Here is a 243,102-nt window from a genome sequence, read left to right as displayed (position 1 = left end):
AACACCATCTTTCTACATTATCTAGCTTGTAATAAATTCTTAGATTCTCCGTTGATGAATCTAAAAATTATTCGAAAACTTAAGTTCAAACTCCCTAAGGCAAAGTTGACCTGATATAAATTTGTCTATAATTCTTCTTACGTCCCTGTTTATCATAGGTCTTTACGTGTTATGTACTGGTATATCACTGCTTTTAAACTATTGGTTTTGTTCGTTCCTGACGGAGATGAATCCAGAAAAACGGTTTGGACGAAACAAATTTATTCAGAAGTGTAATATTATCTAGCACTGGGTCATTACCACAGCTGGTGACCTGTTATTCACCAAGGGTATGGTCAGTTCAGTAATTAATAAGTTCTTGGTACAAATATGATATATAACATACCTTTCTCAAATTCGCCTTAATTTTAAAAATTATTGAGAGACTTACGCTTCAACTCCCTCAGGCAAAGTTGAGTTATGTGGATTTTTCTTTTCTTTTCATGTACCTTTTGTTCATATAGCTGTTAACGTGATCAAAAAGTAAAATCACAAAAATACTGAACTCCGAGGAAAATTCAAAAAGGAAAGTCCCCAATCAAATGGCAAAATCAAAAAAACACTTACTTTTACGTCCTTGCTTTTAATGTTTGGGGTTTTTACGGTTCCTAATGAAGGTAATAAAGAAAAGCGATTCAATTGCAACACATTTATAAAGTGCTATTTTCATTGACACTATAATCATACTGTTGCTGACTATTCATTGTGTCTAGTATATTTGGTGAATTTATATTAGTTTTCAGTGTACCTATTTATTATTTTAAAGAAGACTAGGCCGCTTTGTTCTTATTCTTTCTTCCGGTCCTTTTTTATGAAATTTGTTTCCACCTGCATTGCTGATGCCGGTTCTGGGTGTAATCTTTTTTGGAGAAAACACTATGGTATGGTGATTCATTGCATATAAATTTCTTTAAGAATTCTTACAGTAACACTGTACATTCTTTAAAAAGATATTATTTCGAATTGCATTACTTATATCTGTACGTGGTTGTGTCTCGGTTGTGTTGTCTATGATACGGACAACTTAGATTTCACTGATTTTCTTAACAGATTTTTAGTATACTTATATGTAACATTTTTTATTCTATTGGCCAGGACTAAAAAAAGTGAGATTTGAGTGTTCAATGATACTTATTCAAAACGGTTCGTTTGCCTGTCCAAAGTCAGGAACCTTGTCCGTGGTTGTTAAATAGAAAAAAATAAGATGTGGTATAATTGCCAATGAGACAACTCTCCACAAGAGACCAAATCACACAGAAATTAACAACTATAGGTCACCGTACGTAGTATATTTTAATATTCTGCCCTTAAAATGTGTAAATGGAAGTCTTTCGGAGTTTCACTCTTTTAAATTTATTTTAAATTTTTTTGATTTTTTTTTAGAGCTTTTTCTTGATATAGACATATTTGCATCGTTAGAGACAATATGTTGACCTTTAGATATCTTTTCACCATGAAATGTGTCATTTCTGTTATTTCTATATATTTTTTCATGAATCTACATTGTTGGAAACGTTTCTATATGAAATGTTTAAAAGGGTGTGATTTCATTGTCATCGGCTCAGTCCTAAAAGGATTCTTTAATTATATAGGATTGTTTTGTTCATATGTGTATTGCTCTTCCATACTTTCTTTATATAGGCAGATTGAAGCAAATAAATGTTACATGAATATGCAAACCTCCATGCATGGGAGATTGACCACTTGAGACATGTTATTATACCAAAACATGCGTATTGATAGTATCAAATACCGAGCTGTAGTTCAAACTGTGAAAAAGTACTAGCGAGAAAATATATTTATCTTAAAATATTTTCTGACATAATTTTAAAGTGCTGTTGACACATTTTGGAAAAAAATACAATATGCCATACTCTAAAATCGTCTACTCAACTTAAAAGATAGCCTTTTTAAAATGTTGACCATAAATTTCTAGCAGCTCGATCAACGCAGTGAGTGACCAAAACATTGAAATATCAAGCAATTTTGCGTTTCCTTCAATTTCCACAACAACAAAAAACCATTGGTGGCCTTCGGCTGTTGTCTGCTCTATGGTCGGGTTGTTGTCTCTTTGACACATTCCCCATTTCCATTCTCAATTTTATGAATGCAGTTAAAGATACAAATTAAGTTAAAAATTCGTTAGACAGCAAACAAAATTGATTTGGTTTTCTACTCATCAACCATAACAAATACAAAAACATAGCATATTTCCATAGTACGCGCCGCATTTCAATAGTTCAGCGCTATAAGCACACAACAAAGGTTTGCGTAAATAAACTCTTCATAGATACCAGGATTGAAATTTTGTATTTGCGCCAGACGCGCGTTTCGTCTACAAAAGACTCATCAGTGACGCTAGAATCAACAAAAGTAAAAAAAACTAAATAAAGTACGAAGTTGAAGAGCATTGAGGACTAAAACTTCCTAAAAGTTTTGCCAAATAGAGCTAAGGTAATCTATTCCTGAGGTAGAAAAGCCTTAGTACTTCAAAAATGTAAAGTTTTGTAAACAGTTAATTTATAATTATGACCATATCAATGATAATTCATGTCAAAATAAATAAATTGGTTTGCGGCTGATTAACTGTTTCTTTTTGATGCATCGAACTATCATAATCTGGTAACCAAATGGGATTGCAAAATGAATTTCGTTTTGGTGAATCGATGTTTATTTTAGTTTAATTCGGTAGTACGGGTGTCCCTCGATCACGACATTTTTGTACAAAATAATTACAAAAATAGACGGAATGGATTAAGTCGAAAGTTGTCTATACAGTATAGAAATTTTATTAAGCTTTTATTATTTTTCATTGGTATGATAGGCGTAGTTTTTGTAAAGTCTGGATTGGAATCTCATCAGTCACAGCCGCATGCTTTTTCTACATTGAATTTGGTATTGATTGATATGATGTAAGTAAGATCTTTGCTTTTATGTAATGAATTCAATCGCAATCTGTAAGGATATGGCGTTTTAGATCTTAGGTCACACTCTAAAGCCGCCCCAATATTATGACAATAATATATGTTGTTAGACTAAATTTTAACAGACTGTCGGAATTCCAATGGGAACCAATTGTGCCCCTCTTCTTGCCGACTTGTTTCTTTATTATTATGAGGCTGACTTCATACAGGAACTTCTTAGGAAGAAAGATAAGAAGTTAGCAATATCCTTTAACTTTACGTTCCGCTACATAGATGATGTTCTCTCACTAAATAATACAAAATTTGGTGACTATGTTGAACGTATCTATCCCATCGAACTAGAGATAAAGGATACTACAGATACAGTTAAGTCTGCCTCATATCTTGACTTACATCTAGAAATTGACAATGAGGGTCGGTTGAAAACAAAACTTTACGACACAAGAGATGATTTCAGCTTCCCAATTGTGAACTTTCCATTTCTATGTAGCAAAATTCCAGCAGCGCCTGCATACGGAGTATATATCTCCCAATTGATACGATATCCCCGGGCTTGTATTTCTTATTATGATTTCCTTGATAGAGGATTGCTGCTCACAAGGAAGCTATTAAACCAAGAGTTCCAAATGGTGAAGTTGAAATCATCCCTTCGTAAATTTTACGGACGCCATCACGAGTTGGTTGACCGTTACGGAATAACAGTTTAACAGATGATATCGGATATGTTCCTTATGTCGTAACAACAATACCCTTCCCTTTTCACGAATGTGACCTACCGAATTACACTATTTACCGGATTTGTAATAACATAAGCAACACGACGGGTGCCACATGTGGAGCAGGATCTGCTTACCCTTCCGGGGCACCTGAGATCACCCCCAGTTTTTGGTGGGGTTTGTGTTGCTTAGTCTTTAGTTTTCTATGTTGTGTCATCTGTACTATTATTTGTCTGTTTGTCTTTTTATTTTTGACCATGGCGTTGTCAGTTTGTTTTCGATCTATGAGTTTGACTGTCCCTCTGGTATCTTTCGTCCCTCTTTTATTGTCATTGTGTGCTGCTTTCTTTAATTTAGAAATTTATCCTATTATAAAATCGGTTTTAATTTTTTTCTAAATAACTTTTTATGACAAAAATTGTATTGTGTAATCAAGGAACTATGATTATTGATGAAGTTCAAACATGCGTTCTACATTTTATACATATTAACACGCCAGATATTTGTATGAGTGTTATCAGTTATTTAAATGATAGGAACAAGGTTAAATTTTAGATCGTTCTATATATAAATACGGTATAAGTGTATAAACAAACGACGTTCCACATATTATCCACCATAACAGTACATGATTTGTACAACTCAATCACAAACAAAAGAGACAACAGACAAAAGTAGACAAACAACCATAGATTTGAATTAAGTGAATATTATTTCAGGTAAGAAGTTATTAGTTTTTTAATATATTGTTATGAAACACAGACATACACTAAAGAACACATAAAAAGTTGAAACAAAACAAGAGGACAGAAGATATTAGGGACAATCGTTAATCGTAAGTCCAATAAAAAAACACTCTCTGACCAGAAGTAAACACAACTAAAAGACGAACAAAAATAACAAAACATTACGTGGTAAACTAAAACGAGCAATTCAAATCATACCTAAATCCGGGTTTTGATGCTGTGGATCTGGAAGGATAAGCAGTTTCTGCTCTACATGTTGTACCCGTCGTGTTGCTCATGAAAGTAAAAATCCGGCGAGTCCCATTTGTTAATTTCACATTCCAGGAAAAGAGAACAGGATTTCAGTGACGACAAGGGAACTATCCGCGGTTATCTTTCATAGCTGTTAACCAAATCATTATATCGTCCCTAAATCTATAGAAGGAATAACATCAACTTGACCACTAGAAAACCTTGATGCAATAGTTTTCTTGTAAGCAGTAACCATCTATCAAGGAAACATGCAGGATAAAAAAAAAACCTGAGCAAGTTTGTTGAATTACGCCTACCTGCAATTTCAAGCATCATTTTATTATTCGTGGCGACACATACTGTACATCGCTGTTTTCACATAGAAAGTTAATATTGTAGCTCTATTGAGATGATTTAATAGAACTATCAGTAATAGTTTATGATTTGCATTGGGTATAATAACTTTCAACAGACTTTAAAAGCTAACAATTGTTTCGTCTCATTGTCTTATTTTGTTTTATAATCGATAGAATAAAAAAGATGTTCATATATTTATTAATAAAAGTTAACGAAAAATGGACAACTAATACCTAGGTATGGAATATAACTCGTGTCCCTTCAGTCAATCCAGCTAAAATTCCTAAATGATCTTCGAATTTAACTTATCTCTTAATTCCAAACGGATTACAAAATTTTTCCAGGAGAAAATTATTTCAATTAAGCTTGAATTTGTCTTTTTTAAAATCTAAAACCATATAATATACTACATGTGTAGTAAAAGAGAGGCAAAAGATACCAAAAGGACATTCAAACTCATAAGTCGAAAATAAGTAACATGTATAATAAATATTCCAATAAATTGCATAAAAATGTATTACTTTTTTCAGAATGACAAATCGTTTGAAGCTTTATTGTGCCTGGTTTTGTCCCTTTGCCCAGCGGGCTTGGATTGCTTTGCTGGAAAAGGGTATCGATTTTGAATATATTGAATACAACCCTTACAAAGAAAAAACAAAGGAGTTCCTTCAACTTAATCCGAGAGGGCTTGTACCTGTGATAGAAGCCAATGGTAAATCTGTATACGAGTCTGATGTATGCATAGAATTTGTAGATGAATATGGAGGAAATCAAAATAGACTTCTACCAACGGATATACTTGATAGGGCAAAGATGAGAATTGTAAGTGGTTATATATCTCGCGAGATTACGCCTCTCTATTACAGAATGCTGCTAAAACAAGATAAAAACATTCAAGAGAGTGTCAAATCAGAATTGCTAAGTAACCTTAAAACTTTAATGGAATTTAAATCAGATTCATATCCTTTTTTCGGTGGCGATAAATTGGCAATGCCAGATATAATGCTAGCACCTTTCGCTATGCGATTTCCCGTACTTCAACATCATCGAGGTTTCCAAATTCCTGATACTAAAGAATATAAAGCCGTTCACAAATGGATAAACGCTTGCCAGAATCAACCATCGGTAATGCAATCAACATGTGATACCGACAAATCTATTATGATATATGCATCCTATGCTGATGGAACGGCAGCTGTTAGGAGTAAACTTTGAAATAGTTAAAGCTTGATATATAATGGAAACGTGTTTAATATTGAAATGATTGCTACTGACTTTAAAGTGACAGATCAAGAAGCTTAACGCGTTAAAATACTTTCTTTCCACATTATATCGAAATGTTGTTCTATCTAAAACATATGCTGCAGTTTCATCTTGTACGCATTAACAATATAGTGTTCTTCTTCTGTTTATACTACACCGTTAACACACCGTTAATATATTATTACTATACCATAGATACATGACATCTCTTAAATCAAATACACATATTATGAAATTATTGATTTTTTTTTTACAAAAGTAAACATATTTAAAATTATTGAAATTTTTACAAAACAAGTTGTTTTGAAAGAGATGTAATCATTAGTATACATCAATGATGAGCATCACAACAATACAATGAAACCAGTTATCCACTGTTTGACCATTTACATCGATATCAACAGTTTGAGATCTCCTTGCAGATTGTTGCTCATCAAACTATTAACAGTTCCTGCTCAACCGGTAGCACCGGGCAACAGGAACTGCTTACACTTCCGGAGCACATGAGTGCACCCCGTTAAGGTGGGGTTTGTGTTGCTCAATCTTTAGTTTTCTATGCAGTGTTTTGTGGACTCTGTCATGTTCGTCTTTTCGTCATATTTCGTTTTTTGCTATGGCGTTGACATTTTCTTCGACTAATGAGTTTTGAATACCCGCTTCTTATCTTCCATCTTTTTTTTTATAGTGAATTTTGAATAAAAAGGTGCTTTGATACGTAATGGCTATCTTTGTGCGTTAAATAATGAAAAATGTTGTGCGCATGTTACATATTCGGTTTAAATCTCGAAATAAAAGTTTTAAAAACCAAATACAAACTATATTTATAATACATGTAATCCAAAAGGGCGCATTATGTTAAGACATTAATTAGTCAGTTTAGATACCAATTTATTGTTAAAGTCGTTTTCGTCCTGAACATGCATGAGATATTTCCACTGTAAAGTTACAAAACAAAAAGCAATATATCAGATATCGGTATGTTATTTTTCCATTTATCTTAAATTATGAATCCAAGGAGATTTGGTAGATTGATAACAAGACAACTATCCACCTGAGACCAAAGGACGAAGATGCAAGCAAGTACAGGGCATGCGCATTGCACGATCTTCAACACGGAACAAGACTCATACCGTTTAGTAAGCTAAAAAAAAAACGCCCCAGCATGACAAATGTGAAACAAATTAAAAGCAAAAGCCAATTACAACTAACAAATAACCCATTTTTTTCCCAGACTAAAATTTAAATCAGTACACATCCAACGGATTAAGTGTTTAGACGTCATAAACAATCTGCCCACACATAAGTCTCTTTCTCACCTACAACAGTATTTACGTTTATAGAATAGGTATAGCATTTGTTCAACTGACAATGATTCATAAGTGGACGTTTGAAAACAGAAGCATTTAAGAAATTGTTATTGATATCACACTATATCATAACCAAATTATAATGTTCCTTCGTCTGATCTGAAGCAAATTTGGTATTATCCTTCAATTTTTCTTTTTGTCTCTTCTTTGTCTTTTTTTTGTTCATTCTGTCTTTTGTTACGTCATCATACTCTTGTTCATCAAACCATTTGATATTTTCCTGTAATTTTGTTTTCTTCTTTTTCTTTCTCTTTTTTTTAGAGCTGTCATATTCTTCATCGTTGATGGTTTCAAATGTTGCATTAGCCACTGGTTTTTCATCTGATTTGATCGTTGTTGTCGATTTTTCTGTTTTGATTGTTGTCAGTTGATTTATTATCTTCGTTGTTGGTTGTGTTGCTGTTAGTTCAATTGGTGTGATTGTTGTTGTTGGTTCATTTGTAGTTGTCGGGTCATCAAACCCCTTATTATTTTCCTGTAATTTTGACTTTTTCCTTTTCTTTTTCTTTTTTTTAGAGCTGTGATTTTGTAGTACGTTGCCATTTTCAAATGTTTCATTAGCCTCTGAATTCAAAACTGTATTTCCTTTCCATTCATCATTAGATGCATGTACTTGGTTATCTTTAAGAAATCTCTTTCGCTTTTTCTTTTTGTGTTTTATAGCCTCCTCCTCGTCTTTGTCTTCATGTTTTTTCGATTGTTCAGTGAAACGGTCACTGATATGTGGTAATGAAGCGAGTGACCTTATTTGAAATAAAGGTTCAGCATTATTACGGGATATGTTCTTAAAGTCATCTTGTATCGACAAATTACCATCCGCTTCCTGGTTTATGGGTCCTTGTCGTTTATCAAAAGGTTCCTTTTCTGATTTTGTTGGAACTTTTTTCAACTAAAACGATAACAATTCGAATCAATAATTTACTTTAACTGTGGTAATAGTAATTGTACAATTAAAAGTTAGGCTAATCAACCTAGTATCAACATGTTTTATGTCATCTTAAAAGTTAAGCTAAACTTATGTCATCTTAAAAGTTAAGCTAAACAACCTAGTATCAACAAGTTTTATGTCATCTTAAAAGTTAAGGTAAACAACCTAGAATCAACAAGTTTTATGTCATCTTAAAAGTTAAATTTAACAACCTAGTATCAATAAGTTTAGTGTCATCTTACAAGTTAAGCTAAACAATCTAGTATCAACAAGTTTTATGTCATCTTAAAAGTTAGGCTCAACAACCTAGTATCAACAAGTTTGATGTCATCTTAAAAGTTAAGCTTTACAACCTAGTATCAACAAGTTTTATGTCATCTTAAACGTTAAGCTAAACAATCTAGTATCAACAAGTTTTATGTCATCTTAAAAGTAAGGCTGAACAACCTAGTATCAGCAAATTCTATGTCATCTTAAAAGTTAGGCTAAACAAACTAGTATCAAAAAGTTTTATGTCAACTTAAAAGTTAAACTAAACAACCTAGTATCAACAAGTTTTATGTGATCTTCAAAGTTAGGCTGTACCCACCTAGTATCAACAAGTTTTATGTCATCTTAAAGGTTAAGCTAAACTTATGTCATATTAAAAGTTAAGCTAAACAACCTAGTATCAACAAGTTTTATGTCATCTTAAAAGTTAAGCTAAACAACCTAGAATCAACAAGTTTTATGTCATCTTAAAAGTTAAGCTTAACAACCTAGTATCAACAAGTTTTATGTCATCTTAAAAGTTAAGCTTAACAATCTAGTATCAACAAGTTTTATGTCATCGTAAAAGTTAGACTGAACAACCTAGTATCAACACATTTTATGTCATCTTAAAAGTTAGGCTGAACAACCTAGTATCAACAAGATTTATGTCATCTTAAAGGTTAAACTAAACAACCTAGTATCAACAAGTTTTATGTCATCTTAAAGGTTAAACTAAACAACCTAGTATCAACAAGTTTTATGTCATCTTAAAGGTTAAGCTAAACTTATGTCATATTAAAAGTTAGGCTAAACATCCTAGTATCAAAGAGTTTTATGTCATCTTAAAAGTTAAGCTAAACAACCTAGAATCAACAAGTTTTATGTCATCTTAAAAGTTAAGCTTAACAACTTAGTATCAACAAGTTTTATGTCATCTTAAAAGTTAAGCTTAACAATAAAGGTTAAGCTAAACTTATGTCATCTTAAAAGTTAAGCTAAACAATCTAGTATCAACAAGTTTTATGTCATCTTAAAAGTTAAGCTAAACAACCTAGAATCAACCAGTTTTATGTCATCTTAAAAGTTCAGCTTAACAACCTAGTATCAACAAGTTTTATGTCATCTTAAAGGTTAAGCTAAACTTATGTCATCTTAAAAGTTAAGCTTAACTTATGTCATCTTAAAAGTTAAGCTTAACTTATGTCATCTTAAAAGTTAAGCTTAACTTATGTCATCTTAAAAGTTAAGCTAAACAACCAAGTATCAACAAGTTTTATGTCATCTTAAAAGTTAAGGTAAACAACCTAGAATCAACAAGTTTTATGTCATCTTAAAAGTTAGGCTCAACAACCTAGTATCAACAAGTTTGATGTCATCTTAAAAGTTAAGCTAAACAACCTAGTATCAACAAGTTTTATGTCATCTTAAAAGTTAAGGTAAACAACCTAGAATCAACAAGTTTTATGTCATCTTAAAAGTTAGGCTCAACAACCTAGTATCAACAAGTTTGATGTCATCTTAAAAGTTAAGCTTTACAACCTAGTATCAACAAGTTTTATGTCATCTTAAACGTTAAGCTAAACAATCTAGTATCAACAAGTTTTATGTCATCTTAAAAGTAAGGCTGAACAACCTAGTATCAGCAAATTCTATGTCATCTTAAAAGTTAGGCTAAACAAACTAGTATCAAAGAGTTTTATGTCATCTTAAAAGTTAAACTAAACAACCTAGTATCAACAAGTTTTATGTGATCTTCAAAGTTAGACTGTACCCACCTAGTATCAACAAGTTTTATGTCATTTTAAAGGTTAAGCTAAACTTATGTCATATTAAAAGTTAAGCTAAACAACCTAGTATCAACAAGTTTTATGTCATCTTAAAAGTTAAGCTTAACAACCTAGTATCAACAAGTTTTATGTCATCTTAAAGGTTAAGCTAAACTTATGTCATCTTAAAAGTTAAGCTAAACAATCTAGTATCAACAAGTTTTATGTCATCTTAAAAGTTAAGCTAAACAACCTAGAATCAATGAGTTTTATGTCATCTTAAAAGTTAAGCTTAACAACCTAGTAGTAACAAGTTTTATGTCATCTTAAAGGTTAAGCTAAACTTATTTCATCTTAAAAGTTAAGCTTAACTTATTTCATCTTAAAAGTTAAGCTTAACAACCTAGTATCAACAAGTTTTATGTCATCTTAAAAGTTAAGCTAAACAACCTAGAATCAACGAGTTTCATGTCATCTTAAAAGTTAAGCTTAACAACCTAGTATCAACAAGTTTTATGTCATTTTAAAAGTTAAGCTAAACAATCTAGTATCAACAAGTTTTATGTCATCTTAAAAGTTAGGCTGAACTACCTAGTATCAACAAGTTTTATGTCATCTTAAAAGTTAAGGTAAACAACCTAGTATCAACAAGTTTTATGTGATCTTCAAAGTTAGGCTGAACAACCTAGTATCAACAAGTTTTATGTAGTCTTAAATGTTAAAATTAACAACCTAGTATCAACAAGTTTTATGTCGTCTTGAAAGATTCCGTAACCAGGTTATTGACTTACAAACTCTCAAGTGACAACAGATCATAAACTTAATTGCTATAATTCAACAAGTCACATTTACACACACATATTTTCGGTACATTTTATTTGCACTCTAAAAAAATTGCAAAGTAATACACTTATTGACCAGTGTTGTTTTCAAGTCTTCCCCATCAAACATTTGCCTCTGTCCAGCAACTTTTCATACAACTGGATGTTTTTGCGTCGTTGTTATGAATAAAAAGGGGTGTGAGGAATACGCCAATAAGACAGCAACAAACTATATAATAAAACTAACATAGGGTCGTCAACAATAAAAAGGCGCATATATCATATGTCAAACACTTAATTTTCCCATGCTTAAAAGATTGTGACAAGATAAATTAAACAGAATTTTTTAAAGATCTGCCGTCAACACCAAATTTGCAGTTAGAAAATAATTAACCAAATTACTGTCTAGAGACAGCCGCATGAACATGGAAATTAGTTTCTCGATACCAAAACCCTTTCCAGTTTAATCTTGAGCATTGGAATCAAAACGTTATATAAAAAACACACAAAACAACAATGATAAGTCAGCATGAGATTGCTAACAGTAGGTACAAACATATTAGCTATGGTATTTAGAACATAATGCCTCAATGATAGAAATAGACTTGGAAATATAAAAGTTTATAAGTTGTTATATGAAAGTGTGACAAATATATTATAAAAATGGCAAATAAAGTATATATATATACCATAAGGAAATGTGGTATAGTTGACAACAAACACCAACGTACGGTCTTCCTTAATAAAAGGCCCAAAACATGACAAAATGTGAAACAAGTCAAACGAAAACACAATTAACAAAATCACACATAACAGACATAAATGACACCAACCAACGACAACCACTGAATTTAAGGCTCCTGACTTGGGACAGACTCATACATAATGGGGCAGGATTTAACATGTTTCCATCTGATGAGTTGAGCCTTTTCCAACTGATTTTTATAGTTTGTTCTTATGTTGTACTGTTACACCACTGTCCCAGGTTAGCGGGAGGTTTGAGCGCTCACAAACATGTTTAACCCCGCCATATTCTTCATGTGCCTGTCCCAAGTCAGGAGCCTGTAGTTCAGTGATTATCGTTGGTTCATGTCTGTCATAAAATTGAGAATGGAAATGTGGAATGTGTCAAAGAGACAACAACCCGACCACAGAACAGACAACAGCAGAAGGCCACCAACAGGTCTTCAATGCAGCGAGAAATTCCCGCACCCGGAGGCGTCCTTCAGCTGGCCCCTAAACAAATATATATACTAGTTCAGTGATAATGAACGCCATACTAAACTCCAAATTGTACACAAGAAACTAAAATTAAAAATAATACAAGACTAACAAAGGCTAGAGGCTCCTGACTTGGGACAGGCGCAAAAATGCGGCGGGGTTAAACATGTTTATGAGATCTCAACCCTCCCCCTATACCTCTAGCCAATGTAGAAAAGTAAACGCATAACAATACGCACATTAAAATTCAGTTCAAGAGAAGTCCGAGTCTGATGTCAGAAGATGTAACCAAAGAAAATAAACAAAATGACAATAATACATAAATAACAACAGACTACTAGCAGTTAACTGACATGCCAGCTCCAGACTTCAATTAAACTGATTGAAAGATTATGTCTTCATCATATGAATATCAGGCACAATCCTTCCCGTTAGGGGTTTAGTATCATACCATCATAACATATATGAGAAGAACATAACCCGTGTCATGCCAACAACTGGTTTTTAAATAAATGTGTTTAGTGCAGATGCAAAGACCCTATAAGTGAATCAATATCAACGCCAAAATATGCTTATATTTGTTTTTTCGTAAGTTGTTTTGTTATAAATTAGGCCGTTAGTTTTCTCAATTGAATTGTTTCATATTTTTTGGGGGCCTTTTATAGCCGACCATACGGTATGGGTTTTTCTCATTGTTGAAGGCCGTAGGGTTGCCTATAATTGCTTACATCCACTTCATTTGAACTTTTGTGGATAGTTGTCTCATTGGCAATCATACCACATCTCCTTATTGTTCTATTGTGAGCGTTCAACCCTTTCCTAACCTTGGACAAAGGTGTAAAAGCAAACCATAAGAACAAATTGTAAAAATCAGTTGTAAATGGCTTGACTCATTAGATCGACACGAAGCACCAAAAAAAAAAAAAAAAAGACACAAAGTACTGATCTAAGAGTCCTCGCAGTTACCGAAAGCTAGTTTAAAGCCAATGACAACTGACCGACTAAAGTATCAATCAACACATACACCGGATGTTCTCCCCGACTTAAGTATCAATCAGCACATACACCGGATATTCTCCCCGACTAAAGTATCAATCAGCACATACACCGGATTAAGTGTAGAGATATCATAAACAGTCTGAGAAAAGCATGACCTTGTGCAATGCACAAAATATAAGTATATAATATCGACAGTATCAATCAGCACATACACCGGATTAAGTGTAGCGATATTATAAACAGTGTGAGAAAATCATGGCCTTGTACAATGCACAAAATATAAGTATATAACATCGACAGGATGTACGACCATAAGTTTTTTATAAATGTTTAGTGATACATATTTGTCTTAATTTATCCAAAACAAAATCAATTTTAGTACCGATAAAAACCATATTCAAAGATCTTGTTACGGTGTTAAATTAATTCCATTTAAACATAATTTTAATCAAATCATCATTAAGTTTACATATAGCGCATTTAAATTGATAAACAACACTACCGTTAAAATTAGGAGGTGTTATCCCGTTTTGTAATACAAATTCAGCATAACTGTTTTCCTTAGAATTATAATTTGGTAGACTAACCTGCTTCGCTTTTCCTCTTTGCCAAATGTATTTGCAGCATACGAAAGTTAGTATGGCAGCAATGATAATAACTGTGACCACTAATATAACTACAATCACTATCAAAACTGAAAAAAAATAATCATTCTGTGGATTAGAATTTAATGTAAATAAAAATATAAATAGTCAATGTCTGTCACTGAACCTAACATCTGTATAAATTGAATTATTGTTCCCGGGATTTTTAAACCCAGATTACTTAATCCGAACACAACCTTTAGTCCCCAATGTCTCCGTTTAAATATGTTTACGATGCAAATATGTGAAACATTAAGATTTAAGGTGTTTTATCTATTTCGAATTTAAAATCGTAAAACTTAACAAACGTAATTCTTTCAAGAAAATACATACGAGTAGTTGCGTCTAGAGAAGATTTTTTATTATCATTTGTGATCTTTGTTGTCATTTCAACTGTTGTGATCGTTGTTGTCGGTTCAACTGTTGTGATCTTTGTTGTCGGCTCAACTGTTGTGATCGTTGTTGTTGGTTCAACTGTTGTGATCTTTGTTGTCGGCTCAACTGTTGTGATCGTTGATGTCGGTTTATCTGTTGTGATCGTTGTTGTTGTTTCAACTGTTGTGATCTTTGTTGTCGGTTCAACTGTTGTGATCTTTGTTGTCGGTTCAATTGTTGTGATCGTTGTTGTGGGTTCAACTGTTGTTATCTCTGTTGTCGGTTCAACTGTTGTGATCATTGTTGTCGGTTCAACTGTTGTGATCGTTGATGTGGATTCAATTGTTGTGATCGTTGTTGTGGGTTCAACTGTTGTTATCTCTGTTGTCGGTTCAACTGTTGTTGTCGTGGTTGATGGTTCAACTGTTGTGATCTTTGTTGTCGGTTCAACTGTTAAGATCTTTGTTGTCGGTTCAACTGTTGTGATCGTTGTTGTGGGTTCAACTGTTGTTATCTCTGTTGTCGGTTCCACTGTTGTGGTCGTGGTTGATGGTTCAACTGTTGTGATCTTTGTTGTCGGTTCAACTGTTGTGATTATTGATGTGGGTTCGACTGTTGTTTTCTCTGTTGTCGGTTCAACTGTTGTTATCTCTGTTGTGGGTTCAACTGTTATGATCTTTGTTTTTGGTTCAACTGTTGTGATCTTTGTTTTTGGTTCAACTGTTGTGATCTTTGTTGTCGGTTCAACTGTTGTGATCATTGTTGTGGGTTCAACTGTTGTTATCTCTGTTGTCGGTTCAACTGTTGTGGTCGTGGTTGATGGTTCAACTATTGTGATCTTTTTTGTCGGTTCAACTGTTGTGATCTTTGTTGTCGGTTCAACTGTTGTGATCGTTGTTGTGGGTTCAACTGTTGTTATCTCTGTTGTGGGTTCAACTGTTGTTATCTCTGTTGTGGGTTCAACTGTTGTTATCTCTGTTGTCGGTTCAACTGTTGTTATCTTTGTTGTCGGTTCAACTGTTGTGATCATTGATGTGGATTCAACTGTTGTGATCGTTGTTGTGGGTTCAACTGTTGTTATCTCTGTTGTCGGTTCAACTGTTGTGGTCGTGGTTGATGGTTCAACTGTTGTGATCTTTGTTGTCGGTACAACTGTTGTGATCTTTGTTGTCGGTTCAACTATTGTGATCTTTGTTGTCGGTTCAACTGTTGTGATCGTTGTTGTGGGTTCAACTGTTGTTATCTCTGTTGTCGATTCAACTGTTGTGGTCGTGGTTGATGGTTCAACTATTGTGATTTTTGTTGTCGGTTCAACTGTTGTGATCTTTGTTGTCGGTTCAACTGTTGTGATCGTTGTTGTGGGTTCAACTTTTGTTATCTCTGTTGTGGGTTCAACTGTTGTTAAATCTGTTGTAGGTTCAAGTTTTGTGGTCTTTGTTGTCGGTTCAACTGTTGTGATCTTTGTTGTCGGCTCAACTGTTGTGATCGTTGTTATTGGTTCAACTGTTGTGATCTTTGTTGTCGGCTCAACTGTTGTGATCGTTGATGTCGGTTTATCTGTTGTGATCGTTGTTGTTGTTTCAACTGTTGTGATCGTTGTTGTGGGTTCAACTGTTGTTATCTCTGTTGTCGGTTCAACTGTTGTGGTCGTGGTTGATGGTTCAACTATTGTGATTTTTGTTGTCGGTTCAACTGTTGTGATCTTTGTTGTCGGTTCAACTGTTGTGATCGTTGTTGTGGGTTCAACTTTTGTTATCTCTGTTGTGGGTTCAACTGTTGTTATATCTGTTGTGGGTTCAAGTTTTGTGGTCTTTGTTGTCGGTTCAACTGTTGTGATCTTTGTTGTCGGTTCAACTGTTGTGATCGTTGTTTTTGGTTCAACTGTTGTTATCTCTGTTGTCGGTTCAACTGTTGTTATCTCTGTTGTGGGTTCAACTGTTGTGATCTTTGTTGTCGGTTCAACTGTTGTGATCATTGATGTGGATTCAACTGTTGTGATCATTGTTGTGGGTTCAACTGTTGTTATCTCTGTTGTCGGTTCAACTGTTGTGGTCGTGGTTGATGGTTCAACTGTTGTGATCTTTTTTGTCGGTTCAACTGTTGTGATCTTTGTTGTCGGTTCAACTGTCAAGATCGTTGTTGATGGTTCAACTGTTGTTATCTCTGTTGTCGGTTCAACTCTTGTGGTCGTGGTTGATGGTTCAACTATTGTGATCTCTGTTGTGGGTTCAACTGTTGTGATATTTGTTGTGGGTTCAACTGTTGTGATCTTTGTTGTCGATTCAACTGTTGTGATCGTTGTTGTGGGTTCAACTGTTGTTATCTCTGTTGTGGATTCAACTGTTGTGATCATTGATGTGGATTCAACTGTTGTGATCGTTGTTGTGGGTTCAACTGTTGTTATCTCTGTTGTCGGTTCAACTGTTGTGGTCGTGGTTGATGGTTCAACTGTTGTAATCTCTGTTGTCGGTTCAACTGTTGTTATCTCTGTTGTGGGTTCAACTGTTGTGATCTTTGTTGTCGGTTCAACTGTTGTGATTATTGATGTGGGTTCAACTGTTGTTTTCTCTTTTGTCGGTTCAACTGTTGTTATCTCTGTTGTGGCTTCAAATGTTGTGATCTTTGTTTTTGGTTCAACTGTTGTGATCTTTGTTGTCGGTTCAATTGTTGTGATCGTTTTTGTGGGTTCAACTGTTGTTATCTCTGTTGTCGGTTCAACTGTTGTGGTCTTGGTTGATGGTTCAACTATTGTGATCTTTGTTGTCGGTTTAACTGTTGTGATCTTTGTTGTCGGTTCAACTGTTGTGATTTTTGTTGTCGGTTCAACTGTTGTTATCGTTATTGTCGGTTCAACTTTTGTGATTGTTGTTGTGGGTTCAACTGTTGTTATCGTTGTCGGTTTATCTGTTGTAGTCGTTGTCGTCGGTTCATATGTTGTGGTTGTTGTCGTCGGTTCATATGTTGTGGTCGTTGTTGTCGTTTCAGCTGTAGTGATCGTTGTTGTCGGTTCAGCTGCAGTGATCGTTGTTGTCGGTTCAACTGTTGTGATCGTTGTTGTCGGTTCAACTGTTGTGATCTTTGTTGTCTGTTCATCTTTTTTTATCGTTGTTGCCAGTTCAGCTGCAGTGATCGTTGTTGTGGGTTCAACTGTTGTGATCTTTGTTGTCGGTTCAACTGTTGTGATCTTTGTTGTCGGTTCAACTGTTGTGATCGTTGTTGTCGGTTCAACTGTTGTGATCTTTGTTGTCGCTTCAACTGTGGTGATCGTTGTTGTCGGTTTATCTAAAGTAATCGTTGTCGGCTCAACTGTTTTGATAGTTGTTGTCGGTTCATCTGTTGTGATCGTTGTTGGTTTATCTGTTGTGATCGTTGACGTCGGTTTATATGCTGTTGTCGTTGTTGTCGTTACAGTTGTAGTGATCGTTGTTGTCGGTTTATCTGTAGTAATCGTTGTCGGTTCAACTGTTTTGATTGTTGTTGTCGGTTCATCTGTTGTAATCGTTGTTGGTTTATCTGTTGTGATCGTTGACGTCGGTTCATATGCTGTGGTCGTTGTTGATGTTTCAGCTGTAGTGATCGTTGTTGTCGGTTCATTTGAAGTAACCGTTGTCGGTTCATTTGAAGTAATCGCTGTAGATTCATTTGAAGTTATCGTTGTTGTCTGTTCAACTGTTGTCGTTGTATCTGTTGTGTGTGTTGTGGTCGGTGTATCTGTTGTGTATGTTATTGTCGGGTTATCTGTTGTGAACGTTGTTGTTTGTGTATATGTTGTCGCTACAAAATGAATCAATAATATAAATATTATTTTGAAGTCTTATACATGTAAGAGATTTGAAAGTTTAGTCAAAAGTTTCAGTACTTTTAAACAATATGTTCATATTATATATTTTGGTTGTAAATAAAAGGATATAAAGATATCCGTATAAAGACTCCTTTGTATCTCATGCTCGTTATACCGGGCGTTATCTATTCATTTAAGCTATAGGTCAAGCAATGTTCTTATTTGCTTTGATATGAGTATATATCCTTATGTCGCTTCTAGATTATATAGAAAAGCACTTCGGACGCATGAAATTAATAACGTGTTGTTTTCATTTTTAACAGCACTTGGTCGATACCGCTGCTGGTGGAATATCAGTCCCCGAGGGTATCATCAGCTCAGTAGTTAGTACTTCGGTCCTGACATGATTTATAACAAACCTTATTAAAATTGTCCGTTTATGAATTTTAAAATTATAAAGAAACTAAGGTTTCAACTCCCTCGGACAAAGTTGACCTTAGATGAATTTGGCTATTTTTTTTAGGTCCTTTTTTATTATACGTACAGCTCTTTAACTGTTTCGGTTTTTATACATCCTTGGCTTTCAAATATTCGTCTGTGAGCGTTCCTGATGCAGGTAAATCTAGAAAAGCGCTTCGGAAACAGGAAAATTTGAAACGTGTTGTTTTCATTTTTTTATAATGTATGTTCTTATGTCGTTTTTACCGTACGGTCTTTATTGTAATGTCGTTTGTGTTTTTTTCTTAATTTAAGAGTAATTGACATTGTTCTTTTGTATTTTTATTATACATTTTCGAAAGTGTACTCGGACACTTATACCGACACCGATACCTACACTGACTAAATAATAAAGGGACTGTATCAAAATGACGAAATCTATTAAATGAATTAATCACCTCGTAAAACTTGATTGCAGGTAAAAAAATATAAATTCTGCATTGATGTTATAATTGTTTTTATTTGGAATCTGAGCTTGAAACACCGAGTGCTCAAATTAGTTTTGGGATTTTTCGCGCTACAAAAAGGCTTTACACGTTCTTGTTTCTGTGTAAAATTGTACAAATTTAAACAAAGCCCCCCTTTTTTTATTTTTAACAAAGTTCAATATGAAAATCGGTCAATTCGCAGCTACTAAACAGAGCCAATAAAAAACCCAAAAAAAATTGAATATAAATGTTACATGCAGTGTTTAAAATGTAAATTAAGAAAATATATATGATTTAAATGCATGTGGTCGACAGTGTACACCTGGAGATGACCCTTCTCAAAAATGTTACCTGTCGTCCTAGGCATAGGTGTAAGTGTCAGTTCCGATAAGTTTTCGAAAACGTCTATAATTCATCTAAAATATTGGTCATCATTAGCTTTCTATGTTATCAGAATAAAACTATGGAAAGCCACAGTGAACCCCCCAATCATTATTATTTTTCCCTTAGAAATACATGGATTTAAATAAATCTTCGGCTTTTAGAATCCCGCCGATTATTATCAATTCTAAAATCTTCGGCTTTTAAAAATAAAGACCCGCCGATTATTTTCAATGTCAAAATCTTCGGCTTTCAAAAATTTATCGCCGATTATTTTCAATGTCGAAATCTTCGGCTTTTAAAAATTCACCGCCGATTATTAAATTATAAAATCTTCGGCTTTTAATCAAATGGCCGCCGATTATTTTCAATTATAAAATCTTCGGCTTTTAAAAGTCTGACTCCCGCCGATTATTATCAATTGTAAAATCTTCGGCTTTTAATCAAGAGCCCGCAGATTATTTTCAATAATAAAATCTTCGGCTTTTAATCAAGAGCCCACCGATTATTATCAATAATAAAATCTTCGGCTTTTATAAACCAAACCAAAAACGGGCGTATAAAAAAATAAAGAAAAGAACAATGAAATGGAGAATATAGAATAATGGAGTGTTGTATTGAGTGATTGAAAAATAATGGGGAAAAATATGAAGAATACAGAAAAAATGACCTAAAATTTTGAACAATACAGAAATGACATTGAATGAAAGACCCCAAAACCCTATCCAGACTTTTGTATAAAATAAGGAGATGTGGTATGATTGCCAATAGAAACAACTACCAGTAGCTGACAGAATCCAAATGACTAGGGGTGTAAGCAACTATAGGTCACCATACAACCTTCAAAAATGAGCAAAACCCATACTGTAGTCAGTTATAATTGGCTAAAAAGATGACCAAATGTGTGTCCATGCAAACAAAAAACAGAAATGCCCTAATTAAAGACAAAACAATAAATGAAAATCAAATATTGCAGACAGCAATGAATTATAGGCTCCTGACTTAGAGTAGGCATTTATAGAATATGGTGGGATTAGTGAATTTACACATGATTGTTATTGTGCATGTTCAAATGAATTTACCTTAATTGATATTTTGTTACCTTCAGCTGTATATTACAAATGTATTATACCATTTAACATCAAAGTCAAGGACCATATAAACTATGCCACAAAATCATTAGACCAGACCAAAATTCTAATTATAACTTGATCTGTAACTTGTCATGATATAACTACATACCAATCAAAGGGGCCCCCTTTAAGTGATACTTGTAAAAACTCTGCCTTTATCATAAAAGCTCCTTAAAAAGGGCCAAAAAAAACTTGAAATTGTTATGCTGTCTATAAGACACAAACGATACCCCCGCATGACCATAGGAAATTATAAATTTTACAATATATATGATGATTTAACTGTAGGAGGAGATAGCTGGACAAAACCACAGTGGCGGATCCAGAAATTTTCATACGGGTGGGGAGGGAGGGGGGCACTGACTGCCTAAAAGGGGTCCCGTTTCAGTCATGCTTCAGTGATTCCCTATATAATCAACCAAATTTTTCCTACAAAAGGGGGGGGGGGTCCGGGCCCCCTGAAAAAACCTCTAAATCCGCCTCTGAACCAAGATCTCTATTTGCAGCTGCAGTACCAAGAAAATGACCAAGTCCCACTGAGGCAACTACAGCTGTGATCAGCTATAATTGTCACAATATTTGGAAGAAATCAAAATCTTGTGCCATGCACACCTTTATTATGTGTATGAACATCCTACAAAATATTAAAGTTCCTCCAAAACTGTAGGAGATAGCCGGACAAACAATGCATCTTACGGACGAACAGACGGACGGACAGGGGTAAATTTACATCCCCCCTATTTTGTCAAGGGGGGCTTAAAAATTATACAGACGCTTACGCACACACTTAAATATATACATACATACATACATACATACATAGGTTTGAACGTTGTTTTCAATTTAGACTTGTTTATATTTTTTCGTTTGGGCTTGTATTATATGCCTTCGGGTTTATATGATCCGTTCATCCTTTTCATACATACATACATACATACTATATAGTCTGCATGTGCTTGCGTGTTTAAGGTTTTCAGTTGTCTTTTCAACAATAACACCTATCTATCTCAACCTTTCTTGGTGTAATGAACCAGAATATGCAAATCTAGAGAGTTTTGAATGTATTTCTCTGTTCCGCGTCTGCATTTGATGTAAGTCTTTGCATTTTTATATTTCCCCGCAGATTATAACAATCATAATATTCGGGTCCCGGAGATTATTTTTGGTTTGGTTTATAATAGCCGAAGATTTTATTATTGATAATAATCGGTGGGCTCTTGATTAAAAGCCGAAGATTTTATTATTGAAAATAATCTGCGGGCTCTTGATTAAAAGCCGAAGATTTTATATTTGATAATAATCGGCGGGGGTCAGACTTTTAAAAGCCGAAGATTTTATAATTGAAAATAATCGGCGGCCATTTGATTAAAAGCCGAAGATTTTATAATATAATAATCGGCGGTGAATTTTTAAAAGCCGAAGATTTCGACATTGAAAATAATCGGCGGTGAATTTTTAAAAGCCGAAGATTTTGACATTGAAAATAATCGCACCCGCTCTCGCCAATTGATAATTGTTTACTCTAAAATTAGCGTATGATAATTATAGATAAAAGGGTGTGAAAAAATTAATGGCCTATTTTATCCACAGATAGCAACGAAATGTTTAAAAATATTATGAAAAAATAGCATGTGCAAGCTGTTAAAATTTGTGTAAGTCATTTGAAAATGATACATGAAAAAAAAAATATTTCAACAAGGTTAACATATATACATATATGTGTATAAATTGATATACCTTCAATGAAGCAAATGCTGGAAATAACAGAATAAACAACACAATATAAAATATCCATTAATTCTTAGCTGATTAATATGTATCTGGTGTGTACTTACTAACTACGTTGTTAAAATTGTTTAACTAAAACAAAATATTATATAACAAAGCATATTCAGTTCCAGTGACCATTCCCCTTTGAAAGTATATCTAATTATTTCATACAGATTTAATTACAGAATTAAACATTCCAGTTTTTGTTTTAGCCGACACGGTATACATTTGTTAAATTTTTAATGTCAACTAAAGAATGGTTTACTGGAAACAAATGTTAATTATCTCATTAGATTTATTGATTGAATACCGTTTTTTTCGATCAACACGTTGATTGATTCGACTGTAGATCAAGGTTGCGGTCAGTGATAGAGTTAATTATTAGTTAGACCGTGATAAAACCGGTGCATTGAATTTGCGCGCAAAAATCATTACGTTTGCGCGCAGCTTTTGATTACATTTGCGCGCATTCATGTTACAGGTAAACTCGGGTAAATAAAGGTAGATTATATTTATTTATCTAACTATTATGCATTTATTTAACTATTTACAAGTACACCTCCCGTTAGTCTTAGTCCATTGTTAACCAACGAGGAGAAGGAAGAGGGTTTCGAGCAGGATACGTTCGTTTTATTATGCACAAGCACCAATTCCTGGAAATATTTACAGATCACAGTAAGATTGTAAAACCTATAGCAAATCCGAAAAGTAGTAGTACAGATTATACCTGTAGGTACGTGCTGTATATTTGAAGTCAACTGCTGTAAGAACATAAATTCATTCAAGTACTCTAAGTCTATTCTGGTATTATCGGAATTGCTCCATCAGATACTCAGTTTTTTCTTTCTCATTTCTAAGTACAACTGCTGATGTTTCAAGCCCTCTTAGTTTGATATATGTGGTGGTTTTGAAATTTTAAAATAATGTCAAGAAACACAAAATACATGGATAATCACTTAATATATTTCTTTAAGAATTAATATGAAAAATATATAATTTTGAATTATAAATATGTTCAAAATTAATAACAATCGACATACTTATTATAAATTATCTTTATATCTACCTGTGTTACCTGCAAAATGAATGTGCGCAAATGTAAATAAAACCTGCGCGCAAACGAACAAAAAAATAATCCCCAAATGCGCGGAAATGTAATGCTATAAAACATTATTACAGTAACACTTACCAACGAAGATACCGTAATTAATCTTTTATTATTGTCACCGGATATATGTACTTATTATATTTTGCTTCATTTTTCAACATTTTATAATATTTTTGCTTTAGTGTTATATGTTTCAAATTCATATCATTTTCATATTTCATATCCATAATCATTTCACTTGACCATCGACGGCAAATAGTAAATGCTCTGCGAAACAGACTATAGCTTTCACGCTATGTTTGGCTACAAGTACTGAATATTTCAATTGCGACTTGAGTATTTCAATACTATAGAAAGTGAATGCGCTACTATATTGATATTTAAACGGTATATATTAATATTTAAATGGTATATATTAATATTACTCAAAAAGAGGTTAAATACTAACCATACATAATTTTTTGAAGTTAGTCACGAGTCAACATATATATATATCAGGAAGGGAGGATGATGAGTGTCGCTGCCACGCTATAAAAAATAATTTGTTTGGACGACTCATTTCAATGCAGAAAATGGCCTATTATTTTATCCCACTACAATAACGATTTAGTCTTGGTGGTTTTATGACTTTATACTTCACCCAGTTTGGCGTTAAGATTTGGTGTCCTATTTTACCTGCGATATTAATTTTATCATTTTTCTAAACAACCTAAAGTAATGAATTTGCGACAGGTCTTTAGTATCGGAACGACAAAAACTTTTCAGAATCAATCGTAGCATACTGAATTTGTCTTTTCTTGCGGGGATAAAGGTTTTTAACCTTTGTTATGGGTTACATGTTGAAAATGCAACAGGTCGAGAAAAAACGAAAGGTTGGATTTGTTCTTTGCTCATGGCGGTACTTCATTACTTTTAACCGAAACAATTCGACAGTCCTTATTAATTCTGTGCGAAATCGTATCTGATTCCACCAAAACGAAAACAAATTTAGTCGTAGAGATCGACCCAATTATTTTCATCGTTGGTCTTCTTGATACAAGACTTTCAAAAGTCAAGGGCCAAGTACATCGTGATATTTCTACCTTTGCCCTTGTTATGGAATGAGCTCTGAAGTCATAACAGTTAGAGACAATAAATGGTGGAAAAAGTCGGGAACATCAGGCAACAACTTCGATATGTTTATGTTATGACCAAAAAGCTCAAACCTTCGTAAGGGAAATACAGGTCAAAGGTTTGATATTTCCTGACGAGGTAAACTCAGAAAAGCGCGTCGGGCGCACCAAATTGATAAAGTGTTATTTTCTTTTTCCAGACATTTGTACGTGGCCATAACGAGGACACTGTAGAACTGAAACCAGACTGAGTTCTCCAGACGCGCGTTCCGTCTACATACGGTTATTCAGTGTCTCGATTAAAACGAGTAGGAAATCTAAATTAATAAGGAGGTAAACGAGCATTGAAAACCCAAATTTTAAGTCGAAGGGAACTAAAGCCTTCATTTTCTGATTTCTTTAATATAGTAATAGTTAGGGGATAATATAATTGAAGGAAATTGCTACAGATATCAAGCCTAAACTTTGGTATAACTTGATTGAAATGATACGAACTCCTAAATATTGTATATGCCATTTAATTATTATAGTGACACAGTATATATCCCAACTACACAAACTTTTCGGTTATTAATGCTCTTCAGCTTTGTATTTGATTTGGCTTTCAAACTGTTTTGATTCAGGCGTCACTGATGTTTATGTAGACGAAACGCGCATCTAGCGACCAAAATTATAAGCCTGGTATTTTTATGAGTTTTTAAAACCACTAGGTTGATGCCACTTGTGGTGGACGTTTCATCCCCATGAGTAACACCAACTCAGTAGTCGGCACTTAATTGCTGACATGAATTATCATTGATATGTTCATTTTCTATAAATTTACTGTTTGTAAAATGTTCAAATGTTTAAAACAATGTTTTTTTTTTTACCCCGAAGTAAATATGACCTTAGCCGTATTTAGCTCAACTTTTCTGAATTTGTGAATATTAATGTTCTTCAACTTTATATCTGATTTGGCTTTCAAACTGTTTTGATTCGAGCACCACTAATGAGTATTGTGTAGACGAATGCACGTCTGGCGTACTTAATTATCAGCCAGGTATATTTTTTACAACCACTGTGTTAATGCCACTTGTGGTGGACGTTTTATACCAGACGGTAACGCCAGTCATGTAGGAAGCTGACATAAACTATCATTGGGATGTTCATTTTCTATAAATTTGCTGTTTGCAAATTGTATTATATTCAATTTAATAAGGTTTTTCTATCCAACTTTTCTATCCAACGGTAAAGATTGCCTCAGCTGTATTTTGCTCAACTGTAAGAAATTACTGTTATTAATGCCCTTCAACCTTTTGTTCAGTTCAGCTTCCAAACTGTTTTCATTCGAGCGCAATCGATGAGTAAAAGTAGACGAAACGCACGTCTGAAGTAACAAATTATAAGTCTGGTATCCTTGATGATACAACTTCAAGGTTGAAACGACTACTGGTCATCCACGACAGTTATACCAGTAGCCTGCTTTTTTGTGCTTTTTTGCTGACATGAAATTTCTTTCAAATGTTCATTTTCTGTAAATTTACTGTCAGTAAAAATGTGGTATATTGAAAACAATAATATTTTCTACACCCAGGTAAAGATTGCCTTTGTAGTTTTAATACAACTTCTCAGAATTTTCTGTTATTAATGCTCTTCAACTTTGTATTTGATTTGGCTTTCAAACTGTTCTTATTAGAGTGCTACAGGTGAGTCTTATTTAAACGAACCGAGTATCCGGCGTAAAAGAGAGGCGAAATATACCAAAGGATATTCAAACTCATAAATCGAATCGAAAACAAACTGACAATACCATGGCAAAAACCGAAAAACGACGAAAAGACAAACTAAAAACAACGTAACAAATTATGTCTGGTAACAAAAAAGCCTGGTATCTTTGATGAGTTTTCACAACCACTGGATTGATGCAACAGGTGGTGGACGTGTCTTCCCCGAAGGTAACACCAGCCAAGTAGTATGCACTTTTGTGCTTACAAGAAATATCATTGATATGTTCATTTCCTGTAAATTTATTGTTTGTAAATTGTTGTAATATTCAAAACAATAAGGGTTTTCTACCTCAAGTAAAAAAAGCCTTAGCCGTACTATTTGGCTTAACTTTTCGGAATTTTTGGTTTTTAGTGCATTTCAATTATCTATTTGATTTGGCTTTGCAACTGATTTTATTCGAACGTCACTGATGACTCTTACGTAAAATGTTGTAATATTCAAACCAATAAGGTTTTCTACCCCAGGTAAAGATTGCCTAAGCCGTAATATACTCAACGTTTCGGAATGTTTGGTTATTAATGCTTTTCAACTTTGTATTTGATTTTGCTTTAGAAATGTTTTGATTCGAGCGTTACTGATGAGTCTTATGTAGACCAAACGCTTGTCTGGAGTAACAAATTATAAACCTGGTGTCTTTGATAAGTTTTTATAAAATATCGAAACCGGGCTTCAGAGTTGCTAGAAAGTAGGTAGCGACGGTGAAAATAAAATTTGGATTCTTCTAAAGTTCTGTTACGGTACATGCTTTCAACATCCCTCTACTCGTGCAAAAGAATATTCAACCATTGCACAAGCATTCTTTGTTTTAAATTAAAGGACATAACAAAATCAGCTCTTAAGAATGACCAACGTAGATACAAATACCTTGTTTGAGAAAGGAAACACTGATACTTAATAAGAAGAGATTCTAATTCAAACACTAAGTCCTCGTCCCAAAACAAACACTACTAACATTCAAGGTTTTTATTACCTTTATCTTGACCTTCATCTAAAAATTACCAATGAATAACGGTTGGTATCTACATTAAACTAACAAAAGACATAACATTTTCCTTTCTTATGACGCAAAATTCAAACAGTGTCTGCATATACATCACCCAGCTGATACAATGCTTAGGAGCTTGCGTCTCCTCTCCGGATTTATTTATTTGGCGGGTGCTGCTTATCAGGAAGCCATTAAAATACGGGTTCTAATGGAAACGTTTCATCCATCTCTTCGACGCTTTTACGGAAGTCATCATGATTTGGTGTGACAGTTGTGTAAACTGTGTATCATATGACCACAAATATATTCCATTTGTCGAAGCAACAGTCCCATTTATGACATCACTGATTGCAACTAGAGACCGAATATTTTACTTGTCATGAGCAAGACGACTGGTGTTACTAGTCAAACAAGATTGTCCACCCTTTCGGAGTATCTAGGCTTATCATCGTTATATGGTTGGAGATGTATTGTCCAATCTTTTGTTTTGTGGTCTTCTGTTTGTCTTTTTCGTTGGTCATGGTGGTGTCTGCCTTTCGTCAACCTATAGGTTTTGATTGATCCCTTGTTACATTCTCGCGTATTTCTTAATACTGAGAAAAAAACACATCTCTCAATTCTTTCTCGGTATAGTATATTGGTACCAATCTATTGTAGCGACCATATTTTGACCTTCTATTCGGTCGTCCAAAGAAGTAATTAACTTCATTGAGACATCTGAATTATCTGACTGCATTTACTGTGATGCGATAAAAAACCTATTTGGATAACATTTATTTATTTCAACAACATTAATGACAACTTGTATAAATAAAAGGGAATAGCTGACTACCCATTTTTCTTGGTAAAAAATAAATTTAAAGTGCACAGTAATAAATTTGTGGTTATGAAATAATAAGTACATAAAATTAGATGACAAAAACGTACAAACTATAATCAAATATAAGGCTTCGAAGATTCTCAAAATAGTAACTTTTAATCAAGTTATAAAAGAAATTGAATCCATTACATACATTTGTTTAAAGTGCTGTATTGTAAATGACATAATACTCTGTTCAGAATATCTTCGTTCGTATAAGACATTATATATATACTAGGGAAGTCTTACTATCGGTCGAGATTCAAGTACAATTTAAAATTATCTATAGTGTCTGCAATATACTTTAACAAACATGAAAACGCATTGGCTGATAAAAAGAATGCACACAGTACACAAAACACACAGATAAAACTCCTTCTATTTGAAAATACATAAATTTTCATCTCTTGTTTTGTTTTCTAGAATATATTATACTGTGCATGAATACATTAATCATAATATTCACGTGAATAAACTATTAAATAAAAATTCACACAATTATACACACACACTAATATACAAACTAACGCGTATATTAAATCATTTGCACCATATTTTATCAATAAGATGAGGTAATTCGAGATGAGCAGTACAAACTACACATGTTGGGTGAACAAAATTAGACACATGATTTTTTATTAGTTTTTATTGGCTTTGAACTAGCTTTAAATACTGCAAGTACTCTCAAATTTCTACTTTGTGTCTTTTGTGTTTTTGTTCGTTGTTTTTGCGCTTTGTTTCGATCTGATGAGTTGAGCCCTTTTCAACTGATTTTTATAGTTTTTTCTTATGTTATGTTGTTACACCACTGTCCCAGGTTAGGGGAGGGTTGGCCTCGCAAACATTTTAACCCCACTACATTCTGTATGTGCCTGTCCCACGTCTGGAGCCTGTAATTCAGTGTTTGTTGTTTGTTGCTGTTTATCATATTTGTTTTTCGTTTACTGTTTTTTTTTTACATAAATTAGGCCGTTAGTTAACTCGATTGAATTGTTTACATTTGTCATATATGGGCCTTTTATAGCTTAATGTGCGGTATGGGTTTTGCTCATTGTTGAAGGCCTTACGGTGACCTATAGTTGTTAACTTCTAAGTCATTTGGTTTCTGGTGGAGAGTTGTCTCATCGGCAATCATACCACATCTTCTTATTTTTATAAATACCTGTAGGATGTATGTAAGTACACGTCCACAACTAATTGCAGACATTGGTCCGAAGATTCTTAATAATCCGAAAGAAAAGAACTATCATGCAAGGGGTAACTTTTGTTTGTTAATGTTCCTAGACAGCCAAGCTCCTATTGTTTGTCACATGCATCAGGACTTTTTCCGTATAAAGTAAACGCGTGACAGATAAAAAAAAATACTCGTGAATAGAGCAAAAATGTGACTACTATGACATAGAAACTCATCAGAGTTAAACAAAAATAAAAGCAAAACACAGTGGGCTTTTTTTTTTGTCTTGTTTTTTTTTTTCTAAAATAGGCATCTAAATTTTTCACACCTAGTTTCATTATATTAACCAAACATCGGTAAACTGCTTTATATTAAAGAGTTTTTAAAGATTTCTGAGATCACAAACTTTCAAAGAGATTGTAAAAAAAATGTTGATGAAAGTGGCAATATTTACAAATTATTTGCTTCATAGATATTTATCTCACATTTTAGAATAAGTATTCAACTCATCAGTATGTAATGGAAAGTAAATATTGAGAAAAAAATGTAAAAGGAAATAATTTGTTTCTAATTTAATTGCATATTTCGGTGCTTTGAATTGTATTGATGCTACCGAAAACAAAATATAAAATAGTCCACAGGTATATTAACCGGCTTATTACACTGACAAATGAACATTTTTTTTGTATTATCGTTATGCTGATACATTGATCATTTTTTCTGTCAGAAAAGAAGTAAATTCGCAAAGATAAGTTATCTTATAAAAAAAAACACATTTACTCTGGGTCATTTTCTTTCTCTATTGTTAGTGTTGTTATTGCATTCTCTTCTTCCTGATTAGAATCTTCTCTTTGTTTTTTCTTTCTTTTTTTCTTCTTTTTCTTCTTTTCTTTAAGCTCGGGAGTCTCTTCAAAATATTCCTGTTCATTTAATTCAGCTGAATTTTCCTGCCGTTTTGTCTTCTTCTTTTTCTTTTTACGTTTCCGAGAATGTTCCCCATTTTCGTCAATATTTTTGATATCTGCTCCACTGCCTTGTAAAACGCCATTACCCTGTATCTCACTACCATTATCGTCAACCTTATTGCGTTTCTTCTTTTTCTTCTTTTTCTTTATTTTTTCATTATATTCAGATTGGTCCTGTATTAATTTAGCTGTTATTGGGGGTAGGGGTATCTGTGTTAGACTGGTGCCAGGACCAGTTAGCTCGATTGGTAAATGCTCATTATTTACCATATTGTTTTCTCTATTGACTTCGTTTTCATTAGAGAGAACCGTTGAACTTCCTCCTTGTGTTTCCTCCGATACTATAACGTTTTCCCCATTTGACTTTTTGACAGAATTTTCGGAAGCATGAGGCTGTTTCTCCGGATTTTTTCCTGTCAAAGCCTTTGGAAAAAAGACGATGAGGGATAAATACATACATTACATTATGCTAAAATTTTTCAAATGAATCTTTTTATCTCGGAAAGTTGGGATCATATATTCACCTTAAAGAAGGCACTTATTTGTTAATATACAAGAAGGGATGTTGAATTTCAATAAAAAAAAGTGTAGGAATTTAGGAATGTAACATGACATAGATGAATATATGATAATTTAATACCAGACTCAAGCTGGCAGCCATTTTTAGCAGCCAATCAAGATAGCAGCCACTTTTTCCCAGCAGCCAATTTTAATGATATGTATTAAAACCAAAAAACTGTAAAAGACTCAAACGTTCCAAAAATCTCAAAATCTTACTTAGATATAATAGCACCTCCTTTGAGAGCGGAATTCGACATTTTCACGTCTTGTCGTGATTCTCATAGTTATATGTCAATTATTCGTACTGGCACATTTGACAAGGAAAATTTCAGTTTTAGATTAATAAATTGGTAATGTCGCATGCCGTACAAAATAGTCCACGTAGGATTTTTATAGAATACTTGTTCACATTAAAAAAAAAGATTAACATTACATATATATCGAAATGTTTTCATTTCATATATACAGAAATAGATATTGAAAATGGTTTCAACTGAAATACTGGATATTTGAGGATGCCGAGTGTATGAAAATAAAATTGAGAATGGAAATGGGGAATGTGTCAAAGAGACAACAACCCGACCATAGAGCAGACAACAGCCGAAGGCCACCAATGGGTCTTCAATGCAGCGAGAAACTCCCTCACCCGGAGGCGTCCTTCAGCTGGCCCCTAAACATATATGTATACTAGTTCAATAATAATGGACGTCATACTAACTCCAAATTATACACAAGAAACTAAAATTAAAAATGATACAAGACTAGGCCAGAGGCTCCTGACTTGGGACAGGCGCAAAAATGCGGCGGGGTTAAACATGTTTTTTGAGATCTCAACCCTCCCCCTATACCTCTAGCCAATGTAGAAAATACAAACGCACAACAGTACGCACAGTAAAACTCAGTTTAAGAGAAGTCCGAGTCCGATGTCAGAATAGGAAACAAAAGAAAATAAACAAAATGACAATAATACATAAATAACAACAGACTACTAGCAGTTACTGACATGCCAGCTCCAGACCTCAGTTAAACTGATTGAAAGATTATGTCTTCATCATATGAATATCAGGCACAATCCCTCCTGTTAGGGGTTTAGTATTATACCATCATAAAATATATGAGAAGAACATAACCCGTGTCATGCCAACAACTGGTTTTAGAATAAATATGTTTAATTCCGATGCAAAGACCCTATAAGTGAATCAATATTAAAGCCAAAATATGCAATCTTTAATGACCTGACAACAGTATCGTAACTATATCCCTTCTTAATAAGTCTGTTTAAAGGTTTTGTTAGCATTTGAGGTGAAAACTGACATTTTTGTGCTTTGTAAAGAATATTACCATAAAAGATTGGATGTGAAACACCCGAACGGAGATGTCTGCATGTTGAGTTATATTTACGAATGATGTCCTTATACCGATGATAAAATTTAGTAAATGTTTTGACTAGTTTATGATATCGAAAACCTTGGTGTAATAACTTTTCAGTAATACATAAATTTCTCTCGCTAAAATCTAATACGTTGTTACATACACGAGCGAATCGTACAAGTTGAGATATATAAACACCATAAGATGGTGACAAGGGAACGTCACCATCTAAAAATGGATAATTAACAATAGGAAATGAAAAATCATCTCTTTTATCATAATTTTTTGTATTAAGCTTCCCGTTAATGATATAGATATCAAGATCGAGGAAAGGACAGTGGTCATTGTTAGTATTAGCTTTATTTAAAGTAAGTTCAACAGCATAAATTTCTTTAGTATACATACTGAAGTCGTCATTATTGAGAGCCAATATATCATCCAAATATCTAAAAGTATTGTTACATTTTTGTATCAGATGTTGTTTCGATGGGTCTTTGCTGATTTTAGTCATAAATTGTAACTCATAACAATACAAAAACAGGTCCGCAATAAGTGGAAAGCCTGTATGTAGTTTTTCTGTAGTACATTGCATCTTTTTATTCAGTTCAATGGAAATATATATATAACCCGATTCCTCACAACTTACTTAAATCCATTATTAAAAATGGTAGTTGTACTTTGATTTTTTTTTTTCAATTTCTATTCCTACATTGTTTCTGTACCTCCTAATCATTAGGAATCAAACTAGAGGCTCTAAAGAGCCTGTGTCGCTCACCTTGGTCTATGTGCATATCAAACAAAGGACACAGATGGATTCATGACAAAATTGTGTTTCGGTGATGGTGATGTGTTTGTAGATCTTACTTTACTGAACATTCTTGCTCCTTACTATTATCTCTATCTATAATGAACTTGGCCCAGTAGTTACAGTGGAAAATATTATGTAAAAATTTACAAAAATTTACAAAATTTATGAAAATTGTAAAAAATTGACTATAAAGGGCAATAACTCCTTAAGGGGACAATTGACAATTTTGATCATGTTGACTTATTTGTAGATCTTACTTTGCTGTACATTATTGCCGTTTACAGTTTATCTCTATCTATAATAATATTCAAGATAATAACCAAAAGCTGCAAAATTTTCTTAAAATGACAAATTAAGGGGCAGCAACCCAACAACGGGTTGTCCGATTCATCTGAATATTTCAGGGCAGATAGATCTTGACCTGATAAACAATTTTACCCCATGTCAGATTTGCTCTAAATGCTTTGGTTTTAGAGATATAAGCCAAAATCTACATTTTACCCCTATGTTCTATTTTTAGCCATGGCGGCCATCTTGGTTGGTTGGCCGGGTCACTGGACACATTTTTTAAACTAGATCCCCTAATGATGATTGTGGCCAAGTTTGGTGAAATTTGGCCAAGTAGTTTCAGAGGAGAAGATTTTTGTAAAAGATTACAAAAATTTACGAAAAATGGTTAAAAATTGACTATAAAGGGCAATAACTCCTTAAGGGGTCAACTGACCATTTTGGTCATGCTGACTTATTTGTAGATCTTACTTTGCTGAACATTATTGCTGTTTACAGTTTATCTCTGTCTATAATATTATTCAAGATAATAACCAAAAACGGCAAAATTTCCTTAAAATTACCAATTCAGGGGCAGCAACCCAACAACGGGTTGCACACATGTCCGATTCATCTGAAAATTTCAGGGCAGATAGATCTTGACCTGATAAACAATTTTACCCCTGTCAGATTTGCTCTAAATGCTTTGGTTTTAGAGATATAAGCCAAAATCTACATTGTATCCCTATGTTCTATTTTTAGCCATGGCGGCCATCTTGGTTGGTTGGCCGGGTCACTGGACACTTTTTTTAAACTAGATTCCCTAATGATGATTGTGGCCAAGTTTGGTTAAATTTGGCCAAGTAGTTTCAGAGGAGAAGATTTTTGTAAAAGTTAACAGACGACGCCGGACGACGACGACGACGACGACGACGGACGACGGACGCAAAGTGATGAGAAAAGCTCACTTGGCCCTTCGGGCCAGGTGAGCTAAAAACGAGAAAAAGTACGGAAAAACGATTTTAAATTGAACATTTTTTTATTAAACAGTGTCCTCCGAAAAAAGTGGCTGCTATCATCATTAGTATATAAAACGGATTGTCATCTTTTGAGAATCACGACAAGCCGAGAAAATTCTGCTGTCAAAGGAGGTGCTATCATATTTAAGTAAGATTTTAAGATTTTTGGATAGTCTGAGTCTTATACATTTTTTTTGCTTTTAGACATATCATTAAAATTGGCTGCTGGAAAAAAGTGGCTGCTATCTTGATTGGCTGCTAAAAGTGGCTGCCAGCTTGAGTCTGGTTTATTTTATCGGAGTTATACCATAACAAGAAATATAACCTTACCCTGACCCTAATAAAATAGCACATAATGGATAACACCGGTTCAATTACATTCCTAAACTAAAAGTGAATTAAAAAATTTCCTCGTCCCTATAAAGCACGTTGCATGCTCGTGAGTAATAGCGAAAACTTGCTGGTTTAGAGTCATAATAATGTCTGCAATTGGGTCTTTCTTCTGTGCTTGCATTCTTCTGTGCTTGCATGTTTATAATCAAATTAATCGGGTTCATCTTGTACACAGCAGGATATCTTCGTACCTCACTAGCATGTTCTAGTTATGAACATGCATGTAATGTTTGTCGCTTGACGTTAAGCAGCCATTTTTTCAGTGGTTACCTTTTTATCGGATTTTTTTTTTCCTTTAAGAAAAAAAGTTTTATGAATTGTTTGATAGTCTCTGTGGAGTTTTTCTTAACTGACGTAGATTCTGGACGATTTAGAGCTAGAAACATTATATAGACCGTGAGTGGATGTCATTTGGTTGCTGTCTTATTGATATAAATCATTAAATTGAATATTTTACTTTATCGGACGTCCTGCTGTCTGTATCATTCTGCTCAACTCTTAATGAAATTGCATATCACGGCTTTGTGACGTCAAATACGTTGATTAATAACTTTAACCCGTACATATCATAGACGTCAGAAAGAATGAACCGACGATGATAAGTAACTCAAAAGATCAGTATGAGGCAAAAAATAACAACTAACATAAAAACAAGACACAAAGCACCGAAATTAGAGTACTCGCAGTCTTTAAAAGCTAGTTCAAAGCCAATTACAACTAGTAAATAAATCATGTTTTCCCAGACTAAAGTATCAATCCAGCGGTTGTGCAGTGCCAAATTATAAGTAAACAGTATCGACAGGATGTAGGAAAAAAGCGATGTATCATAATTTACTGTATTTAGCTATGTTTTGATTTTTCAAAAAGAAAGTCAATATTAATACCAATAAAAACAAAATTCGAAGATTTCACTATTGTGTTAAATTGATAACCTTTAAGAATGAGTTTATACAAAGGATCAATTAGTTTTCATGAAAGTTAAGTTTACGGGCTTTATAAACAACATAAAAACGTAATAATTAGGATGTGATATCCCGATTTTAATAAGAACTCTACAGGTACAGCCAAACTTTCTATCCAAATCTTTGTATTCGTAAGAGAATTTGGTAAAGGTTTTAATTAATTTGTGATAACGAAATATCTGACTTAATTAATAATTTATCAATTATACATAAAGTACGTTTATTGAAATCTAAAACGCGACTACAGACACGGGCATAGCGATCAAGTTGTGAAAAATACAAACCGTAAAAAGTGGCCAAAGGAACATCACCGTTCAAAAAGGGAAATTTAACAATCAGGAACGATTTTCTATTTTGTCGTAATTTTTTTATAGAGTTTCCCGTGTGCAACTGAAATATCAAAATCTAGAAAAGGACAAGTATTGCTATCTGTATTAGATTTATTTAATGTAAGTTCCTTTGGGTATATTGCAGAAGTTAAATTAGAAAATTCTTGATTATTTAAAGCAAACATATAATCAAGGTAACGGTAAATGTTTTTAAATTTATCAATTAAATGTAATTTAGACGGATCTTTACTAGGTTTGCCATAAACTGTGATTCATAAAAATACAAGAACAAGTCTGTTATTAAAGGGGCGCAATTGGTGCCCGTAGGATTGCCTACAATCTGTCGCTTAACTGTATTATCGAAACGTACATAGATGTTGTCAAGAAGAAAATTTAAAGCTTTAGTCATCTCATCACGGTTCCAGTAAGTATATCTAGCATATTTCCCCGTTTTCATTACAGAAGCATTAAGCCTTTTTCTTGTGTCATTGAAATGCTTGAGGTAAACTCCAGCGTCAAGTTAAATACGGATAAAAGTCAAGACCAATTCAAGATGGAAACTTACATGAGCTTTTTAATAGCCATTTTCAAAATACATTTTTCAATTGACATAAGTCGATCGAACAGTATTCAGATGTAGCGTTTTGGCTTTCCTTAAAAAAAACTGTCGCCATTTTATTATATGCTAATGTTAAGGTAAAACTGAAAGACATGTTGACATAAATATTTGATACCTGTATGTTCTACATGCAACCTCCTTATACATATCTTCTTAAAAAAGTCTATGCTTTATAGTAAGCATCTATAACTTTATGAAACTAATTTAGCTGAAATAACTTAATATTAATCGTGAATTTTATTTATGTTATATTTAACATCGAGAATCAGGGGTTGTGCTGGTTAACGAGTATGATTGGAAGTCAAACGCCCGTACACTAATACACTCATTAACAACAAGTAAGAAAATAAAGAAATGATTATATTGTTACAATATCGTTGCTCTTTCATTGATTTTTAATTTTTTTTTAACTTTTACATGAGGGAAAAGAATGGACGTGATTTATCTATTCCAGACACAAAATCACCACATGCAGATGAAAAAAGGAACGTGACTTGTAATTGCGATTCTTCATCTCAAAATTACAATTAGGCCTTCAAATCGAGAAAATATCCACCTCACCTGCAAGTTCAAGATGGCTCCTAACACTGGTTTATGAATGGGGCAAATAACTCGGGTGCACTGCTTAGCAATTACAATATACAAAATGGCCAAGTCGAGAAAATGAAACAGCTCGTGTAAGAGAATTTATCACAAGAATAGATATGTCATAACAGCAAACAATAAGACCATATACGCCTCTGCACGGGTACATATTTGCAGCCTCCATACAGCACTAGAAAAAAATCATATAAGTGAAAAAAATGAACATATTGTATTAATATAAGACTCAACATCACTACGCGCACTTAAATAAACTTACAGGGTGTTCTGAATAATGCAATCAAATATTACCTGTTTTTTTCGATGTCTTAAGTATACACCAATAACTATCGCTATAATTATAAGTATAATTATTGCCACCACAATACCAGCAATCACTGCAATGAAAATTGTTATAAATGCACACAGTGCTATATGATTACTTTTCATTAACCGGCAATATCTTTTATATATGAAAAAAAATGTATCAGTTGAATGTCCTAGAGGGAACTTGTGCTAAACATATTCGAGTTATTGCAAAAATTTAGTTGCAGTCAAAATTATGGTTGAACACTGACTTATATGGCTTTCCTTTCAGGTCCTTTTACTAAATTGAGACCATATATGAAATAATCAACATATCTGCACGACGAGCTTATAAAGTGTTGCTAGTAAGTTCCGTAACAACCAACGAGTTTTTAATCGATTAGTTACTTAAAATGTTGATAGATCTGAATATCTTACAAGTGCATGATGCCACTGGTCTGCTAAACTTACCAACACTAATGTAATATCAGTTTAGGTTTACATTCATTTTTATTTTTGGTTGAATGTAACTGTTAAAGATCAAATCAACTAGCTAATGTGTGTGACTGAAATTTTGTGACAGAAATGTTGCTTCACTGATGTATACAGTCCATAAAAAAGATAAAGCACAGAAGGAAATATTACAAAATATAAACCAGATAAACAGATGGTGACTGTAGTATATCACAGAGCCTGGGAAGAGTCACTTAAAAAAATAACGTTCGTTTGTCGTACATTGGTGTTACCCTACTTATTTAATACGCATGTACAATGTATGTCTTGTTGAGAAAAAAAAATGCGCAAAATCAAATTAAATACATACTCCCAGTGTTATTTCCTGATGATGGTGATTCTGACTTTCCATTTGTAACTTTGTCTGTTGTAGTTGATGAATTGTCCGTGGTAAACGTTTGATCTGCGGTTGATGTCAAACTTCCCGTTGTTGTTTCATCTGTTGTGCTCTGTAAAGAAGTTGTTGTGATTTCATCTGTTGTGGTTTGTTGTTCTGTGGTTGTTGGTTCCTCGGTTGTAGAGGTTTCACAGGTATGTATTTGGCCTGGACTTTGACAGTTTATTGTCAGATTACCGTTTGTTGATGCTGATATAATATTTATTTGAAAAATATATAATTAGGAATAAATCTATTCTAAGAATTTTACTTTGAGTACCTATAGGTCATCTCTATAAAATTTATTCATACATTAACAAAACCTTTAAACAGACTTATTAAGAAGGGATATAGTTACGATACTGTTGGCAGGTCATTAAAAGTTGCATATTTTGGCTTTAATATTGATTCACTTGTAGGGTCTTTGCATCGGAATTAAACATATTTATTCTAAAACCAGTTGTTGGCATGACACGGGTTAAGTTCTTCTCATATATTTTATGATGGTATAATACTAAACCCCTAACAGGAGGGATTGTGCCTGATATTCATATGATGAAGACATAATCTGTCAACAGTTTAATTGAGGTCTGGAGCTGGCATGTCAGTAACTGCTAGTAGTCTGTTGTTATTTATGTATTATTGTCATTTTGTTTATTTTCTTTTGTTTCCTATTCTGACATCGGACTCGGACTTCTCTTAAACTGAGTTTTACTGTGCGTACTGTTGTGCGTTTGTTTTTTCTACATTGGCTAGAGGTATAGGGGGAGGGTTGAGATCTCAAAAAACATGTTTATCCCCGCCGCACTTTTGCCCCTGTCCCAAGTCAGGAGCCTCTGGCCTTTGTTAGTCTTGTATCATTTTTAATTTTAGTTTCTTCTGTATAATTTGGAGTTTAGTATGACGTCCATTATCACTTAAATAGTATACATATTTGTTTAGGGGCCAGCTGAAGGACGCCTCCGGGTGCGGGAGTTTCTCGCTGCATTGCAGACCCATTGGTGGCCTTCGGCTGTTGTCTGCTCTATGGTCGGGTTGTTGTCTCTTTGACACATTCCCCATTTCCATTCTCAATTTTATTTACTTACTATAATGAGTACGCATACCTCAATTCGTCAATAGAAGCCAATTAACCATAGAAACACAGTTTAATGTATTTTTTTTTAAATGGGGTTGGTGAAGGACAAAAGACGGGTATAATTAGATGCTTCAGCCCTAACAACAACAAAAACAAAGAGTATATGAAGTTTTCTGATATTTGTTTTTGCGTCTGTCCCAATCAGGAACCTCTAGCCTTTGTTAGTCTTGTGTGTTTTTTTAATTTGTCAGTTTCGGAATTTAGTGTGGCGTCCGTTCCGCTGAATTATTATACATTCTTGTTTAGGGGCCAGCTGAAGCCCGACTCCGGGTGCGGGATTTTTCGCTGCGTTGAAGACCCATTAGTGGCTTATGGCTGTTTTCTACTCGTTGGTAGGGTTGTTGTCTCTTTAACACATTCTCCGTTTCAATTCTCTATTCTATAAGATATAAATGACATTGAAAACATTAATCGAACACACCTTCACTTTAAAACTTGCTTATTTTGTAACAGAGATTAACTTGTTTCAATGAGACATTATTCATGCCATTTACACATGAGTTACACACGTAAATATAAGGACTTACTTTGAAACCCTAGCCATAGATAGCCTCCAGCGGTTGTCCCTGTATATTGTACAGTAATATAGTTACTGGAGCTTGTATACAATGTGGTGATCTCAAAGTTGTTGTTTGAGGAACAATTGAAATAATTGGTATTCGATCCATCTGTTATAGACAACATGTTGTCTTCAATACAAGTTATATTCACGTTGTCAGGAGCAAATCTAAAATCCATGCTTAATACAGAGATTTCACCATCACAGTCCGTCTCAACTGAACATGTACGAGTTGCTACTGTCAGTTCTGAGTAAGTGCTGGAGTCGCCACTCCATAAGTATAATGTAGACCCTTGTCCATCGTTCTGTTTGTTTCCATTGTTTAAGGGAGTTATAGTATCAACTAAAATGTAAAATATACATAGATATCGTTCATCAGACACAAACAATCCACCATTTAAGCTAACGTGTGTTTCTTCTTCTTCGTTAATTTTGCTTTAAATTGTGCCAAAAAACTTATTCAGATATTTTTTATCCGTACTCATAATGTATATACCCACAGGTTGAGTAATTTCAGTTTGTTTTCTTTCTACATTTTTTTTTCAATTCAAAATGTTCTTTTTTCATTATTTCACAGGTCAAGATTAAAAAGACAGGGTTAAGTGCTGTATAGCTATAGTTTAGTGTCTGCCCTAAGTTAGTGAATCCCGTCAGGGATAATCTTAAGTGTTCTATCAGTGCTTTTTCTTCTTGTATTATCAGTATTATTATTTCTTTCTTTCTTTTTGTATCCTAAAGAGAATTTGATGTGCATGAATATGTTGATAGATATTGTTTTATTACAATAGAGTCGGGCGATTGAAAAGAGGTTTAATAATGAAAATTATAGTGATGAAAGTATGTTGTCTATGAAACTGTCTTAGATTTTTTTTTTTTTTTTTTTTTTTTTTGAGTCACTGGGTAGTTGTATTATTGACGCACATGTCTGTCCATTCATATTTATGTTAACGCCCGTTTTCCTCATGTAACTGCATAATAACAAATAGCCGTATTTCTAACCACATTTGCTTAGTTGGTGCCATTACAGTTGACAAAATCTAAAGTGTAATATATGAAAACAAGTTATTATAAGATATTAATAATTGTATGTATAATTCTTTTTTTCGTGTGAGTTCCAAAGAAATATTATTTCATTCAACCAATTGATGCTTATTGTCTTTATACATAATTAATTAAAAAATAATGTTCAATTATTGCAGCAAGAATACCACTATCATTTACCATCAATGCAATAAAATTCTACATCCATATATGTAGTTTGGAGCGGATAAAGACTTTGGTTACAGCTGGTCAGATACAGTGTGTCCATACGAGTAGCTTGTCTTGCTGAACATTTATTCTTTCCAATACAGTCTTTATGGTAACTGTAGGGATCAGTAGTAACAGCGATGTATTCACCGTGACAGTCGTCTGGTTCCTGGACGCAGCATTCTCGTGGGGCAGAGAAAGATGGAGTACATGAATCATTACCGGTATATCGATCATGATACTTGACGCCAGCATTAACCTGTTTGACAAAAGCCCTGGTGTTGGTTTCTGAACAATTTCCTTTAAGAATTTCGCCGAAGCAATCACTTTCTTTGGCTGTTGGTTCCGTAATATGTTGAGCAAAACCTATTCAAAAATAATAAAAGAATAAAGCAGCAGAATGATAAACAGGTTGTAAAAGGAGCAACCCATTCACAGGACCTACGCATTTCACCGAACTTGTAGGAGCACCCCATTCACAGGACCTACGCATTTCACCGAACTTGTAGGAGCACCCCCACAGGACCTACGCATTTCACCGAACTTATAATATTGTATTATTTCGCCATAGGATCTAATGTAGAGTGTTTTCACAATAGTGTTTTCACAATAGTGTCCAAACCCCTTCAAATCTATGAAAACTACAGGCATGATATGATTTTCAAGATAAAACAAATGTTAACACTTTGTTTATTTGCATATTTTCTAGCTACAGGTGAAACTGTTCTTTTCAATAAGTATCTGTTATGAAATCCATGTTCTGAATAAGCTTTGAGGAGTAATTGGTGCATTAATCTGTTGTTAATGGCAGATGGCGTTATTATCGTTATACTACACTTTTGCCGTGTATGCTATACATTTTCTTAAATTCATAAACTATAGGCCATTTGTTTACCAAACAACAATCAACAACAAAAAAATATATCTTCTTAAAATTGAAAAATTTGGCTTTGATATAGATGACTTTTCATTGAAATCAAAACCATCAGACTTCGGTAGGAAAGCGTTACATAGGAATACTAACCCGTAGGCTGCTTGAACTATTTGTATACAGAGGATCATATTTTTACACACAATTGGGGTTAATTTTATCTGTACAATTTTTATGGTTTTATGGGGCGCTCGCCGGGTTCGTCCCCGTCTGAATCCGCGCCTGCATATATAATACTATGTTTCTGTCAAGAACTATAAGCAGTTGGTCAACTTTCTTTATTGTATAAATCATTGTATGGCCATTGTATATAGAAGAGCAACAATAATAGCGCTGTTCCTTTTGATTTTGGGTGTTTCAAGTATGTTTAGTGATTGTGTGTAATGGATTAAGACGCCAAATACTTCCTTTTCAATTATTCCAGCTTTCCCTTGACCTCATTTAAATCAACGTTTGATTTCCATGATTAGGCTATTTTATCAAAGTGCCTAAAGTAAAGAATAATTATTGTTGGTCTATAAAATCATTGTTGGATATAAATTTCGGTCTGACAGGGGATACACGACCGTTGACCTCATCTGTATGGTTCATACGGCAAAGGACATTTTAGTGCATATTGATAGGACAGTTTAGCGAAAAAAAATCGGACGTTTTAACGCCAAAGTATAACCTATTTTAGCCCAAGACTTTTTAACCATTTTAACGAAAAGTAAAAATATCAATGCCAATTTTAGCGACAGAAATCATAAATATTGAATAATAAATTTTCATAGAATCAAGACGGCAAAATATAAAAAAATATCATGTTCGTTAAAATACAGCACTAAAAGTCTTAAAAATTAATTCAAATGTTTTTTATTGTAAATTTATGTACCAATCAAAACGTTCGTGACGGGCCCTTGATATACCCCTTGTACCAGGTTGTTCATGAAATTACGATATGAACTGTTCCTTCTCTTCACTTCATCTTGAATAGACTGAAGAGCAGATTCGTCGATTCTTCTTAATATATTTTTTTATTTGTAATTTGATAGTTTCCAGAAAACGAAAATGGCGGGTGGCGTTAGCCCTCATATGTCGCACTTTTTTTCCTCTGTTTGTTTCAACAATATTTATTTCCAAAACTAATCAAAATCGTAAAGGCAAACAACTCAAACATTAACCCTGCATAAATCACTGTTCACGGTTTTAGTATGGTAATCAGAATTTCATTCAACCAGGTCAGTTTTCGCTATATTGGGCTATCTAATATACAGTTGAACTGATAACTCCTGCGCTAAAATGGGCTATATATATAATGTCTGCGCTAAAATGTCATGTAGTAGTAAAAAAAATTTCGCCAAAATTTTATGCGCCCGGTGACCTCATTTAAATCAACGTTTGATTTCCATGATTAGGCTATTTTATCAAAGTGCCTAAAGTAAAGAATAATTATTGTTGGTCTATAAAATCATTGTTGGATATAAATTTCGGTCTGACAGGGGATACACGACCGTTGACCTCATCTGTATGGTTCATACGGCAAAGGACATTTTAGTGCATATTGATAGGACAGTTTAGCGAAAAAAAATCGGACGTTTTAACGCCAAAGTATAACCTATTTTAGCCCAAGACTTTTTAACCATTTTAACGAAAAGTAAAAATATCAATGCCAATTTTAGCGACAGAAATCATAAATATTGAATGATAAATTTTCATAGAATCAAGACGGCAAAATATAAAAAAATATCATGTTCGTTAAAATACAGCACTAAAAGTCTTAAAAATTAATTCAAATGTTTTTTATTGTAAATTTATGTACCAATCAAAACGTTCGTGACGGGCCCTTGATATACCCCTTGTACCAGGTTGTTCATGAAATTACGATATGAACTGTTCCTTCTCTTCACTTCATCTTGAATAGACTGAAGAGCAGATTCGTCGATTCTTTTTAATATATTTTTTTATTTGTAATTTGATAGTTTCCAGAAAACGAAAATGGCGGGTGGCGTTAGCCCTCATATGTCGCACTTTTTTCCCTCTGTTTGTTTCAACAATATTTATTTCCAAAACTAATCAAAATCGTAAAGGCAAACAACTCAAACATTAACCCTGCATAAATCACTGTTCACGGTTTTAGTATATATGGTAATCAGAATTTCATTCAACCAGGTCAGTTTTCGCTATATTGGGCTATCTAATATACAGTTGAACTGATAACTCCTGCGCTAAAATGGGCTATATATATAATGTCTGCGCTAAAATGTCATGTAGTAGTAAAAAAAATTTCGCCAAAATTTTATGCGCCCGGTTCATTCAAGTTATTGTGATTATTTTATTTCATAAGCTATTAAGGCCATTATGTTTAATAAATTCTTCTTCTGAATTGTTGTCAACTATACATGTCTGTCTGACAGGGTTCATCTAGGCTTTATCTGATTTTCATTTGTTCATTGTTCAATGTCAAGTTATCGTGACTAGGTCAGCTTTTATGTTAAGGTCAACTATCTTTTATCTGTTCATTTGGCCTGGGTCTTATTTTCATGATTCGGTTTGTCCTTCGTCCTATACTTTCAATCTGTTACTGTAAATTCAGAAATTATTGCGAGCTTTTATTTATGCGAATAATGCGAGAATCGCAATAAGAAGAACTCGCATTCAAATATGTGTACACAGCTTTCCCTGAAATTGCAACAGTTTGTCTCGAATTTTGGTTGTTCATTTCAAATTTTCGATGATAAATGCTCGCAATAGTTTCTGAATTTACAGTATTCGATCATAATCAGGTAAACAGGTGAGACACTATAGCGTGTCCACTTTTGTTTACTGTTAATTTGTTTAAAAGTTTTTTTTCTATTTTTAAAAACGTTATACGGTTATCGAATAAAACAACAAACAAAGAAGTTTATAATAAGACAAAACAAATTTGTTTGCGTGTAATTCCGCTATTTATGACATTTGAATGCACTAATACATACAAGCCGTGAACAATACTTTTAAAAAATGAAGTCAATAAACTAATTTCATTTTGAAGAAACTCATAAAAGAACAATTCAATTACAGATATTTGAAATAAGAATTGTCAGAATCTGAATCTGCATGGTTTTTTTCCCCAACCTGATATTTTCTGGTATATTTACAGAGATTTTGAATGACCTATTCTTTTTCAAACTATATAGTAGAAATAACTCCGTTTTATTACTTATTTTTTTGGGGAAAGAAAAACACAAGTTTTAGACTTTTTTCGTTCAAGAAATATTGGTCCAGGAATGTAAGACAAAATGCATTTGCACTATACAGTTAATCACAATGCTTATTCTATTATTGTGATTTCACAATAATTTGAATGAGTATATATCGGCTTTCTTGTTCCTTAAGTGTAAGAAAATATTATTCCTAGTTTATGCTGATATGTAGTAACTTGTCTTTATGCACGTTACGTTCTAGGTGTATACTCTTAAAAATCCATTAAACTTATCAAAAGAAAAGAAAACTAATCCATATACATATAAAAATAAGGATATGTGGTATGTTAAATGGAGACAACACTCCGCCAAAGTCCAAATGACGTGGATGTTAGCAACTATGGGTCACCGTCCGGCCTTCGTCAATGAGCAAAACCTAAAAGCCCCGAAATCACAAAATGTGAAAATTTTCAAACAAGAAAAAACAACGGCCTCGTTATGACAAAACAACAAAGGAAAGAAAAAAAATTGATAGACGAAAACCACTGAAATACAACCTCCTGACTTGATACAGGCAAATAAAGAATGTGGCGGGTAAAAACATGTTTGGATAGAGTAGTTATGCATAACTTTATACCCTACATGTAAAGCAAATAACTATCAATGCACCATAAATTAAGACCCAACATTTTAAGAAAACAACTATCAATGCACCATAAATTTATAGTCTTCTTTTCCTTTGATATACTTCCTTCTTCATCTATAATAAAAGACGAACAATGGCTCGAACTACTCAGCTGTTGATAAGGAACTTGTAAAATTTGGAGGTAGACTTGAATCCAATAAATGCACTTTTGTTTACTTTCACATATCTATTTATCAAGGAAAACACGGTGATAGCAAAAATGATTTACAAATAAAAGAAATAACTTGTACAAAGATTTCTAAGCACTAGAATAAGTTCAGTGTATATGCTCAATATTGAAAAATATAAAATAAGACATAAAAGGTTAGCCTCAGCTATATATTGTCTTAAAGATGTACTTTATTACCCATGTTTCAAGTACAAACGAGTTTTTTTCGCGCCATTAAGTCTTAAATTTCTTATGTATAATTTATAAAACAGTTATTTCATATGATGAAAAATGTATCTGTGATCTTCCAAAAATCAATTGCAGTAGACCGTTGATATGGCTATAAAGGATTAAATAGCGTTTATTCTAAATGTTTTCTTTATAAACTAACACCGAGACATCTTTTATATATAATACATGGGTGTGAGTTATATATATAGTACGTGAAAAGGAAAATTTTGCAATTACTTGCTGCTTATTTCCTCGGTAATAAAAAAAAAGAGGATGCATAGTGATTCCGACAATTGGAACATAACCGTTGTAATCATTTCATAGATTTGGTTTGAAAATTTGGGTTGTACCTATAGAATTAAATTATTACAAACGGTATATCACACTCTAATTTTTACGGTGATGTTTTTTATAAAGCCCGTAAATTCCGATACGATTCAATAAACTGGCTAATCCTTTGAATAAATTCATTCTTAAAGGCACTGTTATAAGATCTCTGAATATTGTTTTTATCGGTACAGTTTATAATAAATAAATTAAAACATAACTAAATAGAAACTTCGAGTACTCTTAGAACGATACTGTGTGTGTTAATTCTTTTTGTTGGCTGTTTTTTTTTTTGAGGGGGTAACTTATTTTCACAAATTGTTCTAATGATGTGCTGTGATACTACTGTCCCAGTTGAGCACTTGCAAACATGTTTAACCCCGCCACCTTTTGTATGTGCCTATCCCAAGACAGGGGACTGTAATTTAGTGGTTGTAGGTAATATTTGCTTTTCATTAATTGTTTTATCATAAATCAGGCCTTTGTTTCTTGTTTTAATTTTAAGATTTTGTCATGTCGGTGCCTTTTTTCGTTAACTACACGGTATGGGTTTTGCGCATTGTTGAAGGCCGTACGGTGACCTATAGTTTCTTACATCTAAGTAATTTTGTCTCTGGTGAATAGTTGTCTACTTTGCAATCATACCACATCTTCCAAATCTATATTGATACAAACTTATATTTGGTATAAAAATTAAATTCGGATCGCTTCTTGGTTGAACTTAGCTGTGGTTAAAATTGCTTTCGATTTTACTGATTATATTATTTTGTTTCTCTGAATGCGTAATTTTTCCAAAAGTTTTATTTATTCTTATAATTTTTACACTGCATGTCGGTTGACAAAATTCATTGTTCATCCTGTTTGCTAACAAAAAATCATATTATACAATAATCAAATAAATCAATAAACAATTATAGGTTTTTGAAAAAAAGAAGAAAAAGTGTTCTTTAAAAACCACCACTGTACACTAAAATGAATTACCTTTTAAATAATTCAGAATATAAAAAAATCTACTTACAAATTTTGACAGTCAATAATGTAAAAATCTGAACCTGCATTTTTGATTATTACCCAGTATTTCTTGTCTTTGTCCGCGAAGTTTTAAATTTCAAATCTATTCAAATTCAATAAACTTAAATCATTCATTGGTTCTGTTTCATATCAACATATATAGATCTATTTATAGAGACAAACGTTTCGAAGTTTTTTTTTATATTTAAAGATCATTGAAGGGTTCTTTTTAGTTATTTCTATAGAGTTTATTGCTTCACTCGTATAAAAAAATAAAATACTGTAACCATATACAATTATGACCGATGCAAATCTTACAACTAGACGTCCGTATCATTAGAGGGATTCCATTAAAATCAGGCAAAGGTAGAAATAGCACTATGATATAAAAGTAACCAATAGCACAAGTCTAATAAATAACTGTACATGAAATAGTGATGAAAAGATTAATCGATTGTTGATAATTAAATGTCCATTGGCTAATATTTCATGAGTATTTAAGATGACAACAAACCAACAATAGGTGTAAATTTGGTCGACCGGGATGAAGGTTTGGAAAGGACAGCCAATGGTTGACAAAAAAAGTCATTTAATAATAAATATGTAAAGCAAGGAATTTCTGGTTGTATCTTGTATTTGCATGTTGTTTATGTCGAAATACGTTAAATGCCGGTTAAGAAACATTGATATCAAATAACTTATTTCACCCTTATTCTACTTATAAATGTAAAAAAAGATATCTTGTTTTTGAAGTATCCCTATACCCTTTACCCGATATGCCAATATCATCAAATGTTCAAAATAAACCGCATCATATCCTTTAAGACAACTATTTCACAACACACTGTATTAACATAACTATGCTGAGATCTGCCACTTAACAGCACACGATTGTTGTTTTAGTAGAGAAATGTGGACGAGGATGTTAGAATTAAGTGCTGGCCCCCAATTTTTTTATCATGTACACATGAGACTGGGATTTTATGTGAGTACATAGTTTCACGTTAGTGCAAAAAAATATCCAACATCTTTTTTTACGTGTATTAAAACAATAATCAAATAGAATAATATGAACGCTTGAAAAACTCGACCATAAACGAAACAATCCCCCGATAATTCCAATCAGATTTTTTCCAAACATTACAGCCCCTCTCCGATATACTTTTCTTGTGCGTAACTTTCAATTAATAGATGGAGTTACGCGCGAGATTTTTTTTTTACAAAATAATAGATAAAAACGAAAACCATAAATTGTTCTTTTAAAACAACAATTGTATGCTACTATAATTATCTAATACGCATAGCTAAATACCTGCTTTAAAGATCGTGAAGAAACAGATAGCAAACACGAGTCTGCATAGTATTTCCATTTTCGTTAGAGTAACTAGGAAGTCCACGATTCGAACCAATATGTACTGGAATATCAAGTCATCCAGAAAACAACAATAAACAATGCATGTCGAACTTAAAGAATTTAAATAACCTACACTGAAATGTATACCCATTATGTGTATATTAATATATTTTAAATTTAAGGAGGTATTGATTCTCTGTAGTGTGAATCGAATTCTTTGTCAAGATACGCAGCTCCTGATAGCATTTAAAACATCAATTTAAATATGAAGGACATTCATATAACTCAAGTTATATAACAAATACACAAAGTAATACTTGTATAAGTAATTAAAACATTTCCTTGTAGATTTAACGGTAAATGTGAACCTTTTGGAGAACTCGTGATTAAAGTAAAAGTTAAGTAAACGGCCGATCACTTCAGGAAATTATGAAAATAAGCATGTAATTGGAACAGGTAGAACTACAGTTGAATACAGAAAAAAGGATAAAATATGGCACCATATATAGTTGTCACTTTGCTTACAGTATCCAAGAAACAGGTGTATCCACACAAAATCTTTATGTTGAGCAATGAACCATACAACTGAGGTCAAGGTCAGATGAACCCTATCAGACAGACATAAGCACCTTACAATCATTCCATACACCAAAGATTGTTGGCATACTGCTTAGCATAGATATAATGACCATAGATATGGCTATTATATCTATGTGCTTAGTATCTGAGAAACGGACCTTATTACGAAAAAATATCATTGAACAATGAACCATAAAAATGAGGTTGCGGTCAGATGAACCATGGCCGATGATTATGTACACCTTACAATCATTCTATACACAGCATATGAGAAAAGGATCTGAATGCGAAACTTAATATTGACTAATTAAACATGCAAACGAGGTCAAGGTCAGATAAACCCTGCCAGATCGATGGACATTCACACCTTACAATCATTCAATACAGCAAAGACCTTATGCTTATGGTATTTGAGATAAGGACCTTATAACGAAAACTTATTAGAGAAACATGAAAATAAGGTAAAAGTCAAACAAACTCAGCCAGATTGACTTGTACGCTTGACAATTATTCCATACACCACATATAGTTTACCTACTGCTTATAGTATTTGAGAAAACGATCTAATATGGCGCGGAATCAGGGTCAAAAATACTTATTCAGGTATATACATAATTATTTCTGTATTTCTGTTATTCGATTTACGTATATATACGTAAATCGAATTACGTATATACAGAAATAATTATGAACAAGTCTAAATTGAAAACAACGTTCAAACCTATGATTGCCGGGGCGTTGGATAAAAACCGCAATTTTTATACGTGTGCATGCAAAACAAATTGCTTGGAATAGGGGTCTAAATACAGCACAAACAACATTTTCCAAAAGACCAAAAAAGTGAAAGAGTATATTTTAACAAAACGCATTTGACTTACAGGTCGAACAACGGATGTTCTTAAACCCTACTGACTGCCATGGCGATTGCCAAATAAACGGATCACCAGATGTAACAAAATGGATCTTAATTATAAATTTAATACCAAACAGAAAACAATAAACTTGCGGAAAAGATGGTATACCGCAAACATGAGGTGCAAAAATTTGTTCACCATATCCGGATTTCGACAATTAATTTCTCTTCAGTGATGTTAGGAATCGAAACGGTATTTGGGAGGCCATATAATTTACCTCAATTATGTATATACGGAATTCGATTTACGTATATACGCCACTGAAAGCTGAATTTTTAGTTCAGTCTAGGTGGCCGAGTGGTCTAGAGCACTGGACCAACAGTGCAGGCGGTGTTGTCTCGATATCTCAATAGCATGAGTTCGAATCCTGGCGAGGGAAGAACAAAAATTTGATTCCGCAAATTTGCAGATTTAACATTGTTGTGCTGATATTTAGAGTAATTATTAATATAATATGTGTTTTCAGCCATGTATCACCTTCACTGGTGATCCAATAGATGGATCTGTCGTAGAGTTGTCACTTGTTTAGACGTACTTACGGAATTATTTTTGTATATACGTAAATCGAATTATGTATATAGTACGTAAATAAGTACTAGTATTTTTGACCTTTGACGCTGAAATGTCTCGCCTGTTTTACTCATGATTGAATTTATGTTGAAATTCTGTAATTATGAAGGTTTTACTGCAAGTTTCATGAATGATCCATGAATAATGAAGTCGCGGTCAGATAAATAATGCCAGACAAACATGTACACCTTACAAGCATTCCAACACCAAACATAATGTCATATTGCTTATAGTACATGAGAAACAAATCAAACCCAAAATTATAACATTGATTGATTGATTGATTGGTGTTTAACGCCACTTTCATCACTATTGTGCTATTTTATGGCGGTCAGTTTTTATTGGTGGAGGAAGCCGGAGTGCCCGGAGAGAACCACCGACCTTCGGTAGGAAAACTGACAATCCTAGTCAGTTAAGATTGGAGTCGAGTGCACCTGCCCCGTGCGGGATTCAAACTCACAACCTCAGTGTTGACTGGCTAATGATACAGTAGTTGGACTACCTAGATCCCCTCTTAACATTGACAAATGAACCATGAAAATGAGGTCAAGGTGATATGAACCCTGCCAGATAGACATGTGCACCTTACAATCATTCCAAACATAAAATATAGTTGACCAATTGCATATAGCATCTGATAAACTGATAAAACCACGAAAACTTATCATTGAGCAATGAACCATGAAAATTGGGTCAAGGTGATATGAACCCTGCCAGATAGACATGTGCACCTTACAATCATTCCAAACATCAAATATACTTGACCTATTGCATATAGCATCTGATAAACTGATAAAACTACGAAAACTTATCACTGAGCAATGAACCATGAAAATTGGGTCAACGTCATATGAAACCTGCCAAACAAACATATTTACCTTACAATCATTTAGAGAAATAGACCTAACCACAAAAACTAAACATGTTTGTCTAATAAACCATGAAAATGATTTCCATGTCAGTTGAAACCTACCAGTTGCTTAGAGAAATAGACCTAACCACAAAAACTAAACATGTTTGTCTAATAAACCATGAAAATGATTTCCATGTCAGTTGAAACCTACCAGTTGGACATGTACAGCTTACAATCATTCCATACACCAATATTATTATAGTTGACCTATTGCTTATACATGTAATATCCGACATAAGGACTTGACCATGAAAACTTAACCTTGATCACTGATCTGTAAAATGAGGTTGAGGTCAGGTTTACCCTATCTGACAGACATGTAAACCTTACAGGGAACCAATTTAACAAATATAGTTATCATAGTGAGTATTTCACATGACGGAAAAAACATTTTTTTCTCAAGCAGTTACTGAACCATGAAAGGGAGGTCAAGTACAATGGACATATTACAGACGGAAACTTTGTAATATAAGGTATCTGTATACAAGGTATGAAAAATCCAGGTCTGTGACCTTCTGAAAGATAAAGCTTTAAACAAATAGTTTACACCATTGCCGCCAACGTCTGATTGTAATCCCTATGTCTGTCACATTCTGTGAATTTCATCTCAGGCAAGACAAACAAACTGAACATCACGACATTGCATGTCTATCATCTGACTTATTTTTCACGTGCTCCATGATTTTGTGTTGATTGTTTATTGTTTATAGAGGTAAACTTCAGCAATAAAACACGTAAGTTAATTAGAAGGCAAAGTTTTCACTGAATAAAATATTTTGCATCTATTATATGATATGGATTCATAATAAACGCCATTTAAGGGCAATATCTCTAATAAAGTTGCCCTACTTTTTCGAACATATTCACTGATTTGTAGATCTTGTTTTGCTGATATTTTTTTGATTTTTAAAGTTTCTATCCATCTATTATTGAATTATTGACATTCAAGATACAGGTAATAGGCAAAAAAAAATGCAAAAATTGGTCATTTAAGGGCAATTACTCATATAAGGAGTTGACTGGAAAAAATTCTGACATGTTGACTTACTAGTAGATCTTGTCTTGCCAATTATTTATGCTATTCGAAGTTTCTATATATTGTAGTTTTCAAGATCATAGGCAAATTGGGAAAATAATTAAGAATAAATGTGGATAGTGTCCACATGTGGACACAGATGATGCCCCCGCTTGCATATCATATAGTTATAAAGGGACATAACTGAAGAACGGTAAAAGTGACGCTACCCAAATTTGAACTTGATCTGAGTTTTGTGGTAATAAGCATTGTGTGTAAGTCTCATAACATTTGGTTGAGGCTAACTAAAGTAGAGAACAGAAACTAAAAATTCAGCAATTTTTCTATTTGTAAAGAGATATAAGAAGATAAACACGCATAACTCTAGAACAGTTGTGTATAAGTTTTATAACATTTGGTTGAGACAAACTAAAGTTAGAGAATGGAACATAAAATTCAGCAATTTTTATGTTTATAAAGGGACATAACTCAAGAATGGTAAAAGTGTTGCCATCAAATTTCGTACTTAATCTGTATTATGTAGTAATAAGCATTGTGTATAAGTTTCACAACATTTGGTTGAGGCAAACTAAAGTTAGAAAACGGAAACAAAAAATTTGTACTTGATCTTAGTTTTTTGGTAATGAATATTGTGTATAGGTTTCATAATGTTTGGTTGGGGCAAACTTAAGTTACAGAATGGAAACTAAAAATTTTGCAATCTTTCGATTTATAAAGGGGCATCACTCAATAATGATTGAAGTGACACTACCCAAATTCAACTTGATCTGTGTTTTATCAGTGGAAGTCAAAATTAAACATTGCATTGTATAAAGCATAGATTGTAGTTGATTCAACTATAATCATGGACAAAGGAAGATAACTCCAATTTTAATAAAATTACTTGATATTTAGAAGAAATTAAAATTTTGCAATTTTTCCATTTGTAAAGGGGCATAACTCTAGAACGGTAAAAGTGACGCCACCAAAATTCAAACTTGATCTGCGTTTTGTGGTAATAAGCATTGTGTATAAGTTTCATAACATTTGGTTGAGGCAAACTAAAGTTAGAGAATGGAAACGATAAATTCAGCAATTTTCCATTTGTAAAGGGGCATACATTGTAACTCTAGAACAGTAAAAGTGACGCCACCAAAATTCAAACTTGATCTGTGTTTTGTGGTAATAAGCATTGTGTATAAGTTTCATAACATTTGGTTGAGGCAAACTAAAGTTAGAGAACGGAAACCAATTTTGGGACGTACGTACGTACAGACGGACAAGGGTAAAACTTAATGCTCCCTCCGTTACGGCGGGGGCATAAAAATCGCGATTAAAGGGCATTATCTCCTTTAAGAAATCTACTGATTGTTTTGACCTTCAATGACAGTTGGTAGATCTCAACATTCTGAACAATCAAATTTTCAACATAATGCACAAAACTAGCATTTTACCCCTATGTTTTACTTTTAGCCATGTCGGCCATGTTAGTTGGCAGGTGGGATCATCTGACATAATTTTTAAACCAGATAACTCAAAAATGATTGTTGCAAAGTTTGGTTAAATTTGGCCCAGTAATTTCAGAGGAGAAGATTTTTGTAAAAGTTAATGGAAGCTGGACTCCTTATGATGAAAATAAAGCAGAGCTAAAAAGCCTTATTCAACCATATGCAGAAATAGTAAAGCCAAATTTTGATTTGAGAAATTTTGATCTAGTTCTAAATAAAATTCTGGAAAATGAAGTATACAAATGTATTAACAGAGCAGCAAAAAATAACTTAGTAGTAATCAGTAGGCAATTTAGTATTAATTGTTAGAGTGGTGGAATATTTTTATTTCAACATTTTGGAATTATCTACTCAAATTTTTATGTGTTTACAAAAGTCTTCTCTTTTCTTCTGAAATAATTCAAAATAATAAAAATAGTGAGGAAATACTTTGGAAGTTACATTGAAATTGACTCTATTAATATTCATTGTTTTAAATATGAGTTACTGAATGCTGGCATAAGTAGTACCAACTATCCTTTTGTTCGACACTACATTCTTTACTCAGTCATAATATCTTTTGTCTTTATACCTGTAACTTTTCCTTCTGCAACTTTGTTGTGAGTGGATAAAAGAAAACATACCAATATAGGATCAAAATTTAGTCCTACAAATATTTTTTTTCAGAAAATCCTTCCAATATGTAAAGAATTAACAAGTAGGATTTGCAAAATTTTATTTGTAATGTTACTAAGTAACAAAGAGCACTAGGAAAAAGCCTAATGGCTAGTTCTTCAGTCTGTGTTTTAAGGCATAACAACATGTCGCCTGGGCATAACAAATGTCGCCCCACAGAACTGGTTCTTAATATAACTCTCCAAATATACATCATGATCTACTTACAATGTTTCTATCTATGAGAAACAAAAACATGCAAAACAATTATGGCATCTGTATAAGAAAAAATACGTTTTGAAATGATTTTTTATAAAAAAAAGAAATTACAAAAAGTTTAGGTTTGTCATTAACAATTTTTGAAAAGGAGTTTTTAATATACAATAAAAGTCTGTTATTTATTATATTTTTTCATAATTTTCAAGAAAATGTGCTTTGTTTTCAAACCAAAGAAATTTCTTTGGCGAATTATATTATGCTAGCTCCTGCTAAATGTACTGATGTAAAAATTTCAAAAACAGCTTACAATTAATTTTCTTGGTTAAGAGCAACTTAAAAAAAGATATTATTGATCACTCTAACATAACTTATATTTCAAATGGTATCAAAATACAAAAGAGTTATTAAATATTCATTATCCTTAATTGTGAAAATCAATTTCATCTTTAAATTCGCAAATACAACATCTACTATTTCAACCAGAAGCAAATAAAATGTTCATTGTAATCTAATAAAATATTGTTTTAGTAAATATAATACATGTTAATATTTATCATTCCCCATTTTTAATCTAAAATATATGATGGCACTAACAGTATTATGAAAATTAATCTCAGAAAACTACTTGATATTATAAACAAAACAGAAAATTCTGTAATTGAGGACAATGTCAGAACCAATCAACAGTGGATAACAATGAAACTTCTGTAATTTAGGACACTGTATTACAATGTCAGAACCAATCAACAGTGGATAACAATGAAACTTCTGTAATTTAGGACACTGTATTACAATGTCAGAACCAATCAGAGTGGATAACAATGAAACTTCTGTAATTTAGGACACTGTATTACAATGTCAGAACCAATCAGAGTGGATAACAATGAAACTTCTGTAATTTAGGACACTGTATTACAATGTCAGAACCAATCAGAGTGGATAACAATGAAACTTCTGTAATTTAGGACACTGTATTACAATGTCAGAACCAATCAGAGTGGATAACAATGAAACTTCTGTAATTTAGGACACTGTATTACAATGTCAGAACCAATCAGAGTGGATAACAATGAAACTTCTGTAATTTAGGACACTGTATTACAATGTCAGAACCAATCAGAGTGGATAACAATGAAACTTCTGTAATTTAGGACACTGTATTACAATGTCAGAACCAATCCAAGTGGATAACAATGAAACTTCTGTAATTTAGGACACTGTGTTACAATGTCAAAACCAATCAGAGTGGATAATAATGTAACCTCTGTATACTTGATCCTTTGAAGTATTGTGACAAAATGTAACAGTTCATGACATTGTTTTTATTTTTATGACTTGAGTAAATTCAGCCATGTCACTTAACCTGATGTGTCCAACAATTATATACAGTAGCATGTATTTCTGATTTGTCTGTAGTATGAATCCAGCAGTATATGATTGCTGGTATGAAAACCTACATATAATATTTATTTTTGATTGATTGACTATTGTTTACTTATGATCCATTTATATGTTTTTGAACAAGATGTTTGAATTTCTGTCAATTTTAAACCAAACTCATATCCAAGTGTTTATAGGAAGGAGAATCTATGAATTATGCAGAGAAAAAACATGAGAAATTGCTCATTACTTGCACCTCCCCTCCCCCAAAAAAGTTATATGTTAAATCAAATCTTTATTTACTTCATTCAAAAGAAGTATAGTACAGTCTACTACATTTTATAAGTTATTATAGGTACTAAAATATTGGTCGAATTTTTGAATGGCAAATGTTAGTTTTTGAACTGTTTGATCCTTATATCGAAAATACAAATGTATTACATAAACTAAACTATGAAAAACTTTTGTTTTACTAACACTTGTAGTCAGTGAATTTGTAACAAACTTGTAATGTACATGTAAAGTTTGTTAGTGCCATATATATTTCCTTGATACTAAAATTAATCATACATTGTGTAAATTGAGTTAATACATCAAACTTATGTCCAGGAAGTTTATAAACCATTTGTTTATTTACAAATACTTGATAAGTTTTACAAGAATTTGTTTAGCAGACCTCTACAACATTATGTTTTCAACACTATAGTTAGCATTACCTTGCAATGAGGAACACCTATTTTAGATTGTTGTGTATGGATCTTTTTTTCTAAGGGACACTTGTTAAAAAGTATAAAGTTGTAGGCAGACACGTTTTATTCTTAAAATCCACCTACAATGCAAGTTTAACAAGAAGATTTTAATTGCCAAATATTCACCAGAATACTCATTGACCAAGCATTGTTTATCTTGAGTTCCTTCAAATTCTAAAATAACTTTTTGATATAGTCAAAGGCAAAAAAATGGGTTTATAGCATTGGAATGAAAATGATTAGTGTCCTTTAAATTCTGGGCTCTCTTAGTAAAATTTATAAAGCAATTCTGGACATTGTATGACAATTCATAAACAATGACCATATTTTATGTTATAAATGATGAAAATGTCAGATAAACAAGAATGTAAGCATTGTCTTGCTAAGCATACTTCATTATACAATTCCTGACTGACAAGCTGCTAACCAAATATGAAGTCAATATTTTCATTGATACTTGAGAAAATATAATGGAAATATTTGATGGACGGACAAATGGTCCAATGGACAGACATACAGACAAGGTGAATGCAAAATATCTATTACAGAGCCCTGCTAATCTACTAATCTATGTTTCTTAATACATTGTGATTAATTACAACCTATGATTCTAGCAAAACAATATCTGTGAAAAAATGTACTGCAAAATATGGGTGCATGTGAAATGTTGTGGTAAAAATTTAGAGAGAAAATTCTAAATTTCAAATATGATTTTTTTCTGTTTATTTTTCTCCTATGTTGATATGATACAAATCACCGGAAATCTTTAAAAAAAATGAATTAAACGGTTATATATTTTCTTTCCATCAAAACAGACTTTGTGACAACATTTCACTTACTTCAATTGTGAATAAAAATGTTATACATCTGAAAATTAAATAAGTTTATACTGAAATACAACACTTAATTCCTGCTGAATTTTCTAAACAATAATTGAATACACATGTTACAGGAAAACTAACATCCTATCATAGAAACCAATATAGTCTACATCACATACACAGAAAATGCATTCATCACTATCACCTGACCTCATTCTGACATCACAGAATTCTTTAAGTACAAGGTCAAAGGTCAAGAAACAGTCTGAGGTTCTGCTATCACTTTCAATTTATCTTCAAGAGAGGCAATCTGCTTTTTGTTGAGCAGACGGTCAAAATGTCCTGATATTGTTGTCTGTGGAAGTTTTGGCTTCACCAGAGATTCTAATGGCACTGTAGCAAGGACACTGGCCAAATCATGCACAAACTGACACCTGAAAGAGGAAAACTATACTTCGTTACCACAGATAATAAATAAAGCTATAACTAGTATACATATAGTAACCACATTTTTCATTATTTATTTTGTTCAAATTGTATTCAACTTGCCACAATTCTCAAAATAAATAAAGTCTTTACAATAAGCCTTGAAATTCTCTAAAGTTTCCTTTCTGAACTTTTTGCACCTATATCAATCACCTGTTGCCTATATATGTTATGTTAAATTATGTTATAATTCAATTAACAGAGACAATTACACAATAGATTTTCAAGAGGTAATTTTTAATTCAGAAGGTAACAACCTCAGAAATATTTCTGCCAAAATGGTTTTAACTATTTGATAGGAATTAAAAAATATTATTATTTTTGTTTTTAAGCTGAGGGTTTTTATATGTATTTTTCAATTTAGTCCTTCATCAATGTTATGTAATGGCTGTCATCTTGAATTTGGAAAGGACAAACAAATTTGAATTGATTTATTGTTGGTTGTTCAATGTCTTGTTGCAAACAGTGTAAATATAAAGAATATACTGCATTTTTGATCGCATAAATCATTTTTAAGAAAGACATCTTGGTTGTCCAGAAGAGATAAACTAACCCCACACTTAAAACAGAATGATTAATATCTGGTCCAAAAAAAATCAGCCATTTACATGGTGGACATATTAAATACATTTTACTCCTTTTATCTAGTATTAATAATAAATACAGCCACAATGACTGTTCGTCAGTATTAATGGATATAAATTTTGAAAATATGATTTTAATTGGCTACCTTTTCAAGGAAGTTTATTCAGTTATCAGATGGAAAAAACATCAAGATGTCATCAAACAAGCAATAGCAATACCACACACACACAATATCTTCAGACCAGGTAAGCTAACATTGGAGTATTCTTGATGACATTTTGTCCTAATATTGTTAAAGGTCAGATCTGATTGTACAGCACTTATTCAAAGTGACTTTCATAAAATAGACCTGTCAAACTTACCACTCAGTCTGTAGCTGATTATCAAAATCTAACGGTGATGTATCTTTTCAAAAATGGACAAAAATGCGAGATTAATTATTGCGATATCATGAAAATCTGCATACAGATATATGTAACAGACATCAGAATGCGAGTTCTTATTATTGCGATAGTCACCCAGTCGCATTATTCGCATTAATAAAAACCTCGCAATAATTTCTGAATTTACAGTATATCTAATGGCGATGTATCTTTGTACAGCACCTCACCATGTTGAATTTATGTGACTTATATATACATGTTATAGACCTGTCAAACTTACCACTCGGTCTGTAGCTGATTATCTATGTCTAATGGCGATGTATCTTTGTACAGCACTTCACCATGGTGAATTTATGTGACTTATATACATGTTACAGACCTGTAAAACTTACCACTCTGTCTGTAGCTGATTATCTATATCTAATGGTGATGTGTCTTTGTACAGCACTTCACTATGGTGAATTAATGTGACTTATATTCATGTGATAGACCTGTTAAACTTACCACTCTGTCTGTAGCTGATTATCTATGTCTAATGGCGATGTATCTTTGTACAGCACTTCACCACGATGAATTAATGTACAAACAACAGAACTTCCAAACTAGAAAAAAGAAAACAAATAATTAACTCATGAGAAAAATAAGAACCTATATAGAAATGATCTGCACCATAAAATGCAACAAATTCATATAGAAATTTATTGTAATGTAAGGTAAGGTGTTGCATATACAGACCGCATTAGACAGCTGACCGCCGATTTGAGTTAAATTATATAGGGAAACGTTTGAGAGGGTCTGAAAGTGGCCGTTAGAGACAGGTGATTGCTGAAATGAAGTGAATTTATGGCAGGTTTGACTGCATATTAGTACATGTCTTTCTCCTGAAATGCTCTTCATGAAGAAAAATAACTACTGACAATTATCATGTTTGGTTGTACTCTTGTTTATTGAAATGAAAAGTGCCACAAAAGGAAGATCCCGGATGACATTATCATAGAAAATTATGTTTCATCAATTGCAGCTTTTTTCAGTTTTGTTGACACCTATTGCTACTCATAAAAAGCAAAATATGCAAAATTTCACACTTGGATACATGCTTTTTTTCTTAAGTTATTACTGGCTTTCAGTAACTGTGAGTAATCTCTAATTGGTACTTTATGTCTTAAGTCTTTTTATTATTTTTTTTGTGTGCTTTGTGTTGATCTGATGAGCCAAGTCTTTTGTTTTTTATAGGGGGAGGGTTGAGATCTCACAAAACATGTTTAACCCCGCCACATTTTTGCGCCTGTCCCAAGTCAGGAGCCTCTGGCCTTTGTTAGTCTTGTATGTTTTTTAATTTGAGTTCATTTATATGTTTTGGAGTTTAGTGTGACGTCCATTTTCACTGAACTAGTACACAATTTTATTTAGGGGCCAGCTGAGGGATTTTCTTGCTGCATTGAAGACCCGTTGGTGGCCTTCAGCTGTTGTCTGCTCTTTGGTCGGGTTGTTGTCTCTTTGACATATTCCCCATTTCCATTCTCAATTTTATTTTACAACTGATTTGTATAGTTTGTGCTTATGTTGTGCTGTTACACCACTGTCCCAGGTCCACAAGTCAGGAGCCTGTAAATCAGTAGTTGTTGTTTGTTGTTGTATATCATATTTGTTTTTTACATAAATCAGGCCTTTAGTTTTTTTATTTGAATTGTTCTTCATTTGTCATGCTGAGCCTTTTATAGCTTGCCATGTGGTATGGGATTTGCTCATTTTTGAAGGCTGAAATCATTGACTTTTCCACGTCAATTGGAGTCCGATGGAAAGTTCTCATTCATTGGAAATCACACTTTGTTGAACATGAGTATTTGTGATTAACATATACCCATGAAATTCATGAATCAAAGCACTGTAAGCGCTGTAGGCAGTTAACCAAAAACCAAGGCAAACGTAATTATGAAAACTGTGGCAATGTTGCTTCAATTTTTTTTTAAGATTTGAAAGAACAAACATTAAACATTCATATATTGTACATTTATGTTCAATAAATGAATTGATTATTAAGGCAAATTAATTAATATTTCATCAAGGTTTTCAAAAGCAACTCATATATCAATGTAAATGACCCCCATCTTCATCCCCAAGTGCATGATGTGACTCCATACCTATTTTGGAATAAAATGACAGGTGATTATAAAACAGTTGGTCAAACATTCTTGGGCTTTACACTGCTTGAAAGATTTAAATGTTTTCTTTAAAATGAGCCATAAATGAAAATTATGATAGGCCTAGAAATAATTTAATAAACAATTAAAGTAAATTCAATAATCTAGACTCATTTTTTGCATCAAATTTTTTTTATAACAAACAAGAAATAATTGTAACAGGATGCCGTTACGAAGTCTCCCAAACAAAGCCCCCATAATTCGTCATTCCCATGGTCTCCTGACATTGGGCAAAGTCCAGTTCATATTGGTTTGGTCTAGTAAAGTGATATGCATATGTGACACCAAGGAGATTGACCCTGTATGTCATTCAAATCTTTTTGAATTGATGAACAGGAATAAATATGGTTTAGGTGTGGGTATCTCGACCGTTTACAAGTTCTCAAACAGGAGGGGGTGGGGTGACCCCAGGGACTCCCCCTATATTTCATTTGATTTGTTATATTGTCCCATACATGAATACATATGGTTTAGGGGTGGGGATCTCGACCATTTCCAAGTTCTCAAACAGGAGGGGATGGGGTGACCCCAGGGACTCCCCCTATATTTCATTTGATTTGTTATATTGTCCCATACATGAATACATATGGTTTAAGGGTGGGGATCTCGACCATTTCCAAGATCTCAAACAGGAGGCGGTGGGGTGACCCCAGGGACTCCCCAAATATTTCATTTGATTTGTTATATTGTCCCATACATGAATATATATGGTTTAGGGTGGGGATCTTGACTGTTTACAAGTTCTCAAACAAGAGGGGGTGGGGTGTCCCCATGGACTCTCCCTATATTTCATTTGATTTGTTTTATTGTCCCATACATTAATATATATGGTTTAGGGGTGGGGATCTCGACCATTTCCAAGTTATCAAACAGGAGGGGGTGGGGTGACCCGAGGAACTCCCCATATATTTCATTTGATTTGTTATATTGTCCCATACATGAATATATATGGTTTAGGGTTGGGGATCTTGACTGTTTACAAGTTCTCAAGCAGGAGGGGCGGGGGTGTCCCCAGGGACTCCCCCTATATTTCATTTGATTTGTTTTATTGTCCCATACATGAATGTATATGGTTTAGGGGTGGGGATCTCAACCATTTCCAAGTTCTCAAACAGGAGGGGTTGGGGTGACCCCAGGGACTCCCAATATATTTCATTTGTTTTGTTATATTGTCCCATACATGAATATATATGGTTTAGGGGTGGGGATCTCGACCGTTTACAAGTTCTCAAACAGGAGGGGTTGGGGTGACCCCAGGGACTCCCCATATATTTCATTTGATTTGTTTTATTGTCCCATACATGAATATATATGGTTAAGGTGTGGGTATCTTGACCATTTCCAAGTTATCAAACAGGAGGGGGTTGGGTGACCCGAGGAACTCCCCATATATTTCATTTGATTTGTTATATTGTCCCATACATGAATATATATGGTTTAGGGGTGGGGATCTTGACTGTTTACAAGTTCTCAAACAGGAGGGGCGGGGGTGTCCCCAGGGACTCCCCCTATATTTCATTTGATTTGTTTTATTGTCCCATACATGAATGTATATGGTTTAGGGGTGGGGATCTCAACCATTTCCAAGTTCTCAAACAGGAGGGCTTTGGGTGACCCCAGGGACTCCCCCTATATTTCATTTGATTTGTTATATTGTCCCATACATGAATATATATGGTTTAGGGGTGGGGATCTCGACCGTTTACAAGTTCTCAAACAGAAGGGGGTGGGGTGACCCCAGGGACTCACTCTATATTTCATTTTTGATTTGTTTTATTGTCCCATACATGAATATATATGGTTTAGGGGTGGGGATCTTGACCATTTCCAAGTTCTCAAACAGGAGGGGATGGGGTGACCCCAGGGACTCCCCCTATATTTCATTTGATTTGTTATATTGTCCCATACAAGAATACATATGGTTTAAGGGTGGGGATCTCGACCATTTCCAAGATCTCAAACAGGAGGCGGTGGGGTGACCCCAGGGACTCCCCTATATTTCATTTGATTTGTTATATTGTCCCATACATGAATACATATGGTTTAGGGGTGGGGATCTCAACTGTTTACAAGTTCTCAAACAGAAGGGGGTGGGGTGACCCCATTGACTCCCCCTATATTTCATTTGATTTGTTTTATTGTCCCATACATGAATGTATATGGTTTAGGGGTGGGGATCTCAACCATTTCCAAGTTCTCAAACAGGAGGGGTTGGGGTGACCCCAGGGACTCCCCTATATATTTCATTTGATTTGTTATATTGTCCCATACATGAATATAAATGGTTTAGGGGTGGGGATCTCGACCGTTTACAAGTTCTCAAACAGGAGGGGGTGGGGTGACCCTAGGGACTCACTCTATATTTCATTTTTGATTTGTTTTATTGTCCCATACATGAATATATATGGTTTAGGGGTGGGGATCTTGACTATTTCCAAGTTCTCAAACAGGAGGGGGTGGGACGGTACTGGGGACTCCCCCAAATTATTTTCATTTGATTTCTTTTATTGTCCCATTCAAGTATATATATTGTTTAGGGGTGGGGAACGGGATGGTTTACAAGATAAAAGTACATCTTCAAATTGAAGGGGGTTGGGATGACCCCCAGGGACTCACCCTATATTTTGGTTGATTTTTTGTATTGTCCTGTTCTCATTACTGAAGACTGCATGTGTCTATCACCTACTGAGTCATTTGAAAATTTAAAAATATAAAAATCCCATAGGGTTCTATAGTAAACCCCTCCCTTCTTGAGGCCCCTCCAAATACCCCTAAATAGACCCCTATGCACAAACAAAAGATTAATGGCTCCGCTAGACATGTTAGTCTCATATTTTTATGAAACCCTAAGTAAATCTGACAAACGGTCAAAGTTGTCTTCTTAGACGGTTTGATTGGATTCGGTCCGACTTGTCTCGGGGACGAGTTGTCCACATTACTTAAAACATCCCATCAACGTCGATTTCCGCATCTGTTTTCATGACCTCGTTTCATTCATAAAATAACAACAACCTTATTTGGCAAGATAAGTTAGAAATTACCACCCACTTATATAACTTTATTTCCTCTATCATAGAGATTTGTTGTACATGAACAATATTCCTGCGCTTTTTGCCATTTGGGAAATATAAACGACTTGTAATTACCTATTTTCGGCGATGAAATATTTCATACAATTGTTCTTTGACATCGTAGCCAAAAGCACAGGGGATAATAAACTACGTACGGATTTCTATTGAGCACTACTTCCTATGTGCAACTTCAAAAGTTCTGGGTAGTTCGACGATCATTTAAGGTTTTTCTGGTCATATTTTTTGTATTCTAGAAATAAAAGTATTAAAAAAATGTCCAGTTAGTTATAAATAACATAATAGCCAGCTAGATAATAACAATGGCACGTATTTCAGCATTTATTGGGTAGAACACAAATCTAGGGTGCTCGCATAAGGCAGCTTAACTGCCTAAAAATGGTATTCCATAAATAATGAAAAATTGATAGTAAGCTCTCTCTGGTTCAAAGAGGGTAGGAATTGAAACAAACCTGATTTTGCAAAGCTTGGGAAGCTGTATCTGATTCTGACAGTAAAGTTGATAAGAACTGGACTAAACTTTTTAAATCACAGCTTTGAATTGTTCTGACCACAGGATCGTGTAAAACCATTAATCCCTGCAAATATATAATAATATAATGTACTGTGTGCATGTATTTTGAATCAGAATGTCACGATTTTAAAATACTGTAAATTATGAAATTATAATTGTGATTGTTAAACAATGGACAAAATGTGAGATTGATTTTTATGATTCTAGGAAATGGTGCAAACATAATGCTATCAAAATTTTAAATGAAACTTTTTACTTTAGCTAAACCTATCCCGTTGAAATTTCTGAATTTACAGTAATCAACAAAGCATTAAACATGAGATCTTATCCATATGATGAGTTAAGCCATTTTCAACTGAATTTTATAGTTTGTTCTTATGTTGTGCTGTAACACCACTGTCCCTGGTTAGGCGGAGGGTTGAGCGCTCACAATCATGTTTAACCCTGCCACATTCTTTATGTGCCTGTCCCAAGTCAGGAGCCTGTAGTTCAGTGGTTGTTGTTGGTTTATGTCTGTCATATTTGTTTTTCGTAAATTGTTTTGTTATAAATTAGGCCGTTAGTTTTCTCAATTGAATCATTTCATATTTTTCATGTCGGGGCCTTTTACAGCCGACCATATGGTATGGGTTTTTCTCATTGTTGAAGGCCGTACCATTGCCTATAATTGCTTACATCCACTTCATTTGAACTGCTGGATAGTTGTCTCATTGGCAATCATACCACATCTCCTTATTTTATATTATACAGTTGCAGGCAATGACAAACATAAAGGGTACTACAGAAAACTAAATATCAGAAAGTTACAAAAAAATCTAAAAATTTTAGTATTCCTTTATACAAATATGCATTTTAGAATATAATTTATAGGTCTTTCAAAAATCCTTTAACAACAGGAATATCTCAAGTCTTTGAACAAATGAATTTTATTTGATTTATTTATAGACTAGCAATTTTTAACATCACATTTATTATCCTAAATAACCATTAGTTTTTTTTTTACACTTAAATCTATGAAGAAAAAACTGTTATATAAAAAAAACCATTGTGGAGTTGTCTCCTTCTGATATCGTAGTATGGAATTATCTGGTAGTTCTTATCTTTCAAATGCAAAAATACATGATTTATCATTCAACTTTGCAAGCTACAATAGGAACAAATCATATATACAATGAATAATGACTTTTGACGTAAAGAATTATGGGTACTTCTTACCTCATCTAGATGGTCTTTCTTCAGCAGCACTTGTAATCTTTTTAATATTAACATAACTACATCCTCTCCATTTTTCTGAAACAGAAGCTAAGTATAAACAAATTTCACTGTTTATTGTTTCTTTGACCTGCTTCTATATTTTCACTTATTCTTTTTAATCTAATCTAAAAATATTATGATATAAAATTAGTATCATTATCCGGTCTTTATCTGGTATTGACATAAAATTCAGTATCATTATCCGTTCTTTATCTGGTACTGATATAAAAAAAAGAAATAATTTTCTTTCGAAAATACTACAGTCCGCCATGCATGGCCTCATATACTTCAATAGTTTTCAGACTAGATCGGCCTCAATAATTTTTTTCCATATACTGTAGTTTTCAGATGAAGTAAATAAAAGATTTATGGTAATTAAACAGACATATATTTAATATCAACTAAATTTTAAGTTACTTTAGTGCTATTATAGAAATCCATGTTGACCAAAAGTTATTAGTGGACTTACTTTCAAACTTTGTTAGAATGTTTGCTCAAGCATTGTAATTTAGATTGACATCTGATCATTGCACAATTAGAAGCCTATCTATTGTTTTTAAATTTCAATCTATATTAAAATTGTTGAGCAAAACTCGTAACAAAGTTTGCAAACAAGTCAACCAAAGTTTTGCTCATCATGGATGATCCTATCTATTAAACTTACCTTTTCAAGGTTAGGTATACATCTAGCTACCAGTTTCCTGCCTTTTCTGACCATCATAAGATGTAGGAAGTCATCACTAATCACATATTTATACAGCGAGAAAAGCATGTCATGTCTTTGTTCAAATAAGGGAGTTCTTTATAAAAAGAAAAAAAAAGTTGATAGCAATAAACTCTCTCTGCTATGTAAATTTGATCCATTCAGATACAGATTTACTTAATTACATGTTATTCATCAGTTATGGCATATTAAAGACCTACTTGTTTTACCAATGAACAGACTGATTCAAACTTTTGTCAAATATGTTGAAAACAAAAGTTTAAATTAGCCATCAAGAATGACTAATAAATATACATTTTTGCTAGATCTATCTTCTTCCATTATCATTTATCTGTGATGATTCTGCTCATTGAAATGGCTGTACTGGGAGCAATTTACTATGATTAATAAAGATAAAATAATGGACAAATCCAGATTAAAAGCAGCAGATATCTGCTGAAGAAGAAAAATAATAATATTAATACCAGTAACTGGTTTACATAATTATGAAAACTTGCTCCAAAACTTTATCATTTATTTATCTAATATTTAACAAGAGTGCAAACGCTGAAATGTCCCGCCTGCTTTACTGAACATTGATTTTAGGTTGCTAGTCCTAAATATAAAGTTTTACTACAAGTATCACATAAACTTAACATGATCAAAGAAAATGAGGTCAAGGTCAGATAAACCAAGCAAAAAATACATGTACACCTTAAAATCATTCCATACACCAAATATAGTTGACCTATTGCTCATAGTTTAAGAAAAACAGACCAAAACACAACAAGAGTGCACACGCTGAAATGTCTCGCCTTCTTTACTAATCATTGATATTATGTTGATAGTCCTAAATATAAAGCTTTATTACAACTGTCACATAAACTTAACATTAACCAAGTAAACTAAACATTGACCAATGAACCATGAAAATGAGGTCAAGGTCAGATGAACCATGCTAGGCAAGCAAGTACAGCTAACAATTCTTCCATACAACAAATATAGTTGACCTATTGCTTATAGTTTAAGAAAAACAGACCAAAACACAAAGACTTAACACTGAGCAATGGACCTTCAAAATGAGGTCAAGGTAAAAAAAAACCTGCGTGACTGACAAATATATCATAAAATATTTCCATACACCAAATATAGTTGAACTATTGCATATAGTATTAGAAAAAAAGACCAAAACTCAAAAACTTAACTTTGACCACTGAACCATGAAAATGAGGTCAAGGTCAGATGACACCTGCCAGCTAGACATGTACACCTTACAATCATTCCATACACCAAATATAGTAGACCTATTGCATACAGTCTAAGAAAAACAGACCAAAACACAAAAACTTAACTTTAACCACTGAACCATGAAAATGAGGTCAAGGTCAGATGACACCTGCCAGTTGGACATGTACACCTTACAGTCCTTCCATACACCGAATATACTGGACCTATTGCTTATAGTATCCGAGATATGGACTTGACCACCAAAACTTAACCTTGTTCACTGATCCATGAAATGAGGTCGAGGTCAAGTGAAAACTGTCTGACCGGCATGAGGACCTTGCAAGGTACGCACATACCAAATATAGTTATCCTATTACTTATAATAAGAGAGAATTTAACATTACAAAAAATGTTAACTTTTTTTTCAAGTAGTCACTGAACCATGAAAATGAGGTCAAGGACATTGGACATGTGACTGAGGGAAACTTCGTAACATGAGGCATCCATATACAAAGTATGAAGCATCCAGACCTTCCACCTTCTAAAATATAAAGCTTTTAAGAAGTTAGCTAACGCTGCCGCTGCTGGATCACTATCCCTATGTCGAGCTTTCTGCGACAAAAGTCGCAGGCTCAACAAAAACTTAACATTGAGCAATGAACTGTAAAAATGAGGTCAAGGTCATATAAATCCTGCCAGACTGACATGTACATCGTAAAATATTTCCATACACCAAATATTCTTGATCTACTGCATACAGTATTAGAAAAACAGACCAAAACATAAAAACTTAACTTTAACCACTGAACCATGAAAATGAGGTCAAGGTCAGATAACACCTGCCAGTTGGACATTTAACCTTACAATCATTCCATACACCAAATATAGTAGACCTATGGCTTATAGTATCTGAGATATAAACTTGACCACGAAAACTTAACCTTGTTCACTGATCCATGAAATGAGGTCGAGGTCAAGTGATAAATGTCTGACAGGCATGAGGACCTTGCAAGGTAAGCACATACCAAATATAGTTATCCTTTTATTCATAATAAGAGAGAAATTAAGAATACTAAAAATCTGAACTTTTTTTTTCAAGTAGTCACTGAACCATGAAAATGAGGTCAAGGACAATGGACATATGACAGATGGAAACTTCATAACATAAGGCATCTATTTACAAAGTATGAAGGATCCAGGTCTTCTACCTTCTGAAATATTAAGCTTTTAAGACCCCCTTTCCATATTAGCTATATATGGCAACAACTTGTAAGGCATAAAATAAACAAATAAGGAACGATTCGACAACGCAACACACCATCTCTGATTGATGAAATTTCTCCCCCACCCTTGGTATTTATTCTGTGGTGAACCCTGGTTCATATTCACCATATTGCTAAGCATCTATACCATAGTTGCCAACTCACATGATATTCGCGTGTAATACACGCTTTTTCAACGGTTTACATGCGAAGATTTTATCACATGGCGTGTACACGCTTTTTACCACTTTACACGCCATTGCACACTTTTTGGTTGTTTTGATTTTTTGGTCGTTAGTGATATCACGATTCTCGTTTTTTTTCATATTAGACGATAAATACTGAAAATTTCGAATTATTTGATATTGACGAACAACAAAACCCCTTCAGGTTAGTTTGTGAGTAGTTTTTAAGGTTTTGTGACTTTCTTTCTTTTAAATTCACTTTGAGGAAATGTTCAGCAGAAAGAGGTCGCTTTCTGGACCTGTACCGTTGTCTATAGAGACCAGTGCTGAGCGAAAACTATACGTGTGTACATACCAAAAAAGTTGGGAGTCAGAGTTTAAATGGATCAAAGAAAGTGATCAAATAAAATATGTTTATTTTCCTAATCAAAGGGCCATTAAGGGCATATTAATTACAAAGTATTATGCATCTTAAACATAATCAATCATTTGCAATCATAACAACATGTGTGAGAGGATAACTAGCTATTTGATAAGGCATTCAATGGTATTCAAATTAAATTGGTTTTTTATTCAGTTTGAAATATAGCCAACAGATTTCCACAGGCTATATGGGATGGGAATATCACAGAACTGTTGGATCAGTTCTCAGAATACCAGCTGTCTTCTCCTGATGAACTATCCAGCTTTGACCAGGAAATAGCAACATTCTGGGAGCAATAGCAGACATAGATGACATTTTTAATGACAAATAAACGTTTAGGGCAATTACCCCAAACTCAAACCCAGCTTTCCCTTTGTGATATGGAACCTTGTAGTACAATTTCAGAAAGATCCATACACTTACACACAAGTTATTGTCATGAAACTAGAAAAATGCTTGTTTTTTGCCCCCTTATTCCTAAAATTTTGAGGCAATTCCCCCAAAATCAATCCCAGCATTCCCTTTGTGATATGGAACCTTGTGGTACAATGTCAGAGAGATCCATACACTAACACACAAGTTATGTCTGGAAGTTACAAAAATGCTTATTTTTGGCCCCTTATTCCTTAACTGTTGGTACCATAACCCCCAAAATCAATCCCAACCTTCCTTTTGTGGTATTGAACCTTATGGTAAAATTTCATAGAGATCCATTCACTTAAACTAAAGTTAGAGTGCGAAAACCAATGTGTCTTCGGATGACGACAACGCCAACGTCATACCAATATACGACCACAAAATTTTTTTGCGGTCATATAAAAACTGCAAAATTTTGTTACAACTACCAATTTGGTGGCAGAAACCCAACAATGGGTTGTTCGATTCATCTGATAATTTCAGGGCCGATAGATCTTGACCAATTGAACAATTTTCCCCTTCGTCAGATTTGCTCTAAAAGCTTTAGTTTTTAAGATATAAGCTAATAAAATGCTCCGCAGGGCGCAGCTTGATACGACCGCAGAGGTCGAACCCTGAACAGGTGGGGCAAGTATGGACACAACATTCAAGCTTGATACAGCTCTGAATTTGGATTGTGATTAAATATTTGACACAGCATAGGTTTCTGACACAGAATGAATGTGGTCTAAGAACTTGAAAATTTTAAATTGGACATTCACCTATTATGGTCCAATATCCAAAATCTAAATACATGGTTAGATTCATCATATCAAAGAACCCCAAGAATTAAATTTTTGATGAAATCAAACAAAGTTTAATTTTGGACCCTTTTGATCTCAATGTGGACAAAGTTGATAACGGGGCCCAAAAATCAAAAATCTAAATACATGGTTAGATTCAGCATATCAAAGAACCCCATATATTCAATTTTTGTTGAAATCAAACAAAGTTTAATTTTGGACCCCGATTTGGACCAACTTGAAAACTGGGCCCATAATCAAAAATCTAAATACATGTTTAGATTCAGCATATCAAAGAACCCTAAAAATTCAATTTTTGTTAAAATCAAACTAAGTTTAATTTTGGACCCTTTGGACCTTAATGTAGACCAATTTGAAAACGGAACCAAAAATTAAGAATCTAAATACACGGTTAGATTCGGCATATCAAAGAACCCCAATAATTCAATTTTTGATGAAATCAAACAAAGTTAAATTTTGGACCCTTTGGACCTCAATGTGGACCAATTTAAAAACGGGGCCCAAAATCCAAAAACTTAATACACGGTTAGATTCAGCATATTAAAGAACCCCAAGAATTCAAGAATAAAACCCCATTGAAATTGATCAAGAAATAAGCAATTTATACGAAGTATCTTCTTTTGCACAATACTGTGCAATTGAATATTTCTTGCTATTGCGCAATACTGTACAATTGACAATTTCTTGCTATTGCTCAATATTGTGCTATTGGATATTTCTTGCTATTGCGCAATACTGTGCAATTGAAGATTTCTTGCTATTGCGCAATACTGTGCAATTGAAGATTTCTTGCTTTTGTGCAATACTGTGCAATTGAAAATTTCTTGCTATTGCACAATACTTATTATATAATAATTTACACATCCTGTTTGGTGTGTATCTCCTACCATATCATTATTATTTGCTTTTAAATATAAATCAGAAATAACCAACTTAAAATGGAAAATTTTAAAAGAAAAAAAAAAAAGCAAAAAAAGAAAAAAAAAGAAAAAAAAAGAAAAAAAAAAATCCCCCCCCCCAAAAAATTTTTTGAACCCCATTATGATTCATCACCCCCAAACTCAATCCCAGCCTTCCCTTTGTGGTATGGTACCTTGCAGTACAATTTCAGAGAGATCCATACACTTGAACACAAGTTATTGTCTGGAAACTAGAAAAATGCTTATTTTTGGCCCCTTTTTGGCCCCCAATTCCTAAACGTTTCGAGCAATTACCCCCAAACTCAATTCCAGCTTTCCCTTTGTGATATGGAACCTTGTAGTACAATTTCAGAAATATCCAAACACTTACACACAAGTTATTGTCATGAAACTAGAAAAATGCTTGTTTTTTGCCCCTTTTTTGGCCCCTAATTCCTAAAATTTTGAGGCAATTACCCCCAAAATCAATTACAGCCTTCCCTTTGTGATATGGAACCTTGTGGTACAATGTCAGAGAGATCCATACACTTACACACAAGTTATTGTCTGGAAGTTACAAAAATGCTTATTTTTGGCCCCTAATTCCTTAACTGTTGGTACCATAACCCCCAAAATCAATCCCAACCTTCCTTTCGTGGTATTGAACCTTGTGGTAAAATTTCATGGAGATCCATTCACTTAAACTAAAGTTAGAGTGCGAAAACCAATGTGTCTTCGGACGACGCCGGACGACGCCAGACGACGACGACGACGCCAACGTCATACCAATATACGACCAAAAAATTTTTAATTTTTGCGGTCGTATAAAAACGTTATGACATTCTTTCAAAGCTTGATAAAGCTATTTCAGTTCTGCCAAATAGCAATTCTGACTGTGAGAGAGCATTTTCAATTATAAAGAAGATTTACATTAAATTCACATCAGAAACTCAACAATGATCTATACATGCAATAAACAATTAGTCCACACCTTGCTTTAATACATGTAGAAACTCATGAATTGAATCGCATAATAAAACCTTCTAAAGTCTTTGTTTGATGTGAATATAAACAAGCATTGTGAGAGTATTGCATGGCAATACATAGTTCCCGTTAAAAATTCATTGTCCTGAAACAAAATGCTAACTTGATCAATAACTTGTCATGGTGTAAACTATATAACAAATATCAAGTCAATATCTTCAAGCATGACAAAAACAAGTGTGGAAAATTGATTATTTAAGTGAATTTACTAAGTCCAAGGACCATAACTGCACAAAATCATCAGACCAGAACAAAATTCGAACTTGATCTGTAACTTGTCATGATAAAACTATATACCAATTATCAAATCAATATCTTCAAGCATGACGAAAAAAAGTGTGGAAAACTGATTATTTTAGTGAATTATCTAAGTCCAAGGACCATAACTCTGCACAAAATCATCAGACCGGAACAAAATTCGAACTTGGTCCATAACTAGTCATGATAATACAATACACCAAATATCAAATCAATATCTTCAAGCTTGAATAAAAAGTGTGGAAAATTGATTTGCCGGACAGAAGGATGGACGAGACAGACAGACAGACAGACAGGCGGAGTGCAAACCTGAAGTCCCCTTCGACTTCGTCGGTTGGGGACTAATAAATATATTTCTCAGTTGTGTATAAATCTGATATGTTACCTAGCTTCTTCTGGTAAGGCCAATATTTTCTTCTCTATATCATCAACCTCCAGCAATAAGTTATACCCCTACAAAGAGATAATTAGAGGTTATAATGCAATAAATAGACAAGGTTAGAGATTACATCCTTAGTAACTGATGACTGGAACAAGATAAATATCTAAATAATCAGACGTGTCAATCATATAAACATTAGAAGAAACAGATGTCCCAGGTTATATAGCTAGAAACAATTAAATATTAACTGGTTTACATATCTCTAAAAACCAACAACAGTAGAAAGTTATAATTTTAAGATGCAAATCTCAGATTATGAAAATAGGGGGCCCACCAATACGCAAACATTAGGAGTGGGACTTGTAAAAAGTCTATGCATTAACCATAAATGTAGCTCCGTGTGGGAGATCTGGGCAACCTGCCACCCCATATCATTGGATGTTGCAAAGCTAATTTTCAACCCTTATTTCACATAACCTCCTTTTCTGGCGACGCAATGCCGACCATTAGCTATTAGAAGGTGGTCCATATCTGAGAGTGGTTTTACTAAGTGGTCAATATACATATGACAAAAATATACTAATGATAATGTAACAGTATACCAAATATCATATACTATTCCTACTAGCTTAAAGGGAAAATTCGCGATTTTTTACTTATCAGCTTATTATGTTCATAATACCATAAAAAACATATTCACCAAGTTTTATCTGGATATGAACACTAATAAAGAAGAAAATTGGGAATTATTAATTTTATTTATTCGAACTTCCTGACTTCTGTGACGTAGTTTAAGTCTTTTTGCATGCCGGGAGTGGATTAATCTCATTTTAAGTCTTGTTCATTAATCATCTTATAACGCGATTTAAAGCGCATCGAAGACTTTTGGCGTAGCTATTAACCAACTAATAATTCAGAAAGAAAAGTGATCAGCCGTGCAACTTTTAAAATTAAAAATCAACTTTTATATTTTAAGGATTTCTGATATGATTATAGTAATAAAAGTAAATCATACAATAGAATGTTTTTATGATTTTTTTTCCGACGGATATGTTGAACAAACATATATAACTGATAGTGTAATAAAAATGCATGTTTGTATTCTCACCTTTTACTTCAGTCGAGGATTTGTCTTACTATACAAATCCTTGCTTCAGTCTAGTACTGTGTAAATACAATGCATGTGTATTATACTGACACCACCTGGTAAAGGCGTGGTTAAATTCACGGTTATTATAAGATTAGCATTATGTAATTTTAATCTTTTGATCTTCACAAGAGTTTTGTTTGGCCTCAAGGGTTCACCGTTGTATGAAAAACATGGGGAAAAAAAGGATAAAACAGAAGTGCGGGTTTGAGACAGGATATTTTTTTTTTATTATTTGGGGAGGAATATGGTGGCAAAATAACTGAATCGCCGTTTTATATTTTTTAATATTTTGCGTTAGCTCAATTTTTTAATAAATAAGTGATCATAATTGTGTTGTAACATCGAAATTCTGAATTACTTTCAATTAAATAATTTCATAGATAATAAAATGCTCCGCAGGGCGCAGCTTGATACGACCGCAGAGGTCGAACCCTGAACAGTTGGGGCAAGTATGGACACAACATTCAAGCTTGATACAGCTCTGAATTTGGATTGTGATTAAATATTTGACACAGCATAGGTTTCTGACACAGAATGAATGTGGTCTAAGAACTTAAAAATTTTAAATTGGACATTCACCTATTATGGTCCAATATCTAAAATCTAAATACATGGTTAGATTCAGCATATCAAAGAACCCCAAGAATTCAATTTTTGATGAAATCAAACAAAGTTTAATTTTGGACCCTTTTGACCTCAATGTGGACAAAGTTGATAAAGGGGCCCAAAAATCAAAAATCTAAATACATGGTTAGATTCAGCATATCAAAGAACCCCATATATTCAATTTTTGTTGAAATCAAACAAAGTTTAATTTTGGACCCCGATTTGGACCAACTTGAAAACTGGGCCCATAATCAAAAATCTAAATACATGTTTAGATTCAGCATATCAAAGAACCCTAAAAATTCAATTTTTGTTAAAATCAAACTAAGTTAAATTTTGGACCCTTTGGACCTTTAATGTAGACCAATTTGAAAACGGAACCAAAAATTAAGAATCTAAATACACGGTTAGATTCGGCATATCAAAGAACCCTAAAAATTCAATTTTTGTTAAAATCAAACTAAGTTAAATTTTGGACCCTTTGGACCTTTAATGTAGACCAATTTGAAAACTGAACCAAAAATTAAGAATCTAAATACACGGTTAGATTCGGCATATCAAAGAACCCCAATAATTCAATTTTTGATGAAATCAAACAAAGTTAAATTTTGGACCCTTTGGACCTCAATGTGGACCAATTTAAAAACAAGGCCCAAAATCCAAAAACTTAATACACTGTTAGATTCAGCATATTAAAGAACCCCAAGAATTCAAGAATAAAACCCCATTGAAATTGATCAAGAAATAAGCAATTTATACAAAGTATCTTCTTTTGCACAATACTGTGCAATTGAATATTTCTTGCTATTGCGCAATACTGTACAATTGACAATTTCTTGCTATTGCGCAATATTGTGCTATTGGATATTTCTTGCTATTGCGCAATACTGTGCAATTGAAGATTTCTTGCTATTGCGCAATACTGTGTAATTGAAGATTTCTTGCTATTGTGCAATACTGTGCAATTGAAAATTTCTTGCTATTGCACAATACTTATTATATAATAATTTACACATCCTGTTTGGTGTGTATCTCCTACCTTATCATTATTATTTGCTTTTAAATATAAATCAGAAATAACCAACTTAACATGGAAAATTTTAAAAGAAAAAAAAAAGGAAAAAAAGAAAAAAAAAAATCCCCCCCCCAAATTTTTTGAACCCCCTTATGATTCATCACCCCCAATCTCAATCCCAGCCTTCCCTTAGTGGTATGGTACCTTGCAGTACAATTTCAGAGAGATCCATACACTTGAACACAAGTTATTGTCTGGAAAACTAGAAAAATGCTTATTTTTGGCCCCTTTTTGGCCCCCAATTCCTAAACTTTTCGGGCAATTACCCCAAAACTCAATTCCAGCTTTCCCTTTGTGATATGGAACCTTGTAGTACAATTTCAGTAATATCCAAACACTTACACACAAGTTATTGTCATGAAACTAGAAAAATGCTTGTTTTTGGCCCCTTTTTGGCCCCTAATTCCTTAACTGTTGGTACCATAACCCCCAAAATCAATCCCAACCTTCCTTTCGTGGTATTGAACCTTATGGTAAAATTTCATAGAGATCTATTAACTTAAACTAAAGTTAGAGTGCGAAAACCAATGTGTCTTCGGACGACGCGGGACGACGACGACGACGACGCCAACGTCATACCAATATACGACCAAAAAATTTTTAATTTTTGCGGTCGTATAAAAATGGCTCACGAAAACGAGCGTATAAATCAAAACTGTACTATTTCAAATTATCATCGGCAACCTTGAATATTTATTTAAATGTGCAGAGAAAATTATCAGTTACATTAATATAGTTTGGTCCGTCCAAAGCGATCTACATTTACATAATCGGGAATGCCCTGATTAAAATATTCTAAATCTCACAACGTATAAATTCTTTAGCTATTTGACCAACGATGTTTTAAAAAATTAACAGAATCAATCTAACGTCAACTTTCCTTTTTTGAATGGAGAAAGACCGGCGGAATCAATTTTCAATGTGCTTTATATCTTGTACCTTTGCAAGACTTATCATTCATTCATAACCCCACTCTTAACCAGAGACATATATACGTCTGTTTAAACTGACAAGAAAACTTCTAAAACGGACAAGCAGTATATTCTTTAAATTTCTGTGATTTAATACCAAGAAAGAAAAAAATCCCGAAATTAATTTGATACTCAATATTTTTCCCGGAAAATATTCACATCCTCATTCGGTCTGAAAAAAGGATAAGAATTTGGTATACAGAACATGCAGAAGTGTGAATGTCATAAAACCTAATTGTTATATCAGAAACCATTATAAATGTGAACCTGTATACGTAAGACCTCATGGGACGTCACCTAAGATCACCTAACCACATACAGGTAATATACAAGTAGCTCTGTTATACCCGGAAATGTCAAGGTTAATCACTACTGATACAGAATATACCAATGCAACGAAAATTCTGATGATTGTGAAGCATGACCATTCATTATTTTAGAGGCGTCTTAGGTGGGGGATTGCCGGAACAATTAAATTTAAATTCTGACTAGATTTTTTTTTCTCAATTTAAGTCACTGAACTAAAAAAAAAGAAGAAAACTACGCCCAAGAACAGAATTCTTCTTGTAAATTCATAAATACACCGTTCTTATTTTGTAACTTTCGATAGACATGAACTCCAACCCCCCCTCCCCAAACCTGGGAACAGTATATCTTACAATGTATATATTCCTGCCAAAATAACAAATAAAATGCTTCGCTGGGCGCAGCTTGATACGACCGCAGAGGTCGAACCCTGAACAGTTGGGGCAAGTATGGACACAACATTCAAGCTTGATACAGCTCTGAATTTGGATTGTGATTAAATATTTGACACAGCATAGGTTTCTGACACAGAAAGAATGTGGTCTAAGAACTTGAATTTTTTTAATTTACCTATTATGGTCCAATGTCCAAAATCAAAATACATGGTTAGAATCAGCATATCAAAGAACCCCATACATTCAATTTTTGTTGAAATCAAACAAAGTTTAATTTTGGACCCCAACTTGGACCAACTTGAAAACTGGTCCCATAATCAAAAATCTAAACACATGTTTAGATTCAGCATATCAAAGTACCCGAAGAATTCAATTTTTGTTAAAATCAAACTAAGTTTAATTTTGGACCCTTTGGACCTTAATGTAGACCAATTTAAAAAACAGGACCCAAAATTAAAAATCTAAATACACGGTTAGATTTGGCATATCAAAGAACCCCAATAATTCAATTTTTGATGAAATCAAACAAAGTTTAATTTTGGACCCTTTTGACCTCAATATGAACCAATTTGATAGCGGGCCCACAAATAAAAAATCTAAATACATGGTAAGATTCAGCATATCAAAGAACCCCATATATTCAATTTTTGTTGAAATCAAACAAAGTTTAATTTTGGACCCCAATTTGGACCAACTTGAAAACTGGGCCAAAAATCTAAAATCTAAATACATGTTTAGATTCAGCATATCAAAGAACCCCATATATTCAATTTTTGTTGAAATCAAACAAAGTTTAATTTTGGACCCCAACTTGGACCAACTTGAAAACTGGGCCCATAATCAAAAATCTAAACACATGTTTAGATTCAGCATATCAAAGAACCCTAAGAATTCAATTTTTGTTAAAATCAAACTAAGTTTAATTTTGGACCCTTTGGACCTTAATGTAGACAAATTTAAAAAAGGGACCCAAAATTAAAAATCTAAATACACGGTTAGATTCGGCATATCAAAGAACCCCAATAATTCCATTTTTGATGAAATCAAACAAAGTTTAATTTTGGACCCTTTGGACCTCAATGTGGACCAATTTAAAAACGGGGCCCAAAATCTAAAAAATTAATACACGGTTAGATTCAGCATATTAAAGAACCCCAAGAATTCAAGAATAAAACCCCATTGAAATTGATCAAGAAATAAGCAATTTATACGAAGTATCTTCTTTTGCACAATACTGTGCAATTGAATATTTCTTGCTATTGCGCAATACTGTACAATTGACAATTTCTTGCTATTGCGCAATATTGTGCTATTGGATATTTCTTGCTATTGCGCAATACTGTTAAATTGAAGATTTCTTGCTATTGCGCAATACTGTGCAATTGAAGATTTCTTGCTATTGTGCAATACTGTGCAATTGAAAATTTCTTGCTATTGCACAATACTTATTATATAATAATTTACACATCCTGTTTGGTGTGTATCTCCTACCATATCATTATTATTTGCTTTTAAATATAAATCAGAAATAACCAACTTAAAATGGAAAATTTTAAAAGAAAAAAAAAAGGAAAAAAAGAAAAAAAAAAAAAAAAAAATCCCCCCCCCCCCCAAATTTTTTGAACCCCCTTATGATTCATCACCCCCAAACTCAATCCCAGCCTTCCCTTTGTGGTATGGTACCTTGCAGTACAATTTCAGAGAGATCCATACACTTGAACACAAGTTATTGTCTGAAAACTAGAAAAATGCTTATTTTTGGCCCCTTTTTGGCCCCCAATTCCTAAACGTTTCGAGCAATTACCCCCAAACTCAATTCCAGCTTTCCCTTTGTGATATGTAACCTTGTAGTACAATTTCAGAAATATCCAAACACTTACACACAAGTTATTGTCATGAAACTAGAAAAATGCTTGTTTTTTGCCCCTTTTTTGGCCCCTAATTCCTAAAATTTTGAGGCAATTACCCCCAAAATCAATTACAGCCTTCCCTTTGTGATATGGAACCTTGTGGTACAATGTCAGAGAGATCCATACACTTACACACAAGTTATTGTCTGAAAGTTACAAAAATGCTTATTTTTGGCCCCTTTTTGGCCCCTAATTCCTTAACTGTTGGTACCATAACCCCCAAAATCAATCCCAACCTTCCTTTTGTGGTATTGAACCTTATGGTGAAATTTCATGGAGATCCATTCACTTAAACTAAAGTTAGAGTGCGAAAACCAATGTGTCTTCGGACGACGCCGGACGACGACGACGACGACGACGACGACGACAACGACGACGACGACGACGACGACGACGCCAACGTCATACCAATATACGACCAAAAAATTTTTAATTTTTGCGGTCGTATAAAAAGGAGAAAAAGAAAGACATGAACGGTAAATCACATCAGATTCAGATATTTATATAGTTGATTGTCGTTAGCTAAAGATGTAAATACATGTCTGAACTTATAAAAATAACAGGAAAGTATAAACTTGAAATAGATTTATGATGAATACTTTGCAACTGCGACACCCCTTTTTATCACAGCATACATGCATGTATTTAAATGACTGTCCGTTATTTCGATTAAGAATGACAATCGTACGTAAAATCCTATAGTTCATGGTGAGACTTTTTGTACCAGATATGCGACTTTTCGTATTTATATTTTCTCTTATATTACTCTCATTTGATATTTTATGCATAAGTGCAATATTGGGAATGGTTTATTACCACCACAAGCTAACTAAATAAATTAATCAATCCTCTAGCTGACCAGACGTTAATACAACTACTATCAGTCTATCCGCAGTGAAGTTTCTTTATTTCTTCAAATAGGCTTTTTGGGGATCATTAGTGTACGTCCAGTGGCATACATATTACATGCATGTTGGAACAGGAAAATTGACATCAGGTACTTTTAGAACCATGTTCACATTTTTATACATTATACCCAAAAATTGTGATGATGACTAATTTCTTAAACTGTTCAAAATAATCTTATTGAAAAATAAATCTGTGATTTTACTATGTCCATAACTTCGATGAACCAAAGCAAGTAATATATCGAACTGTATTTAAATCAGATTGGTTCTGGATGTTTATCTCGTATATTCAATTTACATGTATATATTCTAAATTGCGACTATCTATAGTTCCGTAACCTTCTATCTAGGCGTATAAACCAATGATCGACAAGTGCGAACATTTTGTTAAATCAATATTTGTATGTTTCAAGATGTCCATACTTATTGACAACGAGTATATACTTACATTTTCCCCAATTTACCCTTGGAAAATATGTAAATAGATTTTTTATTTTATCAAATCTTTTTTTGGGGAATTATTTAGATTTTCATAAATATCATTCTTTACACCAGAAAGGTTATTTATAAACAAGCGTATGAGTTTAGTAATGACTAGTATATCACTATCGGACACGCAAGACAAAGATGTATATTACACCTGATAGTTTCAAAATGGAAAGTTACAAGTTATCGGCCGTGTACACTGATCAATACCCTCAGAAGTGAAGTGATGCATGAACTTGCTTTACGTAATTGTGTAATAAGAGTTTTAAAGCCCGACAGGAAATCGCTTGAATACCTGGACGTGTCACCTCACAATACCTCTGGGATTTCTTAAGCCATGCTAGTGATCAGATAAGGGAAGGTCCGAATTTATTTAAATAAGTTTATTACATAAAAGAATTATGAACAAACTAGATTTTCGAAAACAATTTTACACGGAACACTTATTTATGACTTTGAACTTTGACTATAAACTAATTTCCATTAAAATTTCTTGTTTCAAAAACTTAGTTAAAAAAAAAAACAGTTTTAAAACGACAGACCATAGTACTAGTTATTTAAAAAAAAATATATATAATTACATTTTCCGTATCAAGTTAGTTAGGAAAGGTTGCACAACCATGTCTATTATAATCTTTTTTGTGACCCGGGAAACTGTTTATGCTTTCCTTGTCGGATAAAACAACCGTACGCTGGACAAGATATCGACACTCAATTACGGCTACGTTAGGTTACTGCTTGTTTTGGTACTTTGTGGTTTATAGATATATCGTGGTTTCTATTCAGGGAGGATGCCAAATGGCCGCATGCGGAGAATTGATACTCTAAATTTAAAATCGATGGTGATCTCTTATCTAGCAGAATAAAACTTTAATATTTATGAATTTGTGCTTTTTGTCGAGCCTTCGACTTTAGTCGAAAAAGCGAGACATAGCGATCCTACATTCCGTCGGCGTCGTCGTCGTCGTCGTCGTTGTCGTCGGCGGCGTCCACAAATATTCACTCTGTGGTTAAAGTTTTTGAAATTTTAATAACTTTCTTAAACTATCCTGGATTTCTACCAAACTTGGACAGAAGCTTGTTTATGATCATAAGATAGTATCCAGAAGTAAATTTTGTAAAAATAAAATTCCATTTTTTCCGTATTTTACTTATAAATGGACTTAGTTTTTCTGCCGGGAAATATTACATTCACTCTGTGGTTAAAGTTTTTAAAATTTTAATAACTTTCTTAAACTATCCTGGGTTTCTACCAAACTTGGACAGAAGCTTGTTTATGATCATAAGATAGTATCCAGAAGTAAATTTTGTAAAAAAAAAATTCCGTTTTTTTCCTTATTTTACTTTTAAATGGACTTAGATTTTCTGCCAGGAAACAACACATTCACTCTGTGGTTAAAGTTTTTAAAATTTTAATAACTTTCTTATACTATTTTGGATTTGTACCAAACTTGGACAGAAGCTTGTTTATGATCAAAAGCTAGTATCTAGAAGGAAATTTTGTAAAAAAATAAATCCATTTTTTCAGTATTTTACTTTTAAATGGACTTAGATTTTCTGCCAGGAAACAACACATTCACTCTGTGGTTAAAGTTTTTAAAATTTTAATAACTTTCTTATACTATTTTGGATTTGTACCAAACTTGGACAGAAGCTTGTTTATGGTCAAATGCTAGTATCTAGAAGGAAATTTTTTTTTTCTTCCAGTTAACATTACATTCAGTCTGCAGTTAAAGTTTTTAAACATTTATTAGATTCATAAACTATCCTGGATTTTTACCAAACTTGGACAGAAGCTTCTTACAATCAAAAGATAGTATCAAGAGGAATATTTTTATTGATTTACTTCCTCATTTTTGTTGAGCCTGCGATTAACAGAAAAAGTAGGCGAGACACTGGGTTCCGCGGAACCCTTACGAATTTTTTATACATAACGAACATAATATCAATTTTTCATTTTTTTGCGAAGTTTCCCTTTAATCTAAAACAAATAGCTGACAACACTTCAGGACTTTTGACAGATGAAAATCAACAAATAACACAAAAAAAATATCAAAAATAAAATAAAAATTGTATAAACTAGTGATTCTCCAGTTATATAATGATTTTATTTTTTCATCATGGTTTAATATATCATAAACAGCAGACTGTTTTCTAATATTCAGTTTTTTGGATTGGAAACAAAGGCATATAAAACATTACCTTTTCTATTTCCATCAGTAACTGTCTGGCCTTTCTTAAATCCTTATTTGCACTCTGACCTTGACCCTCATCATGGATATCATGTGACTGCAAATCAATAATTTGTCGAGGATTGTGAACACTTGATGTGGTCAACCTACCTAGTGACCCTTCAAACTGAGCTAAAAAATACAATATTGTATTATAAATTTCATAATCATCAGTAATTGAACAACAAGAATTTAAGTGAAAATGTGCAAGAAGTTATGTGAAAATGAGCAATAGGTTATGTGAAAATGTTCAATAGGTTATGTGAAAATGTTCAATAGGTTATGTGAAAATGTTCAAGAAATAGATAAACATAAGGTATGCATAATTTTAATCAATTAAACACTTTTATATATAAGAAAAAAAATATTCAAATGCAATAATTTTTGTAATTCTACTTGTTCTTTTTCCCCCCTTTTCTTGGAATGTGAATGAATCTAAATTTCAAAACTTATATCAAGAAATGGATCACATAATACTTGAATTACACAAATTACACAAAATAAGTTCTGTCCTCTGTGAAATGAGTTTTTAAGGCCACATTTCACAGAGCAATATGTTAAAAAAAAAATAGTTTAACAGAGATTAATCCTTTAGAATGATCTGTATTTACCAGGTTTATAGGCCCTTGTCTCTAGCTTAGCCATGGCTGGTATTACTAGTTCTGGTTGATTTTTACCATCCAGTTCCCCATTCTCTATCTGTTTCTGTCTTTCTAATGCCTTCTTCTTTATAGCAAATGTCTAAAATCAAGACAGTTTTGAATTTCAATTTTGGTCCTTAAATAACAATATTCTTAAACATAATTTTTGGCTTTCTTTTTCAGCTTGAGAAATAAATTGAACCTTAAAAATGACCACCCTTACACCTGCATAACATATAAATACATTAAATGAATGAAAGACACTGTATTATTACTACGTATTCAGATACATTTATATTTTCTATTCCAAAACAAATACGGCATAAAGACGACTTTTGAATTTTTAATTCAGTTATATAGTATATAAAATAAACCATGAGGAGAAAATCATGACACTGCCCGTAATTAAAAACATGTTAACTATCATGTTAACTGAGGCACTAAATTCATGCATAAATCTCCCGTAACATGTGACCTGTGCTATGGACAAAGATATTGAACAAAGGCTCTGCATTCAACTTGAAACTAAAGTTTACACAAGGAACAATTACTTTTCTGCTTGTACTTAGTTTGGCTAATGCTAGCCCTCAAAGGCTTAATTTCAAATTGATTGAACAATTGACTTCTTAATTCTCAAGTAAGTTAATGTATGTTACTAACAGTGTAATAATAATCATCTATATAAGGATTATCTGTCTGTAACTGTAACAACTGTATCTTAATAATCCAGTCTTTTTCTTTCTGTGTCATCAAGCCAGCATAATCGTCCATCCTACGATGTTCATTGTCTGCATCATACTGGTAGTAACGTCTGTTGTTAAATGATCTGTTTTCTCTATAATCTCTGTCTCTGTAATTCTCTCTGTGTTCTCGCTCTCTGTAATTTCTGGACAGATAAGTAAAATAGTTGTAAGTTTTTTCCCCATGGTTAGTTCTACAATATTTTCAATATGATTTTAGGCCTTCCAAAAATAAAATTTAAGACCATTTATGTAAAATCAATTCCTGTCACTTCAATAAATTTTGTAGCATGTACCAATCATTGCTTCTATCTGATTGACAAAATTTTGTGTTTCTTGAGAATTAACGTATGAAATTCAGCATTTTTTATACTTATGCTTCTACAAAAAGAATGCAATAAATCTCCAAGGCTAAGCACATACTCAATAAGGAAAATGACAAAGTCCATTTGTGAATATTATAAAAACCATGGATTCTTCAAACCTGACAAAAAAATGAATCAATTTCAATATCTGTAAATGATTATATGCAAGTTTGTCAGTTTTGTTCACAAGTGTAGAAATAGTTACTTAGATAATAAATGATCGGCACTGATTTTCGAACTCCTCCAAGTCATCGCTGATATAAACCTACAATATAAATTTCATAAAATACTGGCAAGAATTGTACACATGAGAGCGCTTTGTACACATGAGAGCGCTAACGATGCAATTTTCCATATAATTAATGTTTCCAAGGGGCATAACTCTTTAAAAAATAATTGATCGGCACTGATTTTCAAACTCGTCTGATACATTGCTGATATAAACCTATGATATAAGTTTCATAAAAATCTGGCAAGAATTGTACTAATGAGAGCCCTAACGATGCAATTTTCCATATAATTAATGTTTCCAAGGGCATAACTCCTTTAAAGATAATTGATCGGCACTGATTTTTGAACTCGTCCCAGACATTGCCGATATAAACCTATGATACAAGTTTCATAAAAATCTGGGAAGAATTGTACACATGAGTGAGCTAACGATGCAATTTTCCATATAATTAATGTTTCCAAGGGGCATAACTCTTTTAAAAATAATTGTTTGGCACTGATTTTCGAACTCGTCCAAGACATTGCTGATATAAACCTACAATATAAGTTTTATAAAAGTCTGCAAAGAATTGTACATGTGAGACCGTTAACAAGACCGGTCGGACACCCAGTATTTCTATGTTCCCCCGCAGCGTGTTGCGCGGGGGACAAAAATAGAATAATAAGGATTAAAGGATGTGAACCATGTCTGAACTACCTATACACAAGAAATCAAATTTATTAGAAAAATTAGATAAATAATTCAGTTTTACTTCCTTTGATGACATACAAGTTTTGTTCCTTTCTGTTTAGTGGTACACTAGTTGTAAATACACAATTATGACGACGGTGATGTAGATGAAAAAGAGGAACAATAACAATGGAAAGTGATCCCTACTTATTCACTCTGCTTCTAAGACAACACAATTAAACTGTACAAACACTATTTTCCAAGTTGAGTCAATTTTTACCGAATTCTGCAAATTATTTCCAACAGTCTTCTTTTTGCCATTAATTTCATGAAGAACTGAATTCTACAAAACATGGGATAAGAACAAATGTTACCTTTTGTACAAAAATATTGATAATAGACAGGTAAATACCAGTACTTACGGATGATTTTGCTTGTCTCCCCAGTTTTGATATGTCCCTCTTCCTCTTCCTCGAGTATGTCGTGGGTCTGTGTTTCCATTATGATGATGAGGTATCCTAGGTGCAATAAAGTCAAACAATGTCACAGGTTTCACCATTGAACTAAATTGGCAAAATTAAAAGCAAAATTGAAAGTTGAATAAATTTAGTCAAATCCTTACAACACCTTCACCTTTGACCCATCCAGCCAAAACATGCAAGCAGCCTAAAAAGTTGTTCTGCTGATTACATGTCTACATCCAAATTTGTGTTAGAATCATTGCACTTTTTTCCCTTCAATCTTCATATTATGAGTAGTAATGTGTAATTTCTTTTTAAGGCTCAAAAATCCTATTACACAAATGTACATCACAGTACTGTCAAATCAAATAACTTTGTGTTCCAAGATAATCTTTTTAAAAAGAATGTGAATGTTCCTAATGTAATGAAGTCCTTGTTTGGAAACATGACATGTTGTGCCTGAGGCAAACTACACCTGAATACACAACAATCATAATATATATGATGAATATGCATGTTCTTATGTAATTAAATGATGTTTTCAGTTAATGTGAGAAAGAAAACAACTTCAAAGAATTCACAGAAAACTTGATTGATGTAAAAATAAATCAGTGCACAAAGGTCAGATTCTCAATTAAACTAGTTGCAAGACAGCTTAGAACTACTCAGTGTTATTGAAATGTAAATGTCTCTAAATGAGAGATGACTGTTACTTATTAGTTAAGCTAGGAACTGTGTATATTTCATCACTTTCACACTACCAACCATCACCATAGCGCAAAAAAAAGTATGTCTTATTTTTCCAATTTGTTTATCATATTAACCCAAAAAAATCATCCTTTCAACACAAGTTACTTCCACCTATAACTGTTGCCAAGAAAACATTCCACAATTTTACTTTTTTACTTTCCCAAATTACCTGTTTGGTTGTGGAGTACTAAAGCCTGCAGGACTGTGTCCTTGACCCGGGTGAATAGGAAATCTAGCTGTTGGACTTGGGTGGTGATTAGCAGGACTATTATATGAATTTCTGTTGTTGTATGGGCTCTGCTGGTGTGGGGCTGGACTATTATAAGGACTATGATTTGGTGGTATTGATCCTCTTCCCATCTGCCTTGGAATGCCAATGGGTGCAGTTGGTGCTCTATTAGCTATTTATAAAAAGAACAGAATTCTTTCAGATAAATACAATACATATTTTCTCTCTGATTCTATAAGCACTAAAAAGTAGTATTCATTCTTAATAAACATAATAAATAAATGTGCACTACACAAAAATAATGAATAAACTTTAGGAAATGTAATTTGTGTTTTTTTAGTACTCTGTATTATGAGAAATAAATGTGATTGTATATTTAACTGTAGGCTCTTTAAGAGATCTACAAGAGTCAAGCTGTTTTAAATTTATCAATGGATACTACACTAGATGTGACGGTATGACATGAATGCCAACGCCTGCAGCCTTATTGTGAAAAAAGTTGGGTCGTCAATCAGTATGAAATGCAAACTTTATCTTTAAGTCTACATTATACACTAATGCACCAAAAAATCAGATTCAATTCTGCAGGTATTCATATTGCCAAAAAATGCTGGACAAGTACCACTTTTTTTCAATTTCTAAGTCAAAGGGCTGTAATTCTGTGAAAAGTTGGTCAACCTTAACAAAACACAAACTCTATCTGTATGTCTACATGATACACTAATGCACTAAAAAACAGATCCAAATTTGCAGGTATTCATAATGACAAAAAGTCTGGACAAGTACAATTTCCATGAACTTTTTAACTCCAAGGGCTGTAATTCTGTTATAAGTCAGAAGAACTGTACCAAACACAACCTTGATCTATAAGTAATTTTTATACACTTATATACCACAAAATCAGATAAATACTATAAAAGTGCAGACAAATGTTTTATTTCAGGATGACTAACTGACTGACATGGGGAACTCTATATGCCCTTGCCACTTAGTTCCAGGGGCATTAAAAATAAATGTGGATAGTGTCCACATGTGGACACAGTTGATGCCCCAGCTTGCATATCATATAGTTATAAAGGGACATAACTGAAGAACGGTAAAAGTGATGATACCCAAATTTGAACTTGATCTGAGTTTTGTGGTAATAAGCATTGTGTGTAAGTCTCATAACATTTCGATAAAGGGGCATAACTCAATAATGGTTAAAGTGACACTACCCAAATTCAGCTTGATCTGTGTTTTATCAGTGGAAGTCAAAATTAAACATTGCATTGTATAAAGCATTGATTGTAGTTGATTCAACTATTAATCATGGACAAAGGACAATTTTAAAAATTACTTGATATTTAGAAGAAAATAAAAATTTTGCAATTTTTCCATTTACAAAGGGGCATAACTCTAGAACAGTTAAAGTGACGCCACCAAAATTCAACCTTAATAAGCATTGCTTATAAGTTTCATAACATTTGGTTGAGGCAAACTAAAGTTAGAGAACGGAAACGATAAATTCAGCAATTTTTCCATTTGTAAAGGGGCATAACTCTAGAATGGTAAAAGTGACGCCACCAAAATTCAAGTTTGATCTGTGTTTTGTGTTTATTAGCATTGTGTATAAGTTTCATAACATTTGGTTGAGGCAAACTAAAGTTAGAGAACGGAAACGATAAATTCAGCAATTTTTCCATTTGTAAAGGAGCATAACTCTAGAACGGTAAAAGTGGCGCTACCCAAATTTGGTCTTGATCTGAGTTTTGAGGTAATAAGTATTGTGTATAAGTTTCATAACATTTGGTTGAGGCAAACTTAAGTTAGAGAATGGAAACGGAAAATTCAGCAATTTTTCCATTTGTAAAGGGGCATAACTCTAGAACAGTTAAAGTGATGCCACCCAAATTCGAACTTGATCTGTGATTTGTGGTAATAAGCATTGTGTATAAGTTTCATAACATTTGGTTGAGGCAAACTAAAGTTAGAGAACGGAAACCAATTTTGGGACGTACGTACAGACAGACAAGGGTAAAACTTAATGCCCCCTCCGCTACGGCGGGGGCATAAAAACTTACAATCATAGTAAATTTCCTTATTCTTATTAACCTAAACAAGATGATACAATAAGGTAACCCTGCATCCACTAGTCTCTCTCAAGTCAGGGCAAGGTTTCAGTCCCATTACCAACAATATTGCAAAGTCTCTCAAGTCAGGGTAAGGTTTCAGTCCTATTACCCATAATGTAGCAAAGTCTCTTAAGTCAGGGTAAGGTTTCAGTCCCATTAACTACCATGTAGCAAAGTCTCCCAAGTCATGCAAGTCAGGGTAAGGTTTCAGTCCCATTACGGCGGTACTCACAATGTAGCAAAGTCTCTCAAGTCATGCAAGTCAGGGTAAGGTTTCAGTCCCATTACTCACAATGTAGCAAAGTCTCTCAAGTCATGCAAGTCAGGGTAAGATTTCAGTTACATTAACCACAATGTAGCAAGGTCTCCCAAGTCATGCAAGACAGGGTAAGGTTCAGTCCCATTACTCACAATGTAGCAAAGTCTCTCAAGTCATGCAAGTCAGGGTAAGGTTTCAGTCCCATTAACCACAATGTAGCAAAGTCTCTCAAGTCATGCAAGTCAGGGTAAGGTTTCAGTCCCATTACTCACAATGTAGTAGTCTCTCAAGTCAGGGTAAGGTTTCAGTCACATTACCCACCATATAGCAAATAAAATTGAGAATGGAAATGGGGAATGTGTCAAAGAGACAACAACCCGACCATAGAGCAGACAACAACTGAAGGCCACCAATGGGTCTTAAGTCTCTCAAGTGAGGGTAAGGTTTCAGTCCCATTAACCACAATGTAGCAAAGTCTCTCAAGTCAGGGTAAGGTTTCAGTCCCATTACCAACAATGTAGCAAAGTGTCTCAAGTCATGCAAGTCAGGGTAAGGTTCAGTCCCATTACTCACAATGTAGCAAGGTCTCTCAAGTCATGCAAGTCAGGGTAAGGTTTCAGTCCCATTAACCACAATGTAGCAAAGTCTCTCAAGTCAGGGTAAGGTTTCAGTCCCATTACTCACAATGTAACAAAGTCTCTCAAGTCATGCAAGTCAGGGTAAGGTTTCAGTCCCATTACCAACAATGTAACAAAGTCTCTCAAGTCATGCAAGTCAGGGTAAGGTTTCAGTCCCATTACCAACAATGTAACAAAGTCTCTCAAGTCAGGGTAAGGTTCAGTCCCATTACCCACAATGTAGCAAAACTAAATTAAATTTTTTTAAATAGAATAATGTCCGTTCCTACCATTCAATTTGTATCAAATAATGAATATTTTGCATATTAAAAAATAGAAAAATCTATTTGATACTAAAAATTCAACTTCAACAATTAATCTTCAAATGACAATCCTATGAATTTCAATGAAAAATTTGTTGAATTTACACTAAAAACTTAAGTTTCCTGGAAAGTTCCAACATCAATGGATGAAAATAATTAATTATCTTATTGTAAAAATTTAAACATGTGCATTCCACAAATCAAATTCATTAAATATGCTAAAGGGAATCACTCCTGGGCTGCTCCATTGTTAATGCTTGGACGGAATTGTAACCCTGATGGGAGAGTAAGACATCTAGATTCTACCACACTCAAGATAGTTAAACTTTCAAACTTTAAAATTTGAGGTTAACTGAACATTTCATCTTTTGAAAATTTAACTATTGAAATATATGATAATATAACCAATTGAAAATATGTGTAACTCATGCACAAACCAATAAAACCTATATATATGGTAAATTCAAAACTTGCAATAAGTGCCAGATTAGATGCTTTCTTGCACTGTTAACAAACCCATATGTTACAATGATCTCCAAGTTTTGTTTAGAGTACCAAATGGGGTGACAGTTAGTTATAATGACATATCCAGGGATATCTGACAGTCACTTCTATTTTTCCATGGTCATGTATCAATTAGAAGAAATTTAACAGTAAAATGTTTTTGAAAAGTAACTTGCCATTGTGAGCATTAAATGTTCAATTATTTATGATGGGGTAGGGATACATATTCAATATTTTCTGTCAGAATATAGCATAATTAATTCTCATTGAATTCTGTAAAAATCCTTAGTGAATAATCACATTCTATTTACATATATAGCTGCCCCCTCAAAAACTTGATAACAAGGAGCCTTCCAAAATAAATAATGATTCAAAAGATGATTTTAATATTACAATTTCAGATTCTACATATTGGTGCATTTTTTGTGTGATTTGATATCAACTACTTGTGGATAGTTGTCTCATTAGCAATCATACCACATCTCCTTATTTTTATATTGACCTACCCAACATTTCCAACAACTGACCCCTGGCATAGGGTGAGATCAATCGTGCCTGAGACAAAGGTGATTGCATGAAGAGAGGGGACACTGAATAAGTGGGAGGTGAAGGCGTGGTTCTACGCCCTGGTGTTAAACCCATCATTCCTGTTAGAAAGTAGAATACACACATTGACAGATTACATAAGTTATGACAGTGGACTACTGGATCTTACTTTCACATCAATTTACTGCCTTTTGCTTGAAATTCTAGTGCCAAAAAACATATTAAGAAAATTTTCAAAGATCCTTCGACTTTCTTAACTAAACACAATGAAACAACCTAAACTTCATTCATTTGAAAAAAATTGTCTTCATTTGAAAAGTTTTTTATTTCAACTATACTTATTCTAAGATTTAATTTTTAAACACACTGCTTGGACACTGAACAGTGAATCATTAATACATGATTTAAATAAGTTACACTTAAAGATGATGAAATGAAGAGGCAACATCGCATAACACAATGTTATTGTTTCATTCCTTTTGTCTAATTAGAAAAATAAGGACCTTTTTTTCTTAATGAATAACTTTTCAGTACATTTTGTATTCAAATTTTACACAAATGAAATGTAAATAGTATTAAAATAAATGTTTTGTTTTGAGCAGTTAAAATCTGCAAACTGAAAGCAAGATCCAATATACATATATACAAGAGTTCTGAATATTAATATTCTAGCTAACATAAAGAAAATACAAACAAAACCATTTGTCTAGCTATTCATATGTACATGTATTCAGTTATCTCTCCATTTGATTTTCAGGAAGAAATAATTGATCAGTTTAGAACAATTAAATGGACATAAATTACACTGTAAACATGAAATATTTTAGTATTTTACTGAAAAAAATATATAGCTTAATGTCTGTTCAAGATATACAAGTAGATGGTATTTTGGAAGCATTCTTTTACCAAATCATTAATCTTATCTTTGAATCTTCAGTGTTTCAATTTGAAAAATTTGAGAAAAAACTGAAATACTCTTTCATTCAGCTATAATTTACATTTTTCAGTTCCTATTCTTCTTACCAAACAAACATAGATACAAGTGTTTAACTCTTTTTCTTGTAACTTGTCAGTTCAATTTGATTTTGAATTAGTCATTGTCCATGTAACAAAAATATGCTTTAAATGACTTAATCTTAGACTTTATGAGGGTTTGGTTATGGTGTTTACAAAGTAGAGAAAAATGGGAAAATAAAAGAAGAAAAAATTGGGCCAACAATATAACGAATTGAGAATAATGGAGTGCTTAAATATAAAGAATAATGAGCTGAAATGAGTAAAAAATTCTAATAAATATAGATTCTACCACTGCATCAAGTGTGATATAATATTTATCCACTCGAGACAGTTAAATCTTCAAATTTAAAACTCAAGGCTCGCAGAGCAATTTGATTATTTCAAATTTAACTGTTGAGATTGGATAAATATCCTATTGCATGAGATTTGGTGGTGGAATCTGTTTCTCAATGATTTTTAGACAATATATCGACTATCCCAATCCTTCTTTTCGAGTGATCTGCAAAAAAGATGTGTTCTTTCTATGTGACATCATCAGGCAAGGTCACCTTTTTTCGTGATATCACAATAGGAAATTCAGAGGAAAGCAAAAAAGTTTGAAGTCATAATCAATTTTGACCAATGAAGAACTGAGATCAAACAAACTTCACGTTGAATAAATAAAAATAATTAACAGGTCAGGAAAAGGCTAAATTGAATAAGAATTAGAAAAAATGTTATATCAACCGGGTGTATTAGATTAGTGAATAATTCATTACAGTGCTTGGCACACAAGAACACATCAAGATTAAAGCTTATTTCAAGTTCTATAATAAAACAGGGCAAATATGTCATATAAAAACAGATATTGGTTCATTATTTGGCAATTACAAAGTTTAATAACAAAAAAGTTACAAAATAAAAAATTGTATAAACCTTGGTCCTGGCCTGGGGCAATTTAAAAATTTTTTGCATTAAAAAGTATAGACTTCTGCAAATTCAAAATTTATTACAATGTTTTTTTTAAATCATTGTTATTGATCATGAAATGTTCTTCAGATTTTTCACACAAATCATTTAAAGATTTATATGAAATCAAGAGATTGCTAAAAATATCTATATTGAAACTGCGTTCAATTTGATATTTGGTCATCCTAAAAGCCAGAAAAGTAATACTAATATTGATAGATAATCATGGTTCTTCAAAAGATAGGCTTTTTTCACGACTCAATCTGATGAGATTTAGCCGAGGTACATCCTCAAGTTTAAAAGACCATTGATTATCTGTTTATTTGCATTTTCTATGACGTAGGTTTATTACGTCATTCTGTCACGACTTGACTGAGAAAAACACTTATCACTTGAATAGCGCTAGATGTAAAATCATCATACAGAAAGATCAAAGGAAAATTTGACAAAATAGTGATATGAATAATATTTGAATTATCAGGCTCCTTATAAAACTGAATATACATGTACATGTAGTGGGTGAGTATATATGGGATATTTATATATATATCTTAATATGCATGCATCATTTGGAAGTAATAATTCTCTAGGAATACATTTTTTATGTTATTATTTCTTAAAATGACAGGTATTTTTCTACACATATGCTTTCATATATTCTAAAAATTTCATGGAAAAATGTATCCAAAGAAATAAATTATCCCACAGTATCAAATTAAACCCAATTATAACCAAGATGCTAGTGCAATGATAAAAACCTAGTGGAGACTGTCGGCTATTTCCCATCATCACAGGTGACATGTTGTTCTGACGAGGTGGAGTAATACCCATCACATCGGCTAGGGGCGAGTTACGTCCCTCCATCATTCTAGGATGGATCATCGCACCCCGTCCAGGGGGTGTCATCCCCATCATGTCTGTTATCGGTGAATAATGTCCTTCTGTCATCCTCTGAGGGATCATAGTTGGAGGTGTTGATATAGAAATACCAGATAATGGAGATTTACGACCATTCATCACGTTCATTGGAGATGGTGGATACTGGTTGTATACTTGTGGTGGTCTCTGTAGATTAAAATAATATATTCAAAAGATACACCAGAACTATATCAACACAATTCTAAATGTGTATCTTTGGCTACCAATACAGGCAATAAACAGAAAACTTAAAGTTTCAAGATTCCTTTAGGTATAAGTTTCTTCAAAACATGAACCAAAGAAAAGTTATTTTGACGGACGCAATCACTGAAAGAGATTTCTAGATTTAGACAGGTTTATAAACATGTTGAATTAAAAATTAAATAACTAAATAATCTTATTTCAAGGGATTAAGTTTATGAGTACTGAACTAACCTCCCATTTCTTAAACTAAAAGAAAGAATGAAGCAAGTAATAAATTTAAAACATAAAATATTATTAAGTTTAATTCAGAAAATGACCTTAAGTACTTTTCTTAGCTTCAGAAGATATTAATTTAAGGTCAAGACTAGAATGACAGGTAAGGGTAACATGCTAGACATAACAATGATAACAACTTAACAAACGTATATAACTTTTGATCTTGACACATGTTACACACTTATACATACATGAGAATTTCAAAGGTTAATAAGAACAATTTGCACAAGTTTGTACATAACTTTGTATTCAAATATACAATGTATCAATGACCTGTTTTGCATCAGGATGATTGATAAAAAGAATGAAATAAGGGTGCACTCTCTGAATTTTCACACTTGCATAATTGATTTTAACTGAATACCAGTAATATATCAACAACTCTTTGAGTAAAACTTTTTACTACATGTATGAAATAAAATGCTTTGCTGAGCGCAGCCTGATACGACCGCAGAGGTCGAACCCTGAACAGTTGGGGCAAGTTTGGACACAATATTCAAGCTTGATACTGTCTGATTTTGGATTGTGATCAAATTTTGACATAATATAGGTTTCTGACACAAAATAAATGTGATCAAAGATCTTAAAAATTTGAAATGGGACATTTAATTTACCTAGAATGGGCTGATATCCAAAATCTAACAACATGGTTAGATTCAGCATATAAAAAAACACAAAACTTAATTTTAGTTGAAATCAAACTAATTTAATTTTGGACCCTTCAAACCTTAATATGGACTAATTTGAAAACAGGGCCCAAAATAAATAAACTGTTTCGCCGAGCGCAGCTGGATACGACAGCAGAGGTCCAATCCTGAACAGTTGGGGCAAAAATGGACACAATATTCAAGCTTGATACAGGTATGAATTTGGATTGTAATTAAATATTTCACACATTATAGGTTTCTGAAACAGAATAAATGTGTCAAAGAACTTGACATTGGTTGTATGATTTGAATTTATATTCAATTTAAGATTTCTTGCTGTTGTGCAATACACTGTGTGCAATACACTGTGCTGTTGCGCAATACTTAGTAAATCTGTTTTCAGACTATATACAAAGAATTAGCAAAATAAATTGTGACCCCAAATTTTTTTCTTTGGAAAATTGACAATTTCTTAAATCTTGAGGGGGAAAAAAATTGACCCTCCCCCCCTCCAAAAAAAATAATATTTGAAGAGAATTTTCTTTTTAATTTCTGAAATCTTAAATCAGAAAATATTGCCTCCCGTCAATTTCTTTTTTACCCCCCCCCCCCCCCTACCCCATTTTTCCAACAAAAAAAAAAATTTCCCTCAAGATATGGTCATAATCTCAATTCAAATTTCCAATGGAGTTTGCAACCATAATTACCAATTTAAATACATCATAAAAGTCTTAAAATAGAAAATGACATGCATAATCATGGCTAAAATTAATATTCCTTTAATAGTAACTTCTAAAAATAAATTGACAGCTAATCACCTCAAGACAATACAACATTTCTTTATACATAATTTAAAAGAAGTGTAAGGGAGGTAAATACACTGCTTTTAAATTGTCCATTAACTAAGAAACCCTTGTTTTTCCCCCTATTTGCCCCCAATTCCTAAACGGTATGAGCCATAACCCCCCAAAGCAAATCCTAACTATCCCTTTGTGGTATGGAAACTTGTGGTATAATTTCAGAGAGATCCATACACCGTTCCACAAGTTATTGTCTGGAAACTAGAAAAAAATGCTTATTTGGGCCCCTTTTTGGCCCCTTATTCTTAAATTGTTAGGACTATAACCCCCAAAATCAATCCCAACCTTCCTTTTGTGGTTATAAACCTTGTGTTTAAATTTCATAGATTTCTATTTACATTTACTAAAGTTATTGTCCGGAAACCAAATGTCTTCGGACGACGACAACGACAATGTGATACCAATAGACAACCGCAAAATTTTTTGCGGTCGTATAAAAATGCTTGTTTAAGACCCTTTTTGGCGCCTAATTCTTGAACGGTTTGGCCAATTACCCCCAAAATGAATCCCAACCTTCTCATTGTGGTATTGAACCTTTTGTTTAATTTCATAGAGATCCGTACACTTAAACTAAAGTTATTGTCCGGAATCCAAATGTATGATTTGAATCTATATTCAATTGAAGATTTCTTGCTGTTGTGCAATACTTAGTAAATCTGTTTTCAGACTATATACAAAGAATTAGCAAAATAAATTGTGACCCCCAATTTTTTTCTTTGGAAAATTGACAATTTCTTAAATCTTGAGGAAATAAAATTGCCCACCCCCCAAAAAAAATTTTCTTTTTACCCCCCAAAATTATTTTTTTGACCCCCTCCAAAAAAATAACATTTGAAGAGAATTTTCAATTTTCTTTTGAGGAAAAATTGCCCCTCCCCCCCAAACCCCCTTCCAAAAAAAATAATTTTGAAGAAATTTTCTTTTTGTAAAATGTGGTACAAATTAAGAGACATCCATACACTTAAACAAGTTATTGTCTGAAAACTAGAAAAATGCTTGTTTTAGACTCTTTTTGGCCCCTAATTCCTGAACGATTTGGGCAATTACCCCCAAAATGAATCCCAACCTTCTATTTGTGGTATTGAACCTTGTGGTACAATTTCAAAGCAATCAAAATACTTATACACAAGTTATTGTCCTGAAACTAGACAAATGCTTGTTTTGGCCCCTAATTCCTAAACGGTTGGGACCATCACCCCCAAAAACAATCCCAACCTTCCTTTAAATTTTGTGGTATTGAACCTCTTGGTTAAATTTCATAGCGATCCATACACTTAAACTAAAGTTATTGTCCGGAAACCAAATGTCTTCGGACGACGCTGATGCCGTGATACCAATATACGACCGTAAATATTTTTTGCTGTCGTATAAAAATCTATATGCACAATAAGATTCAGCATATCATACAGCCGCAATAATTCAGTTTTTGATGAAATCAAACAAATTTTAATTTTGGACCCTTTTGACCTCAATGTAGACCTCAAAAAATATCCAAAATAGTAATACAAGGTTAGAACCCCCAAAAATTAAAGACTTTAAATTAATCCCATTGAAATTGGTTAAAAAATTTGTATTTATTTTCAATTGAAGATTTCTTGCCATTGCGCAATACTGTGCTGTTGTGCAATACTGTGCTATTGGGCAATATTGTGCAATTGAAGATTTCTTGCTATTGTGCAATATCACAGCGCAATACTATGCTATTGTGCAATACTGTGCTATTGCGCAATACTGTGCTATTGCCCAATACTGTGCTATTGCACAATACTGTGCAATTGAAGATTTCTTGCTAATGCGCAATTCTGTGCTATTGAAGATTTGATATTGCACAATACTGTGCTATTGCGCAATACTGTGCTATTGCGCAATACTGTGCATTTGAAGATTTTCACTATTGCGCAATACTGGTCTATTGTGCAATACTGTGCTGTTGCGCAATACTGTGCTGTTGCACAATACTGTGCAATTGAAGATTTCTTCTTGAAGCTTTTCAAAAAATTTGAAATTTCAAAAATTTAAGAAAAATAAATGGGAAATGTGTCCATGGGACACAGATGATGCCCCCATGCTTGCATATAACATTATAAATGGACATAACTCAATAACTGTAAAAGTGATGCTACCCAAATGTGTACTTGATCTGAGTTTTGTGGTAATAAGCATTGTTTATAAGTTTCATAACATTTAGTAGGGGCAAACTTAAGTTAGAGAACAGAAACGAAAAATTCAGCAATTTTTCCATTTGTCATGGGGCATAACTCTAGAACTGTAAAACTGATGCTACTAAGATTCAAACTTATCTGTGTTTTGTGGTAATAAGCATTGTGTTTAAGTTTCATAACATTTGACTGAGGCAAACTAAAGTTAGAGAACGGAGACGAAAAGTTAGCAATTTTGCCATTTGTAAAGGAGCATAACTCTAGAACGGTAAAAGTGACACCACCAAAATTCAAACTTGATCTGTGTTTTGCGGTAATTAGCATTGTGTATAAGTTTCATAACATTTGGTTGAGGCAAACTGAAGTTAGAGAACGGAGACGAAAAATTAGCAATTTTTCCATTTGTAAAGGGGCATAACTCTAGAACGGTAAAAGTGACACCACCAAAATTCAAACTTGATCTGTGTTTTGTGGTAATAAGCATTGTGTATAAGTTTCATAAAATTTGGTTGAGGCAAACTAAAGTTAAAGAATGGAAACCAACTTTGGGACGTACGTACGGACGGACAAGGGTAAAACTTAATGCCCCCTCTGCTACAGAGGGGGCATAAAAAAGGTCAAGGAAAAATGACCCTATCAGACAGAAATGTATAACTTACAATGATTTGATAGACCAAATATACTTCACCTACGATTAAGGTGGCTGGGGTGTCTTCCTCCATCTTGGAATTTGAAATAGCAGATAACAATCGGTCTAGATCTTTATTGGAATGTGCAAATTTGGAGAGCAGTACGTATAACACCATTAAAAACTGAATTATTGCGGCTCTATGATATGCTGAATCTTATTGTGCATTTACCATAACCCCCAAAATCAATCCCAACCTTCCTTTCGTGTGTATTGAACCGTCTGGTAAGATTTCATAAAGATCCATTCACTTCAACTAAAGTTATTGTCCGGAAACCAAATGTGTCTTCGGATGGTGCCGACGACGACACCGACATGACAGCATTTTATGCGGTCGTATAAAAATTACACATCATATTGTAACTTGAATATCTAACTATAACATATCATCAATAAATTGCATGACATTGACTGGATAGGATCCATAGAATGCAGGGTTCTCACTAGGAATTTTTCATGGTGGAGTCCTGGGACTCATCATTTTTAGAAATGGTGAGTCCCAATAGATTTTGATGAGTCCAGGATGCATGTAATTTTTTGTGTCTTATAATATGATGAAATAAAACTAAAACGATGCATGTTTGATCGGTAGTTTTTATTATATCACCAACATGTGATCACGAAATAGCACAACAGTACTGAAAGTGGTGTTAAACACCAGTCAATCAATCCATCAATCCAACTTTGGACACCAGAATAACAACTGAAAAATTAAATAACCCTATGGCATCCTACAACCATTCCTCTTCAAGTCATAATTTTGATCAATATCAAAAGGCAAACCTATAAGGAGGTAGAAAGACAGTAGACCAATGTTTGAAAAATTGCCCCCAAAAACAGCCATTACAGGTTAAATATATAATACAGGCAAAAATATTCTTATTACAAATTGCTTGATACATTGGTATAATTTTTTTACACAATAAAAAGATATACATGCATTTCATGTATATAATAAAATGCTCCGCTGGGCGCAGCTTGATACGACCGCAGAGGTCGAACCCTGAACAGTTGGGGCAAGTATGGACACAACATTCAAGCTTGATACAGCACTGAATTTGGATTGTGATTAAATATTTGACACAGCTAAGGTTTCTGACACAGAATGAATGTGCTCTAAGAACTTAAAAAATTTTAATTTACCTATTCAAACCATATCATTATTATTTGCCTTTATATATAACATTTTTTGTATTTCATATTTTAAAGGCATGTTTTTTGTCGACTTCGATAAGAGAATTGATTTTTATCATTGGATTATATATAAATCAGAAAAAAACAATTTAAAATGGAAAATTTTAAAGAAAAAAATGAAAAAAAAAATCCCCCCCCCCCAAATTTTTTGAACCCCCTTATGATTCATCACCCTCAAACTCAATCCATGCCTTCCCTTTGTGGTATGGTACCTTGCAGTACAATTTCAGAGAGATCCATACACTTGAACACAAGTTATTGTCTGGAAACTAGAAAAAAGCATGTTTTTTGGCCCCTTTTTGACCCCAAATTCCTAAACATTTAGGGCAATTACCCCCAAACTCAAACCAAGCTTTCCCTTTGTGATATGGAACCTTGTAGTACAATTTCATAAAGATCCATACACTTATATACAAGTTATTGGCCTGAAACTAGAAAAATGCTTGTTTTTTGCCCCTTTTTTGCCCCCTAATTCCTAAAATTTTGAGGCAATTACCCCCAAAATTAATCCCAGCCTTCCCTTTGTGGTATGGTACCTTGCAGTACAATTTCAGAGAGATCCATACACTTGAACACAAGTTATTGTCTGGAAACTAGAATAATGCTTATTTTTGGCCCCTTTTTGGCCCCTTATTCCTAACGTTTTGGGCAATTACCCCAAAACTCAATTCCAGCTTTCCCTTTGTGATATGGAACCTTGTAGTACAATTTCATAAAGATCCATACACTTACACACAAGTAATTGTCATGAAACTAGAAAAATGCTTGTTTTTGCCCCTTTTTTGACCACTCATTCCTAAAATTTTGAGGAAATTACCCCCAAAATCAATCCCAGCATTCCCTTTGTGATATGGAACCTTGTGGTACAATGTCAGAGAGATCCAAACACTAACACACAAGTTATGTCTGGAAGTTACAAAAATGCTTATTTTTGGCGCCTAATTCCTTAACTGTTGGTACCAAAATTTGCGGTCTTATAAAAATAAGCAAATCTAAAGTGAACGCTGTTCAAAATATTGAGCTTGGCTTAATAGTAATTATTCTTTAATCATTTTTTAATCGTCATTCAAAACATTTTTCACCTTGTTTACGATCACGATGTTCAACATGCACAATACGAGAAAAATGTTAAATCATTCGAAGACCAGTAGAATTATTCTTATCCGTAAAATTTCAAATCAACTTTGTTCTATGATCTATTTTATGCATAGTAGCAACAGTTATGAAATATTATATCATTTCATTTCAAATTCTCAAAATTTTTTACTTTCTTTGGTTCAATTGATAAATATGTGATGTTCAACACGTGGAAATATTAAATCTTTTCAAATACTCCTAAATTTTTAAAAAAATCGGTAACTATTACATATTTATTAATCAGTTTGAACAGAATTATATATTTTAGGATGAAAGACGTTTAATTTTAAAAAATAGTTATCAGTCAACAAAAATATTCATCTACGCATTACATAAATTTTTCAACATCGACTTCCAGTTTAGTTTCCTGTTAAAACAATGCGACCATCATGAATCTTCTTGGCAAAACGATGTGTTTGGGACTCGGGGGGGATATAACGAGGACGCGTCTTGGGGACTCACAGGTTTCAAAAATGACGCGTCCAGCTTGATTTTCATGCGTCCAGGACGCGTATACGCGTCTTAACAAGAACCCTGGAATGATCACCTCATTGTACTATTTTGTTTGAACTGCAATGTATCAAAGGCAGTGATAAACCTTGGAAGATATACAGTACAAAAAGGTTTTGATTGCATTTTATACAATCTTAATGCCAAAACATGCTATAAAATGATACATTTATCACCACTACCTTTATTGAACAGGCCACTGCTTATCTAATACCAACTAATTTTATAAAGAAGTTTTCTTTTTACTACCAAAAACTAATGCATAGAAAGGAATTCATTATTTTTTGTCAGTTTACTTAAAGACTGCAAAGGGCTAAAAAAAAACTTGTATACAAGTTCATCCAAAAATAAAATCAAATTTCAAAGATTTTTATATTACGAAATATAAAATCAGCCTCAAAAACCTACTTTTTCGTGATTAAAAAATTATTTTACATCATACAAAAGTTACATGTGGTAATTGAGAGTTCAGCTGTCATCTTGGCCTCCATCTTAAACTTATCTAACGGTAACAGCATGGATATCATATATTTTCTGAATTATTTTATTTTATCATGTTTATGTACCAGCAACAACCAGAGAATACTTTTGAATGCATGGTATTTGACCCAATTTGACTTACACCTCAGTAATTATTTCTTTTAAATAAGTCTGGTTCTTCACCAAGACATATATTTTCTAAATATAATAATAAAAGCGCTATTCCTTTGCTAAATCTATTTAAGTAAAACAAAATAATTTATCCAAATGCACATTACAGACTTTAATTGGTACAAATTTTAAGAAAAATTTACAATCTTATATCTTTCATTGGTTGCAAAATGTGTCTTTGGTATTAGTTGTTATATGATAATCTTTAGATTAATTTTGCTCAATACTTCTGTAAATATAATTAGGCTTCTTTAAGATTTGATAATATCTGCTATATCACTAAATCAGGGGAGATAAATTTTCAATCTCCTTGGTGAGCCTCTTCAATCAATTATTGGCTTTATTTCCGTTAACAGTAAGTGTTTTGCTTCTTTCTTTTTTTTTGAAAATATATAAAAGAACAACCCTTAAAAACATGAAAAACAAATTTATTTTCTTGCTTGTTTCAATTAATTTATATTTTCATCCTAGCCTCTTAACATTGACAAAAATACAATAACTCGAAAACAAAAAGAGGCTGCATTTTCACCAAATATATGAACTTTCATAAAAGATTATCAGTTTTTTGGCTTTTTAATATATTTGATTATTTTAGCTATTAGAAAAGTCCCACTTTATTACATTTTTGTGTACTTAATGTTACTAAATAATAAATGCCATATAAAGGATTTTCAGATTTGTATGATTATCAAACTTTTGCAAGGTTTTTTGAAGAGGATAAACCATCCAAACTTTGATAAGGATCCAACTAAAAATGAAGGTGCTATCCTCACGACTAAAAAAGGTAATGAGGGGCTGATGGGCAGATTGAAAGGACAGGTTAAAAACATAATATCCTCAGAAACTAAGTTGCAAACTGTAGTATCTTTGTCTATGGTAAAATTTTCTTTTGATCCCAAAATAAATCCCTTTTTATCTGAAAACCAACATATAGATTTACGTGCATGGAACTTTTCAATAATTGTTGTTTGTCATATCTTTATGTTTTCTTCATCTTAATGCTTTAAATTTAAATGGCAGATCTTTGATTATGTCTGTTAAAGAAAAAGATATGATAAAGGCACTTCTTTGGTCCCCTGAATTCAATAATCAAAATATATTATACATCTGCCAAACAACATTCTCCAGATGTTCATACAATGTTAGACTGTCAGATATCAGTATTTATATCTTTGAATTATGTCTTAAATATTTCCATTTGGGCTCAAAACTTCTTGCATTTAGTGCAAAACTGTATTAACTGCCAACATAGCTTTTACTTTGGGATCTTGTCATTAATATCTAGATGTGATTGGAGGCTATAACAAAAAAGATATTTTACTGTAAGGTGTACTTTATAAAGATGTTAATTGGTGTAAAATATCTTTTTGGGTAAGGCCTTGGCTCATATCTGTTTTGACCAAAAATTATGTGCAAAATGGCCATCTTAGGTCCAATATGTGATTTTCAAATGTTTACGACATCCTAGTGACATAACAAATGACCTTTCGGCAATAAAGTGTCCTGATTATATCAAACTTTCATTTATCAATTAAAATTAACATTATTTTGAAAGGCTTGAACAATTTTAGCAATTCCAGGTGCCAAATAATGGCTCTTATCATATCTACTCCTTTATTCACAACTTTTATAGACTGGATGATTTAGATCTTGACATATTGTATAGACACCTGAAATTATTGTTGGGTTGATGTCCCATTGTCATATACTCTTCTTGTCCTTATTATTTCTATTTATTGTGAGTACATAATGAAGAAGTGCTATAAGCTACGGACAAATACATTCTGTAGTTTCAAAGTAAAATAATTGGATCGTAGATATTTCACAAGACTGAGAAATCCCTCAATATGAACTCATTTTTTAATCTTACTCAAAGGAGCCCTAAATACAGATATCTGACAACAAATTGCAAAATAATTAACATGCTGTTATTTTAAAATTTAAATGTATGTATCTAATACTAAAAAAATTCAACAACCTAAAATAATTTGATTCCTGTACATATAAAAGATTGATTGATTGATTGACTGATTGATTGATTGTTGCTTGGTTAATGTCCAGTGTCATCATGTAGTAGAAAATTACCAAGAAAAGTAAACTGTTAGTTTTTATTATTGTGATTTTTTCATCAAGTGACAATTTCACATGATTAAAACATTAAAACTACTTTTTATTTTACAGTTAACAGTTGAAATTTAGTTCGGAAATTGTGAGAAAAGATAATAAAATGTGAAGCTTTCTACTGAACAATGCATTATTTTTATAAACTTCCATACAAATGGGATCAATGTGTGTAACAAATGAGTTTACCTGCATAGGCATTTGTGGTACACCCCTATACTGAGGAGGTACATTAGGTCTTGGAGCCTGATGCATTGGCGGAGGTGGTACCTCACCCCTCATGGCCCTCTCCAGTTCCTCTGCCGTCACAGGACGAGTTATCGTAGGAGGTCGCTGTAACATCTGGTTCTCTAATTCCTCGAGGGTATGTCCCTTCTGGATCATCTGTGGAGACCTCCTCTGCTGGTCTGGTGTTGACATAGATGGATGCTGTAGGTAAATTATAATAGTGACATTTCTAAAGTTTATCAAATCTTGACCAAAGAATAGAAGAGACTTAATGTGAATTAGAAATTGCTACAAAGCTGAGTATAATCTTAAATTCTAAAACAAAATGTCTTTAAATGAATGAAATGCAGTTGAATGCAAAATTCTTTGTCTTAAAAATCAATGATTATACATGTTATTAAGTATATATATCTTTTCTTTTATAAAATTATTTGTAGGACATACAGGACCAGTAAAACTAAAGAAATTAAAGACAAGCATAAAACTATTCACAACTACTTAGACTTTAGCTTCCCTTTGTTTTGTAACAACATGATGAATATAATTATTCTTCATAATTGACAGATATTCCTTTTACCTGTCTGTGAACAGTTGCCGATGAAGCTTTGGCAAAATCAAACAGACTTTGGAGATTGTTGACTGGTTTCTGCATGTGTGATTCTTTTGTTGGTGATCCCCAGATGTTCCTACTCGAAGGTGAAACCTAAAAGTATATTTACAAATCTTGTTATTTTCATATATAGGTGTTTATAAACATGATAAACATAGTTCACTAATAAAAATATCAGCAAATTTTTGTTGACAATAAAGCTGTGATAGGTCTGAAATTTATTTAAAATGAATTTGTTTCACATAAAATGTACTCTTTATTAACATATCATCATTAAAACAAAATGGGTATCTATACAACTTCTATCATAACTCTATAAAATATATCCTTCACAAATTACAAGAAAATGGACTACAATGTTCAACACATATAAATTAAGAAGCTTTAATACATTGTATTTTCAAAGTATTTCTATTCATAAAAAGGATGTCTGTTTTATTCAGCCTAAAAATAAACTTTAACTAAATAATGCATGTTTTGCAATAAAAATATATATCAGCTAACTAAGTCATAACTAAAATGTCCTTCACACATAATGATTATTCACCCAAGATTTAAAAGTCCAAAATGACATAAAGAGGAAATTCTTTTTTGTCTGTTAGAAATGTATTAATACAAATCCATGACTGGTAGGAATGGGGATGTTAAATATGATGCCTTTTGTAGGGTGAGGACCATGCTTTCAACCCATTCAAGGATCCTAGCAACAACCTTTGAGAGGTGGCAAGGCAAAATTTCAACTCTTATCCAACATACCCTCATTCATAGTGGCAACTGAAATTCCCACCCTTCAAAACAGTAAAAGAAATGATAATTGTTGTCCTGATTATGCATGAAATATTTGCCACTAGGTGTTAAGCTAACAACAATCAATAAATAAATACGTGAACCTTGGCAAGAAGAAATATTTCTTGGACCAAAGTACAACATTCCTTTTTCTGATATGTATGGAGACAAACATACAAATGGCTTCTGACTTTGACTTAGTAAACCTTACCAGATGTTCAGCATCCAGAAAAGCAGGAGGAGATTCTGGTCCAAACAACTCCTCAAGATTCGTCTCTCTCTGAAAATAAGAATGTTTCAAATATGGTCCAAGGACACAGTTATCGTCCTTTGGTTTTCGTTGTCTACGAATATAGTCCCTAGTGTGAACAGTGTATAACTTGCATTTTTTTTTGATACACTTTCCCAATTTATTTCTTGATATTTTATGCATGAAATATTAAGTAAGGGGATGAAATTACATGTTAAAAAAATTTGGGTGCTGAATCTTTATGTTAAGTAGTGATTTGGTCCAGTTAAAAAAGGTCAAAAATTAGAATGTCGGAAGCTGTCAAACTGAATTTTAGCCCCCCTTAACACAGAATTGTCAATATTTTGAGTTAGAGCTGGTAGAAGTTTCTATAATTTTGATATTATTTGTATCAATAGTAGTACACTACACTGTAAAAATCTTTTTGAGATAGAGCAGGTGCGATTTTTTTAATTTGAATTTATTGTCTAAAAGAAATGCACTACAAAATAACTGTGTTCTCGGGCCATATCTTGTAAATTTAAGCAAAACAATTTATAAATGAACATGATGAAAGTAATCCTCATCTTCAAAATATTAAGTTATGTCAATGCTTTCCACAAATTACAAATCATCATATTAAAAGCAGGGGCAATAAGGCCCATATTTGGCCCAATATATAGAGCAAATTAAAAATTATTATCATAATTTTAAATAAACTTTTAGCAACATCACACTTATGAGACTGACATTTAATATTTGTTTTAAAATATATACTACATTATATTCATTTCAATTGTAGTAAAAACATTTTACCTTTGGAATCCTGTAGCTTTTGCTGACATTGAGTATTGCTGGATCTTCTATATCTTCTTCATCGTCAACAACCAGCTGACTGATACTCTGTTCCATGTACTCCTACAATGCAACAATAAATGATTATCATCATCAACAACCAAAGGATATAGCACTCTATTTCACTTACTTCTACAACAAATAGCTAGAAGGACCATCTATTTTATATTAAAATATAAACAATTATTTTGATTACCAAAAATTTACAAAATTGTAAATTTTCAAGGAGTTATATCAGGTTGAGGCTCCAAGGAGCCTGAATCCCTCACTTGGATTATTTTGGTTGAAAAGAAATATAATACAAGTGACAAGTTGCTTATATTTTAAATGAGATCTTATAAGTAGGCATAATTGGAGCATTAAATGATTCTCGTCACAAATGGAACAAATATCTGCAATTTTTCACAATTCCAAGGGCCATTAATCTGGAAAAAAAAAGTTTAGAGGTGTATGGTTAACAATCTTTCTACAAAGTGGTTAAGAAATGTTGTTTTGTCTTTTACCAGAAAACAGAAAACACACAATTATATACTTTTATAAGGGTTTCAATTAGAACTATGTGCCATCAATGCCACCATGCTTGCCATATGATCTATTTTAAATGCGGATGGTTTGTATAATTTCTCCCAATCATCAACCCTGTATAGTTTCAAAACATTTCTCAGAGAAGATTTAAACTAGAGGCTCTCAAGAGCCTGTGTTGCTTACCTGATTCTACTTTGGTTTTAAAAATCATGTAAAAATAGATCAAAATCATAACAGATACCCTAATAATGATTGAGGCCAAATTTGATTAAATATTGGCCCCGTAATTTAATCAAAAGCAGAAGACTTTTGTAAAGTTTACAGACATTACCAATAAATTCATTGAAATTGTAGAAGATGACTTTATAAGGACAATAACTCCAACAAGATGTCAATTGACAATTTTGCTCATGTTGACTTATGTGTAGATCTTCTTTTCTTGATATTTTTGCAGTTTACTGTAGATCTCAATCTATAAAGATACATGTATTAATGTCTTCATCAGCACCTCATAAGGAACATCCATGCCATGTTTTATTTCATTCCATTTAGTGGTTCTCTAAAAGAAGACATTTGTATGTATTTCCCATAGGGTCTTATGTTCAACTAAGTCCCTCTCTGGCGGCCATCTTGGATGATGGATTTGCTACAAAGTAACAACACTTGGTCAGCACCTCATAAGAAACATTCATGCCATGTTTGGTTTCATTCCATTCAGTGGTTCTCTAAAAGAAGACATTTGTATGTATTGTCCATAGGGTCCTATGTTAAACGAAGTCCCCTTGCTGGCGGCCAACTTGGATGATGGAACGCAGGGTTTGACATTCACTAAATGTATGTACTAGCCAGCAGGGTTAGTGAAATTATTATTCTACTAGTCCTCTTGGCAATTCACTAGCCCTCCAAGTGCCGAAGGCACTTGGACGGTCGTGCCACCGGCACAACCCTATCTAGGAGGGCCTGGGGGCATGCCCCCCCAGAAAATTTTGATACAAATGAAGCTAAATCCTGTGTTCTGGAGCATTTCCAGAGGGTTTTGAACATGTTTTGTTTCATGAAATTTCACTGGTTTGCTTATAAAAAATACCAAAAAAAAAAAAAAAAAAATCATATTTTAATCATCTATATTGAGAATGTGTTAGACTTATTTTGAAGACCCCTTTAGATCATTACTTCATCATTATCCTCATTTTACTTATCATTATTACTAGTGTCTTTAATGAAGATGGATAAGTTAGGGATTTAAAAATACACCCACAAAAGAGGAAAGCTTTGCCCTTGCTATTTTTTGTCATAATTCTTCATGGACTCCTTCTTTTCCCTTGTTGTTTCAGTTTATTTTTTTTTTTGCAGGACAAGATTTTATTCCTAAAAATCTGTATATTTTTACCAGAGACCAAGGAATTGTATAGTATACAAATCCTTGCAGAGACCTATAATTTTGTTTTTATGACAATAATTCAGTGATATTGTTTGCCTCAAATTACATTTGAAATACAGCTTTTTCCCCTAGAGAAAATTCCCAATTACTAAAAAACTGGCTTAAAATTCCTCCCAATAAGTTGTACATTTTTCCCAAACAGTGATGGTATCGGTAGTAATGTATGTAAATTTCGTATTCATGTTATTATTTTGATATTATGAAAGCACTTTTGAGATTGAGGTTTTCAGTTTAGAATCATCACGGCGTTTGTAACCCACTTGGTTAATTCAATGTATTAAGTACCATCATTGTTTCCGTTTCTTTCCCCTCCCCAAAAAGTACCTTTCATGTTAAAAATGTCTGACAATCAAAATATACGTGAATAAACTGTACAATAAAGACAGCAAAGGTCAGCAAAAAATCTGGGATTTGTTGACAATTAAAATTTTGTGAAATTTCTAGTTTAAAACAAAATTTTGACTAGCCCGTCGGACTACTGTGATGAAAACTTTACTAGCCCTCCCTACTTTTTACTAGCCTCGGGCTAGCGGACTACCATAAGTGTCAAACCCTGGATCGGCTACAAAGTTACAACACTTAGTCAGCACCTCATAAGGAAAATTCATGCCATGTTTTATTTCATTCCTTTCAGTGGTTCTCTAAAAGAAGACATTTGTATTTATTTCCCATTGGGTCCTATGTTAAACTAAGTCCCTCTCTGGTGGCCATCTTGGAAGATGGATCAGCTTCAAAGTAACCACACTTGGTAGGCACCTCATAAGGAACATTCATGCCATGTTTGGTTTCATTCCATTTAGTGGTTCTCTAAAAGAAGACATTTGTATGTATTGTCCATAGGGTCCTATGTTAAACAAAGTCCCCCACTGGCGGCCATCTTGGATGATGGATCGGCTTCAAAGTAACAACACTTGGTCAGCACCTAATAAGGAACATTCATGCCATGTTTGGTTTCATTCCATTCCGTGGTTCCCTTAAAGAAGACATTTGTATGTATTGTCCATAGGGTCTTATGTTAAATGAAGTCCCCCGCTGGCGGCCATCTTGGATGATGGATCAGCTTCAAACAATCTGATTGAATTTATTGGCTAGAAAATACATAGTGCCATGCATCACCTTGAAGCAATATAAATAACTTAATCTTCATTTAAAATAAATTGGAAGGAAAGAAATGGCTAGGGAAGATGCATGGTCTGCAACCGGAGGCAACAGGGGTTCACATTTACTTTAGGCAATGGAAGGTCCAGGACCTTTGACTCAAAATACTAAAAGGTCTTCCTTTATTCTTTGAAGGTCCAATTTTTATTGAAAATTCAATTTATTAAAAATCGAAAATGCTTACCATTCCGAAGCACTCTTACTACATTAACTTAATTTTTTTCTGAATTTCTTTAATAAATTCAGTCAGAAAAAGGCTGCCCCTTTTTAAAACACTATACCCTGTGTTAAATAACACTTTGTACCTTTTGAAATTGTTTTGGTTTCAATTGCTGCTTTGGAAACACACTTGCCTAACTTTGTGTCAGATAACAGTTTCGTTTTCAAACTTGGGGTCAGTTTCTTTTAACCACATATTTTGGCAAGATATAATAGATGCTGGGAGGAAATTTTTCATCATGATTTTTTATGGGGTAAAGTTTTAAATTTTTGTCCAATGAACCAAGGCACTTTCCCGTTCACTGTGTGTGAGAAAAATCTACGTTCTCGTTTTTCCCTGTCGTATATTTGGTCTTTAGTTAGATCATGTCTTTGGGCTGTGTTAAGCCGTTTCATTAATCACACCTGCCAGGGGCGCATCCAGCCATTTTTAAAAGGGGGTTCCAACCCAGTAGAAAGGGGGGTTCCAAATATGTCCCCATTCAAATGCATTGATCATAAAAAAAAGGGGGGGGGGGGGGGGTTTCCAAGGATTCTTTTGGAAGAGGTCACTCCAAAACCAAACAGACTCATACCGTTTACTAATTATGTTCTTATATCATATTCTCCAGTTTACCAGTATCTTGTACGAGGACCGGTCACGTGACTACACATCAAATATAAAAGTCCGTCGGGTGTTTCTAACTACCGGTGGGAAGGTCCGAACCCTTAAATGGAAGGTCACGGACCTTGAAACTACCGCTAATTTGAACCCCTGGGCACTATTAATTTTTTTCAGATTCTGAAGACTTACCTCCTGAGATCTATAGCTTTTGTCTGTTGTACCATATCCAGAATCTCGCATCCCTTGTCCATGTTTGGTATGGTCATGTTCCAACACTTCAGCATATTTCTCATGTTCTTCCTCCCAATCAAATTCACCCGCTGCAATAATCAATTAATCACTTCTATCAACATCGTAAGTTACATGTTATATTTAGGAAATTTTAGTACTTTTGTTAGAATTGCAAATATATTTCTTTTTAAGCTTTTTGCAATTTCCTTCAATTTTTAATACATTTCAGACTGGAATCAAATTGTGCATTAATCAATTGATGCTTCTTACGGTTACATCAATCAGATTCAATCCCACTTCATTACACTTGACCACATGCTCATATCAATCAAATTGTGTTTTAAACATTATTTTCTACACAAAATTTACCATCACTTCTTCTTGTTACATTAAAATTATTATTGCTCCCCAGTTATTAATAACAACTGATATTTTGGGCTTTTGCATCCCTGCCCATACAAAATCCATTTACAACTGTTTTATGATACATTTTAGGACTAAATGATTTGTTGCTACCCGAAATTTTTAAAATGTCCAATAATGCATGTCCATACACAGATTTTTGTTGACCCTGTACCTTCAATTTCCCCACCAAATGTTTCATCATTTAGGAAATCAATATCATCATCATTTTCTTCACAATCATCATACTCTGGTGGATTTGCCCCAACGGCCTAAAAAAAAAAGGAAAGATATAAAAATAAGGAGATCTGGTATGATTGTCAATGAGACAACTTTCCACTGAAGTTCAAATGAACATGATGAAGTGGATGAACATATTGCAAAGAATAAAACTGAAAAAAGTGCTGACTTTGGACTGATTTATTATTCTGTCTCATTCAATCACCTATCAGACTCACACTACTTCAAAAGTTACTTTTTTTATGATTCTAAATCAGAAATGGTGAGACTTAAGTGCTTGTTCCCTTTATTTTTTGGCATTGTATATTGCCTTCAGGCATCTATGAAATTATTAGATTTATTACAAGCATAAATAAAAGTGAAAGTTGGCTGCAAAATTAAAAGTGAAAGTAGTCTACAAAATACATGTAGCACTATAATCAAGTATTTAATGTATGGATGGACAAGAGAAAATGTTCAATTGTCAACATGCTGTTATGCATACAAAATTTATAGGAATTACAATATTTAATTCTATCTCAACTTAAGTCTTTAGTTATGGATTTGTAGTTGATGCAGTCTGTTGTAATGAAATTATATAAACTGGGCAAAATAAATATTGCTTTGACCTAAAACACAAGCATGAAAACCCAAAAGAATTTGATGGGTTATTTCGCAGGAAGTAGAAGCGTATTCTGTAAAAATATTGTGATGTTTATGGAGGAAGGGAAGTGTCTATTGAACAGAGTACACATACAGAAACACCAGATTTTAACTTAGAAAACGTGTCTTCCATTTCTCAAGCCATTTTTGCTTCATTTCCAAATAATCTCTATCATTCGAATTATTCTTTTTTTACAACCGCTAATTGCTGGATTAAAGAATTTCATAATTAAATTTGATAACATTTTTTATGTGTAAAAGAATATTATATATTCAATTTATTTCATTATAATATATTGCGCAGAATTTAGAGACTACTATCCCCTCAGACCATTTCCGCCATGACTCGTTAATCAACGGAAAATTCCGACATTTGTTGATAAACAAGGGAATGTGACGTTAATTTTGGTGTGCAATGTATACATTTTAATGAATATTGTTTAATGAACATCCTCGATGATGTAAATTCACGTTCAAATGGTATGATTGCCAAATAAGGCGCCCATGGCTTTCCGATATGTCTGAGGTCGACATCACCGAGGAACTGCCGAACGGTGACGATTCCGCATTCACGGAAGAACAACAACACGACGAAGACGGGACACGAGACCACGCGGATGACAACTCAATCTCAGCAGAACATGTATATGTAGCCACATCTCAAGGCATTCTGTCAGCTGAACAATTTGCAGAAAATGTGAATGCACAAAATCAGTTTAAAACAACACACATTGTGATTCATGATCAAACACTAACTGTTGATTCTGGACTGAAAACACCTTCAACTCCACTCCCCCCTCCAACACCTGCAACACCCCTTAGTAGAGAAAAAGGTTTACGGTACCAATGGGATGATTCAGTTCATGATCCAGTTTTACCAGTTCGGTGCAAAAATACAAACGGAGAATTGCACAAAGCAAAATTTGGTTCAGGTATACACCAATTTTGAGCTATTGTTTATGAATGAGTTTCGCCATTTGACGGGACTGGAAGTTTATCCGGTTAAATGACTTTATTGAACAATCGACTTTAACTGTGACATCTTAATGTCTAAAACATTGTGACATCAGAAATGTACGGGGAAATGCATGAATTTTAAAGTCATCTATATTTATATATAATTGAAAAACTATATTAGCAGTATGTGCCAACCATTCTCTTTTCAACACATTCTGTCTTCTAATATTCCAGGGGATGTGGGGTTTTTGAAATCTGAAACATAATACCAGATATAGGCAACTCCATTTAATGTTAAGGGCATATGATACAGTAGCAAGGGCAGATAATTGACTGCTTTCAAAATTTAATGCATTTTCTCTTTGCAATGTTGCTAATAATAAGCCAGACTGCCTTCATAAATAAAACGAAAGGATCACCAACATCATCAAATCGGTAACTTGAATTTAAATTAAGACAAAGTAACATAATATTTAAGCACATGAAATCTGATTTGAACCAAATTGAGACTGTTCACTCTTTTATCACCATTATCACACATTCTTTATATACATGTACATTTGTAACAGTAATTCCTATAGCCTTTTGATATACAGCCTTAACATAATGTAGCTGCACAACGGTATTCTATAAAGAAGAAACTGTGAAATAATTTTAGTGTCGAACACTGAAACAGGGAAATGGGATCTTCAGCAAAGTCCTCGAAATCTTTTCTCTGGTGGTCCTTGAAGAAAATCTGCTTGTCCTCACTATTATTTCTATTCAAAATACCAAAATTGTGTCGGTTCTTTGCAATTTTTGTTGTTCAAAACCTTTCGGACCACCACTTTTCAAGATCTCTGCCTTCAGCATTTAAAAATTTAAGTTTTTAGCTCCGAAATGAGCACATGGACCACTATTTCTCTGGCACTTAATAGTGTACTGCTTCAAAAATGTTACATTGAAATTGCAGGAAAAAATCAGATACATTCTTTTCTGTATACATTTGAAGTAGCAAGAAAATTGTTAACGGCTGTCTATCACCAATAATTGTATGATTTTCAAAAGTTTTATTGAATACTGTACAGTACATGTACATGTTCAAATGTATATACATTGTAACTTATTCAAAAGTCTATTAGATATTTAATACATGTAGGGAACACTTTTGTTTTTTTGTTATTTATAGTACAAATATGATGCAGTAATACACGAAAATTTAATTGATCTCTTGGTATTATATTGAACATGTTCATGCAAGGCTTCCAAAACGGTCATATATGCCGGACATTTGTATAATGTCCGGTAAAAGTCCGGCTGGGCAAAGCATGAAACGGTCATCTACTTTTTAGTTTTCAAGGCTTTAAAAGACGGTCATTTTAACAGAATTCGCGATCTTTTTGACCCAACATTTTGCCTTTAACAGCCACACATTTCCGGTCATAAAAGTGATATGATCATTAAGTACTATCAAAACAACCCCTACTTTAATACCTTTTCATTTTAATCAAGGCTAATTAGTTGTCGAACAGCTGAAATTTACCTGTTCAGGTGACAGGTAAACTATTTTGAAACGGACATTGATCGGTCTATTCAAAGTTATTTTCTTACATTTCAGCGGTTTGCATCTAATTAATTAAGTCAAAAAGATTTAAATTATGCATGTGCGCAGGTGTGAAATTTAATTATGCATCCTAATTTCTTCAAAAAATGCTTAAATTGTCATTGATACCTTTATCTCATGTTTATTTCGAATATTTTCTTGAAGAAATAAAGTAGAAGGAGCTACTTCCACTCATTCATGCTTTGCAAATGTACACGGAATTTACGTATCCGTCTCTGGTCCATGTTTTACCATTGTCAAGATAACATCCGGTAGATTAAAAACAAAGTTTTTATACGACCGCAAAAATTAAAAAAATTTTGGTCGTATATTGGTATGACGTTGGCGTCGTCGTCTGGCGTCGTCCGGCGTCGTCCGAAGACACATTGGTTTTCGCACTCTAACTTTAGTTTAAGTGAATGGATCTGCATGAAATTTTACCATAAGGTTCAATACCACGAAATGAAGGCTGGGATTGATTTTGGGGGTTATGGTACCAACAGTTAAGGAATTAGGGGCCAAAAAGGGGCCAAAAATAAGCATTTTTGTAACTTCCAGACAATAACTTGTGTGTAAGTGTATGGATCTCTCTGACATTGTACCAAAAGGTTCCATATCACAAAGGGAAGGCTGTAATTGATTTTGGGGGTAATTGCCTCAAAATTTTAGGAATAAGGGGCCAAAAAAGGGGCAAAAAACAAGCATTTTTCTAGTTTCCAGACAATAACTTGTGTTCAAGTGTATGGATCTCTCTGAAATTGTACTGCAAGGTACCATACCACAAAGGGAAGGCTGGGATTGAGTTTGGGGGTGATGAATCATAAGGGGGTTCAAAAAATTTTTGGGGGGGGGGGGGGGATTTTTTTTTCTTTTCTTTTTTTCCTTTTTTTTTTCTTTTAAAATTTTCCATTTTAAGTTGGTTATTTCTGATTTATATTTAAAAGCAAATAATAATGATATGGTAGGAGATACACACCAAACAGGATGTGAAAATTATTATATAATAAGTATTGTGCAATAGCAAGAAATTTTCAATAGCACAGTATTGCACAATAGCAAGAAATCTTCAATTGCACAGTATTTCGCAATAGCAAGAAATCTTCAATTGCACAGTATTGCACAAAAGCAAGAAATATCCAATAGCACAATATTGCGCAATAGCAAGAAATTGTCAATTGTACAGTATTGCGCAATAGCAAGAAATATTCAATTGCACAGTATTGTGCAAAAGAAGATACTTCGTATAAATTGCTTATTTCTTGATCAATTTCAATGGGGTTTTATTCTTGAATTCTTGGGGTTCTTTAATATGCTGAATCTAACTGTGTATTAAGTTTTTGGATTTTGGGACCCGTTTTTTAATTGGTCCACATTGAGGTCCAAAGGGTCCAAAATTTAACTTTGTTTGATTTCATCAAAAATTGAATTATTGGGGTTGTTTGATATGCCGAATCTAACCGTGTATTTAGATTCTTAATTTTTGGTTCCGTTTTCAAATTGGTCTACATTAAGGTCCAAAGGGTCCAAAATTAAACTTAGTTTGATTTTAACAAAAATTGAATTTTTAGGGTTCTTTGATATGCTGAATCTAAACATGTATTTAGATTTTTGATTATGGTCCAAATCGGGGTCCAAAATTAAACTTTGTTTGATTTCAACAAAAATTGAATATATGGGGTTCTTTGATATGCTGAATCTAACCATGTATTTAGATTTTTGATTTTTGGGCCCCGTTATCAACTTTGTCCACATTGAGGTCAAAAGGGTCCAAAATTAAACTTTGTTTGATTTCATCAAAAATTGAATTCTTGGGGTTCTTTGATATGCTGAATCTAACCATGTATTTAGATTTTGGATATTGGACCATAATAGGTGAATGTCCAATTTAAAATTTTTAAGTTCTTAGACCACATTCATTCTGTGTCAGAAACCTATGCTGTGTCAAATATTTAATCACAATCCAAATTCAGAGCTGTATCAAGCTTGAATGTTGTGTCCATACTTGCCCCAACTGTTCAGGGTTCGACCTCTGCGGTCGTATCAAGCTGCGCCCTGCGGAGCATTTTATTGACAACGTTATTTTGCACAAATAAAGAGTCTAAGGCAAATATAAGTACGCTAATGTAATTTATTGTTGCACACTTCGAATGATGCACTGCCAATTTAACAGTTTACGTCAGAACTTCGAATTTGAATCAAAGAAAGTTAAATATCGTTTTTTTTTCATGTCAATCATTGGGATGGCCAACTCGGCAACTGATTACCATAATTGCCCTTTGTTTATTTACTCTTAAGGGATTAAAATCGGGATAATATATAAAATGTCCGGCTGGCTAAAAATAATTTTGAAAGCCCTGTGTACATGTAGGTATTATTTAAATATTTTTGGGATGTTAAGATTTTGATGGGAAGAATGAATTATGGTACATGTAATTAGATCCCATTGTCATTGATATAAGTCTATTGGTTTATTAACACATTGCCTCTTGAAACTGTTTCTTTAAGTGGAAAATGCATATGAAGAGTTATGTATTGCATGTTAATTGATTATTGGGACGTCTTGTATGCAGCTAGTCTGCATAATTGCAAATTTATGCTGTACCTAATCAATCTGTGATACTGTTACATTAACGTTGTTTGCAGCGCTCTTGTGTATAGTTCCACACTATCTGTATACCATTAAATGGTTAATTATACATTCTTTTTTTAGGTGGTAGGGGTCGGTGTATAAAGAGTCTAGAGGATTGGTTTACCCCAAACGAGTTTGAGGCACACAGTGGAAGAGCCAGTAGTAAAGATTGGAAGAGAAGTATAAGATATGGTGGTCGGACATTGCAGTGTCTGATAGATGATAATATTTTACAGCCGCATGCTACTTCCTGTACATGTGCAGCATGCTGTGATGACGATGCTGTAGTAAGTACTTTATAAATACACATTCATAGCTCTTTGGAAAAAAATTTCTCCAGGTATTCATAGCAGGTTCCCAGATAGAAAATATTTGACTTATAATCCCATCATAAACAACACATGTTTGAGAATTTTAAAATTTCAACTAGACCATTTTGTGTTATTGAGAATTGGAAAAAAATTACACATAAAAATACTGTTCGGGGGTTTGTGTATAATCATGATAAAAGCAGCTTTTGAAATAAAGATTAAACAAATAATAAAAAATTTATGGAGATTGATTGATTGTTGATGCTTTATGCGGCATCAGCACAAAAAGGCTATATCACGGCGAAATTTAAGGAGATGTGGCCATGGTATGAATGACAATGAAACAAATAATATATATTTATACAAAAAAACTATGAGTTGTTCTGACTAATAAGATTAAGATTCCTTTTTTTTTAATATATTAAGTATGTGATTATTATTAATTGAAACGTAAACAGTTTCTGAATTATTTGAGAACAAAGTATTGTACTTTCACCCTATTGATCATGAGATGTCCATTTTTAAAATTTGGCTTTTTTATGTAATAAAGTAAGAGATTATACCCATCAAACAAACATTTTTATTTCTTTGCATTTCAGACAGGGCCTGTTCGATTATTTGTGCCTTATAAACGACGAAAGAAAGACAGCGAAAGTGGACCAGGTCCATTGTCTCCAGCCCCAACTACTTCACCACAATTTGTAGCAAAGAAACAACGTCTAAATTCTACAAAAACACCAACATCATCATCAATGATTCCAGCAACACTTACACCAGTCTCCATTGGGAAAGACCATGGTAAATTATAACACTTAAAGAGCTGAAAATTTTACAATAGTAAATATTTATATTAAGTTGCAAGTGAGAATTGACTTTACTATTTGTTTTATATCCATAGCTACTATTGAAATTACACAACTGAATCTTGTGGACTATAATCTCAATTTTATTACAACAGAAAATTAAAGATTTTTATAATGTAATTTTCAACATTTAACAATTTACTATACAACAATGTTCTTCTATTTAATAATGTCAAAATTTCATGAATGAGCTAATTGTAAATATTTGTATATAGGTATGATGCTTTCTCTTGCTACATCACAACCACAGCAACATGCCCATCCAATAAAAGTGACCAATACAGAGGGAGAAACTGTCCAGATATTGACCACTGATGGACATGGAAATCTTATTTCAGGAGGTAATGTCTTACTTCTAAGATCAGACAATTGTTATTGTTGACATTTGATTCCTTTTACAGGAATATTGCTACAGCATTTCACAGACAATCTTGAATATGTTGAAGGCACAAACATTATTTACGAAACTTTTTATACTTGTTACAAGTATTTTATTTTTAAAAGCATTTGCTTTTATGGTTATCGTGTAAATGCCATTTTGTTTACTTGAAATAGAGTGCACACATTTTCATTCTACAGTTCTTTCAAAATTGTGTAAAAGTATGTGTTTGCTTGACTTTTGTATTGGGAATTAAGTTCATTTGATTAAGCATTCCTCAAACGCAATATTTGAATGGAAGTTTAATAGTTAACCCTTTTACTTAGAAATTTTGATCCACTATAGGTTACGTAACAGACTTCATTTTCGAACGCAGTGATACAAGAAATTCAGCGCCCTCTTTCGGCTAATCTCGATCATTCTTATTACCAAATAATTATTAATTTTATTTTTTACGAATTAAATTTTGCTGTTATAAAAGAATACATAGGGGCTCTCTTGCTTGTTTAAATATCAAAATACTTTTGTTAATTTAACCGAAGTATTGTATTGGTAAACCTTACTGTGTTTGCGGATCTGCAACAAGTCGTGTTTATTTCCTGTGGTAATTTGTGGTATTAAGATATAGCATTACTGAACTGGTTTACCATGCCTGGTATTTCGTACGAAAGCATTTGAAAAGAAATGATCTACTGTAGAATATAACATTTTCTGTAAAATATACGGCAAATGCTTTTTCCAGCGCATTCACGCTTTGATTACTCTTATTGTGATCTGAAGAAACTATGGTACCATCTTTTGTATGTAATATACAAAATATTGTACCATATTTGCCATATCTGTCAGGACATAATCTTGCTGCCAAAAGTCGCCAAAAAAAATTTGAAAATAGCTAAAACTCACTGACTGGCTGACTTCATAGAGAAGTAATGTTGCCAAAAAAAAAATAGTAGAAATCAACAATTTTGTGATTTACAAGTAGCACAGGTAAACAGCAAGTGATCATCAGCTTGATTTGTTTTCATGACCAATTTTTTCTAATGGTAAGAGAGAAATCTTTTATAAAAACAAAAAAATCAGCTCTCTATTGGATAATTAATGTGCCATTAACAGATATCTTCATTTCTTGGTATACAATCATTCATGAAGGATTTATAACCATTTTATCATAAGGTATCATTGAGGAATTGCTCAAATATTCCCAAATACATGAAAATATTAAATCAATTCTGCTTCAAAAAATATATTCAAGACGAAGTTATCATAAAAAATACAACAAACTGGTAATCACTGTGCCTATATTGTTTATCGAAAATGGTGTTAATGATAATTATGTAAACCTGTTGAAATCAAACGAGATCTTAACAACAAAACAAACAGCGGTAGATTTAAAAGTATCTTACCCGATTTGGGTTTCACGTGACAAAGATATCTGTGATAAATGAAAGGCATTATTACAGATATTGTTTCTTTGTACAAAAACAGACGTGTTATTTCAACACAATTCATGACAGGAGGAGACAACTCTGTCAGAATTCCCAGGATAACAGTATACCTGTTATTTTTTGTAATAACTTGTTTAAGTTATAGCCTTGGTAAAGTTGTGAACCAATATAGATTTGATTGGTATACAGAAAATCTTAGGCATTGTTTTTGTTATTATAAAACACCCATGCAACCACGCATCCCATATTGCATGATAGGACCCGACACTATTTTAGTGTTTAGGCATTTAAAGCTTGGGATGGTCATTGTAAGATGCATTACTTTAATATAATCAAATATGAAAATTATTCATGTATATATTGATATATTTATATTTTGATTCTTCATCAATAGATCTAGATAGTATGACAGATTTGCCATCATCAGTGGTCCAACTGTCAATTTTATGTTGAAGTCTTTAACTTTCATCTAGTAAGCATGTCTCCCATACTTTTATGTCTGCTATATGCAACTATTGGTGCAACATTGAATACTTGTACACATTCTTCGGCAAACTGCAATAAATACCAGTGTTTCATGATACGTTTTTTTTGTTATGCCCCTGCCATAGCGGTGGGGGCATTAAGTTTTACCCTTGTCCGTCTGTACGTAATTGGTTTCCGTTCTCTAACTTGAGTTTGCCTCAACCAAATGTTATGAAACTTATACACAATGCTTATTACTACAAAACACAGATCGAGTTTGAATTTTGGTGGCGTCACTTTAACCGTTCTAGAGTTATGCCCCTTTATAAATGGAAAAATTGCTAAATTTTTAGTTTCCATTCTCTAACTTCAGTTTGCCTCAACCAAATGTTATGAAACTTATACACAATGCTTATTACCACAAAACACAGATCAAGTTTGAATTTTGGTGGCGTCACTTTTACTGTTCTAGAGTTATGCCCCTTTATAAATGGAAAAATTGCAAAATTTTTATTTTCTTCTAAATATCAAGTAATTTTTAAAGGCAGTGCTTTAATGCCTTTCTAGTTGCCGGGTTAATCCTTCCTTCCGCGATATCCAACTTATCTACGTGGGGGGTCTTTAGACTCCAAGTAGATCCGGAAATGTTGAATTCTCTCCTCTTCTTATTGCGATATAAAATGTTTTTTGTTTCATTTCATTTACATTGGGAAATAGAGAAACGATCATTGTGTTTTCTTAGTTTTAAAAACTTTTGATATATTAGTATTTTGCATTATAAGCAGTCAACCGATTGACAAACTAGAATTATTTGAATTCCGTGTGGAAAGAGCTCGGGTTAATTTCGAGTGTTATCTGCAATCTAGATGTTTATAAATCATTTCAGTCGTTGATATAATAATCAAAGGTCGACTGAACATGAATTATATTATACAATTTAAAGCGCATTTCTGTTTATGCACGTGAACCCGTCTAACTTTATTTTCGCAGTTAAATTAATTAAAGTAGCAAATTATCGTTCCTGGATAGGTGGCGCCGTGGTAGCGGATCCTGTTCCTCTACTTCCGGTTTCTACACTGTGCAACTATTTCAGTTATATTTTTAATTAACGATGCCAAGTACTTGTTGTTGTGTACCTGGATGTCATTTAAGAGGAGGACATGCATTTCCAAATGACTTAAAAAGAAGGAAAAGTTGGATCAACGCCATGGCCCATACGCAGATTGGACGAGAACACGATGATATCGTGGAGTCCATCTCAATCAGCTGTTGTTTGCAAGGCACGTTTTACTGAAAAAGACTACGTGCAGGAAACTATTCATGGTAAAACTCTATTTTCTTTGTGAAATATATAGTTATATATGTAATCGCCATGCGAATAAACCAAAGTCTGTTTACAACCGCAATTATCGTTTTAGAATAAAAGGGGGTGGGTAATTCAAGACGTCATAATTTTTTGGATTACGATTCAATGTGATCTGTTTGAGATTTTTTGGTGATTGCTACAATTATAATGATTTCTTACAAGAGGTATATCATACTGAGAATTATTTTAGCAGTAATTATGCTAATGTAGTAATGACAGGAATGCATAAGCTATGCCTCATAGACTTTCTTGAAAAATATCAATGACAATGTTAACAGGAACAAAACAATGACATGCTCTCATCTATATTATAGTTATTTAGGTACAAACAATGTGCGTTTGTTGCATAAGTCTCTCATTGTTTGTCCTTTGGATTTACATAACATACATTGAATCAGGCAAACATAGTTTTATCCAGATTGTAATGAATAAATCTAGTTAATATTTCGCCAGGTAGTACAAAGTATACATTGCTAATGGAAGTTCATTTAATTTATAAAAAAACTAATGTTTTATAACCTTTTTCAGGGCGCAAACCCACCATACAGAGACTTAAGTCTACTGCAATTCCCAGCCTATTTTCCTGGACCAAGCAAGAGACTGAATCGTCTGCAAAAAGAAAAATCAGGGCAGTTTCCTGTGAAAACAAAAGAACTAAACTTGATGAATATTGTAGTAGAAATCTAGAGGAAAGTTTTGATTGTAAAGTTGGTTTTCCTGAAGAAGTCATTCATACTGCAGAAAGGATTTATGACTGTCCACCACCAACTGCCGAGCTAATGTTGAGCTTCACAGATGGAATTACGCAAACACCATCAATGCCTATGTTTTCAGCAGAGAATTTTGAAATGAAGACACGTGACACAGCCATGCATTTTTATACCGGTTTAGAGTTGTATACTAAATTTTTATTTGTTTTGACCACACTTGGTCCAGCAGCACATTGTTTGAGATACATATATTTTCAAATTGATAGGGTGTCAGTTGAAAATCAGTTTTTTTATGACTTTGATGAAATTGAGGCATCATACAACCAACTTTGAACTGTCTAGATTCTAGATTGAATCTAGTGTTAAGAATATTGTGTATACATGGATTGTTTTTATGTCTAAACAGTGGTGTGAGGCTAACACTTGGCCATCTAGTGGTTTAGTCAGGTATTTTTCACCATCCAACTTCAAATTAAAGTTTCCTACGACTTGGATTATTATTGACAGCACAGAATATCCCGTGATAAAACCTAAAGCTCCTAGAGCTCAGGCAACCTTTTCATCAAATAAAAACAGAAACACTGCCTTTTCATCAAATAAAAACAGAAACACTGAAAATTCTTGAATGTTCGACACCTGGTGGTTTAGTCAACTATGTCTCTATGTCACATAGAGCGAATTATTGGACTTGGCAAAACATACAAAATTCTAATAAATCCTATGAATGGAACTGAAACAAAACTTTCATCTGAAATAACATTTAGTTGTTTTATGTTGTGTAATTTTAGAACTTGTATTGTGCCAAAGGATGCATAAATAAAAGTGACACAATGAATTTTGTTCTGATATATATATATTTACAATTACATGCACATGTAAATTGTAATGCATATAAAAATAAGGAGATGTGGTATGATATTCAGTGAGTTTATCAAACTAAAGTGCATAAGAAATGGGTTTAAGCAGTTACAGGTGTTACTGTCACCGTACAATCTCCAACAATGAGAAAAACTCGTACCCTGTAAAAAATTTCAGAGATCTAATAACTAAGTTTTGTTGTCTCACCTTGACTTTGGTGAATTTTTTATATCTGTTGATGTAAATATAAAAAAGAAGATGTGGTATGATTGCCAATGAGACAACTCTCCACACATGCACAAGAGACCAAATGACACAGAAATTAACAGCTATAGGTCACAGTACGGCCTTCAACAATGAGCAAAGCCCATACCGCACAGTCAGCTATAAAAGGCCCAGAAATTACAATGTAAAACAATTCAAACAAGAAAACTAACGGCCTATTTTATGTAAAAAAATGAACAAATATAACAAATATGCAACACATAAACAAACGACAACCACTGAATTACACTTTTATAGGCTCCTGACTTGGGACAGGCACATACATGTACATACAGAATGTGGCGGGCTTAAACATGTTAGCGGGATCCCAACCCTCCCCCTAACCTGGGACAGTGGTGTAACAGTACAATATAAGAAAGAACTATAAAAATCAGTTGAAAGAGGCTAAACTCATCAGATGGATAAATACAAATACAAGTGGACGTGGTAGGGTAGTTGTACATCCAAACAACAAAAAGACACTTAGTACAAATCTGAGAGTACTCGCAGTTACTGACAGCTAGTTCAAAGCCACTAACAACTGATAAAAAAATCTTGCATCTAAGACTAAATTATCAATCCGTAAGCTCCCTTTAGAATTTTATAAATTTTAGATTTTACATTTCTGAGTTATGGGGTTTTATTCATTAAAAAAGGGGGGATTTTCCAGTTTTTAGACAACAACTCAAAAATGCTTTAAGCAGTTCACATGAAACTTTGGTGAATTATTTATAGCTATTGATGTAATCTCCCTATTGATTTTCATAAATTTCAAATATGACATTGAGAAGAAATTGAACTTTATTTGTTTATAGTCTGGCAAAGATTTATTAAGTATTGCACAACAGCACAGTGTATTGCACAACAGCAAGAAATCTTTAATTGAATATAAATTCAATTCATATAACCGATTTCAAGTTCATTGACTACATTTATTCAGAAACTATAATATGTCAAATATTTAATTACAATCCAAATTCAGACCTGTATCAAGCTTGAATATTGTGTCCATTTTTGCCCCAGCTGTTCAGGGTAGTACCTCTGCGGGTGTATCCAGCTGCGCTCAGTGTATCAGTTTATTTCTTAATTAAGAACTCCTTTTTATACGACCGCAAAATAATTTTTGTGGTCGTATATTGGTATGACGTTGTCGTCGTCAGTGTCATTGTCCGAAGACACATTAGTTTTCGCACTCTAACTTTAGTTTAAGTGAATGGATCTCAATGAAATTTTAAAATAAAGTTCAATACCACAAAAGGAAAGTGGGGATTGATTTTGGGGGTTATGGTACCAACAGTTAAGGAATTAGGGGCCAAAAAGGGGCCAAAGATAAGCATTTTTGTAACTTCCAGACATAACTTGTGTGTAAGTGTATGGATCTCTCTGACATTGTACCACAAGGTTCCATATCACAAAGGGAATGCTGGGATTGATTTTTGGGGGTAATTGCCTCCAAATTTTAGGAATTAGGGGCCAAAAAGGGGCAAAAAACAAGCATTTTTCTAGTTTCATGACAATAACTTGTGTGCAAGTCTATGGATCTCTCTGACATTGTATCACAAGGTTCCATATCCAAAGGGAATGCTGGGATTGAATTTGGGGGTAATTGCTTCCAAATTTTAGGAATTAGGGGCAAAAAAGGGGAAAAAACAAGCATGTTTCTAGTTTCATGGCAATAACTTGTGTGTAAGTGTATGGATCTTTATGAAATTGTACTACAAGGTTCCATATCACAAAGGGAAAGCTGGAATTGAGTTTGGGGGTAATTGCCCAAAAAGTTTAGGAATAAGGGGTCAAAAATAAGCATTTTTCTAGTTTCCAGACAATAACTTGTGTTCAAGTGTATGGATCTCTCTGAAATTGTACTGCAAGGTACCATACCACAAAGGGAATGCTGGGATTGATTTTGGGGGTAATTGCCTCCAAATTTTAGGAATTAGGGGCCAAAAAGGGGCAAAAAACAAGCATTTTTCTAGTTTCATGACAATAACTTGTGTGTAAGTCTATGGATCTCTCTGACATTGTATCACATGGTTCCATATCACAAAGGGAATGCTTGGATTGATTTTGGGGGTAATTGCCTCCAAATTTTAGGAATAAGGGGCCAAAAAGGGGCAAAAAACAAGCATTTTTCTAGTTTCATGGCAATAACTTGTGTGTAAGTGTATGGATCTTTATGAAATTGTACTACAAGGTTCCATATCACAAAGGGAAAGCTGGGTTTGAGTTTGGGGGTAATTGCCCTAAACGTTTAGGAATTTGGGACCAAAAAGGGGCCAAAAAACAAGCATTTTTCTAGTTTCCAGACAATAACATGTGTTCAAGTGTATGGATCTCTCTGAAATTGTACTGCAAGGTACCATACCACAAAGGGAAGGCTGGGATTGAGTTTTGGGGTGATGAATCATAAGGGGGTTCAAAAAGTTTGGGGGGGGATTCTTTTTCCTTTTTTTTCTTTAAAATTTTCCATTTTAAATTGGTTATTTCTGATGTATATATAAAAGCAAATAATAATGATATGGTTTGAATAGGTAAATTAAATTTTTTTAAGTATCTTAGACCACTTTCATTCTGTGTCAGAAACCTATGCTGTGTCAAATATTTAATTACAATCCAAATTCAGTGCTGAATCAAGCTTGAATGTTGTGTTCATACTTGCCCCAACTGTTCAAGGTTCGACCTCTGCGGTCGTATCAAGCTGTGCCCCAGCGGAGCATTTTATTTCATTAATAAATTACTTTATGCTTGGAAATATAATTTTGCTTGGAGTTGAAAGAGTTGACATGTTGCAATGTACATTTACTCTACATAGTTCTATGGTACCAAATCAAAAGTTTATATAAAGAAAGAAGTCAAAGGTTTCCCATCATAGTTTAGTTACATACATTTTTTTTTGTACCTGAGGTCGTTGAATATAGATCATTATATAAATAAGGAGATGTGTTATGATTGCCAATGAAAAAACTAAGGATTTTCTTATCCAAGGAATAGATTACCTTAGCCGTATTTGGCACAACTTTTTGGAATTTTGGGTCCTCAATGCTCTTCAACTTTGTACTTGTTTGGCTTTGTTACTATTTTGATCTGAACGTCACTGATGAGTCTTATGTAGACGAAACACACGTCTGGCGTATTAAATTATAATCCTGGTACATTTGATAACTAATTTGACTATAAACATAGATAAAAAAGGTACAAACTGGACATAATGCACTAGTTCATAAACAAGTGAGAACAATCGCTTTCATATAGTGCTCAGAATATGACATTCATAAAACTTATTCAATATCATTAGAGAACTCTAAATCTTAAATACTGAAAGCCACCTCTGATAAGTACACTGTACTATGCAAGATAATGATATAACTGGACTTAAAATACACACAACCTGTAATTAACTGCCTTTACAGCGCTTTCGTGCTTTGATTAAAATTGGAGTTATCTTCCTTTGTCCATGATTATAGTTGAATCAACTACAATCAATGCTTTATACAATGCAATGTTTAATTTTGACTTCCACTGTTAAAACACAGATCAAGTTGAATTTGGGTAGTGTCTCTTTAACCATTATTGAGTTATGCCCCTTTATAAATCAAAAGATTGCAAAATTTTTAGTTTCCATTCTGTAACTTTAGTTTGCCCCAACCAAACATGATGAAACCTATAGATACACAATATTCATTACCACAAAACTAAGATCAAGTACAAATTTTTTGTTTCTGTTTTCTAACTTTAGTTTGCCTCAACCAAATGTTATGAAACTTATACACAATGCTTATTACTACATAATACTGATTAAGTACGAAATTTGGAGAGAACACTTTTACCATTCTTGAGTTATGTCCCTTTATAAACATAAAAATTGTTGAAAATTTCCTTTCTGTTCTCTAACTTTAGTTTGTCTCAACCAAATATGTAATAAAACTTATACACAACCGTTCTAGAGTTATGCGTGTTTACAAATAGAAAAATTGCTGAATTTTTAGTTTCTGTTCTCTACTTAAGTTAGCCTCAACCAAATGTTATGAGACTTACACACAATGCTTATTACCACAAAACTCAGATCAAGTTCAAATTTGGGTAGCGTCACTTTTACCGTTCTTCAGTTATGTCCCTTTATAACTATATGCTATGCAAGCGGGGGCATCATCTTTGTCCACATGTGGACACTATCAACATTTATTTTACATATATATGGGTTATATTTAGTTACTAAAACTAACAGAATATTTTCTTTTTTCTTCGATTTGTTTTGTTGTAATAATTCAATACGGTCAATTGATAAAGTATCAGTAATATTATCATCTATTTTGACGTTATCATAACCCCTATCTAATAATTTCACTTTAAAATTAGTTCGTTTGTTTATTTATTTGTTGTGGTCACTTGTGTTTCTTATCTGCCGTATTGCCTCACTTTTAATAAATCCTCGGAATACATGCTGTGAGTGACAGCTATTTCTGTGCAGATAGAAATAAGAATTTGTTTCTTTAAAATGTATTTCAAGGTCAAGAATGCCATGTGTTGTAAATCTTTGACCTTTACCGTAATTACAAGAACATCTTAGAACGATATTTTGTTGTTTGAGATTTCATAGGTGAACTTCAATAAGGGGTTATAATTATTTGCTAGACGAAAAAAATCAAGAATTTCATCTGATGTTCCATCATATATTATGAATCTATTGTCCCTATATCTGCCATGATAGAATATTTTGTCTTTATGTTGAAATGCAGAAGTTATTTGATTCATTATTTCAAATAAATAAATTTATTATTAATTGGCCAGACTGTTCTTATCATCAGATATATACTGGGAATAAGTTTTTCTTGACCTTTCATTAATAAATGGAGGTAGATGCACAAGAGACTAATGCATGAAATCATTGTTAGCAATTGCTGTACAGATTGCCGATAATAGGACATGCTCATACTATAGCATTTAGATGCTGTAATGATGGTTCCCTTACCAGAATGATACATGTAGTACAAAAAAGCTGAAAGAAAAGAGATGTGGGGCCAGGGGTTTAAGTCAATGATACAACAACCCAAGGGCACAAAAAATGGAAAGACTTTTAAAGGTCAAATTATGGTCTTCAATGATAGACTGGAATCTATACAAAATGTCAAAGTTCAAATTGCTCCAAATCTAGAAAATTTGTGCATGAATTTAATAGAACCAGCAAAGATTTGCCATCAACATCAAAGTCTCAAAATGACAAAAAAAATTAAAAATAACTAAAGACGAGCACTGATGAGGTTCCTGACTTTGAACAAGCACATGTGGCAGAACTAAATTATTTTTTTTTATTTTGGCCATTACCCTTTTAATCTTGGTCAGTGGAATAACAAAAGGTTGAACACTACTTAAATGACAGATGTACTACTTGTCACATTTTGTTTCAGATGCTGTAATGATGACGTCCATACCAATGACACCTAAGACACCTCACGGATCTGCAATATCTTTACCTGATGTTAATGAACAACGTCAGTGGTGGCAGCTAGAAGAGGTAAATTATTATTTTGTGCCATATAAATATATAATATAATCTGAATTATTGCATAGTTTTGTTTCACTTAAATGTAGCTACTGAGGGAATGCTGGGGTTAAACCTTGGACTGTATCTCAGTTTCTTACATCATTATTGATTTAAACTATCTTAGATTTTGCAGGTTTTTTAAATTGTTGAAAAGCCATATCTGTATAAACAACTTCTGTAATGTGTTAATGAAAAAGGACAACATTCAGCATACAAATGGAATGAAACGAAATATGCTGTATGATTTGATTTATTAATTTTTCTGACTGTTACTTCAACGCAGGATACTTCTTTTAAACAATCACAGACAATCATATCTTCTTTTAGATGGCTAATAATCTTCTTACTCAAGCTCAGCAACTGAAGGCCATGGTAGAACAAGCCAAGCAGCAGAGTCAGTTAAGCAGAGAAGCTGCCATACAGCAAGTCAAAATGCAGTGTGAAAAAGAAAAACAAGAAGTAGGTTTTGATCTTTCTACAGAAAGGTTTTGTCTGATGACATATATTCTAAATACAAATCCTTGCAATAATTATTTTTGAAAGGTTACTGTGATTAATATATATTCATGGGAACCAATTTGTGTGGATTTAGAAAAAAAATGTATTTACTTGGATATTTTATGTCGTGGGTTTTACATATTCTGCATACAAATCAATATGAAATTTTTCCTTTATTGAACACTTAAATTCCTGGTTTCCTTATACCCTCAAAATCCATGAAAAATAATGAACCCACAGTATCACAAGTTGTGTAACAATGAGAGAATAGTTAAATAGGGGGAAATTGTAAACCAGGGGAATTAATGTGTGCATAGATCATGGATCTTAGAAACATGCATTATTTTAACAGGGTTGGCAAAGTATTACCCGGGCGGGAAAACCTGGGTTTTTCCCGGGCTTTGCAATACTCATAGAAATGGGTAATACTGGGCAATACTGGGTAATATGATTTTTCAAGCTTATTTTTACACAAAATAGTAAAGACTTGTTGTAGTTTAATAGTATCATAGCTAAATAAATACATATTATACAGATAACCATTGAGGGTCAGTCCTGAAGATTGAAAATTCAATTTCTTCCTTTTATCCACTAATTCTATGTAGGCAGAATACAAGTTTTGGACATTTCAGGATACCTTGTTAATTTCCAAGCTTTGTTTCAATATTAAATCCAAGTTGAAAAAAAGCATTTTATTGCAGTGTTTAAGTAAATTGTAAATTTTAATGTTATACAATCATATTTCTAAATAAACACCCAAAGGGGAAAGGCCATGAACACTTAAAGAAATCAAAAGGCTGATTATTGCTATATTATCAAATCTGTATTATAATCTGAATAATTACATATTAATTGGTGATGTACATAAACATATGCATGCTAAAACTTAGTAAACATTTTTAGTTATGAACAAAAAATGATTAAAAGTAATTTTCCTTACATAGAATTGTTAATTCTTAATATTAGTTCTATTTATTAAAAAAACAAATTGAAGTGTATGACTTTAATGTATTGCATTTGTGATTAATCACTGAATCCTCTTTAAAATTCAGGGCAATATTTCATATTACCCAGTATTGCCCAGTATTACCCGGTAAAACCCGGGTTTTCCCAGTATTTCCCACTGGGCTGGGCAATACTCATAAAACCCGGGTTTTTGCCAACCCTGATTATTAAGTCTCCCAAACGAAGTTTGGGAAGACTTATTGTTTTTGCTCAGTTCTTATTATTATTATTATTCTTCTTCTTCTTCTTCTTCTTCTTCTTCTTCTTCTTCTTCTTCTTCCGCCGCTTTTAAATTTGAACTTGTCCGCACCCGTTCTCCAAAACCGCTTGTCAGATTAACTTAGGGTTTCACAATATGTTAGACTAACATGTCTAGTGGTGCAATCAGGGTTTCGTTTGTGCAATGGGGTTTATAAAGGGGTACTTTGAGGGGCAAAAAGAGTAGAGGGTTTTACTATAGAACCCTATGGGATTTTATTTTTTAAAATTTTCAAATGATTATAAATTGAAAACCTTTTGTGATAGACACAATCTTTTTAATTGAAAATGTTCTAAATGATAAAGCCCATTAAATGAAATACAGGGTTAGTCCCCAGGGGTCACCCTCACCCCCTGCCATTTAAGAAAGTTCTAATACCTTGTAAGTGGTCAAGATCCCCACCCCTAAACCATATATATTTTGGTTTGTTATGCTAAGATGGTTTAAATGATATACAGGGTTAGTCCCTAGGGGTCATCCCGACCCCCTGCCATTTGAGAAAGTTCTAATATCTTGTAAATGGTCGAGATCCCCACCCCTAAACCATATATATTCTGGTTTGTCATGATAAAGCACATCAAATGAAATACAGGGTTAGTCCCCAGGGGTCACCCCCACCCCCTGCCATTTAAGAAAGTTCTAATATTTTGTAAGTGGTCAAGATCCCCACCCCTAAACCATATATATTCTGGTTTGTCATGATAAAGCACATCAAATGTAATACAGGGTTAGTCCCCAGGGGTCACCCCCACCCCCTGCCATTTAAGAAAGTTCTAATATCTTGTAAGTGGTCAAGATCCCCACCCCTAAACCATATATATTCTGGTTTGTCATGCTAAGATGGTTTGAATGATATACAGGGTTAGTTCCCAGGGGTCACCCCGACCCCCTACCATTTGAGAAAGTTCTAATATCTTGTAAATGGTTGAGATCCCCACCCCTAAACCATATATATTCTGGTTTGTCATGATAAAGTACATCAAATGAAATAAAGGGTTAGTCCCCAGGGGTCACCCCCACCCCCTGCCATTTAAGAAAGTTCAAATATCTTGTCAGTGGTCAAGATCCCCACCCCTAAACCATATATATTCTGGTTTGTCATGCTAAGATGGTTTGAATGATATACAGGGTTAGTCCCTAGGGGTCATCCCGACCCCCTGCCATTTGAGAAAGTTCTAATATCTTGTAAATGGTCGAGATCCCTACCCCTAAACCATATATATTCTGGTTTGTCATGATAAAGCACATCAAATGAAATACAGGGTTAGTCCCCAGGGGTCACCCCCACCCCCTGCCATTTAAGAAAGTTCTAATATTTTGTAAGTGGTCAAGATCCCCACCCCTAAACCATATATATTCTGGTTTGTCATGATAAAGCACATCAAATGTAATACAGGGTTAGTCCCCAGGGGTCACCCCCACCCCCTGCCATTTAAGAAAGTTCTAATATCTTGTAAGTGGTCAAGATCCCCACCCCTAAACCATATATATTCTGGTTTGTCATGATAAAGCACATCAAATGAAATACAGGGTTAGTCCCCAGGGGTCACCCCAACCCCCTGCCATTTAAGAAAGTTCTAATATCTTCTAAGTGGTCAAGATCCCCACCCCTAAACCATATATATTCTGGTTTGTCATGGGAAGATGGTTTGAATGATATACAGGGTTAGTTCCCAGGGGTCATCCCGACCCCCTGCCTTTTGAGAAAGTTCTAATATCTTGTAAATGGTTGAGATCCCCACCCCTAAACCATATATATTCCTATTTGTCATGTCTCGAACATTTGAATGACATATACGGTCAGTCCCCAGGGGTTCCCCCCACCCCCAATGTTCTAATATCTTGTAAATGGTTGAGATCCCCACCCCTAAACCATATATATTCCTGTTCGTCATGTAATGAACATTTGAATGACGTATAGGGCCAGTCCCCAGGGGTTACTCCCCACCCCCAATGTTCTAGTATCTTGTAAATGGTCGAGATCCCCACCCCTAAACCATATATATTCTGGTTTGTCATGCCAAGATGATTTGAATGATATACAAGGTTAGTCCCCAGGCATCACTAATGCATATAACTTTACTGGACCAAACCAATTTTCACTGGACGTTGCCCAATGTCAGGCGACCCTGGGAATTACGAATTATGGGAGCTTCGTTTGGGAGACTTCGTAACAGCATCCTGTTACAATCATTTCTTGTTTATATTAGCTTTAGCTGACATTCCTTCATTTTTACCACAGTTAATGGTTAGCATGCTCCTTTTAAATGTCACTAATGATGGTTTGACCAGAAATTCTTTAATTTGTTCTATGCAATATTTGCTTGGTTTAATTTTTCTTCATATATGTAAGATTATATTGTCTGGCTCAGTTGTCTCAGACAGGCCATAATCTTGCCGGCGAAATGACGATTTAAGTCGCCAAAGAATTTTTAAAATCGCTAAATCTCGCCGGCCGACTGACTTCATAGCGAAGTCAAATCGCTATCAAAATCGGTAAAAGGGAGACAACTTGTGATTGACAAGTCTCACAGGTAAAAAAAATGGCGGCTGACAAGGAAAATCGAGATTTTCGAAACGACCAAGGACTAATACTGTCAACGATCAAATTAGATAAATACAACGGCGACTTTGAACATCCTCGGATATAACTTTCAAAACTGTTCAAACGGAAAACTGACCGTCTGTTTAAGTTATCATTTTACGATAATTTTCATCTGAGGATGTTGCGTAATCACTCAGCTGATTTGTTTTATTTTTACAACTTACACGAGTCGATCAATTTTACTATTCGGTAGGTAAAAGGTTGGAATTAACGGTAGATTTATTATATTGATTGAATAGAAATTGAAATATAAAAGATAGAAAGACTGCTGATGGATAATGTGATGGCAAACGTACGACACTCGACCAGGTTGTGATCAGCAGTGGATTGTTTCTCACGACCATTTCGTTGATATGGATGATATTTTTAAAAAAATAATAGAAATTAGCTCTTTGTCGGATAATTAATATGCGATTGAAAAATATTTTCATTTATAGACTTACAATCTTTAACGATAATCTCAATTTACAACTAACCTATAAAATCACGGTCCTGGACATTCAATAATGTTTTACAAAATAATGACAAGTGGTGATATAAATTAAATTCCCAGTCATGTGAAATTCAACAGGAAAACTGGGAGTTATATTTTTTCTGGACTTAAATAAATTGAGGCAGTTGCACATGAATTTAATGCATCATAATCATGATAATATTACTAGGCTACTCCCTCCTGTCCCAATCAACAAATTTTATTTAGAACACAATGGTATCAATAAATAAATAACAACTATATATTGTCTAAACCTTTTTATTAAGAACTTTCTATATATACATTGTGTACAATAACATATGAAAAAACTGCAAGTATATCTTTTATTGAATATAAAACAATTTCCTTAGTGATAAGCATGAAAACACGATGCAACCGAAACGGTAATGGAATCTCACTTCTCCAAGAAATTGACCACTTCTCCCTTCTCTCTCTTGGAAGGAGAAGTCACTTCTCCCTCTTCAAAATCCTAGATTAGGCCCTGGTCTCAGACATGGGGAAATTTTTCTTCAACAGAATGCAAACTTTTATGGTACACCTACACTCAAAAAGTACAGTTCAATTTATGTCACGCAAAAAAACAAATCTTCCTTTTTTTACATTTGTACATGTTTCCATCCTGTAAAAGGTTGAATCATTCATATTAATGAACTAAATATTCCCCAGATTATCTTTACTAACAATGATTTATTATGTATGTGAGGCATACATAAGAACTGTTTTTAGATACTTATTATATATAGAAAATTTGAAATAAAATTATATTTCTATTCATTCATACATGCACATCTAGATATGAATAAAAATAGATATGAGGTATTTGTCAAATAGACAGCAACCCAACTTAATGAACTAAAGATATCTGGACCATAACATAGTCTGTAAAAATGAACAGGTGTCTTCACAATATGTCAACCTCTGACGTAAATCATCCAGAGTCTATAAAAGTAGTGAATAAATTAAACATCAAAAGATCTGCTAGTAACACCCAACTCTCAAACTAACAAAAAAGCATTAAGATATGACATATGACAACTACTGAGGAGGTTCCTGACATGGGGTGGGGGAGGCGCTCAGTGGTTGAGTGGTGTTTGTTGTTTACTGTTTCAATATCCTGTCAACACTGAGGTTGTGACCTCAAAACCCGCACATGGCAGATTGTTCTACTCTAATTTTAATTTACTAAGATTGTCAGTTTTATTGGTGATTCCCCCCTGGCTCTTGGCTTCCTCCACCAATTAAACAGACCACCATGATTTAGCTAATAGTGCTGAAAGTGACGTTAAAGACCAACAGTCAATCCTGACATCGGACAATCACATGTAAATGTGAATTTTGAAATAGGATTATGTGGTCATTTTAGGTATCAAAATCCTGGGAACATAGTGCAAGAGCATAGTAATTTTACTTACAGCATAAATGCAGGTTTTATGCAGGTCTATATATATCATTTTAGTATTGTTACATTTGATATGTGAGGAAATTACCTACAATAGTTACTGAATGAGATTTTTTGTAGGCTTTACAACAAACTAGATTAGAATTCCAAATACAAATGTCCAGAGCATTGATGGAAGAGAGGGCACAGAAAGAAATGGCCGTGCAGCATGCACTGGCATCATCTAGGGCAGACCTTCAGGACAAAATTGATTCTGTGACTGTAGTTGCTGTGGATAAAGTTACATATAATGATAACTGGGCACAACAACAAAATGATCAAAATCAGATTCATGTTGAAATGATTAATGGTGAAATGGTAGAAGACGACTCTGACAAAGATAAAGGAGTGGATGGTTGAAAATAGGTGTTCACTTGTTGGAATAGATGAAATCTAACATTTCTGTTATAAACAGAGATATTTTTTAATGACCTTAAGACACTCATAAATGAGTTCTTACCAATCAAAATGGTATATTCATGAAACAAATCATGTAAAATGCATTTTTCAAAACTAGTTCTTTTGAATGGAGTATTTATGATATCTGTTTGATATTTGTCATGTTTATTAGTTGCTATGGTAATAATACATACGATACAGCTAAATTGGAATACATGTATGTTTTTGTTACAGCCGTTTTAAAACATTTGAAATATTTTTTTAAAGTAACACCTTGTTTAATTTTAATGCTTTATTTATGAATAAAAGAATTGAATTGTTGGATATCAAAAGGGTCAGTTTACAAGATAAAGATTGTCAATATGTTAAACGGTAATGTTTTATAAAGCTTTAAAAAAAAAGTCTACAAAAATAAAGAATGTGAAAGTCGTGCTGCAATTGGAAAACTTTAGTTCAAAATGTATTCTCTGGGACAGCTTTGAAAATTAAAGAAGTTTCCTTGCATTGTTCTTCAGTATTTTTTAAATTTTAATTATGTAGACGGCAAGTTTGAACTTGAGCTTTATCAATGACTGTATTTGACAGTTTTGGTCTGGATACATACATCATACCTGCCTTTCAACTGCAGTCTATTCATTGTAAATAAGAAATACTTTGAGATAAATGATGAAATGCTAAATGAATTAGGTCTTACTCATGTTTATTTCTGTTTTCACAGAATATAGCACCAAATGTATTTAAACAAAATGTTGGTATAACATCTGTTGTTAGGTGTCAGATAATAAGGTGCTGGTCAGTATTTTGTTTATCCTGCAAGTTCCATCTTTTTATGTTATGTTAAAAAATGAACAGGCTTAATGGACAAAAGAAATTACCCGACTAGTGGATATGTGTTATTCAGTGTTAAATTCTTCATACATATTTCCTTTTTCAAAAACCTCACATTTACCCCACTAGTTAATATATCATATGTTATCATCATTACATTTCTGCATGTGTATTTGAAATATTTGTAGCTAATTGAGTCACATGAAACATATCAATTTCATATAAAATGAGACGCAGCTTACAGAAAAGGAGGAAATTGCAATACAATTTGTCAAAAGTGCTTAAAAAGATGCAGTAGTTAATTGTTTGTGTATTGTGTATATATTTTTGTATGTGTATATAAATTGTTTATGTCTGAAATTCCTTTTACTGTTTTTGGTATTGTAAATGAAATGCAAATGTGTTAGTTATTTTATGTGTCAATAAAAACAAAGCATTATCTTGATATTCCAACCTTTTTCTTTTCATATCCTAAAGTCATATTTCATTTTCCACCAAGCATTTAAAAAATCTGGCAGATTCAGGGAAGGTCGTAGAGGGTCAATCCCTTTGATAGGAAAAATTTTCATTTTTATGGCCCCTCAACAAAGTTGTCAGGGCCAAATAGTTTTACCCTTATCTGTCATTTTGTCATTCCACAACAAACAGTTATACAGACTTATTTTCTAAACGCCTTCACATATTGAGCTGATTTTTAGTATGTGAGTCTTATATGATGAGTTACATATGTATGACTTATGTTTGGTTCAGCACCATTGATTTTGCTGAAATTAAGGGCTTTAGACTTTGAAAATTTTGTGAAAATATCAGTTATACAGACATTTTTGATTCAGCCATGTTGGATATATGTGATCACTCTGGATTTTGAGATGGTGCTGAATTCTAAATTGAAGACATATCATGAAACTTATTATTTGTTTTTACGATTTGCAGAAACTTTATACACCATTTTAATCATCTTCTGTCAACTTTTGACATGTTATTTGCCCTCAAATTAAGAAAATATTGGTCTAACAGCCACTTTATTTTAAATTTACACTTGCTTATAGTTCCTCTGTTAATCAAAATTTAGAATAAATTACTATTTAGAAATTAATGTGAAAGAGGTAGGGGTAGTAATCAGAATTATCTCCACATCAATGCCAATCTTAATTGACCACAGTAAGTATTTCTTGTATTACATAATTGAATAGACACTTATACAGCTCGATTTATATCTTAATACACAATGTATTGTCAATTATTGACCTCAATTGTATACCTATAATCACTCTTGATTTACACCACATAAAATTTATCTGTAAATTATGTCTCAAAGATGAATGCTTAAGGATTAAAAAGATGCATTTATTTGCAAAGAAAAGACAAAATTAAAATATGTATAAACAAGAATGTGACCATAGTACACAGATGCCCCACACGCACTATCATTTTCTATGTTCAGTTGATCATGAAATTGGGGTCAAAACTCTAATTTAGCATTAAAATTAGAAAGATCATATCATAGGGAACATGTGTATTAAGAAGTTTCATGTTGATTGGACTTCAACTTCATCAAAAACTACCTTGACCAAAAACCTTAACCTGAAGCGCATGCACTATCATTTTCTATGTTCAGTGGACCTTGAAATTGGGGTCAAAACTCTAATTTGGCATCAAAATTAGAAAGATCATATCATAGGGAACATGACTTGTGTATTAAGTTTCAAGTTGATTTGACTTCAACTTCATCAAAAACTACCTTGACCAAAAACTTTAACCTGAAGCCGGACAGACAGACGAACTGACGCACAGACTGAAAAACATAATGCTCCTAGGTGGGGGCATAAAAATGGAAGCTAAGTCTAATTTACTTGTAAAATCAGTGTTATAATCATCTGATATTAGTAGATAATTTAGGTTAATTTAATTTGCTTATTAACATTAAACAAATATGCATTACTCTTATGTTTAAAAATAGAAATACTCCCAAAAGCAACCATTTACAAGTACATTAAGGGAGACAAGCTGGTTTTATCAACTTAAAAAAAAAAACAATTATCTTTCTGAATTTAATGATATATCAAGTCTTTTTTGTTCACCACAATATCTGAGAATATGATTTTAAATTATCCACACAACTCTTCCAGTCTTTCCATCAGTAATTTTGATTACTTTGATTATCAGAAGTACCTTCAAGTTAGAAGAAGTACACTGTTTTGCTGAGAATTTCATGATCTGAAATGGGTGATTTTAAAATGGAAAAATAACTGGTAATTTTTTAGTGAAATAATAATGAAAATGATGACGTTCTATATTTCAATCCTTGTGTTGTCTGTTGTATTTTTTTCAGTCCCTTAGTTTCTTTTCTGTTAAAAGTGTTTAAACACAAGTTAGCATTTTGGGCTAAAATCACTTACCAAAAGTTGTGATGTTTGTCTCTATATAAATGTCTTACAGAAGCTTGTGTAAAGAAAAAAATATTGAAAATGAAATAAAAAAAAAATGGCTGATTACCTGTAACTAAAAAATTGCTGGATCACAGCACCGATGGTGCTTTGATTTTTTAAATATCTTCACAAAGTGAGCTGATTTTTAGTATGTGTGTCTACTATGATGAGTTGCAGATATTAAGTTAACGTCAGGTTCTGCTGCACTGATTTGTGCCAAAGTTACTGGCTTTGGACTTTGAAAATTTAGTGAAAAGAACAGTTATACAGACTTTCATTTTCAAATTTCAACTCTTAAAAGTGACTTTACGCTTTTTTTGAGAGCAGGGCCATTTGTGTCATTCTGACACATCTAGCTTAGTTTAGTCCAAAAACATTTCACCTAGCTCCGCCCAGTAGTTTATATTCAATTTTCTAGATTTATGTCCCCCTTTCAAAAATCTTGGATCCTCGCCTGTAAATTTACACCAGATACAACAAATGGAAAAATAAATTGATTCTGTCCCAGTCAATTGGGGTTCTATTTAAGAAAATACCTGCAGGAATTTCATGAAGAAGAGCCTCCCCCATATGCATACATGTATTTCAAGATGACAGTGTTACCAAAACATAGGTGCTGCATTTATTTACAATACTGTACACATGCTTAATTTTGATATTTTGGCAGATTTTGACAGCAAATTGATTTTAAAATTTTGTTTGTTGAATAAAGGTTCTCAGTTTTTAGAAAATGACGCATTCAATTTTCTTTTACCATTGACCAGACTTCCAACCCGCATTCCGAACTCGGTTCCGTATTTTACATACTTAAAGTGAATGTTAGTATGCTCATACATTGGTAAAAGAAAGACAACTCCAGCGTGGCAAATGTACATTTTAAAATAAAAGATGGTGTTGTCTCCCTTCAATATGTCTTGTTGTGACATTGTGGCGTTCATTAACCTTCGTGACCGTCGGACAATTTTCAATCATATTGTTGGAAATACAACTGGAACAGAATTAAATTTGTAATTTTCATTCTTTAATTTCTTAACCTGTCATACCTGCCAACTTGCACGATTCAGGCGTGAAATACTCGATTTTGACCCCTTGTCACGATTGCACGATTGTGATCGTGTAAAAACCTCTAAACCACGATTTTGTTAAATTCTACTGTTCCTAATTTCGAACTTTACTCAAACTTTTCCCAAGGGAGCCAATCAAAATCGTTGTTTCTCCTGATCTTATATTGTATTTGTAAACTGCAAATGTGCTAAATTTTGAACTTATAAGGAACTCAGAATATTGTAGAAATCGTGATCATGGCAGACCAATTTTCAATTACAAGAAGGTTCTTACACAGCTTAAGAAGTAAATCATGACTGATTGACAAAGTTCAAAGATGCAGTACTACCATAAACATAATAAATAATAGCTAATGGACAAATTTTACACTTATGGTAACAGATCATACATGTTGTCATTCTTGAAATTAAATTACCAAATCAATTAAAGTACAATGTTCTATCTTTTAATTTTCACAAGGAATCAGATATATTTCCTTCTTTGTGCATATTTTTATATTTGAAAAGTCAACAATCACTTTAATATTCCTGTGACCAATAATCTGATAATCCACCTTTAAGGTTCATCTAATATACACCAACAAAAATGGCTGTGTTTACACCATGAAATTTTCTCTGAATGCAGACAAAACTGTGTAATTCTAATAGTTTTAAATCCTGGCAGCACCTGGCCACAACTCCTCTTTTTCCTGTGGTACCTGAAAACAATAAACCGGTTTGGTACATTGTTGAGGTCTGAAAGTGCCTTATAACTGCCAACAGCCACATTATTTGGCCTCTGGTAGATAGTACATCAGACTGTTATCTCATTGGCAATCACACCCCATCTCCTTATTTTATTACGGGTCAATTATTTGAAATAAATGACTACGGTACTAGACATTAAATCATTTGAAAAAAAATAATTTTGCAATAATTTATGTTGTCATTTTAAGATTTCAGTGTAAGCTTGCTTACTACAGGATCTTCACAATGAAATTAAGTTGTATAAATGGTGTCACTTTGTTTGTAATTGTGAAACTAGTATAACAATACTATTGTCTAAACCTACAGAAATTGATCATGTTTATGTAACTGAAATAAAAATGTGATTATGTCACTAGGTCACCTGTAACTTATCTCTTGAATAAGGACTATGTTGGGTATAAGAGCTTTCTTACTACAGGCTCTTCATAATCATTTTGTTAAATAATTCTACAAATAAGGGAAACAAATTCACATATTTCTTTGAATATTGTAGATTGTTCAGGTAGTCTTGAGCTATTTCTTTGTACAGCAGAACAACTAGTAGTTATTTTAACTTCACACACACATATATATATATCTTGACAAACAAATAAAAACGCTATAGATTGTGGAAACAATTCATATCTATTCTATCAGTCACCCTACCTACCATAAACTGAAATGTCGCCTAAGATTCAGTAGGTAAATTAAGCAAAAATCAAGACTTGCATCAAAAATATCCCAATATGAGAGACATGGCGTCATTTTTACTTAGAGCTTTCAGCTCTTTGATAATACTGTTTTCGTTTAACTTTACACTTTTCATTACTATTTTACAAAGACTAATTAGTGACTGGCAAATATATAAGATATATATATATATATTGTATTCAAACCGGAAATTATTTTGAAAAAACCAATATTCGTCATATCTTTAATTGATAAACATGATTCTGAAATTTTATAGAAAATAATTGATAAAGTTACTATAAGAATATCATACTCATAAAACAGTTGACAGTTGATTATTAGATATTCAAAACTCCGAGAATTTTTCCTGATAATTTAATTTTTTTCAAAAAGTTATACCCAATGTTTGTGATACATAAGATATGGTCAGTTTCAATTTTAATGACATTGATATTACGTAGGTATGAGACCTTTAAAATTTGACAATTCAGAGTATTTTTCAGTCAGGATTGCTTTATTTGATCCTTATGAACATTTTACTTAATTATTGATTAAATAAAATTGAGAATGGAAATGGGGAATGTGTCAAAGAGACAACAACCCGACCATAAAACAGACAACAACAGAAGGTCGCCAACAGGTCTTCAACGCAACGAGAAATTCCCGCACCCGGAGGCGTCCTTCAGCTGGCCCCTAAACAAATATATATACTAGTTCAGTGATAATGAACGCCATACTAAACTCCAAATTGTACACAAGAAACTAAAATTAAAAATAATACAAGACTAACAAAGGCTAGAGGCTCCTGACTTGGGACAGGCGCAAAAATGCGGCGGGGTTAAACATGTTTATGAGATCTCAACCCTCCCCCTATACCTCTAGCCAATGTAGAAAAGTAAACGCATAACAATACGCACATTAAAATTCAGTTCAAGAGAAGCCCGAGTCTGATGTCAGAAGATGTAACCAAAGAAAATAAACAAAATGACAATAATACATAAATAACAACAGACTACTAGCAGTTAACTGACATGCCAGCTCCAGACTTTAATTAAACTGATTGAAAGATTATGTCTTCATCATATGAATATCAGGCACAATCCTTCCCGTTAGGGGTTTAGTATCATACCATCATAACATATATGAGAAGAACATAACCCGTGTCATGCCAACAACTGGTTTTTAAATAAATGTGTTTAGTGCCGATGCAAAGACCCTATAAGTGAATCAATATTAACGCCAAAATATGCAATCTTTAATGACCTGACAACAGTATCGTAACTATATCTCTTCTTAATAAGTCTATTTAAAGGTTTTGTTAGCTTCAGAGGTGAATACTGACATTTTTGTGCTTTATAAAGAATATTTCCATAAAAAATTGGATGTGAAATACCTGAACGTATAAGAAGTCTGCATGTTGAGCTATATTTACGAATGATGTCAACAAGAATGTTTGAATTTGACAGTACAGCTAATGTCATTTAGAAAAACAGTATTTTAGATGTGTCATTCACAAAATACTGTTTTATTTCAGCTGCCCCAAAAGGCCAGTTTGAGCTAATAATTGTCTTCATTTTGCATCAGTTCTTGATATAAAATTTCTCAAACTCTTCTCTGAAACCAAAGGGCTGATTTGGAACAAACTTGGCATGCATCATCCTTAGTGGTTTACTTAAAAGTTGTGTCCAATGGACCTGTTCTTAAACCAACATTCCCATTTCTGCTAAAAATAGATCTAGCAAAAAGTTTGGTTTTTATTCTTGCTTTTTTGTGATCTTCTTCAAGAATATATTTGATGACTGCCAAACTGCCTTAAAACTACTCTTTTACAAAAAAGGAAAATTGGACAAAAAATTGGATATAAGAAAACAGGAGATCATGCAAAATCCTTCTATACAGCTGGACAAATATTGATGGAACACTACCTGAGGATGTATATGAATAAATATAATCCTGGTCCAACACTTGTCTGTCCGTTTGTCTGTTGATGTGCCATGTCAGCACAACTCCTCCTAAACAGCTGGATAAATATTGATGGAACACTATCCGAGGATGCAGATGAATAAATATAATCCTGGTCCAACACTTGTCTGTCCGTTTGTCTGTTGATGTGCCATGTCAGCACAACTCCCCCTAAACAGCTGGACAAATATTGATGGAGCACTACCTGAGGATGCAGATGAATAAATATAATCCTGGTCCAACACTTGTCTGTCCGTTTGTCTGTTGATGTGCCATGTCAGCACAACTCCCCCTAAACAGCTGGACAAATATTGATGGAACACTATCCGAGGATGCAGATGAATAAATATAATCCTGGTCCAACACTTGTCTGTCCGTTTGTCTGTTGATGTGCCATGTCAGTTCAACTCCCCTTAAACAGCTGGACAAATATTGATGGAGCACTACCCGAGGATGCAGATGAATAAATATAATCCTGGTCCAACACTTGTCTGTCCGTTTGTCTGTTGATGTGCCATGTCAGCACAACTCCCCCTAAACAGCTGGACAAATATTGATGGAGCACTACCTGAGGATGCAGATGAATAAATATAATCCTGGTCCAACACTTGTCTGTCCGTTTGTCTGTTGATGTGCCATGTCAGCACAACTCCCCCTAAACAGCTGGACAAATATTGATGGAGCACTACCCGAGGATGCAGATGAATAAATATAATCCTGGTCCAACACTTGTCTGTCCGTCTGTCTGTTGATGTGCCATGTCAGCACAACTCCTCCTAAACAGCTGGACAAATATTGATGGAGCACTACCCGAGGATGCAGATGAATAGATATAATCCTGGTCCAACATGCTAAAAGGGATAATAAAATTTTCTTACTTGTCTGTCCGTTTGTTTGTTGATGTGCCATGTCAGCACAACTCCTAAACAGCTGGACAAATATTGATGGAGCACTACCTGAGGATGTAGATGAATAGATATAATCCTGGTCCAACATGCTAAAAGGGAAAATCAAAATTTCTTACTTGTCTATCCGTTTGTTCGTTGATGTGCCATGTCAGCACAACTTCTCCTAAACAGCTGGACAAATATTGATGGAAGACTACCTGAATGAATATTATCCCGGTCCAACATGTTGAATGGAAGATAATCAAATGTACTTGCCTGTCAGTCTGATTCTCCATTTCCCTTGTCAGAACAACTCCTAAATCACGACAGATATCAATGGAACTAAGAACACTACCGGAGGATGTTCATGAAGGAAGATGATCAAATTTCAAGATGTTGAACTAAAAGAAAATCTTAAGAATATTTAACTGAATTGTTTTATTTACTAAAGTATGATAGAGCAAATATTCTTAAAAAAGATGCAAATTTCTTTACAACGCACATGAATTATATGAAAATGTTCTTAAAATTACATTTTGATAAAAAAAATAATTTGATGTTGCCAGTTAAATAACTTTAAATAATTAGAAATTATTATTTGGACTTCGTTTTTGTCTCGCCAGCTATAGATGTATTAGAATAGGAGACATAATAATGCTTATATACCCTGTGGCAGCAGCTTCACAAAATTTGTGTTTTAAGCTTTTGATTTCATAAAGTTATACAGATGGATTATAATGGTCTGAAGTTCCTGTCTTCATAGGATTAACTTGACATATGGATCCTAATTTGGCGACAACATTAGCTTTTTGTATAAAAAAACTTTTTAAAAGTAGAAGAGCTGGATAGTCCTTATCTTGTCTACTTATGGTCTGAAGTTTCCGTCTTTTGTCTTTCACATTGAGTTGCATGGTTAAATGACTAAAGATAAAACTGCTTCGGTTTGTTATAACATGATTTTTCAGTTTTTTGAGTAATATGTCCACCATATTCAGTACATCTGACAGGGTCATCTGCTGATTTCCTCATTTCCATGGTTCAGTAAGTCAGATACTACAAGTAAAAGGTGGGTTTTATTTGGAGTATATAAGGCGTATATAATGATTGAAAGGTGCACATGTCTATCTGATAGAATCATCCTACCTTTGTCTTATTTTCTTGGTTAGGTGTTCAACATTAAGTTTTCAGTATTAGTTCAGTTTTTAGATTACTATAAGTAATAGGTCAACTATATGTGGTGTATAAATTAATTGTATGGTGTACATGATCCTCTGACAGGATTCATTTGACCTTGAATGCAGTCTCATGATTCCTTGGTCACTGTAAAGATTTCGTCATTCCTTTACTTCGCCTTCTTAAGTCCGTACAAAACTCCCCCCCCCCCCCCCCCCACTAACTGTGTTCAGACCTTTATAAATTTCAACCAGCAAACGACATCTTTAAATTTCAAACTATGGATGTATTAGTAGAGAGAAAGAGTATGTGTTCAACGACATTATTTTTTGTTCGACCTTTATCTTTGTTAGATTGTGTGAATTTGACAGTTGACAATGTAGAACGTTTAATGTTTTATGTCATTTGTTTAACTTCTATTTTTATCAGGCTATCTTATGTATATAAATACAAATTTCGTCTTGCGACTTCTACTTAGTGAGTTTGCGCTGCGGACGTTACAAATCTAAATATGTCACAGGGAAGCATCAACTCAGATTTAGCCAAGGAGAGACAGAAGGCAACATTTAATGTAGAAAATTTATCAGTTCTACTACATGGAGGGCCAGCTAAGCTAAAAAGGAAGCGTTATATTGGTATGTATATTTACTAAAAATATCAGAAGTAAGTTTAAAATGTAGAACGTTTATCTGGGGAAATTGATATCAAATTCTTACATCTGCATATATATTGTATTGACTAGTGCAGAACGGCAAATCAATTATGGATTCACGGAAAAATTTCTGGTAAATGTAAAAATAGAAATAAATTGAAATAAAAACAAAATTTTATTTAATGTTAGCATTTCCCTCCTTAAGTAGCAAACGACAAGTACAGTAGGCTATAGAAGCTTAATGTAAAATTTGTTTAAAATGTTGCTATGCGAATAAATTCCTGGAGTACCAACTTCAATTTATTTCAAGTTTCTACGGCGTTTCTCAGACTGTTTATGACTAAATCCGTTGGTTGTGTACTGATTGATACTTCAGTCTGGGAGAACAAGATTTATTTTAGTGTTACTAATAAATAGCTTTGAACAAACTTTCAGTAACTGCAAATACTCTTATTTCGGTGTTTTGTGTCTATTGTCTTAGAGTTAGTTGTTTTTTGTGTCTCGTGCGCTAGGCTCAAGCTAGCAGCCACTCGCCAGCAGCCACTCCGCTAGCAGCCAGTTTTCAGATATGCCGATCTTTTGGGTTAATCTAAATGCAACTGATTTTACAGCTTGTTCTTAGATCTTCTTATGTTGTACTGTTACACCACTGTCCCAGTTGAGGGGAGGGTTGAGCGCTCACAAACATGTTTAACCCTGCCATATTCTTTATGTGCCTGTCCCAAGTCAGGAGCCTGTAGTTCAGTGGTTGTCTGTCGACTCATATTTGATTTTTTGTAAATTGTTTTGTTATATATAATTAGGCCGTTAGTTTTTTTGTTGTTTTGTTTGAATTATTTCACATTTTTCATGTCGGGTCCTTTTATAGCCGACTATATGGTATGGGTTTTTGTCATTGTTGAAGGCCGTACGGTTGCCTATAATTGCTAACATCCACTTCATTTGAACTTGGGTGGATAGTTGCCTCATTGGCAATCATACTACATCTCTTTATTTTCATATTATACACCTGACTTTTAAACTCGTATTTTCCTGAACATGCATGAAATATTTGTCACTGGACGTTAAAAATAAGCAACCAACAATCAATCAATTTAAACTTGTGTTAAATAAGGGGAAAACCATTTGATATTTTTTTTTTGGGGGGTGGGGTGGTGGACAAGAGGATTTTAAATATGAATATGGTGGCCAAGTAAGAGCTGAAAAATAGGCATGATTAGCGACAGATTCAAATGAATAATAAATCCTTCTGCCCCCTCCCCCTCCGCAGAATATCAAATAGTCGTACCCTTACTGTTATTGTCCGTGTAGTTCGTATATTTATACAGCTTATCGTCCCTACAGGGATATCCTACTAAGGCTGCCATACCATAAAAATACAAGAAAAAATTCTAAAGGAATCGATTGATATGCAGCGAAGATTAGTAAATTAAGTTACTAAGCAAATTCGAGCGGACCTTATCTCGATGTAAACATTGAATGTAAAATTGAGAATGGAAATTGGGAATATGTCAAAGAGACAACAACCCGACCAAAGTGCAGAAAACAGCCGAAGGCCACCAATGGGTCTTTAATTCATCGAGAAAATCCCGCACCCGGAGGCGGGCTTCAGCTGGCCCCTAAATAAATGTGAATAGATCGAGAAGAACGCTTATACATGTACATAAATCGAGACGACATTTTCTTAAGATTGTATCAAAAATAGTAGAAAGATACCTACCTTATAAGAATAGTTATCTTTAATTTTTTAACCTGCACAGACCGTGGCAGACTTTTAAATTGTTATATTCACGAAAAGACAATATTTCTCTATTGAATGTATATGTGACAAGAGCAGACCGGTGTTCTCGATAACTTAGGTGTGAAAAAATAAGTATACTTTGGGAAATTGTAACATGCTAACTACTTTGTGGAACACTCCGAAAATTGGTGACGCGAAAGATCTTCGGATTTTGTATATACAGGACTTTATCAATTTTTTAAAAATCAATATGCAGCAAAGAATAGCATTTTTTAGATTTCTGTTTCACAAGCTTCTAATGCAATTATCTCGATAAATACTGAACATAAAACATCGTGTTTTTGCATGTATATTTCTAATAACACAGTTTAACAAATAGTTTCTTTAAAATGTACAATTATTATTTAGAAATAACTTTTGATCAGTATCGTCACCGGCATTATTTTATTATTGACTTTCTAGACTCTATCATAAGAAGAGTGAATTTTCTTTTGTTTTCGTTCTCTAGATTTCCCATTGATAAAGGTCACTTTGACAATGGTGATAATAAATAATCTTTAATTGACCGGAGAACTATTTGAAGTAACACACGGCGTAAATAGTGATAAACAAAATGTTTACCTTTTTTAATAATGTATGTAATACCTGAAGACAAAATATTAAAATTATAAAAACCTTATGCAATACTGCTAGATTAAAATAAACAGAATTATCTCCCCTTAAATCTGTTTAATCAAATATTTACTTGTATTAACTTTATAGAAGTATAAAATCTTTTAACGCTCACTCATACAAACTGTTAAAATAGATTTTATATTACTGTTACTAGAAATTTAAGTATTAATCATACTTTTATCAGTTTTATGCAGATTTCATATATTTTACTAAATCTTACAAATAAAACTATATTATCAAGTTTATCTTTATTACTTTATGTGTTATCATGAATAGTTTACACATATATTAGATATTTAATCATTTACTATCATACACCTTTCATAATACTGTCACCTACTCATTCAAGTATACACTTATATATCACTCACGCTTGGATATTAAAACTGGAATGTTATTGTAATGAATATATTAGTAATAAACTGACCTTATATAAGAATATGATAGTCCTAGACTATTTCAAAAGTAAAGATATAACAACTTCCAAATGAGCTGAAGAAAATGGCTACCACTTCATATAAAGACTTTAGCCAACTGTCCAAAACAAAGAAAAGTTAAACAAAAGATTCCCGCCTAAATCATACTGGCCAATAGAAAAGAAATTAATCAATAGGTAATGTTCTACCTGAATAAACTAGCAGACTACAAATTATAATAAATGTAAATAGAATATATCAAGTATATATTCTAATAACATAAAACCTTAATTAATGTAAAACATAAAATATAGCTCTACCACAATAACATGAAATTTAAGTAATAATTGAAACGTCACCTATATTATTAAGGGCATACGATACAGTTACAGGGGAGGCAATGACGTTGCTAACGTAAAATGTTATTTTCGCGACGTCAAACTGCGACATACCGGGAAAAGATGCATTTTTCGACTGATTTTTATCATTCAGACTGATTTAACTTGAAAACGAGTTCATGGACCCCTTTTTTTTTTAAATGACATTAGGTTTGATTACGTATGAAGATTATTTGTACCAATTTTTATGAAAAAGTCAATAATGAAATTTTTAAAATTAGATAAATAGACAGCAAAAAATGCCGTTTTTTTCCTAAACCCTTGGAACTTTGATAAAAATTAATTATTTCCAAAGAATTTTTATCCAAAATTAGAGCATACTTATGTAAAGAAGACTTTCTAGATGTTTTTACAAAAAACCGCGTGTGTTTATCTTTTGAAACAAAAGAGTAAGACATGTCTATCCAAAGGATAAAAATATAAAAAAAAAAAGATTTTTGGTAAATGTCTAAAATTTTGACCCCCATTTATCTCCGAAAAAATAAGCACATGAAGGTATATTTTTTATTACATATTTGAATTGACTGGCTGAAAAAGAGCTTGTAAGCAAATTTTCGTAAAAAAATCAATATGGGATCAAAACTGTATCGTATGCCCTTAATATATGAGCAACAGCTTTACCCAAAAATGTGTTTTGCTACAAATTGCTTTTCACAAAGACGTTAGATCTAATGTATGTAAAATATATGTTTGGGTTAGGCTGTTACTCATATCTATTTTGTCCAAAAACTATGTGTAAAATGGGATTTTTGGTCAAATATGTCAATTTCCACATTTTTATGACGCCATGTTGACACCATAAGCGGCCTGTTACACTACAGTGTTTAGATTATATTATCCTGATCATTTATCATTTATCAATTGAATTAACTTGATTTAGAAAGTCTGGCATGATTTTACTGTTTTTGCAATTGCAGGCCCTAATTAATGTATTTACCTTATAAAGCAAAAAAGTTCCGATAAATTATACATTTTTAGATTCAGATTGACAAAGGCCTTTTACATGAAATTGGAAATCATTGTATGCTTAGGGACTTAGGCCATTATACCAGAAAGCTTAAATCAGTGGCGGATCCATAACTTTTCATAAGGGGGGGGGGGGGGGGGGGGGGCGCTGACTGACCTAAGGGGGGCCCGCTCCAGTCATGTTTCAGTGATTTCCTATATAATCAACCAAATTTTTCCCACGAAAGGGGGGGGGCCCGGGCCCTCCAGCCCCCCCTCCCTGGATCCGCCTATGGGCCTTTCATACTTGGTATATTTGATTTTGTCATCATGTGTTTTTGACCATACAATGCCGTAATCCTGATTTAGCCATTTCTGTTTGAGTTCTACTATTTACACAACAACAAGGCACATTTCGGTACGACCCATTAAGTCATGGCAGATAACTTTAAAGCCTCCATAGATACTGTGAGAATCCCCATGTAACCTATCTTTCAATATGTGAAATGAAACCTACATTGCTTATTTTTCTTATTTTATTTTTATAGAAAACCTTGTATGTGAAGATCCGTTTTATAGACAGCTTAAACCTTGGTCGTATTGTAGTATAGAGGAGCAATATGAAAACGCCCTAATAAAACACATACATGCTAAAGAACAGATTGAAAAGCATGGAATAAAAGACAGAAATGATCTGATAACATATAAAGGGTGAGAGTACTTTTGTATATCAGTAACCCAATAGCCTATTTTTAAAATAGCAGATTAGCCCAAGATTATTTATCGGATATATATTCTACTAGTTTTCCATTTTCTCTTTCTTTATAAGTTTTTTGTATACTGTTCCATTTTTGGAAATAATGGAGTTGTCGAATTTATAAACGGTTTCTTTTCTTGTATATGATAGGTAGACATATACTTATTCTTGAAATAGTAGCTTATCCCAAGCTTATTTGTCATTATATTTCTTCTATTTCCATTATGCTTTTCCTTTTATGTTTTTTTTTATGAAATGTTCTCTTTTAGGCAATATTTTTGTTGTCAAGTTCTTTTAAAAGAGAGGCAAAATATTCCAAAGGGACATTCAAACTCATAAGTCAAAAATAAACTGACAACGCCATGACAAAAAAGGAAAAAGACAAACAGACAAACAACAGTACACAAAACACAACATAGAAAACCAGAGACTGAGCAACACGAACCCAACCAAAAACTGGGGGTGATCTCAGGTGCTCCGGAAGGGTTAGCAGATCCTGCTCCACACGTGGCACCCGTCGTGTTGCTCATGTAAGTACAAACCTGGTGATAATTCTAATTCGGTAGGTCACATTCGGGGAAAAAGGGACGGTATTATAATTACGACGATTGAAACATATCTGTCGTCATCTGTAAAACAGATATTCCATTACGGTCAACCAACTCGTAATGGCGTCCGTAAAATTTACGAAGGGATGATTTCAACTTGGAAATCTTGGTTTAATAGCTTCCTTGTGAGCAGCAATCCTCTATCAAGGAAATCATGATAAGAAATACAAGCTCTGGAATATCGTATCAACTGGTATTTAAATGTGTCTTCGTAACGTAAATGTTTTATAAAGAAAGAGGCGGAAGATACCAAAAAAGTTTCAAACCTCATAAGTCTAAGAGAGACAGGAAAAAAACAAATAAAACAAGAACGTGTCCATAGTACACGGATGCACCACTCGCACTAACATTTTCTATATTCAGTGGACCGTGAAATTGGGGTCAAAACTCTAATTTGGCATTAAAATTAGGAAGATCATATCATAGGGAACATGTATACTAAGTTTCAAGTTGATTGAACTTCAACTTCATCAAAAACTACCTTGACCAAAAACTTTAACCTGAAGCGGGCACTATCATTTTCTATGTTTAGTGGACCATGATATTGGGATCAAAACTCTGATTTGGCATTAAAATTAGAAAGATCATATCATAGGGAACATGTGTACTAAGTTTCAAGTTGATTTGACTTCAACTTCATCAAAACCTACCTTGACCAAAAACTTTAACCTGAAGCGGGACAGACGGACGGACGGACGAACGAACGGACGGACGCACAGACCGAAAAACATAATGCCCCTAGGTGGGGCATAAAAACGATGAATAGACAAACAACAGTCTACAATACTAAACACAACATAGAAACCGATAAACTGAGCAACACGAAATAGTTCGTTGCCCATGACACGTGTCTCTTGAAAAAGCTATGGATGTCCGTTATGACGATTCGCTCGCTCGAGACCAAATGTTTAGAAAACACATGCATGAAACTGAAAAGAACAAAAGGTTAATTTTGCCTGAGAGAGTTAAAGCCTTATAGTTTGTAGATAATTTAAATCATGTCATTACCAATACACTGGCTACTAAGCGGATGGTGCCACGGGGATTAGCATTTCACTAACTGTAAGTCTCAAAAACTCGCAATTATTTTACAGACGTAAACCCATACTTACGGTTATTTTATATTTACAGGAGCGCTTTTCCACACGAGGCAGATCCCATAGCCATCAACACGTCTATGTTTATCCCCTCTTTAGAACAACAGGGAACAGAAGAACAAAAAGCAAAATGGTTACCTTTAGCATATCAGGAAAAAATTATTGGAACATATGCACAAACTGAAATAGGACATGGTCAGTTGAATACATTTGAGGTGTTATGATCCAGGAGTGATTTTAACTTGTTGCACTTATGAGTCAAATTAATTTTTCAGACACATTATTAACGTCTTTATTTTCACATGCCTATATTTTTCCATATGTTTAAAGCTTAACTTTGTAAATTTTAAATTACTTAAGACAACAAAAATATTTTCTATATATTTTCTAATAGATTGATTTGTAATTTTACAAAAAGGGATAGTTATGATATAGGAATATATATACATAAGAATTTTATGAACATCTAAACTAATAGGTCTTCTTTCGTGGATACTTTGAGTGGCCCTTGTCTACCGATTTCAAGGCGATTTTTTTTTTGGGTATTTCGTGATTTCTTCATTTTTAGCTCACCTGGCCCAAAGGGCCAAGTGAGCTTTTCTCATCACTTGGCGTCCGTCGTCCGTCGTCGTCCGTCGTCGTCGTCCGTTAACTTTTACAAAAATCTTCTCCTCTGAAACTACAAGGCCAAATTTAACCAAACTTGGCCACAATCATCATTGGGGTATCTAGTTTAAAAAATGTGTCCGGTGACCCGGCCAACCAACCAAGATGGCCGCCATGGCTTAAAATAGAACATAGGGGTAAAATGTCGATTTGGGCTTATATCTCTGAAACCAAAGCATTTAGAGCAAATCTGACACGGGTAAAATTGTTTATCAGGTCAAGATCTATCTGCCCTGAAATATTCAGATGAATCGGACAACCCGTTGTTGGGTTGCTGCCCCTGAATTGGTAATTTTAAGGAAATTTTGCCGTTTTTGGTTATTATCTTGAATATTATTATAGATAGAGATAAACTGTAAACAGCAATAATGTTCAGCAAAGTAAGATCTACAAATAAGTCAACTCGATCAAAATGGTCAGTTGACCCCTTAAGGAGTTATTGCCCTTTATAGTCAATTTTTAACCATTTTTCGTAAATATTTGTAATCTTTTACAAAAATCTTCTCCTCTGAAACTACTAAGACAAATTTAACCAAACTTGTCCACAATCTTCATTTAGGTATCTAGTTTAAAAAATGTGTCCAATGACCCCGCCCGCGAACCAAGATGGCTGACATGGCTAAAAAATAGTACATAGGGTAAAATGCAGTTTTTGGCTCATTTCTCTGAAACCAAAGCATTTAGAGCAAATCTGATGAGGATAAAATTGTTCATTAGGTCAAGATCTATCTGCCCTGAAATTTTCAGACCAACCAGGCAACACGTTGTTGGGTTGCTGCCCCTGAATTTGTAATTTTAAGAAAATTTTGCAGCTTTTGGTTATTATTTTGAATATTATTATAGATAGAGATAAACTGTAAACAGCAATAATGTACAGCAAAGTTAGATCTACAAATAAGTCAACATGACCAAAATTGTCAGTTGACCCCTTAAGGAGTTATTGCCCTTTATAGTCATTTTTTTACAATTTTCATAAATTTTGTAAATTTTTGTAAATTTTTACAAAATATTTTCTACTGTAACTACCGGGCCAAGTTCATTATAGATAGAGATAATACTAGTAGTAAGGAGCAAGAATGTTCAGTAAAGTAAGATCTACAAACACATCACCATCACCAAAACACAATTTGGTCATGAATCCATCTGTGTCCTTTGTTTAATATGCACATAGACCAAGGTGAGCGACACAGGCTCTTTAGAGCCTCTAGTTTGTTTATATGAAAGCATAACAAATTTTGATTTATTGATTTTTATTTGTGTTACTTTTCCACTCGCGAAAGTTATGTATGGTTGGTAGACAACATATCAGTTAACATTAATTGTATGTAAGAGACAACTGAAGTGTACATTCATTATTGATGCAAGTTCCAATATTTTAAAGGTACGTTCTTGAGAGGACTGGAGACAACAGCGACATATGATCCAAAGACTAAAGAGTTCGTACTAAATACTCCATCTTTGTCTGCAACTAAATTCTGGCCAGCTGGATGTAAGTATAACGACATAAGGAGTACAGAAGAGAATGTGATATAAAAAATACATACAAAGACATTGTGTACAATAAAAATGGGGTAAAACAAAATAACGGAGTGCTTTTTGTACGTTCTTCTGTGTATTTTTTGTTATTCTACTGATGGATAAAAAAGGGGGGAGGGTTAAACCCCAAACATAGTTAAGCCAAGTCACATGTTCATGTAGCCGTCCCAAGTTAGTAAGCTCGTCAGTGAATGATTTTATTAATATCTAAATGTTTTTGTCCTTACGGGTATTTGGTGTTTGTGGTAGATTTTGATAGTCCATCGTATCTATGGTGAGTTTATTTAACATCGATTTATAACATTTTGAGACTCCGAGCGAAATAAGAGATAGATGCTTGTCTATTGTAAAAGACCGCATGTTAATTATTTTTTAAATCTGTTATGTAGTTGTGTTGCTGTCTCATTGACGTTTACCCCACATCTTCTTTTATTCATTAAACTACAACATTTAGTATACAAACTTTCCTATAATGCTTTGATGTTGAACACTAATCGCTTTAGTCCTATCACATATTCGGAAATTAACATCTAAAAGTACATATAAAAAATTGCGTTAATAACTTAATAACCATAAATAGTTTTTTTTCTTCAGTAGGAAAAACAGCAAATCATTGTGTAGTGGTTGCCCAGTTATACACACAAGGAAAATGTCATGGTATTCATATATTCATGCTACAGCTGAGGAGTTTAGAAGACCACAGCCTGCTTCCTGGTAAAGGGATATGTATTTACAATCTATAAGAATAAATCTTTGATAAAAGCTCAAATTATTGAGCTAACATATATATGTGATGCATATTGCCTCTTTTTTAGTCGGGTACACCTTGCATTAAGGCAGACTTGAGAATACTGGTTTGTATTTAAAAAAAAACAAAAAAACAAGCATACTGGTATATCGCCTTACTCTAGTTTGGATTTTTTTTTTAATTTTGAGTTGAGTAATAATTATGAATCGCTGTAACAGATCAGCTGGGATTGCATGGAATGAAATAACTCAATGCTGCTGGAATTGTTAAAACTTAGGGTGCATGTCTTTGTTCCCAAATAATTTTCTTTTTTAATGACATCACTTAAAATTTGATCAAATTGATAATCTTGTTCGTTTAAATGAAGAGTATGGCATACCATCGAATTAGTAAGTGATCGAGTTTCAGATAGAGTTAAGATGGGAGTCAATGTTCGAGTAAAATTGGAAACCATCAAATAAGTAACTGTCAGGATTCGCCTTACTTCAAACGATAGATACTTATTTTATTAACATCAAAATGTTTTAGAAAATTAAATTATCTTGCGCCAACCTTTTTTATTATTTTTTTTTTGGTTGTGCTGTTGCTCACATTATCTCGGTATTTATGGAAATATCCAGTGTTTGCTAGTGGGAAAAGAAGAAATGCATCGTTTAAGCAAATTATTATTTTCCGTACATTGTGAAATTGTATTTTTTACCGAGCGCATTCCACAATATGTGCCATCTTAAATGTGAGCAGTGAGACAATTGTCTTGTGAACGTCCGAAAAATGTTATCTGACAGATTTTAAATACGTTATGGTTTTTGACGTCCATTTCATATTTTTCAATTTCTCAAACATTTGCCAAAAAAAAATCATAGTTGTGAAAGAGAAACGGAAGATACCAAATGAATAGTCAAACTCATAAGTCGAAAACAAACTGACAATACCATGGCAAAAACGGAAAACGCCCAAAAGACAAACGACAGTCTACATAACAGAACATAGAAAACTAAAGACTGAGCAACACGATTCCCACCAAAAACCGGGGGTTCATTTTCAACACGTAATAGGCGTCCTTTTTATACAAAATAACACATCTGACACATATGTTATTCAATTAACTACTAATAATACTGTAGGGATTGAGACAGGTGTGATAGGTAACAAGTTTGGATTTGGAACAAACGACAATGGATATCTAAAACTGAACAGTGTCAGGATTCCACGTGATAATATGCTGATGCGATACTCTAAAGTAAGTACTATATATCGTACAATACCTAGACTGGTACCCGGTCTTTATTTGACAAATTTGACAATATTTATTTATTCCGAAGGCATATAGTGAATATTTTACGGAGTGAACAGACCTATATAATACCAAAATTAAGTACTAAATTAGATAACACCAAAATGAGAGTAATTATTTTGCATAATATTCGCGTCCTACAGTTTCCTCTCGTATCCTTCAAACGACGCACAATGCTTGTAATTACTGAATATAGTTATCAAAGGTACCAGGATTATAATTTAATACGCCAGATGCGCGTTTCGTCTACATAAGACTCATCAGTGACGCTCAGATCAAAATAGTTATAAAGCCAAACAAGTACAAAGTTGAAGAGCATTGAGGACCTAAAATTCCAAAAAGTTGTGCCAAATACGGCTAAGGTAATCTATTCCTGAGATAAATTCAAAGTTTTGTAACAGGAAATTTATAAAAATGACCATATAATTGATATTCATGTCAACACCGAAGTGCTGACTACTGAACATGTGAATCTCACTTCGTGGGAACATTTTTACACTTTTTCAGATTTTCCAGTTCATAAAAATCAATCTTAGCAGCATTCTTAATAAAAGGTATCCCATTTTAAAAAAGTGTTTGTTTTATCTTATATCTTCTGGGAGAATTTAGTTTGCCTTAGCTTTATCAATTTGTGGAAATCAGTTATCACATTAAAAGTGTTGCTCTCTGACGCATATCAAATTCTAGACCAGGTGATACGACATCTATAAGTTGATACTTTTAAATACTAGTAACGAATTATCAAACCATGCCTGCATATGATATAAATATAAAAATCCAACCAAATAAATTAAGTCTTATAAAAAAAAATGACTATTGTCATTTTTCAGGTCTTAGAGGATGGTACCTATATTAGACCTGAAAATCCTAAAGTAACTTATGGCGTCATGGTACTTGTCAGATCATTTATTGTTAGAAATGCCGCTGTGTTACTGGCTGAGGCTTGTACCATATCTATTCGATACAGTGCTGTCAGAAGACAATCTGAATTAAAACCGGGGTAAGTATATTTGTTTTTGATTCACAGTTAGAAATGTATTTTTTTTTTTTAAACGTTTTCCTGCATTTGCTGTTGAATGATTGGATGCAGTTTTGTTTGGTCAGGTACTTCAAGTTTTGGATCATAACTAGCAAAATGGAACGAGCTCGTCGAAGTCGCCATTCGGTTAAGGAATGCATTGTTCATAGCTGGTGAAATACATTTTGAAATCAATTTTAAATGATGATTTACTAAGTATATATTAAATCTTATTCACCTACATATGTCGTATACATTCTTTTGTTATCCATTTTACAAAGTCTTGTGTTAAAAACAATAAATACATTTCTAGGCAAAACAATTGCTCTCCCAGAGCTATACAGACTAGGCTGATGTCAGCAGTTATGGTTTTGTTGCCATTATTGATTGTCCGATATGATTTGAGACATAATTATCTAACCATACCCCATACTGGCACACCTTTTGACTAATAATGAAGAGAATAGTATGCGATTACTCGTTTAAACCCAGGAAGTTTGTATTGCCAAATCTTAAAGTTTCAGTGATGTTTGGTTATTATAATAAGGTTGTCTATATTTGCTTTTGGTTGTCTCGCCCATGTATTCTTCTGCTGATTTTCCATGATTTCCCTTATTTACGATAGCTTTGGTACTCTTCTTATTCTAATCACTCGTCTTTCGTCTTTATTTATTTGTTCTATTCTAAGTATACATAATTTTATATTGCAATTCAGTAATTTGTAAAGTTTTATTTGTAATAGGTATGAAGTTTGTATAAACGTTAACACTTATCTAATCTCATTGTTATCCAACGTCTTACAAGCCAATGGCAGTCTGTGTATCATCTTTTTATTAGGTATCAGTATATCATCTTTTTATGGTATCAATATATCATCTTTTTTAGAAGCATAATCATAAGATTAATTTATTTCAACGAATATTGTAAAGAAATATTTCAAATCAAATATACTGTAAAGGCAACAATAGTATACCGCTGTTCAAAAGTCATAAATCGATTAAAAGAAAACAAATCCGGGTTACAAACTAAAACCGAGGGAAACACATCAACTATAAGAGGAAACAACGGAACAACAGAAACACTGAAGTGCAACAAAAACAAACGCCAACATACATATAAACGGACTATTTGATAACAACTGCCATATTCCTGACTTTGTTCAGGACATTTTAAGAAATGGCTAGCCAAACCTCCCGCTTATATGGCAATGTTAAAAAATACCGCTAAAAAGACGACACTAGGAGACAGGAATACAGTACAAACAATCGCAAGAACACTCAGCACAGAGAAAAACATAAATAAATAATATAATAGTACATTACAACATGTAAACCACAGAAACGGAATCTTCCATGAATTAACGACAACACATGACACCACAAACTGTGCGTCACATGAATGGACCAACGCCACAAAAAGTGACGTATTTTTGTGACCTATATATAATCAAAGGTTATCTTGAAATTCATACATTTATATGGAACGAGATGTAAAAATTCACAATTATTTTCACAATACTAGTCTAAATAATTATCATGATTACGACGGTCTTGAAAGGCTATTATATATATATACTGTAATTGAAATTACTTTTTTCCTTCAGACTCATTAAAGTTTTCCCTCTACAAATCAAAATTATTTATATTTTTAAAGGGTGGAACTACGGATTTTATTGTATTTACCATTATGATTTTAGGGGTATAGAACCACAGATTTTAGATTATCAGACACAACAGTACAGGTTGCTTCCCTTGTTGTCTACAGCGTATGCTTTTCATTTTGCCTCGACTAACATGACAGAAACATACGAAAGGATTAGCCAACAAATTGAGGGTGGACGTCTTGATCAACTACCACAGGTATCTATACTGACTCGAATTATTATCAAGCACATACTTTGTAATGTCCTTGACAACCTAGAAAACAAAACCAACTAGAGTTAGGTTTCCTACATGATGTTTCCCTTGTTATTTCCTTCTCTCCTTTTTTCTACTTAATGTAAAACTCAGTGCTAATAATCGTAAAAGGCCGAATACTTACTATTACTTTTCGTTGTTGCCGTTGTCGAACATTCATGTTCCATTTTGTCTTCAGAATGGGACATTACATAAATTTATAGACTAACTTATTTTCAGTTACATGCATTAGCAGCGGGACTTAAAGCTTTCACAACGTATGCATCATCTGCAGGAATTGAGGTATGCCGAATATGCTGCGGTGGTCATGGATACTCACATGCTAGTGGACTTCCAAAAATCTATGTTTCCGCGGTGCCCGGTTGCACATATGAAGGGGAGAATACAGTATTGATGTTGCAGGTGGCAAGGTTAAGTTTTAAGGAATTTAGTTTTAAATTTAAAAATTGATAGAATTATTTAGATTGATTTTATTTAATTTACTTTAATATGCAACCAGAAGGCTAATGAATACGCTAAATATGAATTATCATGTTTTCTTCAAGTACATATTGTTTATTATTATACATTCTGTAAGAATGTGCTTTGATAATTAAAATGCTCTTTTATGGCATAGAGTAAAAAAAATATTTCGGGAAAAGTCTTCCAATGTCTGATAGTGAGTAAGTAGGGGTAAAACGCAGTAGCTAGTACAGCTGAACCCAAATACAATAGTAGTTTTTTTATGATCTGGAGATTAATCTTTTTAAATTTTTTATGATCTGGAGACCAAACTTGATATTGACGGGGGATAACATTGTATCTAGGTTATCAACGAGTTGAATTTGATATTGGCGGGTAATTTTTGCTACTCCCTCGGGCATTTAACGGTCATGAACCGAATATCTGAACATAATGATATAAATGTACGGAGATACGATATTCGTAATGCGTGTATATCTAGGGTGATATATGTTGTAAAGTACTATTATATTATTTATTTATGTATTTCTCTGTTCTGAGTGTTCTTGCGTTTATTTGTACTGTATTCCTGTCACGTAATGTTGTCATTTTATTGGTATTTTTAACATTGCCATATAAGAGGGAGGTTTGGCTAGCCATAAAACCAGGTTCAACCAACAACTATTTTTTAAAATGTCTTGTACAAAGTCAGGAATACAACAGTTGTTATCAAATAGTCCGTTTCTATGTATGTTGGCGTTTGTTTTTGTTGCAGTTCATTGTTTCTGTTGTTCCATTGTTTTCCTCTTATAGTTGATGTGTTTCCCTCGGTTTTGGTTTGTGACCCGGATTTGTTTTCGCTTAATCGATTTATGAATATGGAACAGCGGTATACTACTGTTGCCTTTATATATGTAAGACTCATATCGACGTCTGGTCTCTAATCGACGTCCTTTCCTCAAATCGACGTCCAAATCAGACATCATAATGAAAGAAGATTCCAAATCAACTGCCAATTATATGACCCTCTAATCGACATCTTTTTGTCGTTCTGAAATCGACGTCCAATATTTGGCTTCTCTAATCGACTTCCTTTTTACGGACTTGTCACAATGATGTCACAACTTTATTTAAAGAAAACAACTGTCATATTCCTGATTTGATAAAGGCATTTTCCGAATACAAATGGTTGGTTAAACCTCAAAACTCAAAAAGTTGTTAAAAAGATCTTGCAGAGTCCAAATGATAATACTTTTCAACAATTGACTTTACTTCCTTTTTCCAACTATTGTTGTTATCTTTATATTTGGGTTTCTGTCTCATTGTATTATATCCACATGCTATGTATTTATATGAAAATGAAAGGAATAAAACAACGTAGATTGAGTCGATTAACTTTTTTTTACCAATATATTAATATGCATGTACATGTAATATGATGTCGGTGTTTGTCCTATTGTCATTTACTAATGCTTCTCCTTTATGTTTATTAAGTTGATTATTTTGGACGGGATGTTGCCTACTTTATTGTTCCTTCTTATATACGTCATCTAAGTCTTTATGATTTGTAAAGTATATAAAGATATGTAAAACAACTAGTTTCTTTAAGCAACTTTACACAAAGACAAAACGATAAAGATACTATAGAAAAGATCAAACTCAAAACAAATAATTAAATGATATATATGACATCATTTTTGGAAATACATGACGTCACATTGGACGTCGATTAGAGGGTAAAAGTATTGGATACTGATTTGAGAACGTGACTTTAGATAGGACGTCGATTTGAGGAACGGACGTCGATCGGAGTCTAACATATGTATTACAGTCAGCAATGGGTTGATACCACTGTTTGTGGACTGTCATCATCAGCTCAATAGTCAGTGCTTCAAGACTAGCATGATTTATAACAGACAATTTCAAAATTTCCAGTTATATTTGAGGAATTATTAAGAAACTAAGGTTGCAACTCCCTCGGGCAAATTTGACCTTAAATGAATTTGGCTATTCTTTTTTGAGGCCTTTTGGTCATTTAGCTCCTAAAGACTATACAATTTTTTATCTCCCTGGCTTTCAAATGTTAAGATATGAGCGTTTTTGATAAATGTAAATCTAGGAAAGCGCTTTGGACGTTCGAAGTTTATAAAGTTTTATTTTCCTTTTCTATGTATCAACTTACCATCAGCACCTGCAGTTGTTGGTATTATATTCCAGAGCTTGTGTTTCCTTTCATGATTTTCTTGGTAAAGGGTTGCTGTTTACAAGGAAACTATTGAGAACATATCTTCGAAAGTTGTACGGAATCAATCATAATTGGTTTCACTGTGTGGAATATCTATTTCCCATATTGTCAAGGACATGTTCTAAATGTCGTAACCACAATCCCGCCAACTTTTCCGTGATTGTAAAAGCACAGAATGGGACTTACCACCAAGTTTGTATTTACCACGACAGGCTCCACATATACATGTACAGCAAGATTATCTTACCTTCCACAGCACCTGAGATAACCCCCGGTTTTTGATTAGGTTTAAGTTTCTATGTAGTGTTTTTCATCGAATAATGAATTATGATTGTCCACTTAGTACCTTGTGTCTCTCTTTTTTTTTGTATATTAAACTATGACAAGCCGTTTTACTATTTATTCTAACTTCAAGATATTTCATATAACATATAAGATATCTTATATAATCTAGTTTTTATAAGATATCTTATATAATCTAGTTTTTATAAGATATCTTATATAATCTAGTTTTTATAAGATATCTTATATAATCTAGTTTTTATAAGATATCTTATAAACTTTGTATAAAGTTTATAAAAAATTCCATGTTTACCATTGAAACAACAAAAGGGTACATAATCCTTAAGAGGATGTGATTATCATTTCATTAGTAAACTTTGATAGAACCTGAAAATAAATTCATCAAAGATTCCAAAAGTGCCGACTACTTGGCCAGCATTGCCATCGAGGAAGAAAATATGTTTTTAATTTATAGCAAAAAATATTGAAATTTTTAATTTCTTTTTTAATAAACTACAGTTGTCGTACGTGCATACGAAACAAGAGCACGTTTCCTTCCTAAATGTGTTCTCCACCAACCGAAAATAAACCACTGGCACAGTTACCATATGACCGCCAACTTATCTGGCGAAGTACTCCTCTAAAACCAAAACAAAACAATCATTAGATAGGGACGATACCAAATTGAATAATAAAACCCGTGTTTATTTTTAATTGGAGCACCAACTGTAACGGTGTTCAAAATAACCGCTGTTTCAGCCTAGGGTACAACTCTAGATTCGGTCCACACAAAGCCTCATTTGTATTATTGATTTTTGATAAGACTTGAAATATAAGTGATTTGTTCATTTTTCTGTAAAAATTAACTGTTCTCAAAATGTTGACACTAAGGTTTTTCTTCTCCCATATATAGATTGCACAACTATTTAGAATTTTCGGTGTTTAATGTTCTTCAACTTTCGTTTTTGATTTGTCCTTCCAACTGTTTTGATTCGAGCGTCACTAATGAGTCGTAAGTAGACGAAACGAGAGTATAGCGTACAACATAATAAGCCTGGTTTCTTGGATGAGTTTTCGTATCAACTGAGCAAAACACGTGGTGATTAACTGTGTCAGGGATCCCATATTGTGCAATTACACTGATCAAGCATTTAAAGCAAATGGCATTATATTGTAGGTATCTAATGAAGTGTTACAGAGAGAAACAACAGGGGAAATCACTCCCTGGATTTGTCAGTTATATTGGCGAGTCTATGGAAAAGAAATCACTTATGGGCGCCGATGTATCATTCACTTGCTTAATCAAGGCTTATAAACACCGAGCGGCAAGGTAAAGTATATAAGGCAAATATTTGTGTAGTTATTGATCGATCATAACAATCATTGGAACGACTGGAAAACAACTGTCATATATTTCCGACTCGGTACAGGTATTTTTCGTATTCCAGTTCTATATAGTTTCTTTCTATAATAAAATTGTATGACATATTCCAGCAGCACATAAATATGGAGTAATTGACACCCAGTTGATAACCTGTCCTATTAAAGGAATAAGGCTATTGAACCAAGGGTTCCTAAGTGTAAAGTAGTAGTCATCCCTTCAAAATTTGTATGGACGCCATTATGATTTGGATGACCGTTGTGGAATATCTGTGTCACATATGACCACGGATACGTTTCTGTTTTACTTTTCATTTCCACAATTGTGACATCATCCAATGTAACTTATAATCGATATTTATTTTACCATGAGCAACACGACATATGTCACTAGTAATGTATTGGCCCTCTATTACTTCTGAGCCCTACTTTATATGTAGTAAAGGGTTACTTTATAGCGAAACCAACATGACGTCGGAATACTACTCTATAATTACGAAAAAAATACGTTATATACTTACGTTGGACTCTTAGACTTCGGATTATTATTTATATTTAGTAAAAATCAACAGTACTACAAGTCAACGTTAAGTATGTAGTACTCTGTGACTTCGAATCATTACTTATATTTAGTAAAAATCTAGAGAACTAACGTATGTCCATGTGCCTTCGGTTATACTACTTTTTAGTAAAGATTAGCATCGTTAACTACATAGGACCTTGTCTTTTAGGTGAACTTCTTCATTAAAAAGGTTTCTATGTTATGTGAACGACTTCATTATAAAAGTTTCTATGTTATGTGAACGACTTTTTATAAAGGTTTCAGTGTAATGGGAACGACTTCATTATAAAGGTTTCTAAGTTATGTGAACGACTTCATTATAAAAGTTTCTATGTTATGTGAACGACTTTTTATAAAGGTTTCATTGTAATGTGAACGACTTTTTATAAAGGTTTCATTGTAATGTGAACGACTTTTTAATTATGTTTAAAGGTAATGTTGAAGGTTTTAGATTTTTTAAATGCCAGACTTTAAATGCAAAAGTCTTATTTTGATAATTATAGGAACAATACAGAGATGAACATATATTTTGTAGATTAATTGAAGAGGCTGCGAAACAAATGCAGTCGTTTATTCAGGCAGGTAGTCCTGCACACGTAGCCTGGAACAAAAGTTCGGTACAACTCTTTTTGGCTGCAAATGTAAGATATTTTTTGTGTAGATGTTTTAAATAAATATACTATGAAAGGAACATCGGTTAACTACTGTCGCTTTCATTTATATTTCCCTTTACACAAGCCCTATTAAGAATCGTCAACTTGACATCATTAGAAATATTGTAATGCTTATTTTGAAACATTGCGCGGTTATTGAAAATACTGCTGAAATAGCTGTTCTCTTTACTAAAAATTGAATAATGGATTATTAAAAACAAATAAGAATTAGAATGAAGCTCCTTTGTGATAATCATCCCCTGTTTTGCTTTTCTTCAAAGAAAATCAATATAATTTATAACCATTTTTACAAGTTTATTCCATTGTCTAATGATGGGTTTTGTCTGTTCCGATACAATTTTCCCCAATATCTGATTGATACATATTCATTATCCCTTTCATTCAAGTACTTTTGTGTTATATTTCATAGCTCAAAATATAAATACATTTATGACAAATGACACATTTTCTTTTCAGGCTCATTGTCACTTGTTTTGTGTCGAGAACTTTATAGATAGCATTAGAGACTGTAAAGTAGATAGTAATACATCAAAGGTTTTGAATGAAGTTTGTCAGCTATATGGTGTCCATGGAATCATAGAAAATTTAGGCGAATTTATGCAGGTACAGTTAAATCATTATATAAAAAAATAAGATATCAAAAAGTTGCACTTCTTTTTCCTATATATTGTTATGCTTTAATCAAAAACAAGATGAACATATTCCTTGATTCGTCCTTCCATCTGAAACAAAATGTTTAAGAATGAATTGACATGTTTCTTTGACATCTTCTTTCTACTTCAGCATTATTTCTTCTTGGTAAAAAAAGACAGACTAAATTCGATTTTTACAATGATGGCTGTTGTCGTTTAGGATTAAAATTGGGGAAGAAAAATAATTTAAAAGTTTCAAGATAATTGTAGTTGCTTAAAATCATTTGTGTCTCTTTTATTTATTGGTTAAAACTAAAAAAACACTGGTCAAGTTTGATAACTAGCGTCCCAGATATTAACGCGAAGACGTTACACGACTTTAGAATACTAAAAAGGACCAAAGGGGCAATTAAAAGTCAAGTCGAAGAAACAAAGATTTCACCATGACCAAAAGAAACAAAAAACAGTAACAGTCAAACATAATATAAGCAGAAAACTAAACATTTTCAACACTAACACTTTCAAAAACCGGGGTGTACAGAGTTGATACGGAAGAGTTATCACTAATTCATGGCAAGACAAAATCACCTGCATATGAAATAAATATCTCTCGATCAATTTAATATGCCAGAGCTTGTGTTTCCTTTCGTTATTCTTTGATAAAGAGTTGCTGCTTGTAAGGAACCAAAGATGACGTATAATCTACTTGTTGCAGCCGTTTTTCGTTCCTCGTGTATGACATAAACGAATTTCAGGAGCACATAAGTTCACGATCGGTTTTTTTTTTGTGGTGTTCGTATTGCTCATTATTTAGTTATTGTTCAGTTAGATGTTGTTTGTCTGTTCGTTTTAATTCCTTTCGTCCATTGTTGTTTATCTGTCTTCGAGTAATGGTTTTTCGTTGGAATCTTCTTTCTTTTTTATCTTTACCTCAATGTTTGCTAGCAAAGACTGTCGCAATCAATAATCTAATTGAAGAGACGACTGGAACTTTTAGGAGACAGTGTTAACAGTGTCAGGAAATTTAGGAGCAGAGCTAGATAAAACTAAAACGTCTGCAAAAATTCACTTCGAATGACGTTAAAATCGATATAATTCAAGTTCAAAATTTAAAAATTACATCATTGAAAAGCGTTCACGATTTGACTATACAAGGTAGTTAAACGTATGTTGAGAAGTACAGTGACTACTGAATGGTTCTAAACGGCGGTGTCAGTCTCAATTAGTTCATATAATATTGGAATATTTAGAAAGTATGATAAAACGAAGATAATAATTGTTATAATATGATTATTGAATGTGAAAACATACCAAAAACAGATAATACATTTTTCACGAAATTTTATTTTATTTGTGTAGGACAACTTCCTAACAGGACATCATGTAGATTATTTACAGAAGAAGATGCTGACCTTATTTGAGTTGATGAGGCCTAATGCAGTGGCGCTCGTAGATGCTTTCGATTTCCCAGACCATAAGTTAGAAAGCTGTTTAGGCCGTTATGATGGTCAAGTCTACCAAGCCTTGTATGATTATGCAAAAATGGCGCCTATGAATCAAACAGAGGTAATTTAGTCAACGTTTGAAAACTTAAATACGACATAATTTCTGTGACAGGTTCTTTTAAAATCATTCTATCAGTTCTGTCAATCTCTTTATGATAATGGCAAAAATTTCAAAGATTCGTACTTCGGATGAAATATGAGTATTGAAACACAAAATACTATTTTAAACCTCATTGAATTGTAACGATACTATGTGATCAATCGATAATTGTCGAGTTGATGTTTTACAGAAGTTGAACAGAAAGATAACAGAATAGCGTAATTGAAAAAAACAATATTTGCTAAAATGTTTAGTCTTAAATTCATATGAGTTTATTTCAAGTAAAAACTCGTCAATTTATTGTGTACGCCAGACGAGCGTTTATGCACATGAAGCAGTGAATACTTAATAATTGGAAATCATAAATGGAGATTAATATCTGATACTATCTATGATTTCGTTTTAAAGTCATTGTTTTGGGCTTTGTATGGTCATGTGATAGTTTTTTTTTTCGGTTGAGAACAGGAAAGAAGTTAAAAGTCCAATAAATTATATTGTTTATGAACGAAAGATATCCATATTGGTAACGTATTAAAGAGGTTTGCGATAAGTCATTCGTTATCAACCTCGTTTCAATTGTTTATACAATCTTTATAAAAAAAAATTGTAACGTTATTGCAGAGACATATATATATGTGAAAGTATTTTCCAAATTATATATATATATTTGGAAAATACTTTCACTTGAATACCAAAATCATTTATACATTTTCAGACTGCAACAGCATAAAGTCAGAAAAATGTAAGTGATATAAATTTAAAATATTTGGATGTAGATTTGAAATTATGATGGCGTCACACAGGCTATGGATTTAAAAAAAAATACCTAGATTTTAGACCAGTTTATTATTTGATTTTTTTCTATTACAGGTCCACAGTACCTATTACACACATCTCAGACCATTGATGAGTGGAGATTCAAAACTTTAAACAGTTTTATTTATGTTGAAGTTATTCAAAACACTAAAGCGTTAAACTTGTCTTCCAAAATTTTGCAATGACACTGTATTGTTGTGTTGAACTCTGAACCTAGACTGCCTCTATTGAAAATTTGAAGTCATTCAAGGATACTTATCCTCAATCTTATATTCAGAGTATGCTAGTATTTGAAATGATGTTTTGTGGTTTTATTTTGTTGATAACTTACTTGGTTGTTAGTAAATAAAGAGACAACACTACTTAACCAAGGCTGAAGTCTCTTATATCCATTTTCAATATACTAAAATTAGATTTTGGTGGGTAATTGTCTTATTTGTAATTATACACATCTCATAATTTTTATAAGATAATAAGAAAAACACGGGCATCGCAGAAACTCGTAACGGATCGACACCGGGTGTGTCGACAGGGTTACCGTCTCCAGGTATGAATGCACTTTCCACCATTCATAGACTCAGTCAAAAAGTCAAGGAATAGGGCACAATCGATATACACATTATTATTCATTTATATATAGATATGACGACAACTTTTCTAATATCTTAATATCACAAAAACATGTCTATATTGAGTTGAGACACCTGTAGACACCGATAATTGTTCAAATTCCTGATGATGATTTTATTAGGAAAACAACACAAGTACTGCACGTTTCTGATGAAGTGAAATAAAATATAGAAAAACGCTTCTGATGCACCTAATTTCTAAAGTGTTATTTTCATTTCCTGTTCTTTAATTACCATAATCACACCCGCTATAAATGCCATAATGAATACGGCTTCTAGACCTTACCATGTGAATAGTTTTCCTTCTTAAGTTTCTTTAAATTTCATCTCTTTATAAACTTCCGAACTGCTATCTGTAATACTATATTGAATTTTAAGGAGTGTAGTGTGAAATCGTTATTTGTTTTTTTTTTTCATTTTTGTCGAGCTTGCACCATTTTGTCAGGGAAGAGAAAAATAGCGATCTTACATCCGACGTCGCTGATGTAAACATTTAGATTCAGTCTGCGGTTAAAGTTTTGTTAAAACTTTAATAACTTTGTCAAACCCTCATGGAATTTTACGAAACATGGACTGAAGCGTTTTCATATTCAAAAGATCCGAGCAAAGTTTGGACTTATTGTATTTTAGAGATAAGTGGATTTAGTTTTTTTTTGCAGTTAACATTTACATACAGTCTGTCTTAACAGCTTTTTAGACATACATAACTTGTGCCAAACCTTCATTGAATATAATGAAACTTAGACAGAAGATCTCCATGATCAAGAAATATTTGATTTTTTTCCCATTTTATACTGATAAATTTTGGAAGTCAACATTACACTTTGACTCTGACACCAGCAATAGCAGGCAAGACACCGGTTTCCGCGAACCTTTGCGGATATTTCAAACAAAAAGATGCTGTTGTTACATGAACAAGAAACAAGAGAAAATGACAAAACATATTATGTGCATCATCTCTTTGAAATACTTCACCCAACCAGTCCCAAATAATACACATTTTTATATCCGATTGTTAGTGAAACAGGTGTAAGAATTTTCAGGAAACGGTCAAATGAAAGATTATTTTATGATTTCTACTTTTTATGATCCAATCTTTTCCTAAACTTAATGAAATCCAGTCAAATTCAAATATCATAATTCCTCTATAGATATTGTAGCTGAGAATAGTATTTCCGGTTTTTGCAATTTGGGTTCTAAAATATGCCTTTTTCGGCCCCAGGCACGACAAATCTCGCATTTGTTTAGGAACCAGTGGTGTATTTTTTCTAATGAATATCCTGATATCAAAAGATTTTTTTAAATATTTGATAGTATATACCAGTTATAGCTAAATCCCTCTACTGATACTTTCTAAATAGCTATATATATAATTTACACACTGATATTATTGTTAACGTAAGATGGTAGCTTTCAATAATTTATGGTAGCAGCATGATGTACATAAGATAAACCAAGATGCCATTAAATGTAGTTGCATATAATGTCATCCTGGTGTATATTATAATTTATAGTTTTAATGTCCGAAATTGCTTCATGGTTATTTTCTTTTCCCTTTGTAAATTTTTTCTATTCATTATTTCAAAATAAACAAATAAACAAATAATTGCATATGTATTTTAATTAAAAACAGTCACGTATTTTCAACATTAATTTGTATAATTTGCGAAAGCTGGTTTCTTGTAGAAAGAAATATATGCATTTTTAGAATTACATAATTTTTTTTTCAAATATTGTACTATGTTAGTTATTACGTTTGATTTGGTCGTATCCTCTCTCTGTTTCTCAGTGAATCAAGAGTTGATTCCTACTAGAAAACTTTGTACTCTTTCCCCTTGTTATAAGATGCATACAAACTCTCAATGAAGTTATATAACCAATACAAATCTTCCTGGAATGGGTACACTGCAGCAGACATTATGATATAGCGCAAGGACGTTATTTGTATGAATTTGTTCGAATCCATTTTGAAAGAATATTATATAACTGTTTATAGAAAATCGACATTTTGAAAACTCCAAAGTTAAGAACTTATATGACGGTTAATTTTGGAATAGAAACTTATGTTAAATCAAATTTGAACAAAACTGAATGGTCTTTCCTAACACAACTGAAATGTGGAATTCTTCCTTTGAGGCTAGAGACAGGAAGATATAACGATGAGCAACCAAATAAACGCTTATGTCAGTTTTGTAACAGCAACTCAACGGAGGATGAGTGTCGCTTCATTCTCCACCGCTCCTTAAACAATAACTTTAGAGAAAGTACTTTTAATAATATATTTTCTAGCAATGAACTACGAAATATGGCCAAAGATTTTGATGGCATACTATCCTAGAGAGCTGGCCAAATATACAGTGAAAGCGTTCCGGCATCGGCGTGGAGTGTTAAACACATTAACAGCTTGATAAACCGTAGATTTCTATTTCAATTTTGATAATTTAGTTGACAGTAGAGAATGCGCATGTGTGAAAAAAGAAATGTCGACTTTTTTTTCGCTCTTGAAAATTTATGTTAAAATGGAATAATATGGACTAAAACGGAATTCAAGTTGAACAATTTAAGTGATTTATGTGAAAGGAACTGTGAAATTTCTATATGAGTCCAAAAAAGAAAGCCAAAAATTCAAAGAAAAGGAAAAACATGAGTGTTCAAAATGTAAGTGATGGGAAACCAAATAAAAAGACACTGAAATCTACTCACACGCCTATATCGAATGTAAACAAAAACAATGCAAGTCAAAATAAAACCGCTAGTAATGAAATTAAAACTGTGAATATGGATACGTTTAACGTAACATACAAACATCTAAAGACAGTTATAAATATTCATTTTATCCACGAACAGTTATAGATTGGAATCTTTTGCCACAACAAATAGTATCATGCAGTACAGTACAGGGATTCAAGAGTATGATCTCAGAATCTGCTCTCATCCCCATTTTCTATCCCTAACTATTTTGTTATCAAATGTATATAGTTTTATCTAAACGAAATTTTTCAAATGCACATACATTATTTTGATTTTTTGATTTTGTTTCTTTTTATTTTTCTTGCTACAATGTAAATTATAAAATTTTATAGTCGACGCCCGGCGAATAATCTTCAATAATTGAAGGATCGCTAGAAACTTAAAGAAGAAGAAAGAAGAACGTTCCAGTTTATGATTCCCCCATGATCCAACAAAACAGACTCACAGTTTCAACAGTTTGCTCCTTCGCAGCAGCCGATTCCAAATCCAAATTTCACTCAACTTTCGCCAACACTACCAGCTGCTGGGTTTTACACAAGTACCCCACACAATTTACAACCAATGATGAATCCTGCTATAGATGCAAACAATAAACTTGATATACTTACCCAGAAAGTTATCGAAATTTGCGACAAAATGTCGGTTATAGATGACCTGTCTAAAAAATTAAATTCGTTTGATAAAACTGTCCAAACCTTAGTGAAAACAGTCGAAAATGTATCCAAAAGAGTCGATGAGGTCGAAAAGAGCATGAACTTTGTAAACGAACAATTTGAACATAATAAAAATGATGTTAAAGAGGTTAGAAGTGCTTTTAATGAAATTCGATCCGAAAAAGATTCCACTAATAACACAATCTTCCGACTACAACAAGATCTAGATGACTTATATGATCGGCACATAGATCTCCAAACAAGATCAATGCGGGAAAATCTGATTTTTACTGGAATACCGCTTCATGATAAAGACGAACAAACGGAACAAACGGAAAAAATCATTGAAACTTTATGGTCGATCAACTCAAACTTAACAGACCCGCGGAATACGAACGTGCTCGTCGTTTTGGGAAGGAATATATTGAGAGAAATAAAGATGGCTCAGTTAAATTTGCAACAATGCCAATTGTCTGTAGATTCAGAAACTTTAAAGAACGCGAGTTTGTTCGAAAAGCCGCAAGAGAGTTCAGGGATACTGGTTTCGGCATTAGTGAGCAGTTTCCTAAAGAAATTAATGACAGACGAAAATCGTTATGGTCATTCTTCCAAGAAGCACGAAGACAGAGTAAAAAGGCTTTCTTTAGGAGGGATCGCCTCTTCATAGATGGAGTTGAATTTTTTCCACCAGAGAAAACCGATCAGCAAAACTCTGGAGTGTCAAGACAACAACCGAGACGAAACTACGATGAAGAAGGCGCTCGCCCAAATCAACTCAAAGAAATAACAACGGGAGACGTTTCCAAAAACAATATTAGGACAACCCTGGAGGCAAAGATACAGAACGAAGTGACCAGTCAACCGATACCTGTGACTTTCACCTTTGTGATTCGAATTTAACTGTAAATAAAACTGACAATATTATTAACCTGCTATATTTAAACGTATGTGGTATTAAAAATAGATTACTTTACCCTGAATTTAAATCCCTATTGTGTAATCATGATATTATCTGTCTTACAGAAACTAAACTAGATGATTGCGACTTAATTAATTGTGATGAATTTATTTCTAGTTTTAAAAATAGACACTGAATGGTGTAATTACACATGACGAAATTATTAAAGCTATTAAAAAGGCGAAAAACAACAAATCGCCAGGTGAAGATATAATAATCAATGAATATGTTGCAAATTCTCTTGACAGTATGATTGATGTATATTCTAAATTGTTTAATCTTATTTTTGATACGGGTATTCTGCTGGAGGCCTGGCTTATTGGAAACATAATACCAGTGTTCAAAAACAAAGGATGTCAATTAGAAGCAAAAAATTATAGGCCTATTACTTTATTGTCATGCATCGGTAAGATTTTAACATCTAATCTTAATGATAGGTTGGGGGGATTTGTTGGTGAACTAAATATCTTGAACGAAAACCAAGCAGGCTTCCGACAGGGCTACTCTACCAACGATCATATTTTTTCATTATATGCACTCTTCGAGTTGCTATGTGTCAAACGAAAAAAATTACATTGTGTATTCGTTGACTTTGAAAAAGCCTTCGACTTTATTCAAAGAAACTCACTTCTGTATAAGCTTGTTTTAAAAAAGATAACTGGTAAATTTCTTAGAATTGTAGAAAATTTGTATAAAGATGGTAAATCAAGAGTTGTACATAATAATGAAGCATCTGACATTATCTTAAATGAGATCTCGCGAGAATAGACAAGGTGAGTTATCCTGTCATTCTTTGCTGAACTGTCGGCCTGAACAGTTGGCCTGTCATTCTGTTCATTTTGGACATTGTGTTGAGTGCACTGACTGAGTAAGTTATTTATTTTAATTATTGACAATAGATAGGTGCGGCCTAAGAATTGCAATATTTGTGTACCTAGTCGAGTAGTTCTAGAGTTTTTATTACACGCTGTTATACATGTTGAATGTAGCTACAGGTGTATAAAAGTTTTTTAATTTAATTATTGGCAATAGATAGGTGCGGCCTAAGAATTGCAATATTTGTGTACCTAGTCGAGTAGTTCTAGAGTTTTTATTACACGCTGTTGTACATGCTGAATGTAGCTGCAGGTGTATAAAAGTTTTTTAATTTAATTATTGGCAATAGATAGGTGCGGCCTAAGAATTTCAATATTTGTGTACCTAGTCGAGTAGTTCTAGAGTTTTTATTACACGCTGTTGTACATGTTGAATGTAGCTACAGGTATATAAAAGTTTTTTAATTTAATTATTGGCAATAGATAGGTGCGGCCTAAGAATTGCAATATTTGTGTACCTAGTCGAGTAGTTCTAGAGTTTTTATTACACGCTGTTGTACATGCTGAATGTAGTTACAGGTGTATTCGATTAAGTTGAACGAGGCAATTTAGGGCCTTTATTTTAAAGTAATTGAACATTGGAAGAGAATTTATGTATTGGAATTTATTTTAAAGTAGCTGAACATTGGAAGAGAAATTATGTATTGGAATGAACTTTAGACATAGAAGAGATAGCAAGGGCTATGCTCGGTATTTCTGTTTTAATTTTCGGATAATGTTGAGACACGCCATTTTTTCTCGTGCAGATTGTTGGCATGTGGTAAGAAGTTGTTGATTCGATTGTAACGTTAAATTGTAAGTATATTGTTATGTTATGGTATTAGGTTATTTATAACATAGGGGGAAAAACGTAACTTTATTTTAATATCTTGTTCTTTACTTATTTTATTGTCGTTTTGTATTTGTCAGAAAGCGGAATGCATTTTATGTTGTCCATTTTGAATGCGTGACGGACATTAAATTGTATTCTTGATTCGCATGTCGGGATATTGTTATATCAGTTTACTGTGGTGGAAAAGTGTTTTTACGGCCAATTATGTATCATTCTGTTGTTCCCATTATATAGAAAATCCACAGCCTTTTTTCTTTACTTTTATATTTACATTATGCATAATATTAAACAATTTATAAAAGTAGCATTTATTTCCCTAGTTTACTTTCTTTAAGTGAAATTTTGACATTTTCAAGTACAACTTCTAAGGTGCGTTCAACTTCAAGGACAACGTTCAAGGTTGTATTGGTTGTGAAGTTTGTTTAATATTTGTTGCAATTATTTTGCACTTGAGTATCATAGACATAGAAGGGAGTAATATATGTTTACAATGTTTTTATGAATATAACGAAAGGTTGGATTTTTGGTTTAAAAAAAAAAAAGAAAAAAAAAAAAAAAATATGATATTTTTGTTTGACAACGTTTTCCCCCTTTGTTATATGTATGGAATCTCACTTTTATGAAGTATATTAAGTATATTTTTCTGATTTTATTACATACTTTAGAAGGGGACATACACCTTGTATACTTAGAACTAGAGTTTTCTTTTGATGTGTGTATATTCGAGTAGACCTTTTTTGATTGTTGTATACTTGATATGTGTCATAATTTATTATGCAATATGTCTAAACGAATACAGACTTTGAATAATTGTCAACTTTGCAGGATGGCTTTGTGACATTTAGCTTTTTGTTTCTTTTAGTTGATTATGGCTGGCGTGTTGAAACTTAGACATTCGCTGATAGGGAAGCTGGGGCGTGTTTTTTTGTTCTTCGGTAGTGAGCAAGAAGAGGTCCATTTCTGTTTTTTTGCATAGGGAAGATCTTCTGGCCCTCTTCCACCTCTTCGTTTTTGATAGGTAGTTTAGACGGCAGAGGCACATAACAAACATGGCGTCGTTTAGTCTAAATGACATTAATAAATTTATGAATGCAGATATATTGGAATGTGAGCTGTGTTATAAACGTTTTTATGGTATGCCAGTCTTAATAGGACATCCCTGTATGACGATAAGCTGGATAAATATAAGAACTACACGGACAATAAAAGTTAAGGGACGACTATTTGATATTCTAGGGAAGGGATTTTGATTGATTGGTTTATAACGCTACTTTCAACACTAAGTTGGGCTATTCCGTGGTGGTCAGTTTAAATTTATAGAGGGCATTTTTAACATATTTTTCAGCTCTTAATTACCAGCCCACCCCACTAAATGAATGAATATCAAATGGTTTTTCTTCTTATTTAACACAAGTTTAATTGGTTGATTGTTTGTTGCTAATTATTAACGCCCAGTGACAAATATGTCATGCATGTTCAGGACTCGGTTCAAAACACGAGTTTAAAAGTCAGGTAAATAAATAAAAACGAAGAAATGTATGATTGCTAATGAGGCAACTACTAGTATCCACTGGAGTTCAAATATGAAGTGGATGTAAGCAATTATAGACAACCGTAATTAAGGCCTTCAACAATGACAAAACCCGATACTGTCAAAAGGCCCGACGTGAAAAGTGTGCGAAACAATTCAAACGAGAAAACTTACGGCCTTATTATACATAACAAAATAATTTACAAAATATCAAATATGAGTCGAGACATGAACCAACGACAACAATTAAACTACAGGCTCCTGACTTGGGATAGACACACACAGAATATGGCAGGGTTGATATAAAAACGAAGATTGCCAATGAGACAACCCTCCAGAAGAGACCAAATGACACAGCAATTAACAGCTATAGGTCACCGTACGGCATTCAACAATAAGCAAAGCCCATACCGCATAGTCAGCTATAAAAGGCCCCGAAATCACAAATGTAAAACAATTCAAACGAGAAAACGGTCTAATTAATGTACAAAAAAAAAATGAACGAAAAACAAATATGTAACACAGCAAAAAACGACAACCACTGAATTACATTTGACTTTGACTTTGGACAGAGCATACATACAGAATGTGGCGGGGTTAAACATGTTAGCGGGATCCGGCCCAACCAGCCCCCTAACCTGGGACAGTGGTGTAACAGTACAATAACATGTTTGTGAGCGCTTAACCCTCCCCGAGGCTGGGACAGTGGTGTAACAGAACAATATTAGAACAACCTGCACAAATCAATTGCAATTAGATTAACTCAAAAGATCGGTACGAGACACACAAAAAAAACTTACATTAAAACAATGGACACAAAGCACCGAAATAAGGGTATTTGCAATTACTGGAAGTTTGCTCAAAGCTAATTACAACTATAGTACTGAAATAAATCTTGTTCTCCAAGACTGAAGTATCAATCAGTACACAACCAACGGATTTATTAAAAAAAAAAAAGAAGAAAAAACAGTCTGAGAAATGTCTGGTATACATTGTATATATATACTTGCATATAGATCCATATACAATGAAAATTTTTGAAAAGTGGTGGTCCGAAGGTTTTGACCATCGAAATTATGCAATAGAAATAATAGTTAGGACCAGAAGATTTTCTTCAAGGACCACCAGAGAAAAATGATTTTGAGAACTTTCCGATATCTTTGCTTTATACAAAAATAATCCAGTTTGGTTACTTTAAAAAAATTGAATAGACAAGATGTCCTTTTTGATCATATTCGAGACAAACATTGACGAATTTTTATGCAGTTTAAGATTATTCTTAAAAATCAAATAGTGGGGGTTTACGCCTGATTTGTCTAGCAAAATTGAGTTAGAGGAAAGAACAAAGAAACATGTCACGAACAGAGCACACTTTTACAGTCATGTCTACCGGACGTATCTTAATTTTCTATAAAATCATCGTAAACTTCATTTAATATGTCATCCAACATAACAAAAATCTGCTATATTCGACGGCAAATTGAATTTTTGTTTTTATTGATCTTCCGTAGAATATCTCCAGGTTATCTCCAGATTCATTTTTTTGGACTCTTCACCAGAAGACATTCTGGAGATGTGCAGAATAGACCAATAAAACACGCCCCCGTTAATCCCGGTTATCCTGTAGTGAGGTCTCAAGTGGAGCCGATATCAGATTCAAGTTTAGCAAAGCTGAAAAGGGAGCATATTTTAATAGATTACTCTGTAGAGAAACGTGTTTAGGAGTTTGAGGATTTAACAGGAGAAACGGTGAATCGTGTGATTGTGCTGACAGGGAAAGATATAGCATTTGGAAAACGTCTGAATGCTATTGCATTTTTGCAATTTTGCATTCCAACCTATATTTGATGCCCCAAAAGGGAAGTCTTTAAGAAAAAACATCTAATGTACAACCGTGATCACCGAGTACGGCTGCTTAAATTGGTGCTGGGACTGAGGCAGTTTCATTGTTAGCGACAACTTTCATGTCATGTTTACCTACACATACTAGAGAAGGAGGTGCATCGCTAGCTAGCACTGGGTTGGCTAGCATAGGTGTTTCGTTGATGACAAATGCAGGAAGTTCATTGTCATTCAGTTGAACATTAACAGATACGAGTAATATTGCTGGAACATGTACATGTATGTTTGTTATAAGGGGCTTGGTCAGTATCTTTTAGATGGCTTGAGGGTTCATTTAAATATTTTTAGTATCTTGAATTTGAGGCCGGTGAATTAAACATTGATCAAACTTGGCAGTTGGACAAGTACATCGGATATTTTTTATGTTAAAATAAAATATTTAAGTGGAAAACGGTGCATGGCATAGCCTGATGGAATGTATAATGGTTTGTTTGTTTGTACTAATTCGGTTTTTTAAAATACAAAGTGAAAAATTACAAATATGTCTAACCTAGTTATACAAGAAAAGGAAGGTGTCACTATTGTAAAAGAGAGGGCCATTATATAGCAGATTGGTCAAAGATAAAGAAGGAATGATGTAAAGCATGTTTTGTATTTTTTGCGTTACTTTTTCAGGGTAATAATATTAAGATTAATAATAATATTAAATTTTTTGGATATGCAACCTTTGACTCAAGGGACACTGAAGCCCTAGTGATTTTATTTTCACGCGGGTCGAGGGTTGAGTATCCATCTCTGTAATTTTCCTGTTGGGTAGATATACAAAACAAAGAAATATAAAAGAAAAAAAAGAAAAGAAAAACTATTTGTCTCTTAGGTTTGATTTTTATCCAAGAAATTGGTTCAGAAGATAGAAGGCGAAAGCTATCTACATTAGTTCAGAATGGGATTTTTCTTCCGGTTTTTATAAAAAAAAAAAAGCGAACACAAGTGAGCTGGGATAATTACAGAGATGAAAAGGCTCAACCCTTGCCCCACATTTTGGCTGAATCAGTGGGTCATACAGAGGCTAGTGTCAACCTGGGTGACTTGCGGTTTAAAGACCATTATAATTTCATAGCTGGGAATATCAATTTAAATTTAAATGAATGGGAAACCAAAAATGTTTAACTGGATTAAAAATGGTGTTGATATTAAAGTTTTGTCAAACACTTTGATGAAATTTTATTGGGGAGTCGTACAATTCAAACACTCTTCCAAAAAGACAATATCCTAGTGCTAAGATATGCTAGGAGTATAAGGAATTCATTGTGAAAACTCTTTCAAAAAGGATATGCAATGGGTCTTTCACATTACTTGAAAGGTTGGTGAGTGTGAACCTCCACATATAGTGTTACTAAGAACAGCTGAACTAATAAAACCCAGACTTAGCCACGATAAAAGATTCCCAATTTAACATTGATACGCTTAGCGAAGTACCCCACTTGTTTGTAAAGAATGACTTGATGACGTCAGTCGATGATAAATCTTGGTACGACCATATTTTCTATGTGGAAAATCTTGAAAATATTTTGGGGTGCAGTTTGATGGATATTTCATGATATTCAAGACAAGTATTTTCGAATTCAAGTCTAGTGCTTTTGTCTACCAAGCAACTGACATGGTAGAAACAAGCTTCTGTGGGTCTTTAGGCGTACCTTGTTTACAGTTCATTGATGATAGGTGTGTAGCGGAATCGGGTTTTTTATATTCAAAATTATGAGTAGGATGGCTTATATTTCTAATTTATTTCATGGTTATTATTTTGCTTACATGTTCGTTTTTAGGGTAAACTAAAAAGTGTAGTTGGTTTTTATTGGTTAATCAGTAAGGACTCTCGGTGTTTTTACATAGTAAGATAAATGATTAAAAGCTTTTCTTTTCTTCTCGGTAATAATCAATAGTTGTTTAGATTAAAGTATTTTCGAGTGCACCTTTATATACAAGTTTGTATTGTATGCGGTTGGTTAAAGTCATTTCTTTACCTGTAATTAGTATATAAAGTAGATATTTTATTAATTCAAGCGCTTGATCCACTGTGTCTAAACTAACCCGGCAAAAAATGTTTGGACTCGATAGTATCTAATGTCCGGTACGGTGACGGACAATCAACAGACAGAGAAAAGGTAGAATTTCTGTTTATTTATTTGTTTTTTAATGACATTGAAGAATAAACATACACATATAACTATTTTCGATTGTGTGATGTAATATTTTCTACAACCGTTCTAGATTAATGGAGAAATAAGTAAAAAGGCATACGAAAATTGTGAATTGAGTGAACCTTGCTACGAATTTGTTTAATTAAGTCTCCCAAACGAAGTTTGGGAAGACTTATTGTTTTTGCTCAGTTCTTATTATTATTATTATTATTCTTCCTCTTCCTCTTCCCCTTCCGCCGCTTTTAAATTTGAACTTATCCGCACCCGTTCTCCAAAACCGCTTGTCAGATTAACTTAGGGTTTCACAATATGTTAGACTAACATGTCTAGTGGTACAATCAGGGTTTTGTTTGTGCAATGGGGTTTATAAAGGGGTACTTTGAGGGGCAAAAAGAAAAGAGGGTTTTACTATAGAACCCTATGGGATTTTATTCTTTTAAATTTTCAAATGATTATAAATTGAAAACCGTTTGTGATAGACACAATCTTTTTAATTGAAAATGTTCTAAATGATAAAACCCATTAAATGAAATACAGGGTTAGTCCCCAGGGGTCATCCCCACCCCCTGCCATTTAAGAAAGTTCTAATACCTTGTAAGTGGTCAAGATCCCCACCCCTAAACCATATATATTCTGGTTTGTCATGCTAAGATGGTTTGAATGATATACAGGGTTAGTCCCCAGGGGTCATCCTGACCCCCTGCCATTTGAGAAAGTTCTAATATCTTGAAAATGGTCGAGATCCCCACCCCTAAACCATATATATTCTGGTTTGTCATGCTGAGATGGTTTGAATGATATACAGGGTTAGTCCCCAGGGGTCATCCCCACCCCCTGCCATTTGAGAAAGTTCTAATATCTTGTAAATGGTCGAGATCCCCACCCCTAAACCATATATATTCTGGTTTGTCATGATAAAGCACATGAAATGAAATACAGGGTTAGTCCCCAGGGGTCACCCCCACCCCATGCCATTTAAGAAAGTTCTAATATCTTGTAAGTGGTCAAGATCCCCACCCCTAAACCATATATATTCTGGTTTGTCATGCTAAGATGGTTTGAATGATATACAGGGTTAGTCCCCAGGGGTCATCCCGACCCCCTGCCATTTGAGAAAGTTCTAATATCTTGTAAATGGTCGAGATCCCCACCCCTAAACCATATATATTCTGGTTTGTCATGCTAAGATGGTTTGAATGATATACAGGGTTAGTCCCCAGGGGTCATCCCGACCCCCTGCCATTTGAGAAAGTTCTAATATCTTGTAAATGGTCGAGATCCCCACCCCTAAACCATATATATTCTGGTTTGTCATGATAAAGCACATGAAATGAAATACAGGGATAGTCCCCAGGGGTCACCCCCACCCCATGCCATTTAAGAAAGTTCTAATATCTTGTAAGTGGTCAAGATCCCCACCCCTAAACCATATATATTCTGGTTTGTCATGCTAAGATGGTTTGAATGATATACAGGGTTAGTCCCCAGGGGTCATCCCGACCCCCTACCATTTGAGAAAGTTCTAATATCTTGTAAATGGTCGAGATCCCCACCCCTAAACCATATATATTCTGGTTTGTCATGCTAAGATGGTTTGAATGATATACAGGGTTAGTCCCCAGGGGTCATCCCGACCCCCTGCCATTTGAGAAAGTTCTAATATCTTGTAAATGGTCGAGATCCCCACCCCTAAACCATATATATTCTGGTTTGTCATGATTAAGCACATGAAATGAAATACAGGGTAAGTCCCCAGGGTTCACCCCCACCCCATGCCATTTAAGAAAGTTCTAATATCTTGTAAGTGGTCAAGATCCCCACCCCTAAACCATATATATTCTGGTTTGTCATGCTAAGATGGTTTAAATGATATACAGGGTTAGTCCCCAGGGGTCATCCCGACCCCCTGCCATTTGAGAAAGTTCTAATATCTTTGGTCGAGATCCCCACCCCTAAACCATATATATTCTTGTTTGTCATGCTAAGATGGTTTGAATGATATACAGGGTTAGTCCCCAGGGGTCATCCCGACCCCCTGCCATTTGAGAAAGTTCTAATATCTTGTAAATGGTCGAGATCCCCACCCCTAAACCATATATATTCTGGTTTGTCATGCTAAGATGGTTTGAATGATATACAGGGTTAGTCCCCAGGGGTCATCCCGACCCCCTGCCATTTGAGAAAGTTCTAATATCTTGTAAATGGTTGAGATCCCCACCCCTAAACCATATATATTCTGGTTTGTCATGCTAAGATGGTTTGAATGATATACAGGGTTAGTCCCCAGGGGTCATCCCGACCCCCTGCCATTTGAGAAAGTTCTAATATCTTGTAAATGGTCGAGATCCCCACCCCTAAACCATATATATTCCTGTTCATCATGTCTCGAACATTTGAATGACGTATACGGTCAGTCCCCACTGGGTTCCCCCCACCCCCAATGTTCTAATATCTTGTAAATGGTCGAGATCCCCACCCCTATACCATATATATTCCTGTTCGTCGTTTCTCGAACATTTGAATGATGTATAGGGTCAGTCCCCAGGGGTTCCCCCCACCCCCAATGTTCTAGTATCTTGTAAATGGTCGAGATCCCCACCCCTCAACCATATATATTCTGGTTTGTCATGCCAAGATGATTTGAATGATATACAGGGTTAGTCCCCAGGCATCACTAATGCACTAACTTTACTGGACCAAACCAATTTTCACTGGACTTTGTCCAATGTCAGGCGACACTGGGAATTACGAATTATGGGAGCTTCGTTTGGGAGACTTCGTAACAGCATCCTGTTACAATCATTTCTTGTTTCTCTTTAAATTGTGCACATTGTACGGAAAGAAAAGTACGGAAAGAAAGATATTAACACAGAGATTGCATGGCTAGTCACTATGAGCACCTCAATATTTGCATTTCTGTGCATGGAACGAAAGAAATAGGTCATGTCAAAATGGAAGGACCCTGTTTCGTCAATGTTGTTTATTACACAAGGACCCTGTTTTGTCTCAGTATAGGACCCGGTTTTGTTTTGTTTTGAAACCACAAATTTATGAAAAGCTACGTTAGCACGGATCTGGACATTGCCCATCGGAAGAAATTAAATATTTGAATCAAAAAGATGTTATAAAGATGTTATTGCAATACAAACATGTGTTAAAATATATTTCAAACGGGAACTTTTCGAAATAGGGAGTAGACATTTTTGAATGCTATACGTATACCTTATTGATCTGATCTTCGAACTAAGTTTAAATGGAAATAAATACTTTATATCATGTACTTACATTAATTCCTTATGATAGAAAAAAGAAGATGTTGTGTGATTGCCAATGAGACAGCTCGTCACAACAGATCAAATGACACAGAAATTAACAACTAAAGGTCGCCGTACGGCCTTCAACAATGAACAAAGCTCATACAACATAGTCAGCAATAAAGGCCCCGAAATTACAAGTGTAAAACAATTCAAACGAGGAAACTAACGGCCTAATTTATGTACAAAAAAATGAACGAAAAACAAATATGTAACACAGCAAAAAACTGAAATACAGGCTCCTGGCTTGGGACAGGTAAATATATACAGAATGGGGCGGGGTTAAACATCTTAGCGGGATCCCAACCCTCCCCCTAACCTAGGAAATTGGTGTAACAGTACAACATAAGAACGAACTATAAAAATCAGTTGAAAAAGGCTTAAGTCATCAGATGGATACAAATAGAAATACATCTCAAAAATGTTTGTTTGTTTTCTATACTACTGTAATGATGTAAAAATAAGAAGATGTGGAATGATTGTGTTACCATATCAATTTATCAAAAGAGTAAGGATAGTATGCTTTACTACATATACGCTATGTTTACAATATATTTACTCATTCGTTCATCCATTGACGGACAGTGAGAGAAAAAGCTCCGTTTTGAAGGCCGTACTTTGACCTATAATGGTTTACTTTTACAAATTGTGACTTAGATGGAGAGTTGTCTCATTGGCACTCATACCACATCTTCTTATATCTATTAGAACGTTTTGGATATCTCAATCAAAATGGTTGCCTTTCGAACGTGTATTTTATGCCCGCTTCGAAATACACAAGTTCTAAACTTCCCCATTAGAAACAAAATAATTCTATCATGCCATGCTCTACGCTCATTTTAACATAGGTAGGCATTATATTTGTCAATATTTTATACCTGGCTAACGCTTGGTTTAAAAATTTTAACAAATATAATGCCTTCCTATGTTAAAATGAGCATTGAGCATGGCATGAAAAAATTATTTCTTTTTATAAATAAAAGTTGGTTTGCAACATTATAACGTCCAATATCTTCGTCTTCGTGTTCGTAGAACAACCTTATAGGCAATTAGCCCGTGAAAAATGACAATGAGACAGCTTTCCATCAGAGACCAAATGACGTATAAGTTAACAAATATAAAACACCGTATGGCATCCAACAATGAGAAACGTCCATACGGCATAGCAAGCTAAAAAAGGCCCCGAAATGAAAACTGTAAAAAAAAAACTAATGTGGAAACTAACGACCTAGATTTATGTACAAAAAAAAAACAAAAACAAATACATGTATGATATATAGCAACAAAAGACAACAACCGATTTACAGGCTCCTGAATTCGGTACTGGTACATACAGAATGGCGAGGTTGAACGTGTTCCCTTTAAGTAGAGCGGAACACTAAGATAACCATCTTGTTGTCCCAAAAAATCACATATCAAATGTGCGTCCTTAAATTTTCAAGGCCGTACACTAATTAAGTTTGAACACTTAAATTTACATAGATGATATAAAAAAATCTAATTCCGTTTCAAAACCTTCATTTCTTTTTAATTTTTCCTTTTTTTTTATACAAAACAAAATTGAAATTTGCTTTGTTCTAATATAGCAGGAATTCAAGTGTTTACGGATTCAAAAAGGTTATAAGTTATCCTCTGAAAGAAAATGTTTTTCAACGATCCCTCAAACTGCTGTTGAACGCCATATTGTAATTTTCGTCATGCGATTATGCATTATTTTCTATGACAAAACCGGGTCTGCTTTGTGAAATGTAAGGACAAAACCGGGTCGTACACATTGACAAAACCGGGTGCTTCAATTTTGACATGACCCACTTCTTTCATTCCATGCACAGACATGCAAATATTGAGGCGATCATAGTGAAAAGTCTTGAAATCTCCGTGTTAATATCTTTCTTTCCGTACCTTTCTTTCCGTACAATGTGCTCAATTTAAAGAGAAATTAAACAAATTCGAGGCAAGGTTCACTCAATTCACCATTTTGATGTGCATTTTTACTTATTTCTCCATAAATCTAGAACGGTGGTAGAAAATATTACATCACACTATCGAAAATAGTTATATGTGTATGTATATTCTTCAATATCATTAAAACAACATATAAATAAACAGAATTTCTACATTTCTCTGTTTGTTTATTGTCCGTCACCGTACCGGACATTAGATACTATTGAGTCCAAACATTTTTCGCCGGGGTAGTTTAGATATAGTGTGATCGTATAAACCCTAGGTCTGTTTAAGACATAATCAACATTTGGGTTTGAATAAAACCGCCGTTGTTTATTTATATATCTAAGGGCTTACGGGTGTTTTATACCCCAATGTCTGAATAAGACCCTGCAACTTGGTTTGAGTAAAACCGATATGCTTTTTTTCTTTTCTTTCTTTCTTTAAGTTTCCAGTCTTCCATCTGAATAAAGATGATTAATAACTGGTGCATGCGTGGCCTTCTTATTTAAAACAAGTTAATATAAAGTTATGCACAAAAGGATCGTGCAGAGAACAAACGTAGTGATTAAAACTATGTACAGGAGATGAAGCTATTTAAATGATGGTGGAGAGAACAACATATGTGAGCTGTTCTCTGAAAGAGTCGACTGTCTGTGAATTAACAACTGTAGTTGGTAGGAGATTCCATTGATTTATTGTGTATGGGGAAAATGAAAATCTGTACGAGTCTTTAGATGTATAAATATGTCTGAAGGTGTGTGAATGATGTTTTCTGGTTTTTGAGTCTGATGGAATGAGAATTGTGCTAGATGGTATAGCAACAAGATGATGTGTGATCTTGTACATCATGACCAGACGTGCACGTAATCTGCGTTGTGTAAGTTGTGGCCAGTTGAGTCTATTGAGCATGTTTGATACACTGCTAGTGTTATGATACTTGTTGCAGACATACCGAGCAGCTCTCCTTTAGAAAATGTTACATCTGCTAAGTACCTAGGCATCACACTACAATCCAACCTCAAATGGGACAAACATATAAATGACAATATCTCTAAAGCCAATTAAACACCCAGCTTTCTTAGAAGAAACATAATAACAGCAAATCAGAACATTAAGAGCCAGGCATACCAAGCACTTGTCCGTCCCAAACTCTAGTACTCGTGTTCGGTTTGGGACCCCCAGACTTCAGAATCTATCTCGAAGATAGAGATGGTCTTGTGAAGAATGTAGTTATGTTGCAAAGGTTGACGTTTAGTTGTGACAGAGAGAAGAGTACACTTGTCTGGGTGGAAGGCCATCAGCCAGTCCACTTCCCATTTCGCTGCTGCATCAAGATCAGCTTGAAGTTTGAGGCAGTCACCCTGGGATGTAACTGGCATGTATATGATACTGTCATCAGCAAATAATCTTAGTTTGCTATGAATAAGGTAGTCTGAAAGGTCGTTAATATAGGCCAAGAATAAGACTGGACCTAAGACAGTACCCTGTGGAACCCCAGAGGTGACTGGAACTGTGCTTGATGATCTTCCCTCCAGAACAACTGTCTGAGTACGGTCGGAGAGAAATAAAGAGATCCAGTTTAATGTGTTTCCATTGATGCCAAAATGATTTAATTTGTAAAGTAAGTGACGATGTGGAACTTTGTCAAAGGCTTTTGCAAAGTCCATTATTACGAGATCTGCTTGTATTTGAATTATTTGTGGTTTGAAGTTCATGAATGAAAGAGAGAAGTTGTGTTTCGCAAGATCGAGAGTGCCGAAAGCCATGTTGGAGGTCGTACAAGATGTTATTGGATTCAAGATGTTTCATAATGTGTGAGGTGACTATATGCTCCATTAACTTGCAGCAAATACAAGTTAATGAGATTGGTTTATAGTTCACCGGTTTATGTTTGTCCCCCTTTTTGTATGCCCGTGCGACTCTAGCATGTTTCCAGTCGTTAGGTGTAATTCCGGTGATGTAAGATTTTTAGAAAATTAGGCAAAGAATTCATACCCAACTATATCAGTCCTATTCAGGACCGATAACTCTGTCGATAAATATTGTCGGGTATACAATGTTGTTGAAATCAGAGCAATTGTATTATATGTCTCTGTTGAAATGTATACAATAACAAATTTTTTTACACAAGTTTAACTTTATATCGATTTATTGAATGCCTGGATTTTGCTTAAAATATTGAATTAAAAAAATAAATAATAAAATCATATGGCAATGAAATCTCGTTTAATTTTTTACGAAATAATACAAAATCCATTTAAATTAAAATTTGAATCAAAATATTTCTTTAAAATAATTATAAAAACATAAATATTAATTTGATTATCTTTTAAAGCAAAAATTATTTTTTTAAAGATTTTTTTTTATAATATCCATATTTTCTTAAAGTTTATTATGATACATACTTCTTCTGGTTTGACACGGGGAAGAGAAGATATTTATTTGTACAGTTATGAAAACTTTTGTATATCACAAAATTTAAACTCTGGTAATACATGTATACACAGGATGTTTAATGTCACCTGGTTGCTTTTGGTTTGCACGTCTACCTGGCAATATATTGTTATGTAACATTACATCCAAAGTCAGAGTTCACCTGTTCGTCAAGTGATGGGATTTTGAAGGTATGGAATATTTATCTATAATAATTGTTGGGATTTTTTTCTCTATTGGGACGTAAATATTTTTTTGTTCTAAAAGGAATGTATAAATATATTTCTAAAGAAAGATAAATTATACAGAAAACAGGAAAAAAACCTTTTAAAAAAAGAAGAGAAAAATTTTATTATAAATTTTATTGTTAACTATTTTCTAGTAACAGTATATCCTGGATATCTGTCAAAATAAAATGTTCCCGTGTCACACTTAAAATAATATTTTTTTAATCAATAAATTTTGAAATCAATCATATCGAAATATCACCAAAGAAAATAACAGAAACATCAGAGATTCTACATGAAAATTAAATTAAATCAAGGAAAGTCTTACTATACAAATCCTCGATTTGATGCAACATTTCCATATACATCATCCGCCATTTTGAAAAATCCCGAAATATTCACTTTTTTAAATCGATTTTTGACCGAAATTGCCCAGAAATTAAACTGTTTTAAATAGTATTTTTCGCCAGATATATGTTTGAATATACTTAATCGATTTGCAAAGTTTTATTTTTATTAACGGAATTTCTTTATTTGTTATACAAGTAGACATGGGTATCGGTACATTTAGCATTGAGTCAACGGAGAAATAACGAGAAAAAGTACATGTTTTTACGATTCTCCAGTGACAGAATTTAATCAAAAATTAAACTGTTAGGACCAACATTGTTTGATAGAAATATGTTTGAATATCAAGGATTGATTTGCAAAAGTTAGAAAACGGGTCAGGTTCATGAGAAAACTAAACTTTATTGAAACACCTATGCATTTTATATGGGGCAATGTAATACAAAATGGCGGCTAGTATACGTCACAAAAGTCACGTGATGTCTGACTTAGTTGGATATGGGTGCGATTTGTGTCTGCATTTCTTTGAGTAAGCGGTCACTCACTGATGTTATCTGGGCCTGTGGCTTTGTGAGGGTTGATCTTGTTTAATAGCTTTTCGATTCCATTTTATGTGATATGTAAGCTACTGATTTTAGGATGTGTGCTGATGCCCTTGTTTGGTATTTCTCAGGGTGATTCTTCGTTACTTTATGTTATCCTGTTTTATCTAAAATATAGGGTCTAATTCCACAGCGTGTTCTAGTAATAATTGAATTAGAGAGTTTTTAGATTTCGGGGTTTTAAATTTAATATTTAATGAGATTACGATAAGGTTACAGCAGATTCCATTGAGTGTGTAGCCAAAGGTAATATCTTTGGTTAGCTTGCTTGTTAGCTGAACCGTGAAGTCATTGTTAGGTTAGGTAAACTACCCTACTTTAAGAATAGACTTGTCCGACAGAAAACCAATCGATCTGTCTGTTGGACTATGCTACTTCGAAAGGAGGGTAGTATACCTGACCTAATAAAGACTTCACGGTTCAGCTAACAAGCAAGCTAACCAAAGATATTACCTTTGGCTACACACTCAATGGAATCTGCTGTAAATGGTTTATGGTATTTACGGTAGAATTCCGTTTATTTAGAAGCCGTTAATATTCATCTTACATTTTTGATAAGAACTTTTACATTATTTTACAATGCAATATTTTGATAGACTTATTTGAGTGCTCTGTTTACGTGTACATTGTTGACTTTGATACTTCATATTGTTATTGCAATTTACATGTGTTGATATTTTGAGAGTTCTTATTAAATTATAAAAACTTGCTTATCTCGATCTCTTCAGCCATGGAGACTCAGGGCCCAGTGGTTCGAACTTTATATGAGGTTAACAGACTGTTTACAATTTAAAGTCGGAAATATCAAGTAGACTTGTGTTTCGGAAATTAATTATTTCCGAGCCATAAGATCAATTTAGCTTGATTTAATATAATTGTCCGATTGCAGGTATTCAATTTACAGTTAACTTATAGAGATATTGAGTTCAAGGTCCGTGATCAGAATTAGAGTATTGATTTGTCGGTGCACTTATAGGTAAAGGTGTGTTCAAGTAGTAGACATACGTATTGTTGGAGTAGATTGTATATTTTTACACACGATAAAAAGGAGCTTATCAGTACAATGTAGAAAATACGTGTAGCTTTAGATGCTGAGTTAACATTACGGACTTCACCAAATAAAATACACAGATAATTAAAAAAAAAAGGATATTTGATAAATAGAAAATATACAAAGGTCGAACCGTCACCTGTTACAGGTGGATAGGAAGCGGGTTTATGAATAAAGGATTGTCTTATTGTGACGTTCAAACAAAGAAAAGACATTACTGGCTGTTAAAGCTTTGTATATTATTTCATAATCTGATATGAGTGCATACCTTCTAAATTGTATAAAGGGTTTAATCATTTTTGAGGTGGAGACATCACATGTCATTCATTTGGGATGCGCCATATTAACTGTGCTGTCAACAGGGGCGACTTCTTGTCAATGCAATATATAATGAATCGGGGTGGTTTCAAAAAGATTTTTGTAATAGATATTCAAGAGTAACTCAGTTGGTTGATTCTACATCTGTAAGCTTTCTTTGTGCCGAGATGGCCGATGCAGATTTCGAAAATTCTAATGAAAGTTTTGATAAATTTGGTAACAAGGATTGATAAAAAACTGACCAATGCTAGTTATTATTAGTAAAATTACATATATTTCCATTGTTTTCACTTGGCATATTATGTCTGTATTTATTGTAGACTTGCTTAAAAATATATTGGTAAATATTTTCAGAGATAAATGTCTTTTATTCATTTGTAAAATTGCGATAATGTATATTTGGTATTGTATTAAGAGGAATTGACTTTTGTTGTTTTTAAGATATATTCTATATATGATATGGTAGTAACCAGTAGCATGTTATAAAAATGTGAGACATTAGTATTGCTTCATGTCATAGTGCTCATCGATCAGAAGACAGACACGGTTACTGATTTATTCTTCTGCAAATAGTTACGTGATTCCGAACTTAAATTATTAGTGTATACCCCTGTCATATTATTGTACTGAGAATGGCTAATGCATTTGGAAATAGAGGTTTACTTAGAATAGATGGTCATACAGAATAAACTAGAGGCTCATCATACACATCATATTAATTAATTGGTGGCTACTGAAGTTTTAGCAGAATGGCAGGGTTTTATACTCAGATTATGAGCAGAAGTAAATGAACAAACGCAGACGAAACCAGTTTTGAAATATATAATATAAGTTGTAAACTGTTTTCAGTTACAAGGTGCTGATCTCTTATTCTAATGTTTGTACAAGGCCCGAACAAGGTAACCTTTTGAAGTGCACCTTGGCTTAGTTTGTGACATTGAATATTTGCTGTCCTTCAACATATGGTTCTTCTTGTGTTGAGATTACTGATAGCGTTTTGCATAAAGGGCACTAGTAGCAGTTTCATTCACACCCCACTTGTCTTCGTCTATCATCTTTCGATTGTATTGTTAGAAGTTTTAACAGTTCTCTTAATTCGTGTCACTAATGTGTATATAAAGGGAGTTTATGGATATATGGTTGAAAATGTTCGATACGAAAGTCATTTCAAATAAAAGATTTAAACAAGATTAACATGCAATGGCGCTTTGATTGTCATTCTTCATCTCAAAGTCACAGTGAGACTTTACGACGTGTAAATTTAATACTTGCACCTTGTTGTAAGTTAAGGACGTCCCCTGGAACCAGTATATGTATGGTTTTACTTTCTGTTTTCAAAGCTGACAGCATATGAATTAATTTTAAGGTTTGAGTTTTGGGATAAGATTTGGGAAGTCTTAAGGTTTGTTTTGTTTCTGTATGGTAACTTCCATTGTTCAGGTCAAGTACGACTTTGTTTTATATCTATACTTCACCCCAATACTTAACCGAACCTTAGTCTATTTGAGCACATCTTAATTATGATAGTATCATATCTTAAATGAGATCTCGCGAGAATAGACAAGGTGAGTTATCCTGTCATTCTTTGCTGAACTGTAGTACTGTTAGTAGGACATTGTCATATTTTGTCGAATTGGACGAAATATTTACTTGATATGGGGAGAAGAGAAATATATAAAAAAAAGCAACAAAAAAAAACATTGATAGAGAATCAATTTTATCAGGTTACATTTGCTTAAATGACTTCGGGTTTTATCTCTACTTCACCCCAATACTTAACCGAACCCTAGTCTATTTGAGCACATCTTAATTATGATAGTATCAGTTTGTAAGTGATATTGGAGTCCGCCAAGGAGAAAGATGGAGAAAATCTTTCTCCTTTATTATTTTCTTTATACTTAAATGATCTTCATGAATTTTTAGAAAATAGTGATTTAAAAGGTATACATTCAATTACTTCTGATATAGAAGATGAACTGGATATTTATTTTAAGATATTTGTCTTATTGTATGCTGACGATTCGATTTTACTCGCTGAGACAAGCACAGATTTGCAATTACTTTTAAATAGTTTTTCTCAATATTGTGAAAAGTGGAAACTTAAAATTAATGTTAACAAGACAAAGGTAATGATATTTTCAAAAGGTAGACCACAGAATAATTTGAAGTTTTATATTAATAACGAAGAGATAAAAATTGTTAAGAACTATAAATACCTTGGTGTTATATTCTCTAGAAATGCTTCTTTTTTTGCAACTAGAAAATATCTTAAAGATCAAGCTACTAGAGCTATGTATTGTGTTATTAAGAAGTGTAGATCTAACCATCTATCTATAGAATGCCAGCTCGATATGTTTGATAAAGCTGTTTTACTTTTATATGGGGCCGAAATCTGGGGATACGAAAATCTCGACATTTTGGAAAGGGTACATTTGAGTTTTTGTAAACATGTATTACGGTTAAAAAGATCGACTCCAAATTTTATGGTTTACGGGGAATTTGGAAGATATCCTATTTCTTTATACGTTAAATTACGGATGATAAGATTTTGGTGTAACCTTCTTGATAACACACTTGATAACAAGATTTCGTCAATGTTATATAAGTTGATATATATTAATTTTAATAAGTATGGAATTGAAAACAAATGGTTGTTATGTATCAAAAGTATTTTTGATAATTGTGGAATGTCAAACATATGGCAAAATCAAGATTGTATCTCAAAAAATGGATTGTATTAAGCATTGAACAAAAGTTAAAAGATCAGTTTAGACAAGAATGGCTAGCAAATGTAAATCAATCATCAAAAGGTCTATGTTATAAATTATTCAAAACAGAACTTAAATTTGAAAATTATATTTCAATTTTATCGTTAAATAATGCACTGAAACTATGTAAATTTAGATGTGGCAATCACCGTTTGCCAGTGGAGACAGGGAGGTGGCAAAATGTTCAAAGACCCGAGAGACTATGCCACCTTTGTGAATCTACTGACATCGGCGATGAATTCCATTATGTAATGTCTTTTCCTTTTTTCAAAAAAGAACGATATAAATATTTACCACACTATTGTTGTACAAATGTTAATATTCTTAAATTTAAAAATGTATTCACTACAGTCAATATTGTCTTACTAGAAAAATTGTGTAGATTTATAAACTATATATCAGTGAAAGTCTGTCCTCCTGGTTAAATTACATTTATCTATGTATATTTCACACATGCAAAATATGTTGTATTTTGTTTATATTTTCATCTCTGTAACTATGTTATTTAGTTAATGAGCATAAAGATCTATCTATGCCTGTACTATTAAAATGTAAAAAAGGTGGCTGCATAATTAATTTTAATATTTTCAATTTCTTTATTATAGTTATAAATTTATTATTTATTTAACAGGACATTGATTCAATCTTTTAATTATCTTATTTTATTAATTTTTCATTATGAATTACTTATTTTGAATTTAGTTCAAACTTTTTCATTATTTTGTATGACAATCCTTGATAAAAGAAATGCGTTTCATGATTTTGAAAGTGGCATAGACCCAATGGGTCGGGTGTATTTAATTGTTTTTGTAACATATTTGTATTTTGTTAAACTGTAATTACACATGTCACTATAATAATAATTTACTTACTTACATTACAAAATGTTCCCCAGTTGACAAATTTAAACAACAAAACAATCTGTCGAAGAATACTCCTAGAAAGACTATTATATAAAAGAATATTTTCTGAAAGTATGGTAACGTCAGTTGACAAGATGCTGAGATGGAAAATCTTCGCACTTACACAGAATTCAAATCAAACCAGGGTTTGAAAATATTGAACCAAGATTAGTAATTTTGAACTCGAGAGGAATCTTACCAAACTAAGACATTCAACATATCTTCATTCACAAATTGAATCGAATATAATACCAGGGTACTCCCCCGCACCTAAGACTTTGAGGATGAAATTCACGTCATCTTATGTTGTAGTAGCCAAATAGATGATAAACAAAAGGTATGTGATACCATAACTCAGTCATGTACTAATTTCTACAATTTAAATCTCCAGGAGAAATTAATTTTGTTAATGACATAGCTGTATTGTGAAAATTAAAGAAAAATAATCATATACACCGTACATAACTAAATACTAGTATACGACTAAAATCACTTATCACGTTTTGTAATTACGACATCGCTATGTCGTAATAACGACATCCTTATGTCGTTATAACGACATCGCTATATATATATATAAAATAGTATGTATTATGATTGCCAAGAGACTATCTGACCTATAGTTCATCATAATGCCTTCAAAAATGAGAAAAGCACCCACATAGTCAGCTATAAAAGGCCCCGAAATGACAAATGTTAAACAATTTAATTCAAACGAGAAAACTAACGGCTTTATTAATGTACAAAAAATGGAAAAAAACAAATATGTTACACAGCAACAAACGACAACTACTGAATTACAGGCTCCTGATCGCTATGTCATAATTACGACAACCTTAGCGTTGTCACTTTTTTAGGCAATAGAAAATTCAAAATGGTCGTCAGGGAGGGCAAAGTTTGAAGCGTAAACATATTCATCTTTTTTTGGAGAATAATGAACACTAAATGCAATCAAGCTTAATTAAAGTTATTTACTTGCACATACTAGAACTTTATTTTATAATCAAGTCAAATGAGACCCAGTTGCACAGGGGAGCGATTCGGGCTTCTTGGAGCCTCTAGTTATGTTTGGCATGTACAGATTCGTGTAAAATATGACTGCATTTCCATTGCAGATTCTGAAGAAGATGAATTTTAAGCTTTTCCAAATAAAGACTGTTAAACTTTGGACTCCTAGTCCTCAGACCCATGGACCTCTGTACCTTCATTTGTACACAATGGCCTACTGATGCTTGATGCAAATTATAACTGCATTGCTACTGTTGGTTCTTTATAAGATTCTTACAGCGTCCTCCCCATTGAAGCCTGTATTAAACGTTGGACCCCAAGTTATTTAAACCAATGTTCCCCAGGACAAATATTCCTACAAACTTAGGGGAGGGTTAGGTTCCCGCTAACATGTTTAACCCCGCCACATTCTGTATGTATGTGCCTGTCCCAAGTCAGGAGCCTGTAATTTAGTAGTTGTTGCTTGTTGATGTGTTACATATTTGTTTTTCGTTTATTTTTTGTACATTAATTAGGCCGTTAGTTTTCTCGTTTGAACTGTTTTACATTTCTTATTTCGGAGCCTTTTATAGCTGACTATGAGGCATGGGCTTTGCTCATTGTTGAAGGCTGTACGGTGACCTATAGTTGTTAATTTCTGTGGCATTTGGTTTCTTGTGGAAATCATACCACATCTTCTTTTTTTATATTTAATCCTCATCATATAAGGATCATCCATTCTCTAAGATTGATCCAATATGGCCTGTAGTTCTTAATGAGAAGATTTTCAAAGCTTTTTCCATTTGAGTGCTTTGATTTTTGACTCCTTAAAACACAGCCGCTTTTATTAACTTGAAAATATAGGACATAATGGTCACACATTAGTTTTTTGATAATGTCTCGAATATCGTTACATTTATCTCATTGACAAATCTGTTGAGGGTTCATCATGACAAAATGGACCTATGCCGAAAATTTCAGAAAGATCAGTTTGACCCATATCTAAGTTGTGTCCTCTAAAAAATTTTTTGGGGATAGCTACATGTATTGTCATCACTTGAAGTCCGTAGATTTTGACCGGCAACCAACAGCATAGACACTGTTACTAAATAAAGGCAACAGTAATATACCGGTGTTCAAAGGTCATAAATCGATTGAGAGAAAACAAATCCGGGTTACAAACTAAAACCGAGGGAAACATATCAACTGTAAGAGGAAAATAAACGAACAACAGGAACACTAAAGTGAACAAAAATTAACCCTTAACATACATAGAAAGAACTATTTGATAACAACTGTCATATTCCTGAATTGGTACAGGCCATTTTAAGAACAAATGGTGGGTTGAACTTGGTTTAATGGCTAGCCAAACATCCCGCTTTATGACAATGTTAAAAATGGCGCTGAAATGATAACACTACGTGACAGAAATACAGATCAAACACACGCAAGACCATATATCACAGAAAAACGCACAAACATATAATATACTACAGTGTAGTAATAGTCGCAAAACATGTAAACTGCAGAACAACAGCGAACATATTTCATCAACGACAAACACCACAGGATATAAAAAACAGTTAAGCGCTTACGTAACTCACATGCAATCTCGAACTGTATGCAATTATTTCCACAATACTATACAAAAAGACCACATAGCAAAATAGCAGATTTTTACCTCGCCTGCGACGAACGTCATAAATAGCGAAACTTTAGGAATTGATTTTGCGGCGACGGCGGCTAAACTTTTATCAACATTTTGTGATTTTTGTAATCTTTAAGAAAAAATTAACGGTGAATACAGACGACGACGGTACGACAAGCGATTGCAATAGCACACATAATCCTTCTGGTACTTAACACATCTTCTTGATGTGATCTACATAAATGCCAAATATAAATATAGAGGCTCCAACAAGCCTGAATCATTCACCATTTCAATGGGTCCCATTAGACTTGATTATGAAATAAAGTTCTATTATGTGCAGACATATAGCGTAACTAACTTTAATATTAATTAAGCTTGATTAAATTCAGAGATTATCATTCTCAAAAATGAATATGTTTACGATAGGGTTTTGATTCAAACTTTGCCCTCACTGGCGCTCATTTTTAACTTCGGATCAGCTCATAACGTAAAAACTCTTTTTAAGGACCTGGATACTATTTACACATTGTATATTTATACTAAGTTTAAGCTCAGTCATTTCAGCGATCTTGAGAAGCAGATTTTGAACATTGATTTTTTCAAAGTCCCTTGGCGGTCATGTGTTTTAACCAATGTGTAACTAAGTAATAACACTTGAATAGGACCTTATAGTGCACACGTATATCAAGTTTGATTCAATTCTGATAAGTAGTTCTTAAAATAAAGATGAAAATGTTGTTTCCCATAGTGTTTCGATGCTCACAAAGTAGCAATGTTAAGGTTGTTGTTATAGATGATATAGATGATATGTCGTAATTACGATATAGCGATGTCGTTATTTCCACATAATATGTCGTTATTACGACATAGCGATGTCGTTATTTCCACATAATATGTCGTTATTACGACATAGCGATGTCGTTATTACGACATACTATGTCGTAATTACGACATAATTATTTTTTTTGAATGACCCTTATCGGCTTCCGTAGATGGATTTAAATTTTTTGAGAAAAAAAATATTTGCTTCAGAACGGAATTGAAAACATTGGGGGTTTTCATTATTGAAAATCAGAAGAAAAAGAAGAATAGCAACTTTGATTTTTAAAAGTAATTCATAACCTCCATTTTATTGAAAAAAATACCCAGACAAAAAAATCAACCACCCAAAAAAATTAATAAAAGATGGGTGACCAGCCTTCAAATCAGATTAAAAATTTACTTGTAAAAACGTGTATTGACTGTTATCGGTCAGAAGATTGCATCCACCTGAAATATGTTTGTCGTTTTCCCGATAAACGTCTTTCAGATTTAAGTGTTTACATTTCGCCTGTTTTAGTGTTTATACAGGATCATACCTTACACCCCAGTTCTATTGTTATACTTCATAGTTTTTCTACTGCTTTATTTAACTCCACCTATAGTATTGGAACAGAAAATCAGTTCTCAAACTTAAGCACAAGTTCTCTGGTCAGTAGCCCTGGTGTACCAGTGGCTACCTCATCACCAAAACTAAATAAAAAAAAACAAGACATCCCATCTAAAACAACCTCGTCTAAATTTAAAAGACCAATTAGAGTGGTAAACATTAACTTTCAATCTATCTGTAATAAAAAACCAGAACTTGAAGAAATTATTAACTCTGCAAAACCTGATATAATTACAGGCACTGAAACTTGGTTAAATCCAAATATACCATCTCATGAACTATTTCCACCAAACCTTTACAAATGTGTACCGAAAAGATAGAACACAAAATGACAAAGGAAAAAGTCACGGCGGAGTATTAATTGCTATTACTAAAGAGTTTATCAGCTCCAAAATAGATGAATTGCAATCGGATTGCGAAAGCGTGTGGGCGGAAATAAACATTTCAGGCACCAAAAAGATCATTGTCGGATGTTATTACCGACCCCCATCAGACGATGGAACATCTCTTGAAAATTTAAATATTTCTTTAACAAAAATTAAAAACATCTCAAATTCTAACATATGGCTTGGGGGAGACTTTAACTTAGGCCATATTGATTGGTCAATTCCATCCATTGTTGCTGGAAAACCAGAACAAAAATTACACCAACAACTCCTAGACATAGCTTTTGACCATAATTTACAACAAATGGTAGACAAAGAAACACGCAAAGACAGAATTCTAGATCTGTTCTTCACAAATAATCCATCTAGTGTAAATAAAATGACAACTTTACCACCAATCGGTAAGGCAGACCATGATATAGTATACCTTGAGATTGACACATGGCTGAAAAGGGTACGGGAACTACCTAGAAAAATCATGAAATTCAATAAAGCCAACTGGGGAAACATTAAAAAAGATCTTATTGAAATATTAACAATACAAGAAAAATACAAACTCAGTAATGTAGATGAATTGTGGGAAAATTTTAAGATAGACCTCATAAAATCTATAGAAAAAAATGTACCACACAAAATGATCACATACAAACTTAGATTACCTTGGGTAACAGACAAACTACGTAAGCTTATAAACAAGAAAAACAAAGCTTATCGAAAAAGGAAGAAAGATCCAGAAAAATACAAAAAGTTGAAACAAACAGTACAAAAAGAACTACGTACAGAATATTGGAAATATATTGAAAAAATGATCTGTGATATACCAATAAACGAACCTGGTCAATATGAAACATCAAAATCAAAACCAAAATATTTGTTCAGCTACATCAAAAGCACACGATCTGATAACACTGGTGTTGCACCTCTGAAAAAAGATGGTAAACTCATTACAGACACTGAAGAAAAAGCGAACATTTTAAATCAACAGTTCCAATCAGTATTTACAAACGAAACAGATGATAACATCCCAGACAAAGGCAGAAGCCCCCACCCACAAATGCCAAAGATAACAATCAACGAATCAGGTATTACAAAATTACTGTCGAACCTTAATCCACATAAAGCTTGCGGCCCTGACAATATCAATGGCCGTGTCCTTAAAGAACTAAAGGAACAAATCTCACCAATCCTTACCTTAATATTTAAAAAGTCGCTTGAAACTGGAGAAACACCTAAGGACTGGAAACATGCTAATGTAGCCCCAGCCTTCAAAAAAGGGGAAAAATACAAACCCGTAAATTACAGGCTAATATCTTTAACCTATGTTGTAAGCTCATGGAGCATATCATTACAAGTAGTATCATGTCTCATCTAGAAAAATATCATATATTATACGATCTTCAGCATGGCTTCAGAAAATCAAGGTCGTGTGAAACACAGTTAATAGATTTTATTCAAGAACTAGCACAAACAAATAATAGCAACACACAAACTGACTTAATCATAATGGACTTCGCTAAAGCGTTCGACAAAGTCTCACATCGTCGCCTCCTATACAAGCTCAACTACTATGGTATTGAAAATAACACACTAAATTGGATTCAGGCATTTCTACATGACAGAACACAAACAGTCGTCATCAATGGCATTTCTTCCACCTCAGTACCCGTAACATCTGGAGTACCACAAGGAACAGTATTGGGCCCAATACTGTTCCTCATCTATATAAATGACCTACCTGAATATTTACAACACAGCAAGCTAAGACTCTTTGCAGATGACAGCATAATTTACAGGGAAATAAAAACACAGGATGATTGTCATAAACTGCAACTAGATCTAGACTCAGCAGCACGATGGGAGTCAGATTGGCTCATGGCATTTCACCCTGATAAATGTACCAACCTTACCATCTAACAAAAGAAAAATAACTACCGGCATAATTACATCCTCCACAATCACATTCTCGAATCAGTAACATCTGCAAAATAACTCGGCATCACTTTAAAATCCAATCTTAAGTGGAACAAGCACATAGACAGTATAGTATCAAATGGGAACAGATCACTTGGTTTTTTTAAAAAGAAATTTAAAAGTTACTAACACAGAAATAAAATCAAGAGCATACCAGGCACTAGTAAGACCCAAACTAGAATATAGTTGTAGTGTCTGGGACCCCCATATGAAAGATCAACAGATAAAATTAGAAAATGTGCAGAGACGAGCTGCTCGTTATGTACACAACTACGATTACACGAGCAGTGTCACAAACATGCTAAATCAGTTGAAATGGCCACCACTAGCTGAGAGACGCCTAAAAACCAGACTTATTTTATTTTACAAAGTAATACACTGTCTTGTAGCCATTCCATCGCATATTCTTGAACAAACAGACAGCAGAACAAGACAAAACCATACTCAGACATACAGACACATCCAAACTTCCAAGGACACATACAAATGGTCGTTCTTCCCGCGAACAATTATTCAGTGGAACTTACTACCACAAACTGTTATTGAAACCGCCACTGTTGACAGCTTTAGAGATCAGCTAACACCAGCTGTTCTCTCTAGCTTCAAATAAACAAATCCAAACCAAAACATGTACATAAATTGCATATTTTTTAATCACAATCTGTATATACAAACACTTAAATTGTTAGTAAATATTTTTATTAATTCATATAAAAAAAAAAAAATTTTTGTCAATCACGCATGCGCAACAACATGTATTCTTCAGTATTGAAGCCTTGTTGACCTAAAAGAAGAAGAAGAAGAGAGTTTCTATTTCTGAAACATGTGTAAATTGAATAGATCTATTGTTACGAATAACAATGGATTTTGACCACAGGGTGTGACGAGCGGGGTTTCTGGAAAACCCTGCTTCTACATCCCGCAAACAAAGTCCATTGTTATTCGTAACAATAGAAATTGATTATTTTTTAAATAGCATGAACATAAGAAATTACTAATAGTGTTCACTACAAATTGTTTCATGATAATTAAAAAAACACATTTTAGGAAATTCCAATAAGCATCTATATGGAATACAAAAATAATCCTTTAAATACTCTTTTGCTTGAAGGTATTTTTTTTTACCCCAGTCATATGTCTCTATTCTAAAGTATTGATCTTTTAAAAAAATTGGGATTCTAACTCCCGGACCCCCCCCCCCCCCCCCCCCCCCCCCAGGTTACCCAGTGGCTGATCCGGGGTTGGGGGTTCCGCGGGTTGGACCCGACTTTTATTTAAATGATCAATGCATTTGAATGGTTGGACCTCCCTTTTTCTCTTGAGTTGAGGACCCCCGGGATCAGCCCCTGATTGCCCCCAAAAAGGGAGTTCCTCTATATTAAATATTGTATGTTGAGCGTGTCTGGTAGTCGGGTTTTTAATGCAGACACACCTATCCCTCAGTATGTTCGAATATGAATGTTTGTTTGTTCTCGAGAAGGGGGGGGGGGGGCTTTTGTTTTTGATAAAATCGTAAGATATAAAATACAGTTATGATTACCTTTATTAAACTGATACAGGTAAGTACTTTGGATTATAATATTGCCTTTATCTTTAGTCTCTTCTACCAAATCCAACGCTTGCCACAAAATGTCGTCCGTCTTATACCCGTCCATATTGACAACTGTATACCAGGAGCATGATGTATTTTTTGTTTGTAATAAGAATACACGAAACAGTCAACCTTGACCTGTTGATCCATATTACTACATGGATTTAACGGGAATATGCAAAACAACTTTGACATTTGTAAAATATACTCACTTGTCAAAGTTTGAACGAAGATAACCAAAGAAAGGTTACTAGTGGGGTTTCATGTAATAAAAAAAAATAATCTTATAAATCATGGTTTGGTATTGTCAATAAATATGCTATCAATTTTTTTTTTCATTTAATAATCAATGTTAACAAATATAGGGTTTAGAATGGGGTGTAAGTTAGTTATACAGCTCGGGATACGGCGTGTCTGGATAAGAAACACCTCCGGCCTCCGGCCGACGGGGTTTCTTATCCAGACACACCTATCCCTCGGTGTATAACTATTACAGATATTACCGAAAATAGTTACAATAGTTACAATGGCTACAAAACTGACTTACTTTGATGGCAGGGGTAGAGCAGAAATAATAAGGATAATGTTGGCCGGAGTAGGATTAGAGGTATGTTACAGACAATCTTATATTATCGACATTTATAAAGTAAACACTCTTACGGTGTTTTTTTGTGTGTAGTACGCTTATATTTACATGTAGATGTACAGGTATATATATAATTATGTAAAGCAAACAAATTGAGCTATGAAATAGTGTCCCCAGCGCAAAATTTCATGTTTATCTATCATTATATTTTGCCCTCGTCTATGAAATAATGTCCAGAGAAGTATAATTTTCCATATGAATTTTTGTCTATATATAGACATTTTGTATCGTTAAGGTTCATGTGGACCCTTTGGCTAAAATGGCTGCATTTTCACCTCAAAATTTACTTTGAGTACAGACAAACCTGCGCATCTGGAAAAGTTTTAAGGCATAGCATGCCCTAGATAAATAAACTTCTGATGCATTTTATGTTTTAGAAAATTTAAAACTTAACTGGATTTAGCAGTGCACTTTTTTTCGTCCCTGCAGAAGATGATAAAATTAACAAACAGTTCAGTTTCACTTGATATGGTCCACCCAGGTACACAGTTTAAATCACCAATTATTGTCAGGTATCTATTGTCCATCTATTGTCCATGTCAAACAAAATAGTTCACTTCAATTATTACCTGTGGGGAAGTTCTCAAACCTCTTTCCCAACTTAGTTTATTTTGGCACCTTCTGTAGGAATGAAAAAAAGTGCACTTCAAAATCCGGTTAAGTTTTTAATTTTCTACAACATAAAATATATTTGAATTTTATTTATCTAGGGCATGCTATGCCTTAAAACTTTTCCAGATGCACAGGTTTGTCTGTACTCAGAGTAAATTTTGAGGTGAAAATGCAGCCATTTTAGACGAAGGGTCCACATGAACCTTAAAGGTAGGATACACAAACTTATATTTAGTCAAACCTTCAGATCGAGACATTATTTCGTGGATTGATTGTCATGAAATTTCGTCTCATTAATTCAAAGGGAGATTATATTAATTAATATTTTGGACAACGTTAACATTTAAGTGTTTAATCTTATTGTAAATAACAATTGAAATTAAACAAATCCGAGATAATTATATTTGATTGTTATATGAGGGGATGGACAGGAGAGTACGTTTCTCCTTTCTCCCGCCCCCTCTCTCCTTTCTCCCGCCCCCTCTCTCCTTTCTCCTGCCCCTCTTCTCCTTTCTCCCACCCCCTTTCTCTTGTCTACCGCCCTAAAACATGAAAAACTAATGTATAGGAAGCTCATTTTCATAAAAATCGATCAAATATCTTGGTTTTATGATGGCTCGTCCCTGTCTTATCCTTTTACTAGATAGAAGTGTTGTTTTTTCTGCTGCAAGAACCCCAATAACTTTTTCACTGACTGTTAAGCTGTCTGTTTGCATTACATATGTAAGTCTGATGCACGCCGTTTCCAGATGATTTATTTTGTAAGTATAAATCTAATTATAGAAACGCAGGATAATGTTAAAAATATGGTGAATTTTTGTGCCACTATTAATGCAATTTCGTTAAGAAACCAATTTGTTTTCAAATGGTTGCCGAAAAACGCTGCTTGCAAAATAGAAAAATAAAATTCATTTGGAAAAGAATACGGGATTTGATTTAGCAAAAATGCATAGTTCAAGCAGCCGTGGAAAATCAGGCAGAAAATGGTTTGTTGGAATGGAATTGACAAAGAAGAATAATTAAATTGTCTTTGAACTTGTCTTTTTTGCCGCACAACTTTCCCTGTGTTCCAAGTGTAACTGGCCAGTTTCTGAGTATTATTAAGACTGTACAGGAAATATGGTTCCGGAAATGTAAAAAATAAATTGCCAACACTGTAATCGTATAAGCGCAGTTTACACCGGACAGCGGTGTCTTCCTTCTATTCCTACATTTTATAAATTCATATTCCTTCTATTCCTACAAACAAAGAACAATAGATGTTGGTATAAGGTGTTTTGTTGTTTTAGCAATCTAAATTTGATTGAAATACAGGTAAGTTCAGGTAATCTGGAAAGGATTATTACAATGAAAAAAGAGAATGTAGAGAATATAGAATAGAGCAGTCCCCAAAAAATGCATTTTTGTAAAAAAAAAATGTTTTAAAAATAATAAACCCTAAATAGGAATTTTGTTTTTAAAGTTTAATAGATATCTGTATGGGGATATTATTTTGTACAGTGATCTTTATTTATTTTGACTATGTTCTTATTAAATGGCGTTGATGCTATAGAATGAATGCTACAAAAGTATAAAATTTATCAAAATGAAAAAGACCAAGCCTAGTAGTAAATTTGGAGCTCTTTTTTAACCAATCTATAAAACTCTTAGAAGGCATGCCATCGCCTATACTTCTATTCTTCATTCAAACCTAGAAGTAAGAGTTATATACTTTTAAACAGTCAAAACTTATGATAATAGCGAGAAAAAAATATATTCATTAAATGAAAGCAAATATCATGTGATTCAAGTTTTTCTTTTTACTTTTGTAAAAAAGGGTTGCAAACTTTCCAATATACTCTTAGGCATTAAAGCGAATTTTTCGAAAAATATGACCTTACAAAATTCTTACGACAGTGTGGAAAATATAGTATAATATTTGTCTTGATATTAAGACCATTTTTAGCCGTGTGTTATTTTGTGAGATTAAACTCAAAATTTAGACGACTTTTAACACATCTGTCACTGCACTATATGTTGACTAATGTCCTATAATTTTGATTTCGTTTTGCTCATGTATTTGTAACAATTCCTATTACAGTGCTTAAATATTTTTCCCGTCAGGGACAGTCTATACTAACGGGACTGGTCACTTATAACAATGTCTATACAATTTTGCAGACAGAACTGTGCCGTCGCTGATGTCACGTGACTTCAAAGCAAATAATTTCACATTTACGAAGTGTTCTTCATAACTATATGTTCAAGTTTAATGAAGTAACATTTTTATGAAATTTTATACATTTTGTCATTGCAAAATGCTGTTTTTGAAAAGATTTCACGGATAGTTTTTTAAATATAGATCTTTGAACTTTGAGGTATTTTGTTAGTAAGTCCCGTTGTATAGACTGTCCCTGAACCCATGTTTGTACAAGCATTCCTCCTATTCCTACATGAATTTCTTACATTTTACATACCGGATTATCAAATGTAGGAATAGCAGGAATAAACCGGGACAGCAACATATCTGAATGATGAAAAAGTTAACAAAGGCTCGACATTTTGGGAGTTCAAATAAAAATGTTTAACTTTGTCTTTTCAAATGTATTTTTGCAATTTTGCAAGGTTTGTCCACAACTACGCACACAACCCACACGTTTACATCATACAGAGTATATACTGTATTAAAAATATGTATTATTTTATCTATCATTTTTACAACTGACGGAATGATTTTTATTAGTAACCTTTTTTAGCTCACCGGGGCCCTTCGGGCCCCATGTGAGCTTATGCCATCACTTGGCGTCCGTCGTCGTCCGTCGTCGTCCGTCGTCGTCTGTCGTAAACTATTTCAAAAATCTTCTCCTCTGAAACTACTGGGCCAAATATCTTCAAACTTTAACTAAATGTTCCTTAGGGTATCTAGTTTATAAATTATATCCGAAGTTTTGATCCATCGACAAACATGGCCGCCATGGCTAAAAAAAGAACTTAGGGGTCAAATGCAGTTTTTGGCTTATATCTCAAAAACTAAAGCTTTTAGAGCAAATCTGACATGGGGGTAAAATTGTTCAGTTGGTCAAGATCTATCAGTTCTGAAATTTTCAGACGAATCGAACAACCCATTGTTGGGTTGCTGCCACTGAATTGGTAGTTTTAACAAAATTTTGCAGTTTTTTGTTATTATTTTGAATATTATTATAGATATATATAAACTGTAAGCAGCAATAATGTTCAGCAAAGTAAGATCTACAAAAAAGTTAATATGATCATAATTGTCAATTGACCTCTTAAGGAGTTATTGCCCTTTAAAGACAATTTTACACAATTTGTTCATCAAGTTTGCTAGCATTTAAAAATCTTCTCCTCTGAACTACAGGTGAGCGATTCAGGCTCTTGAGAGCCTCTTGTTTAATGGCTGCATTAAAAATGTGTCTTTTAGACACAACTATTTCAAATTGTATTGTATCGTTCTGAACATGCTTGAAATATTTGCCATGGCGGACATTTTGCAACCTCAAATCAATCAATTTAAATTGAACTTGAAAATCACTGTTTACTTAATCAAATTTTTGAAGCACTTTATCTATGCATGGAAGTACAGGTGTCATTACCTTTGTCTAGTTTGGTAGGGTTAAGTTAAAGATATGTTTTTTTCTAAGCTGAATGTGCACCCAGTTAGTTTGAAATAAAATTAAAACATTAGAATTATTAGGAAATTTACGAAACCAAACGGGGGAAATGAAAACAAAATAACAAACACCATTCAGATCCTGCATGCTACATATTTTTTCAATACCTCTGGGGCCTCGGTGGCCGAGTGGTCTAAGTAGTTACTACTGTAATCACTAGCCAGTCAACACTGAGGTTGTGAGTTCGAACCCCGCTCGTGCGGGTGCACTCGACTCCAATCTTAATTGACTAGGATTGTCAGTTTTCCTATCGAAGGTCGGTGGTTTTCTCCGGGCACTCCGGCTTCCTCCACCAATAAAAACTGGCCGCCACGAAATAGCCCAAAAGCGGTGCTTAAAAGTGGCGTTAAAACACCAAAAAAAATCAAAAAAAAATCAATACCTCTGAATAAAAATTACGTTACTCTGTATTCAGTCACGTCATCCTTTTTCTGCAAAATTATATATATATATGCATATCGGTCAACTTTAAAGCAATTTATCTAAAAAACAAGGATGATGACATGTGTCTCTATGCATACACGGACTCCCTATAAAATCCTGCAAATTGTTAGTGTTTTGTCTTTCTTAGTATATATATAGAGATCGTAATGAATTAGTGACGATGTTCGGAGTATTTATGAGGTCGTTTTCATTACTATGACATTTTCATAGGCGGATCCAGGGGGGGGGGGGGGGCTTTCGTGGGAAAATTTTGTTGATTATATAGGGAATCACTGAAGCATGACTGGAGCGGGCCCCCCTTAGGTCAGTCAGCGGGCCCCCCTTATGAAAAGTTCTGGATCCGCCACTGATTTTATGGAATTTTATGCGACTGTCATACAAGTCAGAGGTTTGGCTAGCTATAAAACCAGGTTTAATCCACCATTTTCTACATAAGAAAATGCCTGTACCAAGTCAGGAATATGACAGTTGTTATCCATTCGTTTGATGTGTTTGAGCTTTTGATTTTGCCATTTGATTACGGACTTTCCGTTTTTTCCTTGAGTTTGGTATTTTTGTTATTTTACTTTTTGTTAGCACTATCTTGAAGCTTTTTATTAACTTATTTGATAAAATAATTGTTTTCCAGCTACATTTTAATAATTTTGATATGCATTTTTGTCTCCCTTTTCTACTCCATTTCTCCTTACTCCTGACCCTTCTCTCCTTTCTCCTGCCCCCTCTCTCCTTTCTCCCACCCCTCTCTCCTTTCTCCCGCCCCTCCTCTCCTTTCTCACACCCCCTCTCTCCCTGTCTCCCTTTACCCTGTCCGCCCCCTCTTATATGAAAGAGGGTAGTAATGCCCTTTACCGTCAGGCGTCAAATTGTTAAAATTTTACCGTGATTCGTCAAAATATCCTTTTCATGATTCGTCAGAGGTCTCAATAATTATCGTTACCGTTATTTTTGGAAAAAAATTTAACGTGATTAGTCAAAACCAGTCTATTTTTTTACCGTCTTAAAGAAAGTGTACATTTTATCGTCATGCACCAAAAATTACAGTTAACGTCATTTGGCAAGATTTTTTATCGTTATTCGTCATGAAGGTATCCCCATTACGACCCTAATGAAATACTTGCCTTACAAAATATTTTCAGTTATAATCTCTCAGATAATTCTAAAATATGCATGCTTGTGAACTGAAGATTGGTATTATTTGATGCAACATTTGACGGTTATGTATAATATACATACTTTTCATGGATAATATTTAAAAGATTCCAGAAATACTCTTATAATTTTATGACGGAGACAGGCTCCGAGATGACATATTTTGATTAGGAAATGTTTCATGGACATTATTTTTCAATAATTACATTAGATGTATGTTTCATTATAATACGTTATTCTGATTGGCTAACTGCAATCTCGCGTTATTCCTTAATCAACTTCATTGCACAATGAAATTTATCATTCATGATGACACGAGGTCCCACAATAAAGTGCACAGGTAAATTAAATAAAAACTTGATAAAAATCGTGTTTTCATGATCCTAGCTAAAAAATATAATTATAAGTATTGAATGCTTCTTTTTGTAACTTCATAGCGGTGTAAAAGCGTTGACCGTGCGCACATTTTTAGAATGAAGCGCTTCCGCGCTTCATACAAAATGTACTTCGGTCAACGCTTTTACACCCCAATGAAGTTACAAAAAGAAGCATTCAATTCTTAAATAAAATATTGTCATGGACAGGATTTCACAGTGAAATATTGTCTCTACGAGTTGTCATGGACAGTATTTCACAGTAAAATATTGTTGTTTTTTTTTAATTATCGAAAATCAGTTAAACAAAAGGAGAATAAAACAACTGATATTTTTAAAAGTAATTCATGTTCCTCCATTTTATTGAGAAAAAGATACCTTATTCTTTAATATAAAATATTGGAGAAAAAAATTACCCCCATTTTCTCCCCGGGCACTTACCCCCACCCCAATATTTTTTTTCATATAGGTGCCCAGGTTTCATCAGATTAAAACCTTACCTGTCAAAATGTGCATTGACTGCAGATTACTTTTTAGAAGATTGCATTCACCTGAAATATTTTGTCGTCTTTTAGATATTAGGTTAGTGACACTTCATGTTAATATTTCGCCTGTATATGCAGGGTCATACATATACCTGATATTGCAACGTAAACGGTTTTTGTCTCGCCTGCGACGAAAGTCGTGGACAGCGAGACATAGGGATTGCTTTTCCGGCGACGGCTTCAGCGACGGCGTCAACAATTGTTAAGTTTTCTGCTTAAGCTAGTTTGATAGAAAATACTTGTGGTAGATCATTGATATTTAATATAAAGTTGCATTACTATCAGTACATATCAGTTTGACGACTATTTTGAGGCCCTGGCCCCTAGGACATGGTCCAGTGACTTTGAATTAATAAGCAATTTTCAATGTTAAGTTTTCTGCTTAAGTCAGTTTGATAAGAACTATAGATGCAATAGATCAATGATATTTTGTATAAAGTTGCATTACTATCAGTACATATCAGTTTGACGACTATTTTGAGGCCATGCCCCCTAGGACATGGTACAGTGACTTTGAATTAATAAGCAATGTTGCTGTTCATCAGATTGCCTTTTTCTGAATTTTATGCCGACAGGAGAGACATATCTCTGTGTCAACAGTTTATCTATATGTAAACGGATAATCCGTTCACATTTTGTCTCGTGGAATTATACCCCGGTAGCTCAACCTTTAACGTTACAAGTAGAGAGGATTCGGTCTGTGCTTTCGCTCCAGGTCTTCGGACAACATACTGGAAATCCTAAGAACCAACATAACACGATAAATGACAGGTGTCAGAAACCTAGAAATGGTAAGAGGTGACGATTGCGCCAAGCAATGTGTTCGCTTATATAAAAAATATATAAAAAACCCATACCGTATAGTCGGCTATAAAAGGCCCCAACCTGAAAAATGTGAAACAATTCGAACGAAAAAACTAACGGCATAATCATATATAACAAAACAATATACAAAAAAAAAAATCAAATATGAGTCGACAGACATTAACAAACGACAACCACAGGCACTGAACTACAGGCTTTTGACTTGGGACAGGCACATAAAGAATATGGCAGGGTTAAACATGTTTGTGATCTAACAAGCTGTAAAAGTCAGTGCAATTGGATTAACTCAAAAGATCGGTACGAGACACAAAAAAAAACCCAACTAACATTAAGACAATAGACACAAAGCACCGAAATAAGAGTATTTGCAGTTTCTGAAAGCTTGTTCAAAGCCAAGTACAACTAACAAATAAATTATGTTCTTCGGAGTTCCAGACTGAAGTATCAATCAGTACACAACCAACGGATTTAGTCATAAACAGTCTGAGAAACGCCATGACCTTGAATACCTTGTACACATATACAATTAAGGTTCTGGAAAAGTGGTGATCCGAAGGTTTTGACTATCGAAATTTTGCAAAGACCGGCACAATTTTGGTATTTTGCAATAGAAATAATAGTCAGGACCAGCAGATTTTCTTCAAGAACAACCGGGAAAATTAAAAAAAAAAAAAATTGACAAACGATCATTAACCAGACAAAGGAGGGACGAAAGATACCAGAGGGACAGTCAAACTCATAGATCGAAATCAAACTGACAACGCCATGGCCAAAAAAATAAATAAAAAGACAAACAGACAAAAATAGTACAGATGACACAACATAGAAAACTAAAGACTAAGCAACATGAACCCCACCAAAAACTGGGGGTGATCTCAGGTGCTCCGGAAGGGTAAGCAGATCCTGCTCCACATGTGGCACCCGTCGTGTTGCCTATGTTATTACAAATCCGGTAAATAGTCTAATTCGGTAAGTCACATTCGTGAAAAGGGAAGGGTATTGTAGTTACGACATAAGGAACATATCCGATATCATCTGTGAAACGGCTATTCCATAACGGTCAACCAACTCGTGATGGCGTCCGTAATATTTACGAAGGGATGATTTCAACTTCATTTCAACAAAAATATGTTACAAACATTGACAAAGTATTGTACAAATTAAGATTATTCCTGAAAAGCAATTGGTTGGCGCTTTAACCCGAATTTGTTTAGCTAAATTAAGTTAGGAAAGCATAAAGAATAAATGTCAAGAACACAGCGATTTCTTCCAACCATTTTTTGTTTTTGTTTTTGTTTTTGTTTTTACATTGATTATATAATTACATCAATGCCAAAAACAGAGCTCACTATTACAGTCATGTCTACCGAATGAACTGACGTAACTAAATTTTCTAATAAATCAACGTAAATATAAAAATAAGGAGATGTGGTATGATTGCCAATGAGACAACTATCTACCCAAGTTAAAATGAAGTGGATGTAAGCAATTATAGACAACCGTACGGACTTCAACAATGAGAAAAGCCACTACCGTATAGTCGGCTATTTAAGGCCCCGACATGAAAAATATGAAACAAATCAATTGAGAAAACGGCCTAATTTATAACAAAACAATTCACCTCACCTCCTCACCTATCCTCTTCATGCCGGTCGGTTACGGAAACCCAACAAAACAATTAACGAAAAACAAATATGACAGACATGAACCAACGACAACCACTGAATTACAGGCTCCTGACTTGGGACAGGCACATGCCTTCCAATTGATATTTTATAGTGTGTTTTTCTATGTTGTGATGTTATACTATTGTTTCAGAAAAGGGAGAAGGTTTGGTACCATTAAAACGTTTAATCCCGCTGCAAATGCTTGCACCTGTCTTAAGTCAGGAATCTGATTACAGTAGTTGTCGTCTGTTTATGTAGTTCATACGTGTTTCTCGTTTCTCGTTTTTATATAGATTAGACCGTTGGTTTTTCCGTTTGAATGGTTTTACACTAGTAATTTTTTGGGGCCCTTTATAGCTTGCTGTTCGGTATGAGCCAATGCTCCGTGTTGAAGGCCGTACCTTGACCTATAATGGTTTACTTTTATAAATTGTAACTTGGATGGAGAGTTGTCTCATTGGCACTCATACCACATCTTCCTATATCTACATAAAATGAGGCGGGGTTAAACATGTTTGTGAGCGCTCAACCCTCCCCTAACCTGGGACAGTGGTGTAACAGCACAACATAAGAACAAACTATAGAAATCAGTTGAAAAAGGCTTAACTCATCAGATCGATACTAAGCAGAAAAACATCAAACAAAAACACAGACCGGACGTGGAAGGATATTTATCCATCCATCATCCCTAACAACAAAAAAGACACTAAGTACAGATCTGAGAGTACTTGCAGTTACGTACCTTCATTCTTTATCATCTTCCAATCCAAGTATTTCTACCCTATTACATATATATGACCATACAATAAAACCAATTTTAATGTATGGCTGTGAAATTACAGGTATGTTTAAAACTAGCTCTGCAGCATGCCAGAAAGAAAGTGAATATTTATTACAGCACATTTATATGAATGACTTTTTAGATAAATCCAATTTAAGATATATGAAGTATATTTTAGGTGTAAACAAAAAGTCTTCTAACCTAGCTGTGCTAGGAGAGCTTGGTAGATTCCCTTTATATTTTTCAGTTGTATTATCAATGATGAAATATTGGTTTAGAATAAAAAAAAATTGATTTTAGGGATATGGGATATTTGTCCTAAAATTAAATGGGATATGGGATATTGATGCATTTTAAGGGATATTGAATTTGAACATGATAAAAAATGTGGAATTTAAAAGTTAAGTACAGAAATATTTACATCTCACTTGATAAAATTGCCAAAACTAATTTACTAGAAAAGGTAATTTTAGTGCTTTGTTGATTTTCATTACATCATAATTCCAGACAAATGAAAGCAACGGCTGTAAGAGTTATTGGTGTGCAACTTCTTGCTTATAGCATATTTGTGCATAACCACTTTATATACACACTGCATCAACAGACATTAAAAAAGGGGGGTTTTTTGCTTACCATGAAATTGATGATACATTTATTTACGATGTGATTCGTAGAAATGGTACAATTGATTGTTAGAAAGGTCATGGCATTTCTCCAGTTACAACAACAGGTGAACATGGAATAACCTCTTTAAGGATATATTTCTCAGATATTGATGACAAAACAGTAAAGGAAATAAATGTAGAGACCAAAGTTGTCAAACGATTGGCAGATACAGGTAGAGCTGGAAGTGAAGATGGATGTCAAACGACTGCTCAATTTCAGCAACCTACTTCTGTGTGTTCAGAGAAGAATCGTGTTTGTATGTGATACTGCTGTTGGTCAAGTGAAAATGATAACCCCTAGCAGTAGTTTACTCATATATTTAGAAATTTTACACAAACTCTTGTCAACATTTTGGTTTACTAAAGACAAACAGAACTTCTCAATAGATGATGCTATTTCAAGACTAGCTGACATTGATGACTTTCGTTGTCTTTGTGACATTGAGATTAAAACAATGACATCAGAAAACCATGCTCTTCAAAGTCCAGATGGTGCAAATTCAATGCAGACGAAACATTACATTTCACAGTTAATCACTGCGTTGAAAAGTCTTAGGGATGTTGTGAATGAAACAGAACCTTTATTCAAGGCAAAATTCTCGATGAAAAGTACATCCACAACCATTGTTGAAAATCTTTTCTATGAGATGAGAGCAATTGATGACACACCAGTAATGATACAATTCACTCGCAAATTTTCAAATTGTGTACGAGAACTATTTAAAAAAATCACACAGATGTGTTTCTTGTATTATACTAGTGAGTATTCACATTATGAAAATTTTTCAAGTTATTGCTTGAATTATCATTCTCTTGAGCAAATGTCTCATCCCAAAGAAGTAAAACTTTCAGACACAAAAATAAATGCAATGAAAAATGGAAAGTAGAAAATGGACAGTGTGTTCGCCAGTTAACGATAAGAAACATGAGCACCAAAGACCACGCAGGAACTCTTCTTTTGCATTGTTATATAAGGAAACCTCCAGATGTTCATGAGCTAGATGTTCAAAATTAAAAGTAGATGTACCAGAAACTGTAGGTATACTACAGTTGAAATCCAGGAAACCAGAAATTTAATCTACAAGAAGGGATCAACAGTATGTGTTTTTAAACGTGATATCAAAGGTCTACCATCTAGTCCTTTTTACATTGTCATCACATCAGATTGCTATAAAATGCCTGATGATGCCAAATTTGTTTCGGGAAAGTGGTTTGCTCAGGACAAAATTCCCCCTCTTGATTTCGTTCAGTGTACTATGCAGAAACATCAGAAACAGCTAACCAAACCTTTAAACAGACTTATTCGGAAAGGATATAGTTACGATACTGTTGTCAAGTCATTAAGGATTGCATATTTTGGTATTAATATTGATTCACTCATAGGGTCTTTGCATCGGAAATAAACACATTTATTCAAAAACCAGTTGTTGGCATGAAACGGGTTATGTTCTTCTCATATATTTTATGATGGTATGATACTAAACCGCTAACGGGAGGGATTGTACTTGATTTTCATATGATGAAGACAAAATCTTTCAATCAGTTTAATTGAGGTCTGGAGCTGGCATGTCAGTAACTGCTAGTTGTCCATTGTTCATTTATGTATCATTGGCATTTTGCTTAGTTTCTTTTGTTACCTATTCTGACATCGGACTCTGACTTCTTTTAAACTGAGTTTTACTGTGTGTATTGCTATGTGTTTCTTTATTCTACATTGGCTAGAGGTATAGGGGGAGGGTTGAGATCTCACAAAACATGTTTAACCCCGCCGCATTTTTGCGCCTGTCCTAAGTCAGGAGCCTCTGGCCTTTGTTAGTCTTGTATGTTTTTTAATTTTAGTTCATTTATATGTTTTGGAGTTTAGTGTGACGTCCATTTTCACTGAACTAGCACACAATTTTAGTTAGGGGCCAGCTGAGGACCACCTCCGGGTGCGGAATTTTCTCGCTGCATTGAAGACCCATTGGTGGCCTTCGGCTGTTGTCTGCTCTTTGGTCGGGTTGTTGTCTCTTTGACATATTCCCCATTTCCATTCTCAATTTAATAGTAGAGAGTGTTATTGAAATTTACTATTAGATGACTTTAAAGCTGAAGACGATGGGATAGTAATTTTTGCGACTATCATACAAGTGAGAGGTTTAGCTAGCTATAAAACCAGGTTTAATCCACCATTTTCTACATAAGAAAATGCATGTATCAAGTCAGGAATATGACAGTTGTTATCGATTCGTTTGATGTGTTTGAGCTTTTGATTTTGCCATTTGATTAGGGACTTTCCGTTTTGAATTTTCCTCGGAGTTCAGTATTTTTGTGATTTTACTTTTTATGAAGATTCCTTTTATGCTTGCATGACAAAAGTGTGTATAGCTTTGAATATAGTTTACTTTGGCACAAATATCGATTTTGTCATCAGCAAATTAAAACATAACTAAATTTGTATTCTTTTCAAACGGTGTTTGGGATGTATAAATACACATCCACGTTCATTTTCTATATAGAGATTACTCTATCTATATATAACATTATACATATTTATTAAAAGGTTAACTCCTAACTATGTTACTGCCTGTCGATACTTTTACTTTGGCATTGCACAAGCCATGTCTTCTTTGACTGTCCATGACGTTAAAACACTAAATCCTTGGGATGTGTTATTTAATTAGTTGATTTTAGTCTGTGATGCATTTATTGTTTTTGGCTTTTAACTAGCTTTCTGTAACTGACAGTACGCTCAAATCGTACTTTCGTGTTAATTTGACCTGTTGATACAAGTTGTATATACGTGTTCAGTATGACGATAAATTTTCACTTTTGTTCTCGTACTATGAATAACAAAATTATCTATTTTGTATTAAAAAATATTTCCGTACTCCATGTATACTTTACAACAAAATTATTTTAATCTACCTGTGTACGTTATTTTATTTTGCGGCATTTTGTCCAAGGTTATGGTTGTCTTTCTGATATTGGTTTACATCTAACCCCCTTGTTTTTATTAATTTTGTATTTACATTGTGTCGTAGATCATGTAGATCAAATTTATTCGTTCAATGTATGTTCACTTGTTTTAATATGTCTTTTGATTGAGTTAAGCCATTTCAATTGATATTTCATAGTGTGTCTTTCTATGTTGTGATGTTACACTATTGTTTCAGGGTAGGGTGAAGGTTGGCACCTATTAAAACGTTTCAACCCGCTGCATTTGTTTGCACGTGCTCTAAGTCAGGAACCTGATGTTCAGTGGTTGTTGTTTGTTGATGTGGTTCAAAAGTGTTTCTTGTTTCTCATTTTTTATATAGATTAGACAGTTGGTTTTCCTGTTTGAACTGTTTCACACTATTCATTTTTGGGGCCCTGTATAGCTTGCTGCTGGTGTGAGCTAAGGCTCTATTTTGAAGGCCGTACTTTGACCTATAACGGTTGACTTTTACAAATTGTGACTTGGATGGAGAGTTGTCTCATCGGCACTCATACCACATCTTCTTATATCTATATAAGATCAGATATGAACTATGTCACATTACAAGAAGGGGTGGAGATGGATTTAGAGGAGGCATTTGCAACCAATGTTGACCGTTTACACTCGAGAGGAAAGAGGAAGCGAAAATCTCGATCTGACACTGCCTTCATGTTTTACTGATTTAGTGATAATTACTTTTAAGTAACATGCCTATCTCAACAATAACTTTTTACGTATCCAATCATTCCACTGACGTTACAAACGCTTAATTATATATTGGTTATTCCAAAGACATGTAGATTTAGATTTAAAGGCCTCTGGTTAATTCTGAATGATTAACTTTTTCTGTGAAAAAGCCAACATCCTTACTACAACACATACAACATGTATTTACGAATGTTGTATACAAAAATGGGTTTGGGAATGAATTAATGATTTTTTGGGATATTTCCAAATAGTTTTAGGGATACGGGATATTTATAAAAAATATTTATTGGGATATTAGGGGTAAATATTATAGGGATATGGGATATTGGGACAAAAACTTAAAGGGATATGGGATATTGATACCCCCCCTAAACAAGCCTCACTAATAATATTGAATGCTGGTATTCATCCATACATTACATTTTTAAAAAGCTGAATATTCATAATTTGGAGGTAAAGCTTAACTTTTTTTATCAAGTCAGTTAAGCAAAAACTGTGTAATAGTTTTGTAAAATTTTGGAACACAAAAAGAACAGTAAATTACAAAGAGTAGTAAATTAGATAGTACTTATTTCAAACTAAAAACTTGTTTTTCTAAAGAAATGTATATATCTTTAAACAATTTTAAGTGCCATATATAAAATCAGAATCAGTGCCCATGATCTCAAAATAGAAAGAGACCGGTATAAAACTTTATATATAGAAGACATTCTGGAGATGTAAAGAAGAGACCAATAAAACACGCCTCATGGTTAAATAAAATAGTTAAAAATAGAAAAGGGGATTTACATGACCCATATAAAACGTATCAATAATAACGGACAATCGTTATAATGGCTACAAAACTGACTTATGCTAATGGCAGGGGTATTGCAGAAATAATAAGGATGGTATTGGCAGCAGCAGGGTTAGAGGTATTTTACAGACAGACGCAATTAAATTATCGACTTTTGTAAAGTAAACACACTCCCGATGTCGTTTGTGTATCGTAGTACACACTTGTATTTACACCTCGATGTACAGGTATATAATTTTGTAAAGCAAACAAATTGTACAATGAAATAGTGTCCCCACCCCCAGCGCAAAATTTCATGTTTATCTATTTTTATACTTTTCACCCGTCTATGTAATAATGTTCAGAGAAGGATAATATTCCATATGAATTTTTTTTCTATAAAAGGGAGGATACCCAAAATTATATTTTGTCTAGGCCTACAGATTGAGGCAATTAATTTATTTCCTGGATTGATAGTCTTAAAATTTTGATTCATATAATATAATATATGAAATATTTGCCTTACAAAATTTTTTCAGTTATAATTTTCTCAGATAATTCTAAAATATGAATGCTTGTGTACTGAAGATTGGAATTATTTGATGCAATATTTCACGGTTATATACATACTTTTCATGTATATATTTAAATATTCTAGAAACACTCTTACAATTTCATGGCGGAGGAGACCTCCGAGATGACATAATTTGATTAGGAAAAATTTTCATGGACAGTATTTTACAAAACAATATTGTCAAGGACAGTATTTCACAGTGAAATATTGTCTCGGCTAATTGGAAAAAATTTCACAGTGTATGACACTATTTCATAATCAAATATTATCAGAGGCTGTATTTCACATTATTTCAATACAAGTTAAAATGACTTCTCTTGTTCCGGCAATAAAACCCTTGCTAAATTGGGATGCATACATTCGTAGCCACGTCCGATTAGAATGTGGACCTTATTATACCAGTCCGATGCCTCGTGTCGGATGAACGCCACAAACACATCTGTTGTTTAAAAAGCAAAGCTTTTTTTCTGGTAATGCTGAGATGGGTCGAGTTAATGGTCAGGCATGGTTGTTATTGCGCTCAGTTTCTTGTGTGACTGTTATTACTTCATACATGAATAAGCTTGATAGGGACGTATTTTGCATCTCGACTTTCTGTGAATTCTGTTAATTCTAGGAGGAATTTACATCTCCAAGATATGGCTTTAAAAATAATAGTACTAAAAATAAATTTATAACTCTTTCAACATTAGGACGAAATATGTTTGGTAGAAAATATTTTATTAATGTCAGGTTGTTCGAAAAAATCGGCTTTAAAGTATTTACCATTAGGTCAACAAGGCCAGAGTTTCTACATCATTTGTTCAAGATGTAAAACAAGACGAGGGAAATAAGACCCATTCTTAATTTGAAAATCTTTAATGTTTATCTACAAAAAAGAATTTTAAGATGGAAACATTAAGCTAAATAACACAGGCACTGAAACCAGGATAATGGTTATAATACATAGACCTACAAAGATGCATTTTACAGATACCAGTCTTCATTCTATTCAGGATTTTCATTACTAGTTATAAGCCATGCCATTAGGATTGGGGTTGCCCAATTTTTTTTTTTTTTACAAAAGTAATGGCTGCAGCGGAAACGATTTGCGAAGTCAGCCGGTCATATCTGCATGTGCCTGGACGATTGGCCTTGAGAAAAACATGTTAGAAGATTGTGTTTCAAGCAGTCAATCTGCTTGTAGATTTTGGATGGCCTAATTTTTATGATTCCGAGTACTTCAAACTCACCCGAGTCACTAATACTTGGTTGCAACAGAGAAACAATATTTTCAGTGACGTCCCCCTTCAATGTCGTTCTCATTCTCTGGTTGTTTGGACGAATGTGTCTCAGTGGGGATAGGGGACTCTATTTAACAAATTGTTTGTCTATAGTCAGTGGACAAAGAAGTTCATACTTCAGCATGTCAATTTGCTAGAGATAAAATCAGTGTTAAATGTTCTGATTATATTTTCAGCTTCATCTTCGAGATAAGTGAGTTTCGATTAATTTTTAAATTTTCAACAGGCAACGGGGCACCAAGTAAGAGAAACTGTGTGTTCTATTGTTAGACATGCTTCAGTCACATGATTCAGATTGATGCATGTCACATACCGTAGAAAAAGAACTGTCCTGTAGACTGATGTTCTCGGGAGAGAGTGCCATTAAACTCTCAACGCTTCAATGTTGAGGGAAATATTTCCTACTGGGGTTTCCCAGCATAGACCTTTTTAAAACTCCTTACATCAAGACGTTGACGATGTGTTGCAACCTTATTCAGATCATCAGGATATGGCATGCGATGCTCTCTCAATTGTGTGGAAAACATGTTCACATGCCTTCCTCCCACCAACTACATGTAGCTTTTCATAGAAATTCTTTTTTACTATTTATATTTTCAGTACACCGAGGAATATCTTACCAGCAAAGAACAATGGGAGGAGTTAAAAAAGAGTAAGGATTACTTAGTTTTAATTATGTCTAAGGACTTAGGACATTAATTTTCAGGGTTTCTTTAATTCCCAGCTGTACAACGTATATTAGAATACTTGTTTTATTGTTGCTCACTTCAGAAATTAACTTTTTGTATTAAATGAACCGGAACATAAAGTTTCCTATTAAACCTCTTATATTGTAGGAACCTCTCCAGTGATTGTCGCTCCTTAGTTATATCTTTCTGTTTTTTTGTTCTTGTTTGTTAATCATGGCAGATCGAGATTTCATCGTCTGTGTTACATTACTCATTACTTTTCTACATTCATGCAATATAGAACTTTAGTTGAGTTGGTCCTGTTCATTACCGACAGTATATGTTCACATCTAGATGTTTTTGTGATGTTGGGTTGTTGTCATATTGATTTAAACTTTGCCATCATTTCAAATCAACCTCAAACTTCTTTATTTCAAATATGTTTTAACAGTTTTTTCAAGAAGAACGTATAGTAAACAGGGCTACCATTCCTTGTTGAAATATGTTTTTTGTCTTCAATTAAACACATACAGTAGAAAAATAATGATATATTGAAGAAAATACATATTACAGGTGGTAAATTATTGTACAACCAAGTACCGTTACTGGAGATAGATGGTTTAGAATTGGTACAGACTGGAGCTATTGTTAGATACCTAGCTAAGAAATACAACATGTATGGTTCAAACGAACTGGAGGCTGTCAAGTAAGTATAGTCTGTCTCGATCTCGACAAGTGTCGGGAGAGCCAAGAGTTAGGTATACATTACTGCAACACTTAAATAAGATTTCTTATACTATTAAAACATTAGGAAAGTGAAATGCTTGAATCCAAATGACGTGGATGTAGGCCCATTCTGCTGTATACAATTAAAGTTATTATAATAATAGACTATTGATAATTAACATGGGCTTGATAGAGCGATGTCCTCATTTCTGTATTCTTATAGTCCATTTTTCTCTGTTCTTTATATTGCCGTGTTTGTCCATTTTTCTCTATTCTGTTAATCCATCCTGATCATCTAACATACTGTGGCATTAGTATTTATGAAACCTAGTAGCTACCGGAATATAACGCATAAGCCTTAATATCCAGTGAATGGGATATTTATTCATTGTTTGATGAACGGATATTTTTTAAGTTGGATTCAATTACATTTTCGTCGCAGGATACACCGAGAATAAACTCATCTCTCGTTGAAGGTCCTAGCTATTTTATATTATGTGATCCTATTTACGAAAAACAATTAAGTTTCTGTTATAGTGTGATATAATGAAGAGCTCAATATCTTATTTCCTTCTTTAAAGATAATAGAAATAAGAAGATGTGGTGTGAGTGCCAATGAGACAACTCACCAGCCTTGGCTCACACCGAACAGCAAGCTATAGTGTGCCCCAAAATGACTAGTGTAAAACAATTCAAACAGGAAAACCAACGGTCTATATAAATCTATATAAAAAACGAGAAACACTTATGAACCACATCAACAAACAAAACTACTGAACAACAGGCTCCTGACTTAGGACAGGTGCAAACAAATGCAGCGGATTGAAACGTTTTAACAGGCGCCAACCTTCACCCTAATAGCACTTATCTACAATTATAACTATTGATTTTACCTTACATGACCATGGAAAATCCCTTTAATGGACCAAGTGTCTCAGATCTTTGTAATTAAGGCGAACATACCTCCATCTAACTCCAATTCTGACATATACCAAGCAATAAATATTGTTATTATAACACCTCCTTCTACAATTGCATTTACTATATGTAACTTCAAACCTATTTAAATCACATTATAATTGCTGAAAATTGTTTGAATGTCATCTGACGGTATTCGTGTTTCAAACAGTGCTAGGACAAACACTCTTCCCTTCATGACATTGGTCAGCTAATCATGATATGGTTTCACTTTGTTGATCGACATCAGCGTATCGACTTTTAAATACTACACACGTTTTATATGAATAAGAATATTGTTTTTATTTCTGTGTATACCGAAGTTGCTCGATAATCTCAGTATAACCGAAGGTCTATTGCAGCGTTAAATTTTGTAGAAGTTAACGACACTTTAACATTGTGTTTTTAACGTACATGTTGATATAATTACATTAGATGTATGTTTCATTATAATACGTTATTCTGATTGGCTAACTGCAATCTCGCGTTAATTATTCCTTAATCAACTTCATTACTCAATGAAATTTATCATTCATGATGACACGAGGTCCCACAATAAAGTGCACAGGTAAATTAAATAAAAACTTGATAAAAATCGTGTTTTCATGATCCTAGCTAAAAAATGTAATTATAAGTATCGAATGCTTCTTTTTGTAACTTCATAGGGTTGTAAAAGCGTTGACCGTGCGCACATTTTTAGAATGAAGAGCTTCCGCGTTTCATAAAAAATGTACTTCGGTCAACGCTTTTACGCCCCAATGAAGTTACAAAAAGAAGCATTCAATTCTTAAATGAGCAACAGGTTTAACCATGCGTTAAATTTTAACGATGCGTTATCATATTTCAACCACAGCATTAGACTTAACGACAAGTTGAACAACCGGGTCAAATCAACATTAATAATATAAATCGGAATAGTTAGTCATATGTTGTTTCATTTGTAATGTGGTTGTCATTTTGCAACTACCATTTTATCATAATGACCTACCTACTTCGTAGCAACAATACACATCACTTGTGTCTTGTTCGCTTTTTTCGTTTGTCATGTTTGTTGAACGGTTATTCTCTACATACTTCCATCTTGCTTCAGCTGAAAGATAACCTTCCACTCGTGACCGATTCGTTGAATGGCACACATTAACAAATGACTGTAACAAGAAAACAGTTTATAATAATTGGTTGCAGTTGGATGAGCGGCGGTTCGGTAAAAGAAGTCTTTTCCGCGTATCAAACACGTAAGGATGTAAAATAAATACTTGCATATTTCGATCAGCATACACCTTTTATACGTATCAGCAGAAACAATTAGTGTATATCAATCTGACAAAAAAAAATGATAATCGAAAATAATCGGATGTGTAAATCTATTTGTAATCAATTTAAATTTTCATTTTAATATATTTATCATTATTTTTCCAAAAATTTAAGAATGAAAAAATAATGTTGAGGTTTGTATTAAACTTCATTTGTAGTTTATAACAGGCGTTTGGGTACAAGCTTTGGATATGGTTCGCACTGAAAATTCAATTTTCGATTATATACCACAAACATTTAATAAAAAAATATAACTTTTATGATTGTCTTACCTGGTTTTGTGTTAACTAATCAACTCCTGAAATAATCCATTATTTTACTTTCCATTTTACCAACAACGAGATGATAAATTCACAAAAAAAACGTAAAAGAAACACAGCAGGGTTAAGTATGTTGCAAGGTATAAAATCGTATCATAGGTAGTCTCTGTAAAGCATGGTTCAAATCAATTTACTGCATCTACCTTTAATGGACGGCCGCAAAACTATCATTTATGTCCAAAAAACTATGATGGTATATGTTTATTAGGGTTCCTGCATACTATTGTAACGCATTCATTGACAAAAAGTAGCTATACCGCTTTAAGATATGTTGGTTGTCTTCTGCCATCTTGGATTGTAAAATAGCAGAAATAATCGGTCTAGATCTTGAATGATATACGCAAATGTTGAGACAGAATTGAATTCATTTCAAAGACTTCCTTCAAAATGAAAAAAAAAATAAAGTGAATTGCTAGTATTTTTAATATTAGGACTTGTTTTTTTTTTCATGTGATTTAATTTTTTACATTACTCTTATAATGGTGGAGTTAATTCAGATTTTGATTAAGGAATGCATAGTTAGTTTACAACTTTTGTTTTGTAGCAAGAAAACTAGCACGGTGACCAACATTTTTATTATTTTATTTTCTAAAAGCACGTTTTAAGGGATATTTTCTTATATTTTGTATTTAAATTATATCATTTGGTTTGTTCCAATTTATAATCTTTACAAAATCTAACAATTGTACACCATCTGTACCTTGAAAAACCCATACTTTTTATTGTTTTTTTTTTTTTTTTTTTTTTTAGAAAAATGATATAACCTAGAACATGGCAAATTATTGATCAATTCTATTGGTTTTTTTTTAATAAATGCAGACTCCAATCTACATTTTGTACCATAACTATTATTATTTATATGGTTTGTTCGGGAGAAGTATATTGTAGAATACGATAAAGTAACCTTCAATACGTGCGAATAAAAGTATAAGTATACAGAAAAACGAAAATAGTTAATTGAATCATTGGTGTGTTACACTTATAGTAAGCTTTCGCAGGGTGAACGAGTCCAAACATTTAAACTAATTTCTAAAAATAAATGTGTGTGACTGGTATTGTAATCACGTTCGTCTGGAATTACAAGGAGTTTAAAATGTACGCTTATCATTTTTTGATTAAATATATTAGTTATCGGCTAGATATAGAAATGTACTAGTGTATTTATTCACTAGTTAAAATAGAATATTGATGGCAGCGGTGGAGGGCATCGACGGTAAACAGTCAATGACTGGTGAATTGGATTTAATGAGAATAGACAAACATGGCGAAAATGTAAATGAACAACATGAAAATGGAAATACCGCGCTTCATTTGGCAATTTCAAGTAATGCCGATGTAGGAATATTAAGATCCATAATGAATAAGGGTGCTCAAGTGAATATCACAAACAATGATGGACATACACCTCTTGAATGTCTTCAACACGGATCATGGAAAACAGCGCTGAGTTTGTTAAAGTTAGAGAAACAATTTGATTTTCGAGACGACAATGGTGGAACGTTTCTACATTCTTTGATGGATAGATTAGGAGATAACATTTGGGGTATTGTAAGAAACAGATGATATTGAGGTTGGACATATCGGACATATTGAACAGGATGAGCTTATCGGTCTATTCTGAGAAGGTATTCTGAGCGAAATTCAGGAATATCAAATTGATTTGAATCTTCAGGATAACTTTGGAAATACGCCGTTGCATATCGCTGCTAATTTCTGGCCTTCTTCAAAAAACTTGGATGTAATGCTGACTCATTTCGACAATATCGATCCATTTATTCGTGATTGCAGTGGCAACTCATTTCTTCACGTTTATTTGACAAGACACAGTGTCCATGATGGGACCGAATTCGACAAACGTCTTTTCCAGGGTGAATATCGCAACCTCTCAAAGCACAGGATGGAAAAATTACTTAACACTCAAAATAATGAAATGGAATCACCATTGCATGTTTTTGTTAAAACTCAGGACAACAACGTGAATTTATCCAATTTGAAGCGATTAATCGAAGCAGGTTCAAGTGTTAACCTTAGAAACATACTGGGAGAAACAGTACTTCATTGTATATTCCGAAGGGAATTTGACGTAGATTATGATAATGCTGACGTCAGTAGTAACTTCGACTTATACGAAGATTCAAGCATTGAAAAAAAGATTGAGAATATCCAAGAAAACTGCAGGTTTCTTGTTTCCAGAGGTTCTGATATCAATCAGCAAAACAATAAGGGAGAATCTCCCATCTTTCTCGCTAATTCAGAAAGTGTTATTGGTACTATGATAGATATTGGTGCTGATGTTAATATTACAAATAGTCTAGGACAATCGTTGTTAATTTCAGTTGTGAATAAGCACGATGTAAATTTGGATATTATCCGACTTTTGTTAATCAAAGGTGTTAACGTAAACTCAGTTGATATCCATGGTAATAATGTCTTGCATTTTCTTGCATGGCATAGTACAAACCCGGATATACTTCCAGAACTTGACAAACACGGCGTTTCCATCGTTCCTGACAATCTGGGACAACTACCATGCACTGTTGCCTATAGTCGAGGAAATTACATTCAATTTAAACATTTGTGCAGGTGCTCTGGGGATTTGCACATACAAAGAGAACATTTCTTATTGAAGAAAGAAATTATATCAGTTCAAGAACTAAAAGAAAATTCAAAAAAGTTCGATGAGATCTTTGGGAGGTTTCAACATTTCCGAGGAAACATACGTGAACTTCTGCATTTAACTAGCTTTGGGCCAATTACATTTGAGGGTGAGTCAGATTTGATCAAAACAGTTGTAAAAGACCTTGTTGTAGCTGTATGCAAGAAAATAACTGAAAAGCACGACTTCTTCTCGATAACTCTGGTTGATTCTGGTAGTGTTTCAGAGAAGACAAAGGTAAATCTTCCAAACGAGTTCGATTTTTTGTGTATTTTTGAAGAGCTAGGTAAAATATGTTTTATTGATGAGGAAAAATCGGATCGTGATCCAGGTTATGCATACTTGAAGTTAAAAGATGAATACAAGGACCATGCATGCAAAGTACTTTTTGACGATAATGGATATCTTGACACATTTGAGATCCGTCATAGAATATGGAGTGTCATTGACGACTTATTTTTGTCGCAGGAAATATTTTCTCATCCACATATTTCATATGTTCGACACCATTTTAAGGGTGCAAACTGTCCAACATTTCATTTTACTATTCTATGGCAAGGCTGCATGTATAAACATATGAAAATAGACATTGACTTGGTTCCTGCCTGTCAGATAATGGGCTGGTGGCCAAAGAATGCAATCATTAATTCACTTTATTGTGATGATCAGAAAATTGTAGATGCAGGTGCCGTTTTGATGATTCAGACTGAAATAGATGAAGACAATAACCCATACTCAAAGCAAAGAATATCAGCAATTAGAGCTGAGCAATCTCATATGCAAGGATTACCACAGATTGCAATTGATGCATATCTACTGTCAAAAATTGTGTGTAACTCTCGCATTTGTCCTTGTTTGCGCATTCCCCATGCCGTATTCCAACCGAGAGACATTTTGACTAGCTATATGCTGAAAACCTGTGTTTTTCATATGTTCGATCCAACCTCAGAATATACAAAAAATAAAACTGAATCGAAATCAAATGTGCATAATGAAAAAGATCTTCATAAACAAGTAATTGAAATTTTTTACAAGGTGCTTCAGTTTTTACGTGCAGGAAATTTACCGTCATTCGTTTTTCCATGGCAGAACGTGCTTACGTTTAACGTAAGCCTAGACTATGAAAAAAATAACAACTTTTATTGCACACTTCGGATAGCCTTTACAAAAATGGTATTACAGATTCTTGGCGAAATGCAGAACTTCAGTGATATAAATATCGAAATGCTCATGGAACTCGACGACAATTCCACAACCAATTCAGACATTTCAGAGTTAAACAGAAATATCAAAGAATATTTTAGTGAAAAGACTGCTAATATTTAAATTTTTAAGTGTAACATTTTTTTCCTTTTTAATTGAATAGAAATATTATCTGAAATGTTTTGCAACTATGTATGATTAGTGACAAAGAGACATATGTCCGTCATACTATGCCGTATTTTTCAACTTTGTATGATTAGTGACCAAGAGACATATGTCCGTCGTACAATGCCGTATTTTTCAACTTTAAATTTGAAATAAAATCTTAAGACATAAAACAAATTCATCCCGTCAGTCTGCCAAAACCTTTGTCTTTGTTCGATATTTAATTAGATGGAATCTTTGTAGAATGATGGTCCATGCATGATATATAAAGCTTTAACTGTACTCAGTTTTCTTCTTGTTTTAAAATAACTAGAATTAATATATATACCAACCTGTCAAGCACCACCTTCTTCCATCTTATCATATCAACCTAAAACTTTGTTCATTGATGGATCCTTACGAGTGAATGTACAAATGAGTAGGATAGCACAGCTAATTATATGGTGCTTTATTTCCACATTGTTAGATTCTAATATACAAATATATATATATATATATATGTGCTAGTCTTCATATAATGAAAGTCTGTTTTATTTTGGAATAGTATTAAAACAGTACTGGAACATTTTCAAATGTTTGGCATTGAGCGTTCCTGATGAAGGTAAATCCAGAAAAGCGCTTCGGACGCATGAAATTATTAAACGTGTTGTTTTCAATTTTTTACATCACTGGGTCGATATCTCTGCTGGTGGACTATCAGTCCCCGAGGGTATCATCAGCTCAGTAGTCAGTACTTCGGTACTGACATGATTTATAACAAACTTTTCTAAAACTGTCCGTTTATAAATTTTGAAATTATAAAGAAACTATGGTTTCAACTCCCTCAGGCAAAGTTGACCTTAGATGAATTTGGCTATTTGTTTTAGGTATTTTTGTCATATAGCTCTTCAACTGTTTCGGTACTTATACATCCCTCGGATTTCAAATGTTTGGCATTGAGCGTTCCTGATGAAGGTAAATCCAGAAAAGCGCTTCGGACGCATGAAATTATTAAACGTGTTGTTTTCAATTCTTTGACTTTACTACCATTAAAACAAATATTCCTCCCTCAAACTTAAAGACATATTTAAAAGAATAAATAAAATTTTGAATGGAAATGGGGAATAAACCCCATTTTGTTTCATTAAAACAATTATCAACATAGCTACAGGTGGCAAGGTAGTATTTCCTGGCCCATAGGGATGATGAAAGCCTTTAAAGAATTTTCACCACTTTCTAACACTGCCCAAAATTCTACATACACAGTTAACTGAAGTACTTTCATTACAATATTCAGAAACGAATTTGAATATGTATCCGTTTACTTTTTTTTGCTATCTTTATAAACCTGAGGCCACTAGTGCTTTGATGTCTTTTGTCATGCACTGAATACAAAATTTAAAAAATTCTCAAAAATTCATTTTCACCTCCATGTAAAATTATTTCATATTTTTCTGCACCTGAATCATCCCTCAGTTTGGGAAAGTATGTTCAGTAGATATTATATTTTTGTCCAATCACACTGTACAGATACATTGACTTAAGAAGGTACACAAAAGAGCAACCTAAATTCCGGAATGTAAATACTACCGTGCCACCTACAATAAGAATACATGATTTATCGTTTGGCATACATGGTTAACGGTTCACATCATAATAAAACTATTTACAAAATTTCAATTTAATATGACCACCTCTGCATGGTAATCCACGTTAACCAAAACCTTTAACCTGACACGGTATTGACAAATGAACGAACGGATGCACAGACAGGTAAACATATTTCCCTCCTACATGTACCATCGTAGGCGGGGTATAAAGTTTGTATGTCTTTTGACCAAGGTGTTGTTGCTCTTTCTTTTTTTTATTCGTTTCAGCACCCATTTTTATACGACCGCAAAAAATTTTTGCGGTCGTATATTGGTATGACGTTGGCGTCGTCGTCGTCGTCGTCGTCGTCGGCGTCGTCGTTCGAAGACACATTGGTTTTCGCACTCTAACTTTAGTTTAAGTGAATGGATCTCTTTGAAATTTTACCATAAGGTTCAACACCACAAAAGGAAGGTTAGGATTTGCTTTGGGGGGTTATGGCTCAAACCGTTTAGAAATTAGGGGCAAAAAAGGGGGAAAAACAAGGTTGTCCTGGTTAATGGACAAATACTTAAGTACAAAACATATATAAAGCAGTGTAAGGGAGATAAATCAAATACATCATTGAAATTATCTCCCTTACACTGCTTTTAAATTATGTTTAAAGTAATGGTTAATGAACAATTAAGATACTTTAAAACAGTGTAAGGGAGGTAATCCAAATACAACGTTTTGGTTACTTCCCTTACACTGCTTTTAAATTATGTTTAAAGAAATGCATATTTATAAAGGAAGACCAGTAAAAATATCTGCAAATGTTGCATCTTTTTTTTTTTACAAAAAAATCCATATGAAAGATTTGACACTATATTTTAAATTCTATTATAAAATAGATTAAGTTAGCACTATGGTAAATTTAAATGGGTAAATATGGTTGCAAACTCCATTGGAAATTTGATTGAGATTATGACCACATGAGGGAAAGAATTTTTTGGGGGAAAAAGGGGGGGGGGGGGTAAAAAGAAATTGTGGGGGGTCAATTTTTTCTCATTTCAGATTTCAGAAACTAAAAAGAATTATTCTTCAAATATTATTTTTTTTTCAAATTTCAAATATTGAAAAATTTCAAGAAGTAATCTTTAATTGCACAGTATGGCGCATTAGATTTGTAAAATCTTTGACCACATTTATTTATTTGTTATGCCGAATCTAACCGTGTATTTAGATTTTTAATTTTGGGTCCAGTTTTCAAATTGGTCTACATTAAGGTCCAAAGGGTCCAAAATTAAACTTTGTTTGATTTTAACAAAAATTGAATATATGGGGTTCTTTGATATGCTGAATCTAAACATGTATTTAGATTTTTGATTTTTGGCCCAGTTTTCAAGTTGGTCCAAATTGGGGTCCAAAATTAAACTTTGTTTGATTTCAACAAAAATTGAATATATGGGGTTCTTTGATATGCTGAATCTAACCATGTATTTAGATTTTTTATTTTTGGACCCCGCTATCAAATTGGTTCATATTGAGGTCAAAAGGGTCCAAAATTAAACTTCGTTTGATTTCAACAAAAATTAAATATATGGGGTTCTTTGATATGCTGAATCTAACCATGTATTTAGATTTTTTATTTTTGGACCCCGCTATCAAATTGGTTCATATTGAGGTCAAAAGGGTCCAAAATTAAACTTCGTTTGATTTCATCCAAAATTGAATTATTGGGGTTCTTTGATATGCCAAATCTAACTGTGTATTTAGATTTTTAATTTGGGGTCCCATTTTTTAAATTGATCTACATAAAGGTCCAAAGGGTCCAAAATTAAACTTGTTTGATTTTAACAAAAATTGAATTCTTGGGGTTCTTTGATATGCTGAATCTAAACATGTGTTTAGATTTTTTATTATGGGCCCAGTTTTCAAGTTGGTCCAAGTTGGGGTCCAAAATTAAACTTTGTTTGATTTCAACAAAAATTGAATATATGGGGTTCTTTGATATGCTGAATCTAAACATGTATTTAGATTTTAGATTTTTGGCCCAGTTTTCAAGTTGGTCCAAATTGGGGGCCAAAATTAAACTTTGTTTGATTTCAACAAAAATTGAATATATGGGGTTCTTTGATATGCTGAATCTAACCATGTATTTAGATTTTTTATTTTTGGGCCCGCTATCAAATTGGTTCATATTGAGGTCAAAAGGGTCCAAAATTAAACTTTGTTTGATTTCATCAAAAATTGAATTATTGGGGTTCTTTGATATGCCAAATCTAACCATGTATTTAGATTTTTAATTTTGGGTCCCGTTTTTTAAATTGATCTACATAAAGGTCCAAAGGGTCCAAAATTAAACTTAGTTTGATTTTAACAAAAATTGAATTCTTGGGGTTCTTTGATATGCTGAATCTAAACATGTGTTTAGATTTTTGATTATGGGCCCAGTTTTCAAGTTTGCCAAAGTTGGGGTCCAAAATTAAACTTTTTTTTTGTTTGATTTCAACAAAAATTGAATATATGGGGTTCTTTGATATGCTGAATCTAAATATGTATTTTGATTTTGGACATTGGACCATAATAGGTAAATTAAAAAAATTCAAGTTCTTAGACCACATTCTTTCTGTGTCAGAAACCTATGCTGTGTCAAATATTTAATCACAATCCAAATTCAGAGCTGTATCAAGCTTGAATGTTGTGTCCATACTTGCCCCAACTGTTCAGGGTTCGACCTCTGCGGTCGTATCAAGCTGCGCCCAGCGAAGCATTTTATTGTGACTGCAACACCTCTTAAAATGAATCATAATATGTAAAGATATATGTACATGGATTTTTTTCAGACAAAATAGATGGCAAAGAGTCGTTAGAAACGCACACGTGTATACAAATTATTAAAAATCTTTGAATTTTCAAGGACAATATGAGTAAATTTTGCCCTTCATCAATCTATGACAGTAAAGTTTTATATCAGGCAACGTATATATAAGTAGAGTTCACTCAGCAACTTCGTAATAAAGACAGAAAGAAACGATTGAAACTTTTCAATTTCAATCAAATTGATACACATGAAAGACAGAAACGTACACTCCTTGATGTTTCTTTGTTTAATACTTCAACAAGAAAACATATGTTTGAAATCAGATGTTTTGCAAACGAAAAACGTTTATTTTAGAAAAAAACATAGTACAAAAGAAAGAAAAAAACATCTTGCAAAGTTCTTTAATTTCACATTCAGATGTATTAATGATGTTTTCTCATTAAAAAAAAACACATTTTAATGAATGCTTACATCTTATATATCCTAGTGTACTTGAGGTTAAGGAATCTACTGAAAGTAGAAGGTCTGCTTCATCTTGATCTATTTCTCGAAATTGACATAGACTGGCGAAACTAGAATTTATGACAAACTAAACGATTTTAACTTTCAAAATGTCAATTCCCATTTCTCAGCAGCAGCATATACCCCGTGCTTCTTCGTATTGCGTTTATATATCTCAGTTAATACATTACGCTGGTGCATGTTTACACTATGCAAACTTAATTAACAGGGGTGTTCTCCTTTAAAAAAAAACTGCTCCATGAAAGTTATGAGGAAGAACTACTTAAGTCGACAGTACATAAGTTATACAATCATCAACACGAACTGGTTGACCGATACGATATCTTAATTTGTGAGGCAGCATGGCTGCACTTACAATAAATACCGAGAAGGTAGAGATAATTAAAAAAAAGTTGTTGTTTTTTATTACAAACCGCATCTAAATTTTTATTTTACTTTACGTGTAGACCTAAAAAATTTATAACAAGAAGCTTCTTTTTGGAATCTGAGAGAAACACGGTTCATCTTGCCTCGATAAAGAATGAACTGTACATGGCATCATGTTAAAATTAACTTCCCCATAATGCGAGTTAACGTTGATTCGCTCGTGAAATAATGTCCTCAGTTTTCAGACTATAAGTTACTTTTCTTAGAATTTATTAATACTTATCCATATACTTATATATTGTATATTGCACTGTAAAATGTTATATTCATTGTTTGTTTTTTAGAATAGACATGTACTATGAAGGATCAAGGGACTTCTATTCAGTTTTTATAGCTATGGTCTTCACCGACGAAAACGAATGTTTGAAAAAAGTAAAAGAGGTTATGTTACCGAAATATTTTCCTGTATATGAAAAGGTATTCTCATTTCCAAGTACTTGATGACTACCTGTTATAATTACTATTGTAGAATAAATTAATATACTAGTATATAATACTAAAAAATGGCCAAGGTTATTTTATTACGTGTTTTATGTGAATGTTGTTTAACTTAATTTCTATTATTTTGTATTAATCGAACATTTGTAGATTCAAACAATTCAAGGCGTTTCAAGACATGCCAATTGTGGATTTGACGGAAGATTTTATCCAATTAAAAAATTTGTTACATGAAGATTACATTAGAATTCGTTATTTTTTATTTTTTATGTATTTTTTTTTAACATCATTGTATGATTTTAGATTTTGAAAAATTGCAACACAAAATACCTTGTGGGTGATGTCGTAAGTTTTGCTGATGTAGGTTTGCTTGAGTGCCTATTGGCTGTAGAAGAATTCCTTGGCATGGAATCAATAGATTCATACCCTAAAATAAAGGTATTTATTTTGATTAAGCAAAAAGTTATCTTTTTTCAAATACTGAACCTAAATATATACAATTAGTCAAAGATTTACACTTAGTTATTATCATTTGATTGCCTTAAATGACTTTTCGATACATGAAATGTTTATAAAAAAATATAAGTTTATGACTTATTGATTAAGCAAGGTAGTGATATATAAAATAATTTATTTTCTAGGAATACTATCAGAAAATGAAAGCAGAAGACAGAATATCCACATTTTTGAAAGGACCACACAGGAAGAAGAGGAATACTGAAGAATATGTGGCAACGGTTAAAAAAGTCTTATACTGAACGATTTCTATTAATTCATACCAATAAAATTGAGAATACAAGTTATAACATGTAATTTGTATTCTTTTCTGATTTTTGAATAAATTCCATATGACGACTTATTGATCATAACATAAAACAGTCCGAATCATGTAGCATCAAAGGGAAGTTAGCTATGACATGTTGATTAAAATGATAATTTAACAAAATTGTGGCAGAGTGATTGGTTCAATTTTTGGTATTCCGTCAAATGAATGAAATTAAAAATGGATCTCAACCTTCAGGTTTTTATACGACCGCAAAAAAATTTTGAGGTCGTATATTGGTATGACGTTGGCGTCGTCGTCGTCGTCGTCGTCGTCGTCGTCGTCCGGCGTCGTCGTCCGAATACACAATGGTTTTCGCACTCTACTTTAGTTTAAGTGAATGGATCTCTATGAAATTTTACCATAAGGTTCAATACTACAATAGGAAGGTGGGGATTGATTTTGGGGGTTATGGTACCAACAGTTAAGGAATTAGGGGCCAAAAAGGGGCCGAAAATAAGCATTTTTGTAACTTCTAGACATAACTTGTGTGTTAGCATACGGATCTCTTTGACATTGTACCACAAGATTCCATATCACAAAGGGTCAATGCTGGGATTGATTTTGGGGTTAATTGCCTCAAAATTTTAGGAATAAGGGGCCAAAAGGGGGCAAAAAACAAGCATTTTTCTAGTTTCATGACAATAACTTGTGTGTAAGTGTATGGATCTTTCTGAAATTTTACTACAAGGTTCCATTTTACAAAGGGAAAGCTGGAATTGAGTGTTGTGGTAATTGCCCAAAACGTTAAGTAATAAGGGGCCTAAAAAGGGGTTTAAAATAAGCATTTTTTAGTTTCTAGACAATAACTTGTGTTCAAGTGTATGGATCTCTCTAAAATTGTATTACAAGGTACCATACCACAAAGGCAAGGCTGTTATTGAGCTTGGTTTGGGGGGAAAGGGGGGTGGGGGTGATGAATCATAAGGGGGCGGGGGTCAAAAAAGGGGTAATTTTTTTTTTCCTTTTTTTTTTGTTTAAAATTTACATTTTAACTTAGTTATTTTTTATCACGAAGAGAAAGTAGGAATTGAGTTTTGGGGTTAATTGCTCAAAAATTTATGAATAAGGGTCCAAATATTAAAAAATAAGGGGAAAAAAGGTTAAAAAACAAGGGTTTCCATTTTAATAGACAAATAATTGAGTAAAGAACATTATTTTAAAGAAGTGTAAGGTTGGTAATTCAAACTCATTTAAATATCTCATCTACACTGCTTTTAAATTATGTAAATTGGAAATTTGCCAATAACTTTATTGTTAATAAATGCATTGGAAATTTGCCAACAATTTTAGTGTAATAAACTTCATTGGAAATTTGCCAATATAAAATTTTGCTGATGAAGGTTTTTTGTTTACCTTTAGCCTTGACTATGAAGTCATTTTCTATTTTTATAGCCTTATGATGTAGTATAATTATTTAATACTTTTAAGATGTGTTTAAATGGGGTTTTATCATGTTTATGGTTGCAAATTTATTGTTTTAGTATAATAAACTCCATTTAAGATTTGCCAATAAAAAAAAATTTTGTTTATTTTTAGCTATGATTATGATGTCATTTTCTATTTTACTTTTATGGTTGCAAAGAAATTTTTATTTTTAGATATTACTGTTAAATGATGCTGATTAAGGTTTTTGCTATGTTTAGCCATGACTATGATGTCATTTTCTATTTTAATATCTGTTATGATGTATTTAAATGGGCTTTTATGGTTACAAAGGAATTTTATTTTTAGATATTACTATAAAATGTTGCTGATGCTGATTAAGGATTTTGTTTATTTTTAGCCATGACTATGATGTCATTTTCTATTTTAATACCTTTATGATGTAATTTCCATTTTTAGATATTACTGTTAAATGATGCTGATTAAGGGTTTTTTGCTATGTTTAGCCATGACTATGATGTCATTTTCTATTTTAATATCTTTATGATGTATTTAAATGGGCTTTTATGGTTACAAAGGAATTTTATTTTTAGATATTACTTTAAATGTTGCTGATTAAGGATTTTTGTTTATTTTTAGCCATGACTATGATGTCACTTTCTATTTTAATACCTTTATGATGTATTTAAATGGGCTACCATGTATTTAGATTTTTGATTATTTATACATGTTACCAAATTGGTCCACATTGAACAAAAACGGTCCAAATTTCAACTTTATTACATTACATCAAACATTGAATTCTACATATTCTTTGATATATTGAAATTAACAAACAATTTAGTTTATGGATATTCCACCATAATAGGTAAATTAAATTTTTTCCAGTTCTTACACCACATTCATCCTGTGTCAGAAACCTATGCTGTGTCAAATATTTAATGACAATCCAAAGTCATAGCTGTATCAAGCTTGAATTTTGTGTCCATACTTGCCCAAACTGTTCAGGGTTCGACCTCTGCGGTCGTATCAAGCTGCGCCCCAGCGAAGCATTTTATTTTAACTACACAACAACGGCTGTTCATGGCTTTCTTTAAAAGTCAAAACATTGTGTTAAACTCTTCGCCTTACAATTTGAATGCACATGCTAAAATGTCTAGCCTGCTTATATTCATGATTTAATTTCATACCATACACCGAATATAGTCAGCCTATTGCTTATAGTATCTGACAAACAGACCTAATCACGAAAATTGAACATTGACCAATAAACCATAAAAGTAATACCAGGGTCAGATAAGCCCTGTCAGACAACATAAACACCGTTCATTATTCCACACACCGAATACAGTTGACCTGCTGCTTATAGTATACAAGAAAGAGACTAGACAACAAAACATTTAAAATTGACCAATGAACCATGAAAATGAGGTCAAAGGCATATGAAATCTGTAAGGCAAACGTATACACCTTATAATCATTTCATTAACCAAATATAGTGACCCTGTTGCTTATGATATCTGAGAAAAAGACAACCTGAAAAACTTAGCATTGTCCAATGAACCATGAAATCAAAGGTCAAGGTAGGATGAAATCCGCCAGACCGACATGTGCACTTTAAAATCATTCCTTACACCAAATACAACTAATTTATTGCTTATAGTATCTACGAAACAGACCAAACACAAAAACTTAACATTGACCAATGGACCATGAAAATCAGGTTAAGGTCAGATGACACCTGCCAGTCGAACATGAACACCTCGCAATCATTCCACACACCAAAGAAATAGTTGACATATTGCTTATTGTATACGAGACACAGACCAAACCACAAAAAATAACATTGACCAAGGAACATTGCCAGTCGGACATGTGCACCTAACCATTATTCCACACACCAAATAAAGTTGACTTATTGCTTATCTGAAAAACAATCCAGACTACAAAAAACTCAACATTGACCAATGAACCATCAAAATTATGTCAAAGTCAGGTGACACCTGCCAGTCGGACATGTACATCACACAATCATTCCCTATACTAAATATAATGTACCTATTGCTTAAAGAAGATGAGAAACTGACTCGAGTTGTTAATTTCTGTGTCATTTGATCTCTAATGGAGAGTTGTCTCATTGGCAATCATACCACATCTTCTTTTTTATATTGACCACGAAAGCTTAACCTTGATCATTGATCCATCAAATGAGGTCAAGGTCAGGTGAACCCTGTCTGACAGACATGTAGACCTTGTAAGGATCCCATATACTAACTATACTTATTCTATTACTCATAATAAGTGAGTACTTCTCAAGAGAAAACAACTAGTAAAAAATTTCAAGCAGTCGCTAAACCATGAAAGTTAGGTCAAGGACAATTGGCATTTGATAGACAAAAACTTAGTTAACATAAGGTATCTGCGTACCATGTATGAAGCATCCAGGTCTTCTACCTTCTGAAATATAAAGCTTTGAATAACTGTTTTACGCGGCCGCCGCCGCCGCCGCCTGATTGTTCACCGTCATACTGGAACCTCTTTCATATTTGTATACAAAGGCATGGGTTACCATTTATGTTGAAAAATATATGTTTTTTTATTCGTTTTTCTCATGCGTTTTTAATCAATGACTTGCATTAGGTTCTGGTGGTCACAAATTAAACTTCCTCCATGGGATGACCATTAATATATCGGAAACAACACTGTTATAACGCTTCAAATGAAGCTTATGATCCATATTCCAATACGGATTTTAGCCATTAGAGCTGGAAAAGGCGCACGCTAAGTCCTATAATGATTTGGAGTTTTTACATATGTTGTGTTCAAACGTTTGGACATTTTTCGTATTTGTCATTCTTTGCGTTTTTCTATGAAACACCTGATCGCTATTTAGTCCAATCCAGGAAAAACAGTTACTTAGACAAGTTCCTGTTGAGGTCAAGTGGAGCAAAACAAAGGTCATCATCAATGAGCTTAGGGAGGAAAAGTTTGGAAAGCGGGCATCTTAAAATTTTGATAGTTTTAGAAACAATTTTTAAAAGACGAATTAAAATAATTGAAAATGCTTTGTTTGATGTGTTAACGATGTTTTAATCGTGTCTCTATGAGAAGTTTTATACACAATAAAGTGTTTGAAAAAGGCCCCAGATAGCTTTAACTGGTTTAAAAAGTTGTGTAATTTTAGAACCTATCCGGATAGGAATAAATAGCGATAATGTGTATTGAATTCAGGGAAATATAAATCCTGAAAAAAAACGTGTTCTGAAGTAAAGTTCAAATATGAAATGTCCATGATATGACGTTGATTTACAATAATCAGAAGATCTTTACGACTTAGTAACATTAAATGAATTAAAGT

The 243,102-nt window shown here is 33.5% G+C and overlaps 8 protein-coding genes across 12 annotated transcripts; 5 read left to right on the top strand and 3 right to left on the bottom strand.

The window, feature by feature from the left end:
• Positions 1-4,273: 4,273 nt before the first annotated feature.
• Positions 4,274-7,568, top strand: LOC127725625 (uncharacterized). Its single transcript, XM_052232715.1, has 2 exons — positions 4,274-4,398; positions 5,544-7,568. The coding sequence occupies exon 2, from the start codon at positions 5,545-5,547 to the stop codon at positions 6,226-6,228; it is 684 nt and encodes a 227-aa protein (XP_052088675.1). The 5' UTR covers positions 4,274-4,398; position 5,544; the 3' UTR covers positions 6,229-7,568.
• LOC127725994 (mucin-2-like) lies at positions 7,475-20,752 on the bottom strand. Its single transcript, XM_052233293.1, has 4 exons — positions 20,740-20,752; positions 14,608-18,462; positions 14,218-14,324; positions 7,475-8,532 (listed from the first exon to the last, which is right to left on the bottom strand). Exons 1-4 carry the CDS (start codon positions 20,750-20,752, stop codon positions 7,705-7,707), a joined length of 4,803 nt encoding a protein of 1,600 aa, XP_052089253.1. The 3' UTR covers positions 7,475-7,704.
• A 7,625-nt stretch (positions 20,753-28,377) lies between these two features.
• LOC127725623 (histone-lysine N-methyltransferase, H3 lysine-79 specific-like) lies at positions 28,378-49,641 on the bottom strand. Of its 2 annotated transcripts, none has more exons than XM_052232713.1 (6): positions 49,492-49,641; positions 41,635-42,027; positions 40,382-40,756; positions 38,651-38,926; positions 37,834-37,919; positions 28,378-31,033 (listed from the first exon to the last, which is right to left on the bottom strand). In XM_052232713.1, the coding sequence occupies exons 1-6, from the start codon at positions 49,547-49,549 to the stop codon at positions 30,422-30,424; spliced, it is 1,800 nt and encodes a 599-aa protein (XP_052088673.1). In that variant the 5' UTR covers positions 49,550-49,641; the 3' UTR covers positions 28,378-30,421. The 2 variants fall into 2 exon arrangements, with proteins under 2 accessions (XP_052088673.1, XP_052088674.1); XM_052232714.1 differs by lacking the exon at positions 49,492-49,641 and adding an exon at positions 48,187-48,252.
• A 6,089-nt stretch (positions 49,642-55,730) lies between these two features.
• Positions 55,731-115,129, bottom strand: LOC127725592 (protein PAT1 homolog 1-like). 3 transcript variants are annotated; one of them, XM_052232675.1, is made up of 20 exons: positions 115,054-115,129; positions 114,253-114,349; positions 113,634-113,764; positions 109,459-109,560; positions 108,625-108,693; positions 107,595-107,720; positions 106,979-107,218; positions 96,183-96,489; positions 93,420-93,560; positions 89,037-89,268; positions 88,079-88,219; positions 86,311-86,536; positions 85,621-85,750; positions 84,981-85,141; positions 74,975-75,042; positions 68,032-68,167; positions 67,329-67,403; positions 66,052-66,177; positions 60,814-60,911; positions 55,731-59,289 (listed from the first exon to the last, which is right to left on the bottom strand). In XM_052232675.1, exons 1-20 carry the CDS (start codon positions 115,090-115,092, stop codon positions 59,109-59,111), a joined length of 2,826 nt encoding a protein of 941 aa, XP_052088635.1. In that variant the 5' UTR covers positions 115,093-115,129; the 3' UTR covers positions 55,731-59,108. The 3 variants fall into 3 exon arrangements, with proteins under 3 accessions (XP_052088635.1, XP_052088637.1, XP_052088638.1); XM_052232677.1 differs by having other exon boundaries at positions 88,079-88,174; XM_052232678.1 differs by lacking the exon at positions 93,420-93,560.
• Positions 115,130-115,288: 159 nt separating this feature from the next.
• LOC127725599 (deformed epidermal autoregulatory factor 1 homolog) lies at positions 115,289-140,302 on the top strand. The gene is made up of 7 exons (XM_052232685.1): positions 115,289-115,891; positions 120,209-120,414; positions 121,038-121,236; positions 121,517-121,642; positions 132,194-132,300; positions 132,658-132,789; positions 138,710-140,302. Exons 1-7 carry the CDS (start codon positions 115,477-115,479, stop codon positions 138,986-138,988), a joined length of 1,464 nt encoding a protein of 487 aa, XP_052088645.1. The 5' UTR covers positions 115,289-115,476; the 3' UTR covers positions 138,989-140,302.
• Positions 124,616-126,501, top strand: LOC127725612 (uncharacterized). The gene is made up of 2 exons (XM_052232701.1): positions 124,616-124,913; positions 125,485-126,501. Exons 1-2 carry the CDS (start codon positions 124,829-124,831, stop codon positions 125,997-125,999), a joined length of 600 nt encoding a protein of 199 aa, XP_052088661.1. The 5' UTR covers positions 124,616-124,828; the 3' UTR covers positions 126,000-126,501.
• An 8,939-nt stretch (positions 140,303-149,241) lies between the features above and the next one.
• Positions 149,242-172,262, top strand: LOC127725595 (peroxisomal acyl-coenzyme A oxidase 1-like). The gene is made up of 14 exons (XM_052232681.1): positions 149,242-149,421; positions 154,162-154,324; positions 156,110-156,270; positions 158,123-158,230; positions 158,872-158,991; positions 160,150-160,265; positions 161,150-161,319; positions 163,034-163,196; positions 163,473-163,663; positions 167,399-167,551; positions 168,699-168,804; positions 169,294-169,440; positions 170,829-171,035; positions 171,945-172,262. The coding sequence occupies exons 1-14, from the start codon at positions 149,298-149,300 to the stop codon at positions 172,002-172,004; spliced, it is 1,989 nt and encodes a 662-aa protein (XP_052088641.1). The 5' UTR covers positions 149,242-149,297; the 3' UTR covers positions 172,005-172,262.
• A 34,281-nt stretch (positions 172,263-206,543) lies between these two features.
• Positions 206,544-238,390, top strand: LOC127725610 (glutathione S-transferase 3-like). 2 transcript variants are annotated; one of them, XM_052232699.1, is made up of 6 exons: positions 206,544-206,694; positions 224,366-224,417; positions 225,007-225,139; positions 237,382-237,514; positions 237,839-237,973; positions 238,177-238,390. In XM_052232699.1, the coding sequence occupies exons 1-6, from the start codon at positions 206,614-206,616 to the stop codon at positions 238,291-238,293; spliced, it is 651 nt and encodes a 216-aa protein (XP_052088659.1). In that variant the 5' UTR covers positions 206,544-206,613; the 3' UTR covers positions 238,294-238,390. The 2 variants fall into 2 exon arrangements, with proteins under 2 accessions (XP_052088659.1, XP_052088658.1); XM_052232698.1 differs by lacking the exon at positions 206,544-206,694 and adding an exon at positions 221,907-222,047.
• Positions 238,391-243,102: the final 4,712 nt, after the last annotated feature.

Source organism: Mytilus californianus, unplaced genomic scaffold (genome assembly GCF_021869535.1).
Source record: "Mytilus californianus isolate M0D057914Y unplaced genomic scaffold, xbMytCali1.0.p SCAF_15, whole genome shotgun sequence".
Taxonomy (NCBI): domain Eukaryota; kingdom Metazoa; phylum Mollusca; class Bivalvia; order Mytilida; family Mytilidae; genus Mytilus; species Mytilus californianus.
Note: the sequence above shows the minus strand (reverse complement) of the source record. Positions and strands in the feature narration are given on the sequence as shown.

Bases quoted from the DNA above. Each gene is read 5' to 3' on its own strand.
- LOC127725625 (XM_052232715.1), top strand. From the start codon at position 5,545: ATGACAAATCGTTTGAAGCTTTATTGTGCCTGGTTTTGTCCCTTTGCC.
- LOC127725592 (XM_052232675.1), bottom strand. From the start codon at position 115,092: ATGGAAGACACGTTTTCTAAGTTAAAATCTGGTGTTTCT. The intron at 109,561-113,633 runs GTAAGTCTTCAG...GTTGCATTGTAG, and splicing joins AAAGCTATAGATCTCAGGAG to GAGTACATGGAACAGAGTAT. The intron at 85,751-86,310 runs GTTAGTAACATA...TCTTGATTTTAG, and splicing joins TAGATGATTATTATTACACT to ACATTTGCTATAAAGAAGAA.
- LOC127725595 (XM_052232681.1), top strand. From the start codon at position 149,298: ATGTCACAGGGAAGCATCAACTCAGATTTAGCCAAGGAGAGACAGAAG. The intron at 169,441-170,828 runs GTACAGTTAAAT...TTATTTGTGTAG, and splicing joins ATTTAGGCGAATTTATGCAG to GACAACTTCCTAACAGGACA. The intron at 171,036-171,944 runs GTAATTTAGTCA...TTTCTATTACAG, and splicing joins CGCCTATGAATCAAACAGAG to GTCCACAGTACCTATTACAC.
- LOC127725610 (XM_052232699.1), top strand. From the start codon at position 206,614: ATGGCTACAAAACTGACTTACTTTGATGGCAGGGGTAGAGCAGAAATA. The intron at 224,418-225,006 runs GTAAGGATTACT...TACATATTACAG, and splicing joins ATGGGAGGAGTTAAAAAAGA to GTGGTAAATTATTGTACAAC. The intron at 237,515-237,838 runs GTATTCTCATTT...GTATGATTTTAG, and splicing joins ATTTTCCTGTATATGAAAAG to ATTTTGAAAAATTGCAACAC.
- LOC127725994 (XM_052233293.1), bottom strand. The intron at 14,325-14,607 runs GTATGTATTTTC...ATTTTTTTTCAG, and splicing joins TTCTCTAGACGCAACTACTC to TTTTGATAGTGATTGTAGTT. The intron at 8,533-14,217 runs GTTAGTCTACCA...TTATCGTTTTAG, and splicing joins AAAGAGGAAAAGCGAAGCAG to TTGAAAAAAGTTCCAACAAA.
- LOC127725623 (XM_052232713.1), bottom strand. From the start codon at position 49,549: ATGGAAATACTATGCAGACTCGTGTTTGCTATCTGTTTCTTCACGATC. The intron at 42,028-49,491 runs GTATTTAGCTAT...ATTTTTGAATAG, and splicing joins CTTCACGATCTTTAAAGCAG to GTTTTGCTCAACATATTACG. The intron at 40,757-41,634 runs GTAAATGATAGT...TTTACATTTTAG, and splicing joins AGAATTTTATTGCATTGATG to TTGATACTATAACTCCCTTA.
- LOC127725612 (XM_052232701.1), top strand. From the start codon at position 124,829: ATGATATCGTGGAGTCCATCTCAATCAGCTGTTGTTTGCAAGGCACGT. The intron at 124,914-125,484 runs GTAAAACTCTAT...AACCTTTTTCAG, and splicing joins CGTGCAGGAAACTATTCATG to GGCGCAAACCCACCATACAG.
- LOC127725599 (XM_052232685.1), top strand. From the start codon at position 115,477: ATGTCTGAGGTCGACATCACCGAGGAACTGCCGAACGGTGACGATTCC. The intron at 120,415-121,037 runs GTAAGTACTTTA...TTTGCATTTCAG, and splicing joins GCTGTGATGACGATGCTGTA to ACAGGGCCTGTTCGATTATT. The intron at 121,643-132,193 runs GTAATGTCTTAC...ATTTTGTTTCAG, and splicing joins TGGAAATCTTATTTCAGGAG to ATGCTGTAATGATGACGTCC.